This window comes from Strongylocentrotus purpuratus, unplaced genomic scaffold (genome assembly GCF_000002235.5).
Source record: "Strongylocentrotus purpuratus isolate Spur 01 unplaced genomic scaffold, Spur_5.0 spur5_scaffold_6, whole genome shotgun sequence".
Taxonomy (NCBI): Eukaryota; Metazoa; Echinodermata; class Echinoidea; order Camarodonta; family Strongylocentrotidae; genus Strongylocentrotus; species Strongylocentrotus purpuratus.
Window position 1 is genome coordinate 24572797 of NW_022145612.1, and position 210300 is coordinate 24783096.

The 210300-nt window shown below is 37.4% G+C and overlaps 8 protein-coding genes across 16 annotated transcripts; 2 read left to right on the plus strand and 6 right to left on the minus strand.

The window, feature by feature from the left end:
* The first annotated feature begins 4556 nt into the window (after positions 1–4556).
* On the plus strand, positions 4557–13610 carry LOC115919361 (guanidinoacetate N-methyltransferase-like). The gene is made up of 4 exons (XM_030972942.1): positions 4557–4897; positions 8160–8372; positions 10457–10635; positions 12077–13610. Exons 1-4 carry the CDS (start codon positions 4729–4731, stop codon positions 12215–12217), a joined length of 702 nt encoding a protein of 233 aa, XP_030828802.1. The 5' UTR covers positions 4557–4728; the 3' UTR covers positions 12218–13610.
* A 3037-nt stretch (positions 13611–16647) lies between these two features.
* Positions 16648–34029, minus strand: LOC762549 (gamma-aminobutyric acid receptor subunit gamma-2). 3 transcript variants are annotated; one of them, XM_030973018.1, is made up of 10 exons: positions 33435–34029; positions 25773–25901; positions 25045–25245; positions 24456–24555; positions 22877–23034; positions 21682–21837; positions 20981–21175; positions 19034–19081; positions 18269–18427; positions 16648–17351 (listed from the first exon to the last, which is right to left on the minus strand). In XM_030973018.1, the coding sequence occupies exons 1-10, from the start codon at positions 33780–33782 to the stop codon at positions 17265–17267; spliced, it is 1581 nt and encodes a 526-aa protein (XP_030828878.1). In that variant the 5' UTR covers positions 33783–34029; the 3' UTR covers positions 16648–17264. The 3 variants fall into 3 exon arrangements, with proteins under 3 accessions (XP_030828878.1, XP_030828879.1, XP_030828877.1); XM_030973019.1 differs by having other exon boundaries at positions 18232–18427; XM_030973017.1 differs by having other exon boundaries at positions 18224–18427; positions 33435–34027.
* A 3571-nt stretch (positions 34030–37600) lies between these two features.
* On the minus strand, positions 37601–84840 carry LOC100893009 (macrophage mannose receptor 1). The gene is made up of 47 exons (XM_030999932.1): positions 84685–84840; positions 83935–84020; positions 83203–83356; positions 82892–82924; positions 82160–82288; positions 81400–81498; positions 80849–80986; positions 78839–78955; positions 78010–78141; positions 77190–77303; positions 76170–76283; positions 75532–75783; positions 74563–74679; positions 73168–73302; positions 69248–69370; positions 68204–68368; positions 67624–67740; positions 66697–66810; positions 65821–65862; positions 65083–65259; positions 64456–64615; positions 63557–63798; positions 62881–63040; positions 62396–62517; positions 61625–61774; positions 60937–61094; positions 59798–59947; positions 58774–58910; positions 58194–58342; positions 56731–56933; positions 55026–55183; positions 53345–53400; positions 52373–52549; positions 51870–51914; positions 51020–51207; positions 50163–50233; positions 48989–49083; positions 46871–47113; positions 45365–45516; positions 44581–44686; positions 44019–44133; positions 43486–43612; positions 42174–42360; positions 41378–41638; positions 40138–40323; positions 39401–39448; positions 37601–39084 (listed from the first exon to the last, which is right to left on the minus strand). Exons 1-47 carry the CDS (start codon positions 84698–84700, stop codon positions 38855–38857), a joined length of 6450 nt encoding a protein of 2149 aa, XP_030855792.1. The 5' UTR covers positions 84701–84840; the 3' UTR covers positions 37601–38854.
* A 1296-nt stretch (positions 84841–86136) lies between these two features.
* LOC115929857 (C-type mannose receptor 2-like) lies at positions 86137–97171 on the minus strand. The gene is made up of 12 exons (XM_030999933.1): positions 97105–97171; positions 94769–94923; positions 94064–94188; positions 93359–93492; positions 91854–91951; positions 90803–90922; positions 89680–89759; positions 89214–89320; positions 88452–88581; positions 87564–87646; positions 86854–86985; positions 86137–86225 (listed from the first exon to the last, which is right to left on the minus strand). Exons 1-12 carry the CDS (start codon positions 97169–97171, stop codon positions 86137–86139), a joined length of 1320 nt encoding a protein of 439 aa, XP_030855793.1.
* A 3417-nt stretch (positions 97172–100588) lies between these two features.
* Positions 100589–110885, minus strand: LOC105441061 (tenascin-X-like). 3 transcript variants are annotated; one of them, XM_030972816.1, is made up of 13 exons: positions 110673–110885; positions 110173–110624; positions 109476–109640; positions 108613–108777; positions 107641–107736; positions 106898–106990; positions 106345–106440; positions 105618–105713; positions 105033–105128; positions 104381–104476; positions 103817–103919; positions 102732–102854; positions 100589–101846 (listed from the first exon to the last, which is right to left on the minus strand). In XM_030972816.1, the coding sequence occupies exons 1-13, from the start codon at positions 110882–110884 to the stop codon at positions 101780–101782; spliced, it is 1860 nt and encodes a 619-aa protein (XP_030828676.1). In that variant the 5' UTR covers position 110885; the 3' UTR covers positions 100589–101779. The 3 variants fall into 3 exon arrangements, with proteins under 3 accessions (XP_030828676.1, XP_030828675.1, XP_030828677.1); XM_030972815.1 differs by having other exon boundaries at positions 110173–110885; XM_030972817.1 differs by lacking the exon at positions 106898–106990 and having other exon boundaries at positions 110173–110885.
* A 386-nt stretch (positions 110886–111271) lies between these two features.
* On the minus strand, positions 111272–162650 carry LOC115929858 (collagen alpha-1(V) chain-like). The gene is made up of 5 exons (XM_030999934.1): positions 162059–162650; positions 118372–118521; positions 113539–114059; positions 112387–112461; positions 111272–111544 (listed from the first exon to the last, which is right to left on the minus strand). The coding sequence occupies exons 1-5, from the start codon at positions 162648–162650 to the stop codon at positions 111272–111274; spliced, it is 1611 nt and encodes a 536-aa protein (XP_030855794.1).
* A 7475-nt stretch (positions 162651–170125) lies between these two features.
* Positions 170126–187546, minus strand: LOC115919136 (protein lifeguard 2-like). 4 transcript variants are annotated; one of them, XM_030972018.1, is made up of 12 exons: positions 187418–187546; positions 183906–184051; positions 182577–182779; positions 180037–180139; positions 179353–179417; positions 178747–178800; positions 177561–177651; positions 177086–177123; positions 176382–176436; positions 175731–175862; positions 174247–174294; positions 170126–173739 (listed from the first exon to the last, which is right to left on the minus strand). In XM_030972018.1, the coding sequence occupies exons 2-12, from the start codon at positions 184017–184019 to the stop codon at positions 173593–173595; spliced, it is 1050 nt and encodes a 349-aa protein (XP_030827878.1). In that variant the 5' UTR covers positions 184020–184051; positions 187418–187546; the 3' UTR covers positions 170126–173592. The 4 variants fall into 4 exon arrangements, with proteins under 4 accessions (XP_030827878.1, XP_030827880.1, XP_030827879.1 ...); XM_030972020.1 differs by having other exon boundaries at positions 180037–180131; positions 182578–182779; positions 187406–187541; XM_030972019.1 differs by having other exon boundaries at positions 180037–180134; positions 182578–182779; positions 187406–187541.
* A 4267-nt stretch (positions 187547–191813) lies between these two features.
* LOC589513 (origin recognition complex subunit 5) lies at positions 191814–207675 on the plus strand. Of its 2 annotated transcripts, none has more exons than XM_030973174.1 (10): positions 191814–191924; positions 195611–195729; positions 196642–196935; positions 197477–197663; positions 201805–201935; positions 203061–203200; positions 203785–204001; positions 204402–204512; positions 204879–204991; positions 206980–207675. In XM_030973174.1, the coding sequence occupies exons 1-10, from the start codon at positions 191906–191908 to the stop codon at positions 207023–207025; spliced, it is 1377 nt and encodes a 458-aa protein (XP_030829034.1). In that variant the 5' UTR covers positions 191814–191905; the 3' UTR covers positions 207026–207675. The 2 variants fall into 2 exon arrangements, with proteins under 2 accessions (XP_030829034.1, XP_030829035.1); XM_030973175.1 differs by lacking the exon at positions 191814–191924 and adding an exon at positions 195447–195484.
* Positions 207676–210300: the final 2625 nt, after the last annotated feature.

Consider the following 210300-nt stretch of genomic DNA (forward strand, 5'->3'; position numbering starts at 1 on the left):
ATAATTATGAACAAATATTCACATTTCTTTCTCGCGATCACGCCAGGGCCAATGCTAACTAACAGAATATGTATGACGTAACAAAACAAAAAAGTTGTCGTTCTTTTATATTATGATAATTCCTACTTGTTTTATTTTTATGCAAGCATTGTTGGATAGACGTGTGCTTTAATTTCTGTTTGAAAATTTGTTATGGTATACTTCTATTATAATAACATGCTGTAAAGACTTTCTTGTACTGTTTGTTGTGTAAATTTGTGTAAATTGTTAGTTTGTAAATCGTCAACAGAGGATGTTTGTTGATCCTCATAAATGGACTTGGACCTGTCTTCCAAGGTACGAATCAATAAATTATCACAAATAGGCATTTTTCGGTGTTCACACGGACAAGGATTTTGTTCTTCTTTCTTCATTGACATTGTAAGATGTCATGGTTACGTAAGATACAATGATCGAGGGCAAACTATCATTCATCAAATAAAGGAAGGGGTAAGGATTTTAGAGGGAGGGAGAATTAATGAGAGAGAGAGAGAGAGAGAGGGAGAGAGAGAGGGAGAGAGAGAGAGAGGGAGGGAACTTTTTGGGGGGGCAGAACAAAATCCGTATTACCACCATAATGGGCAATTTTTTAAGGGGGGAAGCGGATATTGACGACAGTCAGAGTCGGTATAAGAATGTGGAACGGGCACTTATTTGAAATTAAAAAAGGGGCGCTTATCTGAAGTAAAAGGGGGCACCTTTTTATGAAAAAGATGCACTATAACTATGGGAATTTTTCATTTCCAACAAACGCATACTAGTATAAGTAAAATTTACAAAAAAAGTGAGAAAAAATCCTGGAAAATCATGTCATTTCAGCAACAGTATTTTGATAATCACTGGTACCGAATTAGATATAAACTACGATTTAATTGTATGAATGCACACATCCCAAGAACCTTTATACTCTCGTTCAATGCGTGTATCAGGGCCCAAGGAGGGCGTCTCCAAGTTAAGGAAGGCATACAAGGTGCTATGATACCCCACCACCTACGATAATAAAATTCAATATTCATCGTTGATAGGTTATCTAAACTATAAGCTTGAAGAAAAAAAATGTCTATTATAATATAGATTATCAGGAAATATAGACTTGTGGTTACTCGTCAATCCAGTGATTGGTCTCGGGGGGGGGGGGGGGGGGGGGGTACTATGCAGAATATTAACTTCCAACGATGGACCGAACAATATTCCTATAATTCCTACACTTCAACCTCATATCTTTAGATGAAAATTAATTAGACCCGAAACTATAATTCGCTAGAGAAAATATCGGGATACGATCGAGAGGTATAATTATCACCCTCCCGCGGAATTTGTCGTTTTTTCCTTTGATTCTTCTTTGGCGTTCGTGAGAAGAATAATTATTTCCCTTTCGTTTGTTCTGCGAGTACGCGACGCATATTATACTGGAATCACCCGTAAATTAATGCTAGCCCTACTGGATTGGGTCAAGAGGCAGACCACAGAGACAAAGCACATATATTTATATATGAATTATTTATTGGGGCTTATTTTACTTTCTAATGGTTCCGTACAACACGGCAGAGATGGGGGCGGGGGGGGGGCGGGGGGCTGGCAGACTCCTTGCTGGGGGTTCCGGAGCAGAGCCCTGCAGGACGCTCTTGAGTTTGGCAATTCAGAACATCTAGATAGCCGTCGTGAGCGATAAAAAATCTAACCCATCCCTTAAAATTGAAATTGCAATTCCCCTATTGTGTGCTCTTTTTAAAAGAGTACAAAAGCCTCATAATAGGCATTCCATCTTATTCAGTAGTAGATTCCGAACAACATTCAATGAGATGATGCCCACATAATTGAGTCTGAAACGCATTTCTGGTAAAAAAAAAAATGGTAGAAGAATCCGTCCGTGCATGATAAGTAGTAATCCTTCACTGAATAGGGATAGTTACATTTCTTTGCTCCAGTAATCTTGAGGCTGCAGACAGCAAGAAATTGTATAAACAATAAAAGGTACACGGGAGTGTTTGTTAGAAATTTCATACCGAAAAGTTTGTTGCATTTTGCGAGTCTGCCTAGCTATCCGCGAGTGCGAGCCAAACCCTCTCCATAGACCTGTGTACATTAATTACAAAAAACGTTGAATTTCTTCTTTTATAATTATCTTTTACATTGGTCAACTAATCGAGCCAGAGGAAAAAGAAAGTAAATATTGAATAAAAATGTAAACTGTTGTCCACACAATAATGTTATCGTATCTTCTGTAAAATTCGGGCCTTTTTTGTTTTAAAACACTTTTTTTCTTTTCACACAAAATCAAAATGCCCCATACACGTATGTCTATTTCTTGTGGCGGAAATGAACTGGTGGAAATGTCTAATAGAAGAGCATAAGAACATAGTTTGGCCTATTTAATCGTCCTTCCCATTGGCTTTATAGAATTCGGACCTTTTTTTATGAAAGATAAGTGCTTTCTTTGGGGAAACAACATTCAATAAGATGATGCTAACATAATTGAGCCTGAAACGCATTTTTGGTTTTAAAAAATTGTAGAAGAATCCGTCTGCATGAAAAGGATTAATCCTTCACTAAATAGGGATAATAGTTACATTTCTTCTCTCCAGTGATCCCGAGGCTGCAAACAGCAAGAAATTGTGTAAATAGTAAAAGGTACACGGGAGTGTTTGTTAGAAATTTATATAAAACTCAGTGGGAGAGCCTTTGCCTGGAGTCTTGGGGGCGGAGCCCCAGGAAGTTTTTGATTTTTTTTTTAACTTAGGAAATTCAAAATATGGGCAAGATTGTGACAAGCGGCTGGATGCTGTAAATTTCCTGAAATATCACAGACTACAGAAGAAGTACTTATCAATTGCAATCCGCACTCCAAATTCTCTGGTTTTCTGCACTTCTAAATGTTTAATCACTTTTGTCAAGTTAATATTAATAATATACCGAGATACTGCCAACAAGGGAACAGTTAGGCCTATTTACAAAAAAATTACCTTTTCGACTCAAATTTATATTTCACACACTATAGTGTGTATACATAACTCAATGAAATTGATATTCTTCTTCAGCTTCTCAGAGGGGCTCGTCCCCCCTCAGACTCCCCTCTGTCTGCGCAAGCGGAACGCGGCGCTGAATAATAATATTTTCCGCCCCTGGGGGGGGGGGGGGTCCTGCCCCCTGTGTGTGCCTAAATAATGGCAGGGTGTATCCTCTCGCTCTACTATAACTTACCAGTGGTGGATCCATCGGGGCTGCAAGGGCACGTACCCCGACAAAAAAGTAGAATTTGTACTTTTTTTTGGGGGGGGGAGAGGCATGCTATAGGCTACACTCATGCCATACTTGTCCCAGGCCCATCCCCTCCTGCTAGAGAGTCCTGGATCCGCCACTGCTTATGGTGGGGAGGCATCCTTTAATTTGGACTTGACCTTTTTACCCCGGCAGTAGAAGACGACCCAATGGTCTGCATGCCGACAAGTCATTATGGTATGCTAGGAATGAGAGTCGACGATGTATACCATACGCGTGGTACTGGTAACATAATTTATCCACACCATTCGTTTGGAAATCTGTGTATTAAATCATAGCCCTACATCCTCCGCCCCCCCCCCCCTCCCCATCTGATCTTATTTGTTTGTTTTCAAGTGGAATAATAACGGGTCAATGAGATGATACGCAACATAATTAGAAGCAATATTGTATTCCAGATTTACAAATTTTAATAAACTTTTTTAATAGGCGGCTACGATGTTGACCCTGATTTTTGTTGTGATCCACGTCGACTTTACACAATAAGACGCACTTTCAAACTATAAACCTAAGGTAATGTCAACAACCTTTCAGCGACCCTTTGAATTGCTCAAAACAAACAGTACACAGACATAATAATCAGACGATGATTCCTAATTAGACCGTATTAGGGTAAAGTCCTTCCGATCGTCTCCCGTGCATGTCAAAGTCGATTTATTTATTCACTTGGCTATTCGTTTCTTGTTCACGAGAGAGAGCTAACTCACCACGCTTATACACGTATGATTATGAAGGGGAAAAAAAGATACCTTCTCCGACGTGTCTGTCGCGAGGGGGGGGGGGGGGGGGTACATGGGGCCACCCAAGGGTAACTTGATTCCCAACACCGATACATATTACAGTTAGTGGACGATGATCATTCTGACGATCATGGGTGTCGATCCGTAACTGATACCTATTCATCAGGGGAGGGGGGGGGGGATGATCTATTCATTCATCCCCCCCTGATGAATAGGTATTACGTAAGTATCGACACCCATGCTGACGATATAGTGATGATAAAAATAAAAATAAATCGCATGATCAATTCTAGAGACTTACTGAAGCACAGCGATGACCTGAGCGATGCCCCTCGGTCTCTAGCGCTAGCTGAGCCGCCCAATAATGTATCGTTCACTTTAATACGTACGTGCACCGCGTACGCGTACACCATGATATCGCACTAGTTGCGCATAACCGTAGATAGCGCATTACATGCACGTCGCGCACGGTATTAATTCAAGCTAGAAGCTGTAGTAGGCCTACATCTAGTCTAGATATAGATCTAGCGCACGTGCATATAATATCTCCAGTAGTAATTGTTAGATCGAGTCTACAAACCTTTCAACTTTCTGGGATCGTCAAGTTAGCAGGCAGGAAAAGTGTTACCAAAGTTATCAACTTCAATTTGAAACTTCTTGTAAATCGATCATGGCTGACAAGATATTCTCCTCCGGTGAGGACTGCAAATCGAGCTGGAATGATGCAATGGCAAATTTTAACCAAGCCGACACGCACCTGGAAATCATGGGAAAGCCCGTTATGGAAAGATGGGAAACTCCCTACATGCATGAACTGGCTAAAGTTGCTTCGTCTAAAGGTAACTTAGATTTAAAAATAAGTTTTTTTTACGTAAAGACTGACATGTCGATCTAGTAGTAGAATATTTACATCAAAATGTTGTTTGTCTTAGACCTAGGTCGACCCTACTGTATAGATCTACGAGTACGACACGGTACACCTAGAGATGATGGATCAAGCAATGACGATAAATTAACTTAAGTTAGACCCTACTTTAGGCCTTCTTTACTTTACTTTAAGTTTAATCCAGGGATGCTATGCCTAGATATGACTGTGCCTGTTCATCGATAGTAGATGTCTTCTTCAGTTGTTATAACTTATACATTATCCTTGTTATTTCAAATTAAATAATTGAATAGATTCTAGTCTAGATCTAGGTCTAGATTCTAAGTGGGAAAGAAAAAAAATGTGTGGAAACTTGCAATATCAGCTTAATATAATCTATAGGATCTAGTACAGCTCTACTACAGGCTCATAGTCACATATACCCTGACAAGATCATGGTTTTTAGACCAGTAATATTTGTCTAGAGGTCTAGTATATTTTTAAGACAGTTTACAGAAGTTGCTGAGATGTCTCAATTCTATTTCTAACGTCACGAGATCTTTTAACTTTTTTAAACATCACTTTATTGTTCAAACTTGCACAACAAAGGAGAACAATAGCCCAGGACAATTCCATTTTACTGGAAAATGCAGGGCATTAAAAGTACATACATGTAGATATACAGTGAATAATGTTATATAACATCAACAAAAATTAACTCATTTCACAACATAGTGAAAGCTGAGGAGTGATGGATATTCCTAGCTTATTAGCTATAAATAAGAGGAGCTAAATATTGAAATTTCATTTCATATATCAACTTAATAAATACGAAGCATACATAATGAGTATTATAAGAGTTTGATTTGAGTTAATGTTTAATACAAAGAGGATTCTATCAGTGCCAGGCAATGAAAAGAGGCGAGCAGTAGAAAGAAAATATAAGACTGGTTACAAGGTGTATTAACCCTTTTTGTGTTTGAGTAATTACATACTGAAATGCGAAGGGGAATTTTGGTTTCCCATTTATTGGCATTCTTTGAGTAGTACTAGTAGATGACAAACGAAGAAACAATAGATAGTTTGGATAGAGTCTGTCGAACTTGTTTCACATTGACAGGTTTTCCAATTTCTTTCAACAGCTGCTTTAGCCTCGTCACATTGTCCTGCGAAAGCAAGCAGGTCTAACTTAAAATATCTAAATTGCATTCGGATTTACCTTAGGTTCTTACAGTTTAATAACTTTTGTTTCGTCTGGTTTTCAGCTGATTCAAGGGCAGATTCACCCATGCAGCCACTCATGGCCCATGTTCTTGAACTTTAAATCTAACTTTGAGCCTAATTTATGATTATAACATCCCAAAGTCATCTCTCTTATTAAATGGACTTTGCGTTTGCATAGCGCATACCGGGGGCAGAGAAGGGACCCAAACAGACTTCGTTAAAACGACGTCAAGGGGCTTGGTGTTGTCTTGTAATAATTTCGGGTTTTCAAATCGGGGCCCGAGGTGCACTGACAATAATGCTCTTGGCGACAAAATCTTCGGGCTGTATTTCGTCAAAAAGAGTTGGGATGCAATTGTCTATTTACGTTCAGGTTTAATAGGGCTATTGACTATTGTATGACCATTTTTTTAGACACAGATGAGATCTAGACTCTTTAATACTTCATGTGGTCCAAAGTTGAAATCACACATAGGTCTATACCGGTATTTACCTAGCACCTCGGAACAATCGTTACCATAGCATGCAGGGCGTCGCCAGAACATTTCGAGTGTGCTGTGAGGGGGGGGGGGGGGGGGGGGGGGTTGACACTCAAATTCGCCGATTGATACATGTATGTTGCACCGCACACCAAATGATTCGACTGCGATCCAACATTAGTAGATTGCAACAATTATAAGATAGTAGATACGAACATTATAACTAGGTCACATATGAATAGACTTAGTATAGTAAATTGGAATTGTTGATTATTAGCTGTCAATCGGGGATTCGGGGCAAAGCACAATTTTGTTGTTAATATTATTTGTTTGAATTGCACGTCGGCTTTGGTAACTTTAGGTTGTGATTTGTATCTTATATTCGGGCTTATATTGCGAGGTCAGAAAAACCGAGCTAAATTTTGTAACGTTTTGTAGATTGAAACGGGGCATTTTAGAGCAGTTTTTATCACAGGTTTGAGCTTAATACCACCCCCTCTCTTACTTCTTATCTTAAACATCAGCATTTAGACAATATTTTGTGACTCTCTAATATCGGGGGACGACCCCCTTACTAGGGAGAGGCCTCGTGCTGTGAATTACCGATCCTCGAATTTCGCAGTAAAGACCCTCCTATTCCCTCTCATTTGTCTCCATGTAGCTCTTGTAAACACAATTTAATTCCTATTTATGTGAAGTGTTTCATACAATAAGGTTATATCATGGGATATAGAGCGTAGCGACCGAGCGAGAATACTTGTCGTCCCTTTTTAATAGCGTGGGCACAGCAGAGCCGAAATGTAGAGTGCTCTAGCCCAGAGTTTTTCAACCCTTTCATAGTCGTGGCATCCTTTTATGAATTAGAAAGTTTTGCCTCGCCCTAATTGAAGTTTTGCGTAACCCTAATAAAAGTTTATTACAGAAGATCCATTTTGCATCACTCTTGGTATACTCGTCAAGTGCCATGTACACATGTACATTATGTTGTACGGATGTAGTTGTTTCTAAAAGTTAGCGAAGCGAGCGAGCAATTTTTTAGCTTCAAAGTGTATAGATACGAAGTGTAACATTCCAGTTAGCAAACCTTGTCATGATGTATTATAACGTAAATAGGTCTATGGTATATCTGATTACTTTGTACAACAGACAATTATTAGCCTTGAGCTGCATGTCATGTTGTTTTTAATAAACCAATTCAATTGAACCCGATTATTGTTAATTTCTTTGAGTTAGCTTGATTCTCCGACCTTGCGTTTTATATTTAAATGTCTTTACATTTTATATCGTTGGGAGTTATATTCATATACAGTCGGGTTCAGACTTACGTATGTTACTTTGCAAGAAATATATGCTTGCAGCTATACTCATTTGCAGCAAATCATCGTCATACCGAAATTTGTGAAAATCCTTCATCAGACATGATTGAAATAGGCCTACATGCAAATGAGACTTTACAACGAAATATGCAGCGCAAAATTAGTTTTCTTGAGTTATCATATATTAATTTTGTTTCGTTCTTCTGTCCGTATATAGGCGGTTGTGTACTCGAGATTGGTTTCGGACTGGCCATTGCAGCTACCAAGATTCAGGAAGCCCCCACTGTCACAGAGCACGTTATCATAGAATGTAACGATGGCGTGTTCGATCGCTTAGAAGAATGGCGGAAAACCCAGCCCCATACTGTGACCCCGCTCAAAGGAATGTGGGAAGATGTGGTGCCTACGCTACCGGATAATAAATTTGATGGTGAGACCAGGCTTTCCATTATTTGGGGAAGTACATGTAGACTCGCGATCCCTGCTCGGATGCGGAGTACCATTTATAACTGACGTAGTGATTGCATTGATGCGGGGAAAAAGTATACATGTATATATGGCCATATTCATAAGAGCGTTGTATGAAGTTTATTGAAGGGTGAAGATTTGTTTAGAGTTGCATGGCTGATTGTCAACAAAACAGAGTTAAAAGTCTTTTGTCAATTCTGTTTTTTGCTACGTTAGGCAGCCAATGAAAACGAACCTGTTAAATGAAATTATGGAAATGCAAGCATTCCTACCTCATTTTTCCTGATTGAGGTGTCATATGAAAGGGCAGAAAATGAACTTTCTAGAAATGTGATTTTCTCATTGAAATTCAGATACCATCCGCCAAATAACTTTTTGGTCCCCTTTCTTCAAATTGATTTTAATCACTCATGTGTGAAATATTCATCATGTGAGTTGCATCAAATGAAAGAGGAGGATCTAAGCCAGGCCTTCTCAACTGGCGGCGCGCGCGCCACTCGTGGCGCTTGCGGTTAGTCAGAGTGGCGCGCGGCTGTTCCAAAAAAAAAAAAAAATAAATAAATAAAAATTTAAAAATAAAATTTAAGAAAGAAAAAAAAATCAAAAAATTATATTTTAAAATAAAAAAAACTCAGCAAAATCAAAAAGTCGCAGTCTAAGTTGAGCCCAAAATGTAAGCAAGCCATTTTGTTTGTTTGATTTTCACTTCATTTTGACATTTTCCGTGTTTATTGCACCAAAATAACTACATGTAAATTAACTTCCAGTGTAGATTTTAGCCAGGAATTGTACTAATTATTTCACATCAATATGAAATTATGATTGATGTTTTATGGAACAAAAAGGTGTTAAAATGCCACATCTGGGCCTTAAAAAAGTCCTAAAATCCACTAGCTTCCGGGGGCGTCGCCCCTGGACCCCACCCGGTATCGGCTCGGTCGCTACGCTCCCTCGCAACACAGTCACCAAACATACAGGTTGGCACTTCAACCTCAATAAATTTTTATTTTGGCGCTTCTAATAAACTAGTTGAGAAGGCCTGATCTAAGCTTTAAAAATATGTGTCATTTATTGATTATAATTGTGATTAAGTTATGATAAAACATCGATAATTCTCGGTTTCGTTTTTTCTGGGACGCACTGTATGATAGCAAACTAGAAAAGATAAAAGAAAACAGCAACGTTTTTGTTAATAGTAAAGAAATACATATTGACGCTTGCCAAGCTTGCAAAATGAATGAAAATAGTTGTGATTGAGGAGAGTTCTTTCGGCAGGCGTGTATAATACATGTGTACATCATCATCAGCTGTCAAGATCATTCACTCAGCAACGAAAAAAAAAAAGGGGGGGGGGGTTTATATTCAATATTTTAAAATAAATATTTGATAATATTTGATAATATTTAAGGCCGAATAAGGGAAAACTGTTAACTAATGTTTTTAAATGTATGCATGTTCTCTCCAGAATTATGGAGAGCATGCATACATTTAAAAACATTTGTTAACATTAGTTAACATTAGTTAACAGTTCTCGTATGTACGAGAACGGTTAACTAATGTTTTTAAATGTATGCATGTTCTCTCCAGAATTCCAGGGCAGCTTTTCACAAAACCGTAATGAGTACAAGTTTGACGACAACCCATTGAAATGCGTGTATTATATTTAGCACGTATTTTAATGGGATGTCGGTGAACTTGTACTTCCGACGGTTTCGTGAAACGATGCCCTGGTTATTAACTACAATGTATTTGATTCACTTGCTATACATTATGGTATTTCTATCAGACGGAATACACTTGACATTTGGGTTGTTAAATCAAACCTTTTGTCAAGAAGTATGTTAAAATTAGTATTCATGTATATCATTTTATTATTGATAATAGTTTTAATTGATAATAAAAACAAAACACCTCAATCTTTAATAAACTGATTAAGCAGAACAATTTGTAGCCGAAACTTATTGCCTATCGTATCGCTTTATATTTATTAAACGAGTCACAATTATGACGGACATTTTTTTACCAATCGTTCATATTGCTGTGTAGGTATCCTGTACGACACCTATCCCCTATCCGATGCTACGTGGCACACTCATCAGTTTGAGTTCATCAAGAATCATGCGTTCCGATTATTGAAACCTGGCGGTGTGTTGACTTACTGCAACCTCACCTCCTGGGGAGAATTCATGAAGACCAAGTATACAGACATTCGACAAATGTTTCAGGTATTCCTACTTTCTTTCAGAGATCACATTCGATTTTATAAACAATAATAATAATAGTAATTTTAATTTAAAAAACACACGATAATTATTAGTTGCTTTTATTTTTTAAATCAGGGCCCTATCTTATGAAAATTTGCGATTGATCTAAAAATCGTCACATAATGTAGTTTAGTATTTTCAGCTTTTACCAACCTTAAATTCAGTGAGCAAGCTTTCATCCACTCCTGTAGACTTTCTTAAGACATGAAGGATCCTTAATCGATTTTACATTGACTTGCGAGTGATTTGGGACTTACGATTGGTTAGGGGACTTGGGATTGGTTTTGAACTTAAAATTGATAGGTATCTTCCGATTAATTCGGGGTTTACGATTGATTGAAGAATTACGATGATTGATTGAGGACCGGCGATAGATCTGTATCAATCGCATTATGTCTGATAAAAAATATGACGTTAAGCTTCGATTTACAATAAATCTGTCGTAATAACGTTGGATTACCCGTGATCAATTCGGAACAATCATATATTTTTGTTTAAACGGCACTTTCTTCCCTCTTTTCTTATTCGAATCTGGTTATTCAGTAAAGGTCAATCACTTATTTGAGTACATTTTTTTTCCTTTGTTGTACAAACAATGTGTACATGTAAACCTTTCCTAATTTGTAATACATTCTAGGAGCGGGGAAATGTATAATATTGTCAATCTACCGTGAGAATACTCTGTCAATTAATAGTTATGTCTAGGTTCATACGAACATAGTATAGTCTTCCGACTGATAATACTTTCCTAAATATTGATAGGAAGATATCTAAGATCGAAAGTAGTTTTGTGCATACCCTTCCTTTAAAAAAACAAATCGTTTGATCATCATCATACAGCAGGGAAAGATCGAATATTTATCTTGAACATGTAATCCTATTTCTTACGGGACTTGGCAAAGTTGAGTTCTTCTTATAATCAAAACTTATGAATGTAACGTGCGAAATTACTCCATTTGCACATTTGCGATTACATCAAAGAATAATACCACCAATAGACGGGAGTGGAAACAATCTCCTTATATGGCAATGATACTTCTTTTCTGTGCGACCATGTCGACGGGGCGGCATTTCCGACCCGTCGCACTGAGAAAGGGAATAAATTCTAGCGAAATCAAAATCTCGTCGTCGGGGTGGATCTTCCGAACTTTGACCCTTTAGCTTCATACCAGGCTCAGTCAAACTGCCAAACTGACTGACCCACACCCTTGCAAAACGACCGATTTTTGCCCATTCGGGGGGGGGGGGGGATATAATTCTTGTCCGTTCTCCTGTGGTTCTGATCGGTCTCGTTGGTGAGACAGAGGTTCATGTAGTAATATAACCAGTTCACTTCTTGTGTTTTGTTTTGGTCGGAGAGTATGACAATTTGATGTTTTTTTGTCTTTGTTGAATTCCACAGGAAACTCAGGTTCCTTCTCTATGCGAGGCTGGATTTAAGAAGGAGAATATATCCACCGCTCTTCTACCCATCTCACCGCCCAAAGAGTGCCGCTACTATGCCTTTAACCACATGATCACACCGACCATCATCAAGGCATAGTGTTTGAAACCCAACAGTAGCCATAACCAAATGATTTGGCCAATTGTTTATGTTTCTTTCGTTTTTTATTCTCATTATAGACCACATAGTTCAATCAAATTACTTACAAGTTAGGGATGGATTCTCGCGGAAAATATTGATAAATATTTGTGAGTAAATGGATGCTTAAGGGTAATTAATCAATTATTAAATCAATTATATAATTTTTATTTTCAATGAAATTCTGACAGTTCAGTGAGGCGATTTCGTGTACAAAATAAGTACTCAATACGCCGCTGGAATTCTGTTCAAGGAAGAAAATGTTGACATATGACCTGGCTATTCATGTCATATTGATATTTTTTTCTAGACCATCTGAATTGAATGGCAAATGAACAAGCCATATGGTTAGATTAAAGTTCGAAATATTTCTCAACTGGGAGATGTGAGTTGATCTTGCAGTTCACTCGGCTCTCTGTCTACGCCTTAGTTCACACTGACTTTGTGGGCACCCGGTTCGAAACTTGGTCGTAAATAATTGTACTGTACATGATAAATACATGTCTGTCAGAACCCAATTACACAATCATACATACACGCACACAACCAAACGGGGGATTCATTTCGAAATTTAGGAATACCTTTTATAGGATACATACTTTCTGTTCAAAAACATTGAAACGGGTCACTTGTTTTTCACCAAAGCTTTCTAGCATGACTAGACTACAATAAAATTGTATATATATAAAAAGAAATGTATTCAGAAAAATCTATTCAGATCCGAAACGAAATTCCTTCTTCCAGACGTAAATATCTTGCGTTCGATATGCGTCTGCAAACACCCAATTACACCCAACCCCACCCACACACAGAAATATCATGAGGTGTATGCTGTGGGCAACGACTGTACTCATTTTAGAGGGATATTTGTGTTAGATCACAAACTATGCTACTTATCACAATGTTACCATTTCCGAGGCATCAGTACCTCGAGAACTTCCAAATCTTGAAATATCAGAATATTGTTTACAACCATGTCACCCCTTCCTATATTCACTCAATTATACCCTATTACATCGAAACTACCCAAAACAAGACTTTGAAATGTCACGGTGTGGATTGCGCTCATTGTCGTGTAATTAAACATTTGCACACGTAAGAATAGGGTATACAAAAAAGAAGAAACGGAATGAAGAAATTCCAGTACTGTTTATTGTTTTCAGGTTCAATTGTTGTTAAAGTTTGGGGATTGTGTAAATTGATTCTTTGGCTAGATTGGGATTATAGATAGCATCTTGGATAAAATTTTCTATTTATAATAGGTAGGCCATAATAGGTAGGTTTCGTTGCCTTTTTATATTGTTTTGTTTTGTTGAGAATTTTTTCTGATTAAAGTGTTGTGTAAGTATACAAACGTCTGTCGTCTAATCATGCTTAATATGTTTCGTAGATGATACAATAATGATAGTAGTTTGCCAGCCATTTTTTCCCCTCTTAATATTGAGACTTTTGAGACTACTGTCCTGTGGGTGTTTCACAGAGACTAAGATTGACTTTACGTTGGACTTAACTATGGCAGGCCATTCATGCCACTGGTTGCTCTCACCAATGGTCTCTCAATTGGGATCTTTACATAATATTTTTTCCTTCATTAATGAATTATAAAAAAATGTAAATTCTGTAGATTTGTGACCATGATTTGAACGTCTCTTGAGAGACCAATGCCAGTAAATGGTGAGAGCAAACAATGGCATGAACAGCCTGTCGTAGTTAAGTCCAACTTAAAGTCGATCTTAGTCTTTGTGAAACCAGGGTATGTGAGTTTAAAGGTACTATGTCCCTTTTGCAGCCAACCTCAAATGCTGTAGAACTTTGCAGGAATTATGAATATGTCATGTATGTCCTATCTGTGAAATTTAAACGTTAGCAGTGTCCTCATTTTCAAATTATGCAAGGAAACCCGTTTACTTGCTAGACTTCACTGTCAGACACTATTGAGTGACTGACTGGCTTTTTTTCTTCTTTGGTAATAACATAATGTACATGAACAGAGTTGTAAAGGGTACATGAGCATTTGTCTACATCAATAACCCACTTCTTGTGATGGCCAAGATTAAACTGAATGAATCTTTGCGCAGTGTAAAACATATGACCATTCAGTACAATTGTCTGAAAATCAAGACTATTACTTTTGGGCTCTATAGCCCTAAAGTCGATTTGACAACTAATAGTCATTATTTTCCCACTTGAAGTCATTTTCAAGTCGCACCTTTTTTAGGGAAGTTCTAAATTAGTATTATCTTTTAAATGCAGTTGGAATTTATCTTTTTAATTTTTTGGCCTGCAAATGGGACATAGTACCTTTAAAGTGAAACACCCCCTGGTCTGTTACCCTGGACAACTACGCCCGGACATCTACCAGAGGACAACTTCCACTCGAACAGCTACCCCGTAATGTAATTACCGCCTATAGGTACTTGCCTCTGGGTAGTTTTCCAAGTGGTAGTTCTCCGGGTAAATTTTCCTAGGGTGTAGATGTCCCAAAGGCAGTAATACGAGGCAAGTTGTCTAGGGAAGACATTCTGATATGGAAAATGATCACTTAGGGAATTCAGACAGAGATAGAAGAGAAGAGAGAGAGTAAAAAGAGTGGAATAGAAAAGAGGCAGTTAAAGAGAAAACACAAAAGAGGGTAAGAAAGAGTTTAAAAAGGAGGAAGAGAACTTCAGAGAAGAAAGGAGTGTGAAAGAAGAACAAAAAGGGAAACGGTGAGTGAGAGTGGAGGTACATGTATAACGGAGAGAGAGAGAGAGAGAGAGAGAGAGAGAGAGGGGGGGGGGGGGGTGTGTGGGGATATTCGAGAATTAACATTTTCCCTTAAAGAAGAATGTCAAAATTGCATGTTGGGGTAAAACCCTTTTTTTTAAAGTCAATGAAATATGGAATTACAAAAACAACACAGGACTGCAAATAATTCAGTATACTGTCTTTTATTATGTCTAAAAACAAAAGATGAAAAATCGACCTCATCACGATATCTAAAGAAAAGTGAATAAGCTTTAGAGGTATCAAATTGAATATCAAACGACTTTGAAAGACGAGGATAATTGCACTTTCCGTTTCATCAATACTGGCTAAGCGATTTACACGAAAATTGCATAGTTGTCATGATTATGTACACAGAGTTTGAGTCTACATCTACAATGCAAAAACATACGTAGTTCATGAGAGCATCGATTACCACATTTCAGATGAAAAATAATGAACAAAGTATTTTATACAGTATGACTGCGTTTTGCACCCTGTTTTACATGGAGCTACTCTCGATGTTAGACATTCAAGTAATTTTTTCTTCGAAAGACATTGGACTTTTTCACGAAAACCGTATCTATTGCATGTGGTACTATCTATTACAATCTCCATATATCAAAATGAACAAATAACATTCTATTTACACTGGGTATATCTTTACATAATTATTTCTGAACACATTACACTGACACCTACATATAAAATCTATAAATACTAAAAATCCTGATTACTCATCTACAATATACACATTAGTCGCTTCATAAGGATATTCACCTATTTACAAAATTAAGCGGCTATACTGTTGTGATAATTATTAAACGCCGTTATTTCATTTTCTCGTATTGCCGTTAATAACAATTTTTTTTTTAATCATCATCATGTTTTCTATTCTGATCCTTATCTTTCTTTTGTAATCTCTTTGTAACCATCTGATTAATTCATAATCTTTTTTCATTCTGATCGTAATCCTCATAATTATATACAAAGTAAATTGGTCAGGAATCTATTAACAGCCAACTTGTCAGCCCTTCATCCAAGTGTAGATGAAGAAGAAGCAAAACTCCCCAGGCTTATATCATTGCCATTTATTACTTCGTTTGAACAGTCGACGTAATACTAGTTAAAGGAATTATGGGTATTCCCCCTTGTGTGTTTACAAACGCACTGAGAAAAGAGAGTACGATTTCTCTACAAATACATAATCGCTACAAATCCCTTTGCCTGAAACTTTTTCTATCTTTTAAGTAATTTAAAATTGATTTATGTGCAGTCACATTTCATTGAAAGTGTACCTTAAGCACTGCCCTTGCATAAATAAAGCACAAGTAAACATGTTTAAAGATGTCTCCTTATTAAGACACGTTCTAATGCCTCACGCTGATAAGTATCATTTGATGAAGGAATAAGTAATGCATACGAAATTTAATTGTATAAGCCAGTTTACGGTTGCAGTCTGAGCATGAGCAGATAAAGGTCATTTGTACCAAAAAGGTAAAACCCACAGAGATGAATACTGGATATGCACTCATGAAAGTTATGTAACATTATTCATTTATGCACCAACGGTACATTCTAAGATACGCAGGTGGAAGTATTCCTTTCAATATGGCAAACAAAAGGTATTCATGAAGCACATCTAGGACTTCGGCAGTTATTATTCTAAGATGCTCAAAGTGGAACGTCTCCATGTGTAAAAGATCTGTGGATATTTGGGGTCATTTGTACCATGTGCTATCTATAAACTCCCTTATTATCTGGTAACTTAGAAGGCGATGTTTAGACGACGAATGTAGCAGTAGTTTATTAATTGGGAGTTTTCCATATTCCTGTATCTGGTTACTTAGGAGGCGATGTTTAACGGCGAATGTAGCAGTACTTAACTGGCGGTATTCCATATTCCTGTATCTGGTTACTTATAGGAGGCGACGTTTAGACGGCGAATGTAGCAGTAGTTTGTTGAATGTTGGTATTCCATATTCCTGTATCTGGTTACCACCAGGAGGCGGTGTTTAGGCGGCGAATGTAGCAGTAGTTTGTTGAATGTTGGTATTCCATATTCCTGTATCTGGTTACCACCAGGAGGCGGTGTTTAGGCGGCGAATGTAGCAGTAGTTTGTTGACTGGTGGTATTCCATATTCCTGTACCTGATTACTCATAGGAGGCGATGTTTAGCCGGCGAATGTAGCAGTAGTTTGTTGACTGATTGACTGGTTTTACTCCATATACCTGTATCTGGTTACTTATGGGAGGCGATGTTTAGACGGCGAATGTAGCAGTAGTTTGTTGACTGGTGGTACTACCAGAAGGATGGGAACTGGGCTCTGGTTTGAGGCTGGCGTCCGTCTGTTAGAAAAATAAAGACACAGGATAGGGCCAAGGAGAGAGACAAAATAGGAGTTAGGGGATGAATAAATAAACAAATCATGTCATAGAACAATTACAGATGCTGCATTAGAACATTCAAGTTTGCTTACAAGTGCCAGAATGAAGGAATATCTGGTCACAACACGATTGAAACGAAACGACCTATCTAATTAGATAACATACCATCATTGTAGCCGAACAAAACTTAGCTCTTGTGTGAAAGAGATGGAGCCATTTAATATCTAACCAAGACGAGTTATTCCCATGGTTGTGTAATGAAATGTGGGTAAATATCTATGTTATGCAAAGTCGAGATAATTTATTGAGTGCAGACAGTGGCGTAGCGAGACTCCGCCCATTCAGGGGGCTCTCACATTGAAAATGAAATGCGAATGAACAATGCTACTGATTACGGGGGGGGGGGGGGGTCATTCAAGGTCCTCGTCCTCTCTTTCTTTTTGTCCCTTTCCCTCTTTTCTAAAAAAATCAGACCGGTAGATCTGTAGTTTCGCATAGATAGTTTATGGCTTACATTATTACAATTGAGTTATTGAACTAATTATGCATGTACAGGGACAGGGGTGTCGCTAAACCAGAGTGTAAGGTTTTGTGACGACCCCCCCCCCCCCCGATAAATGTTATCGGGAAAATGTAGTCGGTGATTGATGAAAATTAAAGTATTATCATTATCTGCGATATTTTATATGACATGTATAGGGAATCCTTTTCATTTGCTTATTTTTTCCTAGATTAAGTTATAAAATCTATACCTTCTATTAGTGATTATAGTGAGCAATGTACATTATCATAGGATGATTTGAATGGAGGTGTGACCCTATATAGGAGCCTACCTTAATACCTTGCATCTCTACGTTGTTTTTGCCATTATTACCCACTTCCTTGCTTGTTCTCTTCCAGCTGAGGCCCTTGGCAGCGGCTCCGGCCTGGACCGCCTTCTCCGTCGGCGGAATGGTCCGCTCCTCTTTGCTCTTTCTACTGGCCTCACGGTTACTCTGGCGGGTCTGCCAATTCTGGTTTATCTGCTCGCATTTATCCTGTTTTTTGTCATTTTGTTACGACACATTTCAAATCAAATCAAGGAGAGTTATTTCAAATTGCAAATGGTTGACATGAGCAAACAATAATATTGTAATGATTATCAAATTGGTTATCATTTTTTAGAAGTGTTATTATTGGGCGCACCTAAAGCTTTTTAGTTTTCCATGCATTTTCACGGTTGCTCTTCTTTTCGTTCTTTTTGTAAATCTTTCTTGTTGTTTCTACGAAAAGTTGTATATTTGAATGGCATCTTGTTCAATGGATATAAGTGAAGAAAGGTTCCCTAAATAAATAATTCGTTTTAGTCCAACAACAAGCACAAACCTTGTGAACACGATGTTCAAAGATTTTCGATGGTGTTCTTTATGTCAAACTTCTACTGGTTATTTAACATTATACAATTTGCTTATGAAAACAGAGCAAACATTTTCTGCCCAGCTCCTCCATAATAATTCTAAACAAGAGGAACATATTACCGAAGAAAGAATATATACCTCGTATATAGCTAGAGGCGCGTGACTACTATGATAAATTCATCGCTAAAATACATTGAGGTTGGATTTTTTTTAAAACATTTTGGTACCCCCCAAAATAATAATTACCATGTACTCGGCAGTTATCTTCGTCATCCTGTTAGTTGTCTTACATTTCTGTGGAAATATACAATCAGAGAGAAACAATGATTACAATTATGATGACTGAATCTCATTGTACCAACGACTTCAAAATACAGAAGAGTGATTTCGTAAAGGTTTGCTACATTAACACTATCAATTGAGTGAGAGAGTAATGTCGATATTATTTACTTTGGAGAATTACGATTAAGAAAAGTAACTCTTCTTCTGAATCTAAAATAGATAAAATGGGAGTTTATATGAATTTGAATTGTTCATTTAAATTGATATGCGTTTACGGGAATCAATACACACGGAGGGGTAGGGCTTGTTCCCAATCCGATATTGAATTAAGTACATGTATCCTACCCTTGAAAATTGATTAATTAATTTATCCTGTCTTAATTTAATATTACATAATGTCTCCATGATCGTGTAACATGTGGTGAATTCACATTATATTTGATAAGTAATCGGGAAGAAAGGAGAAACAAAAATAGAGATCATTTCCTTTCATACTGTCAACTACACTGCACGTGGTCTTTACGTTCATTAGGTATTCGAATGTTATTACGTCATGGAGTAATATTCCCTCCAGGTATGATATTACCATGACCCCCATCCTGTCCGAACGTGAGATGATAATTGTCTTAATATTAAATATGTATATCTCCACACTTTTCTAGTACCTTCGTTGACAAATTTTCCAATCGGGAGATTTTCTTTACTTTTTTTAAATTACAGGATCTTTCAACTTTTCTCCTTTTTTTTTTTTATTTCTTCACATTTCATTTTGCTTTGTTTGTTTGATAGTTTTGAGTTGCATTGCCTGGCGGACAAATTATGTCTTTCTGTCGACGGCATTATCTGCCATTTTTAGCGACGCCCCCTTGAGTAAAGGGTAATTTGTTTGTTGGCATATAGAACACATGACTATATCGGTATACACATGCACTCCCACACAGCTATGGATATGATTCGATTTATAGAGCAGATTCGGGAGACGAGTCTTTTTAGTTTCACGATCTATCATCGGCTGCGAGATTACAGCATGACGAATTTCCCTTTTGAAGAAATTCCTTCTTAATTATCCCTTTCCCGCGTAAATTCCCGTACATCAGCTTAACTTCCTGTCTCTCCATCCCTCGCCCTTCACCATGCATGCAGACTGCAGGAGGATGGTTGTGCTAATGATAGCATGGCTTGCATGATATGATCATGGACCTACTGATCTCCTTCGCCATTCTTTGGATCTGGTTCTACACGTACAGGGTAGATTATAATTATAGAGCCCCTTATTTCTTATTCTCAATACCTTCATCTCTGTTTGCAGAGTTCGACAAGACTAGATAATTATATAGGTTAAGCATTATTCGATTATTTAATCTTTCTTCACCAACAAGATCAACCCTAATACTCTTTGCAGGATAAAATCCTTCCTAATACTTACGGTTTTTGAAATTTTGATCGAAAAACTGAAATGTAGGGTACTATTTATGAATCATAATTATCATTACACAATGGAGTATCGGTAAAAATAATTACATGCAACCAAGCATTTCCAAATATAATATATTAGTGTAGCTTGATAATTTCTCCATTAAAATTACTTAACATCTGTTCCAGTGAGGACATTCCATCTAAGCTTTAATCATATTTTCTGAGCAATTTTCCCACTTTAGAGCAATTTTTACTACTTTTTCGCAAAAAACTCCGCAACGTTCTCGATTTCATCCGCGCCATTTTTTCCTCATTACCGCTCTCTGCAGTGCCTTACGGCGAAATCCCAAATCTATATAATATTTGTTTAACAATCTTTAAATTCATCCTCCATTTAGACACCATCATCCGTATCATCACCCCCACCGACCACTGAAAACAGCGTCAGCATTACCATGACTACCATATTCTGTGCTTTCTCCTCATCGTCCTTACCCTGATAAGGCTTGAGATGATGAAGCCGATAGTGATGTTGAACACCATGCCGGCGAGGACGATGATGGAGATGAAGTCGAACCATTTAGCCCAGTCTTTCTCCTTATCGGGGTCGTTGATCTCGACGACGGCCGATAGAGCATTCTGACCGACCACCAGGCATTGGAAGATGAGACACGATAGCACGTACTTGTCCTGTGGTTATGACGAATACAAAATTTTTTTAAAATGTGAGTAGCCCCGTGTGCCCATCGAATGACGAAAGGGGGGGGGGGAGAAGTTGTGAAAAGGGAAGAAATGGCGAGGGAAGGGTAGCATGAAAGAAATGGCATGAAACATTCAACACCCTTCCTCAAATGTTTAGCCTTGTTACTTTGAATTTCTATCTATCGCGTACCTGCGTAAGTACGACGCCCCAAAACGATACGAGTGCCCCCGGAGCTAATATTTAAAATGAACGCGACATGAATGGTGCAAGACGGTCATATTATTTTTTAACAGAAGAGTTTCGTGTACAAAAAAATTAAACAGATGAAACTGGCGGCCAACTATGGTAACCAAAACTTATATTGTAATCAAAGTCGAGCTAGGTTGTGGATCGCGCTTTTCAATTGTGAATATTTTTTTAGAAAAAATCCAGTATTCCTGCTTGAAAATGGCCAAGATCATTTAACTAAATAAAAGTCAAGAATGCTACTCACCAGCATGGTTAGATAAGATATGAGTGGTAGAGATTGACTGACGACATACTTGAAGGCTACAGCCGTCAGAAGGAGAGTCACCGTCACACTGAGTCTGTCGGCCGGAGCACCTCGTTCTACTACGAACGACGTGAAAGTTAAGATGACGATCAGAAGCTAGAATTAATTTAAAAAGGCAGAGAACCAATGATAATAGAAATGATAATAACAAATTTAAAAAGGCTGAATGTGTACAACAAGTCTAGATTACAACCATTGATTAAAATATAAAAGTTGTTTAAATTTTTTTTTTTAGGGGGAGAGGGTCATCTTTCAAATTTGTTGGCACCCCCTCCCTTGATGAGACACAACAGTTAATTGACTCCCTCTTTTTTGTGGAGGGGAAGGGGGGTAGGGCGGGCGGGCGGTGTATCATCATTATTAAAATGCCGGCTAATAATGTCCCATCGAATATTTCCCTTTCCGTTGACGACACTGAATTTTCGATTCCGCCCAGCCCTACCCACTCGCCCTCTTTTCCAAATCGAGAAAAGTTAGAATCTCGAGACTCTCCAAAATTCCTTTCATCGGCATCTGATGGAAATTATTGCTTGCCGAAAGGAAATTTGAGTGGGAGGGAGAGATTCATTGACCCTCAAACCCCTAAACCCTCTTGTAACAACCAAGTTTTTATACTCAAGTTACAACAACGAGACCAACACCAGACCGACAACTGATCGAATAAAGAATGGCATTACCCTGAATAGGCATGAATCGGTCGGTTTGACGGTGACATTTTACGATAATTATGTATGCCTATAGTTCATTTCGATTGATTTTTTTTCATTTTTAATCCCACGTTTAGATATAAAATATTTTGAATGTATTTTGTGTTCTAGTACCACTGAAATGAATTGGAAGTCATCAATGGCAACTTCTTCATTGTGGGATACCTCAGTCACACCAGCTAAACCATCCACATCGACCGATCCTTGGCCATTGGGGGATATAATGTTCTTTTCCTCTCTCTGTTGTCGGTGTCGTGTCTGTTTAACTGATTTGACCGTGGTATAATACCCTTGTCACACCGCCAAACCGACGCCACATCGACCGATTCTTGGCTATTTGAGGAATGGCACTTTTGTGTTTGGTCTGTCGTCAGTCTCATTAGTGTGGCTGGGCTTGGGGTATACACGAGAAGACTGGCACTGCTTACCATAATGAGGGCGATATTCCAGATATAGAAGCCAGGTCTTCGCTGCACATGCGTGGTGATGTGATAGATGGGATAAGATCTATGTGCTCCCGTCAAAGCTTTATCCTCTTCAATAGGTTGAGCTAATACGTGTTTCCATAGCTTCCACTGGTGACCAGCTGAAATCAATTTGAAAATATGACGATTATAAAACATGAAAATGACTTGTATGACTAATAGTATTATAGTAAACTAGATAAAACATCGAGGGCAATATTCACCAAAAATGACAAACAAATTAAAGATATGTTAAATCCGGATTACTTAATCATCTCAGAGCGTTTGCCGAAATGAAAAATACATAAATGGAGAGGGTGATTTTATTGGACCCTTTCTCTCTTCTTTGCCAATCGCATTTACATTAGATCCATGCAGACTTTAATCAGGAGGTTTATAGTCAATCAATATTGAATATTACGTTCAAATATAACAATTTTAATTAAATTAGTGCACAATACTCCAATACTTATTTTCATCGCAAAGTTCCCACCCATTTAGGAATGCATATCTCGTCGTAGCCTATCGTCGCAAACATCTCTTTCTTTTGTTGACAAAGTTTTAGTAGCTATTCCACCTCAACATCTATCAATGTTACTGAACTGTTCTGACTGATTTATTGATCTGTTTTCACCTGGCAATTTTTGTCTATTTTTTTTATTATCGGAAAACAATAATTTCCATTTATATTTATTCTATAAAAAGCTTCTTTTGTGTTGGGATATTCAGATTTTTGAAATGATCGCATAGGGAGGGTGGAGGGGGGGGGGGGGCTGAGCTTTGACAGAGTCTATGTTCCATTTTTTTTTCAAAAACAAGTTTTCATAAACTGTCTAGTCGACATGAAAGATGACGTACAACATAGTAATGACCTTCAAACATGTTACTCTCCCAGGCACTGTCCATACACACAAATCACATCTAAGAATACTTAAGGATTGACGTCACTATTCAAGATGGACGACGCAACAGGATATATCACTTTCAACATACCCTTCGATCTTTTCCTCTACAGACCTCAAGCTCAATTACAAAATTCAGGGGCGATGGGTTCGCGAGACAAACTCTTTAACTCATCTAGTCCCAAAGCATTAAAATCAGTGCTAAGTTTGGTGCCAGGAATCCACTCCAGCAAGTAATGACTTAAACAAATGTCGACCTCTAGACAAGAAAAGTGGATGACTTAATACACTCCAAAAAGAAAAACAAATATCAGAATGTTCTGTATGCCAAACAGAACTTTTTTCAGGAACTATATTGTCGAATACAGACAATGTTCAACAGCTGTATTTTGGAAATGATAATGTTTTTAAAGGGAGCGTGTTTAATATTTCTTTAATCATACATGGAAAATACACCTTCTGGACTGTATAGCACTGTCGATGGAGGTTGGACTTTGTGAGGGCTAGTGCCATGAGGACTAGCAGAGACGTATGATGACACACTTTAATGCAATGAGCCATCATCATCATCGTCGTCGTCGTCGTCATCATGATCCTCATCATCATCCTTCTGCATTATCAAAGTAATATGAAGTTCTTACCTGTGAAGGTGTCGAGTCTGATACTGTCCTTGATGTTCATATCCTTCACAAACTCAACATCTTCAACGGGCCAGTCAGACATCAACTTAATCGTCAAATCCTGATCGAAAAAACAAAATCAAAGGACATCGAGAAAAAATAAGTGAAGTTAGATAAACATGAATTTAAATATTAGATCAATAGCTTTAGATAGGTATAGTATTGCCTTGTACAATTTGTAGATAAACAGGTGGATATATATTTTTGGAACACCGACGTTTAGGACATCGATTTTCTTATCAACATGCAAGATAGGTTTTAAGAAGATTTACTGTCAGAAAATGTCCAACAGTTGTCACAATGATAGGAAATCTCGAAAGAAAATGGTGCTGAAATCTTCAGGGTTTCATTTGGAAAAACAAGACATTTAAGCTCATTTTGCAGACACTTAATTCATAAGCTAAAATAAAGGAATGACAATATTGAAGGTCAGAAGAGGATCGAGAAGTGATGCACGAAAATAGTTAGCAAAAGGAGGAGACAGAGGAATATATGGAAAGAATAAACGTAAACCGCAAGGAAAAAAAAATTATATTTATGATTGTCTAACCTGGCAGTCGAAAGGGAAATCCTTGAGCTGCATGCTGCACTTGAATGTCCCCTTCATCCTGATAGAGAGACGAACATCCGGGATACCATCGGGGTCATCATCGTCATTTGGCATGATGTAATGGTTGGTTTGCATCTTATCGATGTTCACTGCATTGAAGAAGTAGATTCGAGGATCCCAGTGCTCGTCCCAGTTCACATCCTGAATATGGAGGTTAATAAAGGAGATGAACATGATGAGAAGGAAGATGATGTCGATGACGATTAGGATAGAGGAAGTTGTTAATATTATAATTTTAGTTTTTTGGAAAGCGAATTTTGCGACGGTGACGACATTCCGCTGAAAATTGTGTGGATTTAGTCGGGGGGATGCGATAACGTATTTTCGACAAGATGTGCTATCGTACTATATTTTAGGCAATAGAACGGGTAGGCTAAAATAGTTATTCATTGACGTATTTATTTATTTATTTATTGATTGATTAGTCAGTAATAATAATATTCATTCTATTATCTACATTACGCCCGTGAATATCAAGAGGTTGCAAATAATAACCATCGCGAAAACTTCTAGAGTTGGAGCAAGCAACACTTGGGAGTTTTTGTGTGTGTCAGGTCTTTTATATCGACTAAAGTAAGTTTTGGAAACCGACACTTCACATTATGATACTTCTATGAAATATTTGCATATGTTCATATTGAAATTGAGAGTAACCATGATAAACTCACCTCTCTCTTCATGCCTTTGACCTTTGGTTCCTTCCACGTGACACTCAGATAGATCTCTGCAGTGAACAGCTGGGCCACTGTGTCAATGTCACCTACAGTGATGATGTTACATCGAATCCTTGCAAACACCTAAACAGAACAAATAAACTATGGTATAATCTTTAAGTAAATGATTTCTAAGGGGGCTAGTGCATTGAATTGAGTTCGAACCCGGGACCTTCCAGTTGCGACACCACTGTTCTACATGTACCACTGAGCCATAACTTCATAATGCATATTGTATTCTCACTTCGGTATTATAATGTAGACAAAGTATCAGGATTGTAATTATATATCATCGCGATAACATAATTATGTTGATTTTAAAAATAATTACTTCACCACCTGAAGTACTTATGCTCAACTATTCTTTGTGTATACTTTTCCTTCACACAGACCGCCTGTTTCCCTTTTGTTGAGTACCTAATTATGTTTTACACCTACCTATATATATTTAATTTATTCCTGGAGACCAGCCCTTGATAGGTCAATGGCCTCTGTTGGCTTCACCCCAGTCTCAAGTATTACTTCTAGGTGCTCTAAATTCTTTGAATATTGTTATGCTATTTCCTTGTTTTGTTTTGTTGTGTTAATCAGATATTGTATGTATATTGTTATATGTTTTTTTTATGAGAAGTGGACATAAATGAAATGAAATGAAATGAAAAATACTCACTGGTGTTCCTTATCATGTTAAATGTTTACCTATGTCCATCAATGCCCTTGAGCTGGCCTGAATAGATATCTTTCATTGAATGAAATAGTATTTAAACTATTTATATCAAATAAACTAGGAAATATAAACCCAAGTTCATTGCAAACCAATCATCATGATTATACTTATGACAGATGACATTTTGTGAGACGGTTTTCTGCATCCGACAGTCTTTATCTCCGAGTAAATCCTGATCATTTCAATATTTATGTCGCTTCTTCTAATTTTGTCGCGCGGCTGCTTGGGCCAGATAGCACTTCCAGTCTGACGTACTTCTGGATATTCTTGGCATTCAGACTTTATTTCCAGTTTTGTTGAGTGTATTATAACGAAGGTGTCGTCTAGTGATCCATTCATATTTTGGTGAGAGCACAATATTGTTTATGTTTTTGATCATGTTTTCATTTTCATACAATGAGTTTCCATCAAGTACTGTGAAATGTTAACGTTTGTGAGGTTGGCCTTTCAATATAGCTTTTTGACTCCGAAATATAGGCCTACAGAAATTGCCTTTTAGATTGGAAATCAAAGAAGTATAATTGCAAGGTTTTAAAATGTGAAATTACAACATAAGAATATAGATTCGCCAGAAATGAACTCCACAACCCCTGAAATCTTCTTGCAGACAATTTTTCTATAAAATGTATAATCAAATCAGTTTTCCGTATTGCTGAAGCCAAAAAGTGAATTTCAAATGTTGTCGAAAAATCACCACAGTGAGCCAAATTCATGAATCACGATAAGTCATTTCCAAACTATATTGATAGTTTCATGATTCCTGGGAAAATCCAAACCCTGCAGTTGTGCAGTTTGCTTCAGGATTATTCTTTTCGACTCGGTGCAACCACAACCTCCTAATTCCATCATCTCTGTGGCTCATGTCAAATCACACTATCCCCTGCAGATAGAGCTTCTTTTCGCAGGTGCTGAAAAGGGGTTTATTTAACCAGTCCCGAAGTTGTTAGTTATTAATTCAGTCGAAGGAAGTAGCAAGTAGCAAGTACCAGCTCACAACTTTGCATTAGGTCTTGACCTCTCCAAACTGCACTATATATCGTATAGTCATTGGAAGAAAATCATTGACCTTGCATGAACGTTGGACATAATTATTGACCTACTTAAGGTTGAGCTATGAAATATTTATTGCTCATTCTTTCGAAATTCAGAAATTCATGCTAGGTCTATAATAGAGCATCAAATAGAAGGAAAAAATATTCATGTTTCTTTAAATTCTGAAATCGCCATCAATTAGACATTGATCAATCAATTACATATCCCTTTTCATCCTTGAATCTTAAGTGAGTTACCGTTATGGGAACACTGATTATTTCATACGTTAAAATGCTAAAACTTATATTGATATGAATACTACTAAACTGATGTCAATCCATCTTGTTTTGTTTCGTGATTTGCCTTGATAGTCGCCCCCACCTGAAGGATATAAAATCGAGGCACATGCCTGAGTTGGGGGCACACGCAGTCACGTACAATATATAAACGCTTAGTAATTTATGACAGGTATAAATGAAAACATGCTATAGCACTATAACTTTATAGCACGTCACCTTCATTCATCAATTTTGATTTTTAAATCATACCTTAAATGGTTGATATACTCCATAGCAAGGGAAATTGAGAATATGGCAATGCGCCATGATAATTATTTTCATAATTTTGAACAAGGAAATAGATCTATCATAACTTCTAAACAGCCAAATTGATTATTATGGTACTAATATATCGTTTATGATAACCATCAGCATACTTTCTCGATGGCACTATTTTAGTGATACTTATCTCAAAGATCTAATTTTGGTACCCTCTTTCTTGTTTTACTTGTCTACCATGGCCATGCTTATGATAAAAGTTGGAAATTCTCCAAGTCGTTGATTCACATAGGCCTAAACATAAAAACCGCAAATGTGTTTGCTTATTTTAGTTGTATATTCTTTGTAAAGCGCTCAGTGACCTTTGTATTAAGTTCTTCACAAATATGATTGATTTGGTCTATATACCAAGGTTAGGTTTATAAGTCTTGATAATATTTTTCCTGTGGGCCCATCAATAATTATAATCCCAACAATGCCAGGTACTCATTTAATACACATGGATCAAGAGGGGCAATGTGGGCAAAAAACCTTATTCAAGGATATATAAGAAGAGATCGAACCCAGAACTTGTCATAATGAGTGTCAAGAGCCTTTACCAATATACCACAGTAAGTTCTCCGGCATATTATAACAATTATCAGTACTGTTTCTACTGCATGCACTTTCTTTAACTATAGTGAAAAGCCTCATCTAATAGAGATCATACAAATATCAACAAAATGAAGTTTGCACATTCTATTTTATTTTAAATTTTGAATGATAAAGCATGTAGGTCAGTCCTTTTCGATAACAAACGCTTAAAGGTGATCCTTAAAAAAAAAGATGATATCTTGATGAATAACTAACTGTGTCTTAAAGCTAACTCGTCCCGGAAAGCTTGCACAATATAAAACACTGAAAGCAAACGCAATCATCCAAATAATACCCTCTAATATAATAATGAGAGCATTGATACAAGTCGATCTCAAACGCTTAGAAGCAAATCCGAAGTTCTTCACAAACTTGTTGGAACAAAATGTAAAGACGAGGATGAATCATTGTATCTATGGATTAACATACAGATCAGTGTGCGTGTTGACATGATTCGCTAGGTCTGGCAGGCTTTTCCAAAACTGAGTGAGGATTGAGAGAGAGAGAGTGGGAGACAGAGAGAGCGAGAGAGGCTAAGATAGGATGTAAGAGACAGAGATCATGCTGTTTTGATGAAATATCGAAAATGTAGAATGTTCTTGCACCGGAATTAATTCATCAAAGAACTGGTATTAGAGCCATAACCAAGCACGTGAATCACCCGTAGTATTGGTGCACGCCTTAAGAGGGATCATCAACAGAGCCCACGACTCTGGACCCGTATTCCCAGTATATCTTCAGAATTAAGCATTTTAAAAGATGAAATGGCTTGAAATATAGGTTGTGAGAAACTCTACAGATGGGTTCACGATCTAAAAGTTTTGATAAATATTCAGCGTCAGAATTACTTTAGGTCAGTTCACTCTGTTTTCAAAAGCCTTTCTAGAGCTTTGCCAAAAATACATGACTACATGTATACGCATTTTACATCTAGCCATTATTTTCAAGCACCTGACTTTGTTATTATAGATATTTCAAAATCGTGATATTCGCATTATACTTATTTGGATGAGTTAGTTGTCCTTGGGTATGTTTAGCACTAATCAAACTTTTAACTTACTGATTTGGTAAATTCGGTAAAAGTTAGGCAAAGCAAAACCGTATTATTCTAACCTTTCATACACGTCGGTTTATATCAGCTTGTGTTTTTACCTCATTTGAAAAACCAATTTAGATATTGTTTTCGTCAAATTTTGGATAAAACAACAACAGCAACATCTATACAAAAAAGGGTTTGCACATTGGTAACGTTTCCTCGATGGTATCTGTTCCTGACCTTTGAAAACAACTGTATAAAGGAGAAAAACAATAGATCAAAGATTGCCAACTCTGAACTATTTACAGACACTGCGTCCTTGTTACTGTCTGTCAAGTTACCTTTCATAACTCTCACCTTTAACAGGGTCTCTCGTCTTATTTAATATTTAACAAAGGAGAGTAGCTCAGTTTTATGTCAAATGATAATTCAATTATATATCCTATTAAAAGAATATCCCCTTTCTGTGTGATGTTATAAGGTGAGCCGAATTGAGGTGCTGATGCCTGCAAGGGGTCCCTGGTGGGTCTCTGGTGGGTGTGTCAAGGGGTCTCGTTTCACTTATCTCGGGCACTCATTGCTTTCCTGTAACTCGACAACCCACTGAATTGGTGTCAAGTCACCGATATTAGGAGCGATGTTTGTGAATGAGCTCCATATAGTAACTTAAAAATAGGTTAATCTGACACCTATTATTTTGATAATAGTATTGAGGTGTAATTTTCTTAATCGCGCGGGTGTTTAAGGTGCAGTTAAAACATTTATCGTTTATTGGAATACAAGAAGACGGGTGGAGTGTGTGCATGAGTGTGTAGGCGTGCGTGCGTATGTGTGTGTGTGAGAGAGAGACAAACAGGGGGAAAGGCGGAAAGAGAACTTTAAAGAGAGTTCAAGATCAAGAGAGAGAGAGAGAGAGAGAGATAGGGATCAATCGACAATGCAACACAGATAAGTCAACAACAACAAAACTAAACGGAGGGGAAAAGTGACATTATGGACAATAGCTAAAAACTCAATGGTCATAAAGTATAATAAATGACGACACCTGTAGCCATGATCATAATAAGATGGTGGAAATTGACATCACTATAATATATTCATTTTTGTTTACACCCAAAAAGAATTATAGTGAATGTTTAAAGAAAGGATGATAAGTGGAGAATTTGCATTGAGAATGCAGCTGTCCTGCTCTATGATATACTTCGTCCTTTTTGCGGTTTATTGCTGTGGTTCCAGCAACCAGGGTAAACAGGAACACACCATAATACAAACCATCCGCCCTATCTCTATACACCTACCCAAAGGATATAAGGGGGGCAAATCTTTACCCATCGCCTAACCACAATATCCTAGTGCGCTCTTCAAAATGCCACCTAATTATCAATGTACAAGGCGATTAAAAAGCAATGTATCCCTTGATCACGACGTGTTGTGGGGGCGTTCTAGGAAAAACCTTTATATAAATAGAAATATGCAAAAAACGGACAACGAGTTTAATTTCGGGTTAAATTTTATTTAAATTCATATAACAAGCACGTTACTTTTTGATTGGTGCAATAATACTTCAACAAGATCTGGATTAAATGTTAAAAGAAGTAGGACATGTGGGAAGACTTCAAGATGGTTAACAAAACATTTAAAGTTCGTGACTTTTAAGGAATACTGTAACAGCAAAACGGATATTGTCATGATTTCAATTTGAAACATTGATCTATTCTGTACCTACAGTTACTCAGACATTTAATTTTAAGCTTTAATAGTTTGTCTTTGATGGATTTGAATATTGTCTGGGAAATGAAATTCACTTAAATTGTATCTTATAATGTGAAAGAGGATGTCATTTAAGACACACTCCTGCAAAGATTTTCCTCCAAAAAATGTGTCTGAAGACAAATATTAATAAAAGAATACATAATTTGGGTTTCCTTGTGTACGCAAGAAGCCTAAATTTTGTACTCTTTCATCAATATTCGACTTCACAAACATTTTTTTTTTAAATCCTTGCAAAAAATTGTCTTAGATTACATCCTCTTTTACATTATGATACAATTAAAGTGAAATTTCGCCATCAAAAGTTATGTTTGAGGCTCCCAACACTTTAGAGGGGCTTTAAGCTTCCGTACTTTCTTACAGACTATATTAAGGACCGCCTCCTAAGGCTAATAAGTTCCTTAGAATGCATTTGACTCTGCACGGGAATCCTCTTCTTAATCTGTTCGGACAACGAGGGCGAAAACAGCGTTCTCATCGTTCTGCCCAGGATTGTCTGGTCCTAATTAATACTCCTGTGGTTTCGTTAATCAGACCAAGAACCAGCTGGGTATCCCATAAGACCGAATGACCCTACCTATCGGGCCAAGTCAAAGAACATTCCACGCAGCTGATGTATTCAGTATTCATTAGGCACGAAATTGACCTCTTCCATCATTTAAGAATGTAGTTATTATGATTATTATTCTTATGATATGTTATTACTGTCCAGTATATTACTGTATATGAATTACATGTAAGCCTATTAGCTGGTATACAAGCTATTTGTCTGTAAAGGTGTGGATGACGGTGTCGGTAAAATTTCTTTATAATGTTTTGAAACAAGTTTGATTGCATTTTTCATATTCATCCACATCATCCGTCAAAATTATTTGTCAAAAGCTATTCATTTTTCTATTCATTGTCGATCCGTAATGCGTAAAAAACATTTTGCTATGGTTAATGCAGCAGTAGAAATAGCAGGAGATGCAGATAGGCAAATTGAAGACATTGTGATAGCTTTCCTATATGAGTTTTTAGAGTTCTGCCCCGTTTTTACCCTAAAAGTTAAAAAAAAAATCCCAGCCTTAATTACAGGCGCCGCTTTCTCTCCCCCACAAGGATATGCCGTCTTCCCGCGCTTCCATCTTTTGGCGGGAAAACTTTGCACTGGGTGATAGATCCCAAAGTTCGACATCCTCTCCCAAGTTTGGGCGAGAAGCTCAAGATTTAGGCAGTGGGTTTAGGCGGAGGACGTGAGTCAAGAGTGATAATATCAGTTGAGGAAAGTTGTCGCCCTGCTTGAAAGGTACCCGTTTTAGAGATGTTTGAGGATCGAGGGTTTTACCCACTCCCAGGGATCGGAGAAGGATGTGGCGTAGAGATTGTAAGGTGTAGCTGTCTCCTCCTAACTTTTCACAACAACTCTCAACGCGATTTGATATGATATGGAATATATTAGATTATTGCTTATCTCGTTTTCAAAACCCGATTTCGATAATCTCTTTAATAAGCTCAATTGAACGAAATTGTAAATAAAAATACATCATATTCCATTAACTGTGATGCTAAAAAAAGAAATATATCTACCTACTTTTTTTTAACCTTCGAGTACTCATAGTTCTTAATTTATCTTCTTTTTTCCCTTTTCCCTTTCTCATTTATTCTTTATTTTTCCTCCCCCTTCTTCTTTTTCTCATCCTCCTTCATCTTCATCTTCTTTATCTTATTCATCTCCTCTTCTTCTTTTAGACTCTAAATTGTTACTATATCCCGACAACAAATATCATGGAATCATAAAAAAGCGTCTTTTTGGAGGGAGTAAAATATAGTGATATATATAATCATGGTATTAAGATAAAGTAGTCTTTTTTATACGATACCTTTTGTTTGTCTTCTCTTGGTGCGTAATACTCCTCCGAGTCCCCTGGTCGTCCATTCACCTCAATCTGCTTGAGGGTCATCTGGATCTTATCCATGCTCTGCAGCATGGTGTCCAACTTCTCTGCACTTTGATCACCCGACATCTTAAATTTCTTCCACACCCTAAAGAGCTCCTGGCAAGCTAGACCACTATCACCGGTCGATTTGAGGGCAGAAGTAGAGAGCATGCGAGGCGGTAGACGAAGCCGTGTACGACCGCCGATGTTGGTGCGAAGAACGAAAGGCTGAGGTAGGCTGTTGCGTCTCGAATCGTTCTGCCTGCGAGGGGAGACAGAGTACAAGTCCATGAACGCGGAAACACACACCCTCTGGCAATGACAACCTAGGCGAGCCTTACATAACGAGAAAGAAAGAAAGCAGATATCCTTGGAAATTCGCCTCTTCCCCTTCCTCTTTTCCTAAGCCCTAATAATTTACGAAAAGACAGTCTCGCGACGGGGTTCGAGCGTGTTGCCAAACTTGAGTTGTGCCAACGCTCAACATTTGCTAACATCGCTTACCCTGCCGTTGTTGTGTAGAGGGAGGAGTTTGCGTCATGTCTCTCCCTCTCTGCGAAACGGTTGACGGAGATCAGTTAATTGGCAGAATCCGGCTGAGAGGTAAGGGTAATGGGAAGGGGGTTCGGAAGAGGGAAGGGGACGTGATGTCATAGGACTAGATTGCGAGGTACGTGTTGTTTGGATGCATAGAACATAGTGAGGCGAACTTGTCATTTGATTAAAATAGATTACCTGCAAATAAACAGATGTATGTCCATTGTTCTCACACCTCAACTTGATATTTTTGTGTTCATTTCGAGGACTAATTTGGCATCTTTAAAAGGTCAGTAGTGGCCCAATACTAAGATATTAAAAAAAATTCCATATTGGCAGAAACACAATTGTGCTAATTTTAGGTCACTCATCGAATTGAGATTCAATTTTAGATTGGAACATCTTATTTTGTTCCGAATAATCCAAGACACTTTGATGATATCTTACTGACCTATTTCATCGATATCGTATCTAATTTTCTGTGTGTGATATATTTCTAAATCGGATTCACGAAATCAAATTGCGAAATTTATTGATAAAACGTTTGATTGAACATTTTACGAGAGTGCCAACAGAAGAGGTATATATTACATGTAGTTCCCAACTCATTGATTGCTTTGAAGATCCAGGTACACTGCTACCCGAGTGAATGTCCATATAAGGTCACTTGCACACTCCAAGAATACCCTATTTCCAAGACGAAATGGGACATCCAGAAACTTTCGTTGTGGCTCAACCATGTTTGATAATGTAAAAGGTCAAATCATTACGTCTTCCTCCCCCTTGAAAAAAATACTGATTAAAAAGAAAAGCGTCCTTGATACATTTTCACTATAATGTATGAAATATTTCATATTTCAACCAAAATATTGGTGAATGATGTGAAAATGCACCTGGAAAATTGTTATTCTTTAAAAATTTATTGTAAAAAGAACTGCGGTGTCACTTTCTTCATCTTCTTTGGTATCTAAAAATCTAATATTAATGATAAATGTCATGTCATTTGTTTATGTTCTATAAATGAATTCTACAATTAGAAAGATGACGACACTTACACCAAAGTTAGGAAATTGTAAGAAATCGCTATTTCATTTACATTCTTCTTTTTATTTCATGTAAGATTAAAAGTATACTTACACGATGGAAACTACTTTCGAAAAGTCAATCTATAAAGCAATTTCATTTGGATTGTGGCTGTTGTGCGCCACCTATTGAGATTTGCGAACGTGGCAAGGACGTATTACGTAATCCCAACTTGATTTCTATTGGATATAAAATGGGGGATATTGAAATTGACCCTGAATTTAATTGTCGAAAATAGTCGCCACCGCATTATTTCATACTTGTACCCATCGTCCTTGAGATGTGTGATTTATTTAAGTTATATAGAAAAATTGATAAAACATATAGGTCTGATCCCCCTCTCCTCCCCCCCCCCCAAAAAAAAAAAAAAAAAAAAAAAAAATCTGACGACCGGGAAGAAATAATAGTCGACCGTAAAATTGTATTGTAAAAAATAGTAGATTATCTTTTGAGTGATTTAGGAACCAGTTGGTTTAATTTATTATTACCTTGAACGAATAAATTTGTTTTATTATTTGATAAATGGAGAGATGTACAATATTGAATTGAAACATGTCATAACAATATTTAGTATGTTATGTAGTATGTACCATTTGTATTACTGTGTACTGCTTATTGCCAGCACATCAAGTATTGTATACTAATGATAATTTGTCAATCTGCTTTGAGAATTATGAATAAATTTAATTTGAAGAAAAAAAGAAGAATTATAAAGTGGTGCTATTGATTCATCATTCATTAAACACTGTTGAAGGTGTGGTAAGACTTGACCTTCACGTTCTTCGCGTTGAAGTTGTTTCTATTTGTGGATGGTTTCCTTTTCAGATTATATCAGTATCCGAAGGCGGATGAGAATAACTGGTCAAGCGGGGACAACTCTTTAATATGCTAATGAACCGGCAATATGAGCCCTACTATATTACTGAATGACAATTTGACAAACGCTTGTCGATCAATGGAAAGTGGGGGAAAACGCCTCGAAAATCTTCCGATTGTTCTTTTAATTCTTGGAACAATGTTTAGATCGTTCTATAACAATTGTGCAAACGTCATGTATTATGGTTATCTACAAATTTAGAGAATTTATATGAACACAATTTACATGATTTGTTTAAAGAAATTTTCCTTAAAACTGTATTGGTTATGTAAATTTTAATTTACATATATTATCTTTTGTCCAGGCATTCTTGTCTTATATGTAAGTACAGTGAAGATAATATCTATGCTCAACCATTCTAAATGTCACTCCAATGTTACTCTCCCTTTTCGTCATTCTGTTCCTGTTCATCTCTCTCTCTCTCTCTCTGTCTTTGTCTCTCTTTCTCTCTCCCCCTCTCTCTCTCCCCTCTCTATCTCCCCCTCCCCCCTCCCCCCTCTCTCTCTCTCTCTCTCTCTCTCTCTCTCTCCATTTTCGCCCCCCATTCGTTAATGCCACTCTCCACCCAGGCGAAGAAAATGGATACCTGGTCCCTGTCTTACAAAGAGTTGATACCAATCGTAACTTATTTGCGATTGGTACCAATCGCAAATATGTACATAAGGGATAGGAGACTGCAAACTTGCGATTGATTGGAGGACTTGCGATCTCTTAGAATTAAAGACAGGGCCAAGGTAGGAAAAAATATTTTGAATGGTTTAGCGCCTCATCTTGGTAGCTCGGCTTAATACGGGGACACTGATAGTATGCTAATGAAGTATTTTGTATATCCTAAAGGGGGAAAGCGCTTTATAAATCCAACTATCATTATTCTTATTGAATATACGATCGTTCTAAGGGGGAAAAGAGGTCTGAAAGTAGAGACTGTTGGACTATACCTCCGCGAAATGTCAAATTGGAATAGGGGGTAGATCCGGAGAAATGGAGAGGGGGGAAATTCGGTCCTATATGTGCCACAAGGATAGGAGATAGATAACAGGGTCGCTATTAGGGAGTGCGTCATCCACTAGGTTTTCAAATTAGCTAAAGCAAGATTGTGGGGTCTCAAACAAATCGTGGGTAACCTATACCCCGCTTTAAGGGAATGCTTATACTAGTGAACACAAGTCAATCAGCGTGGTGGATTCAAAAAATGAAAATAATGCTCTCAATCTGGCAAAAAGTGAATCATATATTTTAAATTTTGATTAAACAATACATCTGATCTAATGTCACTTTAAATACTTTATTCGAGAGTGATGAATAATGTAAATATAATGGATATCAAAGCGAAAATTACAATAATGCTAGAACAATTTCTAGATTTTACAATGCGTTACTTCAAATTTGATGAGATGTTTAATACGCAAGTAAAGGCTATGAAATAATGTGGATTCAACCTTTCTATAGAGAAACAAAACAAATGTAAGAATTAAGTAACACCTTAATCATTGGGAGTATCAGACAAATTAGCAAATTTCAGAAAAATTAGCAAATATCAGAAAAAGGAAGGCTTTTAAAGAATACATCAAGTACAATCGAAATATTGATTCAGCACTTCATTGACCAGAAACAAACATTCAATTACTACACGAATAAAAGAATCCATTTATTTACCTCTTTACCTTAATGTGTACCATAATGTACCTTGAATTCAAGACAAATGTTATCCTAAATCTTCAAATTCTAGGATAAAGGCAAACTCAGTGATATATATGAAATGCGTATTGTAAAAGGACGTCCTTACACATCCGTTATTGATTCAAATTGAGTGGACTTGCAGATATTGATGATGGTATTGACAGCATTGACAAAGAAAACAAATTAATAGGGTCTATATATTTTTGTTATAACTTGAAAATAACGTAAATATAAGAGGTAAATATATATTTATAGCTATTGCATTTATACCGTTGATAGCCAAAATGAAACTTTGCTTTGAAGGTATTCTTATGAAATTGCAACGGTACGATATGTTTTTTTTTTAACTTAGAACTGTATTAACTGTAATTCTACGAGAGTAGATGGACTAAACATGATTCTTCCCCTTTTTTAGAACAAATATATACACAAATCTCGGATCGGCATAGAAAGAATTGCTATAAAGTTTTCTCTCTTAACGAATATATAACCCAAATAATGATTGTGATAATGAATCAATTAGTTTTCAACTTGTATCGTAATATAAAAGATACACATGATCAATATGTTTACACGTTTTGAATACAATTTTAAAAGAGAAATGCCTATTATAGGACAATAAAATTGTATAAGCATGAAAGTTGTGAATACCTGTATTTAACTTTGATCATTGTCAATCATTGTTTAAATTTTAGATACGACAAGAACTTTATATATATAAAAGATATACATGGTTACATGTTTTAATAACATTCTTTAAGAGATGTGGAATTATATCAAATTTTATTTGTTAAACTCGACTGGTATTGTCAGCAAGAAAACATGATGAAGAGATGTAGATTGTTGCTATGGTAACTGAAGTTTGTTGCATGTCAATAACAGAAAGTTTAAAGAAAATACATCGTTACAAATATTGCTTAGACAACAAACACAACGTATCAGTCTACAATGATTGGGACTGATTGAGCTTTTATACTTTCTTCAAAAACTACAAGTGCTACAATTTTGTGAATTGTCATTGAATTATATTGAAATCCACATTTCTTTTGACAAAATACGGCATTTATGTTTGACGATATTAAAGGTCAATACATCAAACATTGCAAAGCTGGAGGCTAACACGAAACAGGCAGCTAGGGCTTATGTTGGGTACGCTAGCAACAAACTTTTTAAATTTCGAGTGGTTTTAGTTGTTCACACTCAGCATTGCATCGTCAAACGAGTCCGTTCGACCACCGCGATCATTATCATCATTGAACAGTTGCTCGGGTGCGACCTCCAGGCCGGCCACCGATCGGAAATAGGTCACCATTCTCTTCTGACGTCGTAACATGACGATGAGTGCGGCAACGATCACGATGAAGGCTGCAATTCCGACTGTTATGCCCACGATAGCGCCGACGTTCATGGACTTCCCTGATCACAAAAGGGCAAGAAAACGATGGAAATGGACTTGATTTACGTTAGCCCTTATCTGTCTTTTCTAATAATCCTACTTGAAATGTCACGTAAATATAACATCAATACAAACACTTCTTCATCGTGGGCTGATGAAGAACGAGTTGGTTTGTAAATTCTTAAATACAAATATACATGGGTGATAATTTCAATTAATTTTCTGACCATGCTAGTAATAAAAGCCCCGTGTAAACGAGGGAAAGAGATTCTGCAACTCTCTTCAAACTTCACGTGCGTTCTATTTAAATTAAGAATTATCAGAATTTGTGCTTACCTTTCGGCTCTACTTCATTGGGTGGTGTTGTTTGGTATATAGGACTTCCTATAATATAGGAAAAATGCAAGCATGTATTAACTATTATCATAACACGGAGGGCTTGTATGTATTACAAGAACCGTAACAGTTATACAAAGTTAATATATCTGAAGAAATCCAATAACAAATAGCTATAACAAATACATGTACTTACAAATTCAAACACGAATGTTATACAAAAAAACAAGTGTTTAAATGACTGATCTACGAGGAAGAACTTTTATTTTTAAATTGATCAACGTTCCAATAAACATATCTATTAGATGGCAATTTCCATGAACATTTTCTATAGCAACGCATTGTGTAGCCACTTTCTTTACTGGGGATGAGGTTGTTCAACGAGGAAATACTGGCTTCTATTGGGCTTCTATTGCAACAATACAACAAGTACAATCAGGATCATGGACTTCCAAAATGAGGCATTATATTTGTTATCGATTCCATTTCAAACGAAGAACACAAGATTAATTTCATTTAAAGTCCCTCTGCACTAGTTTGGCCAGGAGGGGTAAGACCTCCCTGCATGGTCACTGACAGGTGGTTATCTCATCAAATCAGCTCTCAATCAACATAAGAAACGGAGGGGATCATGGGGGACCAACGGTCACCAAGTATGCATTGACTGCTATATAGAGGGCGCAAGTAGCTATAAGTAGTGCAGTGGGGCTTTAAAGAAAGAATTCCTTGGTGATTACCTGTGGTGTACTTGCAGACGAAAGGCCACTTCTCTAGACAGTAGAGGTCGTTCCACTGCCCCACGTGCCCACCACTGGTGTACATCTGGGTACACTCTTCGTCCTGTTCGTCCCCGTTGGTCCCGCTGGGTTCTCCAGGGCCCCATGAAACATACTCATAGGGGCTCTCATCTGCCCAACTAAAACCTACATACAGGATAATGACAACGATAAGGATAATAGTGTTGGCGGTGCATGGTCATTCACAGTACCAATTTTGCTACTGACAACAAATTTCTGTCGGAGGTGTTAATCGACTTAATATATATTGAAGTGATTATAATAAACAGTCGCAATAGTAATACCAGTTTGTCATAGTAATTATAGTGATACAATAGTGATGCGATCGTGATTATGATGGTGATGATGATGATGATGACGTTTATTGAATACACATCATAATGAAATGATGAAATTTCGATGTATTTTGTGCATTTTCATTACGGTATGAAATTCATACCAAAAAAATCTGATCTGGCATCTTTGAATATTCGTACTTTGGTGTAAGAAACTATTTATCTTGATTCTTGTTTCCAAAGATTATTGTATACCTATGACAAGATAATCAAAGTTGGCGCTTACAAATTGCGTACATCCGGAGATGTCCCAATTTCAATCGGCTTTAAATGATCGGAAGTGACCTTAGATTACCTTACCCAGTGGCGGATCCAGGGGGGGGGGGCCCGGGGGGCCCGGGGGGCCCGGGCCCCCCCCCCTTGAGAAAAAAATCATGTGAAATCACGTGATTTTTACCTTTTTTTTGGGTTGGGCCCCCCCCCCCCTGGCGCTCAAGGGGGGGGGGTGCAAATCGAATTTTTTTTGAGGATCAAAAAAAAAAAAATGTGCTCACTACCCCCCCCCCCCCCCCCACTGAACGAATTTTTGGCCGGCGCGTTTTTCAAATTTTCGGGAGCAAAAAAAAAAAAAAAAAAAAAAAAAAAAATTGTGCTCTGTACCCCCCCCCCCCCCCCCCCCCCCCCACTGAGCGATTTTTCGGCCGGCGCGATTTTGAAATTTTCGGGAGCAAAAAAAAAAAAAGTTGGGCCCCCTCCCCTAAGAAATCCTGGATCCGCGCCTGACCTTACCTGACCTTAAGTAACCTTAAATGACCTAAAAAAAAAAATCGAATGTCAAGTCAAAAATCTCGTTCAATACTTCTACCAATATAAAATTTAAAAAGAGTTTTGTGAATGATCCTTACCAAAGTTATTGATGTTGTTCAACCCGATCCACACACTGTAGTAATCACCCTGAGTAAGAGAGATAACGAAATCCCTCTCCCTATCACTATGGATGCTAACTAGGCTGGATCGGTCTTCCTGACAGACATAGAGGGCAGCAGACCAAGGTACGATAAACTCCTCTTCAAGATAGGCTTTGTAGCATGCACTTCCATGGACAGACCAGTCACTGCCGGGGCAATCTTCGGGTGTGAGTGTAGGCTGCTGGGGTGGTATACCACCTAACCATTAAAGGCAAATGACAAAAAAAAATGAAGAGTTTCGCTGAGTCGTGGTTCCAACATGTAAATATACTGAATCATTAATAACAATATGAAATGGGTGCCATACATGTACAACAAGTAGGGTTAGGATTAATTCAGGTCTATTTTTTTTTAGGTGTACTTGATTATATTTCTGCATTTGTCAACATAAAAGAAAGTAATATTCAAACTAGGTACATGTATATTACATGAATTAATAAGTTAAAATACATATATATAAATCACATTATGATCAATTAACTAATTTTGAAGCTAGAAGTTGAATGCTGTACAAACAAAATGATGGAACAATTATTATTGGGCATGTGTCACATCATGGACCTACTAAGAAGTAGGTCTATGGTCACATGCTACAACATTTCCAGTATAATGGCTCTTTAAAGCCACACTGTCCTGCTTGTAGTTACTTGCTCCCTCTATATAGAAAACAATGCCTAAACGGTGACCATTGGTCCCCCTGGTAAGCTTTAAGACGACTTGTCAAACTCTTTACCTTGAGTAAACTTGCATAAGGCGCCATATGTGCTAGTGCATGAGACATCATCCCACGAACCACTGTTACTGACCCCAGCATTGACTACCACACACTTCTCTTCCGGATTAAGGGAAGGCTGTCCCGATGCCCAGCCGGTGTAGACCACGGGCCACGTGTCATCCCAGCCGTACGTAGAGTTATTAGTCTGGAAGAAGCAAGGAAGGAAATTGTTCATGTCAAAATGGACATCAAAGAGGGAAACATGAATTTGACTTCAATAATCTTAACTTATTAATATTAGTACTATACTAAAGTGTACAGTCACGTCATGGAGCATAAAATACAAACTATAAATGCAATATTGTTGTTTTGTGTGTACTTCATGATAATATTCTTCTTTCTGGAAAATTAATGTTCGTGAGCACTCCTTCAGAACAGTTCATCTTCAAGACAGTTCCACCAGGGCCGTATGGACTCCCTTAGAAACAATAGCACGATGTTTGCAAGGATATCACATAAGTCTTGTAGTTGTCTTAGAAGAAGACGAAACACGCCATTATACTAATGCTAAGATCGTCACCATCATTATCTTTGCCATAATCAGCATGATTAATGCAACCGTCAGTATTACCAAAACTATCTACACAGACTTACGGATATCCATTTACACAGGAATCATTATTGAAGAATGTATTATATTTTGTAAGATAAGTACCGTATATACTTGTATATACATTTCCCGTATCAAGACATGAAAATAATTAGGAATGTGAATATCGTGAATGTGAATGTGAACACCATCATCAAAACTGTATATCATTAACAATGCCCGCTATAATCAGAAGTACGTATTTAAATCCTTAAACCATGATCTTTAAACAGCTGACGCTCCCACACCGGCTACCACACAACCCCGACCGGTGTGATGAAGGGTATCAGTTACGGACATGGAGGTACATGTAAGGAGGAGGTGCATGAGACTCCTCTAATCCTAGCCAATTATTATTATCTTTCTTGGCTTAAAGGGGCTACACCATTGAATAAAATTCCTTTGGTTTACATACTACATTACGGTCCGCCCTTCGAATCAGCTGCTATCGACTATTAAAACATCACCATCGGAAATGATGGGCCAGACTCTTCTATTCTCTTTTTGTTCACAACCTTTATAGATCTTAACCCGCAAAACATTATTGAAAGATAACCCATATTGTTAAGTATCCCACTTCTGATAATATCTGAATAAAATAAAATATCCGTCCGGCTAATGGGGGACACTACCGAATCCGCCGAGGGGCCTCATCGGTCGTAACACCGGCTACATACTCACCTGGGTCAGTCCAATGTACATGGGTGAATCGATGCCAGCATTACTCATCATCAAGCCGATTTCACGGTCCTCGTAGATGGAGTTTATGGATGCGAGGGTGGAACCCAAATCATCAGACTCACACATCCTGAGAGAGAGAGGGAGAGAGAGAGAGAGAGAGAGAGAGAAATTGACATCGAAGGTGTAGTGTTTAAAAAGGCAAAAAAAATTGGAGTGAATCAAATACCATGTAAACACTTTAGGCTTTTGTTTTAGACAGAGATAAATTTTTAGGGATGATTATCTTATTAAGGTTTCTAAGGACATGATCTCCAAGACTTTTAAGTTTTAAGGTACATTTCAAATAGGTAATTGGCAATGCTATTGAAATGTCCAAAAGTTGATTTTTCGACAGTCTATGCGATCATGTTAAATGTACAAGGAGTGATAAAATAAAAATACATTGAAAATTAAGAAGACTAGTACTTAAACATCATTATGAAAGACGTCAAAGAATCCTTCTTGTATAATGATTCGAAATGTTATCAACGTACGTCTTAGCTTGTTCCCTCGTATACGATCCATTGTAGAGTTTGTAGCAAGCGTTGCCATAGTGATGGTAGGAGCCACACAGCGAGAGAGTAGGAGCAGGAGGGGTCCCTTGTGAATCTATTTAAATCAGAAATTAGAATTCACTCTATTGCGATTACTATCAATGATCATTGAGAATTGGTAACAATAACATTATAGGCCTTCGTCGAAGAAGACCTCGCGCTGATCCCTACCCCCCCCCCCCCGCTCTCATTCTCTCTATTTATCTCCCTCCCTCCCTGCATCTTTCCTCTATCTTTTTGTTTTTTTATCTCCCTCTCTTCTCTTCTAATCTCTCTGTCTCTGTATTTCTGTCTGTCTCTCTGTCTCTATCTATCGCTCTCTCTTTCTCCTCCCTCTCTCTCCTCTCTCTCTCTCTCCCTCTCTTCTCTCTCTTCTCTCCGAATCTCCCCTCTCTCTCTTTCTCTCTGTCTCTCACTCCCATCTCCTACCCTTCCATCCCTCTTCAGTTTTTAACAAGTAGGCCTATACCCTAAAAAGCAAATACTGGACGGAGACGATTACCTCTAGGTATCTGGCAGAGTGCTCTGTATTTCTGAGTACACTCAGCGTCGTTCCATGCTCCTGGATCATTTCCACTGTTATATCCAAACATGACGATACAATCCTCCTGTATGGGTGCAGAAGAAAGAGATTGTTGAAAATACACCGTAGAAGTCGCTGTATTGACGTTGAATAAGACTATGGATAACGTTAACATTATAATAATAATCTATTCTTATGTGGTGTTTATTTTGATAAAACATCGTTAAGAGTTCCAAAGAGCTGTCAATGACTCTGCCTTAGCTCCGTCAACAACGGTTGGTGTAGAGTGCCTTCAAGGAACTATCATATCAGTATTATTACACCTGGGTTGGGAGTGGCATTTTGTAGATTAATGTCTTCCTGGGGACATTGATTCCGTACCGGCGCTGAAACCCACTAATTCCGCATCTCTATTCAAACCTTAAAAGAGATGTGATTTGGCATTGGGGTGTTGTGGCGTGCGCCTGTAATCCAGCTAATAATGGAAGTTACAAAGTGTTGCCGAGGACGCAGTTTCGAAACTGAGTCACGTCTTTCGGATGGTGACGTTAAAAGTCGTTCCCCAGACGTAAAATATCATATCTGATTGATACACGTCTGTAAAAAAAAAATACACACACATATAAAAATCATTTGAAAGGTGTCAGCCCCCTTTTAATGGCTTGTATTCCTAAACGCAGAAAATAAGTCAACTGAAAATCGCTATCGACACCAAACAAACTTTTCCTACAGTAACTATTATGATAGAGGAATGATTACGTACACCATCGCCATTATCGTTGGGTTCATTTGTGTCCCAGTTTGTGTAGAGGACCTGAGTACCGTCAGCCCAGGTGAAGCGACCCTCACTGTCACGGTCATTCAGCCCGATCCAGACGGGGTCAGGAACGCTCTCCAACAAGGTCACGATGTAAGCTGGAACATGAAGGTGTGGATAAAGATGAGGCGTGAGTCATGAATCCTACCGTACTTTATGTTGGTAAAATATTAATCCGTCTACATGGTAATATATTGTTATAAAACGTCAAGCACACTGGCTTCAAGATTCTGAATGTTACTATAGTAGTTCTATTTTTAGTAACATGTTAATATACTCGGAGAGCAGAATAGGATAAGTAAATTGATTAATGAATCATTTAAAGCTGAAAAAGGACATCTCCTTCATTGATGATCATTGGCAAAATTTGTATCTTGATCCCAGATCATTCTAAAGAGAATTTACACCTAAGTAACTTATGCTAATGAAAAATAAACTGTAAGTTTTTTTTTTCTTTAACTCCTCTAAATGCGAGTAATGAAACTGGTATAAGCCGCAAACCATGTTAAAGCTTATCTGTACCAGTTTAAAGGAGGGATTAGAGCACACTGCATGAAGGGTCACTGCACAGGTGGTTATCTCACCAACTCAGCTCTCAAATAACATAAGAATAAGTTGACATGGGGGACCAATGGTCACCGATTAGGCATTGTTTGCTATATAGAGGGAACAAGTAGCTACAAGTAGGACGGTATGGCTTTAAAGGAGCCCCTGGGCCTACACTGAAGTGTTGTCAAGCGATGGATCGAGCTATGATGGTAGTTCTTGGTTATCTACGTTCATATCTACAGGAGATTAATGAAACGCTATATACATTCTCGAAATCCAGCATCCTTCGTAAGGAATGTGTTACAGAATCTTCCTTTAGGTCATCAGCCTTGGGCCCGTCTTACAAAGAGATGCGATTAATCGAAACCAATCGCAAGTCCTCCAATCAATCGCAAGTTTGCAGTCTCCTATCTCTTATGTACATGGTTGCGATTGATATCCATCGCAAATAAGTTGCGATTTATATCAAGTCTTTGTAAGACGGGGCCCAGACCTCTTTACATTTTCTTTTCCCTTTTTGTAGAGAGCAGTGGAACCAGTGCCATTGATTAGGAGAGTTTGGCCAACCCAGTTTGAGTTGGGTAAAATATGGCGAATACACAAAAGGATATGCGCCACATTATAACCAATACCGAAACAAAGTTCACTAAACTCTGTGTATAGATGGCTCTAAGTGGCACTCATTGACAACACCTTCTGTTACCATTTTTGTAAGAAACATTGCTCAATTCAAGTAGGGTCCGCAGAAGTAGAATACACGTCTATGCCAAGGAAAGGGGATAGTGCAAGTCACAATGTATTCTTTCATTAACTATTTTCCTTTGAGAAACAGCGTATACTACAATTTCCCGCAGTCTTCAGAGATACTGTCTATACCACAAAAGCTTTAAGATAACCATATACCTTGCTCTGTAGAATCTCGAATACTGGCCAGGTCTCCACCGAGGGTCTGGCACGAATTCCTGTGGTCGGTCCACGTGTTCCAGCTATCTAGAAACTGTAGGCACTTGTTTCCCCACGTGAACCAGTTCTTTGGGCAGAATCCATCGGCTTGCTTGGTTGGAGCAGGAGTGTAGCTATGCGGGTCTGGGGTTCGCTTGCAGACGTACGCCATCTGGGTGTCGCATTCACCAAGCCTCCAGCCACCTGAATTAAAAAGTAAAGATGTGGCAATATTGCAAGTAAACATAAGAAACCTATACCATCAAGGAATCAATGTATACGTGGTGACTCCAGGAACAGTATCGAAATATGTTGATGACTAGGTACACAAGACTAGATATTGATATATTTCCCTGGTTTTTTCTCCAGAAGTGTTGGGATTTTCCTGAATGGACATAGAAGATGATTCCTTTAGGTTTACTCCCATCTTGGACTATTTACCGTTTTCACTCCTGTATTTCTATAGAAATCCGGATTTAGTACATGTACACAATTCTATTTGGGGTTTTGGTATGGGCATAAATGTTATAGATTAAATTTACGAACGATACCGCTACCAAGAAGAGAAAACAAAACCAGCTTTGATCTACACCCACAACAAAAAGTGAGTCATTTGACACATTTAAGCATAATTTTCGTGAGTCAGGTGTAAATTGACTCATTAGTAACAACCAATGAGTCTCTATTGACTCATTTATATTTCACCAGTGTGTCAATCATGAGCTGACGCATTTGCAAAATGCTTCGACTGACTCACATGGTCGTAAAAAATGAGTCAAGATCGACATAAGAGCATTTTAGAAGAAAAAAGTGAGTCAACTTGAAAGTGAGGCTGTATGCATGCGCGCGCATGCTTTCGTAACGTCATCCAAAATGCGCATTCTCGAGCCATATTTGAATTCCCGATCGACGACGCGACGTCGCCATCTTATATCTTGGATTCAGAAGAGTTTTGACTGCAGCTAGTGAAAAATTGGTACGCATAATTATTCATATGGTTTTAAACGATGATTTTTATGACTGGATTCGTGGGCTGAATCTTCTGATTATTATACAAATGATGCATGCGTTCATTTTACGATATCCGCACTCGAGTTGATGAGGCTGTGTGTAACTTAACTATAGATTCTACTGTATCGCACGAAGCCGTGTCGAATGAAAACATGCATGATCTTGCATCATTGTTTTATACAACGAAACTCCTAGATCCTTGTTATTTGATGTAAAACGAATTAATTCAAGATTGTTTCGTGACAGTATGGGTGACAAATAAATCTCAAGTTAAGGCTTAATTTAGTGCGTACAAAGTAGATTTTTCAGATTCGGGTAGCGGGACCACCGATTACATCGCTAAAATGTGATATTTTAGGATATATTTTCCATTGCAAATGTGGACAGTGACTCTGGCATGGTATGGTATCACTATGAATATGACAGACAAAGAAAGCGGACAAAATATACAGTTCTTCAGGTAGACAAAGGAACATCCCTTCACTGCTATTATGTAAAAATGTGTAGAACAGGTGAATACGCATGTGACACCTGTTCTACACAGTTTTACATAATAGCAGTGAAGGGATGTTCCTTTGTCTACCTGAAGAACTGTATATTTTGTCCGCTTTCTTTGTCTGTCATGTTCATAGTGTATGTGTGTGATAGGCCTAGGGAGTAGGGGGGTCTATGTCATGATGCACCCTCAACAAAAAGTGAGTCACCCTTACTCAAATTGATGAGTCACTGGTTTGTCCGTACAGCGAAACACTTGAAGGATCATGTGAGTCACTATGACTCGATACAAATGAGTCTCTTAGATAAATAAGACTCATTTGTATCGAGTCATAGTGACTCACATGATCCTTCAAGTGTTTCGCTGTACGGACAAACCAGTGACTCATCAATTTGAGTAAGGGTGACTCACTTTTTGTTGTGGGTGTAGACGTCCGTTCGCCTTTCCTAAATCACATATGCCAGCTGTATCTTAGAGCATATGGCACTACCTCTTTTATTTTCCAGAAAGTAACATTACTTTTGTCTTTTGAGTTTACCACGAGCGTATAAAGTGTATATAATTTTTCTCACCCGTTGTAGCGTCCATTTCGACACACATTTTGAGGCCATTTCCAGGTTCATGCTCATCCCAACTAAAGTAGTCAGCGGGTGAATCATCCGACCACCTGGTACAAAACATAAATGTGAAGAAAACCAATGTGATGAGGGGCAAGTGGAGTAAGTAAGTGGGGCACAAGGAGCAAGTGCCCCTTCCCACACGTAATTGTATTTTAAAAATGGGTAAAAAGCGAAAAGAAAGAAGTGGGAAAGGGAGAGGGAGAGGGAGAGGGAGAGGGAGAGGGAGAGGGAGAGAGAAGTTGAAGAGAATTTTATACGACTGTAGGCCTATCATTGCTCTCTTGCATTTTGCTTAATACAAGATCATTCTCAACCCCATATGCAGCTCATCATTTAGTATTATTTTCTGTACCCTCGATCTCTCACTTTTTTTGTCATTGTCTACTCTTTGTATTATGACCGTGTTCTTCTATCTTTGTCGTGTAAAGTATTGTCTTGTCCCTTTCTCGTCTCTGTTGGCATCCCCCTTTTTCTTTCCCCTATTTCGTAGTTCCTCTTGTAGTTACAGATTAGTTAATTTAATTACTCATTATTCCTAAGTTTCATTTGAGGTGTTCATACTTGTACAAGCATTGCTTTTTAGGGGAACCTTCTGTTTCTCTTTTCCTTAAATTTGTTTTAAATGCTTATAATTGATTTGTAATGTTTTGTTGGAAACATGAATAAATTTGAAATTTGAAATTTGAAATTTGAATTTGAATTCATCTTTATTTCCAGGGTGCCCCCCTCCATGTATAAACACACGCTATGCCACTGATGAGAGACGGAGGGATGAGAGTGAGTGAAATGAATGTGCGTAGGATAGAAAGAGAGGGAGAAAGAGGAGAAGGAGGACGAGGACGAGGAGGAGGAGAAGGAGGAGGAGGAGGAGGAGGAGGAGAGAGAGAGAGAGAGAGAGAGAGGGCGGGGAAACATTATTTCATTTTTGGGGACATTTTGTAACATGACGAAAATATTTAGTTTACACGGAAGTAACATCGAATTGAAACACGCCCTTATCGGAATAAACTTAATGAGGGAAAGTATTGTGACTTGAAAAATTATTGGAAGTTCTGGGAAAAAAAAGTAAGGCCAGTAATGGTTTCCTGTTACCCAACTTACTTATGAAAAGGTATAACCCACTTACACAAAACCCCCTCTGCCTGTGAAATGATTATTCAAACCGGTCCAGACAGCGTCAAAGGAATTCCTGTTCACCTGTGTAATAAATGTACCAAACATACATAATTGTAAACGTTTTATAACAGTCCTATGCTTTCTTACATCACAATGACACATCACTTGTAAATTTTAACACTCTGTTATATACATGTAATTAAAAGATTATGTATTTTTCAGTTATTTTTAAAAAGTTATATATTTCATGTAAAGCGCTTAGAAACTATATAACATATGTTAAGCGATAAACTAATGTTAACTAGTGTAAGAAGTGGTAGTATAATGAAGTGTAATCATAAATTTGACGTTTTAATGATTTAATCTCATACAGTTAGCTAAGTCATTTAGCCACACAGTGTCTGTATTTACCATTTTCTCCTCATTTACCGTACATTATGATCGGCGTAATTTGTATCTTCCCGGTTTATTTTGTAAACATTTCTTCAGTTTGTATGAATCTGCATTGTTTTAATGTAGATGTGGAACAAATAAACTTCAAGCTTCAAACCACAGTATTCCCAATGTTTCTAAATTTACTTTTAAAAGAGAAAGCGCTAGTTATTGTCGTTGCATTAGGCCTATTTATTTAGCATTTAAAAAATTAATTACAACGAGATATTTTAGAAATTTAAAATTAGGGCTTCAATTCAATCCAATTCAATTCAATTCCATTCAATGCAATGCAATAGAAGACGTATTAAAACAAAAATTATTAACGCATTACTCAAATAATAAATGTATACATGAACAATTCTAAGAGCATATTTAAATTCTTAACTCAAAGAATTGTATTATTAAAAGTGACTTCAAATTGCAGCCTCTCACCATATCCTGTACAAATTTATTCTCCTCTGGACTGTGTATGGAGACCAGTTGAGCTTTCTCCCCACCGCAGGCATCATTAGCGTCCATCCAAAGGGCCCTTTCTTGTTCCGTAAGTCCCATGAACCTATAACAGGTGCCCAGGTTAACATTGTATGCCCAGTTCTGCCAGTTCTCCCCGCACTTCTCAGCTGTTGAAATGAAACACGATTATTGGTGAATAATTTTCAGTAATCACTGGGTGTGAGGTATATTGATGTTTTCACTTGTTTAAAGCTCGGAGACCGGGAGTATATCTTTATTAGTGAGCAAAATCAACCCGGAAACTGTTATGTGGTACGTAATAACGTGAATAATTTGTTGTAAAAATGGCCTGAAAGAAACAAGATTTTACCAAGCTTGCCCCCCAAATAGCCTTAGCATATTATAGAATATACGTATTCACCCGAGTAAACACCTTGCCTCCAATTATGTCCAACATGTTCAATCATTATTCTCCTTCCAATCGTCATCACAATCACCATTATCACTTCCAACATAATATTAGCCACTGACATCGACATTCACACTCATTAACTTTTCGTCACTCAATGCGCTCGGCCTGATTTTTGGTGCACGAATGTCTAATAAAAAAATCTTGAAAAACAAAAGTAAACAGATTGTTATAATTATATTTCCCTTAATTTGAAGCTAATATTTATTTCTAACTTTCTAAGTACAATGTAATAAAGATGTGAGTGAGAATTTGTGTGGTAATGAGGAGTGAACGTAGTATACTGGACAAAAGATGACTTTACATTCATATTCTAAATGCAATGCATGCGTATATAGTTTGCGTAAGAACAGTACTTACACTGGCCGGGTGATACATTCGGAAGCGTTGTCATCATGTAGGTGTCTGTAGCCACACACAAAAATAAAAAAATAAAAATAAAGCAAAATATCGATTACTCAAATATATTGTAAAAACATTGTTGTAATAAACGAAATTTGTGTATCACACGTTAAACTCATCACTTGATCGTTCGATGGTGTTGTTCAACATAATGCTAAGAAAAGATAAGGTATACAGTGATATGAATGCAATAGAAAAGTAGTATACGCCTGTCGCACGTCCAGAAAGGTTGGTTGTCCGGACGGACATCTTTCAATCACCTTTCAACTTTCAACTTTTCTTCCCATTAAAGGCTTCATGAATATTTCACGAGGTATGATGACAAAATATGAATAGCAAATTTGTGTAGGATAGAAAGTTAGTTGATACGTGTATAAAACAATTTTTTTAAAATCAACGACACAGCTTAATATTATTAACCGTCCGGACATACAACCCCCTATTATATGGGACAATGGTACCTTTGGGTGTCTTGCAGACCCAATTCCTCTGGGCGGTTGCACCAATGAAGTCCCATCCATAGTCTTCAGATGCTGGGTATGCTACTAGTCCAATATAATATAGATCAGGTCTTCCTTCAGGCATGTTAACACCCCAATTGACATACTGCAATGGACTGCCATCATCCCAATAATAATCTGTTAGAGGCGCGAAAGAGAAGAAACAAAAAGTATGTTTAGAAAGAGAAGAGGTGGAAATTATACTGGGGCCCGCAAATCACAAAGTATTTTAGACCTCTGGGCCCCGTCTTATAAAGAGTAATGTTGCGATAGATCTAAATCGATGGCAAGTCCTATAATCAATTGCAAGTTTGAAGTCTCCTATCTCTTATGTATATAGTTGCGATTGATATCAATCGCAAATAAGTTGCGATTAATATCCACTCTTTATAAGGCGGGGCCCTGAACATACATGTATATTGACATCGAATGTTTATCAACTTTTCTTAATATTTTGACTTGATAAAAGCCCCAGAAAGGCGATAGAAGCTCCAGTATGGCTATGAAATTAATTACAATCATCAGAATGATAGATACTGAAATCTGAGATGTAGTTTGGTACACGGGACGGTAGTATATTTTTTCGAAGGAACGATATTATGTATTCACTAATTACAGAAACATAATCATATCTAATCACTGCACGGTAATAGTGACATTTAAAGAACTTTCGATAAGTTACTTTTAACTGAAAAGGCGCTATAATCCCTAAGAGCTTGATAAGCATACCCGTTATGCAACATTAAAAATGTATCTATTAAATAGCCGAAAGATTCAATATACCACACCTTTGGATAAACTAGCCAAAAATCATTTTTATATTCTTTTAAAATTTGGCTATACATAAACGCATTTTTATATAGGATTCATTAACTTTTTACATATTGAAGAAAAAGAAAAGAAAAATGAAATTAAACATCTTTAATTACGTACAATTATCGGTGCTTGTTAATGACATTCCTATCCAGAATTCCTCCACAGGATCAACACTGTAAAAGGAAAATCAGTAGAATAATGAAGAATTCTACTTTTTTCAAGATTCTATAATGATTGTTTCGTAGACAATGATTTCAGCGAATAAATGACTAAAAGATGTTACCCCTGACATTTTTACACCGAACCGGTGAGGTAGGTACCTGGCAGGAATTAATTCATTGAAATGCTAGAGCGCCATAATGGCAGCCATGCTAAGGCCGGGGTAATAATTGTGGTGCACCACAGACTATTTTGACAAACATGAGCGCTATATAAGAACACACTTGTATTAATATCATTCCTATTATCAGGTGGGCTGTAGTTAATACAGACCACCTTATATTTTCTTATTTCTGTACATTTTTTTTGTGAGCAAGATAACTTGAAAATGGCTCAATCAAATGCCTTGAAATTTGGCACACATAATGTATAGGCATATGAACAAAGCACAATAAGGTTTCCAACCTTGATCATGACTCATGAAGTCATCTAAGCGCCATTTTATGAATTTTTCGAAAATCACCTCATGATCATATCTTCATAACGGAAAGTCATTGATCAAGGACAATATCAGTCCGGTCATTTTCAGGTCAAAATTTTAAAATGCTCCAAATCGTTTCAAATTTATTTTGCACACGTTTAAGGCCATTTTGAGCATTTGTCAACAAAAAAAGCGCACTGACGCGCATAACGCCATTATGCAAAATAGAATCGCCATTATTTTTTATTTCATGATATTTCCCATTTTTTCCAAACAATTTGATACCATGTTTATCTCTTTATGATTATTAATAACGGAATGAGCGTCCGTCAAGATAAATGTCTGTGCGCGCGAGCTCTTGAGTTGCAAAAAAATGCTTTAGGATGCACCTGGACCATATTTTGATAGAGTATGAGTCGGAAATATGATTTCATGTCTAAATTGACCAATAAAAATATTCCGACGTCACTATCATAATGGCCTTTGAACTCAAAATACGAATTTGCATATTATGACGTCAGCATATTTATGGACAATTGATTGTATCTCTGTAAAATGATATTGATCGATTTTCTTCCAAATGTTGATATATTGTAGCTAAGACAATTCTCTTCAAAGTCAGTCACCACCATTTTTCATTTTGATGACGTCATCATAGTGAAAATTTCGATTAAAGGCCACATGTCTGAAATATTTTTTTAAAGCAGTATATCGCTTATTTTTGCTTTATTTTGTCTCAAATTTTAGTTGGAACAGCCCACTTATACTTGTTTCAAACAAGTATTACATGTCTAGTTATTATTGTTATTAATAATTTTATAATTATTATTAGTTGGCTATTATTATCATTATTAGTAGGCTATTATTATTATAATTATAATGAGTATAATCGTTGTTTACTATATCTCGATCATTATTAAAAAAATAATAATAATATGTGATAGTTATAATAATAAATGAAAATCTTTTTATTATTATCATATTATCATTCACCATTTTTTTATTCATTATTTACTATAATCATTATACATGTACATTGTTCTACATGTTGATGAGCATTGTTATATTACCTTTATCTTCTTTATGATATCAGTAATAAACCATACTTATTATGATATGATAAAATAGTATTCTTGATACTGGAGATAAAGATCTAACCTTGGTTTCAGGTCTGCGACCAATCCTGCGACAAACTGTTCCTCTTCGTAACTATGGAAACTAGCAAGGGTTGTATCCCAGGAAAAGGTTCTGGAGAAGCAGTCGTTGTAAGCGCCATTGAAGTCTTTACGATTTGCCTCATTCGTCTCACGAACCACCTTATGATATAAAATGTAACCAATCAATGTCAAAAGCACGAACAATCTCAAATACCAAAGCAATATAAAATCAAAAACTCAAAATCGTTACTCTGGCGTTACAATATAAATTTGATATAGGCCTACTCCCATGCTCATATTATATATATATATCTCTCTCTCCCTTTCTCGTCCAGCATTTTTCAGTCGACCGTATTTAAAATTAGCATGCTCTCGCAATTGTATGTACAAAATAAACTTCGGGGATTGCTATGACTGAGTATCACAATTGCGCTTGACATAGCCTATTCCAGCATGTTGATTTTGGTGACTACCCCGAAAATGATAATTAGGAATTCGTTGAGAAGAACACGGTATACAGGGGAGCGGATAGTCATTCGGCCGCACTAAAGAATCCTCTCTTATACCGTTCATCGATATATGGATTTTTTAAACCCTTAGACCACTGAAATGCACCAAGAAATTAATCTTTTCACCCGAATCCATGATCTTTAAAAACACTGTATACTACTTTTGATCATAGATTACATGCAGTGGCAAAGCGCGAGCCCATCCACTGAGGAGCACCGAAACGATTGTGAAAAGCGGTCTTACTTGGACAATTGTAATAAGCGAGTGGGGGTGCGGGAGGCGGTGCTCGTGTTTTCTTTTCTCGTCTTTTCCCCCTTATCCCCATCACTTTCTCTCTAATCTCTTTTTTTCACCACTCGATGAGGCATATTGCTCCGGTTGTCTCATTTTCGCCATCACAAACGTAGCTAGTTCGCCGTCTATAGAACGTATATAGCAGACGGCAATCGGCGAATCAGACGACACTTGAAAGTGATTTTGTATGTGAGATTGCTTTGCTAAATATAAAATACAAGAACCTTTTCCATATCTTTAAACTATCATTGATATCTGATAATTAAACAGTAAGTAAAATAAACCTACCAAACTACATAATACAATGAAATACTTGACTGAAGGTAGGGGAGTTTGATGTGGTGCACAATTGCACTCCTCTGTTAATAATCGAATAGTCCACGGTGTGTCATGAATATTCATGTTTTTGCTCACCTCGGCAAAATTTTTGCCTATACTAAATGGAAAAATTACGGTGGGGGTTGGCTGAAGTGGACATAATGAACCAAGCTGAACTGATCTATGATAATTCATGCTTCTTATCCTTAGTGTGCTTGACCTATAATCTTACAATCGCGTGGTAAATTGCGTCCAAAGTTCGACTTGTTAGACATGCGTTAAATATGCAATGGCGAGCTTGCGACCTATTTTGATCAAATTACGGTGAGTGAACTTTCAAAAGTCAATGGGACATGAGGGTTCCAATGAAAAAGCTAGTGTCAACGTACGTCGGGGTGAATATGCTTTTCGTTTAAACAAAAAATGAATTTTTAACGATTTTTTTGGTAAAAGTCCATAGGCTAACATGTTTATAGGCTGCTGGACTCTGACGATAGGGGGCGTTGTCAAATGAGACTAAACGGAGCTATATGAGGGGGGGGGTGCCCCATTCCTCCCTCCTGTAGCTACGCCACTGTTCATACCAGGTAGCAGTAGCTTCCAAATGCACTCCAGCCATCAGGACACGATCCTGTAGGTGATGGTGTCGGTGGTAGCTCAGGATCAACCCCGGTACGTCGGGGCTTCTGACATATCGCCGAGTATTTACTGCCACAGTCCTGGTCGTCCCATCCCCCTGTGTGAGTTGTACCAGCAGACATGGCTATACACGGATGCTGGTCATTTCCTGACAAGAACAAAAAATAGACTCATAAAAAAAAGTTCTGCAATTCAAGTTTGAGCTTTGAACTTTCTCTTCTTACAGTATACGCATACTTGCATTTGGTATCACTGAAAAGCCTACTTATTTCTCTTACAACGATGTCCCGTTTGCAATAATTATTATAATCACTGAATGCATGTGCAGTACACCTTGAAAATTGGGGCGAAGTAAAAAGTTAAATGCAGCAAAATGCATTTTTAATTAGCAGCAGTGAATGTCCCATTTGTCTGGAGGATCGATTGTATTTGGAATGATATTGAAGTTGTTATTCATGAATGTAAAAATATTTGTTTGGAAGATGTGCCTTGTAGGACTTTTACTTTAAATCTTGTAAGCTTATGTCATTGTTTTGAATAGAGTAATTTATACTGCTGTGGAGAGAATTCGGATTGGGTGTTTGATGCAGTGGAAAACAGACTATAATCTGTATGAAGTATGGAATTACATAATAATCTCACAGTCAATGTAAAACGCATTGCACCTTCCAAACTGACCTTCGTGAATGACCAAAAAATCTTTCAAACATGTTTTCTTTTCCAAAACAGGAGAATTACAATTGACATGCATGCATGCTTATCTCAATATCATTACAAAACATTGCAAACATGATAGGCGAATAAATGTTGGGCGAACCAGGGTCGAGAACTGAACTGAAGTATTCGCTACTGGTTTAAAAAAAATAGTGTCATAGTATTATTACATTGACGACTATTGAATACCATGTCGAAGACACCCCGCCCAAGGCCTTCGCCTTTTGTGTACACGAATCATAACCCTGTAAGTAATCAACTGTAATTTCAATGGTCTTCCAATTTATTAATCCAATACATACAATTATCTGCAATCCCCATTTACTTCATTCCTTTTTTATTATCAGTTTCCCTAATATATTTCGATGGTGCAAAGACGTATATGACATCATATCATATAAACATGGCATACCGGAAAAATGTTACAAAAATCTTAAGACGATCGCAAAAACTTTGTTTAAAAATCACGGTAAGGAGATTTCAATAGCCGTGTCGATCCCCCATTGAAATGTGAAATAATAACGTAATCTGAACAGATTTTCTATGAATATAACGGGGTATTGACATTACCGTCGGGTTGACTTCCAAAAGGTCTTTGTAATCGTGGTAACAAAACGCCACATGTCCTGCCCTTATAAAATCAGGAAATACAAATATACATTTCAATCTCAAAACTGAAAGTTAATTAATATACCTGGCTGGTCTTCGTCCCAATGTGTATAAGTTACGGGTTGTCCAGTAGCCCATTCATACTGTGTTCCCTTGTGAACCGTTCCATGCAGTCCAATCCAGTATAAACCGGTTAATTCCAGTAGTGCTTCACTCAGGGCATTCTGCTCTATACTGTAAAGTTCCATTCCAAAATATGACAAATGATGTATTGGATAGATCGATAAATGAACAAAAAATAAGTAAATATATAAGTACAGAAATAAACAAGCAAACAAAATAAGTAATATATAAATGAATGCGTAAAGCATGGTGCAAGTCCAATTGGAACACTGGGTTAATCATTTAGGGGAAGGGGACGGCTACTGAATATTTATCCACATTGAGGGTATTGATTATCTATCCATTTTACAGAATACTATAAAACTGATTGATAAATCAGTTTGAATATTTGAATCCATTTTGTAACGATAGTTTTATTGACTACATGGAAATGATACAATTGCAGTCGTTACAGCTATGTAACTAATACCTAACATAATCATAATCCATTTAATTGCAATAGAAGAGATATCATCTGGACAAGAAGCTTAGGTTCAACCTACTAGTTTGGTATGTAGGCCAGGGTGGCGTTGGTTGTCTTGCCATGGTCGCTATCTCCAGCACAGGTCGTCAAGGCTTCATCCCATGTCATCTGGCCTTCCAGGAGTTTATAACAATACATATCACTTCCGGTCCAACCCTGTCGATGAGTGGCAAAAGTTTTGTTTAATTCGGCTTATCATTTCGATTATATTTTCGTTAATTACAGAAGACATCATGCATTAATGCCTATTTTGTTTCCATTAGTACTTATGAAAAGCAATATATTTGTTACATTCAAGAAGGTGCGGTAGCTTAATGGTAGAGCGGTTGTCTCGTAACCAGGAGGTCCCAAGTTCAAAACTAAGTTGATAAGCTGATGCCCTTTGGTAAGGCATTCATACCTATCACCTGATCCATCGGAGAGGACTTAAAGCCATTGGTTTGACACCATACATATGTTTTCTAAGCAACTTGGTAAAGGAAGATCATCAAACCATACACAAAAATCAATTTAATTAAACTGATTTGAAGTCCTGAAGAACAATCTCTATCTCGATGATCTTGGTAACATGTTGAAGTATTGATTTCTTGACACGTACAAAAGATTTGACGCAAATGCTACCAGTAGCAGAAACGATTAAAGGAGTTCGCAAAACAAAGGTGTTGCACATCTTAAGTGTCCGTATTATATTTGCTCCTATAAAGCTGTGCATGATTATTCAATAAAAGGGTAACTGAGAAATATATATCCATGCTGCAATTCAACACCATTCTCTTTGCTTCCCTTTCATGGTCTTTGTAGTCATGGAGAAAAAAAGAGAAAGAAGATGAAAAGAGGAAGGAGAAGAGGACGAAGAAGAAGGGGAAGAAGAAAAGGAAAATGAAAAGGAGAAGAAGAAAAGGAAAAACGAAAAGGAGAAGGGTAAGTACTGAGCATTGGAGTAGTAGGAGTGTGAGCGAGATGATGAGAGAATGAGTACAGGAAATATTATGGGTATAAACAATAGTAAAAGAGTGAGTGTCGTAATAATTGTCCAGGCTTACCATAGGACACTCGTATTCCGGTGGAGGGATCTCCGAAGGGCTAAAGTGACCCTTGTCTTTTTGACAGACATAACCAAAATCCTCTGCTTTGCAGTCATAGTCGGCCCACTTCCCCGCGTAGTATTGCCATCCAGTGCTGTCTTTCCCACTCTAGGAACATAACGAGATTGGATGTGAAAAAACACCGTTGTTCAAAGAATGCATAATCAAGGCTAAATGTCTATACGTCAATGATCAATCATAGTATAATCATTTTCTTTCGGGGAAATATTGTGACGGACAGAAATAAAAGAACAAGAACAGAAAACGTGGTAGATTTAGAACAAGTAGCTCTCTCATACAGATATTCGATCCATTAGCAGTAAAGAAATATAATCCCATCTTTTGAAAATGGGACATCTTTTCCTTCCCTGCCCTTTTTAGGACCAATAAATTTACATGATTACGGACGTTTATGACCCACTAAATACTTCCCCGAAGCTAAATTAAAGGTACTGTGTCCCATTTGCAGGCCAAAAAAATGAAAAAGTTAAATTCCAACTGCATTTGAAAGATAATACTAATTTAGAACTTCCCCAAAAAAGGTGGGGCTTGAAAATGTCTTCAAGTGAGAAAATAACGACTATTAGTTGTCAAATCGACTTTAGGGCTATAGAGCCCAAAAGTAATAGTCTTGATTTTCAGACATTATTGTACCGAATCGTCATACGTTTTATGCTGCGCAAAAATTCAATCAGTTTAATCTTGGCCATCACAAGAAGTGGGTTATTGATGTAGACAAATGCTCATGTACCCTTTACAACTCTTTTCATGTATGTTATTACCAAAGAAGAAAAAAGCCAGTCAGTCACTCAATAGTGTCTGACAGTGAAGTCTAGCAAGTAAACGGGTTTCCTTGCATAATTTGAATATGAGGACACTGCTAACGTCTAAATTTCACAGATAGGACATACATGACATATTCATAATTCCTGCAAAGTTCTACAGAATTTGAGGTTTGCTGTAAAAGGGACAGAGTATCTTTAAGACCCAACATCATTTGTATTCTTCATTCAAATGTTTTTTTTCCTTCCTGTCCACCTAGTTAAATCCTTACCTTCCCTACCCAAAGTGCTCTTACGGCGTCTTTGGAATTTTACCTGTGAAAACGCGAAGACACAATCCTGAGAGTCGGTGAAGTCATCAGGTTCTCCTACATTCCAGTTGGTATAAGTGACATCTGACCCATCGGCCCATTCAAAGGTCATCTGATGGGAAAGGTCATTTAGCCCGATCCAAGCCCCTTTACTCGATAGAACTGCATGACATAAGTACATATTTATCACTTGTTTTATTGTAGATTTGAATTATTCTGCTTTAGTATAATATCTATTCTTTCATCTGTTGACTCACTGTTCAGCAATTCCGACAGTAATTAATTGTGTATAACTGGCAGGAATTGGCAGTAAAAAAAAAACATACTTGCGTTTCTCTTTGTCATCGGACATTTTATTGTAAAATACTACAAGAGCTACATTTTATAACGCACATATTCCAAGGGAAATTCGGGTTGCCTACAAGGTACTTTAACTGTTCATCATTTAGCCAATCTAACCTTGGACGCTGTAAGCATTCAAGGAAATTTCTTCCTACCAGGTACCCGTTTACTACACCTGTATTGAGAGTGGCAAATAAAGATTGCTGTCTTGCCGAAGGACGTTGGTGTTGGGTTTGGGACTCGAACTGCGAACCACGGGTTGCACAATCTGGCAACCTGTCCAACCTTTTCACGAGAACACTTTACCTCTTCATACAATGATTGACAAGAAGAAGTAATAATACACTTACGTTGCTCTCTGTTATCGGACAACATTTCGTTGATGACGTGCAGCTGGTCTGGTGAAGTCCGGACCTGTGCCAAAGCACCTCCTTTCGACCTGCAGTAGGCGTCTGCCTGAGACCATGTCATTGCCTCGTTCACAACGGAATAGCGATGGTCTGCAAGAAGAATTACGACTTTTAAATCCTTGCTACAAAATCATCTCTTGCATATTACCGTAATTCGATCTTTGTGTATATATCAGAGCTATATTGTGTAATCAATAATTATTGTTGGTACGTTGTTTATAGATGTTTTCATTATTTTCTTTGTTATTCTACAGCTCTTTGAACTATTCTAAAAAAATGCTTTATAAATACCATGTAATATAATTATCATCAGCATTTGATAGATCCATGTGCCTATCGGAAAAACTTTGATAATTCGTAATTCATCCAATTGGAGGCAATAAAAATACGTTTACACATGAAAGTTATACGCAACATGAGAAAACGGATGAATAAATAATGAAAAGAAATGAAAAGGCACTTTCGAAAGAAGGAATTTTATGTACAGGTAACGACGGACATTTAGGAAAATAATAATCCAGTTCAAATATCTGATGGATAAAACAGTTAAGGTGTCCTATACGTGTATTTTTTTGTCAGGAACGAGAAGGTCATTAACTCTGTGTACAAGGATATGATCTAATAGCTTATGTATCCTACCAGACGATATAGACCTACTAAAATACATGATAAAATCGAGTTAACTGCAAAAAGAATGTTTGAATATCTTACTTCCTGATCCCCCATAGATACTGTTAGGGTCAATGTCTTCACAGATGAACCTCTCAGCATTGTCACATGACCAGTCGTACCATTCAAATAGGTAGTTCGTAGGATCGGATTCGTCAACAGGTCTGCGCCATGAAATGAACAAAATTAGGCAAATGTCACAATTCTTTCTCCAAATACCAGTTATTCAAGAATGCGTTGGTCGTTACAGTAGAATACTTAAACAGTTGGCAAAATTACATAAGAAGATTTGTAGAAAGGTTGTACAGAAATCAGAGCGACATTTTAAAGCTGCCCTTGTTTAATTTGAGTTATGCAATTCGAATCACATTTATTTCGACCAATCACAACGCTTGATATCATAATACGTCATCGGTTGGTACGTCATTTCCGTATTGGATGGACAAGGCAATTGGAATTGCCTCGCATGGGTTGATTTATCGAATGTCTTCGCGATCGTGCTATTTGAGTTGTAACATAAGACTTACGCCATGAGACCGCAGTGCTCTCCAGGACTCATGTAATTGTTCGGTTCGCCTTCACGCCATTTGAAGAAGGTCTGAGTGGTCGTACTATCAGGGTCACCACCGGTTACCCATTTGCCCTCCTGGTTGATATCATTCACACCAAGCCAGAAGATATCAGATTCTAAAGAGTTCCATGTGTGAAAAGGAAGAGAAAGTATAGGTTAAAGTGAATAGATAACAGATTCAGAGTCTTGTTACAGGTAAATTGTGAAAGTAATTCCATCAAGTTGCCTGAATGATTGTGAGCGAATTTGGGGAGACAACTTTAATATATCGACATCTTGTTCTTTATAAATTATTAAATCAAAAGTGCAAAATCGATCTTTTTCTGTAAAAGAAAGTGCTGATGGAGATAATGTCACAAAATGAAGCCAAGGTGTTTGGCCCTCTGGATGCGGCTACCAAACCTCAGAGTGACGGGAATGCTCTCTTTTTCTGAGGTATTACGAGACCAAAGGCCTTTCAGACCTAAAATTCAGTTTGCCGACCCTTTTGACAGGAATTGAAGATTTCCATAAGACCGAAAACCATTGACAACCTTTCTCGCCAGCCAAGAGACAATATCGTGCAGGAACCTAAAGACGTTGCACAGTGTATTCACAGGAAGCGTGACAATGTAGGCCTACATAGTACTTACTGAAAGGATCATACATGAGGTTTAGGAGTGAGACCATGTCTTCCTGGTCCTTCTCGCTGTTAATGGTTGCCATGGAACCATCATACTTCACACAGTGGGCCTGTGCTTCAGCGTAGGTCATGGTATCAACATGAGCTGTGTATCGGCCTAAGCTTGCGTCACCGTCATTGTTCTCGTATTCACAGACCACCTGGAACTTCTTCTCACACACCTCATCATTCCATAACCAGTTATATACGTATCTAGGGGTGAATTGTAGGGAAATAAAGCAATGGTTATAACTGAACGGAATCGAGGGATATCTTTGAGTCGTATCCGGACGCCTACCCCCTGGTCAACCACTCCAGATAACTACCCCCGTAATACTACCCCCAGAAAACTATACCCATACAAGTAACCCCTAGGATAGTCGTCCGGGGGTAGTTGTTCTAGATGATGGTTGTCGTAGGGGGTAGTTGTCTGTGGATAGTTTTCCTAGGGGGTAGTTGTCCTAGGGAGTAGTTGTCCGGGGGTAGTTGTCCTAGGAAGTAGTCGTCCTAGACGTTGGTTGCCTTGGGGGGTAATTGTCCTAGGGTGTAGTTTTCCTAGAGGGTGGTTTTCCTAAGGGGGTATCCGGGGGTGGTTGTCCAGGGGGTTGGTGTCCTAGAACCCTTTATTTAAAAAAAAAAAGGTGATTGGAAAAAGGATGGACAATAAGATAGAGAAAGACATATTGCAACAAGCAAATTGATGAGTACTGTAGTGAGGTGGAAAAAACCGAAATATAAGGAAATTAGATGTACTTAGAATACAAAGAAACCTTTTTACAGGAAATTTCGCCAAAGCAAAGAATGGCGAAGACAAAAATCAGTTTAATCGCAAACCCCGACACACCCCTGATATAACACGATTCAACTTACTGCATACTAACACAGTCTTCGCCAGAGCCTCCTACATTGTCTGGCTGTCCATCTGCCCAGTTGAGGTAGGTGAGCTGTGTGTCTTTGGTCCCATTCCCGTACGTCCAGGTACCATGCTTCTGAATGTCGTTGGCTCCAAAGAAATAGTACTGACGGCTCTCTAAACAGTGAGATATATCGGGGAGTAGCCATATAATAAATATATGCAATCTTGTCGCTTTCGTATTATATCAAAATATAATCAAGATCTATCATTTTGATAGGTAAATTACAAATAATACAAAAATACAAATAAGTGACGTCACATGAGAAAGAAGTTTTCTTGATCTTCACGTGTCGTTTTGCCCGCTCCACTGCACAAAGTTGCCATCACCGCAATCGTTTTACATCACTTGATTTGTAGTGACGACACTGATAATTATGTCTCTCGAGCACACTGATGTACACAAACATGCACACGCACACGCACGCACACGCAAACACGCAATCTCTCTCTCTCTCTCTGTCATTCACATTCTCTATCACACACACACACACACACACACACGCACACACGCGTACATACACGCACACACACACGCACACACACACGCACACAAAGCTCTCTTCCTCTCTGCGGCAGCATACCTTTTGATATCAGACTAGCGATGTGTGTCATCTCGCCTTCGCTGTGGACAGTGGCGAGGGAAGCACCCAGTAAGTCGCAACTTGACAGAGCCTTACTCCATGCCACAAAGTCCCGCTGCACCAAGTAACAGTGAGAACCATAGCCTGCCCAATCCATCGGGCACAGAGACCCTGGAGCTGTAGAACATACATCACATAAAAAAGAGTCTTGACTGGGTTTAGGGTCTAAGTCGGGCAAATCAACTGCCGCAATTCCGTAACAATTTTGCTCCGAACCAAGTAAATGCACCGATTCAGTATATGACTAACAACAGTTACCGTGAGATGTTACTGTTAACCCGTTCTACAAAGCAAAAACCATGCAGGAGCATTGAACGACATTCAGGATTGAGGGTTGGGGCGACAGTCACAATGATCGGAAGTACATGAGGAACATAAAAAATCTTGAATCATGTAGGGGAGGGAGGGAGAGATGGGCTGCCCGCAATTTAATTACCCCAGAATCGACGCCCATGAACTGACGCCCATGGAGTAATTAGCTAACAAGCACGTTTATAAAAAGTCGAGTTGAGAAGCATTCTGTAGAGCTTTCCTACCTCTGATCCACTATATAACTGACAATGGAAAGACCTTTGACAGTCGTGATTTGTTAATTAAAAAGGCCATTGAATGAAAAGATATGCAACTATTGAAGATATGGTTTAAGAAAATGATAAAGCGAAATCTTGAGGTGATTACCTAGGGTTGTTGGTGCAGAAGAAGATCCAATGCTGCTCTGACCTGTAACACACAAAAAAGGAAATTTTTATTCAGATTACAAAAGGAAGAAGAGAAACAGTATGAAAGTTATTGCACGTTATTGAATTGCAATATTTGATTCAATAATTTTTCTTGTATACTAGTCCTTTGCGCTGACTAGGATGGTGAAGGAGTAATACTACAATAAAATACCATTACACGAATTACATGAACTATACTACCATTGTGTGTATGAATAGATATATCATCTCCCGATTTTTTTTTCTCTCTCTCTTTCTCACTACTTTTCTTTAAACGAGAGAGTGAGTGTGCGTGTGTTCGTGTGTGCGTGTGTGCGTGCGTGTGTGTATTATATTTGAATCCATGTGAATTTGATTTTAAATCTGCTGATTTCAGAATCAGTTACTGCCTTACTGGCAAATGTTAATGATGGAAAGCGTGATATTAAAAATGTTTTAAGATCAACATTCAAGAAGCTAACGCAGTTCGAATCTTACTCCTTTTCTTGCAGATGTGAGGAAACGTGAGATGACACTGTTCATCCATACAATAAAAAACAATCTAACGAATTACATGAACTATAACACCATTAATTTTGTGTATGAATAACTACAGCATCCCCGATTCTTTTTTTCTTCTCTCTCTCTCTCTCTTTCTCACTACTTTTGTACAAGTAGAGTGAGTGTGCGTGTGTGTATGTGCATGTGTGTTTGGATTATGTTTGAATCCATGTGAATATGATTTCAAATCTGCTGATTTCAAAATCAGTTACTGGTAAATGTTAAAGATGGAAGGCGTAATAATAAAAGCGTTTTAAGATCAAAATACAAGAAGCTAACGCAGTTTGAATCTTACTCCTTTTCTTGCAGATGTGAGGAAACGTGAGATCACACTGTTCATCGGACCACATCCCATTTCCTCTTGCCATGAATACACATTCTTCGGTACCCATAAGATTGTCGGGTTGGCCTAGTCAAAGAAAGAGACACAACACATATAAATCTACTTTTACACAATTTAATTTTCCAAGAAATGTTGTGCATTATGTTTTGATCTTAACATGTATACACAATCAATTCTGGGAAGCTTATAGGTTTGGCCTACAGTCAAAGAAACAGATAATATATTTAAATTTATGAATTTCGAAGGTCGATGTTTCAATGACACATTGCGACATGATAGCATGTGTCGGCACACAATGACCAGCGCATATAGATCAACTATGATGATCGACGGACACTCGAGGTACTTTTAACTTTATTAACCGATCTCCGATGATTTGTTTTAAAGCTATTTTCTAAAACTTCCTAAAATATTTTGGGCTACGACCTACTATCGATTCGGGTAGTTGTAAACATGATGCATGATGTGATTCCAAATGCCAAATTTATTTCTTCATCATAATACTAACAAGCGTTCTCGTAAATATGCGTTTCGCAATTAACACAAATTAAACAAGAACGTTAAATTATCGTTCTTACGCAGTAACTGATAATTGTTATATCTTGAAACTACCAATTGTGTTACGTCAATCATTTTTAAAGTACAGACTAACGTTCAACTAACTCAAGCAGTAATTTTCAATAGGTGAAATAGTAGGCGAACACATCAAATTTCATTTTTCTAAAGACTGTGTAAATGTCCGCTTCATATTAAGCGTCTGATTTAGTGAAAACGAACTGATTGTTTTCACCATGAATTGTGGTGAAATCTTTTCAAGTTATCAAACGCATATATTTTAATCCATGGAAAAATAAATCAGACACAAGAACTGAGGTATACCTGATTGCCAATTTAAGTAAGAGAAAGGACTGCCATCTGTCCATTCCCAGCCTGCCTCATGAAAGCGATCATTAGCTCCTATCCAGAAACCATCCACCTCCTCCGAAGAGAGCATGCCTTAAAAGAAAAACAAAGATATATGATCTTGAATGTATTTACAAATTAATGAAATAAAGTTGAGAATAGTAATTATAATGACTAATTTGCACAGATTAAGATAGCTTGGACGATTAATCAAGCGTTATTAACAAGTCAACTGGGCTTGCTGCGTTTCGCGTACACTTCAGGACGCTTTAGCAGGCATGCTGGTCTTTGGCGGCAAACGTTGTTGACCCGTGATTTGTTTATAAAATTTGATGTTATAAATGTACTACCGGGGTGACTTAGAATATTCAGAGATATACCATCATCGACTTAATGTGCGCTTGGGTGTGGAGGCAATCCTTTGAAATCAAGCGCAATTGTTTATCAGGCAGCCTCCAGAGCTACGCATGGGCTTTGTCCCTTGGAAACTCCACGGGAGCTCGCCCTTATATCTTCTTTCGTGAGTGTAAAACATCAGATAATATGATGAACTAACCAACGATAAGATTTGATTCTGCCTCGGATCCGATACTTAAGAGATTGGCATCCTCCTTCTCACATTCGTCTTGGGCTTCGTCAAAACTTAGCAATAAATCCTTGTCTATCTTATAACACCACTCTTCAGTAGGGTCTGCTGTCCATCCGTCACCACCGCAGATCTCTGCAAGGTTTCAGAATGAATGATAAAATATTCGAAAATTTAAGAGTGAAATGCGATTTTACTTGACAAAAAATCAGAGGATGAGGGGATAATAAGGGCTTGACCCTTACAGATCTCTGTGATACAGTTTTAGGCAAAAAAATGTTGGAAATTTATGAATTATGAATTGTGGAAGATTTTACCATGAACATTTTTTTAAGAGGAAGAAAGACCATATAAGGACCTTAATTAAAATAAATAACCGTTTATGATTGTAATAAAATATACATAGACGAAATGTTTTTTCAATGGAGGAAAATATGAACTTATTCGTCCATTTTGAGAACAAGTTGTATGGCATCGAGAAAAAATGATTAGATGAATGCATGAAAGAAGAACAAAAATTCAAACGAGAGATAAAGAGGAGATGCTAGACATTCCATAAATAGCAAGTGCGCTGGCCATTGTGTATGAGCGATGTGAATAGGATTTTGTACGTACAATATTAACACCAGTCACAAAGGTCGGTTTAGCAGACGACATTTTCGCAAAATCCATAACACTAGCTACCGGAAGTTGACGATATTTAGAGGTCAAAGCCTTAACACCAGCTGATTTCCTTCGGTTGTAGGGCTGGTGTTAGTGTTTATTAAACACTAATACCAGCCCTAAACATCCATTGCAACTTGAAATCACCCATTGTTACCTTTGTCGTGTTTATTAGTATGATATACATTTACATTGCATTATCAAAAGAGGATAAATGGATAAAAACCCTGTGAAATTTACTTTACTTTCATTGATTGACTGATTATCATCAGTTTGCTTTAAAAAAAACAGGTACCGTTTAGTAGAATGTGCCTTAATGAGATGCACTGTCTTACCAGAAACCGGTCTTACCTGCTATATCACACTGTGGAATATCACATAACTCTCTCGATAAGCCGTGAGTTCCTTGATACATGCAGAATGGTGCATCCATTCCTGCTAGAGTTGGGTTACGGCAATAGTTCTCATCCAGACCTAGAAAAAATTATCACGAAATCGATTAACAATTACAAAGTGAGACAGAAACATCGTCAATGCTCAAAAGCACTCGAAGTTGAAAGATCAAACATGTCTAATTTTGACAGATTTATTTTCCAAGAAAACACGGCTAGTAAGAAGTAGAAAACTGGATCTCTGACGAAGTTGATTTGATCAAAGAATGATGAATTACCTTATTAGGTATTCAGGCGCGGATCCAGGATTTTCCAATAGGGGGGGCCGGAAATTTGAAAATTGCGCAGACCTTTTTTTAAAACTCAACAAATCAATACTTACAAGGTCATATTAGAAGCACCATACCGGTACGATTTTTGTCATTTCAATCGGGGGGGGGGGGGGGGGGAGGGGCTATAGCCTCTTGCCCGAACAAGTAATTTTCTGGTTTCACAATTCGGCTAGTGAGCGAAGCGATCGAGCAAAAATTTGAGCATAATATGTACATGTATATTATGAAAGTGTTATTTATCACGAAAATAAACGAGAAAAAAAATTCATATTCGTAACTTTGACCTTTCATAGTTTAATGAAATGATTAGAGAAAGAATTAGAAGATTCGTTGTTCCATTCTCGACTCTAAATCCTTGTTTGAATTTAGTTCGTCACCCTCCCCTCTCGCGCGAAGCGCGGAAGCTTTGACCTTTCATTAATTATTAGGCAAAGAAGAAGATTTGTTGTACCATTCTCGACTCTTATTCCTTTTCTGAATTCAGTTCCCCTCCCCTCCCGCGCGAAGCGCGGAATCTTTGACCTTTCATAGTTTAATGAAATTATTAGAGAAAGAATTAGAAGATTCGTTGTTCCATTCTCGACTCTAAATCCTTGTTTGAATTAAGTTCGTCCCCCCCCCCCTCTCTCTCGCGCGAAGCGCGAAAGCTTTGACCTTTCATTAATTATTAGAGAAATAAGAAGATTTGTTGTACCATTCTCGACTCTTATTCCTTTTCTGAATTCAGTTCCCCTCCCCTCCCGCGCGAAGCGCGGAATCTTTGACCTTTCATAGTTTAATAAAATTATTAGAGAAAGAATTAGAAGATTCGTTGTTCCATTCTTGACTCTAAATCCTTGTTTGAATTTAGTTCGTCCCCCCCCCTCTCGCGCGAAGCGCGGAAGCTATGACCTTTCATTAATTATTAGAGAAAGAAGAAGATTTGTTGTACCATTCTCGACTCTTATTCCTTGTCTGAATTCAGTCCCCCCCCCCCCCTCCCCCGGGAAGTGCGGAAACTTTGACCTTTCATAGTTTAATAAAATTATTAGAGAAAGAATTAGAAGATTCGTTGTTCCATTCTCGACTCTAAGTCCTTGTTTGAATTTAGTCCGTCCCCCCCCCCCTCTCGCAGGAAGCGCGGAAACTTTGACCTTTCATAGTTTAATGAAATTGATAGAGAAAGAATTAGAAGATTCGTTGTTCCATTCTCGACTCTAAGTCCTTGTTTGAATTTAGTCCGTCCCCCCCCCCCCCCTCTCGCGCGAAGCGCGGAAGCTTTGACCTTTCATTAATTATTAGAGAAAGAAGAAGATTTGTTGTACCATTCTCGACTCTTATTCTTTGTCTGAACTCAGTCCCCCCCCCCCTCCCGCGCGAAGCGCGGAAACTTTGACCTTTTATAGTTTAATGAAATTATTAGAGAAATTATTAGAAGATTCGTTGTTCCATTCTCGACTCTAAATCCTTGTTTGAATTTAGTTCGTCCCCCCCCCCTCTCGCGCGAAGCGCGGAAGCTATGACCTTTCATTAATTATTAGAGAAAGAAGAAGATTTGTTGTACCATTCTCGACTCTTATTCTTTGTCTGAATTCAGTTCCCCTCCCCCTCCGCGCGAAGCGCGGAAACTTTGACCTTTCATAGTTTAATGGAAATATTAGAGAAAGAATTAGAAGATTCGTTGTTCCATTCTCGACTCTTAATCCTTCTTTGAACGTAAAGCGCAGAAGCTTCACGTTTTATTAAATTATTAGAGAAAGAACACGATATGTTGTACCATTCTCGACTATTGATCCTTATTTGGGTTTAGTTTACCCCTCGCGCGGAAGCTTTGACATTTCATTTAAATTATTAGAGAAAGAAGACGATTCGTTGTACCGTTCTCGACTCTAAATACTTGTCTGAATTGAGTCCCCCCCCCCCCCCCTCCCGCGCGAAGCGCGTAAGCTTTGACGCTTTATTAAATTATTAGAGAAAGAAGACGATTCGTTGTACCATCCTCGTCTCTTAATCCTTGTTTGAATTCAGTTTCCCCTCTCCCGCGCGAAGCGCGGAAGCTTTGACGTTTCATTAAATTATTAGAGGAAAGGATAATTCGTTGTTCCATTCTCGACTCTAAATCCTTGTTTTAATACAGTTAAGCGAAGCGCGGAAGCTTTGACATTTCATTACATTATTAGAGAAAGAAGGCGATTCGTAGTATCGTTCTAGACTTGTCAGAATTTCAGAAATATTTCCTTGTCTGCTCCTTTTTCGTCTTATGTCCTCTCACTGCCCCTACCGCCCCTGGCTACGCGCCTGATTTACAGGGAAAATGAACAATCATGATTGTGATAGCACACAATTAGACTAGTAGAAATGAAAGATTTATTACACCAACCATGGATAAATCCATGGTTTTACCAACATGAGTTCAAATACAAGCACAAGCGAGTTGGTATGAGCTGAATCCAAATGAAGGGCAAAATAAGAGTTGTGAAGCGGCCCTACCGCTAATTTAAAATTTGACTGTTGAGTATATAGCTTCTATTTAAAAGACATCCAAAATAGTGTGCCCTTTTCAAATTTCTCACTAAAGAGTGGTGACCTTTGTAGCGCAGGGGCTGTTTTTAACGTTTAACTTTGAATCCGCGGCTCGAGATTTTATGCGACCGGCCCGGCCCCCTCTATACAATGACGTTTACCAAGCCTACTGGAATGACCCCAAATCTCCCGATTACAGTTTTTCCCTTATTCGTTGTTACTGTCACTAAGCGCCATTTCCTCCTCCTCCCCCCCCCCCCCCATCACTCAGTGTTATCTAGGGTACGCGCAATTATGTTCCCTCTCTTTGAAAGCACCCCTCTATCTCCGGTGTGTAAAGTCAGTACGGGCCGGACTTTGTTGCGTGAAAAGTAACCCTTTTTCGGAGATTTTGGAAACACAAATTGGGGGGGGGGGGGGGGGGGGCTTTCTTCGTTATCATTTCTCCTTTTTTTCTCTCTCTCTCTCTGTTTCTTTTCTCTTCTTTCTTTTCACTTCTTTTTTCTTCTTCTCTTCTCCTTTCCTTTTTTTCTCTTCTTTTCTTTCTCTTTTTTCTTTTTTTTGCGCCGCCAATAGGGGGGGCCGCGGCCGTTTCGGCCCCCCCCTGGATCCGCCACTGGGTATTGAAGGGGTGTCGTGATAATATATTTCTCGCTCTTCGACAATTTTTCCAAACGACCCTTCTATTTTTGTCATTGTCAGGGACTTGGGGATTGGGTGGATTGTGTGGACCCTTAGATTGCATGAGATTTCCGCGAACAACTATTATTTGTGCGAACGAAAATCGTTATCCTTTGTTATTGTTAATGCTATACTGGTGAATAAATTCATCAAGAATTGCATCCATATTCTATAAAATGAACGCAAAGACCTTCAAGTAATCAAGTCAAGGGTGATATCCATACCCTTCTGTATCACCGATATTAATCATGATCGCATATTTCCATAGGTGACGCAACAGGCCGTTAGAACTGCCTTTGGTTGATACTCTGAAAGTCAATATGAGATCTCGTTCTTCATATCGACGTGTTTGTCGACTTCTTACCTGCATTTGGATATCTATCTGGAGTATAAAATGTGTCCTTCCATTCAACACAGACGTGACCCGATACTGTGGTGCGGGCCGGACCACGGTAAGCTGTACCCCTGACCCGCGGATCGTAGCATCCTACATCTTCAGCTGTTGGATGGGAAAAGAGGGACAGAAATCAAACAGAACTGAATGAAATAATATTCTGTTGGAAGGCTGAAAACGTTTGAAATTCGGCGTCACGCTATGAACACATTTTTTGAAGGAAAGAAGATAACGTTTTTTTCACGTCTCCAGCAAAATGACGTATAATAAGGACGTAAAAGATTGCGTGTGTGTGGCGTGAATTGTGAAGGAATCTTAAAGATGACTCCTATATGATTTAGGTAAACCTTCGTTAGCGTAGTACAGTGTAAAGCGTGAACGATCATCCTAAGACATTTTTACCTGCGTATAATTTTTACATACATATGAAAGTAATTTGAAATGGAATAAAAAAAAAACTGGTAATTGGGGAAGTGAAAGTTCGGACTTAGTTTCATTCTCACTGTTTCTTTTTTCAGAATATACATCTAGCATACTTACGGTCGTTGAATAAACTTTATGAATAAACCATGGGCCTATTTATTATCCCGTTCAGGAGCTTTATACAGTATTTCCAATCAGTCATATTGTAAGAAATATCATAGAAGTATAGGATATAGCACATTAACGATCATTTTCAGGCACTCCACATAGTTAATGACTAATTAGAAATAAGGAAACGTATTATTTCACTCCTGCATGCAATCTACACAAACTATGACCAATCAGAAGATAGTATACTTACGATTGCATTCTGGCACCCTGCATTATGACGAATCATTTTGGTTGTGAATTGGATCATGACCAATCAGAAGATAGTATACTTACGATTGCATTCTGGCAATCCGCAGTATGACGAATCGTTTTGGTTGTGAATCGGATCATGACCAATCAGTAGATAGTATACTTACGATTGCATTCTGGCAATCCGCAGTATGACGAATCGTTTTGGTTGTGAATCGGATCATGACTAATCAGTAGATAGTATACTTACGATTGCATTCTGGGACGCCGCAGTATGACGAATCATTTTGGTTGTGAATCGGATCATGACCAATCAGAAGATAGTATACTTACGATTGCATTCTGGCAATCCGCAGTATGACGAATCATTTTGATTGTGAATCGGGTCATGACCAATCAGAAGTTAGTATACTTACGATTGCATTCTGGGATGCCGCAGTATGAGGAATCATTTGGGTAGTGAATCGGATCATGACCAATCAGAAGATAGTATAGTTACGATTGCATTCTGGCACGCCGCAGTATGACGAATAATTTTGGTTGTGAATCGGATCATGACCAATCAGAAGATAGTATACTTACGATTGCATTCTGGGACGCCGCAGTATGAGGAATCATTTTGGTTGTGAATCGGGTCATAGAAGTAACACCATGGAGCCATCGCACCATTTGGGTTCCGGCAATAGTTTTCCTCCAGCCCTAGAAAGTGAAAAGGATAGTTAACTGTGCATAGATCCATTATTTCACCTCTTAACTGCTAACCCGTTATTCCGCGTTTAATTTACGCATTTACTCTCTAAAAAAAATCGAGTGATCACGGACGTCACTCCTCTGGAGAGTGAAAATGTAGTGAAAATAGAGTGAACATTCACTCTTTTCTTCTTAGAGAGCACTCTAAAATCAATCGATTTTCACTCCCAAACAAGTGATCACGGACGTCACTCCCAAGAAAGTGAAAATAGAGTGAAAATTCACTCTCTTTTTAAAAGAGAGTATGCAATCTCACTCGATTATGCGCTGTAAAATGCTGAAAATGTAAAATGCTTGTTTATCATAATTTCCACATTTGGAAGAAATTTCAACTGAATAGAAGTAAAAGTCGTGTGTAAAATTGAACTTTCCTTTTGGATGAGACCTAATTTTAATATCAGGGGTTTTATTCACTTTCGAAATAGATCTTCTTTCAAATCTTAGTTGTTTCTCCCTCCTGCCGTTTCTAATACTAGCACATTCTCTCTCTCTTATTATTCCATGACATTTTCCCTATTTGTATTTTGCAGAGATGTTAGGTCAAAGTACAATTTGAATGAAGCCTATTTATAAAAATTCCTTTGGTCAGGAATGGAAAGTCACCTGTATAAGGCAAGGGCTGCGTTACATCGGGAGCAATTCAATTTTATTTTACCAATTCCTTTTTTTATTTTGCTTATCAGAAATTTTGAGATTATGATGCACATTTCTCGCGCATGTCCTACATGTCCTAAGTGCTGTCTCCCTTTAAAATTACCCCCCCCCCCCCCCCTGGCGCCGCTCCTGTTCTCCAATATTTACCGTATGTTTGATTCCTCTCGTAATAGTCCTGTTGCGGATCGTATACTGGCTCCACATCGGCCCCGTTCATGGTACTCAAGGTGCATACTGAGTCATCCCCACCAGTACCTGTGTAATAATTGAATGCCTTACAGAAGAAGGCCTTGTGGTTGAGACACTCGTAGGCACACTCATCGCGAGTTTTTCCGTTAAAACCGGATGCCGCCCCCGTGATGGCTTTGTGCATCTGCATCGAGAATTCTTGAAGTGGTACTAAGACAAGGGGAAACAAAAGCAAGGGTAATCTTTTTTAGAAAGAAGCTCTACATCACACAACGTACTCTGCCCAATTTACTCATATAGTTAAATCTTATTATCAAGAAATAAACAGACGTTTTAATATTGGTATTAAAACATTCACATTATCTACGGTATAACGAGGTGCTACGGGTACATATCAATGTACACCCGTCTAATTCCTAGAAATTGTAGTATAGAGAAAAAGGGCAGATAAGTATGAGAAAGGAAAAAAAAAAACACGGACTAACTAGAAGGAAGAAGTGTTATTGATCATAAAAGTATAATCCTATTAATTAGTGAGAATGAGAATATGTTTAGAAAGTTTAGTTCATTAGAACTAGACCTTCAAATATGCTTACCAGGGTAAAATTCGTTGATAAAATCAACCCAGTCAGAGCAAGTTCGTCCTATAGTGACGTAATTGGCGTTTCCACGGTACGACATGCCTTTCCCGACATAGCATCCAACTTCAGCTGTTGTTATACATGAAAAAAATATTCATAAAGCCCCTTATGATTCAAACATGAAATTGACTACAACTTATGTTTAAAAAAAAAAAAAAAAAAAAAAAACCAAAAAAAACCACAAAAAAAAAATAAAATCTTTTTTTAGTAAATAGGATTAATTTGTTTCATGAAAGATCCCTTCGTTTTTTATTCCATCTTTTTTCGTTGTTGCAAGAATAAGTACTTGACTATGCACTTATATTTTTGACTACCTCTATGTGCAAATACATTTGACAAGTTACGAATTTCTAAATATTAATCTTGGTGCCGACTGAGAGATCTGATCTGGAAGTCTGCAAATAAAACAGTCAGGGTAAACATTTTTGGGGTAGAAGCATTCGACATGTTAAGAAAATGGTGATTCGACCATGTATATAGAACCATCATGTTGTGATTATATGTCCAGGAGCTAAACCCGGGACTCTTTTTAATCAATTTTTTTATCAGACACGATGAATTTAATGTTCTATGAAATGAATGCTACATATTCATCAAGACATCGTCATACGTCTAGTAGTTGATGGGAAATTGATAGTCAGTTTTCAATTTCATGAAAGACACGGTATGAAGAAGTGTCGTAGCCGAGTGGTTTAAGTACTTGACTTGAAATTCAAAGGTCGTGGTTCGATTCCCGATACGGCATTAATGTCTTTTGGCAAGGCATTAATCTTCATTTGCCACACCCGACCCAGCCGAGGTAAATGGGTACCTGGCAGGAATTAATTCCTTGAAATGCTAGAGCACTGTAATGGCAGCTAGGCTAAAACCGGGGTAATAATAAATGCGCCTCGGAATAGAATTTCTAGATAGACGGCGCTCTAAAAATGCCTATTATTATTATTATTATTATTATTATTAAACAAGGCTACTTACTGGCACAATGTGGCACAATACAATACTCCTGCACGAGACCCTGTTGATCGTCGGTTACGTAACACCAAGGCTCTGTGTCTTGGCTTGGGTTGCGACAGTAATTATCATCCAAACCTATCATATATTCAGTAAACATCAAATAATCTTTAAATCATGCGAGTACACTGGAATCATAACACAAATAACAATATTCAACGATTGCAGAGACAAATCGAAACAAAACTAAACAGAAACAAGACATAACAAACTCAAGGCTCAAAGGCAAAGTATATATGAACCGATCATAAATGTAAAAACACATAGGCCTATTTGTGAAATTAACGAGTTAAATAAAGTAATATTTTTTTCTTTATTTTTTTCAGAGATGTCGTGGTATAGTGGATCAATCCCTTGACTCTCTATCCAAGGGATAGGGGTTCGAATCCCAGCCCGACACTAACGTCTTTTGGCATGAAATTACATCATTATGCCCCTCTCCAGTGTAGAAGTGTAAATGGGTACCTGGCAATTACAAGGGTAATAATGAAGGGCCCTCGGCAAGAATATTTAGCGTTGGTGCTGTAGCTGAATATGCTGGGTAAACAAATTTTATTATTTGTATTATTATTGTTAATGTTGTTGGTGTTATTATTATTATTATTATTATCATTATTATTTTTATTTTTATTATCATTATTTTTTTAAATTATAATCGTTAATATTATTATAATAATAATTATTATTATTATCATCGTTATTAACATCATCATCATTATTATTATTATTATTATTATCATTATCATAGCCCCCAAACAAGTAGATTCTGTAAAGCAATACATACCAGCTAAAGGATATAACGTAGGGTTGTATGGCTGGGCTGTCGCGTCTTCCCATTTAACACATGTATTCCCGTTCTCCCCTTCATTCGCCGTCCCTCTATAGTTGGCACCGTTTCCCTCGTAGCAACCAGTAGCTGCGTAGGATAAGCGAAAAAGGTGACGTGCACATGTTTAGTATACCCTGTATGTATAGTATCGTTTATGTGTAATTTATATGTTATCTTCCAGAAAATACCCTCATTAGAATATCCAGGGTAGTGAAGACAGTGTCAGAGTATGCCCCTCCTTCGTTCACAGACACCGTCCCTCCCTAAAAAACACTATTCAAAAAAAGATAGCCCTTTAAAAAGATAACATACTTATTCAGTAGCCGTGGGTCTTTAGAACAAAGCTCAAATAGCATTGCTTTAATTTTTTCCAGAAGCCATTGAGATATAAAAATGTAATATTACTAATATAGTACCACGGCGCCAAAGATATTTTATGGTCTCATCAATTTACCATTATTTTTTTCTACAATATCAAAAAGATTAAAGAGAGATATCTGTTAATGTAAACAATAGGAGCTATTTTGAGGAATAATTTACCATTTCTCTCCCATCTCTCTCTCTCTCTCTCTCTCTGTCTCTCTCTCTCTCTTTGTGTCTCTCTCTGTCTCTATCTCTCTCTCCCCCTCTCTCCTCCCCTCTCTCTCTCTACCTCTCTCGATCTCTATCTCTATCTCTCTCTGTCTGCAATATTCATTTTATGTATTTAAGAATAGAGCCCTTTTGAAAGATTTGAAGCAATATTTTGTGCCGAAGTAGTAGTTGTCAGAATAAGGATACTTACTCTGACACTTGGGAATTCCACAACTTGAAGACGTGTACCAAAATGTGTCTTTGTGATAGTAGCACCATGGTCCGCTTCCGCTCCCGGATGGGTTGCGGCAGTAATTTCCCTCCAAACCTGTATAGTGATGTCAATTGCTTAACAAGTTCATCATGATGTTGTATTATATATATTTGAACAACATATATTGAGCAAGAGACGGTTTTACAGGTTATCCCCTTCCAACTTGTCTATTGATGTAAAGTGTTGAACAAGGTTACTATCAAGATGGTTTAGATTTGTATGGCCCCCCAAAAGCTAATTCTGACTAATTGCGAAATAAAGACCAAACAAAGAACAAAATAAGACCATCAGCTCATTTAATGATGAGGAGATCGCCAAAACGGCATCTTCTGTCGATCGGGAAAAGGGTGGCTCACTTCAACATCAATTCACAGACATCGGACATGTCACTGGTAAATAAATTATTGGAGGTATCATATAAGTGATTCTTAACTGTAGATTGATGATGTACGATATTTAAAACATTATGAAAGATAATAAGCTGTTTAAAAATAAAGGGGAAAACAGACGTATATGAATTTTTAGCACGGGTTCATGGTTAATAATACACTGTCGCTCATAAAGGTGGAATATTTTAGTTTTATCCCAATTTATGGAATTATTTTAAAAATTATTTAAAAATAATAGATCTAGATTATAGTATACATTCTCAGATTTTATTGAATTATAATTTGCCAATGTGTGTTTTGCGGGACTGCTAAAGCATTTGTATGCTACTATGCTTATTAATTAGGGGACCTACGCCCTCAAGTCATAAATGACAGTAATGAGGATTGATGCCCCACAAAAGGGCACTAATATATAGCACATCGACACGGTTTTGATCCTGGGGCCTCACAGCTATGAGGCCATTGTTTTGTCACTGAACCATGACTGTACGCAGAGGGGGCTAGGGTAGGGGGCAGTTTCCATAAAATTAAAAAAACGCAGAAAATGCAATAAATTTTCAATAATTTTTTGCATTTTACCCCGGTCCCCAACATAAAAAAATCCTCTGGATGGCCAAGCATTATGGCTCAAGGCATGGGCACACAGAAGATTTTTTTATGTTGGGAACCGGGGTAAAATGCAATAAATTATTGAAAATTTATTGCATTTTCTGTTTTTTTTTTAAATTTATGGAAACTGCCCCCTACCCTAGCCCCCGCTGCGTACAGTCATGGTTCGGTGACAAAGCAATGGCCTCGTAACTGTGAGGCCCCAGGATCAAAACCGTGTCGATGTGCTACATTAGTGCCCTTTTGTGGGGCATTAATCCTCATTACTGTCATTTGTGACTTAAGGGCATATGTCCCCTAGTTGATAAGCATTGTAGCATACACATGCTTTAGCAGTCACGCAAAACACACATTGGCAAATTATTATTCAATAAAATCTGAGAATGTATACTATTATCTCGATCTATTATTTTTAAATAATTTATAAAATAATTCCATAAATTGGGATAAAAAAAAAATATTCCACCTTTATGAGCGACAGTGTAATACTGGAATAATAAAAAACGATGATTGTACAGCGCTTACCACCGAAGTCTCTAAGCGCTATAACAATCAAAATACAATGATAAACAATTACATATTCAACAAAACAAAAAGTTACAAATACATTCTAGTTATACTAGGCTTCTAATAATATGAGACCACGTGAAAGAAAAATACTCACCAGCATCATTTTGGTCTTCCCACAAATTAACATTCTCTTTAAATTAGAGTGAAGTATCCTTTCTGTTTGTCTTATGTAAGATTAGAGAACAAATCTACACCTTCCAGTTCTTGTTTATATATTTATTTTTCATTTGAATATACAATCTCAAAAAGGGAAAAAAACTGAGGAGACATATAACACAAAGGATTAAAATAGCACACAAAGGGATTGAAATCGGGTTTAAAGAAGTAAAATAAAGAGGAAAGGGCTGACAAAGGGATTAAGCAAAAAGAGAACGTTTACCTTCTTCTGGAAAGTTACCAGGTCTGTAATAAGCTGAATCGTCAAGCGAGGCCCAAGCCAGACAATTACTACCATTCTGAGTCTGGGCCACCTTTCCTCGATACAAGTACCCATCACCTTCATAACAGTCTACAGGAGCTGCATTAATAGAGAAAGGGTATTGGTATAATTTTTAAAGGCAAATACGGTCAAAGACTAGCTTGCTATCAATACGAACAGAAAATTCAGTACAAATTAGGAATACCTCACAAATTATACGAAAGGTATGATTCTTTATTGACATGAAAAACAATGGTTTTAACAACAAATAATTTAGTAATGCACTCCGGTGATTCGGTATTCTTCGACTATCTTCTGGTTCAATTCCTGAAGTTGCTCACAAATCATGACGATGAACTATTACATAATGAGAATAAAATAGTTACAGCTAAATTATTCTTTAACAAAAACATGTCTAAATAGCTTCAAATATGCTGATTTATTTGTCAATCAATTATTTAATGCTGCTCCCTACATCAGCGTGATCATCGACCCTGAAATATACATCTTACCGTCGCATTGAGGAACATCACAGTCTTTAAAACCGAAGTCCACATAACACCAAGGCTTGGCAGCATTGTTTGGATTCCGACAGTAGTTCTCCGTTAAATCTATAGAGTCAAAAGAAAGTAAATGACGTAAGACATTTCTTTAAGAATGAATTTCAAACCAAATCTAAGAAATCTATTAAAAAAAAAAAAAAAATCTAAAAATGGGGTGGGTATCGCCCTGAGGACAATTGGTCATATTAAAAATTTAAAAAATTGTAAGCAAAACAAACTTGATCCGAGAATTTCATAAATCATAGCTGAAAGTATCTTACAAGAATCAACAATAGCGTTCATGATGAAATGGTAGACAGTTTGCAAGTTAACGAGCCAAGTTTTGACGATTTCATTTTCCTGCTGACGACTCTACGGCGTAATGTACAGATGTCTTCAAAAATGCCGCCATTTTATTTGTTATTTATCTCTCAATATTCCACTAATTGAAAATATATATTAAAATTGTCAGTCTGATACTCATGTTTTTTTCTTGGGGGGGGGGGGGGGGGAGATGGGGGCATGGAGGTTGTTGTATTCATATTCTACATGTGCCTTGCGTTTAACCCCTCCCTCTAAAGCCGTTACGACTTGTGATGAAAGACCCTTTGCTTTCTATTTGTCGATTGTGATTATGTAAAAATAATGTCTGTAAGTTGATTCCATAAATATCCCTTGAACATGCAAATCATATAAAAAATAGAAAATTAGCTCTAATAAATCAACTTACCTTTATCGGGGTAGTCGATAGGATTGTACTCTCTGTTCGCGTCTTTCCAATTGTAACAGAGATCCCCATCTACCGTCACTATTGCATTGCCTTTATACTGCTGGAAAGGCTCGTAACATGCCACATTAGCTAGATAAAACATGTAAAATGGCGACATATTTATGTGATTTCAACTTTAATCGTTTACAATGACGTAGCGTACGTTCTCGGTCAGTGCAGGGGCACTGGCATTACTACAACCTAGATGAGATACGAGAGGGCGAAGCGGCCGAGATGAACCGAAGAATCATTTCCTTCTCCTATCTTTCTTCCCTGGCCCTTTAATTTTGTTTCCATTTTGGTTAAAACTTCCCCTTGAACGCAGCTCTTTCTTTTATATTTGAGTATTTGACTAATCAATTTGATCTAGTTCCTGTAAAGCTGATCATAAATAATCAGTGCATGCCATATCTCTTTATTTTTCAGTTTGACATGAATTAGACATCGTGGTCTAAAAAAAATATACGGAAATGTATCTTATTATAATTAGTGTACGGGTAGAATAAGTTACATTTTTATTTCATTTTATTACCAACAAATTATAAATCAAAAAGGCTTCGCTAATTTGAATCATAGATCTTTAAATCTTTTGAAATACAATTCCGCAACAGCCTAAAAACTACAAAGAAGTCGGTAAGTTATTTCTGAGGCTGTCAATGTATCATATCGTAAAGAATGCCTTATTTTACTCACGTGGATTAGTCGGAGGGGGTGGAGTTGTCGCATCTGTAAAAATGCATAAAAAGAGGTCAACTAAAGATGAAACACAAATGTATTCTTGAAAAATAATTTTAATTATTAAACGAATCGACTCCGCTCCCCAATATGACCTTACTTGATTTTTCTTTCGAGCAACCATCCATTCTCCAGTGTTGAGTTTTGAAAAACACAATTCAAAAAGTAATCATAAGGAATCACATGTGGACAGTTTTACTTTAAAGTTGCGGAATAATTATTCATTTTTTATGTTTTAGAAGAAAAACAAATTTATTTTAGTTAAATACCTGCTGCTTTTTTGCAGATAGAAGCATACTCTCTGTCACACGAGATGTCGTTCCACACACCCGATGGATTGGTATAAGGCCCTCTAACATGAACACAATCCTCGCCGTTACCATAGTCATTTGGTTCTCCAATATCCCAATTGTGGTAATCATACTGTGGGAAAACAAGAAATTGTTACCACGGCAACGGATATAAATATATATATTGACAGTATTGTTGAAAGCTACACATTTCGCAAGTGTATATCTAAATTAAGCTCAAACATTGGGATTAATTAGTTAAAAACTTTAGAAAATGAAATCTAATTAATTTTACTATCTAGAGAGAGGTCTGTCCAGAAAGTAAAAATTGGCAATTACTCAAGACAAGGCGAATATTTCGTCGAATAATGAAAATTCATGATGTCGATCTAGCTTATCTTAATATGAAACTTTTTGTAATAAGTTAAAAAAATAACTTTATTTCCCTTTTCCACATGACATATGTGATATACAATGTCATCTTCGTGCAGTATACAGATGAACATGTTTTTTATTTTGTGTTTCTTTAGAGATACCCTTGTGAGGTTTGACTGACCTATGTGTTGTAATAAAAATGATCGTCTAAATTGTAATGTAAGAACAGTGACAGACTCATGACAAAATGGGCAAGGGCTGTCCAAATCTCTGAAATAAGATTATGTGAATGTTGAAGAGGTTTAAAAACGTTTAACACAATGATATGAAAGGTACCTGTGTGCCGTCTGTCCATTGGAAATCATTAATTCCAGTTCCCTTTCTAGTCAGTCCCACGTAGTAGTCATTGGCTTGAAGGTGCACTACAAATATGTATTAAACAATAATTATGGTGATTGTGCCGACAAATCATTTTTATAGAGAATTTATGGCATAAATGGCAAACTACATGCATGTATTTCTACAATAGATATCTACATAACACAGCATAATACATAACAATATATTACCAATTAATTTAACGATTTTTTTTTTTTTTTAAGGAAAACAAAATATTTAATTTTTTATAAAAAATAACTATGGTATGTCACTACTGCGGATATAAATGATACCTAATATTCGTCACGACATGTCAATGATAACGGCCACAAGAAGGATTGTAAAGAGTAAGAAAGAATCATTTTCTAAATTACATGAACGCTACACCAATAGGAGTTGAACACTTCGTAGGAGGTGCTTTTTATTGGGCGCGTATGTCTTTAGATAGGGCATTTCATGTACATTACTTTTCCCCACACAGATGTTTAAATGAATGAGAGATTGCGACAATGAAGCGGAGAGGATGCAGGTTGTAAATTGCGGAATTGATACGGAATCCGCATGACCGAGTCATGATACACCAAATGTGACGCGCGTTGATTGCGTCAACTACGTGATGAAAAAGGTGATTTTAATAATATCGTAGTAAGTAATGATAATTGCAATACATGTCATGCAGAACTAATAACAATATTTGCAATAGCTTACATTCTATGAATGACATTTCCTCTGTACTGTGGATGCTTGCAAGCTTGCCTCCCTTCTGGTTGCAGTTTTGTTGTGATTCGGCATAAGTAACCCCGTCTCCTTCATCCACGAAATAGCAGAAATCGTTGTAGAAATACCAGTCTGCCGGACAATATCCAGTCGCTGAAAAATGAATTGCACTTGATAATCAATGTAAAGCCTCGGTCACAAACACCATTACGAACTGCTACGAACGCCGTACGAATGATCTTTAGACCATTTCATAAGATCTTCTTAGAAGGCCATACGAAACCAGCGTTCGTAGACCGTTCGTAAGAACCACGCAAGATTTTCGTGCATTTCGTAGGATGACCGTAAGTCTGACGTAAGAAGACCTCAAGGCATTCTTACGAGAAAAAAAAACGGCGTCCGTACGAACTCCGTATAAGAAACTATGTCCCATTTACGGATCTCCACGAACTCTGGAATTCGTACGATGACCGTAGCATAAACTTAGATGTCAATCATCTCGGAACTTATACACTCTCTCTCTGCAGAGCCTTTCGAAGAATCAACTCAAGGTGATGGAAAAGTGATTGAAATTGACTTAGGTTGATGTTACGAAAGTCCTCGCGATCATTGGCAGTATGAGGCAAATGTAATTCAAAGTTTTGAAAATCAATATATTTACGAACATTGAATGAAACATTTTCCAAAATCAGGTATTCATTTCGCCAATATCTGTTTGAAACAAGTAATGAATTTAGATTCTTATTACAAAAAGGCGTCTGATGAGTATTGCTACTGCTCTTGTTAAAAAGAAATGGCAAATCAATCTCATATTATGAGTAACATAGACATCATCAACAATGTGTTATATACTTACGTTTCTCAGGATCAACGGGCGTTATGGGCGCTCCTGAAAGGAAAGCGAAACATTAAAGAGTGGTCTTTGATCCTATTGAAAGATTTTTGTTTGCAAGAAAAGAAAAGAAAAACTAATTTGTAATACACAATATTATGTATCATTTAATTCTAAATGTGCCGATGTTCATATTTCACCTCATAGCTTCAATTCCTCACAATCTCCCTTTTCTCCCATTCCCTTCCCGGCCTCCCTCCCCCTCCCTCTACCCCCTCCCTCTACCCCCTCCCCAACTCTCTCCCCCTCTCTCTCTCTTCCCTTCCTCTCCCCAACCACTCTTCATTATTTCGTTTTAGCTGTAAAAGCCAGTACACTTTTAGCATTAGGAATATTTGCCTAACATGCTCCAACATAATTCTAAAAGAGTTTTGGAAATGCTTCGACGAAACTTCATTATAGTGCCACTCGGCTTCAGTATTGAATAGGGTTACTTGAATTGAAACATTAGGGACTTTTAGATTTGCGTGGACTGATACGTTTGACTTCCATTCAAGGCAGTGCATTAAAAGGACGTCCATCGTAGCAATCCACATTGTCTTCGTGCGAATCTAAAAGTCCCTATTACCTTCGCGAATCTTGCAGGAGTAGTCAAAGAGATTGAAACAGTCACCATAATCCCACTGCCCAATCGAAGAACCTGTGGAAAGCCACAAAAATGAAAATCAATAAGATGAGGTTGTGAATAAGTTTCAATAGAGAGTTGTTGAAAGTTAAGTAAAAAGTTGTAAAAGCTTGTTGTGGTACTCCACTGGTACATGTAGAGATGTTCGTTCCAATCGGCCAATGAACATTGCAAAAGCATGTTGGGATTTTTATAAATGCGTTCATTTCAATATAAAAACAATGTCGCAGTGTTTGTACTTATCATCCAGAAATAGAGCCGTTTCTATATAATTCGGATAATGAGTACTGGAAAATTATTGACTATTAGGGTTCAACAGGAAAACAAGCACTTAGTATGTACATATTTTTTCTCAAATGTGTTACCAATAAAGTGATTCATACATGCTGACTGCTGTTTTCATCCTCATAACTCCGTGTAAAGCTCCTCTGCACTATATATAGCTACTTGCGCCCTCTATATAGCAAACAATGCCTAATCGGTGACCATTGGTCCCCCTTTTTTCTTATGTTAATTGAGAGCTGATTTGATGAGATAACCACATGTCAGTGACCATGCAGGGAGGTCTAATCCCTCCTGGTCAAACTAGCTTAAACTTTTTAGAAATTTTTTAGAAAAATGTGGAGGAAAAGGGGCTGTATACCAGCATAAATAGATCCGCATTGTGCCTCATCCTCCCTGTTAGCCGGTTTCTTGTGAGCGGGCCAGTTCTGGTAAGCTGTATCATCATACGCCGTTCCGTCTGTCCATTTCATTTCTCCGTCTGTAATGGTATCTGAAAAGAGAACAACCCCAGTTTGAATTGCAACATGGTATATGTATTACAGTCAGACTATACACAAAAGTCATTATTTAAAAGCTGACCGCCTAAAGAAGGTGAGTTTACATTTCATTGATTTAACAAACGGATACATATTTAGTAAATTCAACACCATAATGTCAGTGGCGTTAAAATGGAGGAGCAGGACAGCTCGATCATAATAGTGATTTCACAAAAGTGAACCTTCTCTAAAACAACAGATTTGAACATGAGGAACATATGCATTTTAATTATTCGTTTTGAGTTTGATGAAGAAACAAAATATTGACTGGTACAGCCATCCGCCTGCAATCAAATTAGTGATCAAATGACAATTCTTTTAAAAAACCTACTAAAAGCCAACTGACCTCCAACCAAAAGAGTGGGGAGATGGAAGCTGTGGGACCAACATGCTCCATGACAGCAAAAGTCACAGCACAATGTGTGTCAGCGAATGAGTAAACGATGACCCCCCCCCCGATGAATAAACTAAATAGCTAGGCGTGTCTGCTGCTAACTGAACACTTTAGCAGTATGTGGGAAATCTTACTCACCTGAGATCCCCAGCCAAATGTTTGAGATTCCAGTTTGCCAGAGGACGGGTAGCTGTTCATTGATGAAGTCCTGCTCCTTTTCACTAAGAAAAATAAAATATCGGATATTAAAAGATAACAAAGATCAACGGTCATAATGTTTCCCTTTTTACGATCCATATCGTAGACCTATGATTTCAATTAAAAATAAGTTACTATTCTAGGATAACCAACCCCTTGACTATAACTCCAGACAATACCCTGTAGGACAATAACCTAGGACTATTCACACAGGTGGCTCTCCAACAACCATGCTAGATAGTTGTTTTAGGGTATTTGGGGGTATTTATCAGAGGGTAGCCTAATTCCTGTGTAACAAGGGCAATTGTCCTAGGAATTATTGCCCGTAATAGTTGCCCGAGTGTACATATCAGGTGTACATGCCCGGGATGGATGTCTGGGTGTAGTTGTCCGGGTGTAGGTGTCTCGGTTAATTGTCCGTAGATAATACCTGGGTAGTAGATTTCTTAAACATCAATCTGATAAAATGTAGAATAAATATTGTTGGGGGTTGGTTGGTTGGTTGGTTTTAGCTGAATTCCCCCAAAAAGCATGTTTATGCTTGAAAGTAAGCAAGCAGCCAGGGGATCGATGGCTTTTACTCCTCTACAAGGACGTGGTAATGAATACTGCCTAATGACAAAGGGCACTAGCGCATCGAATTGGTTTCGCACCTAGTTCTTCTCGGTTGCGAGACCACTGCTCTACCACTGAGCCACAGCGCCTTACTAACATGTCAGGACACACTTTTATCAAGAAAACATTATAGATCAAGTAAAGAACTTCATGGACCTTAATGGCTTTATTGGATAGATAAAAGTAGAATGTATTGATTTATCGATGGCCTACTCTTTGATGGTGAGTAAGGTGGAACCCTGTGCTTCACACTGCTGTTTGGCATCCACCCACGTGGTAGGTGAGTATGCAACCATCTGATAGCAGTAACCATCGTATATCCGCCAGCCTGGATAACACATACCTGATAGGATGTAAAATAGACAGAGAGAGAGATGTAATGAAAACAAAAATGAATGGGCGCGTGAATGATATCGGGATTAACAGGGTTAAGAAAGAGTGTGTGTGAGAGAGAGAAAGAAAGAGAGAAAGAGAGAGAGAGAGAGAGAGAGAGAAAGAGGGTAAGGGAAATTATAATAATAATAAGTATAAGAAGAAGGTGAACAAGAAAAACAAAAACGGGAGAGTGAGAGTGAGAGTGAGAGAGAGAGAGAGAGAAGGAGAGAGAGAGAGAGAGAGAGAGCGTTAGAGAAAAAGATACGATTCAGATTCAAATCTTATTCGATTAAAAGCTAGATTTCTTGCAATGTTAATATCTTGATACGAAAAATTAGGCCTATCAACACATTTCAGTGCTGTATTGTCGAAATAGACCCTGTGTAATAACATATACATGCCTATAGTAACGGAGATGTATATATAGACAGACAAGATAAAGAGAAGTATGACCGGATTACTGTTCAGTTTTAGAACGTGAATTATCTCAATACTCAAAGTACGATATGTATGGGAAGAATGACATAGTTTTACACCTTTTCTTCCTATTCTGTATGAGAGATAAAAACATAATTGGCTGGAACATAGATATCTAATTACCAGTTGGTTTCTCGCAAATAAATCTCCTTGTCCACTGGCAGTCTGTCGTCGACCAGTTACCTGTCCCAGTGTCCTGATATCTCGCCTGAGTACACTTCTCAAGAGCACTGAGAGAACGAGGGGTGGTTGATAGACCGACATAGAGAGAGAGAGAGAGGGAGAGAGACAGGGGAGAGAGAGAGAGAAGGGAGGGAGGGAGAGAGAGAGAGAGAGAGAGATAAGGGAGGGAGATGGGAGGGAGAGAAAATATTACAAGGTAAGCATTATCAAATAGAAAAATGCAAAAGATAAACAAACAAGCGGGAAAAAAATACCCCCCCCCCCAAAAAAAAAAAAAAAAAATTGACGAATGTGTTGTTAAAATCATTTTGTATTATTAAGTTGGTAATACTTTAATTAATTTACAATAAAATAAAAATTTGGTAACGCTTATTATATCTTTTTTTCGAGATACATGTGTACTTACTCCATATTCGGTTCATTCACAGCCCATTGTTCGAAACCTGTTTCGAGTCCTGATGTCCACTTGAAATTATCCCTTCCAGCCTGATGTGAAGTAGAAACAAAAATGAAATCAAGAAGAATCAAGGTTATCTAGTGTGTTAAAGACGAATATATTTCTTGTTGAATGACCAGAATTTGTTTTGGTATTGTATTGTTGTAAGCAGACGAACATGATGAAAACACAGCTTTGTGGGTGTATTCGTGTGTACGAGTTTCTGTTACAAGGCGTTTATTGCTTGGATGTCTATGTGCAAGGGCTTTGGTCATCATCTTCTCATTTTGCCGTTCCCTTATTCCTCCTGCCAACGTTAAACATTCCCTCATTTTGTTGTGTCCACAGAACATTTCCTCCTCAGCTTTATCCAATTCTTGAATACACTCTATTTAAACCATAAAATGTTTTCCAAGCTCGTCATATTTAGTGGATCCGTCTATTTAATACCATTTTCTCCTTGAGTATGTTATGCTTTGAAACCAACATCGTAAAATATAGCTCCATAGTGACACAACTTTCCAGGCCAATCTTTAGCTATAGTATAGTATAGTAGAGGTGTCGTGGATGAGTGGAAACGTCGCCGGACTGTCGATCACAAGGTCCACGGTTCGAGTCCCGCCGCGGCACTAATGTCCTTTGGCAAGATATTGATCTACATTTGCCACTCTCCACCCAGGTGTTAAATGGGTACCGGTAGGAAGAAATTCCTTTAAATGCTGTGAGCGTCGAATCGGCAGCCTAGCATAGCCGGGTAATGTTGGAGCGCCTTGAGGACCTTGCAAGGTCGATACGTGCACTATATAAGAATCCAATATTATTATTATTATTAGTATTTATTTTCCGTTTTAAAAACAAACATATAATATATATATTATATATATATATATATATATATATATATATATATATATATATATATATATACATAACGTCAATAAAACGGCTGGATAGCCCATATTCAGCTGTGCCAGGCACGACACTGCTGATCTTCCATGGGGTGTGGTATCTATGATTGTACCAATGGCTTATTGTATTTCTTTCTTTGACTAATGAATACAATTTATTTTGTGTATTGTTCAGGTATACTTACTATTGTTTTGTATCCGATCCATAGATAACTCTTGGCTTCTTCTACAAATTCTACAAGTAACATCTGCTCATCTTCATCAGCAATGTCGATAAGGTTAGCATCAGAACGCGTGCATAATTCCTGACGAAAAGAGGTATTTATGAAACTCAACACAACAAGGCACTATGAATATGACGAACAAAGAAAGCGGACAAAATATACAGTTCCTCAGGTAGATAAAGGAACATCCCTTCACCAGGCGCGTAGCCAGGGGGGGGGGGGGCACGGGGGGGGGGGGGCACGTGCCCCCCTAAAATTTCCAGGATCGGTTGAAATTTTGTAGACCCCTTTTTTTGACCTCGATCGATTACATGTATGTGCCCCCCCCCCCCCGAAACATCAAACTCTGGCTACGCGCCTGCCCTTCACTGCTATTATGTAAAAATGTGTAGAACAGGACTGTCACATGCATATTCACCTTTTTACATAATAGCAGTGAAGGGATGTTCCTTTGTCTACCTTAGGAACTGAATATTTTGTCCACTTTCTTTGTCTGTCCTGTTCATAGTGAAAGTATCGTTCGTACGAACCTTTGTGACCGTAGCATAACTTGACTGGCAATGTCGGTCTCTTGGTCGTTTGTTTTTATGTCACATAACTAAATTATGGAGTATGGGCTTATATTGTCTTCAAATTGTTCACATCGAGTATGCAACATTTTTAAAAGTCTCGATATTACAGGCGCAGAGAGTTACCCATCACCTATTTTGTTTTTCAATTTTATATTTAAACTTGATTGGGTTCGTGGTTTTTTGCGAGACACATGATATTATGATAATCAATCATCTTCGTCAACAGCAGCAGCAGCAGCAGCAGCAACCCCAGTAACAACAACAACAATAATAACAACAACAATAACAAAAACAATAACAACAACAACACAGCAACAACAACAACATCAGAAAAAAGTGTGATGATGCGACGATCGCCGATGATCTTCAAAAGGTTGGATTTGTCATTATTCGTAGATTGAATAAAATTGCAAGTTGTATTGCTTTTTAGCTTCATTTACCTGAGCATCGTCAAAGGTCATCCATTTTGTTGAAAGATAGTAGCAGTTTTGAAATTTCTCTATCCATCCATTGCTCTCATCACACCGGACAGGTTGAGCTGCACTCGCAAAGAAAATGATTTCATTTTGGGTAAGAGGTGTTTAAAGGTACTATGTCCCTTTTGCAGCCAACCTCAAATGCTGTAGAACTTTGCAGGAATTATGAATATGTCATGTATGTCCTATCTGTGAAATTTAAACGTTAGCAGTGTCCTCATATTCAAATTATGCAAGGAAACCCGTTTACTTGCTAGACTTCACTGTCAGACACTATTGAGTGACTGACTGGCTTTTTTCTTCTTTGGTGGTAACATACATGAAAAGAGTTGTAAAGGGTACATGAGCATTTGTCTACATCAATAACCCACTTCTTGTGATGGCCAAGATTAAACTGATTGAATCTTTGCGCAGCATAAAACGTATGACCATTCGGTACAATTGTCTGAAAATCAAGACTATTACTTTTGAGCTCTATAGCCCTAAAGTCGATTTGACAACTAATAGTCGTTATTTTCCCACTTGAAGACATTTTCAAGCCCCACCTTTTTTAGGGAAGTTTTAAATTAGTATTATCTTTCAAATGCAGTTGGAATTTAACGTTTTCATTTTTTTTGGCCTGCATATGGGAGATAGAACCTTTCAGGGTCTCATTTTCAAACAGACCAGTATAAGTAAAAAGACATTTTCCAATTACTGTTTGTTATTGTTTGGGAAATTCTTTGTTTCATCCATTAGTTTCACCACACCGAACAGGTTTCGCTGAACTCGAAAAAAATGCAACGATATAATCTAAGGTTAGAGGCATGAAAATTGTTTTATCATAAATTGAGAAGGAGAAACAAAATCAATTATTTCAATTGATTTGATGGTGTTTAAGTTGTTATAATTTTTGCCTATAGTCGTGTCATATTTCACTGACTCTAAACGACGACTGGTGAGAAAGACTTAAAACACAAATATATGTACTATTTCGAGCTTGATCGTGTTTAATAGTTTGACGTGTTTTTTAAGAGTTCTTTTTTAACCTTGAAAGTTTAACATGTGTGTGTTTTATTGATGTGCCCACACGGATGTTGACATTGGTCTGGAAAATGATGATGAGACACAATCATGCAGAATCCATACTCATAACTAATGCGGCCGCCTACCACAACAATGATCAAATTTAACAAAGCAATAGATTTGATTGGTTTTGCACATTAAAAATCAAATATAGTAAATGTACACAAGCAATATGTTGTGTGTGTATGTGTGTGCGTGTATATGTGTGTGTGACTATAATCGTTGAAAAATTGTAGTTGTCAAAATGAATTATTAAAATGACAACGTGAAGGTGATTTTAAAATCCAGTCATGCAATTAAAAGACCGGATTTCAGTGATAATCTACATAATAATATTAAAAAATGTTAATGAATCTATTGGAGCTTTGCTTGGTTTGTAAGTTTCGTGTCTGGAATGGACTTACTGAGTGTCTTATGGCATACATATGCCTTGGCGGAACCACAATCTTCGTCGAGCCAGGCCCATCCCGGATTATAGCCCATGGCTACACAAGCCTTGGTACCCTTACTGTGACTGGGACGACCGCTATCCCAGTTCCTGAAACCAGACACACAAGACAACATTTAGTAAAGAAATGGTCTGTGAAAATGTAAAAGAAGGCTTCAGAAACCTGAAATTTAACGCTTGTATAACTGTTTCCATAAGCATGTCAACCCGTTTGGAAAAAGAAAATTGTCAACGAGTTCAGCAGAATCAGACAGTCAATGAATTAGGTGTTGCTTCTCTATCTGCATAGCTTCTCGCTCAACAAGAATCAAACAATTTTGGACAAATTAATAATGGGTATAAAATATGTCATACATGTCGTCTGCTTTATTCTTTTATTTAAAATAAAAAGAAAATGCATTCCTTGTTGAGTAATAAATGCTTCTAACTTTGTAATGGCTTTTAAAAAGTAAAGGGTGCCATACATTTGTCACATTGGTGATGTACACTTAAACAAAAATTCATGACGTACACGTAAAAATTACCAGCAATAAATGAGTGCTCTTAACTCCTTTGTTCTCAATCTCATTTACACATGGTAGTATTACAACTGAAGTTATATGATATTTACTGAATGTATAGAGCGGAATAAATGTAAGTGAACTTCATTGTGAACACTTACGCCAAGTTTGGATCATATATTGATCCATCACTCCAAACATAAACTAGATGACCGAAGGGATCACTTAATCCAATCCAGTAATCGTCCCTGATCGATGATCCAGACAGTTGAGAGATTACCCATTCCTGTAGAGAAAAAGTAATCCCCCTTCCATGATGATACATACATTTTAAACGGTCAAATCATAAAACTTCAAAGGATGGGGCAACTGTCTCACCACGTAATGGGTAGTTAATGATTTGGCAGACTCCTTCAACCTCCTTTTGACGTGCATATATAGCATTTTTCCGACAACCAAGAGTCTACAAAACTCCTGATCAGTTTCTTGGTAAATTATAAGCTGCCCCTATGAAGAAGAAAAAATTGTCTGTCATAATAGATTAAAATTAAAGCCTATTTGAGATATAGCTAGAACAAGCTAAGTGAGTACCTATCATTGCTATCAAACCACGTTTCACTATGTATATCACGGTGTATTCTATGTTCAATATAGCAATTTTTTGCAAAATATACTAAATTGAAAATAAAGAAGTTTATCCTTTTCACCTCAAATCGCTGTCACAGGACAGCTGTATATATTTTTCATTTAATGAGAATAGACTACATTATTAATGTAGATGCCATTCTTCTTAGTACATGAACCCTAGACAAGTCCTCCCTACTTAAAATTAGTCATTTCTAATTAAGTGCAAGTAAAAATATTACGTTTTCTCCTGCTTTATCGAGTGAAGTGAGGTCTGCCTCTTGGGTGTGGCAGTTAGCCCTTGCCTGGTCCCATGAAGTGGTGTCTGTTTTGAACTGGTAGCAGTCGTATGTCCCCTGTCGCTGTACCCACCCACTCGGGCATGACAGGCAGGAACCTGTCTCAAAACAAAATTAATTGGTTTGACTAGATTCGATTTGATTCGATTTGATTTGGTTTGGTTTGATTTGGTTTGATTTGATTTGATTTGATTTGATTTGGTTTGATTTGATTTGGTTTGGTTTGATTTGATTTGATTTGATTTGATTTGGTTTGATTTGATTTGGTTCGATTTGATTTAATTTGATTTGATTTGATTTGGTTTGATTTGATTTGATTTGATTTGATTTGATTTGATTTGATTTGATTTGAGATTTGATTTGATTTGATTTGATTTGATTTGTGATTTGGTTCGATTCGATTCGATTTGATTTAATTTGTTTAAATCATCAATTTAAATCATCTAAAACTTAAGAAATAGCTAACGTAGATAGGTACTTTAATTTTTTACAGGATAACGCATAGAAGCTGACAATTAGCTAATGGGGTCCACAAATTTCATCGGGTCATCGAATTTTGTTTAATACATGTATAGTGAATTATCCAAAGTTTTTTTTCTGGAAAGCAGCAGACAAATCACAAATAGTCAGTGGTAGTTTGAAAGAAATATAAGATAGAGAAATTAAAATGATTTTTTTGTTAAAGCTAATATTTCTCACATATAGAGAACTTTCATTTGGCAACTGGGCCACAACTTACGATATTAAAACTGAATGACCTCTCCATTCGATGTGTTTACTAAAGCTCGCCATTTTTTAAATGGAACAGACGTATTTTTCTGATGTAGACTCTCATTGATTTATTTTAGTTTTACAGGCTATCCCGTGAAATGATCTATATCTAATTATTTGTTTAAATGAGAAAAATAGAATTCGTTCTTATTCGATCGTAATGAAATTTACATTATGCGGATGTGACATACACTTCCCCAAAGTACTGAACATGGATTTGGGCGGGCTCAAATTTCGCCTAATTCCTTTAATTTAGTATTTATGTCATCATTACCGAAATATATTATTGAAAAGAAAGCAGAAGAAAGATCTCCCAACCTTTGACTTTAACCTTGACTGTTGATTTGTGTCTTAGTAAACAGTGGTTTGTCACGAGGATCTATAAAACTACTTCACTTCGTCTTCACGAACGTGTTTACAATGAATATTATCGAGCAAGACAATGCTATCAAAAAAATCATATTATTACCCTAGTACCATCGTGCTACTGGTAAACCTGAAATAAAAGTTTTATTGCCAGGTATATTGTAAATCTCAGTACTTGAATAATGGAAAAGGGTAAAGGGCCTATAAAAAGTGTTTAAGCTTTAAATAAACGGTATAGTACAAACATAAAATGATAATTAAATGAATCTTGGCTACGGCAATGCCATCCTGCTATGAACTTTTTTTATTGCAGCATTCATTGGCACACCAAAATGTGCCCATAGAGTTATTTTATAATTTAAATATTAATACAAATTCCCATAAGCTCGGAAGTCCCTTGAAACCAAGATTTTGATAAGTCGCTTTATGTATATAACTTTTTGTTTAAATCTTTGTATTTCTATCTTGTTTTTAGTATATTAAAGAAACTTTTTAGGTAAATTTTATTATTTTTGGGAAGAACCTTGATAGGTCATTGGCCTCTGTTTTTCCCACCACATTATGATTTCAATTGAAGATGTTTCATTTAAACGTTTGTTATTGTATATATGTATATAAATCGTACTTGTGTTTTTTTAAATCAGATGTGGAAATCAAACTTGAACTTGAACTTGAACTTTTGTGTTGTAACGTGGATTAATCACTTTCCAGAGGTAAAGCGAATGTGTTTCATTCAGTATGGAAATCTTCAAGGTAATTTCAAGACCAATAAATATAAGAATTCTGTCGTGGAAAACAACATGGTATGAATATCAAAATAAATAGATTATATAATTAAAATAAGCATAAAGAAAACAGAGAGATATTTATTGTGTATGTCTGCCACAAACTCGAAATCTTGTTATGCCTATAATTTATTTTGATCCATATCTATCTATAAAAAAAGAAACAAGTGACAGAAAACAAAGACAAAAGCTAGAAATGTAAATTGTTTAAATTATTAAAGACTCTAATTGGATACTAGAGTTTTAGAAGCTAGGGAAGACAAACTTAAGAAACCTAGGGCGTGAACAAAAATGCAACAGTAATAGGGACAGGGGAGGGGTCGGGAAGGAAAAGAAAGTACAAATCCCACAACCTACCTTCTTGCATGAAAAGCACCAATGCAGCAAGGCTGAAAAGAACCTTCAAGCCTGCGCCGAAAGCCATTGTAGACAATGCTACTTTGCAAATCCGAAGACGCGTAAGCACCTCTCTCTGTTCATCCAAAAGAACTCCAGGAAACTCGAAAGAACTAAACTTAGACGTAACCTTCAATATGCATGGTCCATTTGTGAAAAGGGAGGTGATTGATTCAAATACATAAAAGTTACTAACAGCAGTATACAATATCCTCCTTTTACTCTAGGTATACTTTATAACAGTTTGACTTGACCGCAAAGTGCCAGACCAAACTCAACAACCTGTTGTGCGAACCTGTGTAATAAATATTAGAAGATAATCTCGAAAATCTTGCCGCAAATAGATATGATCTTTTGTAGGTACAAGGGCTAAAGTACATGCTTCTGAAATGCAACTACCGCCATGCAATCTGAATAGTACTAATTATATACCAGGATTGTTTGTTTTCATTAATGTTTGGCATTGAGTAAGTGTAGTCGTCCTCTCTTTAACCCATGTTAAAACACAGTGAGTACTAGGAAAGGATTTTTTAAAGACAAGAATAATGAAGCAAAATGTAAAGTTTTAGAGCAAAAAATGTTGGGACGGAGCACGATTAATCTGAGAAGTGGCAACGTGTGCATTTCAGAAACATTCAATTTATTAGTAAGATATTTTGAATGATCGGATGTGTGATTTAAAGATTTAATAAAAATCTCGATGACAAACGATCTGATTTTCCAACGAGATTCAACTCCCAAATATGATGGACTTAGGTTATCAGGGAATTTCTCGATCAGACGTATCGTCAATCGTCATTATTAGTATTTCATATGTATACGCTGTTTAAACTGAAAATCGACATTTGGGCCAAAGACGACACCCCGACTAATATGGGTTCATGTCCATATTAGGTGTGGTATAGTGGTGGTGGTGGTGTTGTGTTTGATGGTGTTGGTGTTGTTGGTGTTGTTTTGGTGTTGGTGGTGGCTGTGGTGGTGGTGCTGTATGTGTTGGTGGCTGTGGTGGTGGTGGTGTTGGTGGTTGTGGTGGTGGTGTTGGTGGTTGTGGTGGTGTTGGTGGTTGTGGTGGTGGTGGTGTTGGTGGTTTTGTTGGTGGTGGTGGTGGTGAAAGTGGTGCTGCTGTATGTGTTGCTGGTTGTGGGGGTTTTGGTGGTAGTGGAGGAGGTGATGGTGGGGTGCTGTTGGTGATAGTGGGGTTGGTGGTGGTGGTGGCGGTTGTATGGTGGTGGCAGCGGTTGGATGGTGGTGGTAGTGCGTGTATGGTGGTGCGTGTATGGTGGTGGTGTTAGAATTGAGAGAAGACTCAATAGGAGGGGCTACAAGGTCATCAAGTGTAATGTAACAATATATACTTTCATTCTCAACATGTGTTTGACTTCATTGTGAAACAAAAATGAAGTTGCATAGTACAATTATTATTATTCTAAAGGACATACTTTGTATCGAAAAGAAGCATTGATATCAATAATGCTTTGATAACAAGACGTGTGCCTAGAAAGATTTTTTTTTCAAAAACAAGTATTTTGCATATATTATCTATAGGGCTATGATGTAATGTCGCAATGTACACTATCATAATCATATTTTTTTCGTTACATGGTACACAGCGATACATGTAAGGGGCGGGATGTGTTTAATCAGTAAGTTGATTTACTTAAGCATTGATCTTTCCTCCCAGTGACCCGAAATGATGATTTTGTTGACATTAACAGGTTAATATCGTACAGTCTGCGCATTGCAGTCAACTAATCAAAGTGACGGACCTTATTATAGTTCCGCAAGATGACTCACAGTGAGGTATGATAATGAATGTATGCCATTGCTTATCCAAATATTTTTCACATTTATTACTATAGATTTTTATTTTTAAGAGATGATAATATGAGAATAATAATAATCATATTCGGAAGGGCAGTCTCGTAAAAAAATGGAGAGAGAGAGAGAGAGAGAGAGAGAGGGGGGGGGGGAGAGAAGAATAGTGTAAACGATATTGTGTATAGTGTTATAAGGTTTATAGGTTTTACACTTAAATTCGACAAATAAATTACATGAACCAAATAAGTCAGCACATATTCACACAAAATATGTTTTATTTCATTTCATCAAAAAGAAAGTGTACAAAAAGAACTATCATTACACAGAATAAATTTACAACATTCAAAATGACACGTGAAAAGTTGTCATGACAAATCTATATCGCCTGATGAGGACGAGTTTCATCTTCAAACACCACATTTAGGAAAAACAGAGTTGAATAATTTGACTTACAGCATAGATTTTAGTAAATCGTCCTGGTACCAATACTGAACGTCTATTTAAGAGTTGATAAATTAGTGGAAGTGGTAGTAATAATAGTAGTAGTGTGTAGCAGCAATCATAGTAATACTGATGTTATAACACAGAAAGAAAATATTAATCTTATAATGTTTCCCCTATGATAACGGGATAGTTTGTATATTGAGAAGAGTAAAATAACAAAGTAGAAGAAGGTGTGAACAAAACCTCATAATAAATATTCATTTCTAAGATGCATAAACAAAAATGGCACATAAGTAAATAATTATGCTAGGAGCAAGACATGTTTAGAATCTAAAAATATACAATGTATCATTTAATATGCTTTACTCCCAGGGATGCAGGTGGTATTCATTTTAATATAGTTGATATCATATGGTGTACTTTATTCAACTAATAACATACATTTATTGTATTTTTGAAGTAAACAGGTAAAAATATATCAACATCTTTGCACAATGTTCATACAAATTTGAACGGTTGACAAAAAACAACAACTTTAACATTTGTTAAACTTAGATAGTCCGCTGCATAATCTACACTATTCTTATTTCAGCGAATCGAAGCATTTTCTTTCTAATTTCTGACTTCTAACTAGTATTATGATGTAATATTCGATGAAAATAGGTAATAACTACGGCGAATCAGCTAAAATACATACATGTATGATTATGAAAAATTAATAAGTTTGAAGAAAAAAATTATATTTTAATCAAATAAATTTAAGTATAAATATCTACATTACAACTGCATAATAAAGGGCCACCTGCTCTTCATCATAAACATGAATATAACAAATATGTTCAGCTTCAGCCTAAATGTGAATCATTGACTGAATTAGAGTGACGTCAGCCTGATTTTATCATTAATGTCTCCAATAGCATTGCATAATTCGTCTCGACTGCAGCTCACGAGACTGACAGCTCACGAGACTGACAGCTCACGAGACTGACAGGTCACGAGACTGACAGCTCACGAGACTGCACAGCCCACAGGACTATCTCACAGATATGGCCTGAAAAGTTATCTGAGGGTTCCCTAGACCAAGACACAAGGAACCGACATGTCGAGATGGTCGGTATCGGTCTCATGGGCACCCGGTCTAGTGGGCTGATGATCTACCTTGATGTTCCGATTATTCTCTCTATTTTTTTTTCGGTCACAGCAAAGCTTGTCTTGTGGTTCAGAGCAAGGATCATGACTAGCAATGCAAAACGTAACTTGCATAGGTTATCAGATAATAAGGCACAACATTGTCACTGAAAGAAAACTGATTGTTTACATACGTGTAAGTATCTGTAAATGGAAAAAAAATGTTCAGAGAGTACAAAATCAAACGTTATGAGGATTGGGAAGATAACTGATTTTGATATTAATGAATGAGCGACCTCGGATCAATTTTGAAGCGCTGTAACTCTTATTCCACACTGGCTATTTCAGAGCAAACGAGAAAATAAACGAGATTTAAACATATGCCGATCACGATCACAAATGTCATTAATAATGTATGGATATCGATTTACAAACTGATACACATTCATTCTTAGCATTGCATTTTGAAAATCATGTAAGGCCTCTTTAAATGCAGCAGCACAAAGTTAATAAAAATGATTTTTAAATACACACGAACACGGATGGTACATAATCAAGATCCCATAAGTAGAGATGGTGATGTTAAAATTTGCATAGTTCATAGTCGAAATGCATCAACCAAAATAACTTAAATAAGTTCTATTCTTAAGAATCTAAGGCTGGAGATTGTTCAAGATTGCATGGATTTGCGACCAATCGCAGATAACTCAAAATATGGAAGACTGCCCAGGACTTCGGCATTATACCTGGTACTTGACGAATCATTTCTCACCCGAAACGGCTCTGGAAAATTGATTTTCACTAGCTTAAGGATATAAACTTGCAGAAGAAGCAATGTTTAGTGCCATATTTTGCTAATATCGATCGTCGAAGGCAGCATAATGGCAACATGATATGGAAGATATGTATTATTTCAGTTTTATCAATACAGGTGTCTGAACAAACATGATAGTAATTTAATAATAGCATTTTTGGTTACTAATTCCCAAGTCTTTTATCACGAACGAGTTATGTTTTGCATAGAATACCCCCTTTTCTCCACAGTACACACAACGGCCTAATATTCACATATTCACAAAAATGCAATATAAATATAAAAACGAGCACCATTTTCAGATAAAGTCAGTTTGTAAAATAGAAATCATCAATTCCATTATTAAGAGGCACATCATTGTTTCCACGTTGAGTAAGAACTGTGATCGGCATGAGCGCAGAAGACGGACTTTTAAAAAACTTCCGATCTTGATCAACCGTAAGGGGCGCATTTATAACCGGTCCTTCGATTTTGGCGGTAACCAACTTGATAAATGATCCTGTATGAAGAGAGAGGGAGAGAGAGAGAAATTGATTATTTCCTTAACATATATCATTGATCGTAGATATGCATATTATATATATATATATATATATATATATATATATATATATATTTGATAAATAAACTTTAACTTTTCTTGAATGGACTTTAGCAAGCAAAATTGTACACAAGTCATGTTGAACCGAATTTGAGTTGTGATCTGCAATAAATATTTGTTCTATCCTTTACGCTAACCAGATGTGGTGCAATCATTCAGAATTGGAGAAACTAATAAAGACAATAGGGAAAACATATTACTTACAAACGATACTTTGGGGTGACACTGACTTGCTTTATTATTACTTCTACCGCTACTATAGGCTTTCCATGGTGCCAAAAAGTATTAATATTATTTTTTTCATATTATCATTTTCTACAAATTTACTTGTATATAGAGTACCGAAGCTGTGACGTCATAAAAATCTATTTTTAGAATTTCTTAATTTTTTTTCTTCATTTTCCGAAAGAACATCAAAAACAATGTCCAAAAGTCGAAAAACCAATTGAATATGTTAAATATTGGCTGAGATATGACCATCTGAATAAAGATACTCCCCATAGGAACTCAGTGTTATATGCTCTGGCTCCTAATGGTTAGGAGCCAGAGCATATAACACTGAGTTCCCATAGGACATATATTCATTCGGATGGTCATAACTCAGCCAATATTTAACATATTCAATTGGTTTTCTACATTTGGACATTATTTTTGGTGTTCTTTCGGAATATGAAGAAAAAATTGAGAAATTCTAAAAATAGATTTTTGATGACGTCACACTTCACCACTCTATATCCTTAACCCATTTTAATTTAAAGGCTATTTTGAATATTATGATTTTACCTTGTTGATTCGCATGTTTTTAAACCATATTGTCCGCATCGCACTCTGTACTTCTGTATAGCTGGCTTGATGTATGTGAAAGTGTACGTCTCTATAAACGACTGCAAGGGACACCACTGTCTCCTGTTATATAACATAAGAATAAACACATTTCTATTAAAGCCCATCTGTACAAGTTTGGCCAGGAGGGATTAGACCACCCTGCGTGGTCACTGACAGGTGGTTATCTTATCAAATCAGCTCTCAAATAACATAGGAAAAAGGGGATCATGGGGGACCAACAGTACTGCTTTTAGGCATTGTTGGCTATTTTGAGGGCGCAAGTAGATATAAGTAGTGCAGTCCCACTTTTAAGGGAAATCCAACCCTAATAGCAAACAGCTCTAAAGCAATGGAGAAAAATCAGAAAAGTAGACTGGTGAAGTTTGAACGAAAACTGACAAAAAAAATAAGAAATTTATACATTATTAAAGTTGTAATCACTTTTGCCAATTTGAGATTTGCATGGATGAAGTGTTTTCATATTTCAAACATTTGTATATTTCTTATTATAGGTCCGATTCATTTCAAACTTTCATCGTTCTGTTTCTCAGATTTTTCTTTCACTCAAATGAACTCATTACGAGGGTTGGAATATCCTTTAATTCCATGTTCAATGTTTTATCTTCCTTCTCGCTAGTATAACTTGGCAGAAACTAGCTTGAGTATGGCGTAGGTTAATGTGGACTGCTCCACTACCAGTAAATAAAAGAAATACCCTTTAATATTCCTCCGTGTAGCCTTATCTTATCTTTATGAAAATGACATTGCATTCAGACATGATTCATAATTTATTTACAGTGGAACAGTATCGCATAGACCCACTAAAAGTCGTATTACCATCCACCTCTAAGGTATGCTGCAAATGATACACCTTTGATAATGATATACGGATGAATACGGAAAAATCCGCATTTCAACCAGGGTATAGTAACACATTAGTTTTTAGAGTGTAACACTTTTACAGTACTATTTTGATAGAACCCTTACGATGGAAATACAAATACTCGAATAAGAGAGCTTTAATGACGTTACTCGTTGCCTACCTCCTCGTCGTTGATGATGATGACACCACGTGACGTCCAAATGATGAACACAAGTTTTGGCCAATACATTGTGAATAGCCTGGGCAGCCTCCTGGGCATTTACCTGGAAAAAGAAATAGAGTAAAAAGACAGTTCAAATTAGTTAATTTATTCAATTCAGAAAGACACTTTTATAAAGATAGTGTTTTCCATCGTTATTTATTTGCAACTGAAAAAAAAACAACGAATTAAATTCGATATAGACAGAACCTGATATATATAAACGTGCTATAATAGCCTACGAGATCGACAGCCCAGGCCCATGAGACCAACAACGCCAGTCGCATGGACCTTCTGAAAGAATTATTAGAGGGTTCACCAGATTGACGGCCTACGAGACTGACATTTTGGTCTCGCGAGACTTCTGACAATTTTTTTCGAGGGTTTACTAGACCACATTGTAGGTGGATTTCCCGATATACCGTTATAGAGATAAATTTTGGAATACAATATTTATGTAATATAAAAATGAACAAAACAGGGATAAATTGAAAAAGAAGGGTTGGGTGAAGATGTAATATTTACTTTGTCGACACAAAGCACCAGTGTATCCTCTCGGACAGGTACAGGTATCTGGACCAGAACATCTCCCGCCATTTAAACACGAGTGTCTGCAGTACGCTGGAAGATTAAGCAAACATTATTATAAAGTTAAAAAATAAAATAAAATAATATTCCTCAAAGAAACCCTGTACAACCTTCATACATACACGCACGTCGTGAGTAGCCAATTAATGACGTGGACATTTATTAACAGATATAATATTATTCGCTATGTTCATAATGATATGGGTATAATTTTATAACAGACATCATAAATACAAGTTGCCATGAATTATGAATCCTTGGAAAAAGAATTAATTAGTTTAAATATTGATTATGATCTGTCATGTTGGCAATTTGATGACACCAGATATTGTAGTATTTTATGTTTATAGACAGGTATAATGTTTTAAAACCTGAACCAATTGATAGCCAAAAACCAGCTTTCTAAGAAAAGCAGATAATAGGCAAAAATGGAGGGCCGTGACTATTGATGTCATTAAACAGACCTTGCACATGATGATAATGATAATAAAGTTTAATAAATCATAGCACTGCCACAAATCTAGTACAGGTAGTCTAAAATACATAACTTTAAAAAGAACTAATGGATTTAATAATGATATCTACTTACCTATTTGACATCCCATACCCCTGTAGCCTGCTGGGCATCGACAGAACCCTGCTCGTATACAAACACCGCCATTCTCACACGGAGGACTACATTGAGCTGTGAAAGTGAACCAAAAATATTTAAGTCCTACATGATACAGAGAAACGCATTATATCATATATCCTTAATATATTCAAAGTCCATTCATCAAATTGTTTTCTTTGTTCATATTTTTACTACCTTTGTTGTTATATCAACTGAGTCCACTTTGCTCATCGTTACACTTTATCTTTTCTCATTCCTGATATTGTCTATTTGTGTGTTTTTGGTCTTTCTCTTTTCTTGATAAATCTTTTATATTTTTGAAAGAATTGTTTGTTTCGATTGGTAGAAGCCCTCTGTTTTATATTAGATGCATGCTTATCGAGGTGTTCTTTTGATTTACCCTCAATATTCATAACCGTGTTGGATGTATAGAACAAATGAGACGTAAGACCAAAGGAACAACTAACTAAAAAATAAAACGTCTAATCTGTCCTAGACCCACAAACTTAGACTTAAGTCCTATTTACAAAACTGTAGAAATCCCCAGGGTAAGAGACTTACGTTTACTACAGTCTGGTCCAGAGTATCCGGTGGGACAGTGACATCGGTCGGGTGCCACACAAATGCCGCCATTCGAACAACCAGACCGACAAATCGCTGTATAGATGAACATACAGGAAAAAGAAAGGTACATAATGATAATAATATGTTTTAAGAAGAATTTTTCATGGCCCCTACGTATTTCATGTTAAATCAAGGAGAATTCTTTTCTCCTCGATTTAGTCTTCATCATTTGGCTTTATATTTTGTATATTAACATCGCTGCAAGATAAAGCATGCTCCGTACGCTTGTGAGAAACCTAAATGCATCGGCCAATTCATGTAATATTTCAGTGATTGTAAAAGGAAAAAAGTCCTGAAAATGTTAACGTGATAAAATAGGTATCAATTAATGTTCTCATTAAACATGGCAATATAGTGTCCCCAAAATCGCAATGATTTATGCGATGGTATATGAGGAAGCAAAGTAGAAGGATTGGGGATACTGTGAACAGGGACGTGGGAGGACACCTCCCTGCCCTTACCACTTTTTGTATTTTTTAAGTGTGTGAAAAATGGATTTGACCCGATTTATGTTCTTTGAGAATGTGACGTATTAAATCTTGCATTTAAAAGTAGTCAACAAAGGCACAAATTCGACCAGTCTATCCTTCATTCTTGAGTTACGAAAAACACAAAAAAACATTAAAAATTTGAATAATTCAGTTGTCAACTATAACTAGCTTACGTTTACTGCAAGAAGGACCAGTATATCCCTTAGGGCAGACACACCTTCCAGGGTGGATGCATCGTCCATTGTTTTGACATGGAGGGTTGCAAAGAGCTGAGAAGAAAACAAAACATAGCAAAATAGAATAAAATAACCATGATAAAGTATATAATAGTCATCGAAACAACGAGGGCAAGAAATTGAAATGGAAATGTATTGTATTTCTATATCGCCATTGCAGTATTTTGCATTATTTAAAAATATATATAGCATTAACTGAATATAGCGCCACAAAAGTTTCATTCTTCTTTGTATTAATAGTGAGACTTGACAAATTGTTTTATCAAGCCTGCCGATTGACAGGTTTGAAACACTTCTTTTCATACTATTTTCAAGATGTTAAAGTACGGAAATAATTTTTTCTTCAATGACTATTTACCAAATCAATTCTTCATAACGTCAATGAATAACGGATCTAATGTGTGACTGGGTGGTATTCATGTTGTAACCTTCAATGAGTACATAAACTGAAAAGAACAGAAAACAGGCACATGTTTTACTTTCAACTTACGCTCACAAAACGGTGGTAAATGACCGTATGGGCAGAGACACTTGTTCTTTCCCACACACCTCCCACCGTTCTTACATGAATGCTGACAAAGCTCTGATGATAAAAATAAAATAACATGCAGCAAACTTGTGGTGAAATGGATGGAAAATGAAGAAAAAAAAAATATAAAAAAAATAAAAATTAGTAAAATTAACTGAAAATGTAATATTATAAAGAGGAACATGAAAATGAATTACAAACAATTACAAGCAAATGATAGATAACTCCTGTTGCCTATCAAATGACTGGCATTAATAATATCTTTCTTCTTGATGTCAGAGTACAATTTAGAAGGGGATATGGGAAAGAAATGCAAATATTTCAAAGTTAAGTAGCATCAGAACGAGAGAGAGAGAGACGGGGGAGATGGGGGAGATTGGAAAAGAGGCGGTAAAGAGAGAGGAAGTGAGGGAGGGAGAGAGAAGAGAGAGAGAGAGAGAGAGAGAGAAAGAAAGAGAGAGGGAGATGAGAGAAATTAGACGAGATAGAGAAGTGTTTTAGAAAGAGAGGTGACAGAGATAAAAAATAATTTGTAGCTGTTTGTAGAGCGCTAGTATACCTGGTGGATACCGGCGCTATATAAATAGTAATTATTATTAGTATTATTATCATATAGCAAGATTTTATTAGCATAAATTATGGAAATTAAAAATAGTGAGATAGAAAAATAAAAAATGACAAAGAAAAGGAAGATCATATCTCACCTGTCTCACACACTCGTCCCTCATATCCAGCAAGACATTGACACACACCTCCTGGCATACACGTTCCTCCATTCAGACATCCACCAATACAGTAATCTAGAATTTAATTTAGAAAAATGAATTAATCAATGATCAATTAAGCTAAATTTATTATCAATTAATGTATAATTGTTGAAGAATACCTCACTTAAAATATTCAGTTATTTAATATTTAATACACATCTACGACAGCACTAGCAAAATCTCATGATCCCACGTAACATTATTCTTCTCAGACTGCATTATAAACAATGTCGGTTTGTTCACTCGAATTTATCAACGTTATCCATGGTAGTGATCATGTAAACACATTCTTTTAGAGGTAAAGTCAGTTTAAGACTTAGGTAACTTCTAAAATTAATAACGAGAGAACTTCGTCACCATAACGAAATGTAAAGGAAAAATGAGGATACTGATGAGAAATTACAATTAAGGAAAAGCTGATGAGGGTAGTAGTAGTAGTAGTAGTAGTAGTAGCAGTTATTTTCCATATAAAAAATAACAACATGAAACATACAAAGTGAAAAGATATACATTATAATCAATACGGATGGATATCCCTGCTCAGTAATAACAACATGATGTCGCTGATTTTATATAGGGGTCCATATTTACTATACATGATGACTTTGACATAGCATGATGTAAGTTTTCTTTACTTCTGTACTATCTATTTTCATGTTTTCTATGTCTATAGGGACCCCTCTGTAAAACAGCATTGTTATGCTAACAACGCTGAGTAGGGCCATCCCTCCGTCTTCTTTTTATCTTTCAATGACCGAAAAAATACAATACAATACAATGATGACTCTACTGATAATAGTGACAATGATCATGTCGGTGACGATGTTGATGTTGAGGAACTTGATGGCGACAATGACGTTGACAATGACGGAACAAATATTGATGATAAACAAAATGTAGATGGCTTACTTGGACATTCAGAGAGTCCCTCACATCCCCTTCGCTCGATCATCAACTGGCCGACCTTAGTACAGTTCTCATGCGAATCGATGTCTCTGCAGATGGCCACTCGAGTCTCGAATCCTGAACCACAAGTCTGGGTGCAGGCACCCCAATCGCTCCACCTAAGTACACCTGTTATAGTCAATTCGAGAGAGAGGGAATGAATTCTAAATTCAGTATCCTAAATTTCTAAAAATGGCATATACATTATATTGCGGTCAGACGCGTACGCAGGATTTTTTCAAGGGGGGGGGGGGGGGGGTTAACATTTATAAATCGGTCCGAAAATTTCGCAACGACTCAGCCAGCCGCTGAATAAGCGAGGGGGGGGGGGGGGGGGGGGGGGGGGTAAGAGGACACTTTTTTTCTTTTTTGGGGGGGGTCTCGAAATTTGGAAATTTGACATTTTGCTCAATTGGGGGGGGGGGGAAGGTCACCTTTTTTAGGTCGGCCGTGGGCATAATTTTTTATTTATTTATTTTTTTTTTTTATTATAAAAAAAAAAAAAAAAAAAAAAATCAAAAGGGGGGGGGGGGGTTTTAGGTTTTTTTTTAGGGGGGTTTACAAACATAAAATTACCAAAGGGGGGGGGGTTTACCCCCAACAACCCCCCCCCCCTGCGTACGCGCCTAATTGCGGTTAAATTGGCGTGATGTATCAAAATAAAATACTTTGATATTTTCTCTCAAATGTCTTTTTGTCTAACTTTTCTTTCACTGCTTCTTATTCGTTTGTCTCTTTTTAAATGTTTCACAACAGCTTATAGTAGCCGATGCCTGTTCGATCCTCCTTCTCTAGGAGAACCATCTACGATTTAAATCGTTACAAACCTTTGCAATCATTGTTGAGTTGACATGATTTATGTTGCGCTGCAATACCGCGTCCAGTCCTGCAGTCGGGCAGCTTCGAATCCGGGCTGCATACTGTGTACCGGTACCGGGTCCCAGAACCACAGGTCCGACTACATGTGCTCCATGTCGACCAGTTCGCATTTTCTAGTCATGTAAAAAAAAATGTTTCAAGTGATCAGAAAAAAAAAACCATTTTGAACTCGATTACGGAAAGGGAAATACCCGGTCAACACGGTAAATATAGGATTAAACAATGAATTGTATGAACGGCTTTTATTTGGCGCTATGCCAATGCATCTGGACAGGGCACTTCCATAGGAAGCGAAAATATCATGTATTCATTCTGTAAAAAAAAATTGTTCAACAGCGTCGAGACATCACATTGTTAGCGTATATCTTATAAAAAAGGGTTATTATACGGTTGTACAGGTAAAATTTACCGAGAAAAGATAAACTTCCAAATTTACGCCTACATTACATTATTACCAAAATAAATTTATTGTCTTTACATTACCTAATACATTTTTGTGATATTTTTAAAAAGTAATTATTAGTTTATTCATCCATTTTCCTTGGTAGGGGACCTCATTCTTAAAACCGAGAAACACATTCGATGTTATGTACTTGGTTATAAGATATTGATTCAAAGTTACATACCATATATACATATACATACCATCAATTGGTCTACCATGGTAGATAGATGGACGCTGAGCAATAGCAGGAGCAACAGGTGAAAGGGCATCACCAGGGGGAGCAGGGATCAGACCGTCATTTAGTGGTCTTTCACTGTTATTATCAACGTCCGCATCACCAAGGATATCATTCATCTCCGACGTCGACTTCATAGAGACAGTCGATGTCGTCGACAATGGGGTGGTTGTTGGTATAGTTCTTGTTGTCGGCACTGAAGTGGTTGTGGTGGAAGCTGGTGTTGTTGTCGTCGCGGGAGTGGTTGTCATCGTTGTTGTAGCTTTGGTAGTTGAAGGAACAGTGGTGGGTTTCTTTGTCGTTGTCGTCATCTTGTGTGTTGTTGATTCCGTGATCGTCGTAGGTAAGACCTTGACCTGCGAGTACGCGCTTGGTCCTCGCCGCGATGTCGGCGTCGTGGGCGTTATCGTCCAGTACCTTGAGTCATCCGTATACTTCTTGGTAGCATCCGAACGTCCAGCTGAACTCCGACTGCTGTCATCATACACAGGTTCGGCTGTCGCATGATTGTTGTCAATGGACGATTCGCTCTCCACTCCAAACTCTACCGATTCCTCAGGATCCATGATGTCTTTGATTACATCACTGTTTGACTGGTTGGCTCCAAATGCTCCATTGTCCAACTTCACCGTCAATTTCGTCAACGCAGGAGTTGATGTTCTTGGTCTTTGAGTCATAATCTGAAGCATGAAAAGAAAAAGAACACGGCATATTCCAGTTTGCTTCATCTGCTTCTTCCTTCATAATTTCTTAGCTCTCATTGCTTTCTTCTAAGAAATATCTTTCTACATCTTCTCTCTCTCTCCCTCCCTCTCTCTCTCTCTTCAGTGGTCAAACTTGATCATCATTTTTGTTAAAGCTGGAGGTTTTTTCCCCTTCATTGAATCATATTTTGTACTGTGTGTTTATTATTGGCCCTAATGTTTTATTAGTCTATCACACCTGTCCAAATAAATTATTGATCTTGAAAACTTAATAAAATTGTATTTCTAAATCATGTTCGACACTGAATTGCAATAAAAATCGTGTTTCTCTGCAGATATAAGGATTCTATTAAAGTTACTTTACTTTTTAGTTATCCTTCGAGTGGTCGAAGGCATAGTCGGAGGCTTAGTCAAAGACCCACTCGCTTCGTGCAGTCCATTCTCAGTGATGTCGGGTTCCGAAAACGAAGGAAACACGGTGTCCATGGGCATTGACGTAGTCGTTTCCGTGTCCATGAAGAGGAATGGATCGAAGAGGTTGTCGTACACGAGATCGATGTCGAAGGATGTATCCATGCCGTTCACTGAGCTCGAGGGCGGCGCGGTCGATGCAATGTCTAGCAGGTCGGGAAACTGGGAGTGAATAGAGAATCCAGGTTAAACTCCACCTGCTGCACAATTTTGATGACTTAAAGGGAATATAGCTTGGAAAATACTGGTTAACGCCATCTACGTCATCTTTTGGACAACTGCACGTAAACGAATGGACTTGATTAATAGTAGTCAGCGACTTAATCTCTAAATGGTCAGCGTTCGCGAAACAGATCGAACTTCTCCTCACGCTCCGGTTTTGCGTATGATGCACGCACGTGATTACTGCGGCCGCGTCGTCCGTAGTCGTATACCTGATTGGCCCCTGACAGGCTACACTCCCTTGAACAATTCATGGTTAAGTAATATTCATTAGGGATAAATAAATGTGGATTCCCCATGATCATGCCTTGTGTTTCTAAATTTAATAGTACGTTTCCTGACGAGATGAAGTAAGCTCATACGACTAGAATAACACTACAGTTTTCATCTGGTGACTAACATCTGTTCTTATCATATCTTTCCAGGTTTTAGAAGGTGTTATAGATGGTCTTGCAAATTGAGGGTCTCGTTGACTGACTAGATAGTTTCTAAAAGCTCATAAGTGTGCATAAAAGTAGACCATTTGATTGTGCATTTAATGAGCAACTTAGCGGCAAAGAAAGAAAAGGAGACTCACATGGTATTGAATAACACAAGAATTAGGGGAGCGATATATTTATATAGAGAAAGAGAGAGAGAGAGAGAGAGAGAGAGAGAGAGAAAGAGAGAGAAAGAGAGGGGAAGAGAGGGAGCGGGGGGGGGGGGGGGAGGGGGGAGGGGGGAGGGGGAGGGGGGTCATGGAGCAGGGCAGAGAGAACGATAGAGTATGCGATCATACTTACACGTCTTTCTTGCGGCAGGCACTGAAACTCTGCGGTTGACGAGTCATTCGTCAAAACCAGTTGATCGATATCACCCTGAAAATTAAATTCAAATATTTAAATTGCAATATATCGACTTGTCAATTCAAGTTCAAGATAATATCAGATAAAGATAAGGACTCTTCTGTAATAGCATAATCATGAAATTAAATAATATTTTATTATCCACGATTTTCGTTTTACTAACTTTTCTTTGACGCCATTAAATTTCATTATGTTTTGAATTGTCATTAATATTCCACTGCTTATTTCTGGTTGTATATTATATTATTAATGTCGCTTTGAGAGAAATAGTTGTTTTTATACGCTCAAGGGAAGGTTAGAATTGTGATATTGCCCCGAGGTGTGCCGAGGGCAATAGCCCAATTGTAACCTTCCCGAGAGCATATAAAAACAACTATTTCTCGAATATTAAAGCAGTCATTAATACTTTTATATGCCGAAAAAAAAAAAAAATAAATAAATAAAAAAATAAAATAAAAAATAAAAAAAACTTTTGTCGGGATGGGATTCGATCTCTTGCGTACAGAAGGTGATGTAACTAAAATCACCGCCTTAAACCGCTCGGCCATCGCGCTCTGTTACCTTAGCGAGCAGTTTTCTTTAATATATACATTAAAATGGATTGAAAACGGCTTCGCGTGGTGGATGCTTCGCGGCTGCTCCATTAAACGGGCCCTTTTTTTACTTTTGCAATGCATATTGGCACGAACTTAGATCAAGATCTATCGGCAGATGTTGTTTTGGCTTAATGGAAGTTTATTTTCGTCTTCATGTCAACAATGCAAGATAAAAATTGTCGGTAAGATCGATCGAGATTCAATTGTATTGAAATTGCCGACCAATTCTTCGCACACGTACGGTATCCTCGATCGCTCAGACCATTTTTTAACATGTAAACCTATGGGGTAACCATGGAGACTGAACTATTTTCCCGGTAACCATGGTTACTGGGATTTTAGAACTGTTTTAACCATGGTTACTGGGAATTTTACAGAAATAGTTAAAGTTTATGAATGCAATTTCGACCAATCAGATGGCTGGATTTCTTAAGTGAGGTATATAATGCAGTATAGATCACCAATGACATATCGAGGAAAATGTGATATTTACCTCAAAATAAGCACTATTGACTGCTCGATATCCACCACCGATTGATGCCGTACCCGTAGCATCAATCGTTGCTCGATCGCTCCTCTCAATATTGAGTGTGAACACTTGCTTACAGTCTGCAATCAACGTTACTGTATGCTTGTTAACACTAAAAGCCATGTAATGCCAACTTCTATCCAAAACATAATCGGTGAAATTGAGTTCCTTGAGCGTCCCGTCCAGTTGACTATACACGACGGAAGGGGTCTTTGCGAGTTTGATGCCAAATTGAATGTTGCCACCAGCGTCGGTGAAAAGCAAGGCGTACGGATCTCCGCGGTTTTTGCGTAGCGTAACCTTGGGTTTGACGGTGAGGAGGACTGCGAACTGGTGCGGGAAACTCTTGCCGTAGATCTCGCTGGTCGGAACACGAAGCGTTCTGGCTTGATGCGTGATTCTGTAAGCTGTCCACCGGCTTGGAGCCCGTCGAACCCCGGGAGGAAAGTCATCAAGATGAAGGATCTTCTTCATGTCTTTCACATCTGAGAAGCGGGAAAGAAAAGAAAAAAATGGAAAGAAGATAGCGAAAAGTTTGTGAGAACAATGCAAATTCGATACTTTAAAAAGTCTAATATTGTGGATGACGTGTTCCATAAGTCGACAGAAGCAGCTAAAAGGTTAAGAGAACACCAAGTATTATTCCCTCCCTTTAACAATAGAATTTAAGTTTGAAAGTAGGCTTCAGTCCACCAAAGTCATTATTCTTAAAGGTACTATGTCCCTTTTGCAGCCAACCTCAAATTCTGTAGAACTTTGCAGGAATTATGAATATGTCATGTATGTCCTATCTGTGAAATTTAAACGTTAGCAGTGTCCTCGTATTCAAATTATGCAAGGAAACCCGTTTACTTGCTAGACTTCACTGTCAGACACTATTGAGTGACTGACTGGCCTTTTTTCTTCTTTGGTAATAACATACATGAAAAGAGTTGTAAAGGGTACATGAGCATTTTGTTTACATCAATAACCCACTTCTTGTGATGGCCAAGATTAAACTGATTGAATATTTGCGCAGCATAAAACGTATGACCATTCGGTACAATTGTCTGAAAATCAAGACTATTACTTTTGGGCTCTATAGCCCTAAAGTCGATTTGACAACTAATAGTGGTTATTTTTCCACTTGAAGACATTTTCAAGCCCCACCTTTTTAGGGACGTTCTAAATTAGTATTATCTTTCAAATGCAGTTGGAATTTAACTTTTTAATTTGTTTGGCCTGCAAATGGGACATAGTACCTTTAACGAGATAATTCTTAAAGTCATCCGGATCTTGCAAAAGTTTATGACGTCCATTTTTGGGTGTGTTAAGTGATTTTGGGTTTTTGTTAAGTTAATATAAACATATGAGGTTAAATGATGTTTCGAACTATCGTCGACAAAGCCCTCTGTCTAATCTAATTTTAGTTTGATACAGGAACATAATCATTTATATAAAGCAATTCATCGAATGAGTGCCAAACAGAAATAATTCAATCTATCAGCAACCGTAGCAGGAAAGATAGGCCTATCTATATCAGAAACTGTGATTTTCACATAGAACAAAAACAAAAAGCCATTCTGTTAAACCTTTTTTTATCAGCTGTTCAACTTTTTGAGCAACTTCCAAATTGTGGATAAGTATCTATAGGCCTACAATTTTAATGTTGCAGTTTATTGCGGAAGGGTCCATGGCTTTACAAAGCATTATGAGAAGTATTTTGATAACCAGCTCCCCAATCGGCGCACCTCTCCTCCCTACAAAGAGTTTTAGTCAAAGAAATATTTTCCCAGGGAATTTTATAAATAAGCATCATGTCTGAGTACTATTCAATCAATATTGATCGGACAAATTATTGTTCTCATACACGACGCAAACGTCATAATCATATACTTTGAATGAAACGTCATGTCATATATTGTTTACAATTTATTTTGTATTTAATGATATTTCATTTACGGATATCTTATTTTATACCGTTGCACAATCTTTCAATAATTCGGACAAAATTAATCGTAAAATATTTGTTTTGTTTTGAATATCATAATTATGTCTGGCAAATATAAAGTTCAAGCTCGAGTCAACTAAATTTCCCGCGTAAAAAGAAAGAGGAAGTGAGCTCCAGTCGAAATTGGTCATAATACCCGTACTTCCATCCTCTCCAAACCGACTTTGACTGTACTTTCGACATGTTCGAGTTAAATGGTTTTGTTGTTATTGGGCTCTTATGAGATGTTTATGAATTTAACAAGGTAACAGAAATTGACACCAACAAAACAAATTGAAACAGTTTTCTCAACCACTTATTTCCACCTGGTTTGTTCATCACGCGATAGAGGTGTATCAATTGATGTAAATGGGATCTAAAGTTCGCAGACTGGTTAATTGACCTACTGTATTGGGGTGTGGGAAAGATCTATTTTTCAACAACAAATGCTATGTTGTTATTTTATCACGAGGTAAGTGGAGAGGTGTGGGTTGACTTGACTGTTTTCATGTTTTTTTTAAGCGAGGGAAAGTAGACAAGAGTTAGATAATGTAGGGCCGACGTGAAAAAGGAGAAAGGGAAGGAAAGCAGGGAGAGAGGGACAGAGAGAGAGAGAGAGAGAAAGAAAGAGAGAGAGGGAGAAGGGAAGAAATAAGAGAAGAGAGAGAGAGAGAGGGAGAAAGGGGGATACAGAGAAATAAAGAGTGATAGAGAAGTGGAGGGAGAGATAAAGATAGGAAGAGTGAGAGAAAGAGACCGAGATATTGGAAAATGAAAGAAAAAGAGAGAGAACAAAATATATATATTAATGGAAAAGAGAGAAGAAAGGAACAGACGGACAGTGAAAAAAATTACATATTTAACATTTTTATTTCACCTTTTCTTCAAAAAGCTTCTTTGATGTATTTATCATAAATATACAAAATTTGTGATCATATTAAGTTTGACTAATAAGGTCAGCATGAACCAACTAACACTGATACCGCGTTGTTAAGTTGTTAAGTGCCAAGAAAAAATATAAACATGACTATTATTTCATATAATTTGTGGTTCATGAAGATTGTCAAAATAAACAGTTTGATGGGTGAATCACTTGTTGATGTTTTCAGCTTGGGGTAACCCCAGTCTCTCCGACATCTTTCTCATTGAACTCTCGTTCCAACAGTGTTTCGTACTTTGAGAGATCATTAGTACCTCTCCTTCCTCAAAACAAGGTCGCGGGGGTTCAGACTTTAGCCCAAAACTTGACACATTCAGTTCCACCCGACGAGAGGACTGTCAGTCAGTGAGAATCATCAAATTGACATCATTCGAGGTGAAAATGTTTATTCGAAGAGATACCCATGAGTAACGTTTATTTCATCTGTTCACGTGTGGTGTCTGGAAGAGGGAAGGTTCAACTTGGGGTTACGACGTTGTACAGAAGACTTTGGAACTTCTATCTCAAGGGCATAATGATTTCAGATTGATTCTTCTCAAATAAATGAGAGTATCACTGGTGGCAAAAAGTACTAGGTGATGGTGGTGGTGGAATTAATAGAGTTGTTTGTGGTGATGGTGGTAGTGGAGGTGATGGTGATGGTGATGTAGGTTGTGTTGGTGGCGGTGGTGGTGGTGATGATGGTGGTATAGGTGGTGGTGGTGGTTGGGTTGATGATAAGGGCAATTTCAATACCCTTATGTAGAAATCATTTTCGGATTACGTAACATTTCATTGTCATGATCTCAAATTTCAATAGGCGACGCTCAAAAATGTTCTCAGGTTGATTTCTTGAAAGTCTTTGCGATCAGATATAGGTCATGTTCCGGTCATGCTCCTATTCATGCATTACGCCACGCCATTCACCCCTATCGCTTTCTAGTACAGTCTGGCGTGATGTTTGGAGAATACATGCATGGAATTCATCGCTTCCGAGGGGAATGATACCACCGCTTAAGCGACAACGCTATCTTCTTACTGAGATGGGGGCAATGGATGCCTTGTGATGACGGTGAGGAGGTGGTTGATGATGGCCGGTGGTATCCAGATATCCAGCGGTAGCAGAGTGACGATCGGGGAGATGAGTAAGATCGCGATAGAGTTGACGTTGAATTTGACGGTGATGACAGGGATAATGCAATGACACCAGTCTCATTAAATTGGTAATTGAAGTTGTGCTATATGTCTTGCTAAGATCATAACCATGTTGGTGGTGGTGATGACAACACGACCAATATTTTAATGGAGAAGAAAGGGCAACACCCCCAAAATGATATTTTATAATTAAGGAGGAGAGGAAGATCGTAGGAACTAAGACGTCAAATGATGCAGCAGTATAAAATGAATGGATAATTGCTGCTATATTTACAGCCTTTGAAATAAACTGTCTAACCCCGAAATCACATTTTATCTAGAGCATTGTTTCTTATATCTTTTGAAGTGCATAAGAGCCGACAAGAATATCATTCCACATTTTCGTAATCAATACTCGAAACCAAAAAGATAAAGAGCATATATTGATTCCTTTTTGTTTGGGTGTAAGAAAACATAACCACCTAGCTCTATTTCTCTTACAAGAAACCATGATCTCGGAATGGTAAATCGATCACATCCGTTCCATATGATTACATTACACGTATCACTTCAGCTACGCAGATCACCATGGGAGACAAAAAAATAGGTTAGACGGGTAAGGCTTCGACGCGACACATAGTTGCCCTCCTTCGCGCCATTTCCTTCAAAACTAGGGTTTACAAACCTCGGAAATGATTTTGACATTTACAATTCCTATTCCCTTTAGTATATCTTTGTACAGACATCGAAGAGTAAGCGCATTGTTTGAACTCACCTGAACAGTCGAAGGTGTTGCATTGTCGTTTCTGTTTAGCATCTCCCTCGCATGCATTGGGGACATCGCGAACGCACACTCGACGTCGAGTCTGGTGTCCAGCTCCACATTCCTTGGTACACGATGACCACGACGCCCATGGTCGCCAACCTAGATGGGAGAATTGAAGAAAAAAATAGAACATACAAATCAAAAGGAAACGTCTAAAGCAAAAGAAAACAAGTTAAAAAATACAAAAACAGAATTCATTAGAAGGCAATGGCAGCGATGTTCAATGAAAACATGTCGAAGTCTCAAATAGAAAGTCTAATGATATGTCATCACAAAAGAAATTTACGGGTCACAAAGTTATATATGTACATATATTATGACAAAAACTATATACCCATAGGTCCGCATTCTTATAGGTTGGTTACACTCGACCCTGGTTTTAAAATCACGTTTAACAAAAGGAAAACTTAGTCCTTAGAATCACTTCCTTTGGTAAACCGATTTTGAAAAAAGCCTAACCCAGCGTCCGTTTAAATTTTTAGAATTCGGGCCATAAAGTTTTTTGAAAATATCAAAATTTGATCTAACCTGATACCAAGGATACATCTCAAATATTGTATTCTCATTGCCCTCCTTTATTAAACCACCCTCTCTTAATCACCTCAGTTTGCTTTCTTGTCCCATTAATGAATCATATTTCCAACAAAATGTATTTAATACTGGTGCCTGGAGCTCAAAATAATGGAAGCCACTTTTCCCTTTAAAATATATTCGTCAAGCCTACGGTGAGCTAGGTTCAAGCATTTCCTGCCGAGACACCACTTGGGTGTTTGAGAAAGATCATTGTCAATGAGTGTAAAGAGAAAGGAATATAAGAAGTATTTCCACTCGATATCAATTTTCCAACATCTCTCGTCAAATTGCGCTATTAGTCATTGAAAAGCTATCCCTGAGCATGAAAGCAAAGATCAGATATTTCATCGGCCTGTTCAGTGGACATCATCAACTGCATCTTAAGTAATACATCGTATCATGAAACGTGTTATTTCTTAGCATTGGTGAATGGTGAGTGAAAGCATGGACCTACTATGGTGAAAGTGGCTAGAGCTTGTTTAGGTCAACGAAGGTAAGACAAACGATATACAATCATGATCTTTATATCATCACCGATGTAATAAAATCACCTGGACGTGTGAGTATCTCTATGAAGATAGCCTTCGTAAAGACGTATTGAATGATCACCATGACCAGAAATAATAAGCATTTTCGTAAATCAATTCACATGGATACCTTGACATGATTCAAAGTCAAACTCACAACCAGTCACGGTTCTGGAATAATTTGTTTTCGGGGGGGGGGGGGGGGCTAAGGGGTGCTTTGTGGGCTGGAGGTTTTTGCATTAATTTTCAAAATGTGTCTCTCAAATTAATTTAAAATCAAGAAAAACTAGGGGTTGACGAATGTTATTTTTATCTCTTGGTATGTGTGTGTATGTGTGTGCATGTGTGTGTGTGTGGGGGGGGGGGCGGCTAGAGCTTCAAAAGCAGAACCACTAGTACTGCTCACGTCACGTTCTAATGACCTCTTTCTCACTTTGACCTTTAATAACCAAGCCTGGTGAATAATCCTTGAGACGAGCACGCTGACGCACGATGGACGAAGAGAGAATATAATACAGGATTGTGGTTTAGAAAATCTCTTCCCTTATTAATTAGTTCCTCAAATCTTAAAAGACATTACAATTATACCAAACCAACCCAGTTTTATGCTCTAAAATAGCCAAGTACAATGTTGACCTGACAGAATTATAATTTCCTGTGATAAACTCTATATGATGGCTCCAATATTACAGTGGAGTATAGTATATGTTTTTAGTGAAAGATGTATACATCTGATGTTTGAAACCATTAATATCAATAAATTATATGTTACGTTTTCACGCACGATGTCCAGTCTATTAAAAGGATAGAGTTGAATATTGGCTTATTGCATTTGTATATCTTAAAATGAATAATATCTTCAACATAGAACTGAAGATAAGATGCTACGTCAGTTTTTCTTTATTTCTAATATTACAAAATGTCTTTTTTGAAAGGTTGAACTGTCTCCCATAGATTTAAAAAACATACTTCGTTACAGTCATGTTATTGTTTCGAAATTAAAGGTCGTACATTTTCGGCAATAATTGCAATTTATTATTCTTCCATTTTAACTTCCAACATCCCTCCTTAGAGTACAAGGTCTGCGCTCTCAGGCAAATTGTCCTCAGAAGCGTTAAACTCCAACTACCGGATCGGAAATTACCATTACAATTCCATTCATAAAAAATAATCAACTTGTCATTTATGATCATAAAATGGTGATATCAGAAGAAAAATAGAGTCAAACATCAAAAGTTGGTAGACCTTGTTAGCAAGAGGACGAACCATGATGGCGATGTTTTGCTAGCAGCGTGTGTTGTTTGTACACCCTGTTGGCGAGTGCTTGGAGCTTGAATTGCAGTCTGGGGTCGATTACTTGTAAGTCAACATGGTCAATGGCTGGAAACATAGAGAATATTTTCATATCGCGCTCTTCTTCATCGTCAGCCTCAAGACAAGACCGACTGGAAGCCTCTAAGGAGGTCTTAGAAGACAGGGGCGGCGTCGTGTGGATCGTTTTTCCTTCTTCGAGGGGGCACAGGACTAAAAACTAATCTCCCATTTCGGAAGTAGTTTGTCGTTACGCTTGCCCCCCCCCCCCCCCCCCATCTGAAAAGGGGGGGGGGCACGGGAGATATTGTCAAAGAAGGCAAGGATGATATCGTACAATATCGTGCACGTAACTAACTTAAAACTTAAATAAACAAACACAATATTAAAGAAAGCCCCCCCCCCCCTCCAAAAAGACAGAAAGAGGATTATTTGGTAATGAGGGCGTACGAACGAACTTTTCGCTCATTGTATAAATTTATTCCAATGATTAAAACACTGCATTTTAGTTGCGAAAGAACGTTACAAATCATATCGATAATCACCAACCTTAAAGTTCAGATAATTTCAAGCGATTTACTCTCAGACTAGTAATAGTAAGCAATTGTGTTTGGAAATTTGAGATTACCTAAATCAGGGACTTGCCTAAATGAAATCGAAGTCGTGTAGAGAGAAGAGGATTATGCATATAGACACGATGGACATAATAGAAGGGTGCATGTGGATATATTTATTATTTTTACGTTATATTATTAGCGATTGAGACAATCATCTAATCAAACTATTGTGTGATCCAATATCGCACTCCCCCCCCCCCCCCCGAGTCCAGTATCGCGACTATATAATTATCTCGAGCCAATATGTAAAATCACACCACCAGTCTTGGTCTCTCGGCTCATTCTGTATTTATAAACCTTGTTTATCTGTCTATAACTGACTAAAAATACCATAATAATCTCTACAATCGGAATGACAGTTTATCAACCCTATCCAGGGAAACAATATGTATTCAAATCTTTTGTTATTAGTCTAATTATTTACATTTCGTACGATTGTATTGCCTTTCTAAGTACTTCTTTGTTTGCTCTGTGTAATTAGATATCAATTTGATGACTTTATTATAATCAGTATTGGAGTACGATCTCCAAAATCTGAAGATAGTGTCTGATGAGCATACCAATCCACATTAAATGGTAAAACCAGGTTGAATTCGCGTTGATCTAATAGGGGGCTCCGCGATAAGATTTCTTTAACAGATGAAGCAAATTGTTAAACGTGAGTAATATAGAAAAACATTTCAAACTTTACTTAGCCTATATTGATTAAAGCTATATCACAATGACCACTACATTCCAACCGTTCTCACACACTGTGCAACATTTTCGGGCAATTTCAAAGTATTTTAGAAACTGTGAATAAAACATTTCATAGACACATTCATTTCGTTCTCACAAGAATCACCCATATCGGAAAAACATTGTTCACTTTTTTATAATAAAAAATAAAGAGATATAAACTTATTTTGAGTGATAGACACTTCACATTCAAGAAAACAAGGACATTCATATTCTTATTAAAGTATATTGCTAGAAAGGTGTCATAAAGGAAACCCTTATCAGTTGATAGGTTTCGACTAAAAACGAAGAAAAGAATTAGTCTGCATACACCTGGAATCTCCTTTCTTCTTATTAATTGCACATTTCCTTTCAACTTCATACCTATTTCCCAAATATTTAGCATTTATTAAACACACACTTTACTCCTGACCTTTGATTTCCCCCTTGTACCATTCAAATCCATCTTCTTTTATACTAACTCCCAACTTCTTCTCGGGGGAGGAGGATGGATGGAGGGGGGGGGGGGGACTTGAACCCCTGTCTCCTCCAATCGTGCATGACCATGCCCACTTCTCCCGCAGAGTTTCTCGTTTACATTACCCACACGATAATCATCCCGTTATCATGTGATAAGAGAGGTGCAAAGATTGAAATATTGGATATCCCCCATGTCTTCTAAACAACAGTGAGTTTATCTCTGTGTTGTATTTACTCTATATTGAATATCTCCATGTCTGGTAGACAATAGTTTATATACTAATATCATAAGTGTAATATCATGGACCTTCAAATTCCTTACAAATTCCGAACCACTTTATCAAAATCAGTATTGCAGCATGATGCATTGAATAAGAATTTACAATACCGTTCTTGAATTCAAAACTTGTTTCAACGAAAATAGGATAAACGTGAATTGAAAAATCGTAATTCAGAGTAATTTATGTACTGTACAAAGAATGCACTTTTCGCGTGAAGCGTTACATGAAATACAGCGGAAATGGCGTTTCTAATTTATAAAGGTGAAAATGGGTGATCGCTATTGATTTCGTCAGCGGTATATGATAAAGTGACGTTTACTTAAAAGAAAACCGGGGAACATTCTGTTGTAAATGAGAGATAGTAAAAATCTTGAAGAACGCTACATCTTTTTCGTTCATGGTTCAACAGGAAAAAAACATCATGACGTCATTGAGAAACATACATTTTGGAGAATGTTACGCTTCTGCCATGTTTCGGCTCAAAGCTAGCATGGTTCTCATGTTGCTATGGGGAAGGTCTAGTAAGTAGTATAAACTCCTTTTAACGATGACCCATGGCCTGGAGCTCTTGACATTACGATGACCCTGGCTTTCCTCGCTAAGAACTCATCTTGAGCACCATGTTGGCAGTCATCAGTGTCAGTTTATCTGTCTTTGTCGTACGAGCTTATCAACAATGGTCTAAATATTTATGAGAGTTTCAAAAATACCAGGCTGCTATGAAGTGTGTAGTGTTGTAGAGTGGATGTTGGAATATCCTGGAAAGCTTGTAAGTTTTTTCTCACTATTTATTTGGAGGTCACGCAGCAAAGGTCGCGGTTCTATGGCATGCGTAAAGACAAAGCGTTATGGGGGTGACTGCATCGAATCCTACTATTTTAAACATTAAAAGAGGGTTTATTTCAGGAAAACTCCCATGAAACTAGGTCACTGTCCTATCAAAAGCAAACGGTGAATACTTTAGACCCAGTGTAACACTAAACTCAGATGCTTGAATAAACTGCATATTTTGTTATTACCCACAGCTATGCTGACTATTTTACTATTGCCCTGAGCATTTAGCTCAACACTTCTTATGAGACGGAACAGTAATGACACAAATGTGTAGTAGCTATCTTCTACTGCGGAAAACAATACCTGAATATGGAAGAATAGCTTCATTCATTTTCGCTCAAGTGCTATAGAGTGACGTGATAGTACTCGACTGACATTTAAAAAAAAACGTTAAGCGTATAGGCTATATTTTTTGTAACCTATTAAACAATACACAAATCAAAACAAAACAGAATCAACAAACAAATATTGGGCGAAAAACCCGCAAACCGAAAACTTGCATATTTTCTACCTGAATACATCTCCATAAACGTTACAATATATCACAGTTTGGAGGGCGGTTGGCAGACATAGGTCGATGTCCCGTAGATGACATCTAGTTTTTGATTGGCCATTCATCTTATTCCCTTGTCGAATGTGAGTATTCTTCTTCCTTGTTTCTAAAACATAACAATGTTTATACATGGCTCTGTGAAATATTTCACGTATGTTGTGATTGATGTGTGTCAGCTCAGTTACAGAGCTAGCTATCATACATTGCATGTACCTCTTCGCATCCACTTACCGAATGACTTTTATCCAACACTTCACTCTCCCCTGCTCACATTCTTTCTCTGTTTTTATATCACTGTGCTCATCGATTTCCGTATTAGGTACATGGTTACATATTCTCAAATTTAATATAGAAGGATCTAGCTTGTTTGCATTTTAACCCCCCCCCCCAAGTAGCCCAGAAACACTAAACCAATGCGATGTCATCTTGACCCGGTTCTCTCTACAAATGTACATTCTATTCATCCCATCACTCTCTCTCTCTCTCTCTCTCTCTCTCTCTCTCTCTCTCTCTCTCTCTATCTTTGTATGTTTGTCTGTCTGTCTGTCTGTCTACCTCTCTCTCTTTCTCTCTATGTCTGTCGGTCTGTCTCTTATCTCTTACATTCTCTCTCTCTCTCTCTTCTCTCTTTCATTCTCCCCCACCTCTTCCGATCTCTTCTCTCTATCGACACACTAACTCGTTTTCCCCGGAGACCGATAGTATTTGTACAATTATTGATTCTAAGACTGAACAAACCCATCGCAGATCAACATGAAAAATGATTTTCGTTTTGTTTTTGAAAAAATAAACAATTTGGAGAGGTATTGTCAAGAAATATTTCGGCGTCGCATTTTCTCTGGCCTCTGTCAACGCGTTGACTACAAGAAAAACATCATTAATAACTCAACACTCGAGATTTTTCCTACTCGAGAATTTGTTGCTGCATGGAACAGATAATTCGCTTTATATTATTGCACTTTGTGTGACCTAAGCGTTAAACTGTGTAAACTAAAAAAGTATATTTGTTGCATCACCTTAAGGTAATTTTCCTTTTTTACTGCTTGGCAAGATTAGTAAATATGGTATAGAAGTGAACACTTTGCGAGATACTGCTATAATTTCCTCAAATTTCAGATATATTCAAGTAATATAACATCTATGACTATTGACTGAAGATATTAAAACGAAATTACTGTAAAAGGAATTATATTTACTGTTTTTCTGAAGACAATTGATACGAGAATGGGAAATTATACGGTATATCAGGAAAAAGAAGGGAATACAAAATGATCAATCATATTTTCAAGGTGTCACTTCACAATGACCCATAACCTACGAAAGGAGCTCACTGTCAACTCCTTGTTTTTGATGACAGGTTTTTGTCACTTAAAAATAAATAAACTCGCATCTTCTCAAATCTTACTTTAGAGTAAGGAAAAATATAGGTAGAGGAGAAATGAATCAAAATATGATCCGTTTTGTGTCAACTGTATTTTTTGGTGCGTGATGTAACGTAAAGTTAAACATTACGTTACACAAGTATATGTTGCTCTATCCCTTGACATAAGTGCAAACGGAATCTTACGAAAAGGATCACAAGTACATCAATGTCAATCGTAACGTTCAAATAGACAGCATACATCCCCCACCAGTCCCGTGACAGGAAGAAAAGATTGTCTGCAGGGATATGAAAAAGCGGGGCTTAAAAAAAAATGATCGCTTCGGATTTTCTTCTCAGAAATACCCCCTCACTTTATGTTACCCTTGTGCAACATATTATGATGTTCCCTTTTGTAGAATGAAAGTCAAATTAAACCAACAGCATTTGCCATCGATTACAGATACATCTATCATGTAGGTAATTCGTGGAGTCTTTTAAATAAACTTAGGATAAATACCAAATCATTACCGTGACCCTCTCCCCTCTTGCATCGTGACCTCTGAACCAGATTTCCGGAATCATCAAAAACTAGGGCAAACTTTTGATTCACATTGACAAATTCGGCATCATAATAGATGTGTTGACATGATATCGTTGTCAACCAGACGATGTACTTCATAATAAGAATAGTTACGGTTGGTATCAAGAAATGATGTTAGATGAAAACATCGGTACATGATTGTCCCTGGTGGCCTGTAATGCGCATGCTTTATGTGACCTTTCCAGTGAGTGATTTCCTTTTCTGAAACTTTTCTTCTTTACTCAATTGTTGTCGTATTATACGAATTCCTCACGATTCTTCGTGTTTCCCGCTTTCCCTCACAATTTGTGTGCCTCCTTCTTTCCACAGGCCTCGTTAGATAATTTTGAGAGGGGGGGGGGGGGGAGATTTGAGATTATGCGGAAATTATTTTACAATGGACCCACAGACATTAATTTGCTGGTCAACAAAAAGAAATTGATTAGCCCCGCCCCAAAGGTTACAACAATTGAAGAAAAAAAATAAATTTGGGATATTAAATACTACACTCCTCTCCCTCTAGCAACGCCCATCTCCCATCGCCCTCTCTCTTTCTCTTTCCGTATTCTTCTTTCTTATTCGTTTCCTCCCTTTCTCTCATTCTCTCGCCCCTTTCTCTCTGTTCATCTCCTCTCTTTATCCGTCTTTACCACTCCTCTCCTTTTCTCTTTCCTCTTGGGTATACATATCCACCCCTCCCAATTTATCTTCCCCATGTCATGGCCGCCTTATGTTTTCACTCCCACCGACGTCTCTTTCGTATTCGTTGATGGAATCTATTGCATGTCGACGTCATGTCCCCGATAGCCATATTTTTCTTCAATGTTTGACTTGGAAGTTATGTTACGGACTAGCAGCTTACTACGATGTTTGTTCGGGGATTATGAACGTTGGTCATAAGTCGTTCAACATTTGACATATATGTTTGAACCTCAGGCAACTAATAGCTTTAGAAATATAAAATCAATACACGAGAGTCTACTGCGGGTAGAATAAAGACATCACGGGCGACATTTTCACACCTCTGTCAAATATTGGATGATGACGTATTTCATGAGAAAACACGGAGAACTTCTTTCGCGGCAACATCACTAAGCAAAGGAAACATTCATAGAATAAAAGGAAGCTCATATCCTTGAAGTTATATTCATGCCATGTCCACACGCCTTCATCACTTACTCTCAAATACCAGAAGATACTCGAACATTTTGAAACTGGGAGGCGGATGTGCAATACAAAAGTTGTCTAAAGGTTTGTTGTTATAAAAGCAACATATTCCAACGAAACTATAAAAAAAAAAAAAAAAAACAGCCAACAAAATGGAGATTTGACAGAACTTATATTAATGGGTCTATTTTCCTGATTTTGACAAAATATGGGGTTTAAACTGGATTTCTTAGATTACACCATAGCTAATCTTGTATTACTCATTGATAATAACAACACAATGTCGATCATCGTACAGGCTGGGAGTCAAGGAAACGTAGTACCCACATGAGACGAGTGAAATCTCTATCACCAAGTAGCAAAACTGATCAAGTCTATATGGCGTACCCCCCTTATATCCCTCCTCCTCCTCCCATTTTGACCACTCCCCCTCTCTCTATCTCTCTTTGTGACTTTACCTCTCCCTCTGACTCTCCTTAAAGGGATCGTTTAACAATGTTCAATCTGAGATACACGGCCCTACGTGTTATCAGTGTCTGTGATATTGTTTAATATTGAAGCCCTAAAAAAATTGCGCTTCAAAATGATCAAGAAGTGCCTCAAAAAAAGTAAAAATCTTTGAGTGACCGGTTTTACCATACTCGTTTTCCCCAATAGACTGTAGTGTTATGAAAACCGTCAGGCGAACGGTTTTCAAAATTTGTAATTCCAATCATAAATATCTTTATAATCAGACAGGTGATCGGCTTGTAAAAGTAATGGGGTTCCTGACTGACCTAAAGGTTTATAATTATCATTGCATCATGAGCTAAATCCAGAATTTTGTTTCAGAATCTGAGACAAAGTTACCGGATCCCTTTAACTCTGCCTGTCTCCATCTGTCTGTCTCTCTTTCTACTCCTAGCTATTCTTCTTCTTCCCCTCCTTTCTCCTCCACATCGTTCTCCACACTCTCATTTCACTGACGCGCTTCAACACAGTGGCGGATCCGGGGGGGGGGGGGATCAACCCCAAATTCGCCAAAAATGTACTGGCAAACAGCGACGTACCCCCCCCCCCCCCGACCCCCCCCCCCCCACTGATATGCTTTTCACACTGGCAATATTTTCCTTAACCCCGTACTATAGGTGGGGTTAAGGGTCTTAACCCCACCTATAGTACGGGGTTAAGCCTATTCCACTTTCTGTTCACACTGGCTTTTACCAAAGTGGGCTAAAGTTGGCTAACCCCACCTATAGTACGGGGTTAACTAACCCTGCAAAATAGCAGGGCTAACTCCGCAATTGTGGTGCTAACTCCTGCTAACCCCGCAATTGCGGTGCTAAGCAAACGAATGAGAACAGAAACGAAAAATAGTCCGGTACTACGCAATGGAGCGTATCGCAGCTGGCCAGATGCGAAGTATGTCCTATCATAACATACACGATATCCGGGGTTAACGAAATGCAGTGAGAACAGCGGGAATTTTCTTATTCCGGAATAGGCGGTAGTACGGGACTAAAAACAGCGAGTGTGAAAAGCCAAAAAAATAGTCCGGGGTTAAGGATAGTACGGGGCTAAGCAAAGTACGGGGTTAAGCAAAACCAGTGTGAAAAGAGTATGAGCGAATTTGCGGCCGGCGCGATTTTCAAATATTCGGGAGCAAAATATATATATGTCCTCTTACCCCCCCGTGTTCCTCCCCCCCCCCGGAAGAAATTCCTGGATCCGCCCCTGCAACAAATCCATGTATATATAAGAACCTTTACAAGGTACACATAAAGTAGTAAAAATAGAAAATAAAATTAATTTTTTGATGAGTTAAACGCCTTCCTTGCTCGTCGAAAATGTACATCACTTCCGTTTCTTTCACATTTCACTTCTCCTCTTATGAAAACTCTCCATCTTGTGTTATCCTTCTCTACATAACTATCTTCCTCGCTTTCCTCAAACTTTGAAAGTGGCGAGCCTTCTATTTATATGCCCTTGTTAAAATCTGATATGATTTATTCATTTTTCTTTATGACTCCTATTACCTCTATTATCAACCTGCAAAAAAACTTGCTTGTATTTATCTCTTATCTTACATTTAGACATTGCTTATAAGAAAAAAAGAAACCCTATAAATTCCTATAAATATTGCAAAAGGAAATTTGATGCTTATTACCCAGTACATAAATGAGAGATAAAGTGCATTTGTATACTCTCCAACGCGGGCTTTTAACTTTATTCACAGATCTCTACAAACGCAAATAGATGAAAGTTTAACCTTTTCGACATTTGCAACAATTTCCTCAGAATAGACCAAACTTGAAATATAATATTTCAGCTGAGATATCAATTTTCAGGCTACCGGTCGGTATCATCATAGAGCGTAATAAACTCTGTCATATTAAGAGAGGTTGTGGAGGAGGAGGATGAAGATGTTTACGCCAGCGGGTTTATCGTTGACTGTGAACTATACACGTGATTTATCTTCAACTTCATATTTCCGTTCTCAGATGTTAAGCCCGAGGAGAGAGAGAAAAACTTGAAATTGAAATACTTTCTGCTAAAAGTCACAACCGCGATAGTAGAACATGTACAATATATACCTGTTCTTATGATTTGTATTTTTAATTGGTTATAGTGCGTTGTATTTCAGGGTTGATACATGGTGAAACTCATGATAAGAGAAAAGGCTGATTATGGAGAAAGTGCAAAGTATGGAGTAGAGAAAGGGCCTCATCTGAATCGCAATTGTTAAGTCACGAAATTAATTCTTTCTGCAAAAGAGCTGAATGCTTTGTCATAAACCTTGGAAGAAATTCAATATAAACCAAAGTTGTCTGTTGCCAAAATGCCATCTCATGCATTTTTCTATCTGGGCATAACGCAGAAATGATTCGTCAAAACTAACATTCGTATTAATTATCAACCAAAAAAATCAGATCAAATTAAAACACCTGTGACCTACAAATCAAACAGTTTCCTGTACTTGAAGAACTTAACTTAAACCCACTTTTTGGCTTGTTATTATCATGATATAATTGGCAAAAATATAACTTCAGTAAATTATGATCATTCGTATCATTATCATCGTCAAATTATTCGATGGTGCCAAAATCTGTATATGAAATAAACATTTTATTAGTTCAATTCAGTAATTGTCTAACCAGGAAGCAACTGTTTTCTCCTAAACTGCAATTTTATTGACAATTTTTAGATTACGAAAGGTGAGGAAAGATGACTTGGCTCATATGTAGCTCGCTGACCCGCGGCTGACGTATATGCCTGGCAAAGCGTCTAACGTTTCTTTTGAAAGTTATGTGAGATGTATAGAAAACAAAGTTAAGTACATGACTATATAAGACTGAACAAAATACTCTGAGAACCTCGCAGTATCTGAGGATTAAAAGAATGTTTTTATAGCTACATTTGGCCCCCCCCCCCCCCCAAAAAAAAAAAAAAAAAAAAAAAAAAATTAAAAATTTTTTTTAAAAATTAAAAATTAAAAATGAAGAAAAAAAATGAAGAAAAAAAATATCAGAAATGAAAGCTGCTAGACTGTCCTCATGGACTTTTGATGGTATCTGTTACTCCGTCAGTTTGTTAAATTTCAAATATCAATTTTGATGTGATTTAATGACAAAAATGTAATCGATATCTTATAAAAAAAAAAATCTACACTGATTAATTTCTAACGTCTCTGGTTCACGCCACATTGTCTGTAAATTTCAATAGTTATCAAATTTAGTGCACTGATGTTACAATGAGCAAGGACATTATGTCTCAAAGTTACGAAAGTAACACAATTATATGCCAGTGGCAACACAGGAACCCATTGCATTTCCTTTTTTTTCTTCATTTCGCCTTTTAAAAATTTCCTGCAACAATGCTCTGAATGTATATAACAACAAAAAAAAGAGGCATAGTCACTTTTTTAATGTAACACCTATACGTGCCACATCCTCAATCGTCACACTGATTCGGGTGTGGTTGAAATTACTGCCTCATTGTGCTACCACTTTAGCAGAAACCTGGCATCGTAAAAGGCACTGCTGCAGAACAGTCCCCAACGCATGTTGATAATAATGTTAAACAATTGAAAGCCGTAGAGAGTGGTACATCCTTGTGTGGACCTTGATCTTGGCAGTGGAAAGTAGTGATAGCTAAAGCTAGAATAATACCTTTATAATCCTTCCACCGCACGCTGACACCTTCGTTATTAACCAATAACGTTTAGAGCATGACTTTTGCCATTGCATGTCTCCGACTTGACAAGGAGAGAGAAAGATATGTGAAACGGTACACCTCCCTAAAGGGAGAATATTAGACATTTGAGGCTCAATAACGAGTAGAGAGTGCCAGATTTGATTCTCGACCCTCCACATTCGACATTCGAGAAAGCATAACACCCACAGGCAACAAAAAAAGCACAGTGCCCCCCCCCTCCTCCTCATCGAGAGAATGCAAAGCGGGAAATTTGTTAATCCATATACGCAGTTTACTCACTACTGGCACTCCCATCTTCCTGCTATAACCAAGGAGTTTAGAGAGCTCTCTATAAGCTCCTCGATATCATGTACTTAGCATTCGAGACAAATGAATAGCAATATTGTATAACATTCTCAAGATCGCTATTCGGTTGTATTTATGAGCATTTTCAAAACTGTATCCTAGTAAAGAATGTGCATGTCATGATCACCTTATTTCAAGTCTTTAAAGGTAAAGACCAGTATTGTTAAACGCCCCAATTTCAAAAAATGAAATGGAAGCCCTTTATTACCAATCATGTGAAAGAATATGTTTTGACTCATACATGATGATACAAATTTTGCCGGGAAACCGCCTACTAATTGATATATTTGGTAAATTAGTTCGTCTATTGGACTGTGAGAGATAAACGCACGTGTCGCGCACGTGTGCGTAGTCCCACATACATCTTTCTGTGTACAGTGCTTGTAACTTTACCAAGACTGGACCAAATTTCTTATCATTTTGATGATTCCAGAACATTGCAGTACACACCAATACTTATATGCTAGATGATCAACCTTTTCTGATCGATTCCACAACGTTTCTTTCACAATGCAATCGTATGACCATAACTGGTCTTTATCTTTAAACATCCCTAGTATCTTGCACAGTCACCGAGAGTACGTGATGTCCTACCCCTCCTTCTCTACCCGACCGACCACGCCCCACACCCAATAACTCAACGATTTCAGTGATTTTGGGCATGATGCGTCAGGCCCTGATAGACTGATACATTGTAATGTGATTGTTTTCGTTCACATCTGTTGAACATTACTCTTGAACATGATTCATACCATACTTTGTACGATTCCAACGGGTAACGATGTCACAGCAATTTCTTTCACCCAATCCTCCAAGCTCTAGCAGGAACTCCTAGACTATATACTCTTGTTATTGACCTTGAACTTGAAGAACCTCTCGCAATGTACGGAGTGATTTTTAGGAGGACCCATCGAAACAATCGCATATAGGCCTGTAGTATGAATCGTCATTAATCGTTATTGTATGAAATTTCAATAATATTGCCTGCCTATTTCGTTAAAAGTGGACCCAATTAGATGAGAACCTCATACTGATATACGATAAGATAAGACGGTAGTCTGAGGCACTCAGGTTTATCAGCGTAACACGATTAGGCAGGAGAGGGGGAAAGGGGATCGAGTTGAAGAACGATGAGAAACGTGACGAAAACAGGAGAATGAGGGGGAGAAGAAGAAGAATGAGCAAAAGAAAACGAAAGAAAAAGAGAAAGTGGAAGAGTCTAGGAGAGAAGAAGGGGAGCGGGTATATGGGATTCAAATAACGTCAAAACAAGTGAATATGATCCCATTTTCGTTGAATAAGATGTGGAGCACATTGCCTACAAACACATCGTGACGGCTGCAAGGGAGAAATCGAAATCTTTACGTTGAAGAGATTAAACGTGAAAGCGATTATTTCATAAAAAATAAGATTCGGAGCGACAAGAACATGGATTGTCACCGACTAACATGTAATCAAACATTTCTCTGCATCACCTGTTTTCGGTTTCCATGGTGACCGCCTGTTTGACCGTCTTGGCTCGTAATACCCTACGTGACATTCAGACTAGCAACATTCAAGAACATAAAGATCTCGACTGATTTTGAAACTCCCCTCATCATCAAAATAATAAGACACGTCAAACGAATCTCCTGAAACTGCTCAGAAGAAATCCACAAAACAACTCAATTCGTATTTAAATCAACACTATTATAACTAAGGGATATGATGAAGCATTTTACAGTAGTTACATCTAAAGTGTTGTTAATATCTGTACATTTGCATATCTACCGACAGGGAAATATTATTAAGTACGTTAAAAAATATCTGTATATTTGCATTTTAAATTTGTATAAAGACTCAGGAGAATATCGCAACTTTGACTGATTCTGCCAATAGTTTTTGATGTTTGTGAAAAACAAAATTGCTAGTTTCGCTTTATATTGATCTTTTTCCTATAATAATGGCAATAGTATTATTAAAAACATGAACGATTATATCCGTATCGAGAGATCTCCTCGTGAGATTATCAGATCTCTATAGTCACACAGATCTCAGCCACAATAGCTGTAGTTTTCAATCAATACTGAACAGAGCAAACAAATGTTATGAGTTAGCTATCCATCCCAAGGACACACATAAATGTCAAGAAACGGTATCATTCGTCGACGCTATGAGTAACATTCAACGACAATCCCACATGGAGTTACTGGAAATCAAATGTAAGAAGAGGGGGCATGTAGCAAGAGCAAAAATTGGGAGGGGTATAATTAAAAAAGGGTGTCGTAATTTGAACGTTTCCCTGGTCAATTTAGTTGCAGTGTCCACTTGTAAATAGCACCATGCAACGTACATGACGGTGGGAATTTGATTTTTTTTCCCTATCATTTAATTCTTACAACCATATTTTGCCAATATCAGAGGATAAGAATGTTACCCTGGATTCAAAATACTTCGTGGTGACAGAAATGTCGTATATTAAGAGCAAGAAGTGTGTTAACTCGCATCTTACTGAACGTAAGCCCTTCTGGCAGTCAACAGATGATTTGTTAGGGAGAAGAAAAATAAATAGGGGATAGAAAAGTGGTGTAGTGTTGGTTATTTTACCTGACTGATAAGAAAGCATAAATGCTTGTTACTAAGCAACCAGAGGACCGACGGCTTTAGGTCCTCTCCGAGAGACCTGGTAATGAGGATTAATGCCTTACCAAAGGGCACTAACGCATCGCCTCGGTTTCGAACCCGGGTCAAAATGGGAGAACTAGAAGTGCAAGCATGACGAAAACATTATTATGATTTAAATCAAGACCAGTTGTGAGGGACATGGAAAGGTACTGAGGAAGAGGTGTGAAATGATTTGTCGAATCAACTTCGAATGTTGTACCAATGGTGAGCACACGCTAAATAGAAGATACGGCCCCTTTCTTTGTTTTACTCAGGGGCGTAGCAAGAAAAAAGTGCCGATAAGTATTCAACAAGCAAATAAGGGTCTATTTAGAATTTCAAATAACTTTGTTGGTAGACATTAAAGATAAACTTGAGTACTGGTAAAAAAAGAAAATGAATTCTCACAGAATCTAACGAAACTTACACTGAATGTTCAAGATTACAAATAAATGTCATGTGCCAAACAATTTTGGAAGAAAATGTATACTGGCTGAGTAATGAGCATAGAAAGATAAGGAAATCAGGGTAGTACTAGCCCCGACACCATGTGTGTTGTCTCATATACATCTTTCTGTGTAAGTGATTGTTACTTTACCAAGTAATTTATGATGATTTTGATGACTCCAGAACCTTGCATTACACACCATTACTTACATGCTATATGATCAACTTTTCTGATCCATTCCACACCTTTTCTTTCACAATGCAATCGCATTACCAGAACTCAAGTTTATCTTTAAACAAGCACCCATTACAGAGTTTGGGATGAAAATGAAAATATTTGCGGAACATTATTCGAGATCTGCCGACAGAAATTTGAACAGGGGTGTAACCTCTCTATCTACTGACATATTTGCTCCTTCTTCAGCCGTGTTCTCCTTCTTGTCAAAGTCCCCATCTCAATTCTTTACCTTCTTATTTTACATTGATGTTTTGCAGACAGGTGAACACGACATCCTGACGAATGTTATCGCCCCTCCCCAATGCCCAATGCTCCTTTGTAAATGTGCATGATTGTGGGAACTCTGTGACATTGAAGCAAACAGGATCTGAGAGCAGGCAAATGACACGGTACAGATGACGCTCTAATGTTGTCGTGTTTCATGCCAAGAATTCCTCTCGGGATTATGAAAAGTTTCGCAACATTCGGAGGGAAAAAACCCGACCAAGCTACCCTGGATCCGAACCGAATCCATACTAAAGACAATAAGGACAACAAGTGAGTTAAAAACATGACCCTGGATTTCAAAGAAACAGCTAGAATGATGTCCATGACACATAAGCGAACTTTATTTAAGGTAAACTGAAAGTTAATATTCAAGTTTTGGATAAATATAATGATTGGTGAAGAAATGTAAAATTCATTTCCAGAGCAAAAATGGCATCATTTACTTAAGCTTGAAACCTAAATCGGTGCAAATTTATCAAGCAATACATAATTCGATATTTAGGATCAAATTCAGTTATTTTTTTGTATTATCCGATGGGTCAACATAATTATTTTAGTTTATACCGTGCTGACATGTTAATATTCATCCATGAAAATACATATTTCCCCAAAAATATGAAATCCGTTCTGTCTGTTGTGTCTTTCTAGAGCCTTTAATAATATTGTAGACGATGTCTGGTTTAAAGTGAAGGATATGCTGTAAACATCAAAAGATCCTAGATGTCATCTTTGAAAAATGTTTGCGCAAGGCTTGTTCAGGGTCTCTTTTTACAAATTGCCTTCAAATCTGCGACTTAACCCCAATATCATGACATATTGACCTGTTATATGTTTCCAGTTTGCAGAGCCGACATGGTTTGATGAACTTCATGCTGGCCGAACTGTCACAAAGACACGTATTTTTTCTCAACCTGTTGCCGTACTTTTTGTGCATGTCAAATCATAAATGTTATGGATCTCAAAACATTTTCAGCGAAAGATCGCCCGAGATACAATCATCATCATGCGTGAGTTAGATTGAATGAAATGGGCATTAACATTTAAATTCAATAAATCGAAGAAACTTTATCAGGGTTGCCTCTGAATGAATGTCCATATTTGTATCTTTTCATGTTATCAAACTTGCCTTTCGCATCTTCGCACAATCAAAAAAACTGTGAACACCTCTTTAAAAGTCGACTCCATCACAAAGGCACATGAAACGTATCGTGACCTTTGGTGGCGGCATCCTGGCTTTCTTTCTCTATCGAACCTTAAAAACAAAAGGGGGAACATTATCTCTGCCGAACTTTGATTGAACCGCCTGTACCTGTTCTCACATATCCGATAGCATCTTAAAGTTTGCTCGGTATAATCCAGGGGCAAGGACCAAGTGATTTGTTAAGTGAACCCTTGCGAGTTTTAACAGCCACACAGGGGATTAATTATTCAAGTACAAGTACTTTGACCTTCACGTAAGTATTGGAGAGTTATATTTTGTCTGAAAACTTTCCGACACCATAGTGTTTCCTTTTAAGCCATTTCGAGTGCTCCCTGTACAATGACCATGGCCGAAAAACATCATAACGCTAATGTAATGTGGTAACAAAGGCCTCAGTCCATCATATTGATTTAGCTTTTACATACCATTAACTGTCTTCCCATATTTTCCCCATTCCTTTGGTGTATTCTCCATCATCGTCTACTCATTATGGTTTAAGAAGACAATTCTAATTTTTAATGTGTTCTCGTCACTTTAATGTAAATGTGATTGTTTCCCCAAGTAAATTTGAATGGATTGCATGTCTTTACGATATGTTTTTCCTAAGCCAAGGACTGTTCGAAACATTCATTTAGGAAATTAGTAAACTAACTTGGTATAATTCATGCAATTACTGCTACAGCATTATGTACTTATTCATCCTGTAATTTCTCATGAATGTTATCTTATTGGCTTCACATCCAACTATACATATTCATCTTTCCGTTTTCTTTGACTCAAGTGTGTATTCCTCTCTCGTCCTGTTACCTTTGACCCTCAACATCTTCGGATGGTATTCTGATATGATCTTGTTACCATCTCCTATATATGGTGTCTTTGAAATATTTATACCCTTCATCGTAATTCGTAGCTCTCTCAGGACCGTCCATCTGACAACCCTAAGTCGACCTCGGCGCCACAAGTTGAACCAGTAATCAATTATTACAACTTTACCGGGATGGACTGAAATACCAGTTACTATGGTAACCGAACCCGGCCTGGATTGGATAAATTCTTTTTCTTTATCTCTGTAATTTTACAATATTATTTGTAGTTGGTCTTTCATTATCAGTGTGGTACCCAAGAAAGGAAATCACATAATTATGTTATCAATGACTGAAATTCGAGAGGTGAACTATCGTCAACAATTTATAGCCAGTACAGGCTGTATATTCCATACCAATATGTTAAAGGTAATGCAAAGTTTTGGGAAATTTTGAAAATTGGGTGGATATTAGTGATTCTTTACAATTTTTTTTATATATTTGGATGCCCCTATGGATGTATTATAAGCACTAGAAAATTTAGCTCCTAAAACACTTCTGCTTTCGAGAAAAATTGAATATTAAAATTTACCGGTGCTCCCGGTAAATTTTGATAAATTTCAAGCCGTACAATAATAGCTGCGACCATGAAAATCTCAGAATATGTAGATATGATATATAATTTCCAAACGGGAATAGCTAATCGGTCAATTTTGGTCGAGAAACATTGTTTTATAGCTTAATTAATATCTTGACCTTGAGAGGGAGCTATACAACATAAAGAGTTTATTATTTACAATTTCATAATTTTAGACTCGAGTTGAACCGCGACAACGATCACTGCATATTGTATAGGATCGCCTATGCTTCCAATATGTTCATTTGAACCAGATTCATGACCCCATACCAAAATTTTGTATTACCTTTAACAAAATTGTTTGAAGATAAACATAAAGCATAAATAACACATCCAATAGCTTTTTATCTTGATGTTACGCATTATGTTGGAAATGTATTTGTCCTATTCATTTACATAAATCTGGACCCTGTCTTATCAAGGAGTGTAGTAACTCCTTGGTCTTATAAAGAATTTTTTTTTAATCGCAACTTATTTGCGATTGATATCAATGTACATAGGAGATATGAGACTGCCAACTTGTGATTGATTGGAGGAATTGCGATTCATTTGGACAAAGCAACTGACCTGCTTATTATTATTGTCTCTAAAGTTGATGACCATGGCCAAGTTGTTAGATGTGCCTCTCATAAATACATGTAATGAACACTACTCTCTCGAATACATCGTGATCATTCTTGGATGTCAGCCTGAGCTAAGCAGCTGCTAACCGGAACCAAACTACTCACTTCAGAAACGCGTCGTTCTGGATGTTTGCCTGTAGAGATTAAAGTCATAATTACGGTCATTGAAAAGATATTAATAATCCACGATGAAAGTTGTCGTGGGAACGGAGTAGTAAGATATGGAATGACGCCTTCCATTTTTGTTCTTACATGATATCTATTTTTTGGTGGGAATGCATCTTTTAGTATATCAAGGTCAACAAACGACATATATACGTCATAGCTCTCCCTTTTTTTCTCTCGAAATAAGCCGAATTATTCATGGTTTCAAATTCACCAAAACATGATAAGAAAGAATTTATATGAAAAAAAATAGCAATTTTAGGGTGACGAGTACTTTTCTTTCAAAATATGCGATGACAAAATGCAGGTACAGTGGATATTACCTGGTATATTATTTCTTTGAACGGGAGTAACGCCCAAAATGAAACCAAATAATAATAAAAAGGAAAAATAGAAAGAAAAACAAGTTGTTTTGACGACAATGCAGTTGTTGAGAGATTGATTGAAAGACGGATGAATTAAAATCATGACAAGTAATACGATGAGAGTGAAAGAGGGAGAAAAAGAAAATTAGAGAGGCAGATGGAGAGGCAGGTAAGGAGAGAGAGAAGGTGGAATCGATAACATAGCCTTTGACAAACTGACTGATTCGAAGAGACGCACATCCACGACAAAACAAAGTTGAAGATTTAAAAACTAGGAAGAAATATTAGATTCATAGCAAATAGGACAGGATTGGAAAACGGGATCAGAGTATGATGGGAGGGGCTGCATACTAAAATTACATTTGATGGAAAGTAAACGGGTTAGAGAGAGAGAGAGAGAGAGAGAGAGAGAGAGCAAATAGAGAACAGACGAAGAGACAAAGAGGAAGAACGAGCGAGAGAGGGAGAGAGAGAGTTTGAGAATGGGATTGAGAGAGAATAAACAAGATAAACAGAGAGAGAGAGAGAGAGAGAGAGAGATGGGAGGAGTTGATAAAATCCAGTCAATCGGCATCATATCTCTGAGATTAATGTGTGGCTGGTACACGTCAAATTCAATTTCAGAGGGTCTGGTATATTGCGACCCCCTGCATTAACATATCAGCTTACGATGGAGGAACATCAGGAACTAAATGGATCGAATTCTGATCTCCCTACCGCTAAAACGCTAAGGTATAATCATGGCATGACCATGGAAGTTTGCTATACTACTAGTAGCCTTTAGTGGTCGAAAATTTAGCTTTTTGTCTGCCTGTCCGATAATGTATACTGAGAGATGGTAATACGAAGCATTACGATATTTAGTAATAATATTATTATTTCCCCCTTTTTTCCGTTAAATCACCCGGAAAGGGGCAGAAACTACCATGGTATTGTTTAATCCTAAATTGACGTTTCTCAAAAATCAAGTGCTGATGATCGTGTTTTTAACTAATTTAGTTGTCATAATAATGTTGCACATTCGTAAATACATAATGCCCCCCCCCCCCAACAAAAAAATGACAAACACTACAAAAGTAAAAGTTATGGTACATGAAAAGAGTTTTTTTTTGTCTACACCATCAACGTCTAAGATAGTTTTCTTTTCTTTAGTATACACGTATGTGAGTTCCCTTTAACACTTTTCAAATCTGTTAAAATTAGGGATTCAAGAGTATCAATCATGCTCATACGCATTCATCAGACCAATTCGGTAATTCGTTATTGACCATAATAAAAACATGGCAAAAATCCAATAATTTTATATGAATGAATCGGAACACGGTATGATTAGGATCTGATTGAATCTAGATTATACATGGGGCACGGTGTTTAGGTATATCCGGGGGCTCGGTTTGTGGCAATTATCCAGGATTACCGAAATATAGACAAGAGGAAACTCATTAAACCACTGTAATATTTGTCTTCTTCCATTGTGAACTGGAGGGCTTACGTTTGATACTTTAGGGGTGTATCTTTTTAGACCTACTTTACGAGGAGGGGAGGATAGACAAAACAATGATATTCTCAAACTCAATAAAAGATTTTTTTTCCCGCTCTATATAATTTTGTCTTCATACTTTTCCCCTCCACAGGAATTGTATTGATTTTCATCGCAACAAATTAACAAACATATAGGCCTATTCGAGGTAATTCATATTTACAACATGAATAAAATTGACTACTCAAGATACAAATATTTGTTGAACTGTCGAGTTAACAGAAGACATACATATTTTCAATAATGGATTTCTGATATTCATGAACAACAAAAATTGAAGAAACAATATAAAAGAGACATACTATCCTTTGATTATTGGGCTATATACAACTACTTTGTTGTGACCACTGTTATTTGGGGGGGGGGGGGGTAGAAATTGGTTTTTTTTTTTGGTTAAAACTCACACGTCAACATCATCATTATAACTTTGATTTTACGATTCACACAGTATGGTATACTTACAGTAGGAAGAATTGGATTAATAAGATTTAACAACATGTTATTCAGGATGGTTTAATATTTCTCTCAACTAAATCTTCAATTTGAAGGAAAAAAATACCTATACATCTGTTCATCACATCTGTGTTGTTTGTTGGATCAAACTGACTGTTGAAACAATCGCAAATCTCCAATGTTTCTTTTCAAAATCCGTTTGTTTCACATGACAACTGCTTTCAAAATAGACGTCGATAGCTAAAGAATGTAGGCCCATATGATTTCCATGACAACTTGGGAACACGGTTCAGACCATCTTTTTTCACGTGACGTCACTCACATTTCAGCAATGCGATCAATTCCAACAAGTAGAACGAAAGCGTGGAAAAGCGATCAAAAATAAATAATCGTGTGAAATGTTGACTATTTGCAGGGATTTCTGTTTGTTGGCAATCACAAGTATCACGTTATTTCCAGCTCCACCCTAAATATTTTCGATCGTGTTGATGTTATGCCTGTGCCAGCCAGGTTTGACGCAATACATGCAACCAATTTTAAGAAAACGTATTTGGAACTGTTTCCTTTTAGACTAGATCATTGATCTGTTCCGATATGTCATCAAAAATTCAGCAGGAAAAGACGATGATGGTATCCATGGCAACAGCTTGAGACGTGAAATTGTTTAACTTAGCTTATCAAACCGATGTAAATACTCCAGCTAAAAGATTGTCAGAGAGATGGAGTTACAGAGGAAGAGACATGACTGTTACCAATAAAAAAAAAAATAGTGAAACAATTTTTATATACCCCCCCCCCCCCCCCCCCCCACGGCCAAGTGAAAAAAAGAGAAAAAAAGGGAGGGGGAATAAGAAGAAAAAAAGTAAAACGGCGCGATTTTTGGAAAAGCCTGGATCCGCCACTGGGTCGACACCCCCCCCCCCCCCCTCCCCTTGGCAAAAAGCTAGATCCGCCCCTGTTGACCAAGGAAAGACGGCATAAAATACATTAGGTGAAAGGGTCATCAGATAGGGACTTAATGAAAGTTTGAAATTCATATCTTTGAAATAGAAATATTATACCTGAGACTGTTAACGATCCAAAACAGTATAAGAAAGTTGCCAATTTTTTTTGTCAAATTATTTATGATTTGCCAACGGTTCAATCGGATAGAACGTCTTGGATGTTAAGTCACAGGTGTGACTCGCTCCTAGCTTGTTACGTCCAAAGATAGGAGGATAAGAGATGCGGTTGCCATGGGTAACGCCTCCACATCACAGACCACACACGTCCTAACATAGAAGATAATTTTCCGTTAAAGAATTTGAACAAACATCTCAAATGATGGCCTATGACTGGAGGGAATATTTCCGCTCGACCTCTTTATATTAATATGGGATGAAGGAAGTTGAAAGGGCAAGATGATAATCGAAATGTCACCTGATATCTTTCTCTGACACTCCTGTGGCCTGTAGGTGAGAATAGAGCTTTAGAGGGACAATACGTCAGGGGCATGATCGTACATCTTCTCATATCAAGAACAACCTTGTTATGTTTATGCTATTATATGTTTAGTCGCTAAAAGCAAAGATAAAAATATGTGTTGAAGATTGCGAATATACACCTGTCGATGTTCACGCTATACCGTATTGCTCTTTTATCATATTCATCGGCATGGCAATGAAGTAAGGTGACCTGATTCAGAGGAAAATTATGACGATTACTCGACTCTCGTTAATTTATATCACACAATGTTTGTTAAATGAGATTAGTGCTTTAGGAATTATAGGATTATGTTTTACGCCTATACCCCAGGATTGAATGGAGATACGGCACCTGTTACCGTACCGTATGAAAAAGACAAAAAGCTTAGGATAATAACAGAATAATATCATGGCAATAGATTAAAAATAACAACAACAAAAACAAATGTGACACTTACAAACTGACTTACAGTTACAGGGTCTCGACAAATATATGGGGAAATATTAAATGGTACCATTCCATTCATACTATTTTTGATGAAAGATATATGACCAAGGAGCTAATGTAAGGACATAATGGATCAAAATACCAGACATACACCTGTTTATTTGCAAGCACGCGATAACGAAATGTGCAGTGGACCACATCTCCCAATCCTTATCAATCATAAATATGATTCTGATATCAAAACACTTCAACTTCCCGCTTCTGCTCAGACAACATTTAAATAAAAAACATATGAGTGGATGTTTTAAAAACTAAACTCAATAATGTTTCCCGTTTGGGTTGTCACGACATTCATTTCATTGAAACGTAACTGGTAAACGGAAGGATTCTCAATTAAGTAAAAATATTAATATTTATTCGAGGAAAAGTGCATCGTACCTTTGAATAGTTTGATGTTGTGGTTTCTACGTCGGAGAGTGACTGCCCATCAGAGACGAATATTAGTAAAAACGAAGCGTATATTCTTACGCCCTTGGTGGTTTGCCAAACACTTATCAGTTTACCAATTACTTGCTGCAAAACAAAATTAGCAGAAACATGAATTCATGTCTTGAAATTTGACATCCAGGTTGAGATATGGTAATTGGATATGTGATAGCCTGCCAAATCAACGTTATGTTCTTCTAAAACACTGATTGCACCTTGAAATTAGGTATGTCTTAAGCGATAGTGTTTTGCTGCAAATTGCTGCAGTAAACGTCCAGTCTACCCCCCCCCCCTCCCCCAAAAGAAGAAGAAGAATTTGACAATGTATTCATGACTAGGAGCGATGGAAGCTGTTACGTAAATAAGGTTAGTAAAACGAATGAATGTAATGATGTTTGTTCCCAGGCACAGGCGAACATTCTCGCGAATTCTGTTTTAACTGCCTTGGTATTTCAAGCGAAAACGCAAGACAGTGTTTATCATGACCAAAGTATTGTCGATTCATGTCGAAATAAACTTAAGTTGTTTGAATATTTGACTGGAATTGGGTATTTCCGAGCACTTTATTTGCATATTCATGTAACTTGTGTCCCTAGGAATTGTCCCCAAAATTGTGTGTCGTGAAACCATTATGTAATAAAATAGCACCTGCTGTGCAAAGTGTCCTATATACATGCGACAGGTACACATTATCGTACACATTGTGTTATTCGTGCAACAGCACATTAGGAAAACAAATTACACGCACAGTTCAATGTAATAATTGAGAAATACAGGGACCCATATATTCAGTGTACATCTTACAAACCAATAATCAATAATGTCATACTTGGTTTAAATTCATGAATTATGAAATTATTCTGAAATAGATTCGATCGCAACAAAACAAAAATATCCTTGTTTCATCAGCGCATCTCCATATTTCAACTTAAGTCTAGACCTGCTAAAGAAATAAACATATTCTGTTTTCCATTGAATATCGGGTAATGGAAACAAATGACACATATACTTTCCAACGGAAATTGTTATATTGTTGTCCAATCAGAAACCGTCAGCATGAATTGTGCTAATAGGACGTCACAATGAATAATGGAAATTGCTACGACAGGCCACAGCAGGAATGGGTCAAGAGCGAAGCAAATGAATAATATTCAAGAAATATTGATTTTTCTAATAAATAGATGAAATAGACCTAAATCAAATAATAATTTTGTTTATAGTCAATTAATGCTACTCTAGAAGTCTGAATTGGTAAATACAAATAATGATATAAAGTAGCCGAATTTAAAAAAAACAAAGGGGGGGGGGGGTCTAAAGAGAACACAAGCTAGACGAATCATTTTGTTTATAGATGTGATAAAGAAATGTTTGGACTTCAAGAATTATACCTCCTACCATTTATGCTGGTGTGATCAAGGTTATAATATCGTCCCCCAAAAAGTTTTGCTGAAATTAAACAATAACATTTTCCCAACCTACACGAGGGATGTTATTCTTAATAATACAGTGTAGCTCATATTCGGGCCGGAGAAAGTGATAGTGCACTTACACCTACAAAGCATAAGCGCTGGGCAGTAGAAGGTAATTGATTTAAATTTGAAGCGGAAATTGAAAATAACTTGGTAAATATCAAAATTGCTACTTGCTTTCCTAAATAAATAAACACTGATAATTTATTTTGTTATTAAAATGGTCGGAAATAGAAGTTTTGGATTCGGAAGCTATAGCATGTGGCCAAAATGAGACGTATCACAATTATATACCTCCAAGCATACAAGTGAAACAGAAATATTAAAAGTGGAAGGGTGGTGTTTAGAGATATTAGACATTGAAATTTGTTTATTAAATACATGTTTGTTTAAAGATGTTAAAGATACTATGTCCCTTTTGTAGCCAACATCGAATTCTGTAGAACTTTGCAGGAATTATGAATATGTCATGTATGTCCTATACGTGAAATTTAAACGTTAGCAGTGTCCTAATATTCAAATTATGCAAGGAAATCGTTACTTGCTAGACTCCACTGGCAGACACTAATGAGTGACTGACTGGCTTATTTTCTTCTTTGGTAATAACGAGCTGTAAAGGGTACATGAGCATTTGTCTATATCAATAACCCACTTCTTGTAATGGCCAAAATTAAACTGATTGAATCTTTGCGGAGCATAAAACGTACGACCATTCGGTTCAATGGTCTGAAAGTCAGACTATTACTTACTGGCTATATAGCTCTTAAGTCAATTCGACAACTAACAGTCGTTATGTTCCCACTTAAAGACATTTCAACCCCCCTTTTTTTTCAGGGAAGTTCTAACTTAGTATATCTTTCAAATGCCGTTGGAATTTAACCTTTTCATTTTTTGGCCTACCAATGGGACAAAGTACCTTTAAAAGTACATAAAATGCCTTCGATTTTTTTATATTTCCCTTTGTCAGGGGAGAACAATATTAGAATTCTTCTGTATCTACCTCCCCCCTCCCCTCTATCTCCCCCTACCCATCTCCCCTTGCCCACTTCCTCTCGCTCCCTCGTCTTTCTCCCTCGCTCTCTCTCTCTCTCTCTCTCTCTCTCTCTCTCTCTCTCTCTCTCTCTCTCTCTCTCTCTCTCTCTCTCTCTCTCTCATGTGAACGGGTGAAAGGGGGAAAGCGAATTAAATTAAAACGACATTTTGTCATCTACATCTCTCTCCCATTGTCTTGTTCAATGATCGGTGTTCTGAACAATAAGTGTGTAATCAATGTTAGGTCTCTGGATAATATTCTTTAACATAATTCTGTTCTTTTTCTTGCTACGAGTATATTTATCTGTCTCTGGTGTATAGCAGTTCTCTAGTTTTTCACCATTATCATCTAATTTTACAAACATCAAATAAAACAAGGCCAGGCTACAAACAATGAAGCAGAGAGGCAGCTTGATCTTGAAAGGTTCCAAAATCAATATGATTCATATAAAGAAAAACGCACTCGCTTAATCCCTGGTGGAAAGGACCCCCAAACCCTCCTTTAAATCCTTCTTATAAGCTTTAATCCATTCAATGCGTGTGGATTGAGTGAGGCGCTGTGTACCTGCAAAAATGGTCACCAGAGTTTGTTCTTTATTATTTCATATTCACAAGAGATTTGGGAGATATGGGTCAGGCGTGTTAGAGGTCTTGGAGAAGGGTAGCACGCGGCCCGCATAATATGGAAATCTCGCCATAATAAATGAAATCATTTGATTTGCCATGGAAATGTCTCACTTTACAATGGACGTTATGTATATTTTGTACATTGTATTAACTGGCCCCATGGAAGATCAGCAGCAACAATATAGTTGCAGCTGAAAATGGGCTACCAGCCGTATTTGTCCCTTTCCACTGTATGATTCCTTTGTATGTATTTTATCTTATTTTATTATACGGAAATAAAAACAAGAACATGTCCAGAAGGAGCTGCTGTTACAATAAAATACATAACTCCGAAAATTCCATTTTCTAAATTGGATGAACAAAGCGCCGAGTCTGGTAATATTCGGGTTAGCAGGTGGTTATTTTTGTTGGGATTACTGCAGAAATGCGCAACATTGTCTGATAATAATAAAGAATATGAGACGAAAACGGTATAGGCCTACTTTACATAACCAGGTTCGTAAACATGAGTCAGACCTCTTCGTAAAATGTAGATCCATGTATTTCAAGTTAAACTAGAGTTGTAGAGGATTCCCGAGAGCAATCATAAAATGTATTTGAATGCAATAACGGCAAATACGATGATTGATTAAGTGGCATCTGTGAAATCCACAATAGAACGAGAATAAACATGGACGCACCTGTGCCTGGATAATGCGTATAAATACATATGTAAAGAAAAGAAATCTTATAATTCATGATTTTGTGTAGACGGAAAACCGAAAATCCCCTTCTAGCACCACCCTCTAAAATGAACTCGATGTGTATCTCTAGATTAGGTAGGCCTTATTATTAATGAATCCAGGCAACACATTTAAAGAATCAGCAATCCCCAAAGCATCACAATCGAAAGATAAAGGAAGATCATAGACAGTAATTTTAATCGCCGTATTTGGCAAAGATTATTACTAGATGCCAAAGAAAGAATACATATTACAACTAGCTCCCCCCCCCCCAAAAAAAAAAAATATATATAAAAGAGACGTCAATATTAAATGGGAATATATACATACATTTATCAGAACAGATCATAGTCGATATAATAATACTTCAACATCCGAACGAAAGCAGGAATCCCTCAAATTGTCTCATTAAATATCTGGTTTTCGTCTGATTCGACCTGTATGTTCCCCTGACAACCTCGAAAAGTACACAGGGGCAAAATAAAACCAATGTTTTCAAACGCTGGATTAGCACCCATTTTTTCTATGAAATTGTCGCGTAAGCATATCCCGGGGTGAATTGGGTCTTTCATAAAGTTCACCAATAATCCACATGAAATATGAAGTTTTATAGAATCTCCCGCAGTCACAAATGCTACATAGTCTGTGACCAGAGACTCAGACCTGATTTTTGTTTAAAGATCTTCCTGAGCTATTCACAGCTTTTCATATATATATTCGTAGTAATATCAAATCACTAAGACTCAATTTGATTAGCTGAGAAATAAAACAGCAAAGAGATGATTTGGCGTGTACAAATAATTCCGATATAAAAATGTCTACCTGCAAAACTTCTGATAAAAGGGTAACAGTGATGGAAGGGATTCAGATCATCCCCCGACATAATTATCTTGTCTTCAATACCAACACATATTTCGTAATGACCATGCAAAAGATACGCGACATTTCTGCTTAAGGCAATATCAAAAATATGATGGGATGTATGGGGTGAAATACTTATACGTGTTCCCCTTTTTGAGATGAGACTTGAACCATTATCTACATATTTGATTTACTTATTCACTTTGGTGTCGTTGTCCTGGTCACTCAGCTCATGTTGGAGTAAAAAAAAATGATGCGCTTCATCCTTGTGAGGCCTTTAAAAAAAATGTTGTATTATTTAGGTGCCAAAACATGGGTCGGTCGGTCGGAAATCTTTTTTTTTCCCTTTTTTGAAACTCCCTCTTTGGGCTGATATTTCTCAGTTCTTAATGCTTTATTACATTTTGTTTTCTCTCTAAAAAACGGTAAAAAAAAAATTAAAAAATTAAAAGCTTTAAAAGATTTTAAAAGTATTTGGGTCGGTCGCAAAGGGCAATAAATCATTTTTTGTTTTGTTTAGGCCTGAATGTTAAACGTTTCTACCACTGGATACTGCTACTAAAACTTCGTTCCCAACTCACCTTGGGTTGTGTTTACAGACGGTGGTGCCTGAGGCGCTAATTCTGAGAGGTCGTAATTCCATTGATTTCATTGTTATCCCGGCAAAGCCCCTAAAATCATAATCATATCGGAAATTGTCCTTTTGTGGTGACCGACTAATAGCGTCAAATATGATCACAGTACTTGCTGGATATCTTGACATGTTCCAGTGCATGCAAAGTTTGAGAGCCCGGCGTGCATGTATTTTTTTCTGTTCCCTCGTACACCGTGGCGGTAATAACTGGCGGAAATTTGAAATTTCCTATTTTTTGTATTTGACGATAATATTTGATTGCGTTGGCGATAACCCACATGGGACATTAATCCTCGATATTTCGTCATAGATTAATCCCGGCTAAAAGAAGCAACGTATTCATAGTAATTGTGAAGGGGTAAAAATAGCTCACGTTTTGCAGGGTATGTACATGTAAACTGACGAATAAATTTAATTTGGATAGTATGCATTCAGCTAAAATGCTGAAATCGATAAAAGCACTGGTAAGTATATTGATAAGCCTATCAGTCACGTACTTTGAATAATCTTTCATAAACAGGTCGTGTCATCGATATTAAAGTAGGCATATCATGAAAATGTTACAAATAAAAGATATTAGAATATAAAGGTATTGTACTGCCATCTATTAAATTGATGCACGTTGCAAGTGTCAATATTTACACTGTCGAGCTTCTCAGTGCAGTGAGCAACTACTGTACAACCAAACCGTGTATGTTCATGATACGTTTGATAAGAAAATATTATCATTACGTGTTAATCAATCGAACTATAGGATTGACACCAGTTTCCAAGGTAAAATACCGTTAACCGTGTAGAATGGTCAAGTGTGACGTCATACAAAAAAAATCATTTTAGAGTTTCCAAATCTGAACTTAATATTCCGAAAGAGCATAAAAATAATGTCCAAATGTTGAAAACCTACTGAATATGTTAAGTATAGGCTGAAATGTGCCCATCCGAATAAATAGATTTCAATAGGAAATCACCGTTAATTTGCTCTTGTTCGTTATGTATGCACCAGAGCAAAATAACAGTGATTTCCTATTGAAATATTCGGATGGTCATATCTCAGCCTATATTTAACATATTCAATTGGTTTTTAACATTTGGACATTGTTTTTTATGCTCTTTCGGAAAATTAAGTTCAAATTGAGAGTTCTAAAAACAGATTTGTATGATGTCACAGCTTCGGTACTCTATCATACATCGTGATGAGTGCATCTCAAATACCAACATGAGATCAAGCCTCAACACCTGTATCGGTAACATTGACATGACACCTGTCAAATCAAGGCTCATTCGTTAGACAGTCAAGTCAATCAGGATTACTTGGCCACTGTTTTGGGTTAATGATTCTCGAGATACATTCATGTGCTACTGTTTCTTAACCCATCGATTCAACATTTCCGGAACCTTGCGGTTGAAGGCTTTGGTCCGTCTTTATAACAAGCAGACGAATCTCTCGAAGGATAGTGAAAATCTGCTTTAATTGTTTTGTCAACATGCCTTTTCAGCTTTCTCATCACTAAGAGTTGCACTGTCTCTGGGCTAGAATGGGGAGCAATTGTTTCATTTTGTCCGTCTCTGTTTGCCAACGACACCCCGACGTGGAATAGAATAGGTGGGACTACTTCGAGTCAAGGGCCCTAAATGGTTGACGAGTGGGTGCCATATTTACATTGACGCCTGGGCGATGAAATGCAACTGATTAATCTCCGGAACAAAGTGAAACTATATCCTAAAACCATCGAACTCTCATGGCGAAATATCTCTCTATATTTACTCTTACCGATTCATGGGTGTCATCTTTAAACAAGATACTGGGAAAAGAGGGACAAAACTCCTTTATTATAACCCTACCGTTTAATCCAAGAACAAAATGAGGGTCATTAGTACTGACTTCAGACTTTTCCAAGTTACTGTAGCCGCCCAAGCGTATATAGGACCAGGATCGAATGAAAGAAAGGCTCCCCCTAATGCCCCTTTTAGAAACAAACCTCAGGTATGTGAGGTCATTGTCAATTGTTTCGATTTTCTTTAACATAACAAGTGACGAACTTAGGAGATCCTTAAAGGCTAAACATTTAACAATGAACGTGATGTAGGTCCATAGTATACGACCAACAACAAAGTAATCATTAAGTGTATTCGATCCAAGCGAATATCATCGTTGTTTTAACAGTACTTTGTTATTCAAGATAAATCGATCGGTGTATCGCCAAACCTGTCAAGAACAGACTACTTAATATTTTATCGATAAAATGCCCACTTTACGAATAAAAGCATATTTTCTGAACAAAAGAGTAGGCCTTCTTACGGATCATCATTAATAATGTAATATCATGATCACAACAAAAACCTTCACTTTTAGATGAGGATGGCTATAGAGTTTGTTTTATCAGCCACCCAAATGGATAAGCAGGAGCCCTAAAGCACGGTCAAATTGGTCTCCATTTACGTACTTACAAAAAAAGCTTCCAGGGACATTCTTGTTTAAATAATCATTTGATATTGCCACCATGATTTTGAAATTGATTTCGTCATCTCAATGTACCCCTTTATCGGCTCCTCAGTACCCCTCCTACCGTGTTTACCCCGTAACCAAAACCAGTTGCTCGACGGGAATGGGGGTTATTTTTCTGACCACTAAATGGATTCCAAGGAGCCTGGCAAAGTTCATTAAGTAAGACTTCGAAGATTTTGAAATAGGACACCAAAGATATAAAGGGGTTTAGTCAGTGTAGCATTATTGGTCACAACACTCGACGTGTCGTCACCCCGTCGTCACCAAGAAGCGAGAGCTATGGGTATAAAACTCTACGAGACAGTCAGGATAACGATACAAGAACTTTTTGTGGATGTGGAGACTCTGTATATAATTGGGAACCTAAATTTGAAAGTGTAACAAGTCGTCCACATTTATGAAGTGCCATGGTACCGGTACATCAAAGGCAATTTGTTCACTAAACAGCAAGCAATCAATGACCGATTGCAACTTAACAGCTATGTACAGACATTTATAGTGCACGTGCGCTGAGTTAGACCAGGTCTAGACATTTGATTCTTCAACAAGTATTGTAAAAAATAGACGTAGCATGCAGACACAAGTCATGTTCTTGTCCGACAACTTTCATTGTTTGGTACTTTAAAAATCGAATAAACAAGATCAGTAAGACAATATGAGATTCTGCCACGGAGCTTTCTTTTTACCTAAGAATGGGTCTCTACTTCATGTAGCCACTCGAAATAGAGCCGAGTAGACTGACATGGTACATTGAGTACTAGCTTAAATTGCACTAAGTTGCCTATAAATGGCATGAATGGGGACTTACTAAAACAATAATTGCCAAAATCAATGAGGTGCCCACCAAGACATTTTTTATTTTATTTCTGCATTTTTCGAAATGTAATAACTGAAGAACAAAGAGCATATAAACGTAAGGTATAATACAAGATATACAAACGATAATAACATTATGTCAAAATGTTTGTTTTAACATAATTTTACATATAACGAAACTTAATGTTTCTATAACATAATATAAATTTAAAGTATTATCCGAACTATCTGTTGAAAAAGACCATTGATTGAAATTGGTTGTTGATCCACGAATGACCAGGATCACAGCAGGATGTCCGAACATTTACCACTTGACCGTTAAAAAAGTTTTTTTTTAAAACCATTATCACAATAGACTGTATGGCCAGGCACTTGACCATCAATTGTCATTAATGTGTCCACTCCGATATCCCTCGACGCAGTAGGGGTTTTATCATTATGGGCAGTAGATGCTGGGATCACTGTGGGGGGGGGGGGGACCCTGCCTTAAATTTGATACATAATAGAGATAACAGAATAAACATCATTAGTTTACGGTGTACTTGAGGTGGAATCATTGGATTAGATGCACAAAGGACTACATCAAAGATGTCAAATTCTGAAAACGAATCGACAAGAATAATTACCATATCAGGAATTGGCAGATCGAATTCAAAGTCACTTTGAATATCATCCCCAAAACATATATCTTACAATAAGATGGTAAACTTTAGAATGATACCGCTCTCTCATCCAGTCCCGTTTGTTTTTCCTGGCTTCTAACTATATAGCCTCGGTTCCGCGTGAGAACGGTATATGCAACCTGTCTCCCTCCTATGACTTTTAATGTCATTCTATAAATCTTAATACACCCTTCTCGTCGGACATCAAATCATAAATCCCCCTTCCAACCTTGACCATGTCCAAGCAAGACCAAAAGGACATCTACCAAGACGTCCATTCTTGCCATCAGATCCTTAAACAGTCAAGTGCTCAACTGGTCATCCAGACACTGACCACTTGACGTATATATTCCATTGTCGTGGCCAATCTCAATGGTCACTGGAATGACCATTCGAGTGGTCTCACGCTAATTGACCGATCCTCGCCATGAATGATATGAATATGACTTAATGGAAGTTAATCCTCGCGTTCAATTCACAGAACGTCGTCAAAAGTTCTCAGTACTTGACAAGTATAGGTCCCTAAAAAGTTAAGAGGGAACAAATATGTCAAGTTTGAGATGAATTGCTACCGTTTTATTAGAATGCCATTAAAGGCAAAAGAGTCTTTGGCATCTGATCAATATATATGGCAGACACTTGTAGCCGATTAAGATTTGATAACATTAAGTTTATGGATCTTTAACACACATCAGTTTAACTTAACAAACATGTCTTTATAAATTATGAATCCAATAGCCATTAAAGAACCAGGATGGGAATATCGTTACCGGGACGCGCCGTTGAGATTAATTAAAGAAGAAAGTCATCTCGTTGGTATGCTCTTGATACTTCGGATTATTTCTTTTCTCAGAAATACACGATAACTATGTTGCAACTTTCAGAGGAATGGGGTAGAGTCAAAATGCAAACCACAAGATGAATTCATCTTGACACTCTTAAGTGGTGAAATTAAGGTGCATTGCCCGCTTAGAAGGTGGTATCTAATTTTCTGGAAAACATCTTTACTCCTGCTGGCAGAGAATGATTGTGGTCCACATTCAATCAAACACAGTTTCTCTCACCTCAGCGTCAACCCCTTCTTTCTTCTTTTCTGTCTTAGCCTGTCTGTGTCTACATCTCCATCTAACTCTCACTATCCATCCCTTCCCTCTCAATTTCTCTCGCTTTTGAACCTATTTCATTACACTTGCCTCGCAAATGTTATAATTCCTTTCTAATGTAGTTATGTATCTCATTTTCACTTTCACCCTCTCAATGCGCTCTATAAAGAATGAGATCCGTTGTTCTCTATTACTTCCCACTCTCTATTTCCTGTAACCGTATTTCACCCCACTCATATGCCAGTCTCGTTGATGAAAATGAATGAGTGGGACCTGCACCTCGGCATGCGATGACAGTTATCAATTAAACTCCAATCAAATTTATGTACGTCTCCTTGTCTATCACGATCACTCCTGGTAAAGTATTCAGAATATTAACATGCGTTGGTTGAATCCATGTCGATTGTCTCTTCAATGTGAACCACAGAAACGTCAGGAATACTGGTGTGTCTCTGGAGCACATTACTTTGTCAGATCTTCTAGCTCTGTCTTGCCACCAACACTACTATCATCTCTCTCATATGATTTCATAATTCTATAGATGACTTATTGCTTCTCTTGTCTTTGCTTGGTGGAGAGTGTCCAGGTAAATTGTCGACACAATATACGGCCTTAAATGTGTATGAATGGAAATCCACCTTTAGGGTAGACATTATAATAGGCATCACTTTATTTGGGAGTAGAAAACTATGATTAAAAAAAAAAAAGAACAAACAAAAATGGAGTCCACTCTCAAATTATTTATTTAACCACTACTTCGGAGTGGATTCAACTATGATTTGGAGTGGATTCATGTCCAAATGAAGAGATCCTAATATAAGTTATTACTCCTAAAAGTGTATTCTTAAGAGAGTAAACTATTTTGCTCCGGGCTTCCAACCCCCTGCCTGAAACATTCTGCAAGAATGATTTATAAAATCTAGCATCATTTCAAGTCAGTAACATGTGTTTCATTACTTTAATCGATAATCACATAAACATACGACTTTATGTTCAGGTCATCTCATACACTGAGTTCATCTATAGTGTGTAAGCTTTACTAAATCATCTACAATCTTGTGCAATTACAAGGGTAAGTGTTTGCGTTTTGGAATCAAATATAAACTGGAGTATATTTCAAGTCACTTATTAAGCCACTTTTATTTGGGTATACATGGCGATATTCGCTTCATTCCAGGATATGGGACTTAGAAACCGTGCATGAAGAATTGAGAAATAATGCTTGACGTAGTTCGATTTTGACTGGCTCTTATGTAGTTATCAACCACATTAGAGATGTGTTTGTCTCAAGTTGCCTCCCTATTATGTCCCTATTTTCCTTCAAGCTCATCTGACCTGAACTGAACATGAACTCGTTATCCTTGCTCAAGAGGGGTGTAAATCATAAGGGCGGTTAGCCCCTAAACAGCCCAAGGGCTACGCCATCTAGACCATGACTTTCCTCGACATCGTCTATATAGTGTATACAATGAGATAGCACATGTCGACCAAATATCAACAAATTCTCTCTCCAACATGTAAATACAGATAGGGTCGGCACACGTAAATCAAAGCATGTCACATTTGTTTGATGAAACCGTGATTTATTGTCTGAAAAATACTTATGCTACCTATTTTCATCATAATTTGGCCAACATTTTTCGGGGGTAAAGAATGTCTGGTGCAGTATCGATTTCTCTTCAGGTATTATAAGGTATAGGATGGGTGGCAAGTTTGGTGTGGAAGGGTAAAGGGATAGGGTACATGGTTAAACGCCACCACTAACGTACATGTACTTGATGAACTAGCTTTGAACTTCTTGAAGGGGCACTGTAAAATGGTCAAGTGAAGGTTACTCACAACTAAATTACTTTGTCTTGTTTTTTTTCTCCAATGTATGACCGCAGTCCGCCATGGAGTAAGAACTATATTACACAGCCATGACAAATCCGAAAGACGAAATACAAAAAATTGCACTAGAAAACAGGTAAGAATTAAAAATAAGCCGTACATGCATGAACTTTATAGTGATTTGGCGGTCTAACACTATGCAGGAATAGACGGAAAGGGAATCCAATTGATGAAAAGAGAATGACTAAAAGAACTATTTGGTAAATTATTTGTAAAAGTATATTCTATTGAAGAGTTATCATTAGTATATACTTTAACATTTGGTTTAAAAATAAAAATAAAATATAACAGACAGACACACCGCACCTAAAGGATATGGACATTTGTGATATGTAATCGTTCATTTTGAAAATTACCTATAATTAGACTTTGGATAGTCAAACAATGATTAACCCTTAATAATATGTTAATCACTCGATGATACCTGGTAAAATATATTGGAGCAAACAATCATCAATATACATTACATACTCGTTATGATGATAAGACAAAGAACAAATGAGAAATGTCATAAACGTATTGTATGACCTATATAATTATATGACGAGTTTCCTGTAGCAGAATTCCAACAGACTGGATGATCCTACTTTTGAAATTACTTGCTGAAATATATAATATTGGCGAAAAAACTGGCTTGGACACGCTTCAGAGAGTGTAAGGAGTAAAAATGATGTTGGGAGACATTGATGAGATAAATGAGGCAAATATAAACGTTTAAGGGTGGGAGAGAGAGAGAGCGAGAGAGAGAGAGAGAGAGGGGGGAAGACATATGGGTTAGGATCGCTTATAATAAGGAGATACATATGGACTATTATACTGAATGTGACAAATTAAATATAACAATAAGGGAAACTCAAACATAATATACAAGTACTAGATTTCTTTATTACTTGTCGAGAACGAAAGGGAGAAAAGAATGAGAATGAGACCCAGATGAAGATAAAGAGGAAAGGGGGAGGCGGGATGAGGAAGAGGAGTGAGGGTGAGATATTGCGAGAAATAGAACACGAGCAGGCTTATGGAGAGGGGCGTTGGCAAGGAGAACGGGTATCAACAAACTATGAAATATGAACATTAGGGCACTCTAACATAGCGTTAATCAAACAAACATGATTGTTCTTTCACACTAGCATAAATAACTCTCAACTAACTCTCATTTTAATTCATATCTCTGACTTTGAGTGATGGTATAAAAACATTTGTAAATCAAGGAGTACAGAGGGTGCTGACATTGCTACTTTATTTCTCCTTCATGTTCATAAAGGCACTTCAAATCTTGATGAACAGCAGATTTCTCCCCACTTCTCGTTATTTCTTCATCTCTTTGTCTGTTATGTCCACCTTTTCCCCCTCGTATTATTGTATCTTACGGTATTACTAGGGTATCATATTTTGTATATGACAACCAGAGGCGTAGGTAGGCCCAGTCGTTGAGGGGGCGCTTGTGTTGAGGGGGGGGGGGGGGGTAATTTGTGGATAAAATGCGAATGAGCAAGGCCACTAATTAGAGGGAGGGTGCGGGGGTGGGGCGTATATTCTCTTCACATTCCTTTTCCCTTCCCCTTCATGTCTTTCTCACTCTCAATTATTTTTTTACTATTTTCATGGGGGGGGGGGGGGGGGGTGCCCCATTCTCTTTAGCTACGTGAGCCACTGATGACCAACAACGGGGCAAGGGCAAATCATAGGTGATTTATCTTCCCCTATTCCACCTGACTATCCTATTATCATCGACACGTTTTATCCCATCATCGCCACGATGATAATCGTCGAGGTGGGATCTCTATTCGAATGACGGACTGGTCGACATCCCTCACATGACATCCGAGTCGATGAAAATATTTGGATGCCTCCGTGGGACAGGTGGCGCTGTATTGTGGGAAACATTCTTTCTTCGACTATACCATATCACTTCAAAAGAGAGGGCTCGTTACATGTATCATGTCAGCTCTGGATATATAGTGAACTCTGGAGGATAGGTATGCGGCTTGTTACCCCTGACGCCCCCTCCCAGCGGATCAAGCTCCCCTTCTAATAGGTGTGACATTTGTGGGACCCACAGACACGATTATCTCATTCTTCTACTCAATTCATTGGCCAAATGGCGTAACACATTTCTCTTACATTCATTATTGGTCTCCACTAATTCAGATTTTTCACCCTCCCCCCTCCTCCCCATCTTTCAGAGAACGGCGTCTGCAAATTCCTTAAAAGTGTGAACATTTATAATTTCTTGGTTGCCATGTGTACATATTTAAACCAATTTGGCATACATTCTGTTCTATCTTCTTGATCTACGATTCCAATTAGAAATCATTGATAAAGTTATTTTAAATTGACATGTACATGTATAGTTTTAAACTAAAATTTTGATTAAAAAATGTATCGTAAAGGCCTCATTAAAAGAAAGAATCAGGCAAACAAACAAGCAGACGAATAAGCCGAAAACAAATTTACCAAAGAATTTTTTTTAAAGGGTTCTCTTTTCACAAGCCTTGTTGAGCAGCCCATCCATAACCCGTAATTCCAGACACAATAAGCTTGTTATACCTTCAGGACAAAATTACAACGTACTAGAGCAATAAATCTATATTCATTGTGAAGTTGCATTTTCTTCAAGTGAACCAGAAAGAAAAGGACCTGGTAATTCAACAACAAAATAAATCAACTCGAGCAAGACCAAATTCAAAGAGAACGATACGGGTAATAAAGTGAGAGAAAAGTTACTTTTTATTCTGTTAATTTCCTTTCTCCAGGAATAAATCAAATTGACTCTAATTTTCCACTTCAAGATTTTTTTTTTATTGGTTCAAAAACAACAATCATTCAAATGACTTATCTGATTGCTCGTTAAAAAACTGTAACAAAATCTTGATGTCGATCAGGTTTATTTCTTCCTACATAATGTATCCTTGAAAATTCCATTATACAGTAGGTCACCTGTAAATTTGTTTTCCATGCATGTATTCACTTATTGGAAAGGTAATTTAGTTAGTGACCTAAAGCATGTTAACTCTAGATATTGACAAGGCTACATAATCACAATCACCGGTGAAATTTACTTTCTAAATGTACCTTTCAAAGATCAGAAGAAGTTTTTTCATTCCCTCTATGAAAATAAAATGAAGTAAATTACAATAAACTATTTGGAAACGGGTAATTTGTTTTACTTACTTCATAAGAAATTTACTGACCTGAGGGACCTGTTTAATGATTTTAGATCATTTTGGATCAAAGCTACCATTACTATGAAATTGACTTCACACCTTGGTAGCTTGCTATGGATATTCATTGTTCAGTTTATAGATGTAGCACTCATTCATTCTTGTATTTATTTTTGTAGATTGAATATAGTATACAGTGATTGAATGCTATGAAAATGTATGACTGAATCACCGATAATTAAGGAAATAAACAAGAATAGAAGTGCACAAAAAAGACCGGGGGCAGTAAAAATATAAATGGTAACTACTGATATTCAAAGGTTAGTAATTTTCAGTGGCGATAACAATATTACAAATGGAGAACAGTGAGGGAAAAGTTTTCACATTACCAAAACGAAATAGTTAATAGTCTATACTTTTGATGATATCATACTTGAACCAGGGACATAAACTTGATCTATAGTCCAAGCCAGGGACCTGTAAATGCAGGTCAGACGAGGAGGGGGTATACACTTGGGAGTATCAAAATAGAAGAAAGAGTATGTTTCAACAAATATTGACATACCATTTTCTAAAAGGGGTTTGCGAGCCCTGTATTTTATTTTTCAAGCTGACCATCAAATAATGGGCAATAAATAAGAGATAAGAGAAGCTAAAGAAAGTGGGGTTAGAATAAGGAACAACTTTTCACTAAACGCTTTATTACCGTATTCTTTTTCTTTGCATTTGTTCGGCTCGATTTCTTTTTTGTGTGTGTAGAATTACCAGGTCTGTTTCTTTCTGGTTCTCTTGAAGAAATGTTATTTCACAATGAATATACAAGGGGCAAGTACCTCTTTTTCTTACAAAGAAAGAAGGACGGAGCCCCCCCCCCCCTGATAGAGCATGTCCCTTACCCCTCCCTCAAACAGTAGCTTGCATGTGCCCTCGTCAGTGGTATGAAACTGGTATTATTTGTCCATTGCTACGATTGCAGAATGTTTATATTTGGAAGTAGACCGCTAAATGGTGTTTTCTGAATATGTATTATCAATATGCCATCGATTTATGACAACATACCACGCTCTCCAATAATGTATCCCTTCATTCCTTTCCATTTGTCTGTATTCGATGCAACAGTACAAACTGCTACTAAACATTAGGGATATGGTATAGATGAATTATTGGATAATGGCGAACGAACACTAATCCAAGCGTGCTGACATACACTTTGAAAGGTTTAATGAGGCTGAAAAGAATAATCGAGTACGACAAATTACGGTTTGGTATTTAGTCGATATAGCACGTACCATGCACTGCTGAAAGGCGATTGATTAATTATGCAAACATAACATAACAATACATTTTTTCCTTTGAATTGTAATTTGTTTTCTTTAAATTTATTTATTCATTTTTGTGTCGGTGGTATCAGTGAAATACATGCCGCATATGTATATCTATTCCTTGACATGATTTGCATGCAGAAAATTCTACCACTATTGTGAGCGAATATGAATGCGTAAGCTCGAAAATGACAAACGTCATCATATGCAATATTGAATATTAAGATATTATTTGTACAAGTCGACCCCGCGAATGTCACCGATAATACACCTTTATCTCCCCCTCATCCCTCTCTCGAGACGATTTATGTTCCAAGCCTGCATGGAAGTGCAGGTGTGCTGAGTGTGTGTGTTTGGCTGATAATACCAAGCCAAACTTCACACCCACCTCATTTTCCTATTTAGGATCTGCAACAGCTCTGCACTAATGAGCAGGTGTTCTATTACATTATGACCTCAGCGCGAAACGAGAGAGAAACATGAATGTCACGTACTGTGAATATGTAGCTAAACCAATGAGATGTGAGAAGTACTGTAAACTCACTCTTGGCTGGAGGTATATCAAAGAGAATGTTCTACATAATAAGGATGATCATGGGATGGTAAAGTGATATGGATTTTTATTTTTTGACCATTGATCGACTGTAATATCCTAAAACTTAGAAGAAAAACATTTGCAAACTTTGACTAGGAGATTGTCGTTGCCTATAAAACTGTTGCATAAGCCCTTGGTCCATGACGTCCATAAGAGAAGCAAAGGGACATTACAGATCATGATATCATTATTGAACTTTTATAAATATATTGATATATGCCATAGGGAAATGAAATTACGATGCTACTGCGACGAACTATCTAAGACCAGCGGTCTCGCTTTAAAAGGTTTTACAATCATTCATCAAATATTCAACAGCAGCTTAGACATTTTGCTTCCATATAATTATTAATGCTTTCATTTATAGCTACGTGAAATGGTATGCCATCATTTTAGATCTGTACTGTCTATAATTACTTATTAAACAGCGTTAACATGTTAATATGTATCACCGATTGGTATCAAATTATCATTATGACGTCTTTGGAAGCGCATAAATAAACTCACCACTATGAACTACCACGCCATCGTCATCGCCATCTCTTCTTCTTCTTCTTCTTTTTCTTTCTTCTTCTTCTTCACCATCACCATCACCACCACCACCACCACCACCACCACCACCACCACCACAACCACCATCATCATTATAAACATCATTATCTCCTTCATACTTTCTCATCCATTGCTGTTGTATTGCCACACATCATGTCTAACACTCTATCTAGAATTCTCATGGAACATGAGCCTGTCAAGACATCGACCCAATGTTTCTTTGTCTTGACTCATGTCAATGTTTATCCCAAACCAATAACACGTTGTACTCCTATGATAGTCAAAACAAATATTATTCAAGTGACACCTCATGTTTAACGAGAAGTAATGATCAGACGATAAATAGAAGCTATAACATACCTAGTATATTGAGAATGTTCTCCTCTGTATTCACATCGTATTCGATAGAAGCCCCTGACACAGCATCATGGCTAGCCTCAAGCTTTATCCCTTCCTTTGTCATCATCGTTGACATATCGACAACCTCCTCGCCATCAGAAGCCATCTCTAAATCCCTCGGACTCGGGTTCGTCGTCAAATAGAACACGTAGTTCTTCCCGGGGACGACATCGGCCCAGCATAGTCGTTGATCCCCGAATCGGTCGATGCGGTAAACGTGAGGGTAATAGCTCCTGTATTCCGCTTGTATTTCATCTTCCGACAGCGACGTCGCGTTGTCGAACAACTCGTATCCCTTGTAGACATCGGCAACGAGTACATCGGCAGGGTATGTCGAGTCCCACGATCTTTGATGTCGGAGAACACGCAGTACGGTACCTGAGATGATCACGTCAGCTAAAGCAGTCCTTTTCTCCACGGATATCGGCTCAAAATCATTTAATTTCATTAAAACACATCCGTCGACCACAACGACAATTGAAATCAAAAACACGAAAAAAGCTCCTCGTGATGAGGTTGCTGAAAGACGTGGCATTGATTTTCCATGAGCCATTCTAATCGTTGGTCCCTTTCACCTATAGTAGAGAATACAATTTTAAAGAGAAATCCATATGAGGTAACTCCACTTGGTTGAATAATGCCCTTACCAATTCGATTCCAACTTTGGCCTTCGCGTGACTTCAAGAAGAAGTTACCGCCAACTTCGCCTTTAGGTTAAACTTCCATTTGAAAGTTATTGCTTTTGGAAATAAAGTAGTGAAAAACGGAAGATAATCGGACACAAATCAAAGTGTGATAATTCCTCTAGCTCGCAAAGCCGTTTTTAAGAATCTAATTTAGCATTATATTGCATCTATTCATACTAAAGTAGTTTTCAAGCCGATGAAGAGAGCGTTGACTCCTCCTCTTTAGATTCCGGGAGAGCTAAGCCCAAATCTGAAAAACGGGCATTTAAAATCTCGAATAGGAAGAACTATTGTTACTCTCTGAGTCGCACCCAATCTCTCCGCCTTGATCTGCAAGCTGTTCAAATGGGTCAATAGGACCTGCTTTGGTCCGTGTTCATAATAGGCTACACTTTAAATCATTGTACACCTGCAGGCTACATGTAGGTCCAGTCCACCTCAGCCCAATTCGCTGTCACTCGTGTGTGCTCTTGATGAAAGGTTACTCACTAAATGAAATATTTAGGGCACCGTAGCTCTGCTGATCCCCGTAGCGCTCACGGTGGCTAAGCAAAAAGTATACCATGTACTCGACTTGACTGAAGTTCAACAAGCATCGTCTGCTACTTAAAACGCACTGGCCACTCACAGTGCACAAAAGTTCGGAGCGACTGCACGCATGCGTAGAGGAGGACATGCACTTTGCCGTCTGCTATGCAAATACATGGCTTACTTCCATCAGTATTAGTAAACACTAACATAGCCAATAACACTGGAAAAAGGACGGGAGGGAATAACGAAAGGAATGGAGAAATAAATCGTTTATTCATTAGCTATAGAAATTCGTTGTAGCAGCTTCTTTTGAATTATCCACAAAAGCAGCTATCATCGGCACGAGCTACCATTAAAATATTCTCGGGAATAACTAGGGAGACGGACTTGGGAAAGATGACTGCTAGATTAATCATGTATGAAGAAAGAAAAAGACCTTTTCAATATCTTTTAAAAAAAAGTATTGAGGACCATACTGATTACCTTCATTATATGGAATTACAGTTTAAATTGCCACGAGCATGAAGGTATCAAAAACGGCATCTTTCGTCACACTGTTTGCTTTTTTTTTAAAGGGCCTCGTAGTAGAGATCAACAAAAGGGGAAGTTAGAGTTATAAGCTGGGAATGCAAAGTTTGGAAAATAAAATGACAGACATAAAAGGTAAATTGTTTGACAGAAATGTTCATTTGTCGATAGTAGTAAATTGACCACCGTAAGATTGAACGGGACAAGGATAGCGAAGAAGTATTTTACAATTAAAGATAAACACATGGGAATGGAAGAAGAAAAAAATAATGGGGATGACTTGGAAAGAAAGGGAGAAAGAAAGACAGACAGAGAGAGAGAGACAGAGAGAGAGAGAGGGGGAGAGAGAGAGAGAGAGAGAGGGGGGAGAGAGAGAGAGGGAGAGAGAGAGAGGGGAGGGAGGGAGAGAGAGAGAGAGAGAGAGACTTAGAGAGAGACTTAGAGAGAGGGGGTATGTACAAAGTTGGACTTCCAATTCCTCCATGGTTATATCCTCTCGAAAGAGGTCATTATCATGATTCTCTGCTGATCGTATAGTTTTAGTGGTCCTGCTGGGATGTCTCATCTGAGGTCGAGAATTCACATCTCAGCGTGAATATCATTCTATCTATAGGATCCTTAAACAAGAACATGATGACTTCTGAACTTTCGGGGGGAAATTTTTTGTACGAGATTACAACGTCGGCTTGTGCATATTATTAAATACTGAAGTCTGTATTATTTTAGGTTATAGAATGAGCTGTGTTCTCCTCATTATGGTTACATTGGCAATCATATTATTTTTAAGAGCATAACTTAGTGGCGTATTAAGCATTGGCGTAGCCCCCCCCCCCCCCAACCTCAGGGTATCATAAAGGAAAAATGTTTGCAGCAGAAAAAAATAATAACATAAACTCTTGGGGAGCATGTACCCCATGAAGTAGAGTATTTCCCCATTTCACCCCTCCACCTGCTTACTGAGATCAAGAAAATGTTGCAGTGAGAAAAAAAATTCCTTTAAAGCGTATCTGCCATAGTTTACAGGAGGGATTAGACTGCCCTGCAAGGTCACTGGACAGGTGGTTATCTAATCTACTCAGCTCTCAGTTAACATAAAAAAAAGAGGATAATGGGGGACCAATGGTCACCGATTAGGCATGGGTTGTTATATAGAGGGCGCAAGTAGCTACAAGTAGTGTAGTGGGCCTTTAAACTGATTTATCTTTATACCCAGTAACTTTGTTGCGGTATCTTGAACATGTTGAATTGTGGGGAAAATGCAACGTTGCAATGCCAATGGAATACTAGCAGATTATGACATCGAGAGCTTACGAGACCGTCGACGGGATACTACACCAGCAGCCCATGAAACCGACAAAGTCGGTCTCTCGAGCCTTCCGAAATGGTTCACGAAACCAACAACCTAAAAGAGACATTTGAAGTTTAGTAATAGACACAAATATTCAAGCAAAAATGTTCTACAATTTTGTTTCATTCCCTTCAGTACATAAATTACAATACAAATGCTTGTTTTAAATAAATTGTTAGATATTATAAACATTTTCGCAAAATTGTTTGAATAATGACATGATAATTTTCCTTTATGTTTAAATGTTGTTTATAAACGATATTTAAGTTTTGGTGAACTGATTTTAAACATAATCACAAGCGTTCACTTTAATCCTACATTTTTTTGACTCCGCATTCATTTTTCGCAATTGAAGCGAATCGAGATAAATCTTTGAATACTGTACTTTGTTCAATATCCTATATCGGCACATTAGCTGACAATTGTTTCAAGTTCAAGTCTAATAGCGCAAAAGTACCGGGGATCTAAAAATCGCTCTTGTTAATCATTTCCATTTGGTACTGTCTGGTATGCGAATTGCAATGTTTTTGAACTGCAATGTTGGTAACAAAACCAATATGTTGTAGCAGACGACATCGTTTTTGAATAAAAGTCTCTTTAATGTAAAACGGATGTCATTAGTCAGGCCCTCAACGTTTAATACATGAAAGAAGGCTTGGAAAACTCACAAGGGGGTTCCTAGGAATTTGGGCGAACTCGTGAAAATGAAAATCAAATATAAGGGGTTTCATGTCATATAACAACTTTTTGTGTTGAAAAAAAAAAAAAAAAAAAAAAATTCCATCGTTCCATCTTCGTTTATTCCTCTTTATAATGTATTCACTTTCTCTTTCACATTCTCTCTACTGTCGATAAACTCTAATGTCTACTAATACATTATTTTACTTTTTAACTCTTAGAAACAGTGCTTTCAAAGTGAATAATCCTTTTGTTGGTGTAGTACCAGTACTAAAATTTAAAGTTTACGCTTCGTTCTATTGTATATTATACTACTCACATTGACTGTCTTCCAGATATGCTCCCATTCATCAATCGATAAAGCAGACATGAAATGCACAAAGTCACAACATAGGGCATACATTTGCTGAAGACTGATGACACGAAATGTCATTTTTGGTTGATTTATCCTGTCAATCTCCATAAATTCAATGTCAATACTATTTTCTTTGTGATTAAAATGTGTGAAAAATAAAATCAACTCTTTCACAATAAAGGAATATTCGGGCGAAATGGAGGGTCTTAAATCACTAGAATTAGTCTAATTTTCGAGCAAATGATTTTCCGCTTCACGGATCATTCCTTTCTGAAGTCGGAAATGCCAAATCAGGGATTCAATCGAGGAAATCTACTGGAAGTTGACTGACGCACACGAATTCCTGTCAGATAGCACTAATGAATGATTATCATTATCATTGCGAAGTGCTCAAGAAATTATTTGTTGTTTTATTTATTCTGTGTTCTTATACAGAGTAATTTCTTCAGTATAAAATTACTTTGCAAGAGAGCTTTGTATTGCACATTAAAATTAAACTACAAGGTAAAATAATAAACAAATTAATAGATAGTAGGATATTATCATCATAGAAAAGATATCCTTTCTTTTAAAGGTATAGACCAGTTTTGGAAACGCCCCATCTCAAAAAATGAAATGGAAGCTCTTATACCAATCATGTGGAAGAATATGTTTTGACTGATACGTGATGATACAAATTTTGCCGGGAAACCGCCTACTAATTGATATATTTGGTAAATTATCATATCTATCCAGACTGGATAGATATCGCGTAGTCTCATAAACATCTTTCTGTGTACAGTGTTTGTAACTTTACCAAGACTGGGCCAAATTTCTTATCATTTTGATGATTACAGAACCTTGCAGTACCCATCAATACTTATATGCTAGATGATCATCCTTTTTTGATCGATTCCACAACGTTTCTTTCACAGTGCAATAGCATGACCAGTACTGGTCTATACCTTTAAAGATTAGCCGGTAGTTATGTTACATATTTCGATATCTTTATTAAAAAACCTTGATGAAGAATCTTGTAACGATTAGTTCCCTAAGGTATCGTGTTTTTTTAAAATTTCATTAGTTTTATTTTATTTGACCCGGCAATGACCCACCCCTGCAGTGCAAATATACATGCATATTCGACTCGGTTTAACCCATGGTTTTCATTTTACAGGCTTTTCAATAATTCTATAAAATCATAAAATACTGCATGAATGCAGTGTGGGTCGGACTAGGGAGGAGGATGAAATAAAGAGATAACAGAGATGGCTTATTGCACTTTTCTGATTCTATTCGAATTCATTCATCAAGAGCTAATTTGGAGATAAAACGCTAGCGTGACGCTGTGGTTACACGATTCACGCGTTGGATAATACAGATTTAAAACCTATTGTATGTGACATGTCTATTAGAAAATGACAAAACACGAAAACATGATGAAAAAGACGGCTATCGGAAGAATTATGAAGAAGGCAAGAATTGATTTTACGAGGTTGGTGTTAATCTTTTTAAACCCTGAAATGCTTTTTATAGTTATCTACAAATGAAAATCCTGCTGCGATTTAGCCCTTGGGATGCGGAAAAGACTCTTTATTACAATAATAATTTCTCGATATCAATTTCAAAATCAAATGTACAAAAAACAGCAATAAACAAACATAATAGAGGTGAGGGCAGAACTGTACAAAGGCTAAATTGACGGGAATTCGACGTTTGCCTGTACAGTATAGCGCTTATATCAGCTATTTGTAAAGATATCCAACGAATTATATTCAAAAGGTTTAATGGGGTTCACAGAGTAGTAGAGAAAAAAGTTTCACACAGTTTTGTCGTTTCATTATGAAATGAATAATCTCCATTTGCTAGATAATCGTGACGACAATAAAGGAAAACAAAGCAAAATAATATCTTTTTAGACGTGTCGAAGTCCAGTAGTTTGATCACTTGACTGGGAATGCAAAGGTCCTAGGTTCGAGCCCCGGAACAGCACTTATGACCTTGAGAAAGGCATTTCATCTACATTGCTCTTCACCCAGGTGCTAAATGGGTGACCACTGGAGTAATAGAATTAATAATTTCATCGATTTGTATATTACGAAAATGAATTTCCAATGAAACACAATATTGATTTATGATATGACTTATAATATTACCATATAGCTCAAACTCATCATTGTGTGACCATGCATGGATGCATGCCCTTATACCATAACTGGTCTATTCAGATCAGTGCAGTATTCTCGTTAGACCGTATAACGTAAAGCATCTTTAGTGATGATTGCAATGTCGGAATGCAAGACCTAACTCAATTACGGAACACGACGTCACCGACCACCATAGGTCAAGGGCAATGATGACAGGTAGATAATTATGTAGATTGGTAGTCAAGCTTTATCATTGTCATCATCGGCAAAAGTTGATTAGTGTTGTGCTAATGAACCAATAATTGTGTTCCACCACCCTAATTTGTGTAAAGCCTTCGAATTATTTTTTCATGTTGAAGTTGACAATGATCCGATTGTGTTGGTTGGACAAAATCCCTTTGAAACTTTATATCAAAAGGTCATTAAAAGGAATCGTAATGCAGAGAGGAAGGTCCAGTTATTCAAATCCCTATGCAGGCCCGTAGCTTGTACATGTACATTATTCCAACTTGCGAAAATGATAAAGTGTATTTTAACTTTTTATCCATGCAGAGAACCAGTCTTGCACTGACTTGAACTGGCTATAGCTGAGAAATTACCAAAAATCTCGAGCTTTTGAACAGCATGAGCCGCTAGATAACATCTTATTGCCCCCATCTGATCCCGGTATCAAACGGGTGGGTGGTAGGTATACACACCCCTAAGATTCCTTGAAATATATCATCATCCATTGTAGGATAAATCAGTTCAGAGCCCGATGGCGACGGTAGATCGTTGGGAGGTAAATTGAAACCACGTTTTCAAATCCAGAACGTCATCTCGCATCAAACGCGGTGAAGCAATGTATTCGAGATGAACTGTTCCACGCCAACATAATTATATAATTTTGCTATGTAATTTCTTAATATTTAAAGCATAACAATAGAAAAACGTAAGAATGCCTCACACCTTTTCAAAGTCATCATTATGGTGAAAATATCAACGATTCTATTTATTACTAAACAAGTACTCGAATCTCGATGAGTTTGAAGAAAAATACTCATCCTTTGGAAGAAAGTATCTTTTTAAAATTGAATTTCGAGCACCTTATTGCACCTTCAATCCCTCCAAAGACTGGAGTAAAACCAATAATCAATCTTCTTGCAATTATTTGATGTGTCTGACCCCTACAAAGAAAAATGTGCACACTTCAGGTCACATGACACTGGAATAAATGATTGGCTTCAATGTTCTCAGGCGAGAGAGATATTTCTAAATGCAGAGTTTACAATGATTATGAATTTATGAGTAATGTGTATAGAATGTAGTTTGTTAAATATGTGGTGGCGCCATTCATAATAATTTGTGGAATAGCATGGAGCCAAACAAGAGAAATTGACACGACAGGATAATTTGGTTGGATGGTGTTTGAAGCCGATGTTTGCTTATTAAATGAGGGGACAGAGGGACCCCTTGCACAAGGCTTTAAAGACATAGTATGAAGACTTGAATACAATTGTGGTTTAGGTTTAGATTTCAGGGTCATAATTTTGGATAGGTATAATGCTAGGTCTCGAGTAACTTAAAGGCTGAAAGTCAATAATTGAGAAATTGACTATGAGCGATGGTGGCCAGGGAATATATCCAACAAATACATTATACATAAGAAGAAATAGTATTTGTTTGACTTGTTAGATTATAAAAACGATATATAATAATATGTTCAGTTTGTGATGAGATTTGAGGCATATACTTAAAGCAAAGACTAAAGAAGAAAAGACAACTCACACAAGAGAGTTTACAGTATACTGATGAAATGTATATGTAATTTTATTCAATATTTGATCAGAATAACTCATACCATGATAAACAGATATCAATGATTACAAAAGCTATGAAAATAACATGGGTCTATGATAAACTACATTTTATAGTTCAGGATACAACTTAATTGCACAAAAATAACATTTGTTGTAGGCCATAAATAGACATGTAATCAAGTCATAGACATCCTGTTCTCATTTATTACATAGTTAAAACAAAATATTAGTTAATCCCATGTATGTACCAAATGGAAAACAGCCTATACTGGACCACAGCCTCAACTCAAAGTATACAAAACAACCTCTAACCCAAAGGTACAATAGTTACTTTAACAAAACAAAAGGAGATTTGTTCATATGAAAGTTACAAATTTCTTAATAATTTCTTAATAATAATATTATTAGTAGTATTAATACTTGCCATTACAGAAGGTGGAGTGTGGGAGGGGCCAGCCATTAAAAGGTTTAGAAATACAAAATTAAAAATTTGTAAAGTGTCAGACATTAGTCTAAATTGTTAGCTGTGTGTATTGTATTTGGTTGACTTGCAGGTGATATAGTTAACAGTATACAAATAATTCATGTTTGCAGTGCGATTGTGAATATGCACTGCATGCAGGTTAAGTCACATCGTGATAATGACCTACAATTAACTGGCTCATTGTGGCTTGACCAAGTGCAGTGCAATGCACCATGAACGCATGATCTTTAAAAAATGAATTATTTGTTTCATAAAACGGGTCAACAAAATGAAATTAAACTCAAGATATAAGAAACAAACCCGATCAGATTTCCAAGAATCACACAGTCATGGGATCGCCATTTTCTCATTTGCATGACATGACACCACATTACATTTAGTGCAGCCAAACAGTGTAATAGGTGCATCAATGTCTTTTCCATTTGAAACTATGTGCATTTCATTGGGGCTTAAATTTTGTATGCGCCACAGATATGCTCTGTAGTATCCAACAGTATCACCGTTTTGCAGAGATAGGTGTGGTAGGAAAAATGATGCATGGTCACATGGTGTCAATCAACCAATTAAGATTTCCTGCATTCTAGAACCTGTTTTTATTAAACCAAGTGATATTTTAAAAATGGCTAATGATCATATTATCAGATGTATTTGTGGGTATGTTTCTATTACTGGTTATGAAACATCATATATTAAGTGGTTCCATTTTAGGACTAACACACCAATACTTATACCGGAATGCTAGATGATCAACCTTTTCTGATCGATTCCACAATGTTTCTTTCACAATGCAATCGCATGACCAGAACCCAACTATATCTTTAAGTGGTTCCATTTTAGGACTAACAAGGTGAAAGTGAAAGATTTCTAAAAATTGATGGGATACAATGTCAAGTGCATGTAATAGTTTTCTACTGGAGTTGTTGTCAGGAATTTGAAAGCAAAAATCATGAACACATGAGATAATCCATCTGACAGTGTGAATCCCGACACAGAAAAATCAATTCATTTCTAGTGGACTATTATAAGACAAGCCATGCACTTCATGACTACCTTGACCCGACAATGACCTCTACCAAAAAATTGCCACACTCTTTATACATACACAACAATCCCAAAAAACATAGATATACAACAATATTCAAGTATGAATGTATGATTCTGAAGTATAGAATGTATCAATTTTGAAACTAGGAATCTGCAATGTACATTTAAAAGAAAGATTGAAAACTCTCCACTATACTACTTAGCACAGTATCATGATCACTCACATATTATTGTGCAAGTATTATTAACACATGCAGCTATGGTTTATCACATGTATACATCTTGATAACCTTACACAACTTGTATATTACAAAACTATACAGATCTACAAAAAAGACAGCTCCAAAGGACTTCAGTCCATTTGATTTCAATCCTGATTTATCAAAAGTTTTTTTTAAGGCATTGGGTACAATAAAAGGTAACAATATCATTAATTTCATATATCTTTTACATTTTCATCACAGAGGTATGCCTATAACATTTGGTAGATAGGCATGGTAAGCATGTAGTCTGTAATTGTCAGATATTGTTATAAAATGCAGATTATATTTCTTTCGTAAATATATTTAATTCTTCCCATTTCTTAGCAATTGGTATTGACAAATGAAAAATGCAAAAAGGAACTATAGACGATCTCTGATTTTTCTTAAAGCAGCTATGAAGTGCAGCATACTTCTTGCCTGTATATATATATATATATATATATATATATATGAATACACATCTTTTAGGACAATGATATCAAATAACATTTTCACCTACACATTTTCAATATCCTTTTTTTTTCTCCAATAGTACTATTCGTTATCTATTTTGCCTTTTCTATTGGTTTGCTGAAAGTATATTATTCTTTCCATTTAATTCCTATTATTCTCTTGAGCCTAGCCTATTCCATTTCTGTTGGAATTGAATAACCCCAAATAAGATTGCCTATTATCTATATTTACATATATATAATTGTAAACTTGAACAAGAAAGCCTCCCTTAGATAGCTGAACATGACACTAAATACCTTTTTCCTATCAACACACAACAACAACATGAATTATATTGGCAATAAAATGAGCATGAATGATATAATTCTACATATAAAAAAGAAAATATAATATACTAGTATATAAATGTATTCTATAGTACATGTTTTTGATAGACAGTGTAAGTGTATGTGTAACTGGTATGATGAATGAAATTGATCATGCAATTATTATGCTTTCGGGATATTTATATACTGGTGTATATATATATTCTTCAATCCTTATACATGGGGTGTATAGCAGTGAACAATTGTAGGGAAAACATGAATATTTGAGAAGAAATTTGTCTGATCTTACAAATGGTAATGTCTAATTCTGTACATGAATTTTCCTAACCATGCAACATGAAATAAGTAAATCCAAACTTAATTTCCCTATCAATCTGGATGAAATGAATAAGATGAGTATATACAAAGGAACACCTTTTTTTAGAATCAAATTATTGTAATACACAGTTCCAAAATGCAAAATTGTCTTTTCCCTCTTTGCTTTACGCATTTCCTGTTGGGTTCTAAACTTCTAATGCTAGATGTATTTATACAGATGATCGACTTTACACTATTCTAAAGTCACTACATTTTCAATTAGTTTTTAGGTGTGATTAGTGCATGTAAATGTGAAAGGATATTTGCCATTCAAGAGTTTAAATCAGCCAGCCATGTGTTGTTTGCCATGGAGCATCACCTGATCAGCTAAACAGGTCACATGACCACTTATTCTCTCCAATTATGGAAAGGGGGATAATGGCTCTAAAGAAGAGAGAGAGAGAGAGAGAGAGGGGGGGAGAGAGAGAAAGGGAGGGAGAGAGAGTGAGAGAAAGAGAGAGAGAGGGGGAGGAGAGAGAGAGAGAGAGAGAGAGAGAGAGAGGGCCAGCTCCTAAGATCACTTCCCCCCGCCAAAGCAGGCAAGGATGATGAGGAAGAGGTAGACTATGTCCACGTACAGGTTCATGGCACCGAATATGTATTCTTCCGGAGACAGCTCATAACGGCGCCCTCCGATCAGCAGCTGGGTGTCATATGCAAGGAACTGTGCGGGATGACATAGGGTCAAACAAAATGTGTAACTTGTGACAGGATCAAGTTATAGATTATAGCGATAGTGGAGGTTTTTAAATCAGCTGATAGTAGTACTGGGCCCCGTCTTACAAAGAGTTACGACGATCCAAATCAATCGTAAGTCCTCCAATTAATCGCAAGTTTGCAGTCTCCTATCTCTTATGTACATAGTTACGATTGATATCAATCACAATTAAGTTACGATTAATATCCAACTCTTTGTAAAACGGGGCTCATATTAGTAGTACTGATGATTACAATGACCACAAGTATGAAAAAGTCTATAATATCAAAGATTCTGGTACTATCCTTTAACATCCCTTTATCCCTTTTGATTTTCCAATAAATATAAATCAGAGATCCAACTTGATAAAGATTATATCTTATTGGAAGGAGTCGTATTAAAACAAAGGACTATACAACACTAAACAATTAAATACAAATAATGATCAATCATCACATGTTGTCATTGACTTACCAATGTGAAAAGCAACGCTGCCAGCCAAGCATAAACTGTGTAGAGGATCTGTAGCAAAAGTAGAAAATCTCTTATATAATCAAATCACAAAAGCAATAAAGCAATGATTAAAATCATAAATGTACTTCTCACAAACCTAAATACAGTGTAGCCAAAGTTAAGTACTTATCAAATTATATGTGTTTATATGTCACACGAATTGAAGTAAATAATATAATAATTAAATAAATATATATATATATATATATATATGAAACAACTTATGATCATTCCACCTTTCCATCTTTCTGCCAACTATTCATGTATTCTAATAAATGTCATCACATTCACTAGTGCAACTTCCATTTCTCTTTAACAAAAATATATGTTCCAACAGATCAGATGAAAAATGACAAATACAAGACATCTTTCAAGAACACACTTTAAAGGGACTTGGTAACATTGTTAAGATGAGAGAAAATGGTGCCAAGGTAGTGACTTCAATGCTAGATGTACGATTAAAGATCATCTGAAAGTCTGAGTGAAAACAAACCATTATTAATGATAAAAATTGGGAAAATCTGACCTGATCGATTCCTTAATTCTCCCAACTATAATATTACAATTTAATTACATTTTAGGTGAATGTAAATCGTCACAAGGCAATGAATTGGCTCTATATGCCATTCCAGACATTTAAGTGTTGACAGATTTTTAAAAGCCTGTCTTATGTCTTATTTTCATGGAAAAATGGTTGGGAAAATTCAAAAATGGTTGAGAGAATTTAATGTTAAAAAGGGTGATGTACAGTGACACCTTCAAAGAAAACCATAAATTTCTTTGTGGCTTGAGAATTTTTTCAGGATTTTTTTTGCATATTAGAGGGTTAGTACAGTAGAAGGAATATAAAAGGTAACATTTCATACAAAAATGACACAATTTTTTCATCCAGCTTCAACAAAGTTACCGAGTCACTATAAAGATACTATGTCCCTTTTGCAGCCAACATCAAATTCTGTAGAACTTTGCAGGAACTATGAATATGTCATGTATGTCCTATCTGTGAAATTTAAACGTTAGCAGTGTCCTAATATTCAAATTATGCAAGGAAACCAGTTTACTTGCTAGACTTCACTGTCAGACACTATTGAGTGACTGACTGGATTTTTTTCTTCTTTGGTAATAACATACATAAAATGAGCTGTAAAGGGTACATGAGCATTTGTCAACATCAATAACCCACTTCTTGTAATGGCCATAATTAAACTGATTGAATCTTTGTGCAGCATAAAATCAGTCTATTACTTACTGGCTCTATAGCTCTTAAATCAATTTGACAACTAATAGTCGTTATTTCCCCACTTAAAGACATTTTCAAGCCCCCTTTTTTTAAAGGAAGTTCTACATTAGTATCATCTTTCAAATGCCGTTGAAATTTAACCTTTTCATTTTTTGGCCTGCAAATGGGACATAGTACCTGTAAGAAGAAGAGGAAAATGACTTACACTGCTGCGAGTGAAGATGGCAATGAACCCAAAGAGGAATAGAGAGAGACTGAACACAAAGAGAAACCCCCCACAGGAGGTGAAATCAAACCGGGTCTGGATGGCAAACAGGCTCACACCAAGGGTCACTCCCTGCAAGTGAACAAACAAAAACATAGTCAAAGATTAGTATCATATTCACTGGAAATTATGCAAGGTACTCTTTTAATGCTGTGAGTTAAATATTTACACTCAGGAAATGACAATTTTGACCAATTAGACGACTAATAATAATAATAATAATAGCTAGTTCTTATATAGCGCTTTTCAGGACCGAAGGCCCTCTCAGAGCGCTTTACAGATTATTACCCCGGTCATAGGATTCACGCTTACCAGCACACAATGTATGCACATTCTCCACTCCCTGGGGAGCATTCCAGCCAGGCGTCTTTTTCCAAGCGCACACTTGCTAATCTAACCACATTAGCTTTCGCATCCTACCGGGTACCCATTTAACACCTGGGTGGAGAGATTTATTCAACATACTAAAGAGAGGTACACACTGTATATAAATGATTTTATAATGCTCTGGTTTGACTTCTACATGATACAATCACAGATACAGAAATACTCTTGACTTTGGAATAACCTTGGAGAGAAAGATGTACTCACCGCACAGATACCCATACAGACCAAGACTGACTGACCAGCATTGTCCCCATAGTAGCTATAATAACAAAGGAATGAATAAACATGGATGTGAAAACATGGCTTCCTAAAATTAAAATCTTAAAAATAAAAAAAACTTTCAAGCTCTTTTATTCATTACATCAGAGAATCTCTTACTACTTGTGCAAGTTTTAGTCTAAAACATTGCTCCTTAGGCAATCTACACTTTCCACAGGCCAAATAGAGAAACAATAAAGTACACACATATTCTAATCACATTGTCTGGGGGGGTGTTTCACAGAGACTAAGATCGACTTTAAGTTGGACTCAACTATGGCAGGCTGTTCATGCCACTAGTTCCTCTGAGCATTCCTGGCACTGATTTCCCAAATCTATAGAATTTACCTTTTTTGATAATTCATTATTGAAGGAAAAGATGTTATTTAAAGATCATAATTGAGAGACCAATGATGGGAGCAACCAGAGGCATGAATGCCTGCCATAGTTAAGTCTAACTTAAAGTTGGTCTTAGTCTTTGTGAAACAACTCCCTGGTATTGTATATGGTGATTTTTCTTTAACAAATTGGCTTTGCCACAAAATATTCCAGTACTGGTAAACATACATTGTATATTTCTGCTTTTGTACTCAATGCGAGTTCAGCAATATCGTGAAATTAACATATAGGATTACATAACATATTCTTACCTTGAAATTGTTCCAGCCATGTAAGATAGACAGAGGGTCTAAAGAGTCAAATGATAAATAGAGAGTAAGGACAAGGAAAGAATAATAAGATATATTGGTATCAAAATTATGCACATTAAAAGTGCTATATGTATTTCATTTATAAATGAACCAGTTCCTAATTCTGATATGGTTCAGTCAAAAGTTATATCATGACATCATACAAATACTTCATCTCTATGTGGTATTCAAACATTTGCCCTTAATTAAATCAGTCGTTTCACCTCAACGACCAGGTCAGTCTTGAAATTCTTTTGAAAGAAAAAGATGCAAAAAACACAAATACCTAAATCAAAATGACTTCATAGGTTATTATACGTTTAATATTTCCAAACTTGAAATGAAATTGCTGAAAATCCAGTACCCTTTTACTTAAGATGGTTGAAAGATTAACATATGAGAAAAACTGAGAGAAGAGAATAAATAAGAAACTCACAAACACTGCCAGTGCAACAACATTTCCAGGATACTTCCTACGAACGGTAGGGCAGCACGCAAGGACAATGTACATAGCCAGGAACAGAGCGCTGCAGGGTTATCAAAATAGACAAAAACAAAATAAAAACATGAATAATGTATGCTCATCCTGCATATGACAGGACTAATCTTTTAATATTGATTGAGAGAGCATATAGCTTTCATATATTTCTTCCAATATGTACAATAAAAAAAAATAAAACAACTTAACAGTATGTCATGCATTATTTCATGTTTAAATCAATATATTTGATAACAGAGTAATACATACATATGAGCTAGTAATACAAATAAATACAAAGAAATGAAGAAAACAACAGGCTTGTTAGGAGGGGATCACCAGACGAACAAAAAACAAACAAACAAAAAAACAAAAAATCTTTATATCAAAAAAAGAAAGAGAAGAATACAGTAGTTATATATTCAGATCAATCAGGCTAACAACTGGAGTGCTGGAGTGCGCTGCCACACCAGCAATGCTAACTAGTAACTAGTGGATAAGACTTGGTCATTATTTTAAATGTGTAAGATTATATACAGCATGTTAATAATAATAATATGTCTTATTTACCCAGGGTTGCCTCATCAGTATTTATACTGTTTTCCCTGAGGGCCCTGCAATCATATTACCCCGGTCATCGGATTCAGGCATACCCGCACATAATGTATGCCCATTCTCCACTCCCTGGGGAGTATTCCAGCCAGGCGTCATTTTATTTTACAAGCGCACAGTTGCTAATCTAAGCACATTAGCTTTCGCGTCCTACCGGGTACCCATTTAACACCTGGGTGGAGAGTGGCAAATGTAGATCAATGTCTTGCCAAAGGACATTAGTGCTGTAGTGGGACTTGTTTGCTCCCAAACAAGAAAAATATTGCAAAAGAATTTAAAAAAAGTAGTTTTAATATGTAATTATCTGAGGAAAAAAATCGACAAAATTCTGTCTGAAAGCAATAGCAAGTTCAATTTCAGAAAACAGACAGAACAAAGACAGTCCAAAACAATGACAGACAATGTATTTCTTTACGAAAACAAACAAAAGTTGAAAAAATGCAGTATATTGTTTTGGGGTCGAGACCAAGACTGATACATTAAAAAGCCAAGATTGCGACAAATCTTGCTACACCACTGAAAGTATACTTACTAAGAGCACCAGTACAGCCAACTGTTAGTCCTCACATATGAATTCACAGGCTCTCTGCATTTTGGAAAAAGAGAGAGGTAGAATATGAGAGAGATGGAGAAAACAAAGGAAGTTTTAAGGGCACAACTGTTGACTTAATACTCTAGTTTACATTGTTATCCAGTAACAGGTTTTTAGAATATCATGATTACAAGCTATGTTTCATACACATGTATGACCCTTTGAACTTTGACCTCATGACCCTAAAATCTAATCAGTTCATTGGCTCTGCAAGATACATACATGACAAAAGTTTGGCTGTTCTCGTTGGAACAAAGGCCCCTCATCCGAGCTTATCAAAACATGCCTGCAGCGTTCAAACTTAAAACATATAGGAAGTAAGACATAAGAACAGGTGATAGCTATCATTATTTTACTACTCTCGTCGTTGTTGAATGACTATTCGTAGTAGGTCCATGCTTTAATATACTGTCAAGGCCTAAGCTATTTTCCTATATTACCCACATGTATACTGCCAATAAAGTAATTATGGTTTTACAATGATCATAGAATTACTGGTATACATACACACATTTTAATGTTAAGTGGCTGGTATAAAAAACTTACACATAAACGAAGACGCAGATAATTCCAAAGGTCGCCAACAACTGAATGAAGAGGATAAAGTATACCTGAAAAAAAATAACAGTGGGATTAGCCAGTTAGGGGAACAGTAATTGCAACCAGTTGGGGTATACATGAAGAGTAACAATGATTGTAAAATATATGGAAATACAAATTTGTAACAGAATTATATACATGATTAATCAATAATTTTGGGAAGAAAGTAACAATGAAGAATCAAAAAAATATGTCATAAATTCCTGAATGATTTTAACTATAACAGCCCCTGCTGACAAATGTTTAATTAACACTCAAAATACTGCACCTAAAAAGGAAGAGTTTATTTTACTCCTATCAACAATCTTAATACGTGACAGAAAATATTCATGATTCTAAGAATCAGAAACTGAAGGTCACAATCGAACCATGATTACAGATTTATTTGATGAAATATCACATATATCAGGGAGGCGTGATAGCTCATTCGGTAGAGCAGTGGTCTCGTAAACCGGTGACCCGGGTTCGAAACCAAGTCGATGCGCTAGTGCGCTTTTGGTAAAACATTAATCCTTATTACCAGGTCCCTCGGAAAGGACCTAAAGCCGTCGGCCGTCTGGTTGCTTACTTACATCTTAGCAGTCAGGTAAATAACCACCACCATCACTATCACACATGAACTCTACTCACCTTCTTGATGAAAGCAGCTCGAATGGATTTGTTGTTGAAACCCCTTTCAGCTGTGAAGCCTTCCTCCACATCACCATGGGGATTTCCTCCTCCTCCTCCTTGTAAGAAAAATGAGATTAAAACAATGCAGCTAATCCATTCCAAAAACAAATATGCATGTTCATAAAATAAGAATCCCTTGACACGAATCATCCAGGCTGATCTGGGAATTACCGTGCTCTGCACTCATCATTAAATAATATTTATTCAATGATTATGTAAAATAGTTCCTTGTGTTATTCATTATCATATTTACATCTATTTTGTACATTCTCTATGTAGGGACACTGATTTTCCGTTAAAAAAAAATGGCTTTTTCCGTTTCAGAAAATCTGGAATTCCGTGAAATTCTGTTTTGCCACTGATAACCACTCAACAAGGGAAACGCTCTCGGCGGTCTCACCTGCATTATGCAATTCGATATGATGAAAAATTGAGGTTGGGATATTATTTATTGACAGGGTGGCCCATTAGCAGCCCCCCCCCCCCTACCAAAAAAAAAAAAAAAAAAAAAAAAATTGAAGTGAGTATTGGCTAAGAATCATCAGGAAAATTATTTACTATAGTTTGTACCAAGATCGATAACTTTAATGGAATATGAACAAATAATAAAAATTGATTTATCAATTCTCATATTAAGTTGTGAAAACATAATCCAAGTCTACTGACCAAAAATGACCTTTGACCTGGAATTTGCGTTATATGATTTGTGATACTTGATAACCCTTGTGTACAAGGTTCATGGAATTTGAACAAACGCTTTTAAAATTATGCTAAAAATTAAAAATCTTGAGGTTGATACCACAACAAAGTCTAAGTTTGCAGACCTTAAATTACCTTTGACCTTGACTTTGTTACCTAAATGACTAATCAAATGATTGATGATACTTGATAACCCCTATGTTCAAGTTTCATGGAATAGGAATGTATACTTTCAAAATTATGATAAAAATTCAAAATTGTAACCTTTTGTTAAGTTTTGATGTTGATACTACAACATAGTATAAGTTTGTTGACCTGAAATGACCTTTGACCTTAACTAAGTGACCTGAAATTCTACTCACATGATTGGGGATACTTGATAACCCTCTAGTCTAAGTTTTATTGAATAAGAACTTATACTTTCAAAATTATATTAAAAAAGATGTTGACGCCGCCGCCGTCGCCGTCACCGTCACCGGAAAAGTGGCGCCTATGTCTTGAGTCGCTTTTTGCTACGCAGGCGAGACAAAAACATACGGACGGGACTGGATAAACTTGATGCAAAATACTAGTGAAAATATACAAAAAATTATCAAAAGTTTAGATGTACCAACCTCAAATTTGAACTTAGACACACAGACTAAAGTTAGCGGAATGTGTCAGAACACGACATATTCCTGACGGAACGATACAGATACAGGCTGAGTAGTACCGACGTGGACAAAAACATTTCAGTCTTGGCTGTCATGTCAGAAATTGATCCATTTTAGGCGCACATGTCAGCCCCTTTTTCGAACTGTACAACAGCGTGTGTACAATCTCGCCGCACTTAGCGCCTGCTGCTGGCATGTGTGTGCCTAGCTGGCATAATAGGATCGATTCACTGCTATTTGTACTGTGTTTTGTGTCACGATCTCTATTGGTCCAGCGAAACAAAATGGCAGCGCCCTGTCTCCTAAGAATCTGACGAATATCGCTAAATATTCAGAGTTATTAACCATGATTTTAGGCCCGATATTTTTTCACTGCATAACAAATCACCAAAAATAGTGTAAATTTTACGATTTTCTTCTTGAAAAATGAAAAGTTTTGAGATGAAAGGGGTTTTTCGCGACTTTCCGTTCGAAATTGCATTTTTCGTTTCAAATGGTTATTTCTGTGAATTCTGTCCGTTTTCTGTGATCACGGAAAGTCAGTGTCCCTATCTATGTATATTAGATTTAAACTGAAACAATATCAGTTTTCATTATGGGCAATAAAACATAGAAGTTGAAATCGAAAGAAACGTCCCTTTGGGAGACGCAGCACCAGATCAAGACTAAGTACATGTAAACGTTATAAGTAGTCGAAATAAACCAACAGATTTAATTTACATGCAGATTATTGTGTGGGGGAACTTATTTTATTTTCCGTACATATTTCATGTCAATATTTACTCAACCTGTTTTCATTTTCTGAATAAACATGCCATCGATAGCAATCGTGCTTATATAATCAAGTAAATATCTCAGCAAAAGTTGTTCATGTCTAGTTTCGTTTAGCTTAGTTTAGTTTAGTTTATTTTAGTTTAGTTTAGTTTACCGGTAGCTTAGTTTAGTTTAGTTTAGTTTAGTATTGTTCAATTTATTGGTCATGCACAATAATAAAAATGCAAGTAGCATCAAATCACTCTCTGGCTGTTTCCATTTCATCTCCAACTAGGTAATACAATCAACTCTAATTTGTTGCAATGAAAATAAATCACAAAAATTACAGAATACCAATATCTTATCACTTTCTACCCACGTATCAACCACTTACCGTAACTGGCTGGTGGAGGTGCACTCTGGTACCCTGCTTGCTGTGGTGGTGGTCCAGAGGGTGGAGGGTAAGGCTGGCCTGCTGGTGGTGGATAAGCTGTACCTCCTGCTGGTGGTGGATAAGCTGTACCTCCCGTTTGTGGTGGGTAGGCTGCACCCTCAGCAGGTGGGTAGGGCTGCCCAGCTGGTGGGTATGGAGCGGCCTGTATGGATACAATGTTCACAAAAAGTTCAGGATTTGAAACAATATCTCATAAAATAAGGCTTGATGAAAAAGAAAAGCAACAGATTGTGGGTAGATTGAACCATCTAATGATATACATCCAATATATTGAAATGGTGAATGATGATATTTAAAAAAAAAGTACTATATTGATTATCTGAGCTTTCTAGGTCAGCCTCATATAAGGACCCCTTTCCATTTTTTACTGCTCCCTACTCCAGCATGATAGTTATCTGCATTCTATTTTGATGCTGTTTCCTTTGTAAGCATGTATCTTCCCGTTTTCAACTTTCCTATTGCTTTTAATGCTGCCAAGTGAAATGAATGCATGGATAAACAGTCTCGATCATACAGGCTGAGACAACTGTAATGAGATACAATAAAACACACTCTACTCTAAATGAAATTCATACAATCCCCAAATATTATTGTTTCTCTTTGTTACAGTGGCATTAAAATCAATAGTGAATACTTACATAATGTGTACCTGCAAATGACTAGTAATTCACGGCAGTGCATGTATTTATTCTTAACTTATATGAATGAATATAAGATCATGCATGGATTTGAGGCAGTAGAGAGGAATGATATGTTTGAAATCATCGAAGAATCCAGAAGAAGGGGACACAGGCTCAAAATAAGGAAGCCCCACTGCAAATCTAAGATGAGGCAGATGTCATTTTCAGTGCAGAACATAAATAATTGGAATAACCTTCCTGAAATTGCCATAAATGCCTCATCAATCAATAAGTTCAAGTCAGAACTTGAAAATCATTGGAAGCACCATCCGCTGAAATACTACCCATACCAACGCGAATCCAATGCAGTAAAGAGGGGCACATAAGCTGAAACTTCAAGCCTTGCAGACAAAGTAAACAAGTAAGTAAGAATAATTTTTCACCAGACACTGAATCAAATACAAACTCATATTGTTAGTGAGACAGTGATGTAACTTATCACTCTTTTGATTTGATGGGGGGGGGGGGGGGGGGGGGGGAGATTTCAGGGGCAGGCGTAGGTAGGAGTAGATTTGACTGTTATACCATAGAATTTGGCCTGTGTGTACATTAAAAACAGAACCCCCTTTTGGCTAATTTTGAACTCACCTGGTAAGGAGCACCTTGTGCAGGTGGGTAAGGGGCTACTCCGGGCTGTCCAGGGGGGTATTGCTGGTCAGTAGTAGCCTCCATATAGCTGGGAGGAGCTGACGGCTCAGCCATACTGGGTCACCTGGTTCGTCACTGTATACAAACTGTAAATATAATATAAAGGGTTGATATTTAATAAAAAACTGTACATACTCCAACAGGATAACAAGGTCCTCTAAGTGAAGCGCACATGTACATTTTTATGTTTATGTACAGTACACCATCAGGGGCGACTTGCAGATAAAGTTGTGATTAAATATAAGTTCCTTCATACAACTAAGATTAGCTGAAATAAATCTGCATCTATCCTATTTTAATCATTGCCTGTAAAAGTCCCTTCATGCCAAGTACATCTGTGCATGTACATTGCATAGTCCATGCTTGTCTTGGCATTCAGTGAGATATTGAGGGGGATTAACTACAATGTACACCTAAGACTTACTTACTAAGAGTAGGTGCAAACAACCAAACACAAAAAACACTTTTGGCATATTCACTGCTTTCCTTCAGAAAGTATTAAATAAACTGTTAATAACAATAAATCTACATGTATGCAAGATAACATCCGGTAATGTTTTCCCTTCAAACTAAAATTTTCAGTCTAATGCACACTTAAAAGCTACATGAACAGTTGAACACACTTTGGTAAAACAAAAATACATTCACACTTTAGAGGTTTGAATATTTCATTATAAACACAAGTACATGCATGTAAAGTAGCATACATGTACTGTATGGACAAGTTGGGTATGTGTACGTCGTGCCCACAACCATGTCAAGCACTTTCCTTTTACTTTCATTTTGCAGGCCTACAGTCATGGCAGTGTGACTGCCATGATGCCATCAACTCTTCAGTTTCAGTTTCAGTTTAGTTTCATATTTCACATGTTGTACATGTATACATTTGGCATGTTACATTTTTGTACTCATTTTAAGATGCGTTTATACAAACAAAAAGAATACCGGTAATACCCAAGACTTAGTTGTATAAAGGAATAAATATGATGGAGCCTAAAGAGAAAGCAATGCTTGTAGGTCATAGGCTCCGGAAGTTATAACAATGATATAGTCTTGTGTATATTAAATAACATAATTGAATTAAATTGAAACTTATTCTGAAGAAAAAATAAACAATATTCATATACTAAGCAATATTTGTATTACATTTTCACTACCTGTATGCAATGGCAATTCTCATAAGAGCAAACCAAGATATTGGTGACATTGACATTGTTGTTTGCTCTAATCAAATTTGCTAATATCGTTTGAAATGGATACCCAACCTATCCAGACATACATTTTTTTTTTAAATGAAAGGATTGGTGAGTTGAGTTCAAGTATGGTGTTGGGTGTTGGTGTACTGTTGAGAGCATGGAAAGGCTGCTGAAAGCTGAACAAAGCTCCAACACAGGTGGTCACTTTAGAAGGACGATAGTCACGATATCGATAGCTTAACACCGAGTGCATCACACCTTTACGCATGAATCAAAGAAAAAGAGCCCTCCTCAACCTCGTGCATATTCAGCAATTTTGAGCGAACGGCGCTCTATTATCTAGATCTATATCATGAATATTCGGCGCTTGTTCTGAAACCTATCCAAAATTTGACCCGTAACTCTGGCGTGGATATACCCTACTAAAACATACCCAAAATGAAGTGAATATTCATTAAATGTCCAAATAAAGATCATGAGTTAAAAGTCGTTATGTTTATTACCGGTTTCGTGTCAATTTTTTTGTTATTTTTGGAGTATTTTTGGGATAGACCTTAACGTTGATTATTAGTATATACTTTGTCACAGGTTTCATGGTAAACCGCTGCACAATACAAGTACTAGTACCGATGGTGGGTTGCAGGCGGGCGCGCGCAAGTGTGAAGTTATCTACCGTAATGTCTCAGATCTTCATGAAAAAGTGTAGAGTCTATACTAATATCAACGTTTATCCGTTTATCCTTGTAATCATGAATTTCCCAATCCCTAGGGGCTTGTGTTGGTGAATGGGAAAATAACACGTAAATCGTCAAAACCAACCCAAAACCAACCGCGGTAGGCCTAGAGTAGTGGCTCCGGTCTGCGGCCGATCGGCGGGAACTGCCGATTCTATTTTTATTGGAATACTCACAGAATACTTCAATACCCTCAATAAAGAGTCCATATACTTACTTATTAAATAGAAGTCACAAATAACCTAACTGACCCACAGCGTGGTCAGTATTGACCACGTTTCGAAATGCTTCGAGTTCCCCGGTTTGCGGGCACGCATTACCGGTTTGCGGCACGCGTACGTCACAAAGCTTTATGCGCTACGTCACGATGAAAGCATGTACCAAATTACTACGGGTAACCCAAATTCTCATGTTTATCTGTTGCTACGGTAAATTTGTCAAGTTTTAAACAATTTCACCTTTTCCTCGAATGGATCATCCCATACGGGGGTACGTACTACTAGAAACTATCGGGTCATAGCGTGTACACACATCAGCACACATACCATCATACACGATCCCGCATGTTATGTGTGTATTAACACCCCCCGCCGCAAACCAGAAAAACACGTAATTACGTGCCGGTTTGCGGCCACCCCATGCAACTGGCCATGCGGTGGCACAATCAAAATATCTGCAATAGGAGACAGACCACAGTCATCATACTTCCACAAAAACATCAAATTTAACCTCCAATCGGACAAATATAGCTACAATATTGATCTAGTCATGCCTCCATCTCTTATTCTTAACTTAAAAGTTAGCACCTGCTGGAATTTTCATCGGCGACTGGTGCCGTAGATTTCCGACATCGCTGACGGATACTCCGTACCGACAGGAGCACCTGCTACGGACGTTTTCGGCAAAGCAGAACTTACCGTGGAATCCACGGTAGGTTTCAATGATTATTATAGAGTCATATTCATTTTATTTTTGAAACAAATACCCCTGGCCGCAAACCGGGCGATGCCGCAAACTGGAGACTCTACTCTAGATCTAGGTCTATTCGGTTCAGCAGACGACATTCAACACCAGCCTCAACACAGTCACAGACTAGCGGAAATACGTCATATTTCCTGAGGTCAATCCCAACACCAGTCTGATTTCAAGTTCGGTGTTGTGGCTGGTGTTGGTGTTCTCACAACACCACTCACCAGCTTTTCAAGTCAACACTGAACTTGAAATCACTCAGTGTGTGTCACATGCTGTCATGCATGTCACTGCGTGTCTAGTCTGTGTAGACTCTATAATTAAGCACTAATATAATGCCACTCATGTATGCCTGTGAGTTTACCTTGTGATTGTCAGTGATTGTCTATGCAGACTAGATACACTCACACAGATGGATAACCCGATAACAATTAACATTATTTACTAGATCTAGAGCTAAGTTAGATCTTGAGTCTAATTATAGTTTTGGCTAACTTTCTACTTAGCACTACATGTAACCGAAAGGACGCCTGATTCTCACCTTGATATTTACCTAAAAAAGGGTTGCGTCAATCAACAGCGAGTCTTGATTCTTGACAACTCGATTTCTGAGTAGGAAATTCTGAGAAACGAATATTCCGTGCAATTTCTTCCGCATATAAAAATTTGAGTAATAGAGCGCGCGAGCACGGAGATATATACGTGCGGCGCGTGTGTTTATGAGGGGATGGGCGATCTCTAAACTGCTCAATTTGTGTGCGGTCGGTGGAGTTCGTTGGTACTGGAGCCACATAAACGCTACACGAACTCGCTATAATTTCCGCTTTTCCTTAATTTTATGTGCAGTATATTTGAGCTCGAGCTCGGGACAAAGCTCTTGGTCCCCATGTTATGATACTTGATATAGTAATGAACACTTGAAAGTATAGTCTAGAACTGTTTCTAGTCATGCCCGTAACCAGTGGGGGGGGGGGGGGGGGGGGGGGGGGGGGGTTCTGGGGCTCGATCGAACCCCCTAAATTTGTCAAAGGTAAAAAAAAACACCCCACCCCAGTGGCGGATCCAGGGAGGGGGGGGGGGGGGGCCTGGGAAAAAATGTTTCAAAACACGTGATTTTGTTACCTTTTTTGGGGGGATGTCCCCCCCCCCCCCCTGGCGCTCAAGGGGGGGGGGGGGGGGAGGGTGCAATTTTTCAAATTTTCGAGGCCCCCCAAAAAATATGCTCACTACCCCCCCCCCCCCCCAACACACTTAGCGACTTTTCGGCCGCCGCGATTTTCAAATTTTCGGGAGCAAAAAAAAAAAAAAAAAAAAAAATTGGGCCCCCCTAAGAAATCCTGGATCCGCGCCTGCCCCATTGCACATGCACCCCGATGTTAAACAGCTCAAAACTGGGGTCGTCCAGTTCCATTCATCCCCACTCGCCGCTGGGTAACAAGGGCGAGTTTACTCGTTCAAGTGGGAAATTAAAAAGTTAAAATTTGGCCGATCGGCCTTGGTGGGGGGGGGGGGGGGTAGGGTCGGTTTTTAAGGGGTCACCCATTATCACTTTTTACTTTTTTATTTTTAAATATAAAAAAAAGAAAAAAAGGGGGGTAACCCCAGACCCCCCCCCCCCTGCGTATATATAGGCGCCTGTTACCGCAAATAAGTGTTTGAAATATCAGCAGGAAATTCGATAGATATACATTCTTTGAAAGCAAGAATAAAAATGAAACAACCGAAGCCACTATTTCTCATTTATTGGCAAGCCTATTTTGCATTACCAGAGGACTTTATATGGAATGATGTTTTGTTATTTAGATTGAATCAAATATCGATTAATAAAATTAAGCAATTTAATTTTACTCTAACATAGGGACGTATAGGAAGAAAAAGGAGCAGATATAGAGGAAAAAAATTCAGACAAAGATTAAGAGTCGTGAACGGTACAACGAACCGTCTTCTTTCTCTAATTATTTAAAGGGACTTGGTAACATTGTTCAGATGAGAGATAGTGGTGCTAAGGTAGTGACTTCAATGCTAGATGTACAATTAAAGATAATTCGAAAATTTGAGTGAAAACGGACCATTATTCATGGTACAAATTGGGAAAAACTGATCTGATCGATTCCTTAATTCTCCCAACTATATTATTACAATTTAATTACATTTTAGGTGAATGAAAATCGTCACAAAGCAATTAATTGGCTCTACATTACATTCCAGACATTTAAGTATTGACAGATTTTGTATAGCCTGTTTTATGTCTTTTTTTTTCATGGAAAAACGGTCTTCAGAGAAAACCATATATATCTTCGTGGTTTGAGCATGATAGTTCAGGATTTTTTGCATGTCAGAGGGTTAGTACAGTAAAAGGAATATAGTAAGTAACATTTTATACACAAATTAAGCAATTTGTTCATCAACCTTCAACAATGTAACCGAGTCACTTTACTGAAACGTTGAAGCCTCCGCGCTTTGCGCAGGAGGGGATATTGAATTCAGACCATGGGTGTTGATCCCGGGGGGGGGGGGATGGGGATATATCCCCCCCTATATTTCAGATTGGGGGATGGCCTGTACAATCACCCCCAAAAAATTCACCATTAAAACAAAAAATGAAGAGAAAAATTAATGATGAGAGCCCGATGAGAGTAGTTAATGGTTATTACTCGCAAGATGACCATCAATACACATTTTTCTATCTCATTTTCATAATACAGAAAACGAAGTAAATAAGACACCGTATATGAGACAAGAATATCACATGACTTTTGGCCAGTTCAATCTGAAGTGATATTTAAAGCTATATGACTATATGGGGTTGATGATGCGTTTTTTTCATAATGCAAGTAAAGTGATAAAATATTGAATCATTGAAGAGAAAGACGGTTTTGTCCAAATGGCACCATGTAGGAGACGAAACTTTCAGTTTGTTCCCTAGTTCTGATTTTGTTTTATTGATTTCATCCATTTCTTTGTTTATTTATATCCTGGATTCGCGCCTGCTTCAACCTCTTGGTTGCTTTGATCCATTGTCGAAAATATTTTGGCACCAATCATCCCCACAACCACGAATACAAATCGACACCGTTGATTCAGACGAGGCTTAAAAATCGAGAACGGTACATTGATACGAATCGTCTTCTTTCTCTAATAATTCAATGAAACTTCAAAGCCAGGGGGAAAACTGAATTCAGACAATGGTTAAAAGTCGAGAACAGTACAATTAATTAATTGTCTTCTTTCTCTAATAATTTAGTTAAACGTCAAAGCTTCCGCGCTTTGCGCGGGAGGGGGGGGGGGGGCGGGGCGGCGGCGGGGGACTGAATTCGCAAGGATTAAGAGTCGAGAACGATACAAAGGAACCAACATCTTCATTTACGAGGACCTGACTCGAGAACGCAGTGACCTCCTCTTCAAAGTCAGATCGCATCACAATGTAAAGAGAATCATTATGATGGAAGGATTTGCGCTCATGTATATAGGGCGGAAGATCTATAAAAATACAATATATCTTGTGATAAATCGTGCAGTAAATAAATAACAAAAATCATGCAATAGCTTATTTGAAAAAAGAAAAAAACACATCTGTGTGCGATTTGTAATTTTAAATACTAGAAGAGGCTGGTGGATAAAAAGTGGACTATATATCAATTTTGCTTGTTGCCCCCCCCCCCCAGTAAAATTCAAACGTGGTTTACTGATTTACAATTATTTATGAAATGACATGATTTTCCGGGGTCTTTTTCTCCTATAGCTATAGTTGGCAATTGTACTTTTTATGATGCAGACTTGTTCTGCCCCTCTCATTGTGCACTGCTCATTACACCACTGGGCAGGGAAGGGAGGGGGATCAAGCCGGGCCCGCCGCGGCCCCCCCTCCGATCGAATGTAAGAAATCCCCAGCCCCCACAGATTCATAGCCAAATTTTTTTTTGGCTTGAGTCTTCATTCTTCAAGAACCTCGAGCGCTCCTGCATTTTTAGAAAATAGAACCAACACCAGAAAGGATCTATTATATTCGATAAGGAACATATAAGGCAAAAACTGATGTGCCAGATAGGATGTGCACCGATGTGCACTATTGGGCGGAGCCGGGGCGGTCTCATCAAGCCTATTAATTTCTGAGATCGAAATCAATATTCAATTGATGAAATCATGATTGTCCAGACCCTCTCAAATTATGGCCGGGGCGATGGAGGCTCCGAGTCAAGTTTCTCTTTTAAGCTAACCACCCCCTCATTTCTTTTATACACAGGTCATGCGATATAATGTTGATCAATCAATAATTTCTAACTTATGATTTACACTTGGAAGGGGGGGGGGCCTGGCCAGGGGCGGATCCAGTCGGCGACAGGGAGGGGCCAATTAAAGGGCTCTAGGGGGCCCAATGCGTTACAAAATGAGCGGCGAAACAGCCAGCCGATGAATAAGCGGGGGAGCCGGGGGGGGGGGGGGGGGGGTAGGAGCACTCATTTTTGCGGCCCCGGAAAATTGAAAATTCTCACCCCCCGCCCCCCCCCCCTTGAGGCCCAGGGGAGGGGGCCCGTCACCAAATAAAGGTAAAATTAACGTTACCTCTTTTTTTTCCCAGGGGTCCGGCCGCCACTTGGCCTGGCTCACGAAAGCGAAGGCGTGGAAAAAGGCTTAGGGTGCCCGGTCGCGTCATTTTTTTCTGCGGCACAGATTGGGGCGTTGTTTTATAAAGAGGTCTTGATTTAACCCTAACCCTAAACTTCCCATAGGCTCAACAGGCGCGCCATGCCCCAATCTGTGCCGCAGAAAAAAATAGGTGTGTGAAGAAAAGCTTCACCCAAAAAATAACGCTGCCCACTCGATCGCTACCGCGTACCGTAAGCGGCCCGCTGGCGCGGTGCCGGGCGCGCGAAGTACAAAAATTAAAGCATTCTCCGCGCGCGCGCATACATGTACTGTGCACGTGTACATACAACGTACACCATACATGCATAATAATTTTAAAATTCGATGCATGTATGGTCGATCTCGACACGTGATTTTTGCTGGTTAAATATTGCAAGTGCCACTTACAAGGTTGATGTTGATTAGACCTACAGGTAATTTTTGTAAAGCTGTATTTCCTTGAGAGTTATATTATGATGACGATGTGTGCCGCAAAAGGCTTGTTGAAATAAGTTGAGGAGTGGCAGTAGATCTGTGACAGTATAGCAGGATAGTCGCGGCCTGTGGCCGCCTGAGCTGCCAGGAGCTGTCTGTCTGGCTCGCGCTCTAGATCTAGATTCTAGAGGTTGATCACAACAAAGATCTACTCTAGATCTAGGCATCGTTTTACGAAACCGTTATAACTTGAATAACTAAGTTCAAGTTCACTGATATTCCCTTGAATCGCATGTGTTGTAATTAACAAGAGTCTCAAACTCTCAATGGAATTTCAATGAACTAAAGTTAGATCTAAAGTTAGACTTGTATAAGTTGTAATGAAGTTAGACTAGATTCTAGAGTCTAGTATGATTATAGCCTTTTGACAAGGCCTCGTGACTCTGGCTAAGCGGCTGAGATGAGTCTAGATACCCGGGGTGAATGCGGGACCGAGTGACGAATGTCACGAGGCCTTTTGGAATGTGAGTTTCACTGCTCCGCATGAATTATTCAAAGATACATGGGTCTAGTATTAGCATGCCAATACGCCTACTTTAGATTTATTGACCAATCATAACGGCGATCTCCCAGTTGGCTTCGTTCGTGATTCGTTCCATGTAGAGGTCAGTGCGGAGTGGTCTTATAGTTCATAGTAGGTCCGTGTTCGTACTACGTAGAGTTTACTCTGTGTGTGTGTGTGTATATAAGCTGACGTCACGCGGAGATACGTTCGCTGATTTGACACTACCTTTTCTGAAGCGAGTTCCAGTCGGAAACAAAGGTTAACATAAGAAATCCAAACCAGATTGATAAAGGCCACTGGTCTGGGCAATTCGCACTGGCCTTTACTCAGGTTTTCGCGATTAGTCTCTTTTTAGTCGCTCGGCATCTATCAGACATGTGGCCTTGTTTAAAGGCTAGTATGATTATGAATGATGGGGGATCCAGAGATGCCAAGCCCAAGTTCAAAGATCAGCTATGCGTGCGCGGGCGAGGGTATAGCGTATATAGATCTAGTGTACGTTCCAAAATCGCGCCACGTGAAGTGACGTGATAGCCGGCCTGCATGCATGCTACGTGCATGCGATATACAGTACGTACACAAACCCTGCGAGGAGCTAGCTGAGGCGGTCGGCCAGTACGTAGTCTAGCAGTAGCAATTACTACGTTTTTCCCCCTTTTTTCCCCAGTTTTGCCCTGATGCGCGACGAAAATCCGGTTTGGCCCTGACAAAAGTGGGTGCCATGCGTGACAGCGTTTTTTGGCCCTCGATGAGTGACTGTCACGCACAATGCGTGACACTTGGTAGCTCGGGGATCTGGTGTCCCGCCGCGTCTTAAATTTTTTACACTAGGCATAGCGAGCCCAGATTGAGCTCACGAAGGAAACTTGCATGCACACATGGTAACCGTTAGGGTTGTTAATAGGGTTATAATAATTATGCAAACCGACCTTTCACGAACCAATCGTTGGCTGGTTCAATTGGTAAGGACAGAGTAATAAATCGTTTTGAGATGTGGGTTTGAATTTCAGTATTGAGTAAATAAAAATAAAAAAAATTATGAAGTGCTCACTACTTCCCCTCCTTCACACGCAAATTTTGTTTACATATGAAACGGTATGCTGGTTCATTTTACACGTTTGCCGGGAGGTTTTTAATAAACCGGGAGATTGCCGGAGAGCGGGAGGAAGGGCATTGTGGCGGGAGTCTCCTGTAACCCTGTAAACGATCATCGGATCGGCCGCCGATACCGATCCGATCAGGGGTGATCGGATAATAATTTCCGATCGCTGATCAATTGAAATGATCGGAAAAAAATTGGCAGAATTTTTTTTTTTTTTTTTTTTTTTAATACCGAAATTTTTTAAGTTTTTGGCTATTAAATGCTCAAAAAAAATTAATGGCTGGGATTATTTTGTCATTTAGAGTTGTTGTAGACCATGTTTGTTGATATTTACTGCCTTTTCATGACTTTGAAATTAATAATATTGGTCTAAGAGCAGGGGCAAAACATGCGGGCCACCATCTTGGATTATAATGCATATCTACATTATAATCCAAATGGCGGCCCGCATGTATTGCCTCTGCTCTTAGACCAATATTACTAATTTCAAAGTCATGAAAAGGCACCAAATATCAACAAACATGGTCTACAACAACTCCAAATGACAAAATATTTCCAGCCATTAATTTTTTTGAGCATTTGATAGCCCAAAAATTTTTGTCATTTAAAAAAAAGAAGAAAATTGGCCGATTTTTTTTGTCGATCTTCCGATCCGATACAGATCAAAGGTGCGAGGGTGTCGCTCCGATCTTCCGATCCGATCAGAGCCCCAACTTACAGGGTTAGTCTCCTGCTACGAGCTGGTGGCGTGAGACTCTCCAAATGCGGGAGGGTTGACAGCCCTGGTATTTATTCAGTTACTTTTCTTCATAAGCATAAGGCTTTATAAATTGTGAGGCAAAGCAATAAATAATCAAAATCTAATTATTTGTGACCTCTTTGCAAGCTTTTGAGGCTTGTTATGTAAGGAAAAGAGTTCATACTGAAATCTGTGCTCACTTGAGTACGAAAAAATAAGACGCTGTCCGAACACCAAACCTCAATCATGATGAAGCCTTTTGAATTTCAGTTCTGAACTTAATGCTATGGTCACATTACCAAAAAGTTGCCTGCTCGGCGGCCGAGCGGCGAGTTTTTAACCAATTCTGCCCGGCGGCCGCTCGGCCACCGAGCGGCGGCCGCCCAGGCATCGCTCGTTTTTAGGGCATCGCTCGGTCGCCGCTGAAGTTTTAGCGCGGAGTTAAAATTTGGGCGGCGCCTGCTCACTTTTCACTCGCCGTCCAAAATACGCTCGGTGCCTGGGCGGTCGCCGGCCGGCACCGACCTAATTGCTGGGCGATGCCTAAATTCCAGCAGCGACCGAGCAGGCTACTGATCGGTCGGTCGCTGCTCAGATTTGTGACCTTAGCATAAGTCTCACGATTCACAAACACAGTGTACAGCGTATTTTGAACAGAACATATGCATTGTACTGTAGCCTGTAGGTAGTCATGTATGTAAGCATACTATCTTCCCATCTGTCTACCGGTATTTCAGTATTTGTATCCCTTTATCATTCAAAGTCCATTTCATTCTTTCCATCACATTCTACCAACATCACCATTTCCTTTATCTTCTCACGTGCTATGTTCACTCTCTGTCTCTCCCTTTGTTCCTCCTTGCATGTTCATCCCAGGCCCATGGTTCAGTAGATTTGTTCTTTCCACCCCAGTGTGATTGGTTAAGGCAGCCTCATTTATATGCACACATAGATCTCTGTGTATTTATGTAGACTACCTCCTTTCATTAATACAAGCTCTGTTATTTGAATACTTATTATTTACAGTTGTAATACAAATGTTCATGTAAACATATGCAAAAAAAAATCCCTGAGGTTGGGAAGCATGCATAATCTTGGGCAGTTCCTCCCAGGCAAGCAAGGAGTGAAGATGTGCATTTCTTGTTCTTTGCAAGTAAGAGCCACGCCTTGCCTTAGCTGCATACTCTACCCTACAGCAGCATTACAAATGAGGGCAATAACAACATTGCTGGGTGCTTAACTCTTTGCCCCTTTTATTTAATCTTGTTTTATTCTACAGGAATGGCTCCAAGGAGGAAAGCAAAAAGTGTTGATGCAAAAGTTCTTGCCAATGAACTGGAGGAGCAGTTGCCATGCAGAGGGAAGCAGATTGCATTGCTGTTATCACTTGCAGGCCAGGTATAGTGCTGCTTTGCACAGCATCAGTTATTTAATATTTTGTATATAAACTTACCACTTCTTGCCAATTGGAGATGGTGCACATGTTGGGGTTGCGAGAGTGGGTGGACTGGGACGACAATGATTTGATGATTTAATGATGTTGTTACCATTAGCTATGTATTATATTATTTTCTTTTTCTTTTGCTGTATAGCATTTACCAAGGAAATAATTACTTTGTTGGGCAATCCAACCGTTGTAATAATTTCACTTTTATGAAAGTGAAAAAAAACGAAGGAAACAAAATGGAGAAAGTTTGAAATAAATAGTTAGGTGACATCCAAATATAAGTTGATTTCTGTTGTCATTTTGTTATTCAAACATCTAAATATATTTCATAGCTTTGATTATTTTTAAAATAATTTTCTCAGACCTGCTTAGCTCCACCCTTAAAAAAATGCTCCAGATCTCATTCATCTTGTGACATCTGTCAATCATTAGTGAGCTAACAAGAGACAGTGGTATGTGCCACTCAAAAGATATTGTGGGTGGCATCTTAAAGTTGTTGTCTAAAAAGAAAAGATACTCCTGTGTCATAGATTTGAGAAATTGACATTTGAGTAATTTTGTGTGTTGGAACCAATGGGAAAGTTGTCCAGCACTTTGTCATATATATTACCGATTCAGCCAATTAGAGTTGCCCATACCTAGAGTTCGGTTTTAGAAAATTCATGAAATTTCATTCAAACTTTCACCAGTCAGCTTCTCTGATTTTTCCATTTTCTTTTAGAGTATGTGCTTTTAAGATGAGATTTTCCTTTAAAGATCAAATTAAAGGAAGACATTGAGACTCCCCTTTCAGTTCTGCAGTGAATTCGATTTTGACTGAATAAAATTTATTCTTGTGTATAATATTATCCTATACTCTACAGCCAAACCATGCTACCTGTCCAGCTATCTTTGTCTACGGCCATTCTGCAACGGGAAAGTCTGCTGTTGTCCATTCCATCTTGGAGTCTTACTCTGCCCCGAGAGCTATCGTGAACTGTGTAGAATGGCAAAGTCAGAAGCAGCTCTTTGAAGAGATTCTTAATCAGGTAGCCGAGGCTGGGCCCAGTCCGGAGAATGGTTTCACACAGTACGCCAGGTGTGACAATGCCAATGACTTTGTAAGGCTGCTCAAAGGAGTGGTCCAGGAGAAAGGCATTGAGGAGACAGTGTACATTGTAAGTGACACAAATGTTAATGTCTATCGGTATATTACAAATTTTATTTTGATCAATCAAAATATTAGTTTGAATAATATGAGAAAAGGAAAAATGAAAGTTGGCCAAACAGCCAAAACCAATTTCAATACAGTGTGCACTTGCAAAATTGAATGAGAATCATATTTCATTTACTATGTGCCAATCAACAAAATATAGTACCATACTCATTTATACACTCAATACCATTAATTTGGATCATAAATGGTTACAATGCAAACAAAAAGTAAAGAGAAATCAACAGATTTATGTGAAAGAAATATACAATATATGATGAAGGATATTTTGCTGTGTCATAGACATGATTAAAAAATTAAAAAATTATAGGGATTATATTTTAAAGGATATTTCACAGTATGTAGCATATTATATATGCTTTAAACAAGGTTCGGTGCTATTTTGATATTACCGTCAACATTTTGAATTGTATGTGGTTTTCATAAAGATACCTTGAGTTATTTCAATATGATTACTTGAAATTATATCATTTCTTTGCGATTAGGTACTCGATAAAGCAGAGAGGTTACGATTCATGGAGGGGCACATCTTACCAGCCTTTCTGAGGCTTTCAGAGCTGTCTGAGTGTAATGTGTGTGTCATCATGCTGAGTCAGATAGTGTGGGAGAAGTTCAGATGTGGCACTGGCTATTGTGAACCGGTCATCATTCATTTCCCCGACTATACTAAGAGTAAGTAATGTTCATGTTTTTCATGTGTCACAGACATTAGAATAAGTGACAAAGTCACCATTTGTAATACAGTCAAACCTGCTTTAGGATCACCTGTCTACAAAGACCCCATGTTGTGTTTCCCTTGAAAATGGTTTCTCATTGAAACATGTACTAAAAGGAACCTGTCTTAAAAGACCACTTTTTGTGTGTCCCTTGGGCGGTCACTATAGAGTGGTGAAGTGTGACGTCATCAAAAATCAATTTTTAGAATTTCTCAGTTTTTTCTTCATTTTCCAAAAGAGCATCAAAAATAATGTCCAACTGTCGAAAACCAATTGAATATGTTAAAGTTGATACTCTAAGCAAATAAATGTCCTTTAATTTGTTACCTACGGCAAGTATATGTTATTTTTAAGTTTTTCAATTACTTAGTATATCACAAAAAAATTCTGTCTACTCGAAATCCTCAATTGAAATGTCGAATATATCCGCCTCTCTTTGCATAGAAAATCAGTCACGGCGCTGGTCTACTATTTATGACCTCACGTCCGGGAAAGAGTATATTCACGTACCCGGATGTTCCATAGCAAACATGTGCAGAGTGATACGATTTTCTGCATATTTTTGTTTCAAAGGCTGAAAAGTCTAATAAATCATAATTCTATGTACAATTCTTTACCTTCCCCTAGTACTTCATAGTATTAATATCAATTCCCCTCTTAAAAATTATGACATATACATGCCAACGATGTGCTATTAGTCGATATTTTCACCATGTAATTTTTGTTTTGGTGTTGAAATCGGCCCAGGCACGGAGTGAACAGTAGCTGTCTACCCATGCACAGTTCATTACCATACACTACAGCGATCTCCCGATGGTTTCTTCTTCCTTTTTCCCATGTCTTTCGCCTTCCTTGGCCCTGAAGATCCTTCATCTACCAATTTTGACACCGGTAGTCAGGAGCAAGTCCATGTTCGTTGTTTTTCTTAGCTGGCAACGTCGCTTTCATTTTCTTGCAATTGCCGATAAACATATAACTAGCGCACGTACGTTCCATCACAAGCAAGCAGTGCCTAGAGCAGCGGCTTGGTCTTACCTCCCGATTCTGCTCGCTTCACGAACGTTCATGCAAGAGCTGCATCACTCGCCAAAATATTATAGAGGCAGCGCGCTTGCATGATCTCGTTCAAGTTTGATATTATAGTATTAATGACTGCTTTGAGAGAAATAGTTGTTTTTATACGCTCAAGGGAAGGTTAGAATTGTGCTATTACCCGAGGCGTGCCGAGGGGAATAGCCCAATTGTAACCTTCCCGAGAGCGTATAAAAACAACTATTTCTCGAATATTAAAGCAGTCATTAATACTTTTATATGCCGAAAAAAAATAGACTAAAAAATAAAAAATAAAAAATACTTTTTTTTTTGGTCGAAGATGAGATTCGAACTCTTGCGTACAAAAGGTGATGATATTAAAGTCAGCGCCTCAGACCTCTCGGCCATCGCGCGCTATCAACATGCTTGGCAGTTTTGTACTATATATACATTAAAATGGATTGAAACCGGCTTCGCGTGTGATGAATGCTTCGCAAAAGCTCCATATACGGACTCTTCTTTTACTTTTGCAATGCATATTGGCACGAACTTAGATCAAGATCTAACGGCAGATGTTGTTTTTTTTGTTTTTGGAAGTTTATTTTCGTCTTCATGTTAATGCAAGATAAAATTGTCGGTAAGATCGATCGAGATTCAATTGTATTGAAATTACCGACCAATTATTCGCACACATACGGTATCCTCCATCGCTCAAACCATTTTTTAACATGTAAACCTATGGGGTAACCATGGAGACTGACCTATTTTTTTAATAACCATGGTTATTAAAAATATTAAATGTTTTAAGCATGGTTACCGGGAATTTTACAGGAACAGTTGAAGTTTATGAATGCAATTTCGACCAATCAGATGGCTGGATTACTTAAGTGAGGTATATAATTTACAACATAAAATGTTTAACTGGTACTGTATCCTTTTTTGAGGCAGTCACACACATCTATGATAAGTACTATCATAGTTCTAGACCTATTCGTTTTACAAAACTGCTCTTGTACCTTATCTGATGACAATATAATGCATCCGCCTATTCATACGTGCACGATTTAACTTTAATTCCTAAGCAGTAAACTCGTCTTAAATCTCTACCAAATAGGTGAATATGAGGATATAAAAAGAAATCAGCGACTGGAAAATGTTGCTTCGTTATTCTTCATTCAAATGAAAACAGAAAATCCATCAAATATACTCCTTAACAACAACAAATCTAAGCTCTGCAGGATAGCATTTACGTAGAGATATCACTGCCATTCACTCTCACTGAGCCCATGAGTCCCGTTCGTGACGTCACGGATAGAGGCCCGACTATACGTGCACTTCTGGGTTTCAGACTTAGATATTTTGGTAGAGTTTACTTGAATAAATTCATTATTCTAAACTTGTTTTGTCGGGCGGACACCATTTGGTGTTATTATGGGGGTTAAAAGCTTTCTATTTATGTAATTATCTCAGTATTTGGGATTGTCTTAGAGTATCAACTTTAAGTATTGGCTGAGATATAACCATTTGAATAAATATATTTCCCATAGGAACTCAGTGTTATATGCGCTGAACTGGTGTTGAGCTGAGTTTCTCAAAATTTATGTGAAGTTAAAGGCATTGTTTGACAATGTTAAATCTGAGATGCATGGCCTATACAAGTAATCAGTATCTGTGATACGGTGTAATATTAAAGCCCTAACAAAATTGCGCTTCAAAATCATCATACTCATTTCCCCCAATAGACTTTAGTGTGTTTTTGAAATTTCGATTTCCAATCAAAAATATCTTAATAATCAGACAAGCGATCGGCTTGTAAAAGCCATGGGATTCCTGACTGACCAAAAGGTTTATAACTATGATTGCAGCATGAGCTAAATCCAGGATTTTGTTTAGAATCTGAGGCAAAGATACCCAATCCCTGTAAGCCATGTAAGCGGTCACTTAAAAACGATATATGGTCTTCTAGATGGTTGATGATATGGCTGTAAACTCTGTGCTTGAGGGTCTAGCAGCAGAAAGAAGTCATAAGTTATAGTGTGATGTCAGTAAGAGCAGAGTTTTATCTCCTAGAAAGGAGATTTCTATGAAATATGATTTCTCCAGAGGGTATTACAAAAATTGCTGAGTGTTGAATCCAACTAATTGGCCATTTTAACTATGAGCTTAGTTTCTGCTCTGTTCATGGCATGTGCTGTGTTCCATTAACTTTCACACATAGGTGTTGCTGAAATTATTGAATTACTCGATACACATAGTTCAGGACTGATTAGATTGAGATTAGTCCATACAATAAAGGCATCATATTAATGCCTAGTCCTAGGAAACAAAGCGGAGGCCTTGAACTGCTAATATCTTTTAATCCTAGCTTTGATATATTATACATGTTCAATGTCAAGCTTGATAGTTATTCTCTGAAGTATTTATATTACTCATCATCTTTCTTCCTTGCTGTATAATATATTTCTCTAAGGAGTTGCTTTACGTGTTTATAATGCCACATTAATATGGCCCAACATGTATCATCAAGGCATTCTTAAAGGGACTTGGCAACATTGTTCAGATGAGAGAAAATGGTGCTAAGGTAGTGACTTCAATGCTAATATGAAAGTTTGAGCGCAAACAGACAATTATTAATGATAAAAATTAAGGAAAACTGATCTGATTGATTCCTTAATTCTCCCAACTATATTACAATTTAGTTACAATTTAGGTGAATGTAAACGTTACAAAGCAATGAAGTGGCTCTATATACTATTCCTGACATTTAAGTGTTGAAAGATTTTTAAAAGCCCGTCTTATGTCTTATTTCCATGAAAAAATGGTTTGAAGAACACTTTGAGTGACACCTTCAAAGAAAACCATAAATATCTTTGTGGTTTGAGAATTTGTCCATGTTTTTTTGCATGTTAGATGGTTTGTACAGTAAAATGGATATACATGTAATAAGTAACATTTCATACAAAATTTACTTAGATTTTTCATCAACCTTCAACAATGTTACTGAGTCACTTTAAGGCTTTCATGTCAGTTCTGAATTCAAAGTTTCAATGCATTCCCTGTTACAGATGAGATCTTGGAGATCATTGCCTCAGACCCTCCAGCTGGCTATAAGTGTACCTTCTATGCATCTTACCTAAACCTTCTCCTAAGCATCTTCTACATGGCTTGCAGGGATCTCAACGAAATCAGACACTTGGTGAGTTTTGGTTTCCCGTACAGAAGCTTCTCTGGCATAGGGTTCAATTCAGTTGTAAATTTTCATCAATTGGTTCTCTCTAGAGAATCTAGCTAAAAGTTTCAGTTATGATTCCATTGTCCACTGTATTCTGATTTAAAACGGCTTGACGATTGATTCTAAACAAGTAGCAGTTTATTATGAATCTTTGTGTAACAGTACACTGGCATTGAATACTCCATAGAATACAACTTTTGAATTTGAAAGCAAAACAAGATCTGTCAATTCTTTTGTACTCTTGATTGATTTTCTAAGGACATAGACACAATTCTGTTTGATTAAAAAAAAAGATCTATCTATTCTAATGAGAATGAGAATGAGGATGTGCCCTATATTTGTGATTTTAAAATACTATTATTTTATTACAACATGATATTTTTGTGTGTGCTGAGAAGACTGATAACAGGAAAAATATGTTTATGGACCTTAAAAAGATAGTTTAGTTCTGTTTTCAGACCGCAGATGCCTTCAAAGTGCATGGTTATTGCTCTTATTCTTATCTATGACATTTCTAGTGCCCTTTTAGAACCTAAAATTGCTATGAACGTAATTTTAGACCCCAAAATGTGTGAAATTTAGCCAATACAATCATACCAATTCAGCTCCACTTAAAAAACAACATGGTGACCGTTAATTAATTATTTAATTAAAAATAACAATACATGGGCCGGCTGGTTGTGCGTAATATAAGCAACACATAAATGAAAAAAAGCCAATATCGAAATTGGCTGAAATACGACGTAAAAGGCGCTATTTCGTTTATTCACCGTTTTTTTCAAATTTGTCAAAATATCTAATATTTGTGGTGGTACACAAGTATTAGAAATTGTTATATTTATGAATATTTCAGCCGTCTCTGAACCAATTTTGATCAAACAAAGATGATTTTGTCATATAAATATTATGTTCTTTCAAATTTGACACTCAGTTTTTCATTATCTCACAAAAAAATTATTTTGTGTAGCGCCGTCTGCAACAGAACTCAACTATCCCTTTAATGCAGTAATACTGGGTAGATTAAAGAACTGAATAAAAAATTATGTGTCTACATGTATATTAATGCTGAAAACTTATATTTTACTCCAGGCCCAACTCAACTTTCAAAAGTACATTGAACCCATTACCAAAGGAGAAGCTACTGTGGATGATGCACACAAGCTGTGGAGGAATATTGAACCTCATCTCAAGAAAGCACTCCAAACCATCTACCTCAGGGAAGTGTCAAGGTGAAAAAAGAAGAAGTTATTTTTAGCTATATATGTATTATCACAGGGTTACTTCGTTAAATATCAAGTCCACAGATAAGTGAAATATTTTTATTTGATGCATCAAAGATAAAAAAAGGAATTTATTTTCTTTGATAGACCAGTTCACGGTTAGCACATGTTCCGGAATGACCCTGAATATCCACAGATCTTCAAAACATGAAAAGGTCCCACTTTGTACATTTTGAAACAATCACTCCTACAGCGATGGAGGTGCAACATAAATGGCATTTGTTTCCCCCTTTTCAAAGAATACTTCCACCTGTGTATCATGGAGTGCACTGTTTGTGCATAAATGAATAATGATTTCATAACTTTCATGAGCATGTATCCAGTATTTGGTCTCTGTGTATTTCACAATTTGGTCTGCAATGACCTTTATCTGCTCATGCTCAGACTGCAACTATGAACGGGCTTATAGTCCTTGAATATAATCGGTTATATGTAGTAACATGTACATGTCTCTAATATGTCTATACAGATATAATCTATAAAGATAAAATCTGAACTTTGTAATTAATATTTTTATTTGTCAATCTCCTCAGCTCACAGTGGGAGAAATACCAACAGGAAGTTTCAAGTCATGCTAGTCTTCCCACCATGCTCTCTGCCCGAGCCCATGTCGAACTGCCATTCTACTCCAAGTTCCTTCTGATAGCAGCATACCTTGCCTCCTACAACCCCGCCAGGACAGACAGACGGTTCTTCTCAAAGCATCATGGGAAAATTAAGAAGTCTGCCAAGGTGTCTAAAAAGAAGGAGGTGATTGCAGAGTTTGTGCTCCTTATTTCCTCTGAATGTCTTTTTTTTTAACCAGCAACTGAGAAGAGGTCTGGACACATACAGTCTTTGTTCATGTGATGGTGATGTCCATCCAATTCCATAATCATTTAACAAACACATATATGATTTTAGCCTTATAAAGATCGAATCATGTGTATTTATAAGTGAATTTATTATTCATGACAAAACATAAATAAAAAAAATAGCTCAATTTTCATTCGTTTTGTACAACATGATTTTAGTCGGGATATCATTCCATAGTAGTAAAATGAAGTACAGTATTATGTTGACAAAAAAACAATGCTTATACAATTTATCTTTCTTATAAATGAACTTGAAAATAATCATCTGATATCTTTGTGTTATATTATGGTTTCAGACTAGCAACCAGCTTCTAGGTCCCAAGGCATTCCCCTTAGACAGACTCATGGCTATCTTCTACAGTGTTGTAGATGCAAGGGTTGCACCATCTGCAAATATCTTTTCTCAGGTAAACAACCGGTATTAACATGTAGTTGGCGGAGTGGGTGGTCCTATTTTTGTATAAGTAATGTACATGGACATTTTAATGAAATCAAGCATATGATTTGTATGTTTATGTTTCTCAACTGAAGTTTATAACGGGAAACTATGTTAAGTTTATTAAAATATTTATTAAAGTACCAGATTTTCAGAGTTTTGAAATTTGTCATGAAGAATTGTCATTGGAACCCTTGACAGTTGGATATGAAAACAGTCGGGAAGCAATCAAGACCACTATTGTTATCCTGGTGAACAACTTTAAAATTCCAACACTTTGTTGTTATATCGTTTTCTTTCCTAAAGCTTAATTTTTTTTCTTCTCTTTCCTGTATAGATCTCTTCCTTAGTGACCCTGCAACTCTTATCCCACGTTGGTCATGATGATCAGCTAGATGTTCCCAAGTACAAGTGCACAGTGTCTCTAGATTTCATCAGGTCAATAGCAAGGTATGTCTTTTTAAGATATGAGATATTCTTTGTTCATACTAAGATGAATTCATGATGAAAGTGCAATCCAACTCTTTTATTCATCAAGTCATTTGAATGAAAGCAGAAAAATCAGAGAAAAAGAATGGCAAAGTTTGACATAAATCGAACCAATGACAAGAGAGAGATATAAAAGTTTTAAATATGAGATCTGTTTATTTCCCCAAGTGCCTTCACCCTTGAGGCACTACTTTAAATAAATTACAGATCCTTAAAGAATACATTTTTGTTGTTGTAAGTTTAGTCATTTTTGTTGCTTGAACAAATGGGAAAGTTGTCCGCCACTATAATATCATAGATACATACTGATTCAGCCAATTTGAAGAGCTCGTGCTTATAATGATTGATACTTTCAAAAATTCATAACTTTATCATTTTTTGCCTGATTTTATGCAAGTATGCTTCTCTAATTTGTCTGCTTTCTTCAAGAGAGTTTGCTATCAAGGTTGGATTTTCCTTTAAGTTTGTCTTGTGAACTATTTTAATAATAAGAAACTTGGGGAAAAGTGAAGTACCGTATTTTCCGGCGTAAAGGCCGCAGTATTTTCGGGTGAGAAAAAATAAAAAAGTCGGGGTGCGGCGTATACGCAACAACAACAAAATTCAGCGGTCAAAACATCACGTCCATTTGCACGTATGGGACTATAGGAACGGTAGCATGACTAGACAACAGTACAGGACAATTCTAGAATAACTCCACACAACTTACCAACAAGTTTATGTTGCATAGTTGACATGAAGACGAAAAAACTCATTTTTCTAATAAAATCTGCCAATAGATCTAGATCTAAGTCCATACCATTGCATCGCCAAAAAGTAAACAAAGGGACAGGCCGTCACTTACGGAGCTAGCTGCCGCGCAACGCAACTGCGCAGGTCGAAAAATGCTATTTCGGATTACACCGCACATCGAGGAAGGGGTATTGTAGGATACCAAATCTGCGTACGATACAGTACTAGCTTAAAAGTCGATGAAGATCTGCTAAATTATGATCATTTTTGAGGTTAACTTTTTGTTGATTTATAAGAATATTGATGAATTTGGTATAGTTTGTAAAAAAAAAAAGAGTGTTCTACAAGAAAATTACGATCATTTTGTTTGGTCCGTTTTTTTTCTTCTCTTTTTTTTTTTTTTTTTTTTTTTTTGTTGTAGTTTTTTTTTTTCCTCTACAAAATGTCAAAGTTGGGGGTGCGGCCTATAAGGCGGTGCGGCCTTTACGCCGGCAAATACGGTATTTGTACTATCAGGTTTCATAAAGCAACAAATGAAGGTTTAGTTATACAAGACAAGAAGACGGTATGTACTGGGTGAAAACAAAAAAATAGTTTACTACATCAAGTAAGTTTTTTGATGATTTGATATATGTCTTGTTGGAAGGATAATATGTTTTAGTAGGTTATTCATGATAAGGTTTTGTTGACATTGCACATGTATGTATCCCTTAGATTCCGTCATAGAAAATCAAATAAGTAAGTGATATTCTCAATGGAGTATTAGCTTACTAATCAGCACACACCCTTTTTGTTGATCCGCTTGCAGTTTTACCAATTATTACTATCAATATCTGAATTTCATAGCATGACTTCAGTAATAATAAATAAAAATAATAAAAAGGGTGCTTATAAAGCGCTTACCACTGAAGTCTCTAAGCACTATAACAAACAAAATACAATATAAACAATTACACATTAAAGCCCCACTGTCCTACTTGTAGCTATATATATATGGAAAACTTCCGCAATCGGTGCCTGTTGCTGCCCCATGATTATCTTTTTCTTATGTTAGTTGAGAGCTGAGTTAATGAGATCGCCACCTGTCAGTGACCTCGCTGTGTGGTCTAATCCCTTCTGGCCCAGTAGTATTGACGGTCTTTAAACAAAACAAAAAAGTGCAAATAAACCTTCAAAAATTACACTTTCATTTTCTCTTTGCTTTTTTTCTTCTTCAGGACGGTGAACTTCGACATCATCAGATACCTTTATGATTTTGTCTGAAGCAGCTCTACCTAGCCCCCTCATGGTATACGTGAGTCTATGCATCTAAGATGGAAGTGTGTATTGGTGCAAGATGGATGCCTGACAAAAATACAGTACTTACGATCTTGTGATGGAAAAGTAGCAACCACCCTAGAGTTGTATGCCTTGTTATTGTGCCTGTTCTTGGCTTTTTAAAGTTTTTCTTCAGTGCACAGTTTGATTTAATTTGGATATTCAGGTATTAATACTAGTTCTAAAGGTGAAGGTATTCCCAGAAAGATTATTTTCCCATACATTCCAAGTGCCTTACACATGAAATCTGACATGAAGATATTGAATGATGGTGCTCCAAAGTGAAAGAAATGGGTAATGTTTACAACTGTGTAGCTTATTTGTTGCTACCTCTTCTGTTTCAAAAGAATGTTTGAAAAATATTTTGATTTTATTTATTTTTGAGAAAGACAAAATGCTGTAAGTCAGATATGTGCTGCTCTGTAGAGGTATGTTTTGTTTTGGGATTTTTTTAACAATAAGCTTGGTACACTAAAGTCTATGTATGATCATTTTGAAACCAAAATGTTCTTGGTTCCTACAGAAAATTTTGAAATGAAAATGCACAACACTAGTACAGTGTATGTGTTGATTGCAAAAGTAATTGATATTTATTATGACCTGTAATAAGTGGCTGATATGATGATATGTAATGGATGCTTTTTACAGGTTATTGGACTAAGACAGATATTTAAAAAAAAGGCTGAATCTTAATGCAGAGTTTCTTACTTTTGGCAGTACGTTGTTTGAATGAATTTATTTCATACATAGCAACAGGAATATAGGACACCACTGAACATGATACAACAAACAATACATTTCTTTTGCATTAATTCCATCTGATGAGAGTCAAAAAGGATTTAATTCATATTTCATATAGGGGACATTTTCTGTTTTTGTCCAGTGTACCAAATTGATCCAAATTAGTCAAAACATTGTTTGAAACATGAAACTTGTGTCAATTTAGATTGATCTTACCACACTTTGTACAGTTACATTGTAAAAATTGATGTTTTGAACAACAAAAAAAAATCCACTTCCACGTATCCTTCTCTTCCTCTTCCTGTATCAGAACTGAGAATGAGGCCTCCCTCTGTTTTAACTTACACAAATAAAAAAACATTTTGCAGGATTAAAGCCCTAATCCCCCCCCTTTGAAGCGTACATGGGTATGTTCTAGCTCAAACGTTATATGAATAGGTAGCATGGTAAATCTTGGTTTGGCTTCCATAAGAATAATCAATTTCTTCAAGTTAAAAGTACTATTGCCCTTGGAATTTTGAAGTTTACTTTCGATTTCACTAATTCTTCCCTTTGAATTTTTCCTATTTGTGAAGAATGAAAAAAATGACAAAACTGCACTATCTAACAAGGCAAGGGAGGATGAGCCTTGCTGCACGTTTCTAACACTGCGCCGTCGGCTTGGTAGGCGTTAGTTTACTTGAACGTAGTATTCAGTTTTTTTCTTGTCAAAGTTTTTCCATCCAATATTGACCCTCTACTCGGCTTGTGATTGTACAGATGACTTCTGCCTCAAATTGTGGTAGTTCTCAAGACATCCAACAGTCTATACCAAAACTAACTTTCCATTTAATACATAACTATTCAATACCATGGTAAATTCATTTCAAAGGTGTCCAAAAAAATTAAAAGATCTGAATCCCCGAACATACATAAGATAATATTCATATTCATATTCATATTTATTTCATTTCCAACAGAAAGGTGAACAAAGATATCACATTTTTGTTCATACATAGTTCATTTTTTTCAAGAAACTATGAGTGTTAATTGCATATTATGTCTTTCCTGTACATTCCACAGTATAAATTTCATTATCCACAAAATAACGGCCGTTTTTCATCTTGATTTTTAAATTTAAGAATTGCTGGATAAAAATTTGATGCATAGCCTTAGTACAAAAAGTAGGGTTTTATTTCCACTTCCCAAAAGGAAAAAGTTTTCATACAGACTTCTTTTTTTACACTTATCTTTGGATCTACAATTGAAATTAAGTGTCTGCAAATCCCCTTACATGAAATTTTCACTGCTCTATTTCGTTGATTTCATTTTCTGTTTAAATCAAAAGAAATTTAAAATTAGTCTGGGCTGGTCTTTATGTAAGTCGTAGAAATTTGTGAACTCATTATAAATGTACATTCAATTTATGTACGCCTAAAAATACTGTACTCGCATCTTCTTCAAACAACCAGGTGTTTGAAATGATAGAACACCGATTGTCCTCAAGGAATTCTACCACCCTGTAGCTCTCCTCACTCGCCATTCTGAATAACAAAAACAAAACGATTTGAATAAATATGTGAAGTGATTTGTGGAAAAATCACAAGGAAGTTTTTTAAAGTAGTAGCCCTCAATTGGGTACTAAACATAACATTCCCACACTATATAACCTAACATGACAATTGTGACCTGTCGCCACAAAACAAACATTAAAGATTTGTATTCTTGATTTGCACACTGTCAAAAGGTATTCTTCTAGTATTCTTTTACTCCGTCAATCCAGTGTTTTCTGTTTCTCCTGGGTCCATTGAAATTCTTCATGAACCATGTGTGATTTGGTCATATCATATTTCCCGGGAGTTTGGACACCCATATGTCCTGGGAGTTTGGACACCATGAATTTGATAATGGCTTCTATTGTATCACAGGCTAAGCTAGGCTTGGAGAGCCTTCTAGATTGTGGTATATTGTTAACGTTCTGATTTAATTTTATATGCCTCCTTGAATCTCACTCTTTTGCCTGCTTCTGGGATTAGCTCTTTAATTGCTTCATTGGTGAGGAGATTAAAATTGTCAAGATCAACGTCATTATATTCCAAAATTCCAATCTATGAATATCCCTCTAGCTAGCTAGCTCCTCGGCTTAGACTCTTAGCTCAGGTTTTCCTTTATAATCTCTGATATGATGTGTATGATACGCATGAGCGTGCCCCTAGTTCTGGCTGTGCCTGACGGCCGAGAATTTCTTGATGTTGTTGTGCTAATGATATACGTGTCATTTGACACTGAGCCTCTGTTATTACGAGATGTTTACAGTTAAGTAAGGTTGAGTGGCTACTCTTCATCTGAGTGGAGAGACTGCTCATTTTGGTCGATGATCGATGAGTCATCTGCTGAGTCGTTGATGGCGCAAGTAAGGTTGAGTGGCTACTCTTCATCTGAGTGGAGAGACTGCTCATCTTGGTCGATGATCGATGAGTCATCTGCTGAGTCGTTGATGG

Coding starts and splice junctions, on each gene's coding strand:
- LOC115919361 (XM_030972942.1), top strand. CDS start 4,729: ATGGCTGACAAGATATTCTCCTCCGGTGAGGACTGCAAATCGAGCTGG. Junction 4,898..8,159: donor TAAAGTTGCTTCGTCTAAAG/GTAACTTAGATT, acceptor GTCCGTATATAG/GCGGTTGTGTACTCGAGATT. Junction 10,636..12,076: donor ACATTCGACAAATGTTTCAG/GTATTCCTACTT, acceptor TGAATTCCACAG/GAAACTCAGGTTCCTTCTCT.
- LOC762549 (XM_030973017.1), bottom strand. CDS start 33,782: ATGGACTTGTACTCTGTCTCCCCTCGCAGGCAGAACGATTCGAGACGC. Junction 25,246..25,772: donor TCAAAGGCATGAAGAGAGAG/GTGAGTTTATCA, acceptor CTCCATATTCAG/GATGTGAACTGGGACGAGCA. Junction 18,428..19,033: donor AGATAACTGCCGAGTACATG/GTAATTATTATT, acceptor GACAAAAAACAG/GATAAATGCGAGCAGATAAA.
- LOC100893009 (XM_030999932.1), bottom strand. Junction 44,134..44,580: donor ACTCTGCCAGATACCTAGAG/GTAATCGTCTCC, acceptor TGATTTAAATAG/ATTCACAAGGGACCCCTCCT. Junction 40,324..41,377: donor GAACAACATCAATAACTTTG/GTAAGGATCATT, acceptor TCCTGTATGTAG/GTTTTAGTTGGGCAGATGAG.
- LOC115929857 (XM_030999933.1), bottom strand. CDS start 97,171: ATGGCTTTCGGCGCAGGCTTGAAGGTTCTTTTCAGCCTTGCTGCATTG. Junction 94,924..97,104: donor GGTGCTTTTCATGCAAGAAG/GTAGGTTGTGGG, acceptor GTTTTGAGACAG/GTTCCTGCCTGTCATGCCCG. Junction 89,760..90,802: donor GGATCGGATACAAAACAATA/GTAAGTATACCT, acceptor ACTTCACATCAG/GCTGGAAGGGATAATTTCAA.
- LOC105441061 (XM_030972815.1), bottom strand. CDS start 110,884: ATGACTCAAAGACCAAGAACATCAACTCCTGCGTTGACGAAATTGACG. Junction 106,991..107,640: donor GGGACGAGTGTGTGAGACAG/GTGAGATATGAT, acceptor TTTTATCATCAG/AGCTTTGTCAGCATTCATGT. Junction 104,477..105,032: donor GGGTATGGGATGTCAAATAG/GTAAGTAGATAT, acceptor TTAATCTTCCAG/CGTACTGCAGACACTCGTGT.
- LOC115929858 (XM_030999934.1), bottom strand. CDS start 162,650: ATGGCTCATGGAAAATCAATGCCACGTCTTTCAGCAACCTCATCACGA. Junction 114,060..118,371: donor CAACACCTTCGACTGTTCAG/GTGAGTTCAAAC, acceptor CCCGCTTCTCAG/ATGTGAAAGACATGAAGAAG. Junction 112,462..113,538: donor TCAATAGTGCTTATTTTGAG/GTAAATATCACA, acceptor TTTAATTTTCAG/GGTGATATCGATCAACTGGT.
- LOC115919136 (XM_030972018.1), bottom strand. CDS start 184,019: ATGGCTGAGCCGTCAGCTCCTCCCAGCTATATGGAGGCTACTACTGAC. Junction 182,780..183,905: donor CACAAGGTGCTCCTTACCAG/GTGAGTTCAAAA, acceptor GTATCCATACAG/GCCGCTCCATACCCACCAGC. Junction 174,295..175,730: donor CCATCTTCACTCGCAGCAGT/GTAAGTCATTTT, acceptor CTTTTGCTACAG/ATCCTCTACACAGTTTATGC.
- LOC589513 (XM_030973174.1), top strand. Junction 195,730..196,641: donor TGTTATCACTTGCAGGCCAG/GTATAGTGCTGC, acceptor TATACTCTACAG/CCAAACCATGCTACCTGTCC. Junction 201,936..203,060: donor TCAACGAAATCAGACACTTG/GTGAGTTTTGGT, acceptor ATTTTACTCCAG/GCCCAACTCAACTTTCAAAA.